Source organism: Heterocephalus glaber, unplaced genomic scaffold (genome assembly GCF_053883595.1).
Source record: "Heterocephalus glaber isolate CG9 unplaced genomic scaffold, H.glaber_assembly_v1.0 deba00001610, whole genome shotgun sequence".
In the NCBI taxonomy this organism is placed as follows: domain Eukaryota; kingdom Metazoa; phylum Chordata; class Mammalia; order Rodentia; family Bathyergidae; genus Heterocephalus; species Heterocephalus glaber.
The window spans coordinates 33002904-33291261 of record NW_028258381.1 but is presented as its reverse complement, the minus strand read 5'-3'; the positions used below and the strand labels follow the sequence as shown (position 1 = coordinate 33291261).

Genomic DNA, 288358 nt, shown 5'->3' with positions numbered 1-288358 from the left:
CTAAATCACAACTGTGATAAAGAAACACCTACTCAGAGGGCCTAGTGCAGTTGTGGTACAACCTAGAAGCAGCTCAAGTTCATTTACAATCACTCTGACATCTCCAACACACTGAAGCATTATTGCTATTGTCATCTGGGTAAAATATGCACAACACATGTTTATTCTTCTCCAAATAAATAGTGTATTCTGGGCATATGCACTGATAAAAAAATACAGTGAATTTTCACTTTAAAAAAATTATTAGGGTAAAAGACACAGTACTGTTAATTCTCCTTAAAATACTCTGCTATGCTTCAAACACACTCATTCCATCTTTCTTGTCACTTTCTGAAGCAGCTCTGGAAGTCCTCTTTCATGAGGGTCTTTAGCTGCACTGTCATGGCTACCTTGCTGTCCTGAATTGATTCAAAATGTTGACCTTTCGTGGCCATTTTGACTTTAGGGAAGAGCCAGAAATTGCGTGGTGTCAGATCTGGTGAATAAGGTGGACGAAGACATGTGGTAATGATATTATGGGCCTGCTTTTCTGTTGGAAACAGAAACAGCAGCATTCACTGTATTTGATATTATACCTCATAAAGAATGAAAGAGGACTCCTAGAATTGCTTCAGAAAGTGGCAGAAATGATGGGATAAGTGAATCTGAAGTGAGCATTTTGAGGGGGATTAATGGCAATGTGTCTTTTACTGTAATCAATTTTTAATTTAAACATTCACTATGTTTTTCAATTGTACCTTGTCAGTAGTCCTCATGCCCAGGTAAACACAGTGGCCCAGGGAGGCTAGGGATTTATCCGTGCCTTTGCAAGAGCATTTCTCCGTGGCAGCCACCCCTGGTGGCACATGGCTGACGCGTGCCAAGTTTTTGGCTCTGTTCTCCACCACCCACACAACTCTGAGTCCCTTCCTGCCTGCTGTGCTCCCTGGTTTATAAAGAGCACCTCTAGACCCTTGTCTGGATGATTAGGCCCCAGAGTCTCTCCCATGGCCACATGAGAGAGATATAGGGGAAATAGATGTAACTCTCAAACCTGCAAGGTATCCGAAATTTGAGTTTGTGTTCTCTAAAATTGAAGAATGAATTCTAGGAACAACAGAGGTTAAGAGTAGGAAAAATTTATTGAGAGAAAGAAAGCTTCTGTCTAAGAGAGACAGAAGGGGGACTGGAAAGTGGGTTTCCCACTCACCCAACTTCTCAAAGGTGTTTTATGGGACAAAGCCATGAGGTGAGGTGGGTTCAAGGTGGGACAAAACTACAGTCAACTAGTAAGATTTCAAGTACAGTCGCTTAATATTCGTAATATTGATCCAATGAGAAATCACAAGGTGGACAAAATTATGAACAACCAATAAGATTATGACAAGTGTAGTGGCTTAGGTAATATTGATTAAATGGGGATCCAATGGGGAAACAAGTCACGTAGCAAGCGTACAAGGAATGAGCAAGGATTTTCGGTGATAAAGGGTGGATCAGGGATTTTTCTTAGAAGATCTTGCTCCCCCACCCGGGTGATTGATACCTATTTAGCGTATCAATCACTGCTATTTATCCTACGTAGGTGTGGTAGTTTCTCTCCTTTTATAATACTGGCCTTCAGTGAACGTGTCTTCACTGTCCTCCATGTTGGCTTCTTGTGGGCTGGTCCTGTCTAACTGCCTACAAGAAATCTAATTAACTTACCTATCTGCAATAACAGGACTCTGGGGTCCCAGGTGGCCAGGTTCCCCACCTCATGATCCCTTCTGTAGTACTGCATGCCATTCTGTGCCAGGTGGGGACCACCGCCCATGAAGGCACCTCTTGCTTATACTCAGACAGGAGTGGATGCCCTGTGTACAGCGGCATGAAGTCACTCAGGGCATATCTTGCCTTTTGAGGCTTCTCTTCCCCCACCAGACTGAGGTGGGGGAGTCCTGTCTTCCTCTCAGGACACTGGCCCCTGTGAGCACCCAGGTCACAGGCACTGAGGGAATTAGTGAGCTCCATCCCTGGCCTTGCTGTCAAAGTAGTGACAGCCACACTCATGTGGATTTCATGGCAGAGAGACCCAAGGACAGCATCTGGGGAAGAAAATTGGATCCGCTTTTATTTTGAAGGCAGTAGTTAGAATTGCTGAGCAGCTCTAGCCACAGGAAGCATTAGATGTTTCAAATTAGAAATAGACTGCACTGACCTGAAAGGGAAAGCCAGACCCTCAGCAGGGAGGCCTGTAGGAGGTGCAAGACTGAGATCCAAACCGTTCCTTCCGAATCACACCCTGTTGCCATCTGCTGGCTGGTTGAAGGGCTTCCTGTACAAGCCAATCTGCTGGGCTGGTACATTGCAGAGCCCAGTATGGGAGCTCAGCTCAGAACCAGTCTTAGGAACAACCAGGAACCAGGGAGTGGTCTCCTTCTCTTAGGCACCTTCTCTTCTGGGCTGGTTTCCCTGACTCTCCCAGCCTCCACCCTCCCTGCCTTTTTCCTGCTGGCTCCCTGGGAAGGTCCATGTACAAAGTGCTTGGCTTGGAGAAGGAGAAGAATGGATGTATCTCTATCTTAATAGACTGTGTTGCCTTAGGGAGAAATGCTAGAAACCCTCAGCAGGCTGCTCTCATAGCAAATAGTACAAAAACCAGGAAGGCTACCAGGACGTGGTGTGCTTGTGCAGCAGGCTCTGTCCAGCTGTGATGCTTAGTGTCAACATCAGCTCCACTGGACCCAGATCATCTAATAATTTGGAGAGGCATTTTTCCAGGTGTACCCTGGACATGTGTTTGGAGGAGGCTGGTGTCAGTCCATGGACTTCAGCATGGTCATAGGCACCATCTGTTGGCACCTTCCCCCATATCTATATGGAAACAATTCACAGGTGTAGTAACACTGCCAAAACCAACATGCTCAGTTTTCTTATCAGAAAGATATACATTTCAAAAACGGTAACTGTAAAATGTAAGCCTGATATGACCAAGCGTGTATAACTTTCTTTGTTGCTGGTACAAAATGCCTGACACTCACAAGTTAACGGAGTTGAGGTTTATTTTGACTCACAGTTTGTAAAAGTTTCAGTTCCCTGGCTGGCTCTAAAGCAGACAGCATGGCAGAGGTACATGGCAGAGGAGAAAGAGCTCATGGCATGACAGGCAGGAAGCAGAGAGAGAGAGGGATCAAGGAAGGAGGAGGGAAATAGACCCTTCCAGGCCACACCCCCAGTGACCTACCTCCTCTCAGTCTTCACCTCCCAACATAATGTTTAGCTATAAACTCATCAGTGGATTAATCCACTGGTAAGTATCACACCCCCATGATCCAATCACCTCCCCAAAGCCGCATCTATGATTGCTTGAAGCTTTAGGGGAACACCTAGATATAAACTATAACAAAGCACTGAAGAGGTGGAAAGGAGAAAGCAGCTCTGTGCTGACAGTGGGAAGATAGGTGGAGACACCAGCTCTTCTGCCATCAGGGCTGATGCCCCAGACAGCAGCTCACTGCTGGCTCTGCCCCAGGCCACTTTCCACATGTGCCAAGGGGGACCCTTGCCACAAATAGGAATGAGCACACCACTTTCTAAAAGAGAAATGGACACCAAGCAAAGTGTGAACCCATGAAAGACTGTGCTGTCTCTCTGACAGTCACATATACAGTGACATAACAAGGCCACAGTCCTAGTATTGTAGACAACTAAGTTAGGTAGAAATACTATAGGCAGTCAGGCAGGGCTAGGTCCCTGAGAGAGTCAGGAGAAAGGTTAAACATGTTACAACTGCGGCCAGAGACACATCTGTTGGAGACCAGGCCTCAAGATAAGGACAAAATGACCAGGGCTGCGTACTTCCCCAAAGGACAAGATAAGCGGTAACACCTGTTCTGATGAAGTCTAGATAGACATCAGTCACCCCAGTGGGTGACCAAGACCTCTGGACCCATGATTTCCTAGGAAAAGTCTTTGTTCTTTCCATGCACACGTATTAAGTGACTTGTTTCCCCATTGGATCACTATTGCCTAAGCAACTATATTTGTAACCTTATTGCTTGATCATAGCTTTAACCCACCTTGTGCCCAGGTGGTTTTTGCTCTATAAAACTTCCCTATAAAGTGGGGTCCTCCGCTACCCGTTTGGACCCCTCCTGCCTCTCAGGAGCTATCCTCTCAACAAACATTTTCTACTCTTTACCTCCATTGTTCCTAGAATTCATTCTTCAGTTTTAGAGAACATGAACTTGGCATATCAGACATCTAACAGGTTGAGAACTATAATATTTCTTTTATATAATTTGGAGGTCCTATTTCATCTCTGATATCATTCCTGTATCACTAGCTGGGAGACCTGAGTGCAAGGAGCACAAGTGATGCACTGTATTGTGCAAAAACAGTTCCATGGTTGTTTAGGGAATAGAGAGCATAAATATGCACAGATCTGTCCTCTTCTGCAGAGGGGCAGGGATAAGATGGAGAGAGATGCATAGGCTAAAACTGTACTTTCAAAGTTTCATTTTTTTAAGCAAGAAGGTCATTTGCTAATTTTATTTTTATAATGTATAGCTCAGTATGCATAAAATATATAATAATGTAGCTAGCCCTCAAGATATTATTACAGAGTTTAGTGGCTACAGAAATATAGAAAGCACACACAAAAAATTGTATACCACAGTGCACACCCATCAGCATGCTGTGTCAGAGGGAAAGGGGCACCAAATGGAGATTGAAGAGGGATAGAAAGTGTATGTGTAAATTTTGTTTATTAAAAACCTGAATAAAACATTGTGTTAAGTCTGGATTTGGGCAGATGCGTGTTTGTTACACCACTTTCTGCTTCCGTCCTCCAACTGAGCAAGGAGTAAGCTATTTTTACTTTTTGTTCTGTTACAAGTAGTGTCTTTATGTGCAGGAAGAGTTTTTAGAAGACAGGGATGAAACGGCACCATGCTTTCTCCCTCTTTTCCTATAAGAATCGGAGGAGTGGGGCCAACCCTGGCCACAGTTGAGACACTCGCATGGCCGAGGGCAGCACAACCTGCATGCAGAGCAATGGCTCAGTAAGCAGAAGGCCTGGCTGGGGCCCAAGATGAGTGCTGAGAGGCGTTGTCAGGGCCTGTCTTCGGAGAGGGTTACGAGGTCTTTGGACTGGACTGGTCATCATGAAGGAGCTTAGCTTTCTAGGTCTTCACTCTTGCCTCCTTTCACTGTGTGATCTCTCTGTTCATTCCCACCGCGTGATGCTATCCACCACGAGGCCCTCACCGGAAGCTAGTGTTGTTGGTACCATGCTCTTGTACCTCAATAGCTGTGAGCTAAATAAGCCTTCTCCCTTATGAGGTACCCAGCCCCAGTATTTTGTTATAACAAGAGAAAATAAGACAGTGCTATAACCAGACAGAAGGCTGAGTGGACAGAGCTACAGTTGGACCCTTGGGTTGCACTGCAGTGACAAGAAGGCCCAGTTAATGTCTCACAGGAGTCATTTTCTGTGACACCAGGAGATTCTCCCAGCCCCCCTTTTCCATGGATGGGTCCAGTGCTCCAGGGTACCTCTATCTTGTGACTCCCACCTGCTCTGGACTCGACCAGAGGACACCTGGACATTCATACACTGTCTCCAAGTGCTTCTTCCTGGAAGTGATATGGTACATGTCTGCCCCACTGCCTAGATCAAGACATGTGTCTTCATGCTGGGACAAAGAAGAGCAATCCTTCTGGTTGGCCATGTTGGAAGGGTCCAGAGGCAGCATCTACCCAGAGGGGCCTCCCACCCTGGGGTCCTGGGGCCTCTTCCAGAGCAGGAATTAGTCCTAAAAGGTTCGTGAGAGAAAGTCTGAGAGGGGACAGAGAGGCAGGAGACAGGGCAGGAATGACCATGGAGGGCAGATGCCTGGACATGTCATGCAAAGGGGGCCCCAAGACCTCCAGAAGCTGAGGTCAAGATTATGTTCCTGGTGAGGCTTGGGAAGGCCTGGGTGACCCTGACTCTCATGCCAGCTTGCAGTGGTTAACGGGGGACGTCACCAGACCAGATATAGAAGCATCTGGGGACCACGTCCCCTTGAAGCTCACAACAGAGATGCTCAGGAATCAGAACAGTGCTTCCTTCTCACCAGTGTTTTAAAGAAAATGTAATTTTTGGTCAGAGGTACTATTTATATTAATTATGGGTGGCTGGGACCTGCACTGTTTCTGTAGATGGTGCTGAGCGAGCTGGTGGAGAAGTTCCCAGTGCTCCCCATCAAGCATGGGATTGGGCAGGCGAATCCTGGGCTTTCCTTTCAGTCCCATTGGAATCTGGCCGCTGGCTGCACTGTGGTTTATGGCTAATTGTCTGCCTGAATCCTGTAGCTTGGCCCCCTGAAATGGGGCAGTGTCTGGCTTGGTGGAAGACTTTCACACCCATTGACCTGCAGAAGACTGAGGAGGTCATTGGGCCCCATGATGAGGAGAAGAGGTGGCTGTCATGCCAGCCACACAGACAGCCAGATGAGCTCCTAGCTCTTCATTTGCATCAGGGCTCCCCATGTTCCAAGCCAAGGTAGACTCGGGCAGCAGTCAGACGGGGAGGAGGTACTGGAGCAGGACTGCTGGTTGAGGGCCCGCATCCCTGTGGCCTCCAGCTAGGCCTTGCTGACTTTCGTGTCTCTCTCCTCAAATGTGCATGATTGACTGAAAACATAGCTGAGAGACGGGAGTGAGCTAATGAGATTACACAAAGTCTTGCTGAGTTGTGATTCATACTGCAGCTCCTCATATCAGCACAGCAGCTAGGAGCTCTCTGTGGGGTTTCTGCATGAGGCCTCATGCCTCAGAGAGTCTGCCGTTGTGGACCTGCCGGGGTGGGCCCTGCCTGTCTAGATGCCGCCTTTGTGGGCCCTGCCTGCTTGGACTGCTGGTGGGGAACTGCCTGTGTGGGACCTGCTTGTGTGAACCTGCTGCCTGGGCTCACTGTATGGCTTGTCTTTGGCACTCTGGTTTCCTGTTTCTGCGCACTGCCTGTCTCTGCTCCTCACATCTTTGGGCAATGCTACCTATCTCTTTACTCATCCAGCTTCCTGCACATCAGACTGAACACGGCTCGCTGTCCCTGGGACTTCAGGTGTGACTTCTGGTTGTTGTTCCCTTCTTCTCACCCTATTTTATTTTCCTTGAGTTCCATTTTATCTCTCAAGCTCTATATTTCCCTGGAGAACCTGAGCTCCATGGTGGCAGAAATGCCAGCTCTTTAGATGTGACCAGTGGTGCTCCTGTCATGTTTCTTACCCTCTGTGTACTACCTTGCCAGTCTCATCATTCTGACAGGGATAATGTGGTGCCTGCCTTCTGGAGCTGTCAGGAGAATGAATGGGCCACATGCACATGCGTGGCCTAGTGACATCTTTTAGACATAGGACGTTGTGGGCATGTCCTGAGCACTGTCACGCTGTCACTATCTCTGTCTGCTTCTGGGTCCCAGTACTGCACAGGGCTGCATATGACACTCCTCACACACAGGAGTAACATGAGGTTTGGACAGGGCCCTAGCCTCAGCTCAGCCCAGTGCAGGGCAACCTATGCTCCAGGCCTATCTTCCTCCTGGTGAACTGAGTTCACATAGGAGGAAATAAACACTCCAAGCAGTCAGAGTCCTTGAGAGACATTTGGCGAGCATGGGTGCTGCTTTGTCCAACATTCACTCTGTGCCCCCCAGGCATGCACAAGTGTTTCTTGCCTTTCTCCTGAGTTTCCAGCATCTACAGGGAGCCAGGGCCTAGGAAGGACCCAGTAGATGCTTAGTAGCTACTATTAAGAATAAGACAAATGGCTGGGATCCACACGTTCCAAGTGAAACTCCTCCACAGGCTAATAGAAAAGGACAAACCTGGGTATTTCCTCACCTTGAGGCCAGACAATGTGTAGTGAGAGTCAAGGGGCCAGGAAGTTACTTGCCTGTGGATGCCTGTGGATGTTGATGGGACCCGCATCCTGCTGTTCATGACATGAGGGAATGGAGTGTGAAGATGATAAACCCCACACTGAGAAAGCTGGTGGAGAACTGATGTTCCTTTACCCAGACCAGCAGCTGGACTTTGGGAATGTTGTCTGGGGCAAAAGTGGCACAATTTCTCCAAAGACATCACTAGGATTAACTCCTGTCTCTTCCAGAGCATTCCCTAAAAATCCTTTATAAAGGAGCCAGATGCAGGGAAGGGGAACCAGCTTGGTGGAGGCTGACGATGGAAGGTGTGTGATTCTGGGGACATAGAGTGTGCTGGGTGCCATTATTTACTCAGTTCTTAGTCACCACTAATACTCATCTGTGGAACCCTTCCCAGGTCTCAGCCCTATTTGTTGCAGGTGATAGAAACACAGGCAGAAAATAGTGGGTAAAAAACACTTGCTGTTTGTTGGCAGGAGAGGCCCTTTCGTGGCAGTGACTGGGAGGAAAAGACTGTAAAATTGAATAGAAAATGCAAGAAATGGAAAAGCCCAGCAGACTGGGAAGACTGTGTGGAGGTACGAACTTCAGTCCAAGAGCTTTATTTATTGCTTTTCTGTTCAGTGAGCTGTGGCCTGGAGTCATCAAGGAAAATTAAATGTTGGCTCGGGGTCAGGATTTATGTTTAAGGCAGAGACCATGGAACTTATTTTAGAACAATGTCCATGGAGTGACTAAGTATAAAATTGTGCTTGAACCCTGGCTACATGTTCACCAAGCCTCCCTCCCAGGGTCAGAAGAACCTCCATGTCCACGCCAACAGCTGCCCTCCCAAGAGAGGCAGGCGGCCAGGCAATGTGGAATGGCCTGCCTCTGTCCAGGCTGAATGAAGAGCTGCAAAATCTGGTTGTCTGACGTCCCCGAGGCTGTCCTGGGGGAAGGAGTTTTCTTTACTGTGATGAAAAAGACAACCCCTCTGCATTTCTACAAGACTCTGCACAGCTCCTGCCTGCCCTCCTCTCTTCTGTGGGTCCCAATCTAATGCCTGCTTTGTAAGGGGGGCAGCCTGCCCCACCCTGATGCTCAGAGGGATGTCAGCCAGGGCTTAGCCTCTCCCAGTGAAGGGGTAAAGAGCTGTGTTCGTGGCCAGAGCTGAGCTGAACACATGACCTCTGTGGTCACTTGCATGGGTGGAGGTGGGGGCTGGCAGCCTCCCGAGAGTGCCTGGGACTGGACTTCCTAGACCTCTAGGCCCCTATACTTCTGTCAGACTGAGCTCAATGGCCTGCATGTCCTTCAATTCTGTGACTTGCCCACTTCCCCTAAGGAACATATTTGCCTTCACTAGTCAGAGAGGGATTCTGCCAACATTAACCAAATAACCCACAGACAAGGGGCACCTGGAAGCCATAGAGGACAGGGCTGCCCAGCTGGGTGAACCTGGTGTCCCTCTCTGGGTTCAGTGTGCTGCGTGGCCTGCAGAAGAAGCCACCTTCTTGCCTGATCACCCCCCCACCCCCAGTCACAGGTGGCCTTCTTTTCTCTGCCTCCGGGGTTGGTAGTAATGGAGGCACATGTGCCTCTCAAATGAAGTGGGACAAACAGCCACATAGGATTGAGGCCTAGGTTTCTCCGATCCTGAAGCCTGTGCTCTCTTCTCACCATGCACAGGCCTGGCAGGCTGCGGAGGCCCTGGCCCCTGTTGGAGGTGAGGAACAACTCTAGGATTTGAGAGACACTGATGTCCCCCATGCCAGGATGATGGTAGCTATGACCTCTTTTTTCAAATCAGAATGATTAAAGCACCAAGGAGGAGGCTGGTGCTCATGTTCCCTGATTCTGCGAGATGAGATGTCTCCCAAAGCCACTGAGTCACTGATTGGGGGCCACAACACGCACAGCAGAGCCTTAGTCATTCAACCCTGATTTCAGCCTCCCCAGATGTGAAAGGACAGGGAGGTCCTCTGTTACCAGCAACAGGCCAGTCCTGGGTTTGAAATCCCCTCCTGGGACCCAGCCTGGGCACATGGGTGGCCTTGGGGAATTTGGAAATGGACAACAGTTCAGTGTAGGGTTTCTGTAGGGACAAACCCGTGGCCAGTCAGTGGGAAATATCAGGTCTGGAGTGTCCCAGAGTAAATGGGGGGGGGCAAAAGTCCACTGCATATTCAGAGAATAAGGTCCAGGGTTGGGGGCCCCAAGTGTGAGGGTTCTGTAAGGCTGGACCCTTCAACCTCACCTCTGCTCTCTCAGTCAGTTCTCGTGGCAAGCTCCAGCTCCCGTTCTAATCAGAAAGAAAATGTGTGATCCCTACCTGGGCTGGAGCCAATTCTACCCTCCAACCTGCTTCCAAGTGTCAGGGTCCAGGTTCCCACTCCAGCTGAATTTTTTTAGGAGCTTCATTCTCTCCTTATCTCAAAAATGAATTCTGCATTTCGTTTCATGATTATTGTTTTAATAAAAATCTGTCGTTTGTTTCCAGCGCATGTGATCCTGTGGGAAAGGGTTAGTGTCACAGCATCAGCTCCAAGCCTGGCCCAAGAAACAGGTGTTACTTTACCTGCCACTTGTGAACATCTGAGGGTCTGTTAGGTTGTCTGGAAATTAAGTACATACCACAAAATTTAGAAGAGATGTGAAATTTTCATGTCAAGGGATTGTCCAGGAAACAAGGTCTGGGTAAGGGTAGCAGAGTGCAGCTCTACGCCTGCAGGGAGTGGGGAGACTTAGAGGTCACGTGGACTCTTGCCTGGCCCTGTAGCTGTGCACGCCAAGGCCAATCACAGGTTTGCTGTCTGGGCTTCCACTGGGCGTGTGCTCTTCTCAACTTCCGAGAAGCAAGGGCATCAGCGGTCCCTGCAGATCACCTTCCAGGTCTCCACAGTGTTCAAGGAGATGAACCAGAGATGAGGCCCCTCCTGCTGTCCTGTCTGACCTCAAGGTGCCTCCTCCACTGCTGGCAACATTTGTACTTTTGGGAAACGGCACCTGGCGTTTGCTAATTCAGCCTCATCAAAGTTAATAAGATCAAATTAGATCCTATCAGATTACATTAGTTGGCATCAAATCTAATTAGACAGTTTTGAAAATCTGAGTCGGCAGAGAAGACAGCTCCCACAATCGAGTTTTTCCAGAAAATGAACCACAACTTGTGCAACAGCAACTCAAAGCCCAGTGGCTTGGTGGGTTGCTGAGGCCAGCCTCAAGTACCTTCCCAGGGCTCCTGTCACACTCTCCTGTCAAACTCTCGGCCCCTTAGTCATGCCACTGTCAGATCAGCCTGATGGCCTCAGGTGTTGTCTGGGAGGGAGCCAAGTGGGGAGCACAGCCACGTTTATGGCTCTGGGGTGACCCCTTCCCTGCCTCCTCCTGCCACCAACTCTAGCTAAACCAGAAGAGAGCTGAATGCCAGATGGCAAACTGAGTGCTGCAGGGAAAGGACTATGGGGTTCCTTTTTTGCAGGGCCCTCCACAGGCTGAAGTGCTAGACCTTCCACTCCCCAGCCTGCCAGGAAGCTCCTGGCTGGGATCAGGTAGGCAGGGGCTGTTCCTGGCTACCTGGGGCAGCACCTCCTGGGAAGGGTGTGGGTGAGCAGGACCACTCTGTCCAATACCAGCAACCCTGCTGATGTCCAGTAGAGGTCTCTGACTGTAGATCAGCCACAGCTAAGAGGGGCCACTTTTATGCTTCCTCTGAACTCATTCTTCACACAAAGGGGGTTACCTAACTTTCCAATGCCTCAGTTTCCTCATCTGCAAAAATGAGGATAAAAACAGCACCTGTATGATTGGATATTTTTATAAGAATTTAATGAGATAATCTTGGAAAGTTCTAAGTTTGGTGCCTGGCTCAGGGTAATTGCTACTCTCATCATCAACACTTTTAGGGTAGTGTGTTAGTAACTTGTTCATCAAATCGTGCATTCAAATGCTCTAAGAGGCTCAGCAGCTGTATACCTGTGTCGGCTCAGGGCACTGACCGTGAGCAGTGCAGGTATGGGTCCCTGAGCGCACTACTGGGCAGTGGTGACCATTTATTTTCAGAGGCCCTGCAGAGCCAGGCTGCAGTGTGCACTTTTAGCCCCTTCTTGGCATGGCAGCTGTGTTAGTGTCACACAGGTGGGGTCAGAGAAAGCACAGAGGACTCTGCCCAGTGCAGAGGCCTACAGGCTTTGGGTAGGCTTTACCTTCATTTCACTGGTGGGCTTCGATTTCTCACCCTCTGCTGCCATGTGGAGACTGTGGTTGTTCTTGTTGCTCTTAATCTTCCTAAGTCTCAGCACTGTCCTCTCATCAGACGCTCTTGGTGTCACCTTGTCCAAGGCATTGAGGATGGCTCCATCCAGTTATACAATCTCCGACACTAGCTCTGCGGCTCTCTCTGGCAGATGTTATTTCTTTGATGAGTTTCAGCCACATGTGCAAGGGTGGGTGTGAACATCAGAATTAAAATGTGGGAGCTGGGTTGAGAGTTTGCCCTTGGGGGAACAGAATGAAGGGGCCTCATAAATGGGGCAGTGTGTTCAGGTTTTTTTCTGAAAGAATAGATCACCTGTGCCTTCAATGTCTGCATCATCTTTATTACTGATGATTCGTGGTTCTGGAATATTCCATGATCCCAGTGACACTGGCTTCCCCATCACACAGTTGTCCTCTGGCACAATCCTACTTTAGGGGGAGAAGCCCAGGCTGCCTGTTTGAGTCCAACTGGTCCCCAAAGAGGCCTCCTGTCCACCACTTCCCCTGGATGGGCCTCAGGCACCAGTCTTCAATTGCCCAGTCCTGACCCCAGACTCTAAGACAGCAGAAACCTTGCCTTGTGTCAGTGACTAAGAAAGTGTGTTGGCATGGCGTGGGACACTGTCTGTGGAGCCACTGCTCATGGGGCATATCCTGCATGATGGAGTCTCCACCCCAGCCATGAGCCCATGAGGGATGCACTGACTGCACATACATTACGCACCAGGTATTTTCTTAGCAGCCCCATCATCAGGGCAATGAGTACCATCCAGAGAGGACTCCCAGAAGCCGGACAGGAGGATTCTCCTTCATCCCGGGTCCCAACCTGGGCTTTAGTGACAAGCCCTTACCCAGAGGAAGAGGTCTGGTGGGACCCAGGAATTGGCCCACAAAGATGGGGTGGCCCCCTTTGCCAGGAGCTTCTTAGTCCTGTGGCTTGTAACCTTTCTACCTCAGTTTCCTCATCTGTGAAGCTGAGATAATAATCCTGCTATGCAGATAGAATTCAATTCGACTACAGTTGGGCTGGAAAGTTACAGGGGCTGGGTGTCTGCTGAAAGATGCCAGAACACAGGGCCAAGTGCACGGGCCCCAAAGAGCATGTGGTCCACCCTCTATTCCCCTGGGTGAACTCTGGGCACAATGACTATCCCCTCTGTGCCTTGGCAAGCTCATCTTCATGAGGTGGGTAATGGTGACCCTATCTAATTAGGGCTACTGTGAAAATTAAGTGGACTAATGCATGGGAAGCCCATCGCTGGCCTAGGTGAATCCGTTCCATTCCCAGGTGGCCCCTGAGACCTCACACTTGGCAGCTATGAACTACACTCCAGTAAGGTGAAGTCTGCTGCTTCCCCAGACCAGCATCTGCTGTCATGCCGAAATCCAGTCCCTCAGTGGTCCTTTAGGAACTACAGCTCACTTCCAGTCCAAACTATTCCAGAGGGCTGACCCCATGTGTTTATCCACTCAAAAGGTGGATATATGATCCAATTCCAGGCAATTCTGTGTTCTATCCATCTGGACACTCTTATGGATTCAAGGACCAACCTGTTTGTCCTTTGACAAAGTCACCTGACCACGTGTACATGTCTGTCTCCATGCATCTGCATTTATCCCCCTGTGATTCTTTAACCAGCATCACATTTTCCTCACTGCATTCACTTTCTCACAAGATCCAGATGTGTGAGCTCTTCAAATTTGTCCTTCTACAGTCAGTGTTGAGAAACAATTTTATAGAAATTTGAGTGGAATTGCATTGACTCTGCTGATTAAGTTTGAGAGAATTTTGCCCGAACTATATTCAGTCTAACAACCCCAAACCATGACTACTTCTGAATGTAGTTCTATTTCGTCTGAGTTCTTTCAATCATGTTTCAAGGTTTTCTGAAACCATAACTGTACTTTAAGACTTATTTTATTTTGCAGCACTGGGGACTGAACCCACAGCCTACAAAATATCATAAATGGGGTAATTTATAAACAACAGAAATTTCTTGTGCACAGCTCTGGAGGCCAGAAAGTCGAAGATGAAGGCACCGACAGACTCAATGCATAGTGACGACCTGCTCTTATATACGGTGACTTTCTGCTGTGTTTTCATGTGGCAGAGTAGAGAAAGAGCGCCCTGAAGACTCCTTCACAAGGGCTCTTTCTCATTCCACTCATTTTCCAAATGACCTAGGCCTGCATGTTTTGCCCACCACCTGCAGTGTTTTTCCAGGGGTTGTTAATACTGGTGTAGTCTCACATTCTGTATTCCATCCATATCCTAAATAATTGAATCTAATTTGAATCGGTTGTGACTTCCAGAGGTCACAATGTATAATGTATAATGACAGGTAACTGGTCATACAAAATACTTTAAAACTCATCTCATGTAATCACTAGTCGGTTATTATTGCTGTAGTTTTTCCTTTTCTATAATGTTATATGAAGGGGGTCATACAGTATGTAGTCTCTTTAGACTGGTTTATCTTGCCTAGCAAAGCACAGGTAGGCTTATCTATGTCTGTGCATGGACTGCCAGTTCATTCTTTTGTGTTTAGTATTGCTGAGTAACTTTCACTGCACGGGTTTACACCCCTGTGGTTATGTATTCAGTTACAACTGTAGGTCATTCTTAGGACTTCACATTCAGGCCAGTACAAATAGAGCTGCTGTACATGATTATATAATGTTTTTATTTTGGACATAATTTTTCAGAAGAGTCTTGTAAATGCAGACAATTTCAGATGCAGTTATTGGGTCATAAGGTTAGACTTGTGTTGATTTGGAAAAGGCTGCCAAACTGTCTTCCAAAGTGGCTGTTCCATTATGCATTCTGCCAGCAATAAATGAAGTTGTCCCTCCTCCTCCTCCAGCTATTGCTACCATCACTTTTTAGAAATTAGTCATTCAAATAGCTGTGCCATGCTATCTCATTATTAATTTGCAGTTTTCTAATTCTATATGATGTTGTGAATCTTCTTATATGGTTATTTGCTGTCGTTATATTTTCATTGGTGAGGTGTCTGCTCAGATATTTACCCATTTTTTAGTTGTGACTTTAGTTGTTGACTTTTAAGAGTTGTAAACTTTGAATACAGATTCTTTTTCAGGTATGTGCTTTGTAAATAATTTAGCTCATTCTGTGGCTAAACAAGTTCTTTGATAGGGTAGAAAATTTAACTTATAAAGTCTTCATTATCAGTGTTTTTCTTTTATAAATTGGATTGTAGTTTTGTATGTTCAAATTCATTACCTTGAGCTTGGGATGTGTCTCAGTGGTGGAGTGCTTGCCCAGCATGCTTGAGAGTTGGATTCCCAGAACTGTCACTCCTCTCTCTCTCTCTCATTCTCTCCTCACCAAGTCTAAGACTGCATAGATTTTTTGTTTCCTTCTAGAATTTTTAGACGTTTTTTCTTCAAGTTTCAGGCTATGAACACTTTTGAGGGCTGGGGATTTAGCTCAGTGGTTTCACTGCCTGCTGCGCAAGCGCACGGACCTGAGTTTGATCCAGGTACCAAAAAACAAAAAACAAAAAACAATTTTGAGTGAATTTTTGGTTTTAGAGGGGCCATGTGTCCTGTGCAACAGTGAATAAAAGTTTCCTCTTCACACCCTGAATGCAAGGGAGGGAGTCCTCAGAGTACTCGGCTTCATATGGAAGTCATCACTATTTCCCCTGACACCCAAGATGTGTATCTGTTAATATAATGTCTGTACAGTGTCCTCTACTACTAATATACATATAGTGGCTTCAAATACTGGTATATATTGGTACTTCAGTCCACAAATTTAATTCTTTCCATGATTCTGGTTACTACAATTCTGGCTACAACCAGAATCATGGAACAAATTCTACGACCAGAATTGTAGAAAGAATTAAATTTGTGAACTGAGATACCACTGTACTATCCATGGAGTGCCCTCAAATACTATTATATATAATATCTACAGAGCAGCCTCTAATATTATACTAATATCCATGGCATGTCCCCTTTACTACTACTATAATAATATCCAGACAAGGGCCTTTAATACAAATGCAATATCCACATAGTAGACCACTAATGCTAATATATATATAATATATATATAATATACATATATATATTACACAGGGGCCTCTAATGACTATCAGATTTTCTTTACCACTTTGGCTGGACTGAATCTGGTTATTCTTAGCCCTCTATAGTGAAGTTTGATGTCTGTTTTCCTAGCATGGTGTTGATAGGGTTGTTTAAAAAAGTAATTTACTTCCCAATAATTTCAAACTTATAGGAAATCTGCATGCTAGCAGAAAGTACTCTTTATTCTTTCACTCACATTCCAGTTGTTATTGCTTTATCAGATTTGCATCTTCACATGAAATACTGCAGTGTATTTACCCAATGCAGAGGTACTTCCGGGTGACCACCATATAACCCCCAAATCAGGAAATCACTGTGGCTTTTCCATGATAATCCAGTCCTTAGGCTGGCTTCACTTTCACCACCTGCTCTACCTGGGAGGAAAAAAAAAGTCTTTTTTCCATTTGGATCCACTTTTTTTTCTGGAACTTTTTCTGAGACTGTCCTTCATTTTCATGATCTTGACAGATGTAAAGAACACTTTTTGTTTGAACATCTATTTTTAGTTCTTCCAGGTATAACCCTAGGGATGGAATTGTCAAAAAGTGTGGTAAATCTGTATTCAGTTTTTTGGGGAAATGCCAAATTATTTCACACTTAGGCTGCAACGGTGTAAGGTTTTCACTTTCTTTACCTACATTTGTTATTCTGAAGTATTTTGATTATAGGTATTCTGTAGGAGGGGAATCTCATATGGTTTTAGTTTGCACTTCCTTAATGACTGAGGTGTTAAGCACCTTTTCATGTGTTTGTTTGGGAGAGGCAGAGGGAGGCATTCAAGTCTAGCATTCTGATATTTGTCTCAGTTGTCAACTTTCAATGCCAGCATTCAATGAGATGATGATTCCCAGACAACAGTCATTCAGGTAAGAGATGAAATGTCACATCTGGCCATTAGGTTCTCTCATTCCCTAAGTCTGCATCAGCTGGGTCTGCTCACAGCACACCTCGCCATTCTCCATGCCGTGAACACATCAGCAATTCCTTGTCCTGGCCAGCTACTGCATTTCAACAACTCCCACCTGTTTTAAAAAATAATGATAATAAAAAACAACTTATCTACTCAGAGCTCCATCTTCACACAGTGGCCCCCATACAAACCAAGCTTCATGGAGTTCTGCTGTGCAGGAGGAGGGCCAACCGCCAGAGGGAAGCACAGACCCAGGGCCACTTGGACCTTGGTTCCATGCACGCCACATCTTCCCCATAACCTGGGCAGGGGCTTTCTGAGCCAAGGTCCACTCAGGAGAGTGTGTGCCCCTATCTGCAGCTCAACCCCACCTCCACTGCAACTGTGTTGCCTAGGGCAGTCAAATTCCCTGTGGGTGCTCCTTGATTTGTTGACTGCATTTAAAATCTCTTCATGCCACTTGCTGTGGCTGGCTTTTCTGCTCTGGGTCTTGTACAGAGATGCAGAGGTACAAGATGGCGGTACTTTGGTTCAGGCTGTGGGGTGAAGGGAATCTGGGAGGTCATGGGTCCTGTGTCAATAGAGCTCCAGTGTGGGTGCATCTCCTCATACCTCAATGCAACATTTCTGTAGCCAAGGTAGATGCTGGCTGGAGTAAATAACATATAACCAGGGTGGTTGCTGGCACATGGCCACTGTTGTTTATTTTGGTATAAATGCAGACTACCAGAGGGCTGATAGGAGATTAAGCAGCCAAGGATACTTTGAGGTAGGTTAGGGGCCTGAGGACTGCCACGTGAGTGTGCTTGGCTGAGCTGAGCAACTGAGAATAAAGTCATGTTCAGACATTTCCACTTTTCTGTCTCTCTTCTCCCAGCTGCTTGAATCTCAAGTGAACCTCCCCAGTGTGAACTGGTGACGAGACAGGTCTCCTAAGACCACTCTTCCATCCCCAGTTGCCTCATGGATTCTTGCCCTTCCCCCTTCACCCCACGGGGTAGCTCTGGGTTCTGCATCCTGAAGTCCTCCTCTGAGACCCCTCTACATCCTTGTATTTTTCAGTCCCCACCTTAGGAGATGACTCAACATATGAGCAAGGGACCTGGGACATTCTGTGTCCTTGGTCCCAAGTCTCTCAAACCACTAGCTGTACCTGCCAGAATGTTTTCTCTCTGACCTCCTACTGGGAAGGGAGCTCTTCTGGGCAGGGGCATCTTTATTCCATACACAGGTAAGTAAAGCTTTAATTAGGACTTCAGCTGAAGGGAGCCAGTGCTGACCAAGAAAAGGGGAATTGGGTTGCTTGCCAAACAAAGGGGACAGTGAGATTTGGATTTGCTGGAGTGAGTTAAAGCCCAGTAATTTCCAATGGTCAGGTGTATGGTTCCAGAAGATGTTTTTTCTTGTGTGAGACTTGGACCACCAGGTGGGTCATGGTCAACTCAATTCTGGGAGGTTGTTGAATTTTTTATAAATGACAAAACATCTCAGCTTTGTGGGCCTGGTCTACATGACTGGGCAAAAGGACTTTAGGGGTTCTGGTTGCTGCAGCAGTTGATGAAGCCCAAGGAGAGGGGCAGAAAAGATGGGATAGAGAAGAAAACATAACAGTTTCAATGGGCAATAGACCAAGTCAATCCTACACTATAATCTTGGCCTAAGCATTTTTAAATGATCAACATATCTAAGTGCTGAGCCAAGTAGAATCTGACTCAAAGGTTGAGAGAACAAATATGAAGACAGAGATGCTAAACCTTTTATCTCATCTTAGTCACCCATCAGATCTCAGAAGGCTCAAGTTAAGGGTCAACCAGTGTTCTTAGCAAAAACAGCCTTCAGGTCCCCAGGAGAACCCCAGGCAACTGCTCTCAGCCCACAAGTCAGAGGGGCTCTCTGCAACAAAGCTAGTGGGGAGCTCATGATGCATCGTCTGCTGTGTGACCTCCAAAATTAGTGATGTTTTTACTAAGCGCAAGGGAAGTTAGAGGGCTTGTTTAGGTTTTTCCTTGGCAACAGTGTCTCATTTTCATACAAACATTCGGCTTCTGTGGTTTCTTCAGGGCCATGCCATGCCACAGAGGGGAAGCCTTTGCTGCACCCAGGAGTTTGTCACCAGCCCTCTATCCCACCACTGTTGCAGCACTTCCTTGTATCTTGCCTTTTCCGCATGCTTCCTATTATCCTCTCTGGGACTCTAAGTAGATATGTTTTGTAGCTTTAAATTTTTATGTCTCATAACATCTCTTTTATATATTTTTTTCTTTGTCTGTCTGACTTCTGTCAGGTAAAAGGGCTGAAAACCAAGACCAGACCAGGCCACAGCAAGCCTTTATTAGGGGAATAGATCTGCCCGGCTGTCTCTGAACAAAGGAGAGACAAGAGCAATATGGCCGGGGCAGGGAGAGTCTTTTATAGAGACTGGGGTGGGGTTTGTAGGGGCTGAGGCGGGGTTGAGTGAGGTAGTGATCAGGGAGTGGAGGAGCCGGTGACGTCACTAGGTGGTAGGAAGTGAGTGAGTATTAGGTTACTCTCTAGGCGGGAACAGGGGCATGCTGGGAAGAAGGGTTTGTTCTTTGGTGGGAGCAGCCATCTTGGCATGATGTCACATAGGGGAGGGGGCAAGGCAACATAGGAAGAGGGCAGCTACTATACATAATAGCTGCTGAGGTAGTAGTGGGAGACCTATCAACTTCCATTTCCACATTAGCTTCAAATCCACCTTGCAGTTTACTAACATTTTCTTAAACTGTGTGTAACCTGCTGTTCAACCTGTTTGTTACGTGTTTGATTTTGTTATTTTATTTTTGATGTATGTAACATCAATTTTCCCCAAATCTGGCCAATCATTTTTGGTCAGTTTCATTGCTCTTGCCTTCAAGCTTTTCTGACTTCTCTAAGATACAGAACACATTTATGTTATATTCTATGACTGGTAATTGAAATACCTAAACTATTTGTTGAACTACACAATTCTGCTGCCTTATGTTTTTGTTGACGTTCATTAGTAATGTCTTTTTCTGTTATGTGTTTGTGTTTTCTAATTTTTTTTTTCTGTGAGCTCAGAGTCTTTGAAACTTTACATGGATTGTTAGAGACAAATCATGAGACAATTTGTTTTGGTCTGTTGTCCGTGAGTCTCTCTAGGGCAGGGGCATTCCTTTAGAACCATACATGTAGTGAGAAGCCAGGCTCCCTGGGCAGTACTAAACCTGCCTGAAAGCTGGTGGTGAATGACAAGTTCTCAGAGATCTTTCTTCCCTTCCACAGTCCAGGAAGACATCTTCCCTTGCTGTTTTATTCTGAATGAATTTTTGCCTCTTGCCTGTCTGACCACTAAGAGTGAAGACATCTCAGGTACCAGCTGTAGGAGAGGATCTCACATGATGGCCCCAGAAAACAGAATTTGTTGTGCCTTTGTAGCCATTTAAACGAAAGCTCACATGGACCAAGATTTGCCAGTTTCTCTTAAGGTGAAAGACACCTTCAGGCAATTATTTATTGCCTGGAGCTAGGTGTTAAATTTCCAGTTTGGGGCCTTTTTAGATTCCTTATCTTCTTGCTATCTCCACAATAGGTTTTAAAATATTCTTAAAATTTTTAGCCCATTTTCATTGCTCTTAATCAGGAAGGTCATTCATGATACCTATATCTTCTTATAGTACTAGGCAGGCGAGAATTCTACCACTGAACCACCCTTGCTTCTTATAGTACTAGGAATGCGAGACTTAGCTAAGGCTTTTGAGGGGGAAAGTGATAGTTTTTTAAATATAATTATAGCTGATAGCAGTGTGGCAACTTAGGGGGTGAGAAAATTAGGGTAGAAAAGTTAGCACAGTATTATTATTGTCTAGATCATGACTTTGATGTAGGGTAGAATAAAAATGAGAGTAACACAGGAAAGAAAGACGGTATAATGGACAGGACTAGATGCTGAACTGCTTTATGATGGATGAAGCTTGAAAAGATGTGAGGATTCTGAATTATTTCACCTAATAATAGGAGGATGTATTACCATTAGTTAATAGATGTTCATGTACCAATCTGGCAGTAATTACTAGAAAACTATTAACAATTTTCTAAAATCCGGGGCTTTATTCTCATAATTAAAAGAAGTCAGAATACAGGTGTTTCATGTACTCTTAGTAGCACCCTGGCTAAGAGGCTCAATGATGTCAGATGCTTCTCTTAGAGTTTTCTTCATGGCTGTGAAACAGCTGTTATCATTTCAGACGCCAGATAAGTGTCCAAGGTGATGAGGGGGGAAGACAGTAACTGTGCTTGCTTCACCTGGCCTTATTTCAGGAAAACCAAAACTTTCCTGAAGACATCCCTTCTCCTTCCCCTAGCCCTGCCCAGACCCTCTCCTATCTCCCTGACCAAAAGAAAGGATGAGAAGGGATTAAGTCTTCCCATTCCTATAGCAAAGGCACACAAAGAACAGGACTTGAAATAAATGCTGAGGTTCATAGAAAAGAGTGTCCGACTTGACTTTAGTCCTGATTTCTTCCTCTGGAGAAGCCTTACACAGTCAACTTAGGCATTTGGAGTCAAACTTGTGTCTACACAAAAACCTGCACAGCACTGTATATCAGAGCTTTATTCATAATTGTCAAAACTTGGAAACAACCAAGATATCCTCTGGGGGGATGAATAAAAGGTTGCAAATCTAAGTAATGGAGTATTACTGAAAATTAATGAGCTACAATACTTTCAAAAGATAAGGACTTTTAAATATACATTACTAAGTGAAAGAAGCCAATATAAAAGACTATATATTGCACATCTGAACCATATTGTATTTTGGAAAAGGCCAAACTCCAGAGAGAGTAAAAAGATCAGTGTTTGCCAGTTGTCAGAGGGTCAGGAGGGCTGAAGAGCCAGAACACAGAGGATTTTTTTATGCAGTGAAATTGCCCTGTATGATACTAGAATGAGTACCTGACAATTGCACTTATCAAAACCCACTGAATGCACAACACCAAGTAGACCTTAATGCAAACAGTGGACTTTGGGTTACAATGATGTGTCAGTGTAGGTTCACTGAGTGTTACAAATGTACCCCTCTGTCTCACCCTCCCAGGTAGCTGGGACTACAGTCATAGCCACCTTGCCTGGTTATTGTAGCTGAGTTTTTAAATTTATTTATTTATTTTTTCAATTTTTTGGGTACCGGGGATCGAACTCGGGAACTTGAGCTTGTGAGGCAGGTGGCAGAACCACTGAGCCAAACCCCTGGCTTGAGTTTTAAAATTTAAATAAAGCAAAATTTACTTTTTTGTTGCACAAGTTAGGATTTTGACAACAGCATAGTCCTCTATCCCTCTCTGTATTTCCATGCAGAACTGTTTCATTTAAATGTTCTCTCATGCTGCTGCTTTACAGTTAGGCCTTCCTCATCCTATCCTGTGACAACCGCTGATCTTATCAATGCCTAAAATTGTGCTCATTCTCCGATGTCACAGAAATAGAACCACATAGCACACAGGCTTTTATATCTGGCCTCATCCATGCCATGGTGTGAATCAGCAGTTTATTTTTATTGGCAAGTAGTATTTAGGTGGTTGAATGCACCATAGTTTATTCACTCATCTCTTAAAGGGAATCTGATTGACTTCCAGATTTTGGCAGTTATAAACAAAGTGGTTATACATTTTCACCACTTGATTTTTGTTTAATAATTGTCAGTTTACTTCAGCAAATACCTAGGTCTGTGATATCTGGGTCATACAATAAATGTTTGTGTAACTTTATAAGAAACAACTCAGTTGGTTTTTGCAGTTGCTTCTCTACCATTTTGTAATCCTAGTTCTATTTGCTTCAAATCTTCACTTGGGGTTGGCATTTGCAATTTAATTTTTCACTTTTTTCTCCTCCTCATGTGGAATTGGTATCACGTTGTGACTTCTTCATTTCTGAAAGAGCGTTCTGATGAATACAGAATCCTGTATTGGCATTCACTGTTTTTTCTCTCCACTTGAAAGCTACATCCTCATTGTTGATTTGTCTCTGTTGTTTTTTAATGCCATGCAGTTTACTGTCCATATTATATCCCCTGTATAAAATATGTTGTTTTTCTGTGGATGCTTTTACATTTTTGGTTTAGCTTTATATGTTAGCAGTTTGAGTATGATATGCCTATGTATGTTTTTATTTATATTTTCTTTAGGGGTTTTTCGACCCTTCTTGGATTTAAAATTTTAGGTTTGCTACCAATTTCTGGACATTTTCAGCTGTTTGTGGCTTATTTACTTTTTGATCATATGTGGTTTCTCATCTCTCCCCTCTCTTTCTGGGGACTCAACCACCTCAAATCTCCATGGCTGTTTATTTTTCTTCAAATTGTTTCTACTTTCTACTTCAGATTTGATCCTTCCTATGGATTTGCCTTTGCCATGCTTTTTTTCTAATCTCTGACAGGTGCAAAATCAGTATTTTCAATTCATTTTGTATTTGATTTTTAATTTGCAATTTGTAATTTCTTTTGTAATTTCAATTGGTCTTCTAAAGTGTTGCATCTCTTGTCTATTTTGATAATATTTTCTTTACCCCCAAAATATATTTTAACAGCTGCATTCAAATCCTTCTCTGCTAATTGCAACTTACTGGATATCTATCTTGGAGATTGATTCTGTTGCCTGATTTTTATCTTCAGGATTGTCTTGGTCTACTTGTGTTGTTCTAACAAAAGACTTCCACCTGGGTCATTTATTTATTTATTTTTATTTATTTATTTATTTTGGTACTGGGTATTGAACTCAGGACCGTGCGCTTGCGCAGCAGGCGGAGAAACCACTGAGCTAAATCCCCTGCCCTAGGTAATTTATAAGCAGCAGAAATTTATTTCTCTGAGTTGTGGAGGCTGAGAGGTCCAGAATCACTGTGTGCATCGATCCTGTGCCTGGTGAAGTCTGGCTGTCTCTGCTTCCTGTATGATCTCACCGCATCCTTACATACCAGAAGGCAAAAGGTCAAAAAGGGCGAAGATAATTTCCTCCATCCCATCCATGAGGGTGGAGCCTCCATGGTCTCCTCATCCCTTAAATGACACTTCTCTTATTACTAGGGATTATGTTACTACATAGATACTGGAGAGGATACACACATTCCAACCCTAGCGTGTATAGATTACATCTTCCTGTTTTGTATGTGTCATGAATTTTTAAATTGAATGCTAGAAACTACAAATGATAAAAACTTTAGATTCTGTTGTTTGCTTACAAGGGTTTTAACAGAGAGGCTCAGTACACCCTCAAAATGCATTTCAAATCTATATTATCTTTAAAGTAGTTGTCACATTTTATATGTAACTCCACAGTATATTAATATTTGCTCAAACTTGATAGCAATGTCTTTTTTCCAAGTCTTGGTGTTGCTACAGGAAATAGGCCCAATGTACATGGACTCTCTTTGTCAGCTGCATGCCCATGGTGAGAGGAAATCATGGTGTATCATAATGGACATGGAATCACCACCAAGATCTTTGGGGACCCCTTCCTTAGGTCACTACTCAAGCCCAAGCTTAGTAGCAATGGAGAATAAGCTACTCTAAATCCCTGGGTTTAAATATTACCACAATCTACACGTGGAGCCTTAGGAATATTTTTATGTTTTTATGTCCCTTATGAAGATGAGGGGTAATAATCCAATTCTACCTCATAGGGTTGATCTGAGAAGACGATACAGTAGGAGTTTTCAGCACTGATGAGCCATCTGGAGAGCACTCAGTTAATGTTTTCTATTAACAATACCTTCCACTTACCATCTCTTCTACCTGCCCCTACAAGAACATACCTTAATACTGGTCTCCTTTAAGTATTTTAGTTATTATGCCAGTTAAATGACTTTGCTAAACTGGTTTTGCTTTTTATTTTCCTGAAGTAATATATCTTTGTTTCTAGATTGCCCACCTTTTTATATAAGGAAGAGGAAACGAAAAGAAATGGGGCAAAATTATACAGTGAGAATCCAAGTTGACCTTGGGTACTTGATCTCTGAGAATTTACAAACACTGCAAACTAAATTTTGCATAAAATTTCAGAAGGTTCAGAAACTCCCTATAAAATGGACACCTTGGGCCGGGGATTTAGCTCAGTGGTTTCTCTACCTGCTGTGCAGGTGCAAGGACCTGAGTTCGATCCCCAGCACCAAAAAAAAAAAGGGACACCTTAGGAATCTATGGACTCCAAATTAAGAAACCTAATTTAGGAAAACCTTTCTGAGAATGATAGCTGTTAAACATCAGAATGAATAATCAAAGAAGGATGACAAATATGCCTCTGTAAAGTTGTTTTGCAAATAGGACTTTTCATGGAAACCTAATGTAGAAGAACATTTGTATGTATTTTCTGAGTAATAAAACTGTCAGATACCACATATATCATATATATATATATATGATATATATGATATATACAGTGTCCACTGAAAACTGTATACATCGGGAAAAGGAAAAACTTGTATAAATACTTTAATACTAAATGTATTGAGACATCATAAGATTAATACAAATTACCTTTGGCCTCTACAATTACAAGAGGTGCTCAGAGTGGTGGCCAGACACTTCTCTGGGCTTGTATTTTCTTTCCTGCAAAAGGAGTAAATGTGGACAACCTTGTTTCTTAGGTGTTTCTATTTCTGATGTACAACCTGCATATATAAGAAAATAAACATACGTACCATGCATTTAGGAGTCACAGGATTCATTTTGCTTGTAAGTAATAAGTTACGAGTAGCAAATATAACTGAAACTTAATAGATTTAGGTACCTATTTACTCAAAATATATGGATCTCTTCTGCTCATGTAGTAAAATAAATAACCAATGGGAACTTCAAGATCAATTCACTGATCTTTACTCAGGCAATAAAGATTTGGATTTTCTTGTTTACAACAACTACATGAAATACAACATGTTGAAACAAAGTGGGACTATTGATTCCTTTACAAACATATAATAGTACCAACTTGGCAAGACAGGTTGAGGTTATGCTTATACTAGCGCCAACAAATTTCAAAACTGTTCAATGACAGGGTTCATTATTTTTCTTTGCCTGACAGGAAACAGAAGGAAAGCTTCAAACTGTATATTTTCTTTGTTAGCTTGAAAAGCACTACAAACTCTGTGATTCTCTTCTAATTTTCAGAATTCCTAAGTGCTTGATATTTATATCTAGATGACCCCATAAATACTGGATGCTATTTTGGAAGGAAATACTTACTAAAATTGGTAATTTTTAAAAAAAACTTCGTAAAGTGCACATTACATTTTAAAAAGAAAATAATTGCATAGGTCTTTTTAAAAGGATTTTCTTAATATCATCCCACTTATCTAGTGCTAAGAAGCTCCTCAAATTAAATGAGAATATTATGTGTGCTAGAAAAAAATGAAATAGCATCTATCTATACATCTTCCCCTAATGGGGCAAAAAGGAAACTTATAAAAGAGAATAAAACTGCTGTCTTTTTACAAAGAGGTACTTATTAGAGAAATATAATGTGAATATTAGAGAGAGTAGACCTTTGATTGTCTATGCTGTCTCCTCTGAAGCTCTATTTGGTTTTGTGCCTCAAAAAACCAATTATGTCTAAGAGCAAATGAACAGAGGTTACAAATGAATGTGAAAACTAAATGTCTGTCATTCATTTTTTCATTTATATTTCAAGAGTAACACAAAGCTGCATCAATATTACCAACTTTCTACCTCAAGTAATTTTTAAATAGTTGAATTTATTATGTATTCAACTCCCTGCGTTCCTATGTTGCACCCCATATTAGGCCTCAGTTATAGGCTCTCTCATATTATTTATCTTTCTGACCCTTTATAGAGAGCAGGGACTTTATCTCCGTTGGAAACTCTCCCGCTTCCTTTAACAGTTACTGAAACTCCACTTCTCATTTCCAAAGGCTAATACAATGTCGGTACAAATGATATGCTAACCCAGGAAGGTTTTATGTGAATTTTAAAACCTACTATTTCACATCAATACCAGTCCTGGACAGCACAGTGTGGTAATTCCAGGTTCTTTCTGTCCCACTGAAGGAATTGGACAGGATAACTGATGAACAGGTAAGCTCAACTTTTATTTAAAGTAAAAGAAGAAAAGGACAGAGTGAAGAAAAGAGAAAAACGAGAAGAGATACATCCCATATGCAGGATGGGCTGCTACAGAAACAGAAGGACTGCAGAGCAGGAAGATGGCCGTGGCAGTGAAGGCAAGGCACGGCCTTTTATATTTTCAGATCCCTTTGGTGAGCAGTTGCTCTGCCCACACATCCAGGCCACGGCTGCCAGGTCACATCTTGTTGATCAGCTTCCGTTCTGGCTCAGGTTACATCCTGCATCCTGTTTTTAGCCAGCCTGCCATACCCTGATCTCCTGCCTCAATACCAACAAATACACACACAGGAAAACAAATCTTTAAGGCGTTCTGCTGGAATGGAGGCATTAAGTAAAATGTAGGTATTTGCTAAGGAACTAGACAGTAAGCGCCATACCTGTACATTGGAAACTGTATCTTTTGATGACTGTTGACATTTATCACTTTGTACTACATGGTTAACATCTATCCGATGACAGTTAAAAAGTCAATTATTTGTCAACAAATGGTGCTGGAAAATTGGGTAACTATGTGAAAAAGAATAAAGTTGGGCTTCTAAGTTATACCACATACAAAATTTGCTTACAATTTATTAACACGTTCAAGATAGGGCTGTAATCCATATGTCTCACTTGCATGACTCTCCCACTGGATGGCATGGGACAGTCCATCAGGTAAGAGCTAAAACTGAAAATCTTAGAAAAAAAAAATAGGAATGAATATTGGTCACCTTGGATGAGGTAATCAAAGGTTTTCTAGATATGACACTCAAAGCACAAGCAAAAAGAGACAAATGAAACACGATCCATATTTAAAACTCCCATGTTTTAAAGGGAATGTAAATTAGTACCGCCACTACGGAAATCAGTATGGAGGTCCCTCACAAAACTCAAACTAGAGCTACCATTTGATCCAGCAATCTCACTCCTCGGTACGTACTGAAAGCAGTTAATGCCAGCACACTATAAGGGCACTTGTGTACCCACGCTTACTGTGGCACAGTCTGCATCTGCCAAGCCACCCCTCAATACATGAATGAATGAAGATGAGGGCGAAAAGTATCTCCTAGTGTAAAAATGGGCAGCTATGGGTTAACTGTGGACCTATGCTTGCTGAGAAAGATATATTGTAACTATAGTCACTACTGTAGTGCAAACTCACTAGAGCAATGCGATCTCAGAAAGCCCTGCCTAACCTCCTGCTCCCCCCTTCATTGTCCCTTTATGTAATTGTGTTTGGGTTGATAGCTGTTTCTCCAGTGATTACGGTTGCTGCTTCCCCCTCCCATAGAAACATAAAGGTATAAAAATGAGTGTAAACTTCTGTTTGACGCTTTCAAGGTGATCTGAATCCCTTGAAGCCGCCAGTAATAAAGCTGATTTTTGCTCCTACTTGTGTGGCCGGTGGTCTGTCCGGAGACCCCCAAGCAGTCATGCTTCAGAGAAAACGTGGTATATATACACAATGGAATGTTATTCAACCACAGGAAAGAATAAACTTCTGTTATTTGCAAAAAAAAATTCGATGGATCTTCAGGTCATGTTGAGTGAAATACGTCAGCCTCAGAAACACAAATACAGCATATTCTCTCCTAATACACGTAACTATGGGAAATTATGGTGAATATCTCAGTTTAAAAAATACTACAGTAAAAGACACGTTGGCATCAATCCCTCTCAAAATAGTCTCCCTCACATCCAGCACAACTTGTCCCGTTGTTCTTGCCATTTCTCCAGCCCTGCCAGAGTCCCAAGACCGGGCAGCGGAGCGGCTCAGGGCGCAGGTCCTTGCCTGACTTTGCACTAGAGCCCTAGAGTGAGCCAAACCTTTTAAGTCCTCGTAGAGCGCACTCTTAGCGTCTCCCATCCGCGGCCCCAGCTTGACACCCCAGACGCAGAATGTCTCCTGGACCCCGGGGCCAGCTATGGGAAGAACGCTTCTTCCCCAGTATTAAGCCGAGCAGCGGCGCCCCGGTGCCCACCTTTTTGCACCCCAGGGCGGGCAGCGCTGGCTCTGACCACTTCGGTGCTGACCCCAGCGGGGCCACCTCAGAAACCCCGGGGCTCAGCCTCCTCTGGGCTGAGGGGAGGGGAAGCCCCTCCCCCAAATCCAGGGCCGCGCCCCAACAAGGACCCTCCGGCAGGGGGAGACGTCACTCCTAGGCTCACTGGGGTTAAGATCAGACACTACCCCTGCCCCCTGGGGTCACTGGGGAGTCCGGGGACAGAGGTGAGGGACTGCGCGACCAGGTCTGTGACCCGGCCCGGGCTGAGTCCGACAGCCGCCTTTGTGGCCCCGAGACCGAGGCCGCGAGGCCGCAGGGGGCAGACACGTGGCGGGGCCCGGGCTCGGCTGGCGGGGGTGGGAGGGGTGGAGGACTGGGAGCGCCGCCAGTCAGCGCCCTGGGGTGCGCCTCAGGCTCCTGGGCCACACCCACCTCGACTGCGCCCCATCCGCCCCTCCGCAAACCCTAACCTGGAGCACCCCACTTTTGGCCGTAACCCTGTCTGCCTGGCCCCTCCCCTGACCACGACCTGGGCGCCTCCCCTCCCCGGACCCGGGACACAGACCCACGGAACAGAGGCCAGCCTGGACCCTGGGGGTGGTGGTGGCCGAGAGCAGGGCTCACCTGTGTGTCCTTTCTCACCAGCCAGGAGCCCCTGAGCGGAAGAACCCTGCGCGCACTCGCGGGAAGCAGCCCTGCCCCTCTCAGCCACAAGGGGGCCCCGAAGTGCAGGCTCCTCCAGCTCACTTGTCCAGAGAGGCGTTCCTGACTTCTGAGATTTTTAGCAGCAGTGCTGAGCTCCCAGGACATGCTCACTGGATTTGAGTGGCACGGTTTTGACCTTACAGAATGGTTTCCCAGAGTCATAATTCTTCAGCTGCAGTGTTTCTTTGCTATTAGAGACATCACAACTTCATCGATCATTGAGACCTCAGTCGTGACCGTTGGCATAGGGAAGTCTATCTCCGAGCACCAGGCGAAAGGTAATTAGCAATTCATACTTAGGCCTTAGAGTGACAAATAATTTTAGTCAATAGCCGAATTATAAGCCAAATCAATAATACCTAAAGCCTGCTCAGTGCGATTTCAAGCTGGTCTCCTGAAAGTAATTATTTCTTCTTTCTAGAAAACATGTCCCTCACCTGTGTATATACGTAGAGACTGCAGCATTAATTCTGTTCTACGGAGTCATACAAACGTTAGTGATGGTTTGTAATTGAAAGGCAAATATAAAGGTAGATCTCCTATTTCTGAAGCATTTTGAGATTTCCAGTCTACCCAATTCTGTAATCTTTTATTCAATTCTGTTTTATGCCAGACTTATACCTCTTGGAAATACAAAAGCTGAAAACTGGAGGCACAATTTAAAATGTTGTCTAGTTTTCCAGTTGCACATCAGTATCTCATGGGCCAAGTTAGAGATTAAAATAAAAAAATTAACAAAAACCAAATATTTTGAGATTTTCTTGGTAGGTTAATTTTTTTTGTTTTGTTTTTGGTACCAGGGATCAAACTCGGGACCTTGTGCTTTCAAGGCAGGCGCCGGAACCACTGAGCTAAATCCCCGGCCCTGGGTAGGTTAATTTTTAAAAACAATTTTATCTCAATTTCTGAATTTCTTACTTATTTAAATCATTCTAACCATTAGGCATTCCTGAAAGTGAGCCTAGAATACATAGATTCAATTGAAGTTGTTATTTGATGAACAGCAGAATTAATTTATCATCTTGTGTATATATAGGACTCTCAGTAAGCAAATATGCTGTGCTGGGTATGTGGAAAATAAAAAGTTGTAGACCTTGTTTACAAAGAAATTACCTTTAGTTGAGACCGGGAATTTAGCTCAGCGGTGCTGCTGCCTGCTGCCTGCTGCCTGCCTCAAGCTCAAGAACAAGGTCCTGAGTTAAAAAAAAAAAAAAAATTTTGTGGGTGGGCAAGTCATGCACATAAGTAATCCTCATATAGAACTTGGTATAAGCACCGTAAGAACTGTAAAAATGGTAATGTGAATATTAAGAATATAACCATATGTTATTTTAGAGGATTGGTTAATGTATAGACACTATCATGGAATGTATTAGTATTAGCCTAGGATTTAAAAACTATTCTGAAGATCCTAAATAATATTTTGAATTAAATCAAAACTTAATAGAATTCTTAGTATTCACTAAAAATTTCCTAAAGTAATCTCAGAGAGAATTTGCAAAATTACTGAAAAAAAAAATCCTGTCGGAAAGGTCGTGTCTGATGTGGTATTTCCCATAATGCAAACTTTTTATTCTGATATTTTTTGAAAACTATGTAAAAAATTTTCTAGTTTAGGGTTCAGAGCTTAGGAAACAATCTGAGTATCACTTTACAAATGAAAATGGTTTTCTATCTTTTTCTAAGGCCCATCTTCTCTACAAACCCCGTAAGACAATGTCAGATCTCAAATTTAACTATCTCTTCACCCTCTGAGTTATCAGGACTGTCATTCTTTCCTGATTTTTTAATGTTTTGATTCATTGAATTCTTTCTTACTTGAAGTTAGTTAACTTAGTTAAACTTAATTAACTAAGTTGGTTAAATGTAAAGTTAGTTAAACTTAGTTAAAGTTTCCTCCTGAGAAATGATGGTGCTATGCCTCAGATATATTAGAAACTTAAAAAATGCTTTTGCTTCTTGGAGATTGTGAGGATCCTGAAGTGAAATCAATATACTTTCTTGTAGATTATCATGAAAAATCAACACAGTGACTTATCAAACATAAATCCAGTCAATCTGCTAAAGGATGAATTTTGTCCCACATTTTGCTTATTTTAAAGGGAAATTTAAAATTTTGACATCTTGGCAGTAAGTAAAGCCCCAGTTTCAAGTTAAAAAAATTTTGATTTTACAACTAGGAGAAATTTGCTTTTGTATTTGCATACAGGTCTTCTGTTTCTACCACTTCTTAGCAAATTCAAACATCAATCTCCCTTTCCTCTTCGCCATATTGCTCCCAAAGATCATAATAGCTTTTGACTCAGAAGCCAGAAGTACCACACCCTTCAGTCACACACACACACACACACACATGCGCACACACAAATCTTCAACCCTAGGTATGCATTTTTTATTAATACGCAGGTGAATGGAAACTCCTTTCATTATAAGTAACTTCTGATAAAACAACCTAATACAGGTTAGAAACCGTGTCCAGCTGCCAATTGCAAATGCCATTCCAAATCTGCTTCTCCTATATTCTCAGTTATCCTTGATTTTAATAAAGCAGAGCAACAACAGGATCACACTATTGGATGTTGGCTTCCACATTTATTACATGATCACCAGGCCATTGTCTGGCATGTTTAACTCATTTTATTTAGCCACACTATATTGATAGATATCTTAATAAAATATATTCATATTTTCAGATGTTGATTAATGTCTCCATAAGAAAAGAAAAATGGATCTTTGCTACTCTAAGTGTGTCCTGTGGGCCAACACCAGCTGCATGCTTAGGCAAGGAGGATTTTACATCACATCCCAGTATTTCTATAAAGATTTCCAGATGACTCATTTACTCATTACTATTTGAGAAATAAGGATATAAATGATCTACTTGCTCAGTTCTACTGTCCTCTCTCCCATGTAGACCTGTGGTGTCAGACACATCTCCCTAGTCCAGGTGAGATTATGTTGAAGAACCCTAATGAAAGGGGCAGGCACTGTACATCCATCAGCTACAGATCTTCAGGTGCACGGTCAGAAGAAGAGTCGACATTTGCCAGCTCACTGCTTGCCCAGATGACAAAGCAGCAGAACTTTCACTCCCAGGTCCAGAATCATTTCTTAAATGTATTTGCTTCTGACTTCTGATTTTCATGCAGAAGATAACCATATTTCTCTTAAAAATTTATATCCATCATACAATGTCTTTTATAGTCAATTGCACCAGAAGAATGGCTGCTAAGGGATAACCAGATATTCCTGGGTCTTCAAATTGCTCAGCATTAGCTCAGAACAGTCCCATGAGTGATTATTTCACAGTCCCTTAGGATGGTGTAATCCCCAAAGAATAGACTCAAGATTAAGAGTAACAATCATGACATGATCAGTACTATTAAATGTTTCCAGAAACAACAACAACAACAACAAAATGATTGTATTCATAACTAGGCAATGTATGATTTATATTCACTCTATTTTAGGTTAAAATATTCCCATCCAGTCCAGTTTGTGGCATATTTTTGATTGATAAGTCAACAAGGCAATGGAAAGCAGCCTAGTGAGACTCATCCAGAAGAATGCGAAAGTTTCCAAGGCCTCTACTGACTCTGAACTAACACCACTAGAGGATGGCACTACAGTCAGATCTCAAGCCTTCTCAAAAACAGAATCCATCATACATACTGTATAGATTGGAATATCACACTGTACCCCATAAACTGGTACATGTTACCAAAATTTTTAAATAATGCCTAAGGAGATGGAAATGTTAACTATGCTGCTTGATCATTATACAGTGAACACATACATGGAATTGTCACACAGCATCCCATAAATTTGTTCAATTATAATAATACTTTTTAAACTCCAAAAACAAAACTTATCTTCCCCAAACTCCCAGTGTTTTGCACTTTGAATTCAGCATGTTCTTACAGTAATAGCAATCATTACTAGCAATCTGGAAAAGAAACAGGAAAAGTTCTGAGGGACCTAGAAAAGTTGGCCATATATTTTGGAGGAATTTCTGGAAGTTAGAAAACCAATCAGACTGATAGAGAAACCAGAGTAAAACAAATTGAACACAAAATAAGGTGTGGGGTAGGGGGGCTGTTTCAGAGAAGAGAGCTGCCCATGCCAAGAGCAGAGTTGGAGAATGCAACATGGGACAGTGCTCAGGAAGATCAAGGAGGCGAGCAGCGGCACCTGCAGGGGAGCTGGGTCTGCAGTCCGATCACAGCTCCACGATGTTCTGGTCCTGCGCACTGGACCCTCCATAGTGAATGGTAGGGAAAGAAGGCGGCTCCTTCGAGGAATGAAGTCCCATGCTGCTAGCAAGATCAAGTCTTCCTCCATTTGACTCCCTTCTCCACTGTGGAGAGAAACATGCGTGCAAGCAGACCCAACCTACAGCCACCTCCTCCTATTATGGGAACAGATATGCACACACCAAAAAGGAGAGCCCTGATTTTATACACAGGCAATTAAAAATCAGTAGGCATTTGAGAAACACCAACAGAAACAAGGAAAGGGGCTGGGGATTTAGCTCACTGGTTCCACAGCCTGCCTTGTATGTGCAAGGTCCCGAGTTTGATCCATGGTACCAAAAAAAGAAGAAGAAGAAAAGAAACAAGGAAAGATACGCAAGCAGAACAATGTTGAAGAAACCAAAAAAAACAAAAACCAAAGAGATGGAAAATGGAAGAAAATCTTTAAACTTTCTAATTAGTGTCATCAGAATTTTTTAAAATATTATTTTATTGGTACATTTTAGGTATGCAATATCATGACATTCATCATTGGAAATTTGCACCTTTACATAATCTCTCTTGGTTCTTATTTTTCCCCCATCCATTCCCCTCCCTATTTACAAAGACTTTGTTTCCATTTTTTCATTTTCTCATATTAATTCCATTCCCTTCTTTCCCCTATCCCTCCCACTTCCCCTTCCCCTTTGCCCCTTTTCTTCCTATTTCACATTATCTATTATACCTTTCAGTCCTTATTTACACTTTCAGTTTCTCACACTAGAGAAACTATTTGGTATTTACACGTGTGTCCTGTTTATTTCACTTAAGAGTATCGCCTCAATGTGCATCCATTTAGCTATAAATGTCTCTAATTTCTAGTTTTTGATGGCTGAGTAGTACTCCATTTTAGAAGAAAACCACATTTTTTTTATCCAGTCTCCAGTTGCTGGGCATTTGGGCTGTTTCCAAGTTTTAGCTATTACAAACTGTGCTGCTATGAACATGGGTGCACATATATCACAGTGGTATGATTCTTTTAATTCTTTGGGGAAGATACTCAGCAAGGAAATACCTGGGTCAAATGGGACTTCCAGTCCTGGTTCTTTGAGGTATCTCCATACCGATTTCCACAGTGGTTGCACCAGTCTACACTCCCACCAGCAGTGGAGCAGGGTTCCTCTTTCCCCACAGCCCCGCCAGCATTTGTTATTGGTTGATTTCATGATAGCAGCCATTCTTTTTGGAGTGAGGTGGAATCTCAGCATTGTTTTCATTTGCATCTCTCGAATGACCAGTGATGTTGAACATTTTTTCATATGTTTATTTGCTATTTCTACTTCTTTGTCTGAGAAATGTCTATTCATTTAAGATGCCCATTTTCAGACTGGGTCTTTAAATTTGGGAGGTCTGATTTTTTTCAGTTCTTCATAGATTCGAGATAATAGAGCTTTGTCTGAGGAACAGCAGATGAAGATTTTTTCCCACATTGTATGTTGTCTCTTCACCCTGCTGGTGGTTTCTCTTGCTGTGCAGAGGCTTTTTAATAAGAAGAGATCTCACTTGTTGATTGTTTGTGCTACTTCACGGGTAACTGAGGTTTTGTTCATAAAATCTTTTCCTACAACAATGTCTTCAAGAGTTCTACCTGGCTTCTATTCCAGCCGATTCAGTGTTTCTATTTTAATATTTAAATCTTTAATCCATTTTGATTTTAGTTTAGTGCATGGTGAGAGATACAGGTCTAGTTTTAATCTTTGGCAAGTTGAAAACCAGTTTTTCCAGCACCATTTATTAAAGAGGCTATCTTTCCTCCAGGGAGGGTGTTTGGCTCCTTTATCAAAGATGAGATGGCTGAGTGTGTCTGGAGTTGTTTCTGTATCTTCTAATCAGTTCCACTGGTCCTCAGGTCTGTTTCTTTGCCAGTACCATGCTGTTTTTATCACAGTAGCTTTGTAGTATAGTTTCAAGTTGGGGATTGTGATACCCCCTGCTGTGTCTCTGTTGCCTAGAATTGCTTTTGCTATTCTGGGTCTCTTCTTGTTCCAAATGAATTTTTGGATTGTTTTCTCAAGATCTGTGAAGGATACTCCTGGGATTTCAATTGGGATTGGATTGAATCTATATAGCAGTTTTGGAAGTGTGGCCATTTCACTATATTGATCCTTCCTACCCAGGAACAGGGGATGTCTTTCCATTTTCTGATATCATCTTCAATCTCTCTTTTCAGAGTGCTATAGTTTTCAGAAAAGAGGTCTTTGATTTCTTTTGTTAGGTTAATTCCTAGGTATTTCAGTTTTTTGGATGCTATTGTGAAAGGAAGTGTTTGCCCTATTTCTCTCTCAGTGAGTCTGTCATTGGTGTAGAGGAAAGCTATTGATTTTTGAGTGTTGACCTTGTGTCCAGCTACTCTACTGAATTTGGTTATTAAGTCTAGAAGACTTTTAGTGGAGCTCCTGTGGTCTTCTATATAGAGTATCATGTCATCTGCAAATAATGACAATTTGACTTCTTCATTTCCTATATCTATTCCTTTTATTTCTTTCTCTTGTGTAATTGCCGTGGCTAATGTTTTCAAAACTATATTGAACAAGAGTGGTGATAGTGGACATCCTTGTCTTGTTCCTGATTTTAGTGTGAAGGATTTCAGCTTTTGACCATTTCATATGATATTGGCTGTTGGTTTTTCATAGATGGCTTTTATCAGATTGAGGTAGAGACCATCTATTCCATTTTTTTGTAGGGTTGTTATCATACATGCATGTTGGATTTTGTCAAATGCTTTTTTCTGCATCTATGGAGATAATCATATTGTTTTTGTCCTTGGCTCTATTAATATAGTGTATTACATTGATTGATTTGCATATGTTGAACCATCCCTGCATCCCTGAGATGAATCCCACTTGGTCAGGGTGAATGATCTTCTTGATGATCTTCTGCATTCTATTTGCCAGTATCTTAGTAAGGATTTTTGCATCTCTGTTCATTAGTGAGATTGGCCTATAGTTCACTTTTTTGGTTGGGTCTTTCTCTGCTTTGGGGATCAAGGTGATGCTTGCTTCCAGGAATGAATTTGGGAGTATTGCTTCCCTTTCAATTTCATTGAAGAGTTTAAACAGTAGTGGCGGTAGTTCCTCTCTAAATGTCTTGTAGAATTCAGCAGTGAAGCCATCAGGACCCATGCTTTTCTTAGTTGGTAAGTTTTTAATTACGTTTTCAAGTTCATTGATTGATATTGGGTTGTTTAGAATTTTTAGGTCTTCTGCATTCAACTTTGGTAATTCATACATATCTAGGAATCTGTCCATTTCTTCTGTGTTTTCCATCTTATTGGTGTATAGGTTCTCTTATTTATTGATGATCCTCTGGATTTCTGCTGAGTCTCTTGTAATTTCACCCTTTTCATTCCTAATTGCATGGATATGGGCCTTTTCTTTTCTTTTTCTGATAAGATTGGCTAAGGGCTTGTCAATTTTGTTGATTCTTTTGAAGAACCAACTCTTGGCTTCATTGATTTTTTTGTATCGTTCTCTTAGTCTCCGTTGCATTGACTTCTGCTCTGATCTTTATCATTTCCTCCCTTGTATGAGCTCTGGGGTTGTCCTGCTCTTCTTTTTCTAGAAGCCTGAGGTGCAGCATCAGGTTGTTTAATTGGGCTCCTTCTGTTTTCCTAATATGCATATTCACTGCTATGAATTTCCCTCATAAGACTGCTTTCATTGTTTCCCATAGATTCCGATATGTTGTATTGTCATTGTCATTTAATTGAAGGAACTGTCTGATTTCTTCTTTAATTTCCTCTGTGACCCATTGGTTATTCAGAAGTGTGTTCTTCAATTTCCACGTGTTTATGAAATTTTTGCAGTTTCTTTTGCTATTGATCTCCAATTTCATCACACTATGGTCTGATAATATACAGGGGATAACTTCAATTCCTTTGCACTTACTTAAATATGTTTTATGAGCGAGTATGTGGTCTATTTTGGAGAATGACCCATGTGCAGCTGAAAAGAATGTGTATTCTGATTTTGTGGGGTGGAAGACTCTGTAAACATCTGTTAAGTTCATTTTTTTCAAGAGTTTGATTGAATTCTAGTATTTCGTTACTTGTTTTTCGTCTAGTTGATCTATTTGTGACAGTGGAGTATTGTGGTCCCCCACTACTATTGTATTAGTACTTATATGATTTTTCATGTCCATTAGTATTTGTTTTATATAGCTGGGTGCACTAGTGTTTGGTGCATAGGTATTTATGATTGTCATCTCTTCCTCTTGGATTGTTCCCTTTACAAGGATGTAGTAACCTTCTTTGTCTCTCTTACTCAGTGTTGGTTTGAAATCCACTTGATCTGCAAAGAGGATAGCTACTCCTGCTTTTTTTCTGGTTCCTGTCACATGGAGTATTGTTTTCCACCCTTGAACTTTCAGTCTATGAGTTTCTTTTTGAATTGTGTTTCTTGTATGCAGCATATTGTTGGATCTTGCTTCTTGACCCATTCTGGCAGTCTGTTTCTTTTGATTGGTGAATTGAGACCATTAACACTGATGGTTATAACTGATACATATTGACTTGTCATTGTCATGCCTTTTTCTTTTTGTTGGATTTTCCCCATTTGCATTTAATTTCTTGTCATGCCTGATGGATTAATTTTGCTGGACTTCCTGGGGTTGTGATCCTCATTGTCTGATTCTAGGATATTACCTAAAATTTTTTGGAGTGCTGGTTTGGTATTCATGAAGTCCTTGAGGTGCCCTTTGTCATGAAAGTATCTTATTTCTCCATCAATTTTGAAAGATAGTTCTTCAGGTTACATCAATCTGGGTTGGAGGCTGTTTTCCTTTAGGGCTTGAAATACATCACTCCAAGCTCTTCTTGCCTTAAGGGTTTGCATTGAGAAGTCTGCTGTGATTCTGATGGACTTTCCTTTGTATGCGATTTGTTTCTTTTCTCCAACTGCTTGTAGAATTTTGTTCTTCTGTTGAGTTTCTGGAATCCTAACTATTATATGCCTATGTGTAGATTTTTTTTTGATCAAGGCTAGTTGGAGTCCTATATGCCTCACTTATCTGTATGTCAAGTTCTTTTCCCTTGGTTGGGAAGCTTTCTGCCATTACTTCTGTGAACAGTTTTTTTAATGTCATCCCACTCTCTCCTGTTTCTTCGTTGACTCCAATCAGTCTTATGTTACTCTACTTTGCATCATCTAGCAGCTGCTGGATTGATTTCTTGTGGTCCCTTATAATTTTGCAACAATTTTTCTTTTCCTGATCACTAATTGCAATCTTATCTTCTATATCAGAAATTCTGTCCTCACATTGGCTCATTCTGCTGTGTAGACTTCTAAATGTATTTTTTTTAATCTCCTGGAAATCTGTTTGTATCTGTTTTATGGATTCCATTTGTTTCTTATGTTGGGATTCCATCATGTTCCTCAGCTCCTCTATTTTTTTTATCTGTGTCCTGTCTAGATTTATTAATCATGTCTTCTACTAAGGGCACAATCTCTGCTTTTATCAGAGAAATTATTTCTGATTTCATTTTTTCCAGATCCTCTTTTGTTGCCAGTTCAGGGAGTCCAGTTGGTTGAGTATCAGAGTGTTCCATCTCATTTCCCTTTGGGGTTGCTGTAGGTGATTTGGAAGTCTGGTTTTGAGCCTTGTTTATGTGTCTTCTCATTTCGATGGGGGGTGAGTGGTGGTGAGGTGCTGTTGGTGCCCATGCGGCTCACCTCCTCTGTGCTGGAAGCAGTGGAACACTGGCCTGGAAGTTCCTACCTCTGGTCTGGGAGTGTTGGAATGGCAGCCCGGAAGCTCCTTCCTCTGCCATCATCAGAATTTTTAGGAAGATGTCTCATTTGTGAGAAAAGGTACAATTTTTAAGGTAAAGATAAAAAAAATAAGGGGCCAGGGATTTAGCTCAGTGGTTCTGGAGCCTGTCTTGCAAGTGCAAGGTCTCAAGTTCGATCCCTGGCACAAAAAAAATAAAAAAATAAAAAAATAAGAAGCAATCACTTAAAAAAGAAAGTAATAAAATGGACCATCCAAAAGTCAAATTAGAGATCTGGAATAAAAAGTACTCTCAGAAAATGGAACAATAAAGAAATGAGAAATGCCGGGGATTTAGCTCAGTGGTTTTGCCCCCTGCTGAGCAAGTGCAAGGACCCAAGTTCGATCCCCAGTACCAAAAATGAAAAAAGAAATGAGAAATATTATGTTTAGGAGATATATTTTCAAACTTCACTTAACAGAAATCCACTTATATATCTACTTAATAGAAAAAGAAAACAGACCGGGCAAGTAGGGGACACATATTACTCAATACTAAAATGAAATGAGGGCCCGGGATTTAGCTCAGTGGTTTCGCCGCCTGCTGCGCAAGCGCAAGGACCTGAATTCAATCCCCGGTACCAAAAATAAATAAATAAATAAATAAATAAATAAATAAATAAAATAAAATGAACTATCAAGCCATGAAAAGACTCAGAGGAGCCTCCCATGAATAATGCTAAGTAGAAGAAGTTGATGTGAAGAGGATGCATCCTGTGTGAACCCGGCTATGTGACGTTCTGGAAAGTGCAAACACTATGGAGATGGCAAAAGTGTCAGTGGTTGCCAGGGGCTCAGAGACAGAAAGGGATGAATGCAGCATGAGGCACAGAAGGTTTCTAGGGCAGTGAAATTACCCAGTCTGATACCACAGTGGTAGACATGTGTCATTATATGTTTGTTAGTGGCCATTGGATGCGTAACACCAAGAGGGTTGCTGGTGTAAACTGCAGACTTTGGGTGATAACAATGAATCAGTAGAGGTTCAGCACTGCCCTAGGGTAGATGCTGACAGGGAGAGGGCAGTGGAAATTCCATACTTTCTGCTCAATTCTGCTGTAAACTTAAACTGCTCAAAAAAATTGTCTATTTAAAAGAAAGAAGTAAAGCAAAATTTTCAAATCACCTAAGGGGAAAGAAAGAAAAAGGAAACTCCCTATAACCAGTAAGCATAGGAAACTGGGAGAATTGAGGGAGAAACATAGTAAGTAGAATACATAAAATGACATAGAGGGGCTGGGAATTTAACTCAGTGGTGCCACCACCTGCCTTGCAAGTGCAAGGTCCTGAGTTTGATCCCCGGTACCAAAAAAAAAAAAAAAAAAGATAGAAATAATTAAGTCTAAATATATAAATGATCAAAATAATTGAGAATAGGTCAAATCCCTATGGGAGAAAACTATACTATACTACATGTGTGATACAACTAATTTACACAGAAGGATTGAAAATAAAGTGATAGCCAGGTGTAGTTGTGCATAACTGTGATCCCAGCACTTGGGAGACTGAGGAAAGAGGATCATTTTGAGTTTGAGGCAGGTCTGTGCTATAATGAGTTTAAGATCAGTCTAAACTACATAGTGAGACCATGTCAAGAAGAAGAAGAAGGAGAAGGAGGAGGTGGGGGGAGGGGGAGGGGGAGGGGAAGGGGAAAGGGAAGGGGAGGAAGAAAAAGTGATAGTCAAGGGCATGTCAAGCAAATATTAACAAGATTAATCATTATAAAAATATTAATAACAAGTATTAACAAACATTTAAAATTTAAAGGCAAAAGATAAAATTCATAATGTAGATAAAATTGTTCTGTTTCAAAAAGCATTGCACTAAAATAAATAATGATGGGCCGGGAATTTAGCTGTGTTTCTGCACCTGCCTTGGAAGTGCAAGGTCCTGAGTTCGATCCCCGGTACCAAAAAACCTCAAAATAAAATAAATAATGATGATGGCAACATTAGCAATACAATAATAGTAGAAAAACCTTGATAGATATTTAAGAAGATATACAGTAGATTTGAACAACTTAGTTAACATACTGAGAATATATATATATATATATAATCACAAAATTAGAAAATTCTTTGCAAATATCTATAACAATAAAAATTGAATATTAGGCCACAAGAAAGCTCTATAAATTCCACAAAACAAGGCATCCAGGCCATATTCTTTAACTACAAACAATGAAATTAGAAATTAAATGTTTTTAAAAGTTTAGGCAAAAAAAGTTTATCCACTTGCTGTTAAAAAATCATAAATAGGGCCGGGGATTTAGCTCAGTGGTGCTGCCACCTGCCTTGGAAGCGCAAGGACCCGAGTTTGATCCCTGGTACCAAAAAAAAAATCATAAATAATTTTTGGATAAAAAGGAAAACAAAATTGAAATTATAAACTATTTGGGAAATAATGATAAAGAATACACAACATTGGGGCTGAGGATTTAGCTCAGTGGTGCTGCCACCAGCCTCACAAGCACAAGGACCTGAGTTCGATCCCTGGTACCAAAAAAAAAAAAAAAAAAGAATACACAACATTTTGATATCTATGAAACATGTTGAAAGGGTACTCAAAGAAAAATTAATAATAGACTGAAAATAAATGGAACTTTTGATGAATAAATGAAAAAAGAGATTAATTAGAAATAAGGACATACAGTAATAAAATAGAAAACAAGCTAGCAAAAAGAAAATAATCATAAAATTAAATGCTGTTATTTTAAAGATTAATTAGAAAGTTAAAATTCTGGCACAAATCAAGAGAGAGGAGAGGGAATAAGGGGAGAAAGGGAGAGAGAGAACAAGAGCAAAGGTGCAAAACTAAGGAATGAAAAATTCAACTACTGGGGGAAAAGGTCTAAATTTACTAGTAAAGGGCCAGGGATTTAGCTCAGTGGTTCTACCGCCTGCCTCGCAAGCGCAAAGTCCTGAGTTTGATCCCCGGTGCCAAAAAAAGAGAGATGTTGACTGGCTTGTAATGAGATGATCAGTCAGAAATGGCCACAAGAGGACCCAGAGGAGAGATTCAGGAAATGAAGTTTCTTCTCCTCACGGTCCTAGAGACAGGAGGCAGGGCAACATGAGAGAGGCATCAGGGTGGTGAAGAAGCAGATGACAGAATAGGGGGAAGGTTTAAGTCATGGGCTTTATTGAGGTTTTTGTGGGAAAGAGAAGACAGGGAAGGGTGATACTTGCACGACTGGCTTTAAACTCTGGGCATAGTCCCTGGTTGCTAGCCCCTGGTGTTGGCATGGTGACAGGAATATTGCCTCTAGGGTGTAAGGGACAGAGGAGACACGGCTCTGTCCTGCTTAGCCTGCATGTCAAATCATGCTCCTGGATAGGCCCTTCACTATTTCAGAGAGTTTGCTACCCCAAGGAAGAAAGTCTCTTCCCAACCAGAAAGATGTTTATGTTAGTTTGTTTTTCAGAAAGTCAAAACATTATAATACACAAAAAACTAAAAAACATTTACAATACATCAGCTTTCACCACTTTTATTCAACATACTACTGGAAATCCTAGCCAGTGCAATAAGATAAGAAAAGTAAATACAGTAAGAGAAATACAAATTGAAAGAGAATAAATATAGATACTTCCAAACTTATGATGCTTCTACTTACAGTTTTCCAATTTATACCCATGAGAAAATTCTTTGCATTTGGTAGAAACTACTTTGAATTTGAATTTTTTTTCAGGCTACTGGCATGTGGTGCCATTCTCATGATTTGGGGCATTGACAGTGAGCACAACTCACAGTCAGCTGTGAGTACATAAAGGTAAACAACTCATATTGCACAGTATACTGTATTCAAGAGTGTATATGATAGATTAAATGCTTTACTATAAAATAGTCTTTATATTAGATGATTTTACTCAACTGTAGGTTAATATAAGTATGCTGAGCAAGTTTAAGATACATGAGGTTAAGCTATGATGGTAAGAAGGTTAGGTGTATTAAATATGTTTTTATGTATATTTTTTCAAATTACAGTGGGTTTAAGGAGACCCTTTGCAGGTGACATGACTAGCTACAATGATTTTTTTTTTGTCAAGGATTCTCTGACAAAAATTGGAGAAAATCTTTACTAGCTATTTTTCTTTCTTTCTTTCTTTCTTTCTTTCTTTCTTTCTTTCTTTCTTTCTTTCTTTCCTTCCTTCCTTCCTTTCTTTCTTTCTTCTTTCTTTCTTTCTTTTGTACTGGGGATCAAACTCAGGACCTTGAGCTTGCGAGACAGGCAGTGGCACCACTGAGCTAAATCTCCAGCCCCTACTAGCTATTTTTCCTCTTCTTATTATTAATTTTTTTGTTTTGGTACCGGGGATCAAACTTGGGTGCTTGCGCTTGCGCAGCAGGCAGTGAAACCACTGAGCTAAATCCCCAGCCCTACTAGCTATTTTTCTGATAGATTACTCTCTAGAAAATATAAAGAACTAAAAAAACTGAAAACCAAAAAACCAAATAGCCCAATCAATAAATGGACAAATGAATTGAACAGATAATCCTTAAAAGAAGTACAAATGATCAATAAGTATGTAGAAAACTGTGCAACATCTTTAGCTATCAGGGAAATGCAATTAAAAACTACATTAAGATTCCATCTCACCCCAGTCAGAATGGCCATCATCAAGAATACAAAAATAGGGCCAGGGATTTAGCTCAGTGGTTCTGCCACCTGCTTCACAAGCGCAAGGTCCCGAGTTCGATGCCCGGTACCAAAAAAACCCAAGAATACAAAAATAAATGAAAGCTGGTGAGGATGTAGGGAAAAAGGAACCCTGTACACTATTGGTGGAAATGTAAACTGGTACAACCACTATAGATATCAGCATTCTTTGAAAAAATAAAACTACCATTTGATCCAGCTATACCACTCCTCTTTGGTATATTCCTGAAATAATTAAAGAGTGTATATTGTAGAAATACACACACACCCATGTTTTTAGTGGCACAAAAGCTAAGCCAAGCAAACAGTTTAGATGCCCATCAATTGATAAATGGACTGTGGTATATATACACAATGGAGTATTATTCAGCCATAAAAAACCCAAGTTATGTTATTTGTGAGAAATGGAAAATGGAACTGTAGATCCTCATGTTATGTAGGTTAGTTCAGTGGATAAATGCATTTTCAACTTACAATGAGTTTATCAGGATGTTACCTCATGATAAATCAAGGAGCATCTCTCTCTCTAGCTTGGGCTCATAGACTTGGTTCCTGTGGCACAAAAAAGGTGCATTTCTCTTGAGACTTCTGAGATGGCATTGTCTTCATTGATTTCCATGACACTCAGAAAGGCATAATGCTGGTGATGAAGCCAGCTGAGCTGTCCACACCACAGGACCACCCAACACCTATGACCAATGAGCCAGAGAAGTGGCCTAGGAATCTGGGGAATGGAACAACTGTGCAGGTGTTTCTTCATCCAGTAGTAGAAATTTCACACAGGCAGAAACACATAGCTACTGCTGAAATGAAGAAGTTAATGATGTTCCTGGACTTAATGTGTGAGTTTTTCGGAAGATCTCTAAAGCCTGGTCGTCTTCATGTCTGAGAAACATTCCTGAGACGAGCATAGAGCAATAATCTGCCATTGATATGGATCTGAGTATTACTATCGAGATCTGAATAAGTATATAAATCAATAATAAATGTGAAATAAACTGGCCAACTACCAAATAAATCAGCCCAATGCAATTTCCTGGAGTCTTATTTTCTTTGTTTTATATTAAGATAGGAGATATAGAATATTAGCCCTAATGATTTTTCCACTTTATCATAATAAATAGTCTGGTCTATTGTTTACATATTATAAAAGTCAATCTGAGAAAAGGTTTAGATAAGATAGCACTTTTTTTTTAACCTAGGAACATGTGAAAAGGAACAGGTGGATTTGTTAATAGACACTAAATGCAGTGTGTTCACTACTAGAACTATAACTGCATCTGAAAAATAATATTTATGCATCAGCTTTTATGAGTGTGTTTAAGAAAGGAGAATTTAAAAAAAGACTATTGCTAAAAATCTGTTTTAAATCCCCTTTTCATGGTCTCATTTTATAGTTTAAACTTTAAGCGGCAACTCTTTCCATAATATTTGTTGTTGCTACAACTAATGTGCATAAACTCAGGTTTGTATGACAGAAATTTCATTCGAAGTCTTTGGAGACTGTCCATTTTTCTTGAATTTTATGCATCCCTTAGTGAATATTAAAACAGATTAACAGTTGACTGATATCACCTTGAACCAGAACTGGGCAGTTTGATTATCTAATGGGAACTAAAGCACCCTGATAGAATGTGGTGAAATTCTCATTAGCACAAATCTGTTTTAAGTGTTTGTAATATATACATCTGATAAGTCAGCTGAAAGCCAATAATTACATTAGCTTGCATTTCTGAAACCAGTTCATATATTACCCTTATTTCATGACCAAGGTACTATTACCCTAAGAGTGTAAGGGCTGATTTATCAATTAATATAATTTATTAAATTAAGAATTCAAAAAATCATTAAGATTTTAAATTTAAATTATAGATTTAATTTTTTAGATTTAATCTAATTTTAATTTTAATTAAAATCATTAAAAATAAAAAATATGATTATTCCTATAGAAGTCAAAAAAGATTTTACTAAACTTTTGTGAAGCACTTTTGTAAAACTAGAAATAAAAAATGTATTTCTTTAATATAATAAAGAACAGTTTCCCAGAGCAGCTATCAACATGGAATTAGTGGTAAAATACTCGAGTGCACTGAAGTCATAAGTGAGCCAAGGATCCCCACAAAAACCACTGTTATGCAATACTGGCCAGCAATGTTTCCTAAAAATAAGTGAAGAAAGTAAAGAAACAGAATTAGGTTTAAATTTTAGAAATGAAACAATAAATGATCAAACAGGAGAACAGAGACCCAATAATTGAGGTCACTTTCTCTCCAGTGTTACAACTACTTCTCTTCACCTGTGTTTAACTCATAGGTATAACCCCCAATCCCTGAAGACTTTATCCTTGGGATTTTAAAAAAATTAAGCCATTGGGCTGGGGATTTAGCTCAGTGGTTTCGCCGCCTGCTGTGCAAGCACAAGGACCCGAGTTTGATCCCCGGTACCAAAAAAACCCCCAAAAAACAAAAAACAAAATTAAGCCATTAAGTGCTAGGCTTGAAAATAAAGACACAAGGATCTTAGGCCTGGTCTCCCAATATGAGTTCTCTGACTGTGAATACTGAGGGGCTGTGGACATCAAGCTCTGTGGCTACTGTGGATGAATTCTACATGACTTCCTCCTGCAAGACCTCTGAGACCTGTGCACGTCCAAGTCTGTCTTTGGAATATCTAAGGGGACTGGAGTCTTCCCTGATGTGTGTGGCCACGGGGACTTTCTGAAAAGTCTCCCAAGGGGTCAATGTCCCATGGATGCACTGTGGGAAACACTTCTGGGCTTATCCCTCATTTCACAGAGGACAAAACTGAGGCCTGGGGAGGAAGGTGACTTGCTGAAAGCTCTCAGGTGAATTACGTCTGGCAGGGAATTGGGCCTCTGAGCTTTCTTCCCAGCCTCTCCCTGGGAATCAGTCTGGGGTCAGCTCCGGTTGCCATGGGATCCCACCCACAGGCTGGCTCATGCAACAGTTTATTTTCCCACTGCTCTGGAAGCTGGAAGCCCAAGGCCAAGGTGTCCACAGGGCTGGATTTGTTGAGGCCTCTTCCTTGGCTCACTGACATACATCTGCCTCCCATGTCCCTCACCCTGTCATCCCTCTGTGTACCTGCACATCTGTGTCCTACTCTCCTCTACCACGGGACACTTGGCGTTTTAGATCAGGGCCAATCATGTGAGCTCCTTCTACTGTAAGTACCTCTCTGAAGGCCCTACCTCCAAACACTGTCACACTCTGAGATTCTGGGGTTGGAGTGACCTCATATGCATTGGGAAGGGAACACAATTGAGTCCATAACCGGGCCTTTCTCAGGGTGCACAGTGCCCATGCTCCTCTCAGACATCGCACACATCTTAGCTTTTTCGTCATTGGGACACAATACCCAGCACCCACAACTTAAAGGGGAAGACATTTAATTTGGCTCCAGGATTCAGTCCATAGTCAGCTGGCTCCAAGGCAGGAACATCATGGCGGAAGTTGGGTGGGGTGGGCAAAGATGTGTCGCTCATGGGGGCTGGAAGCCACAGCAGAGGAACAGCACCAGAGAGAAAGGGGACAGGGACCAGATACAGTCCCCCAGGCCACACATCCGTGACACCTGCCCCCACAAGACAACCAGAAGTGTGTTCCCCAAGTCACCTGGTCAGGTCCCAAAGCCAGTTGTCTTAGTCAATTTCTCCTGCCCAGACATGGTATCAGACACCGACCACCTAAAGGAGGAGAGGTTCATTTCCCTGCACGGTTACAGTCTGAGGTCAGCTGGCTCCAAGGAGGAAGTGGCTAGGTGAAGGGTCTGGCAGAGGAAAGCTGCTCACATCGTGGCAGCCAGGAATCAGAGCAAAGAGAGGAAGACGGGAGGGACACACTCCCTACCAGGCCACCCCCACACCTGCCTCTTGGGCCAGGGCTCCTAACGTCACATTTAGCTATGGTGCCCATGCTCCAATCACCCTTCCAAAGGCCCTGACTATGAATAAGCTCAGGAGGCTTTGGGGTACACCTGGATATAAACCATAGCACAGTCGAGGTAATGCCACACTAAGAACTGCAGCCTCCTTCTTCCTGAGCAAGCATGACTGTGACATCTGTCTACCTGCTAATCTGTGAGCAGTTCGAAGGCAGGGACTCTGCCAATATGGCCATCAAGTAGTTCAGCTCTTAGAATTTGCTAGATGCTCAGTGAACGCTGTGTCCATGGACCCTGAAGTCAGAGGACCTGGCTCCAAGTCTGTCTCCCCATAACGGTGTGCTGCCTGAGACAAATAGAGATAATGCGCACCTCCCAGGTTTTGGTGAGAAGTCAATAAACCATGTCCCTGGCAAAGTGCCTGGCACGTAATCGGAGCTCCATAAATGTTAATTGAACCTGAGGTTGTAGCCTCTTCCTAGATATCCATGAAAAACTAATTAATAATAGTGATTGCACATGCATACTAGTGAAATTGCTTTATAAAAATAATACTAATGAGCCATGCTACCCACGCCATGAAGATACATAAAGGATTTTCCATCAACAACAATATTCTTAAGGTTTATCTCACAGGTTGAAGGCAATTTCAAAGCTGGGTGATTCAAAGGCCTCAGTTTCCTCCTGGTGTGGATCCCCCGTGACCCTGTCTTGGACAAAAGGACCAACAGCTTGTACACTGCTTTGCCCTCGCCAGGCATGGAGAGGTGGACCTGACCCAGTTCTCCAGGACTCTCCAGGCTTAGTGCTGCAGTCAGCAAAGAATGTTTTTAAAACTGTAGTGCTGTTCAAGGAAAAGATTCTCCTCTAGTTTTGTCTGTTTGTTTGGGATTTTGGGTTTTTTTTTTAGGGGGGTTGCAGTGCTGGGCATCAAATCCAGGAGCACTCTACCACTGAACTTCATCTCCAGTCCATGTCCTTTTTTATTTTGAGACAGGGTTTCATAAAGTTTTCCAGGCTGGCCACAGACTTGCAATCCTCCTGGCTCAGTTTCCCCAGTAGCTAGGACTACAGACAAGCACCACTATACCCAATGCTACCCTAGTTTTGGGGGGTTTGGGGGGTTTTTTTTTGGTACCAGGGATAGAACTCGGGTCCTTGCGCTTGCACAGCAGGAGGCAAAACCACTGAGCTAAATCCCTGGCCCTAACCTAGTTTTAATCAGAGGCAGTGCTTGGGGTAAAAAGAGGTCAAGCTCTGCCCACAGCAAAGATCTCAGAAACCCATTTCCCTGACTTAACAGTTCCCACCCACCAATGCCACAGGACAAAGCACCTTGTGCTGCTCAGACTCCTGCTTGGGGACCAAGGGCCCAGCTGCTGCCCTTCTGGATGCGCCCCCAGTTCACAGTGAGGCCGCACTTCCCTGGGCTGCTGCCTGTGACTGAGCGTGGCATGGCTGGTAGTTCCCACACGCAGGCCACCCTGGAGTCGCTCCTGCCTCAGCCCCAGCCCTCTCTCCTCCGTGCAGGTCAGATGCCCCACGGGCTGCAGCCTCTCCCCAGCTCTGTCTCCTGGCCTTCATTGTTGCCAGCATTTCATCCAGTCAGTCCCTTACACATCTGACTCCATCCCGACATCTGCTTCCCAGAGCACCTGAATTAACACGCACCCCACGGAGTCATCGCTTACAGCAGCGAGCAGTCCTTTCTGCTCATCTGTACCTAGGGTGGCTGCTCCACATTTCCGACTCAGCGTAGGCTGGGCTGGTGCTGGCTGGGCTTGGGGATGTGTCAGTCACACAGGCACAGAATGGCCTGGGCTGGCCTCAGTGGGGGCTACCAGTCTCTCTGCAGGTCCCCAATACTCCTTGGCTGATTCGCCCACATTCTTTGCGAGAGAGAGCATCTAAGGGCTCCGTCCTCTCAAGAGCTGGGCTTGGAGCTCACAAGAAACTACTGTAGATAGGTAAGTTCATTAGTATCTTTTAGGCATTAGACAGGGCCCCCCTCAAGGCACCAGCCCTCCAGGCCCAGTCCTCAAGGTGCCAGCCCTCCAGACACCAACACAGCAAGGAGCCAACAGGGAGACCAACTGAGGCCCATTCACTGGTTAGCATTATAGAAAGAAGAGGGACTACTTCCTGCAGAGGTAGATAGCCCTGATTGATACTCTAAATGGGAAATGCCCTGTATGCGACTTGTTTCCCCACTGTATCCCCATTTAATCAATAGCACCTGGGTGACTGTGCTTGTCATCTTATTGGTTGGTCATGGTTTTGTCCCACCTCATGCCCACCTGTAAATTTCCATTGGGTCTTACAGTTTTCTCCCACTTTGTACCCGCCTCACCACATGGCTTCGCTGTATAAAACATCTTTGAAAAGTGGGGTGGCAGACAACCCACTTTCCGGTCCCCCTTCTGTCTCTCTTAGACAGGAACTTTCTTTTTCTCAGTACATTTTTCCTACTCTTAACCTCCGTTGTTCCTAGAGCAGGTTGGGGAGTTACATCTCTTCCTTCTGTACCAGAACCACTTTCCTGCATTCAGCTGCTCAACATGGGACAAAGGCCAGCGGAGACAGGGTGAGTAGAGATCCTGCCTCAGGTTCAAAGAGCCGCACAGCACGAAAGGTGTGGCCACAGTGAGGCTCAGGAGCTGCAGCCACCCTCACCGTCCATGTCCTGCACCCGTTTCCCAGCAGCGCCCCACCCTCCTGGACTGTGTCTGCTGGTCCTGACCGCCTTGGCCTTCGGGAACTGTGCAAGTGGACCTGACCGATTGGCATCTCTGGTCTCCTCCCTGGGGCGTGGCTGCCCATCACAAAACCCTGAGTTCCGGGGTGTCTCCCAGCTGGCTCGGCCATGAAGAACGTGGCCCTTAGGAGAAGCAACCTGTGTTCGGGGCTTCCTTGGGGGAACTTGCAAGGGTCTCCTCCCAGTCCAAAGAGTCTCTTTCCCTTTTGTTCCCTGTCACCTCGCATCAGTTTCAGGTCAGGATGCTGAGGCCAAACAGACCACGTTAGCATGTGAACTCAACCTTACTTTCCTGAGCAGCAAACTCACAATTAGGACCCGGGCCTGCATCAGAAAAGAGCAACCCAGCATGAAGCCGGTCTAATTAGTCATATGAACTGGATGCTTCCCCTCTGCTTCCTCCACAGCCCATGCTTGTCAGATCACATGAGCGAGGCTTGGCGCCCTGACGTGCTAGGGACTGGGGACAGGTACCTGCGCCTTCATTCCCAAAGTGCCCTTCTCTGGGGCACAAAAGGTTCCTCCAAAAATCACCTTTCAGGCTTTTGAGTTGCAAATGAATATGTGAAGTGAGTCTTTGAATTCCACAGCTAACGTGGACCTTTGCAGGAGCAGCGCACAGACTCTGGGTGAAAACTCCAGCCTTGTTAATACCTTGTCTCGTGTTAATGGGAAACTGAGCAAGATGAAGGATTCAAGATGAAGGCTGGACATGGCCCGCTGGTCCTGGGGTCTGGATTATTTAGGCTTCTGTACTTTATGATTTTTTTCTTCCTTAAAAAGTTTGAGTGCTGCTAAAGGTCACCAGGCCTGTCATCAGGAAAGATTGGGGAGACATCGGCACAGCACCCTGCTGAGGCAGCTCCAGGGTTTGCAGAAGCAGCTCCCCTGCTCCCTAGAGGTCACGGAGGCCCAGACTGAGGGAGGACCAGCCCAGCACGGGTGACATCTCGGCACTGCCCACTCTCTCTGGGGATGACCTGGCTTTCCACTGGCCTCTGTTTCATTCACTTCAAGGCTCCTGCATGTGGGCAGCCGAATCTCTCTGCAGGCAGCTCCTGGTCCAAGCACATTGTGACCACATGACAATGCCATTATCCGATTCCAGATGTGAAGTTCATACCTCTCTGTATGAAATGATTCCTGACTGTAGCCACAAGCACATTTTAATTTCCTCATTAAATTGCTAAGCAAAGATAAATGCAGGGTGTCCCATAGCATGGAGCATGAGAGGCAGGAATCGAGCTGGGCTTCCTCTGGTCCTCGGTCACCTGCCCTCTCACTCCTTGCCAGGTGGACGAAGCCACCTGATAAAGTAGCTCTTGCTTCATGGAGTCTAGCTGGCTCTGTGAGCAAGTTAACTGGGCTGCCAACTCCTTACCACCCTTCAAAACCCTCTCTAGGGAGCCCTCCCTCCCAGACAACATTCCCGCAACACACAACACCTCCCCACACCTCTAGTCCATAATATCTTGCTGAGATGATTTCCCTTCATGCCCCACTTGCCCCTGGGCTCTGGGCGACCAGGCCTGTGTGGCACCGGCTGTGTTGTGCAGGCCTCCTGCGGGTCCTCAGGACACATGTGTGCGAGGAGAAAGGAGAAATACAGGACACAGAGGTGAGACCAAAGGAGCGGAAGTCGTACACTAGGAAGCAGGTCCTTGGCACTGCCCGAGGCTCAGTAAGATGGGGGCCGCCGTGGACCTGGCCCAGAGGCTGTGCTCCTCAGAGGCTGGGAGACTCTGCTCACGGTAACCTGGAGCTGGGGCTCTGAGGACAGCACTGGTCGGGAGCCCTGGGCATCAGCAGGAAAGCGGCCTGTGAGAGGGACGGAACTTCCCACAGATGCTGTCCATACCCTTGGCTCCCCTGTGCCCGCCGGCCACCAGCCCCACGGCCGCTCCTGAGATCCAGCTTCGGCCCCAACTACTCCCAAATGGGGCTCTCCAAGGTCACTAACGCCTCCCTGGACTCCAATCCAGGACCCCCTCCCTTGAAGTGTTTTGCTGCTCCTGGGCACCTGTACTGTCTTGAATGCTCTCTTGTCCGTCCTGGTGCTGTCTTTCCTCCTGCATCCCTCTCCCTGGGGGCCTTACATCTCCTCTGGGCTGCCTCCCTGCGCTGCAGTTTACTGTACAGGAAGCACCTTTGCATATGAGGTGTATGTGCCAGGTAGCAGTTCAAGGACCTAGTCAGGAATTCACCCCCTGGGGAGAGGGAGGGGGGTATGGGTGTGACAAACACTCCTAATACTGTCTTTCAGTCTGCTGCAGAAGGGATGGTATTTTGGACAGAGGCTGTCAAAATCATTTTTAGCTGAGCACAGTGACACATGCCTATAATCCCAGCTATGTTGGAGGCTGAGGCAGGAGGATCACAATTTTGAGCTCACTCTGGGTAACTTAGCGACTTAGAGACCCTGACTCAAAATGAAAAAAAAAAGGTTGGAAATATAACTCAGTTTGAGGCCCCGGGTTCAATCTGCAGGACAGGAAAAAAAACAAAAAACAAATCAATTTTTAAATCTGTGCTAAGAGTGGCAAGCAGTACACATACTGGAGTAGAGAAATTTTATGGGCTCTACTGCCCTGGCAGGGATGAGGTACAATGAACAACTTAGCTCAATTGTCGAGCCTCAGTTTACCCTTTACCTACATCTATGCCACACATGTTAAGTACAAATTTCTGCTGCTAGACAAGACTGCAATGCTGCTTCCCCTGGCATCGGGAAAAGGTAGAGGCCACAGTGCCCAAGGACAGAACAAGGCTTCTCTCAGCTTGTAGGAGCAGCTGGTATAAGGGTTCTGTGCCTGCTTCACATAAATGCTGATGCTTCTCTCTGAGGCATTGCTTTCATGGTGCCCACCGCCACTGTTTGGCTCTGGAGCGACTCCAAGGGGCCAGGTGTTGGAGGTGTGGTTCCCAGCCTGAGGTTGGGCAGGGCCTACTTAGAGGAAGTGAGGTCATGGGGGCGTGGTCACAAAGGGGCTCTCTGTACTTCAGCACCTTCCTGTCTTAGTTTCCTACCAGCTGCTATGAGATGAAGGCGCCTCTGCCCTCACCTTCTACTGCTGTGAGGATTGTGCTGCCCCAGGCCCAAAGCAACCAGGCCTGGTGACCATGGACTGAAACCTGAGCCAAAATACGCTCTTCCTCCTTATAAGTTGAGTATTTGTCATATTGAGGGAAAACTGATTTATACACCTACCACCTTGTAGACAGCTGCAAGGCGGAAGAGAAAGGCTATAGACTCAAAACTCCAACAATTGTTATTCCTGCTCCTGCTTACATGGCCTTGCTCTGTTCCTCTTCTGGCCTGCATTCATTTGCACACAGATATTCTGAGAAACACAAGTTCCCCAACTCTCAGACCAAGCTCACCGCCGCCCCGCTGGCTCTCCGTCCTGACTTTCATGGTTCTGTACACGGTAAAGTCTCTCTTCTGTCCTAGATACAAACCCTGGGAATTGGCCCAACCTCTCCCTCTCCAGCGTCCTTCTCTCTTCCTGCCTCATCCCACTCTCCACAGGAGGATGCTCATCCCCACCTGCTGACCCTCCTGTGGAAATCCCTCCCCTCTGTCTCTCCTGTGACCCCCAGGCCTTCAAACCTAGACCACCAAGTACCATCCGGCTCCCCATTTGCGGTGTCCGCTCTGTCCAGCATTTTCCCCTCCTGCGTTGTCTGAAAACCTGCCCAGCTCAGCACTCCCGTCCCGTCCCTCCGGTGGGAAACCTGTGTGAAGGACTCTCCCTCCTGCTGTGCCCCCATTCTGACCACTTAGCCTTGTCCTGCTGACCTCATTCTTCCCCCCTGCAGTTTCTCCTCCTGTCTCTTCACACCTACAAATCCTAGTGGTCCATCATTTCCCAAAGGGCCCCATTTCTGGCCTCCCCAGCCTCCTTCTATGAACTCCTGTAATGCAATCACATTCTACAGCCTATGGGAATGCAATAGATGCTGTCTGTGCTGCGTTCGCATCCTGGACTTGATATGTACATATACTCCCTCAAAGTGCAAGGCAATGGAGGAAAGTCCTGTGCCAGCATCTGCCTAGAGGTGCCCCCTTCCGTCTGCCACACACAGATTTCCGAGATGCCAGAGAGTGGCACTGTCTCGTTCCCTATAAGTGCAAACTATGGCTCTTGCCTGTACCTCCTCCAGGTCTCATTTTTGTCATCTCTAAATTGGAGGCTTCCTCCAGGTTGTGGGGGTGGCCCGAGTGAGACGTGGGAGATGCTCTGCACTTCCAGGGGCCTGACTTCCTTTACTCCTTGGTGTGGTCTTCCCATCAGTAACCTCATTTCACAGCTTGATGTCAGACTCCAGCACCTTCTGCAGAGGGTCTCCTCCAGCAAGTTGTTTGTCTGCCTTATGTGCATTTAATATTAAGCTCTTACACCCCATACCCTAAGGGTTCTTTTAGTAAAATATTGAGGGTAGTGAAATGTATGTTTTCCATATTGATGCTTTTTTGTTTGTTTTGAGGGGACTGGGGATTGCACCCAGGGCATTCACACCAAACTACACTACTAGCCCACTTTATTTTATTTTGTTAATTTGTTTGATTTTGACAGGATCTTGCCAAGTTGCTGAGCTTCTCAGGCTGGGCTCAAACTTGAGAACCTCCAGTCTCAGGCTCCCACCCTGCTGGTGAGAGAGGGGAAGGGAAAGGAATGAAAAAGAATGAAGGTGTGTTATGTTCATGTAACAACTCCCCATGATGAATGTAATCATTATGTACTGCAGGATGTACTAATACAAGATAAAAAAGCCAAAAATTTTTAAAAAAGAAATGAAGAAAAGATAATGCATCTCCAAGTTAGGCTTTGAATCCTGGGTGGGCAGGGATCCTACCAAAAATGTCCCACTCCATCCCACATCCACAAACCAGTGCCTGGCCCAGAATGAACGAATGCCCTTGAATAGGTTGAACTCCTCTCTAAGTCCACTGCAATTTTCCTCAAAACTTTATGAAACCACTCCATCCCATATCTGTTTCCAAGGGGCCATCCTGACTCTTACCAGTATGTGAGCTGCAGGAAGCAGGAAGTTTAGGGCTCTGATGACTGAGCCCAGCAGAGCCCAGCCCAGAGTAAGTGACAGTTAATGTTGGTGAATGAACAAGTACTGTACTCTGCTTTCCATATCTTTTATTAGATGCACAGGTCTTGTTCTCTTACCTAACACACTTCAAGTTGTCTGGAACCTGTTGACATTTGGGAACGGGCATCCAAGCCCTTAAAAGGTGAATGTTGCCACGTTGTTGGGAATAAAATGAGCTTCATTCCTGGATTCCTGAGGTGACTTGCTTTGGGAGTTGGCACAGAAACATTACAAGGCTACTTCCTGCAAGGTCTTCCCCACCTCGGTCTCCCAAACTTCTGTCATAGATGTGGATGGGCTGTCAGCAAACAGCTGTCTTGGGAAGACTTATGAAGATGCTCCAGGGAGAGTGAGAAGGGACCAGGCACAGGTGCAGGAAGGAGGTGATCGTCTTCCCAAATGCCCACAGCCATAAATCTAACTGGGTGACACACACAAAACTGGCCTGCTTTGGAGGGGAAGGCACCAGCCATACCATACCCCTATCCATGAGACCTTCATTTCCAAGCAGGAACCATGGGCTGTGTGTCCTCTTCTCTCTCTTGTTGCAGGAGTTATGCTTTAGAAGCTGCAGGTTTGCATTGGAGTCCCTAGCTTTATGATCAAAAGAAATTTGATCAGATTCTTAACCTCCCTGACACCCTCTGGTACCAGGGTGAGACTCCAAAATTTAGATTGGTGTTAAAAAAAAACACCTCAGAAGGGCTGGGGATTTAGTTCAGTGGTGTCACTAACTCGCAAGCACAAGGTTCTGAGTTTGATCCCTGATACAAAACAAAACAAAACAAACAACAACAACAAAAATGCAACCCTCAGTAATAAAAAAATTTCAATAATTTTAAAAATGAAAGTTCACATAAAAAAGCCATGATGTATAAAATCCCTACATTTTAAATACAGCAGCCAGGGCCAGGGACTTAGCTCAGTGGTGATGCCACCTGCCTCGCAAGCGCAAGGTCTCGGGTTCAATCCCGAGTACCAAAAACAAAACAAAACAAATACAGCAGCCAGCAACTGCCGGGTGGTTGGGTACAAGAAGGCAGTGGTGGCAAAATGAGAAGGTGGTAAGGGGAGGAGGAGAAAGAGGAGAAGGAGGAGGAGGAGGAGGAGGAGGAGGAGGAGGAGGAGGAGGAGGAGGAGGAGGAGATGAGGAGAGAGGAGAACAGAGGAAGAGAGAAGAGGAGGAAGAAGAGTGGAGGAGGAGGAGGAGGAAGAGGAGGAGACTGGGGAGGCTGAGAGGAGAAGGGACCTGGTTGATGGGGAGGAGGGTGCAGGAGTTGTGGACAGCAGGTCTCCGTTGGGCTCAGAAGAGACTTTTCTTCCCAGGTGTTGGGATGCTCTGTGCCAGGTGCACACGGACAGCCGCTCTGGGTTCCGCCTGGAGAGGGAGGTGGAGGGTGGGAGGGGCACCTGGGCCTCCTTTCCTTGGCTGACTCCTCCCTGGGGACTAACTGGACAGGAGTGGCCCAGAGAGGAGAGGAAAGCAGCAGCAAGGGGCGTGCCTAGGGCACATTGCGCAGGACGACCTTGAATCTCACGTGGCTCCAGCGCTGGCCCTGGCGACTCCCCTACGTCAGGTCTGCAGTGGACGTCGCAGCATCTCAGGCTCCAACATTTTCCCTCCCGCAGACTCAGACCCTGGAGATGCCTTCGAACTTCCAGGGACCCACGGACACCGCTTTCCCTGGTGTCACAGCGGTGCGCGGGCGTGGGCTCCCCGCCGCTCACGCGCTCACAGCACCCGGACCTTCCCGCTGGGCCCCACCCTGTCGCTCGCCTCTCCTCGTCCCGCCGCCGGCCGCGGACAGTGGCCTCGCTCCGCTGGGTCTGGGGCGTCCTTCGTGTTTCCAAAGCGGAACCGGCTAATCCAAAGGCACCAAGGCCCTGCTTTTAAAGTGTCTCCCAGGAACGAGCCAGGAGGAAGCCGCGGCCAGGATCTCAGGCCAGGTTCGGAGGCGCTGCCCTGGTGCTGGGAATCCTCTCCGCTCTGCGCTGTTCCCAGCGGCCAAGCCCGGCTTCGCCCTGGCCTGCAGGCAGCGGCGGCCCAGGCGGCGGCAGAGGATGACCCAGGCTGGACCCTGTAGCCCCCAGCTCGGCCTCTGCGACCACAGTCCTCAAACAGGGACAGTGCCCAAGCGGAACGGATTCCCTCCTGGAGAGTTCTGGGGCAAAGCAAACTTCTGAATTCTGCAGGCTCTGAATGTGAATTTGAAAGTGGTTTGTATACGGAGGCATATAACCGAGCTCAGAGCTCAGACTTAACCAAAATTTACAGTCCTAGCTCCAGTTCAGCAGGATGTAAGTAATAGGCTCAGTACCACCATGCGGCCCCCAGCCTCTAAGCTCCAAAATGATCGCCCCACCTGTACTTAAACATGCAAAAGACATGTCCCTGTGATCAAGAATTTGCAGTTCAAAATTTAAGTGCAATAAAGAACACTGGTGTTACTCAGGTGTTGGGTATTTGGGCACATTGCACGTTACTGTATTAACCCACAGAGCTACCTTCTACGGAGGAAAGAATTATTGGCCATATCTTAATGGAAATGATGAGATCCAAGTTTGAAATGCTTACAAAACTGACAAGTGACAGGTCCATGCATGTTGAAGTCAGAATTCAAAGCCTCCTCCACTGTTCCTTCTAGGACCCAAAGCAGCCATGCTGCCTGTCCCTGTGGTAATGAGACTGCCTTGTGCTCAGGGTGGTTTTATCTGATAACTTGGGCTTTTAAGGGACCTTGGAAACTGGATGCTCAGGGAGGGCTTTGAATCCCCCTTTCACAGCACCTCTGTGCCAGCCACTGGCTCCCCATTTTACACCACAGTATTGATCTGCAAAGGCATCAAATCTAACGGGGGCAATGTGGCCTGATAATAACGCTGCAGTGTGTGTTTTACTGCCAACAAGATGCAGAGCTTAGGGACACCAAAGCAGCTCACCTCTTGTGCCCAGGTTTGATCCCTGCTGTGTGAGTCACTTTAATGGGATGCACACTAGGGATTTCCTGCACACCAGAGTTCCACAGCTGGGCTGAGCCGCCTGGGCAGTGGGAAGGAGGTGGCAACTGATTCCTGCCAGTTCACCTTTCCCTGAGCTCCCTCAGTTTTCCTGGAAATGTCCATCTCCTGAGGCCATTCCGACTCCATGGGGTCACTAAGATAACTAAGGAAAGACATGGCTTTTGCTCTGTGCAGAAGCACCATGGCGATCGCCAAAGACTGATTGTAATTGTACAGCAAGCTAACGAAAACCAACTCCACCCAATATGATCTACCACACACTGCACATATCAGTGTCTAGTCATGACATCTCCCAAACAAACAAACAAGCACAACAAGAAAACCAAAAGCTCCACTTGAGGAAAATCCTCATTGCTGAACAAACTTAAAGCATTTGTGACAGGAAAGAAACCATGTGTGCCTCACACTCAAAGGAAGGAAATGTCACCTTGAGAAGATTTTATATGTGCCAGGAGAGAGTTTGCCTGTGGCTTGAATAACCCAAGGGTTTAGATTGGGTCTGGGTTGTCCAAAGCCAGCCAAGGGTTCTGAGGCATCTAGGTTAAGTCCTCCTCCTTCAATTCCCCGAAGTCTGCTCTGAAAGCCTGCTGGCAGTCAGCCTTAGCTCTGCTGGGGACCCAGCTGCAGGACCTCGACCAGGTCAGGATCTGGACCAGGACCTGAGCTGGGACTCCTGGGGGAATCACTGGAGGGGCGATGCCCAGCTCCCCCAAGCCTGCCCCATCTCTCCCCTCTGGAAAGGGAATGGAGATGCTCTAGACCGGGGCAAAACCCTTCCAGCACCAATCTGTACTTTTACGAATTTCCCCTCACATGTCCATGTGGACACTTCACACTGAAACAGAGACATCAGAGCATGGATCTTCCCCACCTTTGCGCAGCACCTGGTGAAAAAGGACCAAGGCACGAGGACCTGGACAGTCCTAAACCAGAACCCCCAGATGTCACAGCTCTGTTCACATAAAAGGTCCCAGCTGTGATTCTGACATTTCAGCACCCACACACACACCCATTTCAGGAGCTGGGGAGGGGTGCGGGGGAGATGGGACTTGTTTTCTTTCTCTGAAGACCTACCAAGAGGCTGCTAATCGCCAGACCTTCAGATTGGAAAGGAGCGCAAATATTTACATGTGCAGCTTGAGCGTGTGTGTCAGCCTGGTTTACAGGGCTCCCATGAAGCGGATTACCCTGCGAATTCTGAGAATTTGAGTTATTCCGGCCTAGCAAGGCCAGCAGACGCCCCCCACCAGGCCGTGGGAAGTCCTGGCTCTGCCGCCTCAGAGTCCACCGCGCCGGGGGCCTCAGAAGCCGCCAAATCGCCCAGCGCGCATCTCTGGGTCCCCAGGCCTCCTATCCTGACGCGGCCGCCTCCCTGCTTCCCCGAGGCTAGGGCCTAGGGGCGCACAGGGGCACAGAAGCCATGGTTTGGAGAGCAATCAATGTCTTTGGCAAAATGCTCCCAGCTCTGGCTCAGAGTTTCTTTGGTGCGTTTCTCCAGGAGTTAGAATGTGGGGTCCTTTGAGGGGAGTCCCAGCTCTGGGACCAGTGCCTGGCGGGGCCTGGACGTGGCGCCCGTTTCCCGTCTCCCAGGCACTTCCCAACTTTCTCTTTTGGAACTCTGCGCAGGTGGAGGAAGCAGAGCCCAGGCGAGGACTCCGAGGATTCCCCGGTGCAGGTTCCGGGATCCCAGGTCCCGGGCTGCGACCAGACCGTCTTCGCGCGCCGTCCTCCGGCCTTGGCTGCGGGACAGGACGGGGAGCTGGGCGGCCCCGTCACCCTAGGGCAGCGCCCCTGACGGTGACCCCGGGCTGGGCTCCGCGCCTGCCCAGCGCGCGGCCACCGGGCGCCTCGCCCCAGCCGCCCCCGCCCCGCCGGCCCGCGGCCCCGCCCCCGGAGACCGAGGCAGGAAGCGGTGGCGGTGACGTGCGGCCGCGCTGACTGGCTGTTGCCCGCAGGCACCGCCACTGCCCGCAGCTTAAGGCGCAGGGCCGCGGGCGCCCAGGCGCAGAGTCTGTCGCGCCTGGCTGAGCCCCAGACGCCCGAGTTCGGCTTCCCGGCGCCCGCGCCCTCGCCGCGCCGCCCGGCCGTGGTCACCCCAAGCAGCCTAGGCCGCCCCAGCGGTCCCCGGCAGGGGGACGGGAAGGACGCGGAGCGGGCGCCCCAGGCCCCTGAGCGGAGCGCCGCGGATGCTCGGCCCCGGCCTCGGGCAGCCTGAGCTCCGGCCTGCGCTCCGGGTGTGCGCGCCTCCCCGAGTCCCCGGAGGGTCCCCCCACTTCTCCTCCAGCCCGCGGGAGTCGCTGCTCCTCCGGACTTTGTCGCGGGGCCGTCCGAAGGCTACGGAGCAGCTGCGGGGAGGAGGCTCGAGCTGACCCTTCCCAGTCCCTGCCCGACGCTCGGAAACTTGGCGCTACCTTTCGGGTCTTTGTCTCCCCGGGGACCCCGCACGGCCAAGAGCGCGCCAGGGACCATGGAGTTCGCGGCGTCTCCCAAGCCCCAGCTCTCCTCCCGGGCCAACGCTTTCTCCATCGCGGCGCTCATGTCCAGCGGCGGCTCCAAGGAGAAGGAGGCGGAGAGCACCATCAAACCCCTGGGTAAGTGGGGCTGGCCGCGCTGCCGCCCGCGCTCCCTCTGTCCCCTGCTGTGGGCGGGTGGCAACAAGCGGGGGTGGGGGGCTCTTCCCAGCCAGCCGCCCTTAGGACCTGGGCCCAGGGTCATACTTCTCAGGAGGGGGGTTTTTCCCCTTCTCTACCCAGTTTTTTGGGGGGTGTCACAGACTGTTGAACACCAGGAGTGTCGCATCTCCTTTGTGGACCACTTACTGTTTGTCTAGAATCCCGATATCAATCGGACACACGGTGTTTCTAGGTGTAAAATAACAAAAGCCCTTCTAAGACGAAGGGATTTACAGAGCATGTAACACCGGAGAATGGATTGGAAACCAAAGTGATGCTAAAGGCGTCAAAAGAAATCGATTTAATTTAGTTTTTGCTCTGGCTTGAACGGACTCACACTCAACCCCTGACACCGCTGTAGAGCCCCGCGGGATCAGCCAGCTTTCTCCCTGTGAACCATTTTCTCCCCAGAAACCGCAACCTACAGCAAAACTCATTCTATTTCCGTGGTCATTTTCAGTTGAGGGTGGCAAACCCATTCCCCAGTACCCAGTTCCCAAATTTCAGTTATATTAATTATTGAGCGATCTTGGCCATGTATAGAAGACTCTGGGCTCAGTAAAAAGAGAACAGGAGAGCGCTTTCCTTCGAGCCGGTGAACTGTGTGGAAGGAAACCGCCCGCTGGAGAGAAGTGTTTAAAAGCCATTTTACAACAGGGGGAGAAAGAAGTGTTCCATCACCAATCCTCGGGGCCTCGGGACAGCATTGTCCCACATCTTGATCATCTGATATCTTTAAAAATGCTGACAGCAGGGCCAGGGATTCATCTCAGTGGTTCTGCTGCCTGCCCCTCAAGCTCAAGGACCTGAGTTCCATCCCTGGTACCAAACAAACAAACAAACAAACAAAAATGCTGACAGTAATCGAATAGCAAACTTAATTTTTCCAACCATCCCCAACTCTTTCCTCATATCCTTCCCAACTGCTTAACATATTACATCCAATGCCATTGTGATAAGAAAGAGAACGATTTAAAAAGAAAATAAGGAACCTGGGCAGAGAGAAGAGAGCAGAAACCTGTGTACGACTTTGAGGCAGGGAAAAGGAAGCCCGAACTCTGGAAAACAGAGTGTCAGTCTCCTCTGAGGGCTTCACTCCTTCTCTCTCTTCTTCCCACCCACCATTCCTGAGCCTCAAAATCTGCCCAGAAATGGGAAATGGGAAACCTCAATTGTTTGCGGGTGGGGGGGGGGGATTAACTACCACTTTCAAAGTAGTACTTGTGAGATGGCCCAACAGTATCCACTGCCATCGGGGAGCCCTGAGTCCTTTATGAACACCCCCATCTCATTCGGTACCTTTGAGGAGAAGAGGGTTTCAGGTTAAAATTCCTGACAGGTGTGTGCACAGCGGGCTGGGAAGCACGTGAGCTCCTGCTGCAGTGTCACTTCTACTTTACATCTTTAGTTTCCTCTGAAAAATCACCTTCCATCTAAATTTCAAAATCCTAACCATGAAGCCATTCCTAGCTTTCACAACCCCCTTTACTCCTCCCTCCCAGAACCTGTAAAATGAGCATCTTCCTCCTGGAATTTGAGAAGGGCTTGTGCTCTTGTCTTACACGGGGGGCATAGAGATCAGCCTTTTTCAAATAGGAAGAGGAGCTAGAGACAGAGGGGAAAGGGAAGGAGAAGAGGAAGTAGAAAGAATTAAAACCATGAAAGTATTTATTAAGTGCAACAAATAAATACTAAGAAACATTAAAAAACCGAATCTACAAGTTAAATAAAAGGGGGCTGGGAATGTTTGGCACTCCTGAATTTGATCCAAAAAAACCAAGACATAAAAATAGCATCCATTCAGAACCCTGTGCAATTTCAGTGACAATAAATTCATTCAACTTTTTCCCTCTAATATCTGAACAGAATTATTTTCTCTGGAATTGAGTAAAGTGGCCCACAAAGAAAGCAAATATCTGGTAAATGTCCCAAATCCTTTTTTTCTAATAGATCCCCTAAATTTAAGTCATTGCTGAACCTAATTGGTAAATCTGGATGTTCAGCCCCATGCGCTACTCTTGCAACTTTTCTGAATTTCAAACTGCAGAGTGCAGAGAAAAAGTTAACATGGAAACTTCTAAGGGTTATGGAAGCTGAGTTTCAAAGCTTTTGGAAGTAGATAATTCTAATAATGAAAGAAAATCCAGAGAAATCTGAAAACTCACACAGAATTGACTCAGCTCCCTTTTGCAGAGTCACAACAGTAACCCTAGGGAAGCGGGCAGCCCCATTGGTTGAACCACACACGTGTTTTGAGAGCAATACTCAGGATTTAAGGGGCAACACACTCATCAGGGTCTGGGCTGTTACATTTGGAAATGTGAAGAACAGACAGAAATTGAAAACCCTTTTCAGGGACAAAGTATTTGACCATTAGAGCAGACAGTTCTTTCTGTTTGGGTTTATATGCACCTGGAAACTGCTCTGGCTCACAGTGAGGAGGGCTGGCTGTGAAAGAACTTCTTTCCATAACAGTTTTTCATTCAGACGCATTCCCTGCGTTAAGCAGTCAGTTGTTGATGAATGAATGTGAAAGTGTTTCCGTGGACGGTAAAGCTCTTTGGAAATAGAACATCTTTTAAAGAATAAGTGTTCTGTAGAAAGAGACCTAGCTCACATCTTTGAGGGTTTTAAAATCTTGTTGGTACCTGTAACCTTAGAACATATGCATTGTCAGGGCTAAAGATGTTTACGGTTTCCTTCAAACAAATACAGATTTCTCTTCTGTCTCAAAAACTGACCTACAAAAATAATGTCTGAAGCAGACAACTCCTCAGAAAGCAGCAGCCCTGTGCAAGGCACGATTCTCTGCACCTCATAGAGGTGGCACTGCTGCGACACCCCCACCCTGTGGTACTAGGGATTAAACCCAAGGGCCTCTTCCACCCAGGCCCTTTTGTAATTTTTCATTTTCAGACACAGTTTCACTGAGTTGCCCAGGTTCCTCCTGCCTCAGCCTCCCAAAGTGCTGGCATTGCCTGTGTGCCCCACTGTGCCTCCCTGACTCCTGCACATTTCTTTATGTGCACACTCTATGTGCTCTCCACTGCAAACAGGTTTCTACTTGTCAACCCTATTTCCTCCCTTCTCTATTAATTTCCATCATTAAGCTGAAATGGAAATCAGTGTTTTTCTTAGCTGCTCTTCAGGAATGTTCACGGATTACAGCCGAGCGCTTTGCAGACACTTTCAAATGCCCTTGAAGACTGATATTTTCCCAGGATCCATCCTATAGATGCCAGGGTTACTGACAGAGAAGAGGGGTCCAGCCGCTTCAGATTGTCTTGGTGGGGAGGCTCCTTGAAAAGGCTGGGTAGGGTCAGGGTGAGAGTTAGGGTCCAAGTGAGCTTTATTGCAGTGCTTCAGGTCCAGCTCACTTTAGGAAAACTTGCAAAAGAAAAACAATCTCTTGCAGTGAAAAGAGAATTTGGGCGCATGCTAATAGTTTCAAATGAGCCGTGGATAGACTAATCTGAGGACAAGCTGCCTTTTAGAAAAGCTGTATTTCCAGCTCTGTGTTCGGTCGGCTCCTTTCTCTGAGAGGAGGACTGGCCTCCTGCTCCCCCAGAACTTTTCCCTCTGTTCAGAGCCTTTTGTGTGCATTTCCCTCCAAAGACGAACGTGGGCTCTGCTTCTGATGCTCACGAGCTCTGCTCTCCCTGGGTTCTAACTCAGCCACCGACTTGAGGGCCTTGGCCCTCGCCCTCTTGTGCCTCCGTGTGGCCATCTGTCAGGCAAGTCAGGCAAGGGCGTGGACACACGGTCGCTAAGGCTCCTTTCAGCTCTCACGGGGATTTGCCACCTGGAGGAGGTTTGACCAGCGTCCCCTTTACTGCTGCTCACAGTCTGAGGTGTCTTTCTCAGGAGGCAGGGCCCATGTGGTGGTGAACCTTCCTGCATTCACTGAGTCCTGTAAGGAGTACAGATGCCCTGGCATAGACACTTAATGCTTGAGACAGCGATTCTTACTAGGAAGTATTTGTTTCCATAGAAACATACGGTTCTATAAATAACAACAAAAGGTGGACCAATTAGATTCTAATTCAGTCAAATGAATGGGCTGGGAATGAATTTATATTCCTAAGGCTCCGTGTCCTGTGTTTCTGTCTTGTATGTCACTGTGGCATTGCACACGATGCTCTTTCTGGACATTTCATCCTTCATCTGTCCTGGTGTAGGTACCTGCTCATAGTATCAACAAGATGTCGTCAAGTCAGAATGAGACAATGTTTTTGCTTTTATTTCCCATTCCCTAGGAATGCTGGAACTCTTAAGTAGCTCCCCATTAAGGTGGCTCCCTCCTGTCCTGCCATGGCCTGTCACTACGGTGTTGTGTACGTCACACCCCAGTTCTTGTCCACCTTGCCTGAGAGTCCAGTTCTTGTCCACCTAACTGGGTCCAGCTTGGCCGTGACCCATCCTTCCTGTGACCTTGACTAGCACTTTAAACCCTGCCACGATGCTGACAGACATTGCGATGTTCTTGAGGTGCCATGGAAATGAAGACAATTTGTTTCTGATTTTAATTCTTTGACCTTGGAAATGAGATTGTTTTGTACCCATTCTTTCCTTTCTAGATAATCAAGCTGAAAATAGACAGCAATCCTTTTGCCAAAGGATTCCGGGACTCCTCCAGGCTCACTGACATCGAGAGGTAATGAGAATTTTCTGTTTACTTTCGTCTTGATAAGATGAAGAGAAGAGTGAATTTGTAAGAACACATGGGTCGTGATGCCAGCGAACCCTGACCTTGTTCTATGCGGCCCGGCCTCTGAGTTTCTGTGTCCTTTCCTTCTATTATAGACAGCTAAATTAGATAGAAATATTATAAGCAGTCAGACGGTGCTAGGACCTTGAAGGTATCAGTACAGAAGATGAGAACACATTACAACTGTGAGTGGAGGTGCATCTGTTGAAGGCCAAGCCTCATATAAAATGGAATGACCAGGCCTACATGGCTCCTCAAGGGATAAGCATAAGTTGAAGAGTATACTATAATTGGTATCACCTGATCCAATAAAGTCTAGATAGACATCAGTCACCCAGGTAGGTGAGCAGGACCTCCTGATCCATCTCTTTCTAAAAATGTCCTTGTTCTTCCCATGTACACTTTCTACATGATCTCTTCCCCATTGGATCAATATTCCCTAAACAGCTATACTTGTAATCACATTGGTTGATCTTAGTTTTGACTCATGTTGTACCTACCTTGTGATTTTGCTTTATAAAACTTCCTTGGTGAAGTGAGGTCTGTGACAACCCACTTTTGGGTCCCTTCCTACCTCTCAGGAGCTATTTCTCTCAATAAATATTTCCTACTCTTAACCTCCGTTGTTCCTTAGAATTCATTCATACTCCAGTTTGGGGAACATGAACTCAGCGTGTCAGACATCTAGCAGGTCAGGAGTTGTATTCTTTCTTCCCCCTTTATCACTTCCAGCTGACTGAGTGTGATAAGTTTCTTTGTTACTGGGACCAAATACATGCCATACACAACTTACAGGAGAAATGTTCGTTTTGGCTCATGATTTATTCCATGGTCAACTGGCTCCTAAGCAGAAACATCAAGGTGGAAGGGCATGATGGAGGAAAGCTGTCCATCTTACCCCAGCCAGGGAGCAGAGAGCAGGAAATGAGCCAGAGAGGAAGGGGCGGGGACAGGACACAGCCTTCCCCCCAGAGACCTGCTTCTTCTAGCTGGGGACCCTCCTAACAGCCCATTCAGCGCCCCATTGTCCAGTCTCCTCTCTGGGCTGCACCTCAGAGCAATGCTGCATTGAGGAGCATGATTCTTTGGGGGACACTTCACATTTAAACCGGAACACTGACGCTTTGCCTCTTGATGAAAAGGAAAGAGAGGTGATGATTATTTCCATTTTACTGATGGAAACCCGGAGTCAGTGCAGATTTGTTTCTAAATATTAAAATCATTTCAGCCCATGAAAACAGAGCCCCTTTTCATGTGTCCTTATTGGTAAGGCAGCCTTTATCACATTTGTATCTACTGCCATGATACCACTAAAAATAATTATCATGAAAATTTCCCACCTAGATACCTCTATGGATAGCTCTACGCCATGACTATAATTTTACAATCTATGTGTATTCTTTTACACATAAATTCTTCTTGGCTTTTTATCCTTCAAAACAAAACATCTCTTTTTCAGATTATAGGACACATAGGGATGAGGATCCTCTCAGGAGAAATATATCCAATCAGCCACTTCCAAGTAGGTAGTTTGTTTGTTTGTTTATTGGGACTGGGGATTGAATTCAGGGCTGTCACTCTGAGCTTCGTCCCCAGAACTTTTTTTTTTGGATCGAACTCAGAACCTTGTGCTTGTGAGGCAGGCACAGTGCCACTGAGCTAAATCCCTGGCCCGGCCCCAGATCTTTTTTTATTTTTTATTTTGAGACACTCTCAGTAAGTCTCAGTAAGTTGCAGGGCCGGTCTGGAACTTCTGGGATGACAGGCATGCCCCACCATGGCTGGCTCAGTGTAGCTATCTGTTAAGCACCTATTCTCATTCCTGCTTATTTTTCTGATCAGACTCTCTGATACTTACACACAGCAGCCTATGGGACAGTCACGATCATTCTCATTGTATAGATGATTAAACCAATGCTGTTATAAATTCAGTTGCCTGAAGTCACACAGCTGTGGAAAGGCAGGACCAAAGCTCAGGCTTTGGAGGCTCTCAAAGGTAAACAAGCAATATGGTAAGGATCACACATATAGATGCATTGCTTGCCCAATAAGGCATGTTTTGTATCCTTAAGGAGATTGTGAGGAATGAAATGTCATAGATCCCAGAAGGGAAGCCTTCATGGATGTGGTAGAGACCAAGAAAGGGAAGCAGAAATTTCATTCTCGCTTATTTTTCTGATCTGACTGTAAAAATTCTCAGTGTACTTTTGTTATACACCCATGTTTATCTCTTAATGTCCAATGTCACCATGGCCTCAAACAGTGAAGGAAATGGTTACAACGCCTGGTTTCTTGCCTCGTGTTATAACATATATAAGATATATATATATATATATATATATATAACATATATTGTGCTTTCCTGCAGGAAGGGGTGGTTCCAAAGTGTCCTTATTGGGGGGTCTTCTCACCTCTCTGTGACACTGATGTTCTGGCTGGACAGGAGGGCTTGGACATATGAATATGAATATAGATGTCTGTGTGTGTGTGTGTGTGTGAGTGTGTGTGTGCACGCATGCAAAAACATGCATTTGTGTAGATTTAAAAGTCTGAAGATATTCTACAAAGAATATTACATCATATGAGTATGTGAATCTATAATTACCATCTAAATGAGAAAACAACATTAGTTGAAATATTCTGAAAATGAAGTTCAAGTTTGCTTTTCCTTGGAGTGGGGGGTTGGTTGGTGGTGGGAAAATAATGCCTACAGAGTTGGCTCTGTGGTGAGTGCAAGAAAAGTCCAGTCAATGTAGGGGCTGAGTGTGGAAGAGCCAGGTGGAGTGGGACTGAAGCCCAGCCTGGGTGGATAACCCAAGAGCTTGGTTTTGTTACCCAGGTTTCCTGTTACTACTATCCACGTCGTGGCCCTAGCAGCCACAAGGACAGAGGAGCCAGCCATTCCAACAGGGGCAGCGGGGTGACGGTCCGTCACCTCCCCACTGCCACTTCCGCCTTCCCTCTCTCACCACCCTGCCCTTCTGCTTCTTGGGCTTCTGGGGTCAGGAGCGAGAGGTGGGAAGAAAGGAATAGAACCACTGACCCACAGCCTTGGCCCTGTTTCCCCTTTTGTTCTCTGACTCTCTTGCATGGTAAAATCATCTGCCACAAAAGCAGGAGATTGCAAAACATTTGAAAGTAGGGAGACCCAGTCATCTTTCTTTATCTTCCATGAAACTAGGCTGGGCCATTAGATAAAGTGTGTGCATGCAACATCAGCTCCCTTGATTCATTGCCAGTTGAGCAGCAGTTATTTCTATTTTTGGTTTGCTTTGCCTTCTCTGGTGAGAAGTTAGTTAGAAGCCAAGACTCTGGGGCCCAGGACTTGTTGGGTTCTCTACTTTATACCTGGACGGTAACGCTATTCTGATAAATATAAAGTTATTGTAAAACCACAGGATACCATCCAAGATAACAACCAACCATTGTGCCGTATCTCCTTATATTATAGGGTTAAACTCAGTGCATTTTCTTATCCTAACATAGTGGCATTTTAAAATTAAAGATATAAAGTAGCCCTTATTAGAGTAACAGCACAGTAGAAAAGTTCTCCCCTGTGTTGCTATAGCAAAATATTGAAAATAGAGTGAGGAGGGGATAGACAAGCCCCCAAGAAAAAGGAAGCTATGGAATGGAGGAAGAATTACACAGCTAGCAGAAGCTGGATGTGGATCTTCAAATAGTCAGATCCTGGACTCTAGCAATAACAACAAAAACAACAAACAATCCTATTTTCTCTGCCTTATTCATATTACTGTTTTGTTCTTCAAAAGATCATTTTGAGGGAGATACCTTCAATAGCTTCATTTTGCAGCTGGAGAAATTTTAAAACATTAAGTAACTTTCTTCCCTACTAAGTGGTAGATCATGGATTCAAATCCAGCCATAATTTACATTCTAAGATTTCAACTGGACCCCCAGAGCACCCAATACAGGGTTGGACTCTTACAGAAGAATGAAGAAAATATTGATTACTTTGGGAATGGAGTCAGTCATGCAGTAGGGATGGCAAACAGTAGAAGTATACCAAAGGACTCACCAGACACCCTGTCTTTAAAGTTTCCCCATATTTTTTGAGTTATTTTCCACTTTGTTCCTTCATGAGATATTTACTGAGCACCCACTATGTGCTACATATCAAGCTGAGTGGAAAGGAGAAATGAATAAGACACACACCCTGTATATAGGGAGCTCAACAGCTCAATAAGAGACTCCCAAAAGTAAACAAGTAATTTGGTAAGGATCAGTGTGATGTGTGGTGGTGTCAGTGGGGGACCAAGGGTTTGGTCAGGACCCAGTTCCAAGAGGAGGTGACTGTGAGCAGATGAAGATGGGATGGAGAGCAGAAGGGAGGAGACGGGTAAGACCTTAACTGCCTGAGCAGACAGAGGGAGCAGTTCACTGTAGAGGGAATGGAAGTTGGAGAGCAGGCAGGACACAGCACTGGAGGAGGGAGAGACAGATGGAAGATGCAGAGGTGGTGGGCAAGGAGGAAAAGGGTCAGGGAAGGTGCTGTCCGCTGAGGTAATCACAACTGAAAAAATAAATCAATAGCGTGACTCATGTCCTTGAGTTCTCTTTGTTGTTTGCATTTTCCATTAAAATGTAAGCAAACCAGCACCCTAAGACTTTGTGGTTAATTTGAGGAAAATTGTTATAATACTTCACTGCCAGCAGATGGCGAGATGTGAACATAAAATGCTTACTTATTCCAGTGTGATCTAAATACAGTAGATGGTGCTTATTTAAAATTTTTTAAAAGGCTCCCAGCGTAGAGGAGGAGGCTTCTGGGTCGACTTGCCACTACTCCCAGCACAGAGGAGGAGGCTTCTGGGTCAACGTGCCACTGCTCCCAGCACAGAGAAGGTAAGCCCTACAGGCACCAGCAGCACACCCTCCTCCCCTGTCAAAATGAGAAGACACATAAACAGGCCTCAAAACCAAACTTCCATGTCACCTACAGCAACCCCACCTGGACTCCCTGAACAAAAACAAAAGAGGATCTGGGAAAAATGAAATCAGAAATAATTTCTCAGATAACAGCAGAGAATATGTGCATAGTACAAGACATGATTAATAAATCTAGCGAGAGCTGAGGAATGTGATGGAATCCCAACATAGGAAACAAATGGAATCATTTGTGATGCAAACAGATTTCCAGGAGATGAAAAACTCCATTGAAAGTCTATGCAGCAGAATGAGCCAATGTGAGGACAGAATTTCTGATGTAGGAGATAAGATTGCAATTAGTGATCAGGAAAAGAAAAATTGCTTTAAAATTATAAGGGTCCATGATAAATCAATCAGGAAGCTGCTAGACGATGCAAAGAAGAATAACATAAGAGTGATCAGAGTCAACGAAGAAACAGGAGAGAGTATAGATGACATAAAAAAAACTGTTCACAGAAGTAATGGCAGAAAACTTCCCAACCAAGGGAAAAGAACTTGACATACAGATAAGTGAGGCATATAGGACTCCAACTAGCCTTGATCAAAAAAAATCTACACATAGGCATATAATAGTTAGGATTCCAGAAACTCAACAGAAGAACAAAATTCTACAAGCAGTTGGAGAAAAGAAACAAATCGCATACAAAGGAAAGTCCATCAGAATCACAGCAGACTTCTCAATGCAAACCCTCAAGGCAAGAAGAGCTTGGAGTGATGTATTTCAAGCCCTAAAGGAAAACAGCCTCCAACCCAGATTGATGTACCCTGCAAAACTATCTTTCAAAATTGATGGAGAAATAAGATACTTTCATGACAAAGAGCACCTCAAGGACTTTATGAATACCAAACTGGCCCAACACTCCAAAAAATCTTAGACAATATCCTAGGAAAAGACAATGAGGATCACAACCCCAGGAAGTCCAGCAAAATTAATCCATCAGGCATGACAAGAAATTAAATGCAAATGGGGAGAATCCAACAAAAAGAAAAAGGCATGACAATGATAAGTCAATATGTATCAGTTATAACCATCAATGTTAATGGTCTCAATTCAACAATCAAAAGAAATGGACTGGCAGAATGGGTCAAGAAGCAAGATCCAACAATATGCTGCATACAAGAAACACAATTCAAAAAGAAACTCATAGACTGAAAGTTCAAGGGTGGAAAACAATACTCCATGTGACAGGAACCAGAAAAAAAGCAGGAGTAGCTATCCTCTTTGCAGATCAAGTGGATTTCAAACCAACACTGAGTAAGAGAGACAAAGAAGGTTACTACATCCTTGTAAAGGGAACAATCCAAGAGGAAGAGATGACAATCATAAATATCTATGCACCAAACACTAGTGCACCCAGCTATATAAAACAAATACTAATGGACATGAAAAATCATATAAGTACTAATACAATAGTAGTGGGGGACCACAATACTCCACTGTCACAAATAGATCAACTAGACGAAAAACAAGTAACGAAATACTAGAATTCAATCAAACTCTTGAAAAAAATGAACTTAACAGATGTTTACAGAGTCTTCCACCCCACAAAATCAGAATACACATTCTTTTCAGCTGCACATGGGTCATTCTCCAAAATAGACCACATACTCGCTCATAAAACATATTTAAGTAAGTGCAAAGGAATTGAAGTTATCCCCTGTATATTATCAGACCATAGTGTGATGAAATTGGAGATCAATAGCAAAAAAAACTGCAAAAATTTCATAAACACATGGAAATTGAAGAACACACTTCTGAATAACCAATGGGTCACACAGGAAACTAAAGAAGAAATCAGACAGTTCCTTCAATTAAATGACAATGACAATACAACATATCGGAATCTATGGGAAACAATGAAAGCAGTCTTATGAGGGAAATTCATAGCAGTGAATATGCATATTAGGAAAACAGAAGGAGCCCAATTAAACAACCTGATGCTGCACCTCAGGCTTCTAGAAAAAGAAGAGCAGGACAACCCCAGAGCTCATACAAGGGAGGAAATGATAAAGATCAGAGCAGAAGTCAATGCAACGGAGACTAAGAGAATGATACAAAAAAATCAATGAAGCCAAGAGTTGGTCCTTCAAACGAATCAACAAAATTGACAAGCCCTTAGTCAATCTTATCAGAAAAAGGAAAGAAAAGGCCCATATCCATGCAATTAGGAATGAAAAGGGTGAAATTACAAGAGACTCAGCAGAAATCCAGAGGATCATCAATAAATAAGAGAACCTATACACCAATAAGATGGAAAACACAGAAGGAATGGACAGATTCCTAGATATGTATGAATTACCAAAGTTGAACAAAGAAGACCTAAAAATTCTAAACAACCCAATATCAATCAATGAAATTGAAAACGCAATTAAAAACTTACCAACTAAGAAAAGCCTGAGTCCTGATGGCTTCACTGCTGAATTCTACAAGACATTTAGAGAGGAACTACTGCTGCCATTTAAATTCTTCAATGCAATTCAATGAAATTTTCCCCTTTTTTGTAGAACATGGGTGCTTGATACACAAAGACCCTCAAGTACACCGACAGCTAGATTGCAAAAACAGAATTCTCATCATATAGAGGCTGTTTAGCTACCAAGAAGCTGTGTAATATTGCATAGCTTGGCTAATGCAAATCAAAAAATTCTTTTTTTGTGAATTGTAGTGCAATTTCTGTGAATGATGTGTTTCTTCAAAGTCCTATGAACCATACTCCGGGGATTTTTAAGAAGCTGTACTAATTATTGAAAGACCATGCATCTTCCTCATCTACAGCTTTGAACTTTCCAACTTTCCTTTATAGAATACAAAATGATTACCTTAAAATATTAAAATAAGAAAGCAAAGTGCCAAATAATCACTCTTTGTATTCAATTTGTGTCATGTGGTCCAGGCACGGTCACACCGTCTGCCATTTGAAGAAGGAGCGGGACGCACTGCACAGCTGGAAATCAGTAACATCTGTTGCCTTTGAGTTTGTCTGAACAGCTGGACCTCAGCTACCAGCCACCCCTGTTAGTGCTTATTTGAACACCCAGAGCAGAGCCGCCCAAGGAGAATCTGAGGTTCAAGAACCACAGGTGTCATCAAACCCCTGCCTTATTAGCATTATAAAGAGTGATGCAGTTTATAAATGCTTAAATCTAGACAGTATATCATGCATGTCTCGAGGAAATGTAAAGTGAGTACTTACAAACTTCACATCTGGTTTGGGAGCAGGACAGTACCACCAAGGTACCCGGTGGCTCTGCTGGCCTGCTTCCCCTCCTGCAAGTGACCAGGTTCAAGGGTTCAGTCAAGTGGGCCTGTGCTTTCATGGCTTTGCCACACTGTAGCTCTGAATAACACTGTTTTGATTGCTTTTTAGCTACATGTAAGAGGTGTGTGTATTTGCATACACATCCATTCTATTCAATGACTTCATTTTTTATCCTTAACATTATATTTGAGATTCATTTCTGTTGGTGCTTATAAATTCCTGAACAATGTTCCATTATACGGAAATACTTTATTTTATCCATTCTGTGGGTAGACTTTTGGGTTGTTTTTGGCTTTTTTCCTTCCAGGTATGAATGATGTCCCCGTGAGCACTGCTGGGGACAGAGACGCAGAGACAGCTCTGCAGGCGGGATGTAAGTTGAGGTGACTGCGTGCCTCACATATATTAGGTAGCAAGTTGTTTCCTTTATGGTTGTACTGACCCCTACTGTAATTTCAAGAGCATCCTTATTGTTCCATTCTCACCAATTATTATTATCAGGCTTGTAAATTTTTCTATATCATTTTAATATGCATTCTCTTTAATTTTGCATTTTCTTCTAAAACTTTCAAAGTTCTGCCTTTCTCATTTAAGCCCTTGACCGTCCATCTTAATCTGGGTTTTGTGTGTGAAGTTATATGTCCATTTGTCTTTCAAAGAAACATTTTCTTATATTTCTCTTGGTTAAAAAACTTTCAGAGAGAAAATTTTAACCCTAACCCCATCTATTTTGAGGAGAATCAGTGGGTTTACCAAAGACTACGATCATACACAGAGCTCAGAGAAGCACTCCCCTTCTGTTAGGATTTAGATCTTGGGTGTCTCCCCAAAGCCTGTGCTGGAAGGTGGTTGGATCACAAGAGCACTGTACTCACCAGTGGGTTTGTCCATTGATGAGTTCATAGCTGAGTTGCTATGGGGAGGTGGGGTCTGGTTGGAAGAGGTGCATCACCGGGGTGTGACCTGGAAGGATCCATCTTCTGTGCTTCCTGACCCCCATGATGTGAGCAGCTTTCCTCCACCCAGGACTTCCTGGTGCCGCCAAACATAGCCAGAAACTTCTCAACTGTGAGCTGAAATAAACTTCTCCTTTACGTTGTGGGTGTTGGGTAGTTTGTTCTAGCAGTGAGGAAAGTGATGAAGAAGCTCTGCCTTTCCAAGGAATAGGAAAATGGTGAGTTTTGGCTGGGTATAAATTAAAGTAATAATGAGTATCACATTGGGCCTCACAAATTGGCAAAGAATATTCTGCTAAGGCTAGCCCACGAGAGTGAGACTGTGAGATGAGCACTGTCTCACACATACATATTAGCTTTTGGTGGTGAATTCAGTCCTTCCGGGAAGGGCAATTTAAGGCTGACTGCACTGAAGGCTTTTAGGTTGTCTATAACCTTTCACTGAAATTTTACTGTGGGAAATAGAGTATGGAAATCATTTTAAAGTAAAAAAATAAAAAAGAAGATATGCAATAGTTTTACATGCAAGCCAGATGCATGTGGCATGTCAGTCAGCCTTGAACTGTATTCTCTGTGGTGGCCCTATGAGCCTCTAATGGAGCTGAAAACTCCCTGCCACCTGCTGACACTGGCGCTGTTGTATGCTGTAGCATACGAGTTTGCAGTGATGCTTTCGTATCAAATCTACAGGGCCAACCATCTAAAAGGAGATCACATATAGCTAGGTATAGTAGATGATACATGATAACAGTGATGAACGGCTGTTACCACTTTGTATTTACTACACTAGGCTTTTTGTTATTTTAGATGTACTCCTATGACTTATAAAAAAGCAGCAGAACAATGCCCTTTCACCAGCATCCTCCTCCGGCATCATTTGTCATTGGGTCATGTGAAAGTGGGTAGTGACTCACTGAGGGCCGAAGTGAAGACAGCTGAAGAATGTTCAGAGGCTCTAGATAAGCTGATTGTGAAGAAACTCACTTGCCGGAGCTGAGCTTCCATATGGACGAGAGCCTCCGGTCCACAAAGGGATGCCTGAAAGGACTTCGTCCACAAGGAGGCCACGTCAGATACAGGTCTCAGGGCTTTGAATGACAGGGTGATGACCTTGCTGGGGCAGTGCTGCAGGCTGCACATTGAAGTCCTTCATAATCCAGCACCATGAGGACCCCAGGGCTATCACATCTGTCAATAAGCACACACTGCCAGGGTCTTACAGGATCAGCAAGAAGTCAGGGGCCACCGTACTTCTCTTTCGAGACGCTTTTCTGAAGTGCTTTGCCAGCAAAACAGAATAGCACGCTTTGGAGAATAACACACTTTTCCGGATCTTCTTTATGGTTGACAATGATCTGAGGCCTCCTCCTTTACTGCCGATCTTCATCCCAATATCAAAGTGGTGTCTTTTTGACCCAGCTGATGGATCACAGTGCTATAGCAGCTTCTGAAGTCTGCCACCTGAGGACCCCTGCCCAGGCCAGTGCAGCAGCCAGTGAGGACATGTAGATGACACAGATGGAGCCTGGAAGAGTCACAGTGTGTCTGAGCGCATCTAGCACCTGGCTTGGGTTTGAGGTGATGTCACTGAAGAGCATAGGAATGGCACCCGGAAGAACACATCCAGAGGTCCACACATGACTTCAAGGGATTTGCCGAGGAGGAGGCGGCTGCAGAGATCAAAAAGTCTGTGGCTGTGAAAGAAACACCTTAACCTGTCTGGGGATGAGGACCCAACTGAGGAGCCCCTGGAGGTAGGTCCCGAGGAGCTGCCTAATGAGGAATTGTGGGGCTGGACGAGGAATGCATAGCTGAAGAAGAGAACTGAAGGGCCGGGGATTTAGCTCAGTGGTTTCGCTGGCGCCTGCTACGCAAGCACAAACACCCAAGTTCGATCCCCGGTACAAAAAAAAAAAAAAAGAAGAGAACTGAAGAGGAAGAAAAAGAAGAACTCCCAAGAAAACTCATGGTAAAAGGTTTAGCAGAAGCTACTGCAGATCTCAAGTTCCTTAGGTGAAAATGTGGACTCTGACTCCAAAGGCTTTCACCAAGGAGGGGAATGTTCATAGTGTGTGATCTGCTTCTAAGCAAATCTATGATGCAAAGGGAGAAACCCAGAAAACCCTACGGATGTGTTTCTAAAAAGAGTGACCTGTCCCCTACAGGAGCCTCAGGCAGGTCCTTTGAGAGATTCCAGAAGACACTGTTTTCCTAGGAGGTACAGCTCAGGTGTGTTATCATCCTCAGTTGTGTGTGTGTGTGTGTGTGTGTGTGTGTGTCTTAGCCATTTTTTAGGTATTTCCATGTTTTAGATAAATAAAATGTGCATTTTCTTAGCGGTTTTGCATCTCATATTACAGTACTTTACAACTCTAAAGGTTGAAAAAATAATTTTACTTTTGTGTATATGATTGCCTCTCTACTATAAGAGAGCTAATCTATGGAATTAAAGCATTTTGTTATCCCAAGTATAGAGGGTCAAGAATGTAAGGGAAGTATAAAAACTTGAAAATGATTAACCCAGAGTAGAGGCACATTAAAATATTATGGATTCAGCATATTTAGTATTTACCAGGCAGAGAAAAAGAGTAAGTGCGACTCTTTGGATTTGACTACTATATCTTCAGGACAACTCCTTACCATTTTTCAAAGCATTATTGTTGGGTAGGTTTTATTGGGGGAAAGGGATCACAAATCACGACCTCATCCAAAACCAAACATAAATGAAACTTACAAATGAGCATTACAAAAGATGGTGGCTGGAAACAAAGGCTGTGTCCAAAAGGTCACTAAGGCCAACAGGCCATTAAGAGGGAAAGGCCTTTGCTTCATTCAAGATTTAGCATCTGATAATCTCATTGGATGAATCTACCTGGAAGTTCCTCTCTGATTATGTTTAACCACAAATGTGGTTGTTTACCATAATGATTGTCATTGTACCTGGATATTAAGAGCAAAACCACTGACTCTGAAGACAAATGAATACCTGTTGAACTTAGATTGAGAACTAATCGGGGAAAAACTGGTTGGGTAAGCAAACTTCTAGAGACCCAAAACACTATAAAACAAGGTGTTTTAAAAAAAATTCTTTAACTCAAAATGATTTTTAAAAATTTATTAGAAATTATAAAAGATCTTTCCTGAGCATTAGTAAAATAATCCATATAACCAGCTTAATAAGGCTGACATTCAATGGAGAACAATGAATTTGTCTTTTGCAATCAGTCATTGTAAGTGTGTGATTATATTAAGCATCTCTTATTAAAGCTTGTGATTTTAATGAATGTTAAGTGTGTGTGTCCTTGATGCTCTCTTTGCACCATCTCCTTTGATCAGACGAACCTTATGTGGTCTGCTTCTCGGTTAACTTTCAACACTCTGTACACGGCATTCTGAAACACGGTGGTGAAGTAAGGCCTTTCGTCCTGGAGTAGGGTTCTGCAGAGGGAGGGGTTGGCTGAGTTGGAAGGGTCTTCCATGTCCCAGATTTCCAGCATACTGCAACCCGGCCTGAAAAGAAAGGATGTAAAAATATCCATGTGAAACATGCACTCATACTCAGGGCAAGTGCATAAATCAGAAAGTATCTCTGACATCACCAGAGACTCACTTATTCAACAAATTAAAGATTTTAAAAGATCATTTCAAAAGACATGGGTTCAACATTTGGATATTTGAGTTGCTTCCAGCTTTTTTCTGTCTCAGGAATGAGCTGCTGTGAACATTTGTGTAAGTTGTGGGTATGGACGTATGCTTTTGATCCTGTGTAAATGTACATAGTAGGTGTATGTTTGATTCCGTAAAAAACTGCTAAACTGTCTTACAAAGTGGTTGCACCATGCTACAGTCACATAACCACATGTGAGAGTTCCAGGTCTCCACAGTGTCTGCCACACTTGCAGGGTCTTTTTCTTTAATTTAGCCAATGTATTAAATGTTTAAGGGTATCTCATTCACCTTTTAATTTGAGTTGTTTTTGAGATTTGAGAGTTCTTTATACATCTAAAGTTCTTTATACAACTAAAGTTCTTTATCAGACACAGGCTTTGAAAATAACTTCTCCCAACTGTTGTTGATTTTTTAATTATTCCTGTTTATAAAAGACCAAAAGTTTATATTTAATGACTGTCTACCAACAGTGGGTCCTCTCAGCGATCATGATTATAATATTAGGTCTATGAAATCTTTGCCTAACACAAGGTCACAATGATTTTGTTCTAGGACTTTTATATTTTTAGATTTACAGTTCTATGATTCATAGTGAGTTAAGTATTATAGATGATGTGGAGTGTAAACGGAAGGGTTTTTTTTTTTTTTAGCATAAAGACACTCAGTTGTTTAAGCACTACTTGTTCAAAGGCTCATTTCTTCACTGAATTGTTTTCATATCTTTCTCAAAAATCTGTTGTCTGTGTGCACATTTTTTCCTGACTCATTTCATTCATCTATCTTGACTCCAGAAGTACCACTGTGTTGACTATTGTAGCTGTATGATAAGTTTTCAAATCAGATAATGTTAGCCACATAAGCTTGTCCTTCTCTTTCAAAGTTGATTTGGCTCTTCCAAATCCTTTGCACTTTATACATGAGTTGAAGAATTAGCTTTTCAAGTTTCATGCCTGCTTGGATTATTTCCTGCAATTGAATTGAATCTGTAGATCAATTTGGATAGAAGTGACAAGTTAATAAAATTTGGGCCAGGGATTTAGCTCAGTGGTGCTGCGCCTGCCTTGCAAGTGCAAGGTCCTGAGTTTGATCCTGGTACCTGAAAAAAATGTTAATAAAATTCACTATTTTAGCCCGGGACCACAGCACATCTCTTCATTTATTTAGATATTTTATTTCTCTCAGTAATGTTTTGTCATTTTTAATGTGCAGTCATTACATGTCCTTTATACATAATATTTTTATGATTTTAAATGCCATTTTAAATTTCAATTACAAGTTCCTGCTAAATAGAATTGATTTTATATTGATTTTATATCCTGTATTGTTGCTAAAGTTCCTTATTATCTCTAAGAGCTTGCTGGTACTTCTACCAGATTACCTGTAGATGACTATGTTGTATCTGAAGAGACAGCTTTACTTCTTCCTTTCCAAGTGGTATGCCTTCATTTCTTTTCCTTGCTTTACTCCGGTGGACCCATCAATCAATACAATGTTTACTGTTGTAAGAATGGAATTCCTCTTCCTGCTCCTGACTTCAGTGAATTGTCTTTCACTACTGACTATAATGTAAGTTATAGTTTCTTCATAGATGATCTTTACCGGGCTTAGCAAGTTGCCTTCAACTGTTAGTTTCTAAACATGTGGGGGATTTTCATTATTTATTTCTACTTTAATTTTGTCATAAATACAGAACATAGTTTGTATGATGTGAATTATTTAAAATGTGTTGAGGCTTGTTTTATGTCTAGAAGATGGTCTTTCTTTGTAAATAGACCGTTTATTTGAGAAGAATGCTTACTGTATGTTCTTGGGTGTTACGTTCTATAATTGTCAATGAATTCATATTCATTGGCAACATCATTCAAGTCTTCTACAGACTGGTTAAATTTCTACTTATCCTGCATATTCCTGAGAACACTGTTAAAGTTTCTGACCATATCATGGGTTTGTCTACTTTTCCTTTATAAATCTATCAGGTTTTGCTAGATGTATTTAAAAACTGTGTTATCTGGTGCATCAGAGTTTAGGGTTGCAACATCCTCTTCAAAAACAGATCCATCTGTCTTCATTTGTAAAATGACTGTGCTTAACCTGGATAATATTCTTTGCATTCATGTGTACTTTATCTCATAGATTTATAACCAGTGCAGCTTTCTTTTGACTAGCAGTAGTAACTTGTATCCTTTTTCTGTCTGTTAAGTTTTAACCTGTTCATTACATTTAAGCAAATTTCTTGAAGGTAGTACATAGTATGATCTTACCGTATGATGCAGTCAGCTGATTCCTTATTTTTATTAGTGACATTTTGTCTTGTATTAGTTTCCTATTGCTGCTGACAAATCAGCACAAACTTTGTAACTTAAAGCAAAATATATTGCTTTCAGTTCTGGAGGGAAGAGGTACAAAATCAAGATGTTGGCAGGGCCACAGTCATTTGGGAGACTCTGAAGGAAAATCCATTTCCTTGCCTTTTTCCACATTCTGCTTTCACAGTCACATTACCACCTTCGCCTCTGACTCTCTTGTCTCCTCTTATAAGCACCCTGTGTTTACACTATTCCTACCTGGATAACCAAGGTAATTTCACATCTCATGAGCATTCATTTAATCACAGTTCCTGGGTATTCAGACACCAATATCGTGGAGGGGCTGTGATTTAGCACAAAAGACCATTTTCATGTAATGCAGATATTATTGTTGTTAGGAATAAGTCTGTCATCTTGCCATTTTCTATTTGTCTCACTTGATCTTTATTTGCCCTTTCTACATTTTCTGCCTTATTTTGGATTAAGCAATTTTTATGATTCCATGTTAATCTTTTTTGTTGCTTTATTAGCTATAATTCATTGTTTAGTCATTGCACTGACTGCAATAGGGTTTATAGGATATACAGACAGTGCTCAAGGATGTCTGGACTTAAGATATTTTGAGAATCTGATGCTATGAAAGAGATATGCATGCTATAGAATCCATACTTTGACTTTTGACCTTTTCCCGGACTAGTGATTTGTAGTACAGTATTCTTACCATGTTCTGTGTGGCTGGGTTATGCTGTTTGGTAGGTTGGGTGTGTTAGGTCATTTTCCCACTTAGGATACTTTCAACTTGCAATGGCCTTTGGGGGACATAACTCCATGTTAGGTTGAGGAGCATCTGCATGGTTTGGATACCGTGTTTTGTCTTTTCACATCTCATCACATCTATAAAACACCTATCTGTGTGTTTTGTGAGATATTTAACACTTTATTATAAAAGAGGATTTAACCAACTGTGCGCTAATATAAGTGTTCTGAACATGGTTAAGGTAGTCCAGGCTAAACTATGATGGGCGGTAGTACAGGTGTATTAAGTGCATTTTTCGCTTACATAGTCTACTTATGATTGGTTTATCAGGGATGTAACCCACTGTAGGTTGAGAAGCATCTGGATGTATGCAAGAAAAACCTTACAATCATATACTTCTATTCTCCCCAGACATGCTATTATTGTAGTACATTTTAATTAAATGCTATAAACTCCACAATATACTCTTATTTTCCCTTAATCAGATGATTATCCATTCTAAGATTTACACAATAAAAAACCCTTCCAATACTGCCCTATGTGGTACCATCTGCCTGGCTATTCATCCCTTTATGTTTATCTGTGTTTTTGTACAGTGTTACTTTCCTTTTGCCTGACAGGCTTTAGTTTGCATCTCTTGTAGTGCAGGTTTGGTGTTGATAACTTCTTTCAGCACTAGTATGTGTAACTAATATTCACATTGACCATTTGCAATGCATTTCTGCATTTCATTTCTTACTAACTTAAGTAACTAACTTACTAACTTAAGTATTATTTCTTACTAACTCACAGGGCAGTGATGGCGAACGTTTTAGAGCGTTCAATGATAACTGACAGCCGGCTGGGGCACTCATGCCATAGGTTCACCACCATTGTTATATGACTTCCAGTCCATTGTATGGTGTAGGCCTATTGTAGACCTGATTGATTTGAAAGTCTTTATTGACTTTCATTTAAAAAAGATAGTTTCACTACAGAATTCTTGATTTTTTTCTTCAGTACTCTAAATTATTATCCAGTGTATTGATTTCTACTTCTGATGAGAAATCAGACATTTATTATAGCATTTTTTTCCCCTCTTGTTATTTTAAAGATTTTTCTCTATCTTTGTTTTCACTGTCTGATGTACCTTGCTCTGGATTCTTTGAGTTAATCCTAGTTGGATTTTTTGAGTTTATGGATCTCTAAATTAATGGCATTTACTAATCTTGAGAAGTTTTTGGCCAACATTTCTTTACATATTTTTTCTGCCACTTTTTCTTCTTATACCTTCTGGTGTTACGATTTCCCATGTGTCAAATTACTAAATAATCTTAAACAGGTCTCTGCTATTTTTTTTCAATATTTTTAGTCCCTAATTGTTTGGATTAACATTTTCTCGATCTACCTTCAAATTCACTATTTCTTTTTGCTTTCTTTTAAATCTTTTGTTGAATACATTTAAATAATTTTCATTTCAATTATTCCAGCTCTCGGATTTCCATGGGAGGAGGATGTTTTTATTTCTTGGTTGGAATTTCATAACCCTTCACTCACTGGTATCATGTTTTCCTTAATTCTTGGAATATATTTTTCTTAATCCTTTGTATATATTGATTTACTATCTTTGGCTGCTAAATCCAACATCTGGTACTACTTGAATCAGTTCATACTCACTTTTTATTTTGAGAGTATTGGTATATCTGGTGTTTTTTTTTTTTTTTGGTACGGGGATCGAACTCGGGTTCTTGCGCTTGCGCAGCAGGCGGCGAAACCACTGAGCTAAATCCCCGGCCCATCTGGTCGTTTTGATTGAAAGCTTTTTAATCTTTTTTTCTACATATGGTAGGTGGTTTTGATTGAAAATTGGACACTGTAAACAGTGCAGTGTAGTGACTCTGGAATGTCTTGTCTCATTGTCAGTTTGTCTTTGTCATTGTTGTTGGAGAAGACAATGACTTTGCCTGGGACTGCTGTGTGAGCAGCAGCTGACACCCTCCTCGGAGTCTAAACAAAGGCCTCAGGAGCTCCACTGAACACTTCACATTGTGCTCATTTCTAGAACTGCGAAGTTCAAAAAATTTTAAATTGTAATTAGTGATATTTTTCTTAGGTCATTTTTAAGTTATGTGAAACTTTTAACTTATAATACTCAGCTATAGGAGGAGGAGGTTAATATTTCATTGTAAATTCAACTGCATTTCAGCATCTTATGAAAAATGGTCATAAAAATTGTGAAAAAATAAATTTAACAAAAACATTTTAAATATAAATTCAAGACATTAAAATATATTTTTGGAATTGGATTCTATTTAAATGATGGTATAATCTTACTTCTCTAGGTGAAATGATTTTAACTAAAATACCAGGGTAATAGTTTAATGAAATTTATTTTAAAAAGACAGTCTTGATGAACCAGGACTACTGTTATAACGTGAAACACTTGTTACTTTAAAATATGGCACATCATGTAGCACAGGAGGAATACTCACTTGGTTCTCACAAAACACCATGCTTCTTCTAAAACATAATAATTCACAAGTAATTCAATTAATTTATCTCTCACTTCTTTGGCAGATTTTCGACTATACACAGAATAAACTATTTTTGTTCGGGCCCTTTAAAATGAAACAGCAATAATTATAAGAAGAATTTTAAATACATGATAATGGACTAAAGAAAACTTGCTAGCAACTTGAAATTATAACCTTCACTGGATGGAGTACTGATATACATGAAAATAACATAACTTACTTTTGAGATAGCCCTTTCTACATTCTTCTGAATGTATTAAACCTTACAGCAGTTTGACTGTTGCATATTCTGCTTGTTACTGTACAGCCTAGTCTAGAGTTATAATGGGTAGCAGAATATGAGCTCAGGATATAAACTGTGCTTCACATAATCCACAATAATAATTAATCTGCACAGGGAATACATTCTGATGGAGGCTGAAGATAGTGAAAAACAGGTTTCAGTAGATAATTTAATTGTTAGAAGCTCAGAAAAATAGGTGAGTTGAAGTTGAATACAGAAAATAGAATATGTATGCCATGGGCATCTAGGGTGTTGGAGCAGGTAGAAAAAGCACCTCACAGCACTGGGGATGGTGCTCATGGGAGACGCTGGCCTAGCATGTACCAGGCCCTGGGGTCAATCCCCAGCACTGGAAAAAAAAAAGTAAAATAAATATGCATATAAAAAGAAAAAGCACCTTACAGAATCACAGGAGGTCACTAAGCTATGGTACAGGAGATGGTTTGATCGTCAGCTGCAATTCTTATGAAATCCTGAACAAATAATCATTTGTGCAGTAAATGTTACTTAGGATTTGGGGCATATGGATCCCTATCCATCAGAACCAGACATACAGCTTTAAAAAATTGCCTCTTGGGGCCGGGGATTTAGCTCAGTGGTTTTGCTGCCTGCTGTGCAAGCGCAAGGACCTGAGTTCGATCCCTGGTTCCAAAAAAAAAAAAAAAAAAAAAAAATCACCTCTAACAATAGGCCAAAAAGAGGAAAAGATTAGTTAGCAGAATGATCAAAATGATTTTTAAAAACCAGTCATGTAAAGAAAACAAAACTTTTAGCCTTCCATGTAAACTAGTTTTCACATTCAGCTAGCAAAATACCCTAAATTTTCATCAAAACAAATTTCATAAACTTTTTCTGCCTTTTTTAAAAAAGTCACTGGCCATCAGCAATATCTAGAATGTTTCTTAAATCAGCCAGAGGTACTTGTAGAGTGTACAGCAGAGGCTGTGAGTGAGGTGGATTCAGCTTCCTCCCACAGCTACTTATGAGTTTTCCTGGAACAGATTCTATTTCTCTCCTGTCATATATATGACACATTTTTCATTAAGCAAAAATAGGTTTTGTTTTTTTCACTCTTCTGAGATTCATTAAGACTTACTCAGAGGAAAGAGGTATGTACTGTCATTTCTGGATGATTATTATATATTTTTTAGCCTCTAACACAAATACAAGGGTTACAAGGATGAAAGTGTGTGTGCGTGTGCGTGTGCGTGTGTGTGTGTGTGTAACCATTCCCTGTCCCTCAGCACCAGCAGCAGGCAGAGCGTGAGTCAGGGCGAGACAGCCAGTGGTTGCCAACCTCAAGTCTGCATCCTCGTAGTGTGGGTGGTTCACAATGGGGTGCAGTGTGGACAGCTTGATGCTCGCCATTGTCGGCATGATGCCTGCAAAAACAGCATCTGAAAAGCAAGAAAACCAAAAGTTAAACTTATCCACAGTATTTGAATTCAAATTAAGAAAGATGAAGCATATTTAAATAAAAACCACAGGGTTTTGGGTGAAGGTCATTGGTAGAGTGCTTGTCTTGCATATTCAAGGCCCTGGGTTCACTTCCTGGAAACACACACACACACACACACACACACACACACACACAGTAATCATGGACATCATTCTTTTTATTCACTCCGTATTTACTCATTGCCTGCTATTCTAACAGCTCACTTTTGTTACACTGGTGCTAGGGTCCGTGCTCAATATTGTCCCAAGGATTAAGTGATTCCACCCGCACGCCTCTATGAGGGGAGAGCTACACTTCCCGCACAGGGGCAGTGAAGTGAGTCACCCAGGCTGCACACACAGAGGATGCACCGCTCAGCCTCTCGGCCTCTTCCTGCCACGTGGGAGCAATGCACAGGAAGCGGGACAAGGGGATATTTCATATCTTGCAATGAAGTTAAAGCGCTTAAAATGCTAGGAGATGAGAGACTGCTATGAAAGGCAAGTCTCAGGGTGCATTTTCTCAAAGGACGCCATGTGTTGTGAAGAGTATGGTCTTGTGGATGTGCCAGAGGACACTGCGGTCTCTCCTCAGATGGTCTGAAAATACTCATCGTTATGTTCTCTTTGTTTCCTCTGTCTGAGTGTAGATCATTCATACATTTCATCAAGCCAGTTCATTACTTATTAGTGGTACTTTTTGAGTGCTGTGTATGCATTTGGTCAGAACTAGGAATATATCAAAATCTACCACCTGCCTTCCGTTTCTGTCTTATTTATTGGAGACCAAAAGACCCAAAGCTTACTTTCTGACATTTTTGTATGATAAATGTTCATGTAATTAGGAAGGTTATGATTATTTTTAATCAGCACAATAAAATCAGTAATAAAAACAAGGCATGTTATTCAGGTCAACCGAAACAACTGAATGTTTATTTTCAACTATCACAAGTATTCTCAGTGTTAACTTTGAAGGAAAACACAAAATATAGTATCTATGAAATGCCGGTAACACTGTATCACAACAGACTATTAGGCCTCGCCTGGGAAGGATCACAGTTCAAATTTGAAGCACAGTTTGTATTTAATGTGTATCGCTTCCATACCCCTGTAAAATCAAGAAATAGTCAAAACATTGTAAGTTAACTCCTGTAAGTCAAAGATCATCTAAACACATACACACAGATGAAACACTAACTATGTGTATGGGTGTGGTGAGTGTAAAAGTGAGGATACATATAACTAAATAGCTGTGTACCTGGTCTGGTATTGTATTTGATCCAATGTAGAAGTTCTTCCTGAGGCAAATTAATAAATTCTCCTCTTATTCTCCATTGATTCTGGAGGTTTGCACAGCCTTGTATTGACATCATTATTGCAATTCCAAAGATAACATTCTCAAAATGAACTCTGTTAAAAAGCCAGCCAAAGAGCTGAAATAGAGACAAACAAACAAACCTAGTTATTTATAGTTTTACACAAAAAGTGCTATAAGGTCAAAAATAAAATTCTCACCTTATTACTCAAGGCAAGGCATATTACCCTTTGCTATCAGCAAATAAATATACATAATTTTCATCACCTATCACTTAAGAACAATGAATATGTTCAAATTACTGGGCCCAGGTAAAATGGAGCTTTCTCTCCTCTCAAAATAATTACAGAAGGAATATCTGATCCCTCTAGCACCAAGGGTTAAGATTAGCGCATTATAACTCTGAAACATCCTAGAACTCAATCCTTTATCATGTAGCTGCCTTTTATGAACATCTTGATTAACTAGGAAAAATCTATTAGCGGTGATACCTACCGCTCAGGAAAACAGGCATCATGATATTTTCAGACACACTTAGGTGCTTAGAGGTGACACAATTCTAGCTAATTTATCTAGCTGTTCTGCACATTAGACACAGGAAGAGAACCACAGAACTGACAGCTTGTCTTTGGATTCTCTGAGCCAAACAGGACTATGCTAGAGCAATTGCTCAGCATCTGCTCAGTACTCAACGAGTATTGCAGGGTGGCTCTGGAGGGCTGGAGGCTGTTTGTGGACCAGACACCAACAGGGAAGGGAAAAAGAAGGGAAAATACTTCTCACTCATCATAGCAACATCAGCTACACTCTAGGAATCATTTTCAAAGCCATCCGATGTCCTTTTGCATACTCAATAGTGAGTCATGAACTATCATTTTAAATAATTTAGGTTAGCTAACTTTAAAACACAGTATTTTTATGTTTTAGATTACTCAGCAAAGCCCCGGCAACCATACCAAAGTTGCTATAGTTCTCACAGTCCAGCTGCACAACAATGGACACCTTACCGGTCGAGAGCAGATCAAGGAAGCCATAACACATATGTGCGGTGTCAAAAACAGCTTCAGTCTCAAAATCAAAATGGCAAGGGCAGCAAATGCTAACAACTGCAATGCGTGAAAAACCAGCTATAAAATACAAAACAAAATGACACTTTCACTTTACGTATTTTACAGCAAATAAAGGATATTAAACTATTAGTACTTAGGCCAAATCTAACAGATTACTATGCCTATTACATTTATTCATTCAACAAAGATCCACTGGATGCCTGTTATAGGCCAGGCACTGTTGTGGGGCTTCAGATACAACTCTGAGCGACTTTCGCCCTTGTGAGGCTGAGATGTTAGTGCATTTAGGAGGGACTGGGACCAAGCAGACACAGCAAATAAATGAACCCGTTACAGGCCAGTACAGAGTGGTAAGTTCATGGCCAAGAGCCTGGACTGCAGGATGGGCTGTGGGCCTCAGGTGGGGGCTGTACTGTACGTAGGATCGTAGGATCATCTCCATGGACTGCATGGAAAAGGTGACATTTGAGCAAGGTTTGCACAATGTGAGAGGTGAGCCTAGGGGCAGAAATAGGAGTGACCACTTGTCGCATGCGTGGTCACTCAGTGTATAATAGGACTGACAGCAGTACAGGAACTCGATCATTTTAAAAGGAGCAGGATATCCATATAAATGCTTGTACTAATGAGCGGGGCACCCTACTTTGATTTAGGTGACAGTTCTACTGAGCAAAGGTTTCAAAGAAAACTTCTCTAAGAGACATAAAATATCAACTCAGTAGAAAAAGGGACAATGAATAAGGGCAAATAACTAATGCAACAAAAAGCAGGTGGCAACTAGATGTTTATGTTCTAATTCACTAATATTCAAATTAAATGTTAAAGATAAAAAGGTATTTCCATTTATAAAATTAATATTAATACTGCATGTTAGAGAGAAAGCAATAAAACAAGCATTGCCAAATAAATTGGTACATTTTCGTATTTCAAAATATTTATCAAGGCCTAGGAAAGAGCCAACTCCCTTGACTTAAACTGCCATTCTAGGAACTTATCTAAGAGAATAATCAAAACACAGAGATGCTCTACAAAGATGATCACTGACATATATTTAACAGCAAAAAAAAGGAAACAACCTAAGTGACTAATAAACAGGAATAAGAAACAAATTGCCACATTTCCACAGGTCCATGGGCAATAAAAATGATACAGTAAAAGATTATTCAATGGCGTGGAAAAGCTTCCCGGATATAAAACTGCATATGTACGAATATTAATTCTGTAAAAAGCCACCCATGAAAACATCTGTACACACACACACGCGTGCGCACACACACGTACACACATGTACAAGGTAGTGTAGAGGAGGATGCTACAGACCATACCAAAAAGTTAATGGGTTATTTTTGAATGGTAATTGTTCTGTATTTTCCAAATTGGCTTCCAAATCCCTACTACTATTTAAATGTCAGAAAAGACTGGAGAGAAGGGTCAGCAGAAATGCATTACCAGCACTCAACAACTCAAGCAAGGCAGCGCCCTCATGAATTACCTTTGAACTAGAATTTAACACAGTAGCCTACCAGAGAGTAAAATGAGGAGACCTTTACCTCACCATGTTCAAGCAGCTTTTTTCTGAAATAAAACAAAAATACTATCTATTTACTGAATGCTCATTAGAGTATAATTATGTAAGAATAACTTCATTTATTTTTACATTTTTGATATTTGATTCTCTATAAATGAGTTTGCAGCATAAATAAAAATAAAGATTAGATAGCACTACTAAAACATCATTAATTTAAAAAGCATAATTCACAGTCATTGTATTTAAAGTATGTCAAGTAGGGTGTGGTGGCACATGCCTGCAGGCCCAGCACTTGGGAGGCTGACGCAGGAGGCCTGCATGAGTTTGAGTGCAGCCTGGGCTACACGGTGAAGCCAAAGCCAGCCTGAACTACACAGTGAGACCCTATCTCAAAGAAAGAAAAAAAAGGATGTCAAAACGCTATTCTTTGGTTACGATAAAATGGGTTTATTGATTCCCAGAAATTGCTGTACTTTTGGAAGGATAAATGACTAGAAAGGCTTTCTATTAAGTAGTCAAGCTATGTACGATAATATAATACTTTAGAATAATTACTGTTGCAATTTTGATTTTTCATAACTATAAACCACGTGCATACCCTTGTACATAACTCTTTTGCAAGGATGTCTGAATATTTTTTTAGGGTAAAGTTCTACAAGAAAAATTCTTGGGTAAACTTTTTTTTTTTTTTTTTTTTTAGTTACAGAAAAGTGATACTATTTACTAAATACTTATGTCCAGTGGGTAGTGAATACAGCAGGAATAATATAGATATCATTATTAGCCTCATAAACTTAGATTCACAGATGAGGTAAGAGACTATACATTTAATTGTTCCACCGAGTATTTTATAGAAGTTTTTATGGGGTACGAGGGCCTTCCAACATGAACTTGGGGTAGGAGAGAGAAGGGAGACCGCATTCAGAAGAAATTCAGTGGCACAAGGACCTGCGGATGTAACTAAGAGTGCGTCCAGGGCAGCAGGGGTCACCACGCCACCGTGACTCCACGGCAGCCCCTTGCTTCAGATGCAGCCAAGCGCAGGACGTTTCCCCACTGCTCCAGACATCTTTCCGGTACAGCCGAGCTCTGCAGTGAGCTGCTACGTTAAGGGAAGAAGTCCAGGAAAGAAGGAACTGTTAAACTGCCAAGGATCCCCCACAAAATACTGATGGAAATAAATGTAACAGCTGATTCAGATGTGCATACACAAAATGAAAACAGTAAGAAAGTTAAACACCAGGCTGAAGGGGCAAAAATTTTGATGAGGATAATAACTGGAATTTTCATTTAATACTCTTTTATTTCTTGCATTAATCCTGTTTCCTGAGAGGTCAAAATTTTTGCCCTCCCTGTCTTGGAGCCAGCTGATCATGGACTGAAACCTTTATGAACTGTAAGCCAAATAAACCCCTTCCCTTTTAACTTGGGTGTTGGGTGTTTTGTCTCAGCAATGGGAGAAAAGTAACTAACACAGAAGTTTTGTGTGTTTTCAAAAGAGCTGACTAAGACCTTAGGTGCATTTGTTGAAGTCATTTCCAAAGTAAGGGTGATGACAGACCCTCTATACTTGGTTCTGGTCAGGTGGGGGCCAGGGCACCCTGAAAACAGTCACACAAGAACACGTGACAGATCTGGGGTATTTAATTTGATAACAGAAGGTTGAGGAGCACATGGCCACAGGGTTCAGATATTTGAGAGGGTGTAATGAGGCAGGGGACAGGAGTGAGGATGGCAAACAAGCATCGCAGAGGAGAAACATGACCTGCACAAGGTGGCAAAGACAGCAAGAGACTTTAACAGCACCTTCCTGCCCTTTTTATTTTATTCAGACGACTGGGATTAGGGTGGTGCGGGTGGTGCCAAACTAATCACTCACATGTAGTGGTTTAGTAATCACACGCCCTTAAGCCCAGCATCACACATTCCAGATTCAACTCCCTCTGGAAAAGAAAGTCCCACCTCATCCACATGAGCTTTGGGGGACATCTGAACACAAGCCATAACAACTGCTAATTAAAAATAGAAGTGTGGAGGGCCAGGGATGTAGTTCAGTGGTGCCACACCTGTCGGGCCAGTGCAAAGTCCTGAGTTCGATCCCTGGTTCCGCAAAGAAAAGAAAAGAAAAGAAAAGAAAAGAAAAGAAAAGTGTGGAGTATAAGTTTCATGAAAACTATGTACAATTTTCACTATTTTTCTGTAGATCTAAATCTGTTCTGGAAAATAAAGGTCATTAAATAAAATCAAATGACATACTACAAACATATAATGTAACTTGAGTTATTTCCCTCAAAAGGAAGTTGCTTTCAAAATTTACTTCCTGTGTCCAATAGCAATTTATTTATGTGGATTTATTTTATAAGTCATGTTAGATTTTGTTGCCATTTATTTATGCCTTAATTCTGGTAACTTCCATGAAACCACTAAAATTTGATACAATAGAGATTTAACAATAAATATACAGCAAAAAGACTGTTCACAAATATTCTGCAAAACAAATAAGTATACCTTCTCTAAATGCTAAAAAAAAATGGCCTAAATAAAACTTTAACTTATTTCTGTTTAATGATTTTAATTTCTAGTGATATATTAAAATTAAATCAATTTAAATTTTGAGTTATTTCACAAATAACTATATTTCCAATGCAAATTAAAATAAAAAAATCCATAAGAACAGTTGTCTTTTTTTTAAAGACAACATCTAAATTTGGTACCTATCTCTTTAGTTATAATGGTTAAGCTTAATGTACACTTATATTTGAAAAATTTGCATTTCACTAAGTTATTTAATCATTAACATAGTATGTTTTTAACACAACTGTGATATAGTTACCTTAGGTAAGTGTTTGTAGATAAGGCACGTAAAACATCATGAATAGTCTGTGAATAGAATCAAATCAATGAGCTTTTTCTAAGGAATGTTGCAACATTTTAAATGTTCTGATTAATGCAAAGACTACCACTGAAGGAAGTATTTTTTTATGTTAAAATGAGTTTTCAAGAACAGTTCAATCTCAGCTCTCTCACAGGTAAAATGCCTTTTAAAATGATAACTGTTGTTCTATAAGGAGTGTTGGAATAGATCTTCAGATGCCCTTGAGCTCTGAGGCCCTAAGCTTCCCTAATGTGGATAACTGCTTACTAGTGTTGAAATCCACATTTTTCCTGGGCAGGGGAGGAGGATCAGCAGATTGGTGTCCACGCAGGAGGCAGCTTCTCCTGTGCACCTGCAGGGACTGTTTTATCTCAGCCTCTCTAGCAAATGAGGATCTCCCTCCTCTAACCTACTCACCTATGTTCTAGCGTCACTCAGAACTCTAGATTATAATGAATTAGCTATGGACATATAAGCCTCCATGGTTATTCTTTCAAACCAAAGTGACTGCTACAGGAGGCTTAAGAAACTCATCAGAATGGACCTGGTAATGGTGAGTGCTGGAGAAGAGGAAGTGTGGAGTTGGCCTGAGATGTGAGCAGGAAACACAGAATATTTAAGGATACCTTAAAATTTCTCTCTCCACAGGTTATGTGGCTTATAGCTCAGAGATAAACATGTAAAAATAATACATAGTTGAACCTGGACTCTAATTGAAAATGAAATGTAAGTTTAGAATTTTTCTCTCTCTGATTCAAGAGCATTCCTCATAGAAGAATGTTTCAACTTCCATAGAAACGTGTGTGTTGTGCAGTTGCTAGTCCACATGCACAGTGGGGCTTGTGGTTATGTCTGAGGACTCTTAATGAGTTCATGAGTCTTGGTTTTTAATTTAAAAAAATACAGTACCAGCCGGTCTACCTAGCACTTTCTCCTGCCCCGGCTGTCTCTCCACTGAATATGAAGTCCATTCATGGATTAGCCCCTAAGTGGAGCCCTTTAACAATGTCACAGCTGGCCTTGATGGAACAGAAATGGGCACTGGGGAAAATCTTCATCTAGGGAATGGATAGCAGCAGAACTTGTTCCCACCTGGGTAGGTCCCTCTCATTTCCTCTGTCCTGACTGTCTTTGAGCAGTCCCTCAGAAACTGGATCAAGGGGGAAACAGCACAGATGTAGAGGCAGGTGACTGCCCACTCATAAATTATTCATATTCTATGTGAAAACAAAGGAACGAGGCATGTGGCATGGGGACATACACAGTTTGCCTTTAAATACAGAAAACTCCTCTCATTAGGAGCACAACTGGTATAGTGGCAGAGAAATCATGTTATTGGTATCTGCTGAAAAATATAAAGTAAATGCATAGTGACAAGGCAAGACAACTGGTAAACAATATTAATAAAGATGGTTCAGAAGAAAAGAAATACAAATCCCTAAGGGCCCACTGTCATGAAAGGGGCTTTCAGACACATCACTCCCAGACCAGGCACAACTGGCAGTGGTATTTTAAAGATTATCTCTTTCATTGTGACATTTCTTTCTTCTGTTGTAAGAACACTCAGTGTGCAGAAAAAGACATTTTTAAAATGGCTATACAAAGCTAGGTGTGGTGGGGCATGCTTGAAATCCCAGAACTTTGGAGGCTGAGGCAGGAGGACAGTGAGCTCCAGGCCCTGTGTTTCAAAAAAGAAAAAGGAGGAAGAGGTGTGTTTGTGTGTGATGGAAGGGATAGGAGGAACAGGAGAAGGAAAGAAAAAAAGAAAACAAATGGTCATACAAATTTTTCCTGAGTTTGTCTAATGAAAATAGATAAAGACTTCTTTGTGCTTTACATGTGAAAGGTACTGAAGTCATCACCGTATTTTTCTTTCTTAGTACCTATCACAATTGTAATTCTTTAATTATGTGTGTGATTACTTGCTTAGTGTTTCCATTTTTCACCCCCCAGGACTGCCCAAGATTGGGGTGGCCATGTTTTATTTTTCCAGAGTACCTACAATGTTAATGTGGTTCCCCATCCATAGCAAGGGATTGACAAAAATCTTTTGAAAGAATAAATAAAAATATATTTAATAATGTGGATCTCTATAAAAACAAAGACAAAGAGAGACTCAAATAAAAAAATGCAAAGAAAGAATTCATCCTATTTAAAAATAAAGAATCCTGAGCAATTAGCATTAAACTATTGGTATTCTTTTTTTTTTGGTACCGGGGATCAAACTCGGGTCCATGCCCTTGTGCAGCAGATGGCAAAACCACTGAGCTAAATCCCTGGCCCTCTATTGGTATTCTTAATCTGAACCTAAAAAGAAGTGATAAAAATTTTTTAAAATACCTTTTTAAAGATAAAACAAGTAATCACCATAACAACTGGAAGCAATAACGTTTTTGTGTATCTCAGTGGAGTCTGAAAATTGAATCAGCAAATTACTGATAATAGTTACTGAATTTTACATTAACTTAGTAAAAATCTATGTCAAGATGACTGCCACAATGATATTCCTTAAAGGTAAAATATATGTTATTAGCAAGCTACTTATTTGACAACTTCCACATCCTAATGCAAGAATCAAAATTATAAAACTATGCAAGTATTAAAAAAGATGAATGATAAACCTATTAAACCTAGAATTAGCTAAGTCCATTATGTTTTCCTTTATTTGGATCTGTATTTTCTTTATTTACATAATATTAAGTTTCAACAAGTGTGTTACTGCTCCCTGGGTCTAAGGTTGTTATTTCCTACGTTGCAAAGCTCCATTATTTTCATCTATGAAACAAGAGCAAAGAAGCAAGAAAGCTAGCCAAAATAATTCCTGGAAGTATGAAAAGATGCAGAAGTAATATCAGCCAAATAATCCTCATGACCTATTCTGGTGATAAGGAGTGATTTGCCATGTAACAACTACATTTCTTGAAAGCAGGAACCAGGTCATTTTCCTCTTCGCTGGCCTATAGCAAACTGCCTCAGATAATTACTGGCCAATAACAAGTTTCTGAATGAGTGACTGGTTAGATGGAGAAGAAAATGAGACATTTTATTACTGCATTTACCACTAATTTAGAATTTATCGTTATTAGATAAAGATTGATCCAGTGGCAACTTTTTCCTGTTCCATGAAGAAAAAAGTCAGCCTTGGATAGAGGAAAGCACACTGGCTTGGGAGCACCAGGATCCACCGAAGCCAATGTGCTAATTTTAATTTTGGTTCCAGTGTGCACATTAGGCAAATCTTTTACGCATTGTTTTTTTTTATCTGAAAATGGAAAAATTATTTGACATGGTCATTGAAATTTCTTTCTAGTCTTATTTTTCAGGGTCCTAAAAGGAGGCAAATATTTTAAAGCTTAACAGCTTGAGCATGTTTTAAAAGGATTATGTCATGTATTTTTTTGGTACTGGGGATCGAACTCGGGTCCTTGCACTTGCGAGGCAGGTGGTGGAACCACTGAGCTAAATCCTGGGCTTTATCATGTATTTTAAGTTTCTAAAATTTAAATGAGTTTTGTGTACTTATTAAAAGTTATTAGCAATACCCTATTAAATTTTTAATTATATCTGGGATACTGATAAAATAAAACTGGATTTCTTAAAAAAATAAAAACAAGAATGTGGATTTTATTTTCCTGAATGGTCCTTCATCTTCAAGTGGCCTCAATTATTAAAAATAATTGATTGGTAATAATAGTGATTACTATGGGTCCTATAGTATATTAAATACTTTTTCTAGATTATAGTATTTAACCATCATTATTTAGGATAAGGGCTACAAGCTATTGACTTTACAAATAAAATAGGTGAGGAACACCATATGGTTAGCAAATGTTATAGTAAAAGATGACAGAATAAATTTGGTATATCTGAGTTAAAATTTTGAGTTTCACACACAGAGGAAAATTCAAGAATAAAAATCACCATACCTGTAGAGAAGGAAAAAACAGAAATACTCATACCACTTGTTCCATGAAGTAAGATTCAGGAGCACAGGTGTATATTAAAGTATCAAAATCTGCATAACGTAAAATTCTGGCTGCTATAATGTCACTCAGGCAAATCTAGAAGAAAATAAAAAATGAATTAGAATTACACAAATGATTATAGTCAGCAATAACTGATTTGACATGAGAGTAATGAATGGATGTGTCTCAAAAAGAAAACAAAAAATACAATGAACCAAGCATCCCATATGCTGATTTATCAAGATAACTGAAAATAAAGAGAAATATAAAAAGAAAAGGAAAATTGATAGAGGTCAGAAAAAAATAAGCAGAGAAGATAATAAAGCTAAAATCAACACTTATTGGTAAAAAACCACCATACAGTTACTCGTGACATTATTTTATCATGAAAAACAATCCAATTACCATTTTCATCTCACACTGTAAGTCAGAAACTTTCTATGCAGTTATTTTCATCAAGCCTTCTACACTAATGACATTTGTTATTTCTTGACATGATGTTTGGCTACCTGCTATCAGTGAGATACATATTGCAGAGGCCAGCCTACGAATTTATCCAGATCCAGGGGTTGAACGGATATTAAAGACACAGATACAGAGATAATTTGGAATGAGGGGACCAAGGGGCTCTTGCCTCTCGGACAAAGAGCCCTGAGTGTTTGGCTCACCTTGCTTTTCTTCACTTAGACACATGAATGAACAATTAGATTAACAGACGATTCATCTACCTCTTATTATCTATAGCATGTACCCAGGTAAACATCCAGATCTCAGCTGTGCTGACTCTTCTCTGGAACTTGTAACATGCTTGTTGCCAAAGGAGGCACAGCTTGCTGTTTTTCACTTTTGTCCTTGTAGGGAAGGTAAATTAGGCCTTGATCCTCATTATCTGGTCTCCTACAAGTACTTTTCCACTGCATTCTCAGAAGGCCAGGGAAAGGAAAATATTTAGCATGGCCAGCCTTACTTCAAATTATTTGAGAGACAGAAATTATTTCACAAGTTTGATCATTATCAGTATTTTTTCATTCACGGTTTCTCTTATCTATTAGCACCATGGATAAATCAGAGAAGTCCTTTATTTTTCTAATTCAAAATAGACCTGTTTATTAACAATGGCAATCAGACTGCTAGCATTTCAAGTTTTTCTCACATCTATCAGGCAGAGAAAGTCACTTACAACTGCCAAGGTCGGGGAGCTGGGGATGTGTGTGTGTTGCTTTTAAGATTTGTAAAGAATAGGGTGACAGTGTGGAGCGAGGTAAGAAACAAAATCACAGAATAATTTAATTGGTAAAGAAATAACTTAGAAGGCCTAGATGAAGTTTATTATACCCTATACAGACCCAACAAAATAAAAAGAATGATGGAAAAAAAGGGAAATGTGTCAGACATATGACAGATCAACAGCAAAAAATAAACCTACTATACCACTATTCAAAGCTAGAAATAGCCAATAAATGCTTACATTTAGAAATTTTATTCAACATTAGCATTTATATATTTTGGATAGTAACAACATTTAACCTTTTAGAGAGGGAGTACTATAATCAGTGCTAAAGTTCACATAATCTCAGTGCTAGACAAGGTCCTGACTGAATGGCACAAGGTAAGGTAAATTTCATACTACAGTATTGTGTGATTGCTCATGTATGCTTATTTCTTAACAGAAAGTGCTAGAAATCAAACTGTTTTTTCTTCCTTACTCTAGGTAGTTAAATATGAACCTACACCATGCAAAAGGCCATTATTTAAGATACCAATCTTAAAACAGAGAAATACCATATGAGGGATAAGAGCTCTGCATATTATTTGTAATAATGAGAAGACAGAACTATTGGAGAGATCCGACATGGCTGACTAGAGGAGGAGTCATATCAGAGGTGCTCAGAAATGATTCACTGAAGTCACAGGTACTCTGTAATGGAAAAGAGTCTTATACTCTGAAATCAGAAAATTAATCAGAAAGATGATACATGTAGATCAAACCTAACACCTGTCACTGAAGAGGGCAAGTGGGGCTGCTACAGGTGGCCTGCACTACTCTAGCTGTCACCCTTCCAGAGAGCAGCCTTCCAAATTGTCTGAGGAAATGAACAAACAAATGAGGGCTGTGGAGGTTGGACTCTTGGGTCAGACTCTGGATATACCAGCCCCCTTTCCCTGCCACTTCTCCAAACACTGGGGAACACTGCAACCCAGTGGCATCTTGACCAGTGCTCCCTGAGGACAGGGGCACAGCCCCCCCCCCAAATGCTATGCAGAGAGAGGGTAAACAGGTGAACAGGGCCTGTGGATTACCATGGTCACATACTCTTGCCCATGGTCCCTGCGGACTCCCACCTGAGAGCAAATCATCTGCCACCTCTCCCAGTTCCGTGACTGCAAGTGAATGCATTGGCTTATTCCTGCAGACACTCTGCCAGAGCATGAGCAAGCTCCTGACTCTGGACCCCCACCTGCAAGTGAACCTGCCCCCAGACGCCACCATCATGCCTGGAGGGGAAAGCATTCCTAAGCCAGTTCCAGGGACAGGGTCAGATCCTACCTGAGAATTGGATGGCAGAATTCCCAATACAGGGGAAAAAGTCTAAATAAGTTAAATAGCTGAATGGGTAAATACTATCTCTGGACAAACAAAACTAAAACACATCATTAAAAGACAATATCTTACTTTTAAAACTTCATATTAATTACAAGATCTTCTTACCCTACTCGACCTCAACCTTCAGCACCAAAAAAGGGAAAAAAATGAGTGGAAAACCACACACACACACACACACACACACACACACACACACAGAGGAACATAGGAAAACAAGACAACAAAAAACCCCATTAATTCCCCAACTCTCCCAAGGTAGATCTAGGGGGCACGGATGGACAGGAAAGTAAACACTGGGTAACAGAGCTTTATGAATTGACAGAAGAAAAGAAACTTTGTTAGTTCAAAGAAGTCATGACCCAAAAGTTTATGGAGTTATCATACAAAATGACCAATGTGGAATTGAAGGAAACAAATTAAAAATTGGAAAAGTTCACCAAATCAGTTCAAAACATGAATGACAAATTTACCAAAGATATAGATTCCATGAAAAGGTACCGGCAAGAAATATCAGATATAAAAATTTGTATAAAATTCATAAAGTGAAGAAATGACCAATGTAAAGAAAGGGTCTCTGAAATTGAGGACAAAGTAGTAAATTAAGAGAAATGATAAATGAGAAAACAATAAACAGAAAATTCATCCAACAACTACTAGATGACACTAAGAAAATCAACCTAAGGCTAACTGAAGTTAGAAACTAGAAGACAGCACACATAAAATAATAAATTTGTTTACAGAAATCATAATAGAAAGCTTCCCAAGTATGAGGAAAGAATTCAACAAACTAGTAGGTGAGGCTTACAGAACACCAAGCAACTACAGTGAAAAAACAAGTCAGTATGACAAGTTATAATTAAGTACCAGATGTCTAACAAAACACACACACACAGACACACACACAAACATGCATGCACACACACAAATTTAAAAGCTGTCAGAGAAAAGCAAAAAATCTCATTAGAAAAGTAAACCCATTAGATTTACAGAAGACTTCTCAACACAAAATTTAAAGGCCAGAAGAGCTTGACTTGAAGTATTTCAAGCCCAAAAAGTAAACTACTTCCAAAGCAGATTTAACATATCTGGAAAACTTTGTTTCAAAATAGATGGAGACATAAGGACATTACATGAAAAAGAACAAGAGATTTATGAATACCAAATTAGCACTCCAGAAAATACTCAGGGATATCCTACACAGATATGATGAAATCAACAAAGCTAAAAATCCAGATAGAATGAATACATCAAGCAAGATAAACAACAAAAATAAAAAAATGAAAACAAAGGAGAATCAAGAGAGAAAGAGCACAATGATAGGAATTAACACCTCTCAGTAATAACTCTCCATCTTAATGGCCTGAACTTCTCAATTAAAAGACAGAGATTCGTAGATTGGATCAAAAAACAAAATCCAATCATGTGTTGCATTCAAGAAACTCATCTAATCCAAAAGGATACTCATAGACTAAAATAAAAAAGGATGGAAAACAATATTTCATGCACCAGGACCCAGAAAACAAACAGGGCTAACAATTTTACTCTCAGAAAAAGTCATGTTCAAGCTCAAATTGATTAGAAGAGACAAAGATGGTCACTATATATTGGTTAAGGGAATAAACCAACAAAAGGAGATAACACTTGTAAATATATATGCACCAAATACTGGAGCACCTATATTCATAAAACAAATAAAAGACCAAATAAACACTAACACAATTGTACATGATCCCAATACCCCACTTTCATAAAGAGATAGATTAACTAAACAAAAGTCAAGAAAGAAATATCAGCGCTGAACCACACCCTTGACTGTATAAACTCAGTAGATATCTACAGCATTCTACCCTACTACAACAGAGTACACATTATGCAGCACATGGTATAAAATATACCACATAGTAGTTAAAAAAGCTTGCTTAAATAAATATAAAAGAATAAAAATCATCCCATGTTTACTATCAGGTTGTTGTGCAATGAAACTACAAATCAATCACAGAAGAAGCCACAGAAAATTTAGAAACATCTGGAAATTTAATAGCTCACTTCTGAACACTGTTTGGGTCATAGAATCAATCAAGCAAGGAACTAAACAATTTTTGGAAACAAACAACAATGCCAGTAGAACACACCAAAACTTATTGATTAAAATGAAAGGAATCCTAAGAGGGAAGCTTGTTGCAATCAATGCTCACACAGAAAAACAGAGAAAACACAAATAACCTAATGAGGAACCTCAAAATAAAACAATCCAAGCCCACACTGACATTAAGGAGAAAAATTACAAAGTTCAGAGTGAAAATTAATGAAATTCAGACTAAAAAAATACAAAGAATCAATAAATCAAAGAGCTGGTTCTTTGAAAGAATAAACAAAATAGGTGAACTTTTAGCCAAACTAAGGAGGGAGAGAGAGAGAGAGAGAGAGAGAGAGAGGACTCACAGCAATGTAATTAGAAATTAAAAAGCCCAAGTCACAATGGACACTGTTGAAATCCAGATGATACTAACTGCTATGAATAATTATATTCTAAGAAATTGGAAAATCTTGAAGAAATGAACAGATTCCTAGGTGCACATGAGTTACTGAAAACATAATAGAAGACATAAGAAGCCAAGAAAACACAAAAATTTTGAAAAATCCAATAACAAGCAATGAAATTGAGGTGGTAATAAAAAACTACCAAATTAAAAAAAAAAAGCCCAGGACCTGATAGATTCATTATTAAATTCTACAAAAGCTTTGAGGACATTATACCACCAATATTCCTGAAATTCTTTAATGAAATTGAAAGGGAAGGAGTACTTCCAAACTCACTTGTGGAAGCCAACATCATTCATGCCCAAACCACACAAAGACCCAACTGAAAAACAAAAATACAGGCCAAGCTCCTTAATGAACACAGATGTAAAAATTCTCAATGGGGACTGGCAAATAGAATGTAACACATCACCAAAAGGATCATACATCATCACCAAGTAGGTTTCATCCAACGCTTGCAATAATGGTTCAACACACACAAATCAGTAAATGTAATATATCACATAAAAAGAAGCAAGGACAAAAACTACATCGTCATATCAATAGATGCAGAAAAATCTTCTGACAAAATCCAACATCGCTTCATGATAAAAACCCTGAAGAAAATAGGTATAGAAGACTTTACCTGAATCTGATAACAGCCATTCATGACAAACCAATGGCTAACATCATATTAAATGGAGAAAAACAGAAAGCTTTTCATCTAAAATCAAGAACAAGACAAGGATGTTCACTCTCACCACATCTGTTCAGCATAGTACTCAACACATTAGGCAGAGCAATTTAGGCAAGAGAAAGAAATAAAAGGGATATGTATAGGAAAGGAAGAAGTTAAATTATCATTATTTGCAGATGAAATGATCCTCTACACAGAGGATTCAAAAAACTCCACAAAAAAACTCTTAGAATTAATAATTTCAGCCATGTAGCAGGATATAAAATCAACAGACAAAAATCAGTAGCATCCATGTATACCAGTAATGAACTCAATGAGAAAAATTAGGAAAACAATACTGTTCATAGCAATATCAAAAAAATTTAAATACCTAGGAATTAACCTAACCAAGGAAGTGGAAGACTTCTACAACAAAAATTATAGTACTCTGAAAAAGGAGATTAAAGAGGACATCAGAAAATGGAAAGCTGTTCCCTGTTCCTAGATAGGCAGAACCAATGTTGTTAAAATGGCCATACTCGCAAAACTGATATACAAATTTAACACAAACCCAATAAAAATACCAATAGCATTCTTTTTTCCCCCCCATTAACTTTATTGGTACATTTTAGGTATAAAATACAGTTACTCATCATTGGGATCTTGTACCATTACATGAGTCTCTTGGTTCTTATTTTTTTTCCCCTTCCCTTGCCCTCCCTTCACCCCCTCCACCCTTCCCTATTTGCGAAGACCTTGTTTCCATTTTTTTCCTCTTCTCATATTTTTTCCTTTCCCTTTTTTCCCTTCCTCTACCCCTCCCAATTCCCCTGCTCTTTTAGACCTTTTCTTCCTGTTACACAATATCCATTATACATTTTAAAAATTACAATATTAAGATCTAGGAGACATTACCATAGATTTTACAGAATTTAAAAGGATAGAGGAAGCATATTACAAAAATCTTTTTTGAAATAAATTTGACAACTTCTAAGAAGTAACTTAGAAGACAAATTAATGAAACTAACTCTGGAGGAAATACAAAATTTGAATAGCACCTATTAAAGAAAGTATATTCCTAGCTTGAAAATCTACCTATATGACAACAGCAGGCTCATAAACATTTTAACTGATAAATTATATCAAACAATTAAAGCAGAAATAAGAAGGAACACTTCTCCCCTCATTTTAGGAAATCAACATTGTGCTAATCCTAAAACTGGATAAAGATAATAGAAGAAAAAAGTATGAACATAGATAGAAATTTGTTTAACAAAACAAACTATTAGAAGTCAGATCTGGCAGTATGTAGAAAGTGGTTTTATTATAGGGATGGCAGTGTTGGTTCAGCATTGAAAGATCCACCCCCAAAAGTCATCATTTTAACAGAGGAAAGGAAAAAACCATAAGATCCTGTCACTAGTTGGAGAAAGAGTATTGGACTAAATTCTTCAGCTGTTCATGGTAAAAGCTATCAGGAGACTAGAAGTAGAACAGAACCTTCTCAACAGATCAAAGACATGTACTCCGTACTTCCAGCGAGAATGCCTTGTATGAATGGAGAAGATACAATGCTTTCTCCTTAAGGCGGGGAACAAGGGCAGATATGCTTACTCTTTATCTGTCCATTAAACTTTGAAACCTAGTCCCCACCAAAATAGTCTGGCAATAAAATGGCACAACTAGGATAGGATTGGTATGGCAGAAGCAAAATCTTTATATGTAGATGAAATGATCATCTACAGAGAAAATACTAAGAAATCTCTAGGAGCCCCTAGAACTTGTACTTGAATTTAGCAGGACTAGAAAACACAAGGTATATATAAAAATTCAGGTCTATGTATACTTGCTATAAATGAAGAACTAGATATTGAAATTTAAAAGTTATGTAGGAGTACAAAGGACCCAGAAAAGCCCAAAACAAAAACAAAAACAAAAACAGTGTTGGAAGACGTTTAGCACCCAATTTTAAGACTTCTTCTAAAGTTACGGTAATCAAGGCAGTGTTGGTGTAAGAAAAGACATATAGATCATTGGAATAAAACAGAGAATCTAGAAATAGAACCACACATATATGGTCCACTGAGTTTTGAAAGATTATTTAACATTAGCATTTTATAGAATATAAACTCAATTCAAGAGCTGAGGAAGAGACAGTGTCTTCAGCAAACGGCACTAGAACACCTGGTACCCGTGCATAAAAAATTAACCTCAACCCTTTTTTTCCATACATGAAAATAACTTGAAGGAATCTATGAACTTAAATAAGAAAGCCTAAAAGTATAAAACTTTAAGAAGAAATTATAAGGGAAAATGTTTATGAATTCAGGGTAGGCAAGAACTACCTAGGATACAAAAAACATGATGTTTAAAAGAAAATAATTGATAAATGAGATTCCATCAAAATTTAGAACTTTAAATTACATCATTAAAATGAAAAGTAGTCCTTAAACAGACCATATTTACAATGCATATAACCTATGACCAGAATATAAAAAGAATTCTTAGAGCTCATTAATAGACAACCCAATTAAAATGTAGACATAAGAAGATGATAAATAGCCAGTATAGCACAAGGAATGGTGTGCAACTCTAGAATCAGAAAAATACTAATCAGTACAATAATAAGATTGAATTATACACTCATTAGGGAGATGAAGTCAAAAGTTTTAAAAGCCTTGTCATGACTTTTTCTTTTTGTTGGATTCTCCCCCTTTGCGTTTAATTTGTCACGCCCAATGGATTAATTCTGCTGGGTTTCCTGGGGTTGTGATCCTCATTGTCCTTTCCTAGGGTATTGTCTAAAATTTTTTGGAGTGCCAGTTTGGTATTCATGAAATTCCTGAGGTGCTCTTTATCATGAAAGTATCTTATTTCTCCATCAATTTTGAAAGATAGTTTTGCAGGGTACATCAATCTGGGTTGGAGGCTGTTTTCCTTTAGGGCTTGAAATACATCACTCCAAGCTCTTCTTGCCTTGAGGGTTTGCATTGAGAAGTCTGCTGTGATTCTGATGGGCTTTCCTTTGTATGTGATTTGTTTCTTTTCTCTCACTGCTTGTAGAATTTTATTCTTCTGTTGGATTTCTGGAATCCTAGCTATTATATGCCTATGTGTAGATGTTTTTGATCAAGGCTAGCTGGAGTCCTATATGCCTCACTTATCTGTACGTCAAGTTCTTTGCCCCTCCTTGGGAAGTTTTCTGCCATCACTTCTGTGAAGAGCTTTTTTATGTCATCTTCACTCTCTCCTCTTTCTTCATTGACTCCAATCAGTCTTATGTTATTCTTCTTTGCATCGTCATCTAGTAGCTGCTGGATTGATTTCTCATGTTCCCTTACAACTTTAAAGCAATTTTTCTTTTCCTCCTCACTAACTGCAATCTTATCTTCTATATCAGAAATTCTGTCCTCACATTGGCTCATTCTGCTGTGTAGACTTTTAAATGTATTTTTTTTAATCTCCTGGAAATCTGTTTGTATCTGTTTTATGGATTCCATTTGTTTCCTATGTTGGGACTCCATCATGTTCCTCAGATCCTCTATTTTTTTATCTGTGTCCTGTCTAGATTTATTAATCATGTCTTGCACCATGAGCAAAATCTTTGCTGTTATCTGAGTAATTATTTCTGATTTCATTTTTCCCAGATCCTCTTTTGTTGCCAGTTCAGAGAGTCCAGGTTGTTGAGTGTCAGAGTGTTCCATCTTGTTTCCCTTTGGGGTTGCTCTGGGTGATCCAGAAGTCTGTTTTTGAGGCTTGTTTATGTGCCTTCTCATTTCCACGAGGGGGGGCGGGTGTGCTTCTGGTGCCCACGCGGCTCATCTTCTCTTCCCTAGGAGCTTGGGATGGCAGCAGGGGAGCTTCCTTCCGGGTGCTGGGACTGGCTCAGCTTCTCTGCCCTAGGAGCTTGGGATGGTGGCAGGGAGCTTCCTTCCAGGTGCTGGGACTGGCTGAGCTTCACTGCCCTAGGATCCTGGGGACCAATAGCATTCTTTACACAACTAGGGAAAACAATCCTAAAATTCACATAGAACCAGCAAAGACTGTGAATAGCAAAAGCTATCCTGGGCAATAAGAGCAAAGGAAGAGACATTAGGATACCTGACATCAGATTACATTACAAAGCAATAATAATAAAAAAGACATGGTACTGGCACAAAAAGAAATGTATGGATCAGTGGAACAGAATAAAGGATACAGAAATGTCCTCAAACACATTTGGCTACTTGATCTTTGGCAAAGAGGCCAAAAATATAAGGTGGGGGAACGATAGCCTCTTTAACATATGGTGCTGGGAAAAGTGGCTCTTTATAGAGATTGAAACTGAACTCATATTTCTCACCATGTATTAAATTAGAAACAAAATGGATCAATGATCTAAACATTAAAACAGAAATGAGTCTACTGGAAGATAAAATAGGTAAAACAGTTGAAACATAGGTGTAGGCAAGGACTTTCTGAACAGAACTCCAACTGCACAAGAAGTAACAGAAAGATCAATAATGGGATGATATCAAATTAAAAAGCTTCTTCACAGCAAAGGAAACAACTAGCAGAATGAAGAGACAACCCATAGAATGGGAAAAAAATTTTGCTAGTTATTCCTTAGACAGAGGAATCTCTGTCTTATATATCTAGAATATATAAAGAACTAAGAAAAATTAGATTCCCCCAAGATCCCGTCAAAAAAGAGACAAGTAAAATGAATAGACACTTCATAAAAATACAAATGGCCAATAAACATATGAAAAAATGTTCAACACTGCTGGCCATCAGAAAAATACAAATTAAAACAACACTTAGATTTCATCTTAGTGTTGGTGGCCCAGAAAGAATGGTCATCATCAAAAAATCAAATAATAAAAAATGCTGACGTGGCTGTGGTGAAAAAGGAAGCCTTCTATATTGCTGGTGGGAATGTAAACTAGTATAAGCATAATGGAAATTAGTATGGAAATTTATCAAGAACTAAAATTAGAAATTCTATTTGACTCAGCTATTTCCCTTCTAGGTATCTTCCTGAAAGAGCTAAAACCATCATATTGTAGCAATACATGGAAATCAATGTTTATAGCAGCACAGCTCATAATAGCTAAATCCTGGAAATACCCACAATGAATGTAAACATTATGTGACATAAATATGAACTAAAAATACTAGTACCACTACTGCTACTACTACTACTACTAATTATATGGGGAAAGGGGTTATAGAGACAGAGGGAGGAAGGCAGATGGAGAGGGAAGGGGAATAAAGAAGAGTCATGATGTATTAGGTATATGTACCCACTCCCTAAGATGAATGTAAATTTCATATATTGCAAACTTATACTAATAAAACGAAATTGAAAAAAATAACTTTTTTTTTTTGGTACTGGAGATCGAACTCGGGACTTTGCACTTTTGAGGCAGGCGGTAACACCACTGAGCTAAATCCCCAGCCCCCGAAAAAATAACCTTTAACATTCTCTTTTTACATAAGAATAAAAACATTACAAATAGCAAATCATATCTTCATTTTAGTTCATAATTATAAATAAATAAAACTATATAGAGACTTGGTTTTCCTTTATTTTGTTTTGCAGTTCTGGGAATTGAACCCCAGGGCCTTTGCACTGAAATAAATTCCCAGCCTTGGGATAACAGGCATGCTGTATGGAGATTTTTAAGAGTCCTGTATTTTATAGTTGGGTAGTGACCACTCATATTTTAACATATGTGTGATAGCTAACTGATTATGTTAACTTGAGCAAGAAACACCCAACTAAATTATATCAGCATAGCTCTGACTGTAGTTGAAGGGATTTACTGAAGACAGAAGAGCCACCCTAGGGCAGCTTGTCCCCTGAATGGTATAAAGGGTAATGAAGAAGGAAGGCTTGCTTGCTTCTGTTTCTTCCAAAGAGCTCCAATCTTCACCTTCACCTTGGACGTTGTCTCCTGGCTTCCAGCACAGACTCTTCAGCCTCCTGCACTGACCCCTCAGCCTTCCATTGCAGGCTTCAGTCTCTCATTGTAGAGCCTTCATTCAGCCTCCTGATGTGGACACATGCGGGACACTATAGTGAACTCCAGGCTTGTGACTGGATCCTTCGGATCTCCAGTGCATGGACAGACCTTTTGTACTCTTCCACAACTGACTCTGTTAGCCAGTCTTGTAAATCCTTAAATATTTGTATATCGTGCAGATTTAACTGTTTCTCTAGTAAGCACTGACAGATATAATATGCAATAAATGAAAAGTTATTAAACAAATGACTATTTTTATTTTACCTGAAATATTACAAATAGCTACTAAACCAAGTATTAGTTTTTTTCTTAGGAGACTAAGTCGGCAATCACTGACACATTTTTTCCTAGTGGTTGCAGAGACCAGTGAAATGCAGGATTTTATAATTGACTCTGCCAATAATTAGCTCAGGAGCCTTGAAGAAATGGGAAACTCTGAACAATATAGTGGTAAGAATAGACTGTCTCAAGTTTTCATCCAGCTACACAGTTTTTAGGAACTTTAATGTTTCAACTAGAAAGTACTTACGTGGTCTGAAACCCCTAAGATTTTAGATGTTAGAAGTTTCAAATTGATTGTTCCAAGCCACCAAGCACAACCTTGAATTAGCTAGAAGATAAAATAGAAGTTCAGAATTGAAACTTATAAATTATCCAGTTAAAATATTCAATCATACTTACAAGTGACATAGAAAGATTATAATTATGCGACATGTATCAGTGGTATATATATGGTAAATTCTAAAACAATGCCCCTTTAAGAAATTTTGTTTTATGGCACAGAGCTGAAATTAATGACACTGCTATAAAATATATACTAACACAAGAGGTCTACATATCCTAAACCTAAAAGAAATTATAAAGTTATTTCCTTCCAATCTCTGCTAATAATAGGGGTTATATGTTTATTTCCAAATATTATTTGTCTGCTGAACATCCATATTTCAAAACACTATATTAAAATGCTTCTATCACTCTTTTGGAAATAAAATTACATGAGTCCCTCTTCAAGAAAGGAAAATTTGATAACTTAAATTTTCCCTTTCAAAAGAGAAATATGCACTAGAGCTGACAGCAAGGTTTCTGTTACTTTCTGGCTGGCTTTGATTGCACACAGAGCCAATGCAGACTTCTGGGCAGCCTGAGGAAAATGACAGCAGTCTAAATCCAAATCTCTCCACACAAAACCCGACATGCAGAACAATACAACCACAAATGCAGAAGATGGGCAGCAGCACAAACTCCACATTCCCTGTCAATAGAAAAGGAAATAACACAGGCAGCAGATTTGTTTCTGACCAAAGCCTCTGCAGAGGTTAAGGGGAGACCTTTAAAGAGCAATAGAGGGGAAGGAGCAGAAGGACCCCCAAACTGTACCAAACTACTCAGAGAGAGAACGCAGTGTATGGGACTAGAGGCCTGGAAGGTTGAGAATGGACTCAGAGCAGGGACTTGAAGGGCAGAAAAACAGTAACAGCACAAACCTCAAATTACAAATAAGAAAATAGATAGATGATAGATAATCAGTCACTGTCACCATCTCAAAAAAACAAAGAGGAAGTGAGGCCATGAGGAAGCCACCATTCTCCACGACAAGGACCCAGGGCTGGTTCCAGGACTGGGCCAGGCAACCACAAGGTGAGCCCGGAGCATCCTGCTGAGCCACAGTGTACCCAGGGATCACAACCGCCTGTCGAGGAGACAAAGGATATGGTGGAAAACATTTACAACAGCTGGGCCTGCAGCTTCCATCTGCGATAACGTGAACTTGGCCTACACAGACACCAGATGATCCCAGCACTGTTCCCTTGGAAGGGACCTGCAAAGCAATCCTGTTGGCATTCCTCCCAACCCACACGTCAGCTGGGGAGAACTGTCCTCTACGGTGCCTTCCTATGGATAACACGGCTTAAATTTCCACTTACTTGGATAATCTTTACATCTTAAGATTTAAAAATGTTTCCCCATCAAATATTGTACTATTTTGTTAGACTTAGTCAAATGATTCAAAATAATTCTTCCAATTATATAGAGCATATTTTCAAGTATGTGTTTGTATGTATGTTTGTCCCCAAACTTCCTATGCTTTGATTTTTTGTTTCTTGAATATTCTTGAGTCATAGCCTAGTTAATTCTTATTCTTTCTAGTCTGCTACTGAAAATGTAGTAGAAAATAGTTTAAGACAATAAATTTTCCTCTGAGTACAGCTTTGACAGAATTCCATAAACATCTACAGGCAGTGTATTATTGCTTTTTTAATAGTTTGCAATTGAAATTTTGACTTTCTTTTGTCTCTGAGTTCTCAAATTGCCCAATTTTATGAAATGAAAAATACCATATATAGAAGTGCCATATCATCCAACAACTTAGTGAACAAATCTTTCTACATTTCCACTGTAAAGGTCAGGAGATTGCCTCTAGAAAGCAGAACTCTTCCATTTTGCTCTTTTGTACTCTGAGTAGAAATTTACCTCCTCAATTTACCATAGCTTCTCTAGTTTTACTCTGTAAATATATAATGTATAAACATATGGCTCTTCAATATGGTTTTATTTATTTATTTATTTATTTATTTATTTATTTTTGGTACCGGGGATAGAACTTGGGGCCTTGGGCTTGTGAGGCAGGCGGTGGAACCACTGAGCTAAATCCCTGGCCCCAGTATGGTTTTTTAAAAAAATTATTTATTTATTTATGTGGTACCAGGGATCAAACTCGGGACCTTGCATTTGCAAGGCAGGCGGCAGAACCACTGAGCTAAACTCCAGCCCCTGGTTTTATTTTTTAATAGGTGCACATCAAAATACTATAGAAAAAGAATGAATGCTAGCTCAGAACTATTTCCTATCTCTGACAGCAGCTATTCAAAAATCTTATTAAATATAAACCATTACTTTTAAAGTACATTATTATATTGTTTCTAGAAATAAAAGTTGGATTTAAAAAAAAACTGTTAAAAACACTGAAACTTACCCACAAGTTGAGTTCAGATACTCTGAATCTATGAATTTTATTTCTCTTTAGAATTATCACCTGAAATTCATGTGACAGATAATGAAATAAATAACACTAACATTTATATTTTATATGAATGGTACACTTCAAACATTACACAGCCACACTCTTCTATCTTAATTGCCATCAAGTCATTTTTATTCTCAGTTGTTGACTTTTCAGGTCAGGGACATGACAAATGACCTCAAAGTGAGAGCTAGCTGCTCTGGGGGCTAAAATGTTGCCTCTTGAATCCAGTTAACACTCACTGAGTTATGCTGGATATGCTTTTCAGGGTAAGCCCTCTGAAAGGTAGATGGTGTGTGGGTATCACCATCTTGTAATGCTGAAACTTTTGACACAATGTTGGAAAAAGCAAGCTTATGTTTGGGTGGGGGACAAAATGAAGAGATTCATTATTTTGAGGGAAAAAGCATAGGGGAAGCAAACATGTTAAAACTTAAGAACAACGCCAAAATATTCAATCAGTGCACCACACAAGGCAAGTGCTATCTATACTCAACTGAGTGTTGCCACTCCATGAGAGTAAGACATGTAAAGAGGCCATAGACTTATTCTAATTATTTTGCTCAAAATAGCTTGGAACTCCGTTTTCTAAACTGCCTTCAAGGATAACCGAGTTATAGGTACAGGAAAATCAGTCCTATTACGTGATTCTTATATCACGTTTTGACTAAAATCTAGATCACCCAGTCCAATCATTCACTTTATTTATAAGATTTTGGTCAATCCCAAAAGTCAAATCCAATCTTAAAAGATGAAGATTTGACTTCATGGAGAATATTCAAAAGAATGTGCCAAAGTCAGTGAAGGCAATTTAAAGAGTTCCAAAAATATTTTGGGCAACAGTAGTGTCACAGTAATAAATAGCCCACTAAAGTGACTTAACAGAAAAGAAGCCATTTTACCATAAACTAAAGATCTTTTAGATCATTAGTTAAGTTTTTAAAGTAAGTCTCAATATCTTGTGGTCACTTTAAAAATATTTACTTGGGTGTTGCTTTAAAAAGGATAACTGTGCACTATATTATTTTTCAAGGATAAGGTAGAGAAACACCTGCATTTGGGAAAAATTTTTTCATGTGAATAATCAGGAAATGGCCCTTACTAGACATGGAAATCTGCTTTTACCAGGGGGCCAAAAACCTTCATGAGCTTAACAAGCACTTACCCATGTCATTAACAAAGATGAAGAATAGTAAGAAGATAAGTACACTGGATTCCCAAACATCAAAATACAACAGAGGACAACTGAAACCTGCAAAATGAAGAAAAAAAAAACAAAAAACAACCCACTTGTTTACAGTTATTAAGTGGATAGCATAATGAATACTTTGGAGACATACAGTCATTTCTAACACAAATGTTATCTAAATAATATCTAAAGAATAACATATTCTTTAAATGTATAAAGAATATTCATGGTCTGGGCCCACAGAATTTCAAGTCACTGCTAGTTTCTAAGTATTAAAATTCAAGACCATAAATTCATATAGCACAATTAAACTTTTTCTCTGTTACTTGGACAAAGAAAAGTTATAAAAATGTGTTATTTCTACTGTTTCAATGACAAAATACTAAAAACTTGGTCATAACTATATTTCCATAATCTTGTTTTTGCTGCTTACTTGATTTCCATGACTGAGAAAGCTTGATTAATTTTTCTGGTTTTAAGGAAGATATGTATGGGAACTAAGATAAAAACAAAATGCAACAATATAAAATTTCCACTGTAGACTGTCAATTTGCACAAAGTATTAGAAATCTCAGGAATAAGGGAGAAAAGACAGTTTCAAAATTAAAGACAAAAGGGCCGGGGATTTAGCTCAATGGTTCCGCCACCTGCCTCACAAGCGCGAGGTCTCAAGTTTGATCCCCGGTACCAAAAAAAAAAAAAAAAATTAAAGACAAAAATAAATAAAACAAAAAAGTTTTAGAGAGTTCAACACATTTACAATGTAATTGACAGTATATGGTATCTGTAATGCACATTTCCAGTTTTCTTTCTGGAAACCATCAACATTATATGTATTAATAAACAGAATTAATTATGTTTTATAAATTCTCGGAACTTATCTTAATGTTTTATTTATAAATAGTTAAAAATGTTACCATGTTCATATAAACAATTTTCTGAAACTTCCTTGGCTCAATGTACCCCACAACATACATGGTAAATAATGAGGCCATCTGAAACAAACACACAAAATCACAAAAGTGAAAACATCTAGCAAATGAATACTGTTCACAGGTAAAGTAATATAAGAGGGGAGTCATATTTCTGCTCATGGTAGGTAAATTAGGTTGAACCAGTCTTCCATTTGAGAAGTGGGATATGTAGGGAGATATAGACAGACAAACACACACACGCGCGCGCGCGCATGCACACACACAAAGTTCACCATACTGATAAATGTCTGGAAGCTAATGGGGACCACTTTGAGCACCTCTTGTAATTTTAGAGGCCATAGGTAACTTGTATTCATCTCACACTGTCTCAATAAATTTAGTATTAGAATATTTATACAAGTTTTCCTTTTCTGCTGTATACATTTTTGGTGAACTCTATATACATATATTATATATAAATAAAAAAGATATATATGAAAGCTATAGATTATTAACAAAGCAAGTAATTAGCAAGGTAAAGCCAGGGGAAAGATGGGAATCTATCCTGATGACCACGCATTTTGGATAATTTTCTTTCCAGCAGTATCTGCAAGCTCTGATACAGGCAGCTGTGTGCAGGCTGAGAGGCGCTGGGAGACCCGCAGGCTTGGCAGGCTTTTCAACAGACTGGGTGGGCAGGGCACACCAAGAAGGGGGTGCCTGGTAAGGACCCAGGCTTTGGTTTGGGGCATCGAAGGACTACACCCTATGGGTGAACCAGAAAACAGGTTACTCCTCAGAAAGGCTGAACCCCACCACGGAGTCATCTTAATCTCATTGCACAGATATGATTCAAGACCCTGAGTGCCTTTATTTGCCTGCTGGAAGCAAATTTAATCTTCTCTGGAGAAAGCTCACATCAACTTAGTCTCAAATTAACGCTACAGCACTTCAAAAATAACTACTGAGGTATTCTGAGAAGAGGAGGTAAGATGCTGAGAAAAGGAGACGGGATTGAGAGGAGGAGACAAGACATTATCACTGAGACTGCAGAAACAGGTCTACCAGGCACCTAGACCCAGGATCAGCAAACTTGTTCTGTACAAGGCCAGAGAGTAAATATGTTATGCTCTGTGGTCCACATACAGTCTCTGTTCTATATATTTTTTGTTTTTCATTTTTTACTACTCTTTAGAAATACAGGGACCATCATTTGCTTGCAGACCACTCAGAAACACTTGGCACCATCAGATATGAAAGTAAGTGGTACTTGACATGTTCAAGGAATAATATATAGGAATGAAAATTTCAGGAGAGCACTGGAAAGAAGAAAGAAACTGAAATCTTCCAAGTAAATATTACAATAAATGAAGAAATTTGCCTGAGTTTAAAAGCAGAATAAGTACTAAAGCAGTGCTGAACTAGAAGGCAGGTCAGAAGAAAGTATCTGAAAGGAAGTATAAAATGATAGAAAGATGAAAATATTTGAAAGAAAACAAGAGATACAGAGTACATAGTATGGAGATCAATTCTGTTATGCTTTACATTCAAGGAAGAGAGGAGGCAATTAGGTAGAAGCTATATTTAAAGGGATATAGCTGAAAACTTCAGAAAATTGATAGACAAAATCAAGTACTGATTCGTTTAACGTTAGAAACCCTCAAGGAGCAATAAAGTAGGAAGAAAACAAAACCTGCCACAGGAATTACCATAGTAAAATCTACACAGAACCAAAGGCAAAGAAAAAATGTTTAAAAACAACTGAAGACTAAGAGACTTTGAGATTTAGTGTGAAGCTACAGTAATCAAGAGAGTGTGGAATTGAAGAAAGAACAGTCAAAGCGATCAGTGGTACAAAACAGAGAGTCTGGAAATAAACCCAGACAAATGCAGACAGCTGAGCTCTGACCACGGAGCAAAGGCAACTCAATGGAGAAGGACGGTCTCCAGCAAGTGGTGCTGGAACCTCTGGACATCCACAGTCAAGAAAAAAGAAGACTCTAGGCACAGACCTTACACCTTAGACCTAAAGGCAAAACTTCACAAAGCTGACACAGTTTATTCTCTTTAAAATGTCACCAATGTTTGGCTCCCTTAACCCACATTTCTCTTATGGTCAGAATACATTAATTAATTTTAACCTCAATCTATGAAAAATCCTATCCAGGATAAAATCTTAGAATAGTCCAAGAAAAATAACTTTGAATTATCCGATGAGTATGAAAAGGCAAACACTAAAACAAATTCCATACATAAGAAAAATAAAAGCCTCATACATACATTTGAAAGGATAGATCACTGAGGTTAATATCGAACTTACCCAGAGGACTTACTTAAAAAGGATTAATCAAAATACATGATGTGTGTTTAAATTTTAAAAAAATTTATCACAGTAAAAACGCAGTGCCATTAAAACTACCCCCTCATAATCCTTCCCCTCACACACTTCCCATTGTTCTTTCTGAAGCAGTTCTGGAAGTCCTCTTTTGTGAGTGCCTTTATGAGATGTGACTAAAAATTTGGTAAATGCTGCTGCTGAGTACCAAGGAAAGGCAGGCTTGTAAAAACGTTACAGTATGTCCTTTAGTATTATTATTTCTACTTTTTGTGGTGCTGGGAATTGAACCCAGAGCCTCAGCTACCTTAGTCACTGGATCTGGCACTGTGCAATTTCAAATGACCATGAAAGATAAACATTTGAATCAGCTTGGGATATGGAGGCAGCCATGACAGCACAATGAAGATACTCATGAAAAAAGATTTCAGAACTGCTTCCAAAAGTGGCAAGAATGATTGGATACATATGTTCAAAGTCAAGGGGGAATTTTGAGGGGTTATGATTGGTAAACTAAATTTTTTCAAATTAAACATTCACCATATTTTTATCACACCCCACAGTTACATCAGCACACTGGATTAGTAAAGTTGCTTGCAATGAGGTGATGCTCATTAAAAATGTATTCTCCTGTGTTAGCATGTCCAAATAATGACAACCACAGAATCATTTTTGTGTTGCAACCTGAAAGGGGCCAACTAAAAGGCAGTAAAAGAGTAGAAATACTTTAAACATGCAGTGCTAATTAAGTTGAGGTTATAATCTCATTCTTTATGACAACAGCAGCATGAGGCCTCTTGGCAGAATTTCTCACCAACATAGAATATTATTACTATCATTATCAATATTAGGGTTTGTTAGCCTTAGTGGAAAATCACAGTGCCATGAAATTTCATCAACATTGTCCTTTTGCTCTTTGCTTCCTGACGTTTATGAAGTATATTACCATTAGTTACTTAGTTGTTTTAGAAGCCAGATATGGATTCAGTTCCATGTAATCATGTAAGCAATATCATGATTACAGCTCTGAGACATGATCCCAGGTAAAATTCTGTTCTTCAGACAAAATAGCCAATATTTAGCTGGACCAGAGTAGAAACTCCAACCATGAAGAGCAGAACTGGTCTTAGCAGTCAGTGTAGCTGCGCACCCAGAAAAGAAAATCTACAGGGAAACATACACAGGTGCTATCTTGCTCTCCAGCAGGAAAATCAGTGAATAAAAGTAATAGAAAAAAATTATGTGTCGATCATTCATATTCATCAGTAACCAACACACTAAAGAATATATAATTATATTTTTAAATCACATTTGTGTAATCTTTATAATTATTCCACATTTTGGAAATCTTTTAGGGCATAAATGTAATCACATTTTAAAAATTTTATAGAAATACCAAGAACATAGTGCATCCAACTTAAATTAGTTTAAAAGCATCTTACCTGTGTAAAAAGTATAAACTGAGCAAACTGCCAGGGAAGCATAAAAGCAACATTGGCAAGACAGAGGCCAATGTAATGTCTTCTATAATTGTTGGAGGACCTTAGGAAAGAGAAGTGGGATCAGTAAATTTTGTCATGAAGACAGCAACTTGCTAAAAAAAGAAGATCACTTGCAGAATGACAAAACTTAAATGATCCTCTTACCTTTGATATAATACAACAAAACATAGTTAACCTTAAAAATCAGTTTATCAAAAAACCCCAAAAATTAGCACTTCAGAAATAATAATGTATAATTTATCATTAAGTGCTTTAAATATAAAAGGCCTAAGCAGCCAATAAAGAGGTTACTTTAGAACCTTAAAAATAAACAAATAAATATAGAAGTCTATTTCCCTGTAAATATGCATTCAAAATTAAATACACCAGCAGACGGCCAGAAGAAAATAGGACAGGAGAGTGACCCTGCGTACCTCCAGATTATTCCCTATACATAGCTACAGTTTTCATATACCATCAATTTTACGTTTCAGAAAAGAGTGAGGAAAAGTATAAGTGCTGGTGAAGAAATAAGTTAACAACTGTGGAAAAATTTAAGGAAAAATTTAAGACAACAAATTAAAAACTAATTCTAGAATAGAGCTGAATTATTGCAGTTGAAGTTTAAAGTGTCCGTTCAGCAATACTAAAGCATACAGTAACTAACACCTCTTATTATAGAGGAGCTTAGGGTCTTTTAGAAGACTAAAAAAGAAATGCAAGTGTTTTTTGTAAATAAATGAAACATCGCTTCTTGGCCTTTTGGCTAAGATCAAGTGTAAATAAATGAAACAGCAACTGTTGTTTTGATAAAAGTTGTATTGGGTTTTTCACAAGTAATATTTTCGTAGATAAATTTTCAAAAGCAAAAACTTAAATATTCATATTGTTTAGTAACGTTATCACAAAATATTCATTAAGCACTTGCTAATCTTGTATTTGATCAAACAAAAATTACTTTTGACTAAGATGAAGAGTATAGCATGTGCCCTCATGGATGCAATCCTAAATGTTCTAAATAGCACACTGCATTCTATGAAACCCCTGCCTGTCCAGATTGATATCACCTCAATCAACCAAACAACCAAACAACCAACCAATCAACAATCAATCAAAATGCCATCTTCCTAGTAATCAAACTGGGAATGAAGGGAGAGGGGTGGGAATGAGCACCTTTCTTCACCACACTCACTCAGAGGAGGCCGTGTGCTGAACAAACATAGAAATCTGGACAGGGAGCAGATGCCCAAAACTAAATGCAGCCCCCAAATAAGCTCGCCAGGCAGGTAACACATCACGAGTTAGCCTGCTCCTCTCTAAGGCTTGTGGCCTCCCCAGGATGCAGAACTGACCTCCATTTAATTAACTACCACTGGAGCACCTTAAATGTTCACACACGAGGGTGCTAAGTGCACAGTGGTTAGAGATAAGTAGGGCATGGTCTCTGTTTCCCGTGGGGTATTTTAAATAGATGCAAATACAGATGTAGACATTTCTGTACTTAGGCATGATTCACAAGTTTACAGTTGAAAGAAAGGAGGGAGGAAGAAAACCAGAAAGACATGTACACAAATGATTTTCACAGAAGGTGGGATCTGCCTTGGCAGATCAGATGAAATGTGATGAGTGCCCTAGGATTTTGGAGAAGACACTGATCATTACTTCATTCAGTGTGAGATCTCACTAACATTCTATGAAACTTACTTCTATCATAAAGTTATTTATAGTATTTTATTTTGTTTTTCAGACTTAAGTTTCTGAAATGCTTATAAACTTAATTCCAGCCCCCCCAAAATGTATCCAAGTAAAACAGTCCAGATAAAACTGGCTGAACTGGTAGAAGCATCATTCAAAAATGAATTTACACTCTGTCTGTCTGTCTGTCTATCTATCTATCTATCTATCTATCTATCCAAGTATTTTCCAAATTCTTTTGGACACAGAACACTTTTTTTTCATGGCATATATATGAATGCTCCATCAAAACACAGTGTGGAAGACAATGAGCACATAAACTTTGAACAAAAAATAATTATTTTTCAAAAGCTATTGAATCCTTGCAATTATATGAACACAAATATTTTGATTTATTACAATATAGTCATATAAAACTTGTAGCCTGAACACTTAAATGGAGATCAAATTTACATAGTAATTTGTAGATTACCTTAACTCTATGCTCAGCTTATTTTTAAAATAACTAAAACCTATAGGCTAAATATGGCAATTATAACAGGTTGATGCAAATTTTAAGAAACTTAACTTGTAATTTACTTAGCTGTGTTTTATAAATAAAAACTACCTGAGAATCATGGTCAGAATATACATCTGAAGCACCAGGAACGGACATGCAAAGCTCTCACGCAGAGGTGGCGCCCACATCACACGGGTGGCCTGAGATGAATGAAAGTCTGGGTTCACATCAGGTCCACGACAGCAAACATCATTCGCCTAACACCAGGGTTGGCTTCCTCCGGGAACTTTAACCCCAGGCCTGCTCAGTCCTACTTCTGAAAGCCAGGCAAAGCTTCTCCGTTCTGGAGCTCCTCACATGGGACCACTGAGTAGAGCGACCAACTTCAAGCTCAGAACAAGTGCCAGCTCTGTGGGACCAAGCACAGCAAGCCCCAGCGACACCCAAGAAGGCTGATGAGGATTGTGAGGATTCCTGGGCCAGATCCACAGTCCAGCCCCACAGATGTGACCCAGATAGCTGGGCCTTGACCTCCAGACCTGTCCACAACACTGCTCGAACAGGTGTCACCCGGGGCATTCGGAACACCGAGTTTACATGTAGCAAGTCCAGGTGGCACAAGTAGTCAAGATGCCCCGATTGTGTGCGATACATCCTTAAGAGTTAACTGTAAATGTGAAAGGCCACTGGAAGTAATGAGAATTACTAATGTGAGGCACACCATGTAAGTAATGTGATGGGTAGAATGTAAGTATTAAATATTCATGTGTACTTTAAGACAATTTCTTTTTCTTTTTTTGGTACCAGGGATTGAACTCGGGACCTAGTGCTTGCTAGGCAGGCGATGGAACCACTGAGCTAAATCCCCAGTCCCTAAGACAATTTCTAAAACATACAGGTCAGAGTTTGATAAAAATTTTGCATCAAAATTCTCTAATTTAAAATCTTATCACAGTACTCTGCAACCGTCTTTCAAAAGTTACTATTCTAAGACACTCAAACTGTAAACCTTGGAAGATGAATTACAATTGTATAAAAAGTTAATTCATACCACTCGTAGTCTAACATACTCAGAAACAAAGCTTTTTCTTTATGTCAACGGATTATTTAATGACAAGGTATTTGTTTGCTTTAGGTTGAAATAATGTATCGAAAGCATTTTAAGCATAGTTTTTGTTATTCCCTTACCTAACTGACTTAAGACTTAACCCACTAGCAACGCATAAAGACTTCTACCCTACATAACCCGCGGCATTACACAGTACATATTCCGCTTCCGAGAGGCAGCAGTCGGACTCTCTCTCACTGCCAAATCCTCAGGATCTCACAATGATCCATTCTATTCTCCGTGAGTTTCTATGAGCTCTTTTTGGTGAACTATGTTCCTTTGGGATGAATTAGTAAGGAAATCTCTACTTTGAATTCAGCATTTTGTGTCAAGATGACACAGAAGCAAGGTGCTGGGTGGCAAAGCCTCGGCCTGGTACCCATGGTCAGGCTCCAGGGCGGCTTCCAACCTGGGAGAAGTGCAAGTGCACAAAGTCTCATCTGAGCAAGATGAGCACATTCTAGAGATCTGCTGCACAGGGTTTTGTTAATACTCTATTACAGTGTTGTAAATTGTTAAGAGGGCAGATATTATGTTAAGTGCTCTTACCACAATACAAAAAGTGAAATATACATCAAACATGGTGGCACACTCCTGTAATCTCAGCACTCTGGGAGGCCGAGGCAGGAGGATCACAAGTTTGAGCCCAGCCTAGGGATATATAACTCAGTGTGCAGGCCCTGGGTTCAATCCCCAGTGTTGGGGGAGAAGGGAACCTCAGCTTCATCAAGTAGAGAATGGGAAATCCTGGGTAAATAATCTAAGCTCTGTAAAACTCTGTGTCAGAATGTACATGGTAAGGATAGCAACCACCTCCAACAGAATTTGCTAGGAATAAACGCAAGAATGGAAAGTGTCTGACTCATGAAGTACAGTACTTCCTTTGTTTTACAGAACACATGTATGTGTAAGCACTCACTAAAGACCAGGTGAGATATTTCATATATTTTAACTCCTAATGATTTAAAAATTTAGATCAACACAATTAAAATACCAACTTACAACATAAGGTTCTACCAAATATTGCCAACTCACAATTAATATGCAACTATATATTGTTTTAATGATTATATTTCCTTAAAAATTATTTCCCAGAAAACAAACCTCTCCATGGTTGAAAAAGTAGCACAGTACTGTAATTAGACCTCCTAATTGAGACTCACTGTAGAAAAAAAAAAGAAAGTAGGAAATCACAATTCATGTAAAATAAGATGAAATTTTCAAAAAATGTTCTCAATTTAAAATTATTTTTAATAATTTTAAAGTAAAGTAAAAATGGCAAAAGTACCTATGTAGTCATTGTTTTAATCCTGAAAATACAAGCATACAAATTGTACATATAATATAGTCTACATTTTATAATTTATTATATTTAAAATATCTTCTAAATAAAATACATAATTTGTGAACATAGAATAATTTTTAACAAACCAGGCATGGCGGTGACATCTATAATCCAAGCACTCTGCAAAGGTGAGGCGGAGGATTGCAGATTTGAACTTGGTCTGGGTTCAAGCCTCAGTATAAAAAATATTCTTTTAAGCCAACAGACTAGCACTTAAATCTGTGCCACATTCTTTGAATAATCTAAATGGAGGCAATTTTGCCTTTTGAAAGTGAGTTTAAGTGACTGAGAGAGAGACACAGTCTACCAGTTTTGTTTAACAGTCACAGAATTAAGTAACTATACATATTCTTTTGTTGAGTTGGAAGGAAGCAGTAATGTACGAGGCAACCAATAACCATCAGAGAGTGAGAAGCATTTCCTAGCTGCCTTGTCATGGCTGTGTGTGGTCACCACATCCCATCCCAGCTACATACGTGGAAGACGGTAAGTACTGGGTGGATGAATGAAGAAAGGAAGAAGTTCATAAAAGCAAGCAGAGGAAAGTGACTGGGAAGTGGGTGACCATAAACGGACTCTCGCTAAAGGAAATTCAGGGGTTGTACAGCAAAAAGGAAGAGGGCTGGGGATTTGGCTCAGTGGTTTCACCACCTTCTGCGCAAGAGCAAGGACCCGAGTTCGATCCCCGGTATCAAAAAATGAAAAAAATTTAAAAAGGAAGAGATTGAAAGAAGGAAGCGTGAGAAGCAAGGACAGGCTGTGCACACAGAACTCTGAACACGTGAACATGTGGATGAAATGAAACATGACAACCCCCACAATACTATTAATAATACTGGCTGCTGTGGAGGGGTAACAGGAATACCGACTGTGGTACTAACATGTAAGACGTGACAGGTGTTTCAGGAGAGCACTCTACAGTTCTGTGTACTGATCAGAAGAAGGGAAAGATATGGATTCATTTCAGATTTAACCAAGTTAAATGTGCATTTTATGGTTAGTCACCCAAGGGACAGAAACAGAGTGCCTACATTCCAAGGTAGTGCCCCAATTTGTATTTCTTCTGTTTCTCTCACATACTTTAGTTTGTAATCTCTTCAGAGTTTTGGTGACATTTTTATAGTTCATATTGGTTACATCCACATATCCTTCTTAAAGAATGGAGACTGCTAATGTATCTGATATTCCTGAACTGTGTAACCAGTTTAGAGAGAGTGTGCACTCTTGGGTAGCCCTCCTAATGAAAAACACTGGTTTAAAAGTTTTAGTAACAGCTGTGTAGTGTTTTCCACATTAAAGAAGAAATTAGTACAAACTATTTTCAAAAGTAGAACATTTAAGCCTGACAAAACTTATCCCCAAGCTATCCTTCCAAAGTCTCCTATATGGCACACAGAGAAGTATATAAAATCTCTTGTTTATAGAACAATTATGAATGGAACATCCATGTGGTCAAATAGAGAAATGACTCCACCCTGAGTCCCCATTGGATACTCCTGAGACAGCTGTTATCTTGATTCTGAGATTATCAATGTACAGGTCCAACACCATTCATGAAAATCCTATCTTTACCCACCAGTCTGCAATATCTGCTCTGTCATACATGAAGCGTCTTTAAATGTACATTTCTGTGTCTGGCCTCTACTCTATTCCTGTGATCCATCTGTCTAGCATGCTGTCTTATTTACATTAGCGTCATGATACAACAATAATTGAGAAATCAAGTTTTATCTTTTTCAAAAATGTTCTAACTATATCTGGCTCTTTGCATTTCTAAGTAACTTTAAAATCAGCTAATAGGGGTCAACAAAATTATGACAGCATGTTGACTGATACAGCATTGAATTTGTAAATCAGTTTGGATGATTGTCATCTTCCAATCCTTTAACATGGTATATCTCTCCATTTATTTTGATTTTCTTAAATGCATCTCAATAAACTTTTAACAGTTTTCTCATAAAGGTCATATCTATCTTTTGTTAGATTTATTCTTAGGAACTTGATGATTTTAATGCTATTCTAAATAGCGTCTTTTTAAAATTTCATTTTTTGATGCTAGCACAGGAATTTATAATTTTGTATATGAATTTTTTATGTTAAGGTATCATAAATTTTCTGTTTCAAATGCTTTATTTATAATTGTTTTTATTTTCTACAAACACAACAATGTGAACTACTTTTGAAAAAAATTTACTTTTTTGTCAAGTTTTCCAAGCCTTATATTTTTTCAAATCTTCTGTTCTGGATAGGATACCTGTTACAACATTAAATATATCACTAACTTTCACTAATTCTATGCCAAAAACCACCCGAAAACAAAGAGTGTATACTGATAGGCCTGACCGCTCTCTTTGTCCCCGACTGTCCGAGTTCCCAGAGCAACTGGCTGAGCCCCGAGAACAATCGCAGTCAGTCCCCGCATCCTGTAGCCACCCCATGTGTTCTGCTAGGACACGCACACCCGCTCCACCTGCCAGGTCACAGCGCACCCAGAGGAGAACACGAGCTGTTGCTGGGGCCGTGTACTGGGCTATTCTCCCTCCCTCAATCTCATGCCCGCCCCTTCGCCTCACTCTGCCTTACCCCATGCCACCAACTCCCAGCCCTATCCAGAAAAGACTCAGCCCAATAAACTCGGCTCCGACTCTCTTTGGAGTCACTCCAGGAGGTCCCGCCCAGAACCTCAAAGTCAGGCTGGCTGTGTTCTTTATTGGGTTGTCACTGTTTACCTAACATATATAATCTCTATACTGACATACACCCCATGAACATTCAGTAAATATTTGTAGGACAATTAAATCTAGATTTCTAACTTTAAATGTTTTGAATTTCATGAATAACATTGTAAAGAAAGCTGATGACTTTACTTAGGAATATATTTCAGTGAAAGAAACAAAAAAATCTGACAAAAGTGGCCTGAACAGTATGGATGTTTATTATATCATTCAACAGAAAAATAAAATAAAATAAAAGGTAAGTGTCTATTGGTACTGGTTTAGTAGTATGTTAGGCCAGATATGTCTGGTATTTCTATAGACTTTCCCTCATGGCCACAAGATGACTGCTGTGGCTCCAGGAGTCACATCTATCCACATCCATCTTTTTTTTCTTGGTACCAAGAATCTAACTTGGGACCTTGTGTTTACAAAGCAGGCAGCGGAATCACTGAGCTAAATCCCTGGCTCCAGGAGTCACATCTAAGTAAAAGCAGAAGGAATACAGGAGGGACAGCTGCATACATCATTTTGTGAGAAAGGCAAATACTTTCTGAGGTCCCTTATTTGTCACTGGCAAAAGCTAGCTCATAGAGCTCTTCCAAAGAGCAGTGAAGACTGGGACCAAAACATACGATTGTCCCAATTTAACTTCAACTTACCGTCTGAAATGGGGCACACTGTTCCTCTAAAGTTGTGGTGCTGTTATCAAAAAAGCCAGACTAACAAGTATGAGTGTCTGCTATAAGTGATGTATCTCTTTTTACAGATTTCTTAATCCCACATTTACAGAGAATAAAATGGGAATAAATTAATGCTAACCAGAGATCCCTCTAATGTAATAACTTTAGATGGGAAGAGGGGTATTTTCATTAAAATCTTGGCAGAGAAATCTTAGCTAAAAAATATTGCCACAAAGATAAAAGGGAGGCCTTATTTTAGGTATTCTTTGTTTTGTTTTTGTTTTTTTGGTACCGGGGATCGAACTGAGGACCTTGTGCTTGCAAGGCAGGTGCCAGAACCACTGAGCTAAATCCCTGGCCCTATTTAAGGTATTCTTTTAGTGACATTCCCAGTTTTTGGTTGCATGACATTGGTTAAGGATCTGAAAAATCAAACAAATCTACAAATGTTGCTATGATTAATTAATCTTATTAATTCCCCTTTTAATGTAATCAACAATTATCAGCCAGTGGTTATAAGCTCAGTCAGTTCTTACCTCAGGTATGCAGCATAGATGAAGAGCAATCCCATCATGAGACCATTTAAGATAAAAATCACCCCCACATAAAAGTAAGCAGGGTCTCCAAATCCTTTGAAAAGACACAGATTATTCAGCATTTAGTGAACTAATGGCTACAGAGTAAGGAGCGTAATTCTCTCGGTGCTTTTTACTCAAAAGCTCGTGAATGTGCTGAAAGCATTTGATTTCAGATTGATGCTCTAATAGTTGCAGTAATCTTTAGCATAAATAAGGTGTGTGTGTGAGGGGGGTCTGTTGTTGTGGATAAAACCCTGGGCTTTGTGCATTGCAGGCAAGGGCTGTACCATGGAGCTACATCTCCAGCCCCTATAGTGCATTATCTAGTTACATTTATAAGTTCCTCTAATAAACTATTCTTATACTGAGATCATTGTTGGGACTTTTCATTAATAAAGATGCTGCTATCGCTCAGTGTTTGGAACTTAACTGTAGAGCCATTTGATGACTTCCAAGAGAAAGCCATTGCATTATTTTTTATCTTTTCTAGGCTCTGGGATGAATAATATAAAGTCTCTGACTTCAAAGAGCAGCCTTTAGTCCAAAAGAGATAATCCAGTTATTTGTTCCATTATTACTGAGAGCTAGAATTTTAATATATCCCACAAATAAGATTGTGTGTATAGTAGTTATTTGTTTTATAATCATCACTTCACATAATTCTCAAAGTTGATGAGATTAATTGACACGAAAGTATTTTTATGGTTGAGAAAACAAATAGAGAACTTAAATAACCTGCAAAAAGTTTCTCATATCTAACTGGCTGGAACCAAGACCTGAAGGCTGGCCCTGTGACCCTCCTGCCTCCCTGGCCACTCCTTCCAGTCTGTCCTATAACCTCGCTTGTTTATGCAACCTCCCTTCAACACTGGCTCTCCCTAGCCTCTGTCACTTGCTCTCTTTTCAGTCTCCAAGAGGATAAGGACCATGTCCACTGGGCCACTGCTACATTCTAACTGCCAAATTCTAACTTGTCACTTATTGGGAACTTAGGAAGTACCATATATGTCCCTTTAGAAAGTGATGCTTTCATCTCTCAGAAAAGGCTATACCTTCTGGCTGACCAGGTCATTACCAACTCTCAATTTACAACGTATTTTCTCCATTCCTTTATGTTGTAAACAAATAAACAAAAAGTCTAATTGTCCCTAAAATATCTTCCGTCAGTGTTATTTTTAGATTTTATAAAGATCACCTAAGGGAATCAGTAAAGATACAAGGGATATATATATTTAGTTTATATTTTCAAAGTTGGATGTTCTTATAAGCAAATCCATAAAAACATATTTATAAAATATAGTAAATAGTCATGTTGTGGAAAGTGGAAGAAATAAAGCAACAACTGTGTAAATGCTATGCAGGCAGAAATATGTGACATAGGAGACAACAACGTCCTTGGGTCGCCAAAGTGCCGAACTGCACACATTTTAAATAGCAGTGACCACTGCATGTCCTGGAGAACTGTTACAGAATTCCAAAAGTGGTTATTTGACAAAGACACTAATGTGGATGATACATAGGAAGAGTCTAGTTAAATTACCCACCAGACTGTGATTATGCAGCAATGTTGCCACTATAACCTGAATCCGAGTTTTCAATATGTTTATGCTACTTCATTAACACACTATCACAGGTATATATTTGACTAATTGATCCCCAACATTTATATATTGAAGTCACTCAAAACATCTCTTATTTGTATTATCTCATTCTGATATGGAAGACTTTTACTCAGGTTTGCTTGATACTGGGCTAAGTTAATAGACAAATTAAATTCCAATTTTATATTCAAGTTAGCAACTATAGAGCCTTCTCAGAAAACTGAAGTGTAAAATAATCACTGAGACAAGTCATTTCTAGTATGGCTTAAAGGAAAAACTGAGTCACAGCTGTTTGCGGTGATTCTTGTATTTATGAAGCCCTAAGGACAGCTATAGCAGGTTGGAGGAAGATACAGACCTTCACAGCTTTCAACTTCACTAGGAAATCCCACTCTGGTGACATTCCAGCAGGTCTTAGTTTCCACCTCAAATAAATTCATTATTCCTGTGAATGTGCGATACCAGAAAGCTAGGACTACCTACAAAAGATAAAACAAAGATATAACAGAAGAAAATATATTCTCATCATAATGATTTTTCCAAAATACCATTTTATGATGATTGTCTTTGACATTACAAACTTTGGCAAATTTATTTAAATATCATTTGGGAAATAATCATTTAAAATTATATACACATATATATATACAAAGTAATATTTATATATGTAGTAATCAACTCTGTAGTATAAATAACTAAAAGCTAAACATTAAGTCAGGCACAGTGGCACATACTAGTAATCCTAGCACTTTGAGAGCCTCACACAGGAGGAATATGACTTTGAACACAGGCTGGGGAACTTAATGACCTAGAAATATCCTGTTTCCATACAAAAGATTAAAAAGGCCTGGGAGGAACTCTGGGTTCAATCCTTAGGCCTGAAAAAAAAAGACCTCATAAAAGCATATAATTAAAATATGATGGTAATGAATGCAAAAGTATGAAAATTTGTAGGAACATTTGATAACACTTCATTTAGATTGTGGAACTTATTTCTTCATTAAAATACATTATTTTAAAAACTAGAATGAAATGGAACAATAGTTCCTGTGTCCATTTAAAGATCAAGCAGAAGACTTAATTAATAAATTCTTCCCAATCTGCAATAATCCATTTTTGAAAGAACAAAGACAAGGGGGAAACAAACAACAGAAAAAAATTACAAACAAAATGCTTGCATCTGAGAGATTTTTAAAAAACTACTTAACTGAATTTTGATGATAATGTGAGATCACTGGGGAAAAACATAAAAAAATAAAGAATTGGAAAGGGAAAGTGAGAAGCACCCAGAGATAACACCTTTAACGTTTGGGTCGGCATCCTTTTGGTTACCTTCCTGGGCATTTGAAGCATGCAGTTAAGAGTACCTGTATCATATAAGGAGATTGAGATCATACTTTAGATAGTAATAGAATATACATCACGAAGCGACAGCATAAATATCTCCATGTCCAGTAAGTGTAGATTTACTATCTTATCATTTTATCTTTAAAAACTCAACATTTTGCTAAAATTTATCACATCATTCCTAGTCTTGTGCATTTCTCACACATACACAAAGGTAATGTATTAAAATGTGCACTAAATCTGGAATTCTATTCCTTTCTGGGATGCACTCCTCCTACACAGCAGGGAAAGCAGGGCTTTCATGTCAGATCTTAAGTGAAATCCTGAATTGTACCAGTTACTATTTCTTTGGCCTCAAGGAATACTTCAGCCATGGTGCCTCATGTGCAAGAGGGAGAGGAGATGAGGGTTTGCATAGAAAATGCTTCCAGGTATGGTGGCATATGACAATAATCCAGCATTCTGGAGGCTGAGGCCTAGGACTGCTGTAACTTCAAGGACAGCCTGGGCTACATAGTCATTTCAAGACCAGCCTGAATTACAGAATGAGACCTTGTCTCAAACAAACAAACAAACAAACAAACAACAATAAAAATGTTGGCACATGGCAAGCAATAAATACTTTTACCTTTTCAAAACATTGATCTAAACTTAAGTTTTTAGCTTCATGTGAGAAATTAATCTCACAAGTGCAAGAGGTAGGAATATACAACTGAACATTGTTGAGTGGCAATAAATCTAGGTGGCAATAAATCTAGGTGGCAATAAATCTAGGTCTCAATACTGTGTTTGCAAAACATGAAAATAAGACTCAGAAAACAAGGCTTGTTACCTGTCCACTATAATGCTATCAACTTTTAGAAACAGTTGTAATATAATAGTTACTATTTCATAACATCAAAGACAAAATTAAAATATTTCTTAATTATCAAATATTGTTAAATAAGTAAAAAGAAAAAAGTAGTTAAGGTCTCTAAGATTATGGTTTAGGAAATCAATGCATAATAAATTGAAAGAGCTAAAGATAAAAATAATAATTATTGAATACTGGAACAAATCCTCCTCTTACATATGCAGAGTAAGTCCACATTAACTTAAGTTGGAGGTATAAGAAACAGGTTTCTTGTCTGATTCTTATGTTAACCATAGACAGATAACCGTAAGAGGGAATAAGATCAGAACAGTGCCTCTGAAGAGTAAAGCAGGATAGAGAGAAACTTGATACAGAAACCGCTTGTATCACCCTAGGCAGACTGTGCAATTGTTGCTATTACAAGTGATATTTTAAAACACACAAATCTGGGGAACCTCCAAATATTTGAAAATTAAACAATATAGTTCTAAATACACAATGGACCCAAGAAAAATAACGTGGGAAATTAGAAAATAATTTGAACTGAAGGAAAATGAAAAATATATATGAATACTTAATGCCAATATTTACTTTTGAGGCAATGGAATATATATTCTTTTTCCTATCACTCCCTCCAAGTACAAGTAAAAACCCTATGTTTTTGTTTTGTTTTGTTTTGTTTGGTACTGGGATCTAACTTGGGACCTTACCCTTGTGAGGCAGGTGGGGGCACCACTGAGCTAATCCCTGGACTGAAAATCCTGTGTATTATATATAAATCAAGCATAAGATGACTCTTGGAAAGTGGAGAGGAGGAAGCAGACATGGAACCCAAAGACCGGCATGGTTACAAGTTCCCGGGCTCCCTTTTCTGCCTCATTTTCTCAGACTTGGAGTCCAAGAGCCTGGCCGTCCACTAACACCAGTGGGCCTTGCAGTGGTCTGAATGTGCTCCATGCAGAACTCAGGTGCTACACTTAGTGGCCAGTGTGACAGCACTAAGACAGGGGACTTGAAGACTACTCTTTCATGAACGGGATTAGGGCCTCTACAAAACAGGCTTCATCAGGGCTCCCCTTCTGCCTTCTGCCACCAGAAGACGGTGCCCCTTGAACCCAGGGGATGCAACATCACATCCAGGGGTCATCTTGACAGGGGACAGCAGTCTCACCAGACCATGAGCCTGCTAGGGCCTTGATCCTGGACTTCTCAGCATCCAGAATTTTCCTTTCCTTGGGCTAAGCCTTTATTGTGGGGGTTTGTGTTCAACTAGTCCAGGAGATGGGCTGGGTTTGAGCCTGTTGTTGCTATGATTCCCAGAGCTGGAGTTTGTTGTTGCTGTGGAGACCAGGGATTTCAAGTTACTCTTGTGTTATTCTGTCTTTAGCTTGGTTTTGGGTTTTCTCTTTGTGCTGCTCTTTAGAAAGAAACTGTTAATTGTAAGTCACCCAATATGGACTGTGGCATACCTCAGTGGTAGAGCATGTGCCTAGTACCAAAAAACAAAACCTTGCCCAGCCCTATTCCACTATGATATTCTTATTGACAGCTCATTAATGCAGTAGTTGCAGTGTGAGTGAGAGGTTGTGGTCTCAAGCAGGTACAGTGAACTGGGGTCTTGCAGGTGTGACTCACAGGTGGTCCTGCCCCTTGTCCAGGAACACACTTGCTTTTGAACTTACTCTTTTTCTGCGTGTTCTCTTCTACCAGCTGCACTGAGCACTCACCAGTGTCCTCAAACTATAGCTTTGATACTTTCTCCCTGCAGATCATGGTGTTTTTTAATTAGGAGACTGGGGACATGGGTTTGATGGGGTGTGGACCATTTTGCTCTTCCTCCCTTTCTAGCACAGGGAAAGCATTCTTTACATACTTCTCCCTTCCACCAAGAGAGCCTGTGACCTGCAGGCCTTTGCATCTCACACTGAGCCTTTAGCAGTTCATTAAAACTGCCTAGTTTAATCTTCCTGCTGGTTAATATATCACTGGGCAGCAACTATCCTAGTTGTGAGTGCTCAGGCCTAATTTCTCTTTCCAGGCACCCAATTTTTTGTTGATTGTTGCTTTGTGACCTCAGTTCTTTTCTTGTGTAGAGATGAGAGTGTCACTCTTTCCAGCTCTGCTTATCTCCAAACCAGAAGAAAGAATAGTTCTTTTTACACTACACAGATCAGCCCTTCTTCTCTGACATGTATTACAAACATTTCCTCCCATTTTTCAGTTGTCTTCTGATTTTGCTGATGGGTTCCTCACTCTGCCCTGCTCAACCTGTCCCACAGGAGCTCTGGCCTAGGCCCTTCCCTCATGCTTGCTTCTGCCAAGTCAAACTGGTATTTATTTCCCTGGTGGCCCTGCGTGGCACAGTGTGCTCCCTTCCCCACGGAAAATAAGTAACAACTGACCCCTCTGTGCCACCATTCAGGCAACTGTATAAATCAGGAAGGACCTGGCACAGAACAACTCTGTGATTCTATCTGTATAAAATTCTGCAACATGCGAACTGGAGGATAGTGACGGAAAGCAGAGTGGTGGTTTCCCGGGGATGGGATGTGGCAGAGGGGAGCAGGAAGAAGAGATTCCATGGAGTGCAAGGGAACTCCAGGTATGAAGAACAAGCCAAGTCTGGGTTGCAGTACAGCTTCACAGGTCGGGGCTGGGGCCAAATCGTATCAAACCGTATACTTCATCCACGACCAGCTATGGTAAGCCAATTATACCCCAATAAAGCTGTTTTAAAATGTTTTCAAGTATATGGATTGGAAACTAAGGAGTAAAACTGTCTTTGTTTATGGGCAATATCATCATATAAAAAAAGAATCTACTAAAAAGCTATTTAAACCACTGAATCAGTTTGTCAGGATGCAGGTACAAAGCGAATATTCAAAACCAACTATACTGTACAAAAACAACAGGAAAGGAAACATAAAAATGTTTTGAAATAATACCATTTATAAAGTATTTTTTAAGTACTTAGGGATAACTGTACATTGAAAAATACAAAACACTGATGAGAAAAATTAAAACAATCAACAAAATGAAGATCTGTATCATGATCACAGACTGTAAAGTTTAATATCATTAAGATGTCAAATCTTCCTAAATACATTTATAAATTCAAGGTAGTCTAAAGATGCTAGCAAAGTTTTTTGGAGAAACTGAGAATCTGACTCTCATATGTATATAAAAATGCAATTTTGAGAAGGAAAAACAAAATTGGAAAACTACTTTCCTTCAAAATCTACATTAATAAAGAAGGCACAGTTTGTGCATCAATACAGACATACAGATTACTAGAACAATATAGAGTCCTGAAATGGATCCATGCATAATACGGTCAATCAATTTTCAACAAATGTGCCAAGACAGTGCAAAGGAGAAAAACAGTTACCATGATGGAACGCACAAGAACTTTTTGGCATTATGAAAATGCTTCGTAACTAGACTGTGGTGATGGTTATATACTGCCACACCCTTGTTACAACTCAAGAACTGCACACTCAAAATGAGTGCACTTTATTGCATGTAAGTTATACCTCAAGAGAGTTGAATGGGTAAAAAGAAAAAGATCAGAGTAAAAAGACATGCTCAATACAGATTACTAACGATAACTACACAAAGTATAGCAACTATGCTAACAAATCAATAAGAAGACTACTACTGAATAGATGACAAAAATTTATATAGGTTATTGGTAGAAAAAAATCCAAATTATCTACTCAACATGATGATATGTTTAGCTGCATGAATAATGAAGGAAATACAAACTAAAACAGAAAGCACATCCCAGCTGCCATTTCATGATTTCAGAACTAATAAGGAAATGAGAAAGGAGAATTCTCCTACACAGGAGTGTGGTTGCTGGAGACACCAATTTACCAACATCTGGCAAGGCTGACAAAGGCTCACGGTTCTGCACACAGCTGCACCTCTGGGTACTTGGCCTAGAGAAAATCCTGCCATGCACAGGATGAAGCACCTACAGGAGCCTACATTTAGAACTGTTGGTAATAGGAAGATTAGAAATCACTTGGTGTTTACAAATAGAGAAATATTGAAATAAAATTTGGAATTAATTAAATAGTTGAAAGACCATACATACACTGAGTTCAAAAATATGATGCTGAGGAAAATGTTGTAGAGGGGAATATTCAGTATGAGAGCATTTATGTGGACTTAAAACATGTAAAACCATGCTTGAAATGGATCAGATGAATCTGCTCATATTTGTAATAGGGATCTTATGGGAAGAGGAAAGAAGCGAATGGGTCTAGAAGCAAAACAGTGGTGATTTTGATGTTACTTAAATGTTTAAGTTATTTTAAAAATCTAGAGCCAAAATTACAAAAGATTAGCATTTTCTTATGCTAATACATAGTTAAGTATTACTCTGTAAATCTCTATAATCTTAAACATTGCAAAATAGAAATAACAAATTAAAAACCTATTAAATATGAAGAAAGGACTAAAAAATAGTAATTTTTAATCAAACTACCATACTCTGGGATAACTTGAAGCTCAAAATCAGCGTTTACCATCTCAAATTCAGTATTTATTTTAAAGAGTCTACAAATTTTTACTAAATCATAGTTGTTTTTCATGTCAAGAGCCATTCTACATAAATTTTTGGGAAAAATCACTTCATAATTAAAGTATAACTATAGTTGTCTAAAGCCCAATGTGGCCTTGCCCTGGAGCTAGCTACCGCACGCGGAAACAACTGTTTGTCTCCTCCAGTCACAGCTGAGGTCTCAATGGTCCCGTGATGCTATGGCGCTCAAGGGCAAGATTTCATCAGCTGAAGACATCCTGGTTCTTGGAGAACCGAGTAGTAATACAAAAAGAGAAAGGTCTCACCTGGGGAGGGACAAATTCCTTACCAGCTTAACTCATCCCGCCTGCTGTTGCAGGAATGCTGTCTTTCCACTCTCTTCAGCATGAGATCCCCATTGACATAGAATCACTGCTGCCTCCTAATTCACCCAATTATTGTGTGTACCCAATAAATGATGGCTAGCTTGGAGAATCCTTGTCTTTGCCCACTCTGAGGCAATGACCTCCCTGCCCCCATATACTTTGAAATTCCGCAAGTCTCTGTTGTCTAATTTTCTTTAGCCCTTGCCATTCAGATTCCCATAAAAGCCATACTAAATTTAAAAAATTTTAAGGCCAAGCACTAGAAGATACCCAGAGATTTCTGGCTATGTGACTAAATAAATCTTTTTTTCGTCCACCAGTGCATCAGATCAAACCTCTACCCCTGAGCTACACCTCCAGCCCTTAAACCTTCCTTCACTAATGAACTGTTGCTGTAGGCAGAGTCCTGCTCATCACTTCCCTGGCCCTTCATGCGGTCACCGTGCCCACCCACATGCTATCCAAGCCCCACCGACCCATGGAGAGCCCTCTCCAGCGCTCATGACTCACTTTCTCATTTGGCTGGTTTATTACCTGGCCACATCTCCCATACTACCCTTTATTCTTTAAGTTCACATGAACATTGCTACTGGGACCTTTGTATATTAAGAAAGGAACTTTCGATACTCTATTCAACTATACAAGGAAGTATAACTAATACAATCAACCTAATAGGTCCCCTCCCTTTTATTAGCATCATTATACTTAGTGCCTTTATCTGATTAAGAAAGAAGCACATTACAAGTACTATTTGACTCAAGTAGCACTCACCTCTGGATAAAGATGGAATCGTTTCACTGTATTAATTACAAGGGGATACTCAGTAAGCCTGTCATTCATAATCATCCACAGGCCTTCCAAAAATGAAGGTGCTTCAATAAGGGTCTTGAAATAAGAATAATAGAGTCCCTTTATAAAAAATAAGGCACATAAGGTCAATATAAATAAAACCTTAAAATATTCTGTTTCATTTTAAATTTTTTATTAGTACATGTTAATATTACAGAATGGTGGGGGTTGTTTTGGGATGTTGGTAGGTGCATTTAACATATCCCAATCACTTTCAACCCCACCCACACCCTTTCCCTTTCTACCCTCTCTGGGTGACGTCCTTCTTGATCTCCAAAAGTCCACCTCCTGCTTTCCTGCTGCCTCTCCTTTATTTATTTATTTAACTTCTCAAACGTGATATTTAACTTTCACTTAACATGATGGTTTCTAGTTCTATCCATTTCCTACAAATGACATGATTTCATTCTCTTTATCGCTGAGTAAAAAAAAATTTTATAACTTTTTAGAACATATTTTTTCTGAAAAAAAAAGAGATTAATAATAAGAATTCTTAATTACACCTCCATCTGCATTAGTGGGCACAGACAGCATGTATTTTCCGATTACCACTGAGCTATTCCTTCAATTTTTCTGTAAACTGGAAAATTTTCAAACTTTGAAATTTTCAGAGTCTGAAGATGATCAAATGTTTCCACAAGCTCTTCTTTTCCTTCCTCCCCTCCTTCTTTATTTCTTCTTTTGCTTTTTTGAGACAGAGTCTTGCTATATAGTTCTGGCTGGCCTTGAACTCACGATGTAGCCTAGGCTGGCCTCCAACTTGTGGTGATCCTCCTGCCTCAGTCTCCCAAGTACTGGGAGTACAAGCATATGTAATCACACCTGGCTAGCTTTTTAAATAGTGATTTAAAATATGTGTACAATATACTTTTGATTTTACACCTGTGCTTGGAATGTGTTGTATCACAAATTCTATCATAAACAAGGATCCCTTCATGACCATGTACAACTTTGCATACAGTTGCTTCTTTTTCCTCGTACTCTTAAGAAAGAACATATCAAGATCACAAGCACACCGTGGGAACAGAACTTCATGCTTCCGTCTTACTTCATAGCCCCATGTCTGACTCTGCACAAGCGAAATGGTAAACGTTAGGTGGCTTTTGCTGCCCACAGAGGTGGGTACTGGAAAGGGGGTGATTAGTGACTCACTCCAATGGACAAAACCATGGCTTCACTAGGCCAAAAGGTGCTGCTGATTTAAAACTCGAGGATTTAAAAAAAAAAAGCATGTTGTTTCATTACTTCCCTCATCCATATGTCATTTTCAAGTAAAATGAAAAGCAAAGGACCACATCAATTATAAAAACAAATAAAGGGTCAAACTGTTTAAAACACTCTCCTCCCTCCAAAGATTAAAAATAATCTACACTAACTTTATATTCATTCTTGTTTTATTTTGCTATTTTATTCTTCACACACAAAAGTTTCTTTTATCCTGAGTTATACAAATCAAAATTCCAAAAATTACTATTTATAAGATCCACTGATATAACATTTTTTAATACCATGATTACATAACAGCTTTTAAAAACCTGAGTTCACTCAATTTTGCTGGTATAACATTTATTTTATCTCTACTGACTATAATTACAAAGTTATAAATGATAGGTCTCCCACTACCTCAGCAGTTATTATGTATAGTAGCTGCCCTCTTCCTATTGTGCCTCGCCCCCTCCTCTGTGTGGCGTCATGCCAAGATGGTTGCTCCCACCAAAGAACAAACCCTTCTTCCCAGCATGCCCCTGTTCCCGCCTAGAAAGTAACCTAATACTCGCTCACCTCCTACCACCTAGTGACATCACGGGCTCCTCCATTCCCTAGTCACTACCTCACTCAACCCCACCTCAGCCCCTACAAACCCCACCCCAGTCTCTATAAAAGACTCTCCCTGCCCCTGCCATATTGCTTTTGACTCCCCTTTGTTCAGAGACAGCCTGGCAGATCTATTCCCCTAGTAAAGGCTTGTTGTGGCCTGGTCTGGTCTTGGTCTTTGGCCTTTTACTGACAATAAGCACAAATGGTATAACCACATTTATTCTTGAGTGGATCTGGTGTCTGATTATACCTAGCCATTGGGCAGTATCCAGAATTGGTTCCATTCATCAAAGACAATATTTTATTCAACTTCCCAAACATACTGGAAGAGTTATTTTGAATTAAATAAAAAATGCCAAGTTAAAATATGAAAACAAGTTGTTTCTTTTTTTCCATTGAGTGGGAGCTGAAGCCAATATACACAGGCCAATCAAACATCTGTCCCATGTGACATTTTTCCTTTTGAAGGATCTACGACATCAAGGTCCTTTGCTTGCTTTTGTTTGCTTTCCCCCTTCCCTGTACGGTTTTCCTCAGGGCTGGGGATGGAACCAGAGCCCAGAGGATGCTGGGCATCTGCTCTACCACCTTCCCCTTCCCTTTCACTTGCCCTCAGCCCGGCCTCTGCCCGGGGTTAGGACTTCCTGTCCTGGGTTCTGTCCATGGTGGTCTGGAGGAGTTTTCTAATTTTCTATGTGTCCATCTCCATTTTTATGTCGTTTTTTCCATCTTTCACCACAGGCTGCATTCTCTCATGGCAGTGCTAGGAAGCTTCCAGCGGCTACCTCGAATATCTCTCACTAAAACACAACTCTCTGCTCTGAGAATATTTTAGGTCTGTTGAGCTCTTCTGGGGCATTGTTTTCTCTTTCCAGTGCCCATCTGCAGAGAAACTCCCGAGTGCACAAGCTGCAGGCAGATCCTGTGAACTGGAAGTCCACTGCTTTATTTTTATTTTATTTTTTGTTGGTACCGGGGAATGAACTCAGGACCTTGTGCTTTTGGGGCAGGTGGCAGCACCACTGAGCTAAATTCCCGGCCCCCACTGGTTTATTTTTGATCAGCTAAGCAACACCGGCAGCTTCTAAATTGAAGATGTTTGAACTGTTTTCATAGTTTTGATTGCCAAAATATGAGTTCATAGGTTTCTTTAGATGCACAAGAAGGCAATGTAAAAATTAAATGCTATCTAATATGCAAAAACCTGTATACAGGGAAATAGTAAATATATAAATATGAAGTATGATCTAAAAATATGGCGAATGTTTAAATTAAAAAAGTATTTATTAGAGTAAAAGGCACATTGCCATGAACCTTCCTCAAAATCCTCCCCTTCACTTCAAACACACTTGTCCCATCACTCTTGCTACTTTCTGGAGCAGTTCTGGAAGTTCTCTTTTGTGTCTTCAGTTGCACTGTTGTAGCTGCCTCGATGTCCTGAATCCATTCAAAACATTCACATTTTGTGCTCATTTTTTTTTTTTTGGTACCGGGGATCGAATTCGGGTCTTTGCGCTTGCTTAGCAGGCAGCGGGGAAACCACTGAGCTAAATCCCCTGCCCTCGTGCTCATTTTGACTTTGGGGAAGACTCAGAAGTTGCATGGGGCCAGCATCGGTGAATGAAGGGGATGAGGACACATTAGAATGCTTTTATTTGACAGAACTTTAAAAGTATTGAAGTGATTCAGGACATCAAGGCAGCCAGGACAGCACAAGTAGAGACACTTACAGAGAGGACCTCCGGAACTGCGTCAGAGAGTGGCAAGAGTGACGGGCTAAGTGTGTTAAGTGAACCGAGGAGGAGTATTTTGAGGGGGTAAGGACAATATGTCTTTTACTGCGGTATACTTTAGATCCAAAATGGCCCCCAAAGCCTCCTGTGTTTGGAAGGTGACTGGATTACGGGGCATTTAGCTGACGTGCTCTTAGGGGGTGGAGCCTGGTGGGAAAAGACAGGTCACTGCGGGCATCACCTGGAAGGTTGTATCTCCTTTCGACTCCACCCTCTGCTTCCTATTCCCAAGAGGTGAGCAGCTTTTCCCCTGCCGTGGCCCTCTAGCCTGCCATCCTGCCTTGGAGCCAACAGGCTAGGGCTGAAAATGTGAGCCAAAATAAACCTCTCCTCCTTTAAATTGTGGGTGTCAGGTATTTTGTCCCAGCACTGAGAAAAGGGACTAGCACATGCTGTCATACATTTTTAAAAACTTAAACATTCACCATACATTTTGATCACACCATGTAAGCTGTTATTAATAATAAGATATTGTTTTGTGCTGGGAACTGTGATTTGTGCCTCTGTTCATTTATCTCCTTTTATTTTTATGAAAACTCTGTGTGGTTGGCATTATTTCTAATTAACAGAGGAGATGACTCAGTATCAGGAAGGTAACTGACCAACCATTGTACAGAGAAATCTGAACTGCTGTCTGGACTCAGTGATCTGCCATTGAAGCCCAGACTCTGCCACAGCTATCCTCTTTATTTAATAACACTTTATACCCTGTCACTGGAAATAATACTTTTAAAATATTGAAATGGGGGCTGGGGATTTAGCTCAGCGGTTCCACCGCCTGCCTCGAAAGCGCAAGGTCCCTAGTTCAATCCCCGGTACCCCCCCCCAAATAAAATAAAATATTGAAATGCCATACAAATGTTCTCATATCATTCTCCAAAGCACTATAGGGATTATACAGATGAAATAAAAAGCAGCGGCTGAAGTGCCTGGTATTCTGGAAAATTCATATAGACAGAAAGGAGAAATGTATAACACCACTCACCAGAAATCCATTTCCTTCCTAACAAATTTCTGCTTTATAGTCTTACTCTAAAGCACAAATTAACTCATTAGGAGAAAGAACTAACCATTTCATTGCGAAAAGACATCTCGCGTTCCAAAGTTGAAAGGTGAGAAAAATGACAGTCAGTCTCAAAAAGTGTTGTTAAATGTATCCTGGGGAAAGAAATGAAGTAGTATATTAAAATAAGAACAGCTTTCAGAATCAATACTGCAATAACAAAGTCATAGATAGGCAAAGTAAGAAAGCCATAGAATGGAAAAGATACATTTTTATAACAAATACAGAGTCAATGCTATAGTTTTGCTCATGAACTTGCATGTTTCAGGGCATTTATAACCCAGTGCAGCACACACCTCCTCAACTCTGTTCTTAATCTTTCTTGTGTGTGTATCTAAAATCCCTGTGGCTCTCCCCTCTCTTCCTTCTACCCAGACCTCTAAATGAGAACACAGGCAGGTTTTTGTTTAACAAGCGATTCAAGTACAGTGGACCCTTGACTTGTGAACTCAATTCATTCCCAAGGGCTGGTTGTAACTCATGTTGGTCAACTGAAGGCTCAGGCTCCTCTACACAGCCCTCAAAATCTCTCTCCTGTATACATGCAGATCTCAGTGTCCTTAGAGAGACACTGGCCTAGGATTTCTCAATTTAACCCCACACAGGAAAGGATGTTGTCATGTTCCTTCCAGAACTATTAAGGGTTAAATCCATCTGAGACCATCTGGAAGCACAAGTGGCCGGCATTCAGGTTATAACTCAAGACTTTGTTCATAAGTTAAAACTAAAATTCCAGGGCCAGAGATTTAGCTCAGTGGTTCTTTTGCCTGCCTTGCAAGTGCAAGGACCCGAGTTCGATCCCCGGTTCCAAACAAACAAACAAACAAAAGAACAAAAAAAACCAAACTAAAATTCCAGTCTTAACCCAAGTTGTTTGTGTGTCAGGCCAATCATAACTCGAGGGCCCACTGTACCAAGTTTGGGAAATACCTCTGTAACTATTGAAAAGTGTTCAGAATATAATTTTAAATAAAATCAATTTAGATTAAATCAGTTTTTAAATAAATATAACATCGCATGAAGGTCCAACTTTAAATGCCAAAGAACACAGGATTGAACTGGAAGATATTTTGTAGTGCAACTCAACAGGAACTGGCAGTGACAAAAGGATCATATGTGACAAACAAATTAATTTATAGTCTGCAATTGCACTATCCTTAATTTATGTAGTGCTTTTCAATGAAGTTGAAAAGAAAGCAAACTCTGGTTCTCCACTCAGCCCTATTTCCATGTGCGTCACGGGTACCCACAGGGGCTGGCGCCTGCCTCCTACCATCCCAGCCCTGCTGCTGACACCAAGAGCTCCCTGCAGGCCCAGGGCCACAGCAGCACTGTGCAACAGAACATGGGGCAGATCCCACCCTTCCAAGAGGAGAAGCCTTGGAGCTGCGGAGAAATGAGAGCATGCCAACGGGAAAGCAGCCTCATTTCCCATACTATTGTTACTCACAGATCACACTGTGAAATACAGTGCCTGTGCATACACACTGAAGGCTCAGAGTCATTCACTTCTGCTTCACCCCAGCACGAAGGAACCTTCTGTTCACTGCTATTGCTTTCCAACTGGCAAGCACTGCTAACACTCAGTTACTATAAAATGAAGAGATAATCAAGTAAACTGCAAAATACACTAGAAAAGCTAGATATTTCAAGAAATACAGTGGTAAATTCTTTGGAAAAGCAAAGGTATTTTAATTCATAAGTTACTATCTCCCTAATGCATGTATTTTGTAAATGCTGCTTCACATATGAAGTCTGTACAATAAAAAGTAATAATGTGCACACACTGGTATACAGAGAGGTTCTATTCACATAGCCAGAAACTGTTTTACTTTATACAAATTGTGATGGCAAATTTTAATCCAATTGTTTTTTATTTCAACTGAAACTAAACCTTACCAATGCAGAATTCCCACAAAGGCAGCTGGAAAAAGAGAAAAAGAAAGTCATTAGACGCTGCTTTATAAATTCCTTTAAACCAAGCATTTCAAATGCACTTGCTTCTGTCTAGAGAGAGCACACACAAGGCCAGGTGGCCAACTGCTTCTGTCCTAGGAGCACAGGGACAACTCCAGGGCCGGGAGCATGCTGAGAAGCCTGTTAACCTCTCCCCACGCTCAGGGGGACTGGACACCAGCAAAGGAAGAGACTGCCAGGGTTTGTACCTCCCTTGAGACCATATGTAAGATTGATACAAGGGGTGATTTTGAGGTCTTTGTGCTTTTTGTTTCCAGTATTTTTCTCTGTTGTCTCTTATTCTCGATTTCTTTGTATAAAATTTTCTGGAGAAGCAGATATGGACATTATGCTCAGCGAGATTCTTCTAGGAAAACCCTAGCCTATGGGAGCCACTCTGGAACCCTGTCCCTCGGGCTCCTCAGAGGATGGTTAAAGGCAGCAAAGCTCTTCCTCAGTAGCGCATGTGAAAGCCTGGCCCTCACCTCCAGCCCTGAGGAACTGTCAGCTCTCCTGAGCTCTAGCATCCCTGTGCCCAAGCCTGGACAGAGTCCTGAGACAGATCCACCCTCCTCAGTGAGGGGCTCAATGAAGAGTTGCGAGCTATGTCACCAGGTCACTGAAAGCTGCTTGTTTCCAAAGACAGCTGGGGCTGAGGAAATGCTGGGGAGGATGGCTGGGGAGAGGAAACCAAGCCGGAACAAGTTAACACATCACAGCTCTGTTTTTCTTATGGAGGGTCTACATCTTTGCTTGAATTAATGTTCTTTGAGTTGCTGTTAGCTTTGGGTTAATTTCCAGAGCTTTGAAAGCACTGATTTTGATAATTTTCCAAGAATCCTCTCCTCATTGGCATGGAGAAATTAATTTACTTAACTGTTTAAGAAGTCCTCCTTCTGTCTAAGATTTTGTAACATCTCTTATGGTTGTCCTGAGTCATCTCACAGACGACCAACTTTAATCTCTTAAAAAATTAAAAAGTTACGCAGCTTGGCTAACAAAATAAATTCAATTAAAAAATGCAATATTGAAATTCCCAATCATGCATCAGCTGCTTCCCCACATGACTTCTGACCCTGGGCTCATTTTATTTATTTATTTATTTTTTGGTAAGAGGGATCGAACTCAGTACCTTGTGCTTGTGAGGCAGGCGGCAGCACCACTGAGCTAAATCCCCCGCCCACCCTGGGCTCATTTTTAGCACTTGTCAGATTTACTTGTTTTATATCTGGACCAGCAAACTATAGCCTGAGGTCTATTTTTCTACTGCCTGTAAGCTAAAAAGAGTTTAATGTTTTTAAAAGGTGTGACAACAAAATAAGAAAAGAAAGATGAAGATACAACAGAAATACTACATGCTCTACAAGCTTAAATGGTTTACCCACTGGATCTTCAAAGAAAAAAATTATTTTTATTACCATGTAAACACATCTTTTATTTTTGGTGGTGCTGGGACCTCAGGGCCTGGTGCATGCTAAGCAAATTCTCTCAACCCTAGGATGACACTTTCTACCTAATACACTCAGAACCTCTCTGAAATTAAAGTTAAAACCTTCTCTCTAAACTCCAAACAGATGTGTCTCTGCCGAGGCTTCATTAATTGTAGGAAATATAAAAAACTATTTCAATTAACCATATTAGTATTCTCTTTCTGAAAATTACACATACTGGTACAATTCTTACATATGGTACTTAAATAGAAAGGAACAGGGCCAGGCATTTAGCTCAGTGGTTCCACCGCCTGCCTCGCAAGCTGAGGGCCTGGGTTTGATCCCCGGTACCAAAAAAAAAAAAAACAAAGAAAGAAAGGAACAAAGATGCTATCAAATCCATCTATCTTCCTCAAGATCCTATTTTTTTCTCTGTATCTTACAGTCCCTCCAGTCAACACACATTGCAAACTCACGAGAGACAGACAGATGGGGACAGGTGGATGAGGCCAATATGAAAAATGCATGAAGTGCTGATCACAAGCCCTTTCATTTGTGGTTAAAGCAAGTTCGGGTGCCCTGTTCCCACCTGCAATTCTTCACCCTGGACCCTGCTCCCATCTCCTGCAGCTCACCTCAGAAGGCAGCTTCTTATTTTCCTAAAACAAAACCAAGGGGAACAAGGGCTCCTAACTTCTTTTAGATCCACTTTTACATCTCCAAACATTTCTTTCTACAGTAATCCTTGCTTTTCTATTCATCACCTCAGAAGAGAAAGCATCTCTCCTCTTTCCACAGCAAGCTTCTCAAGTTGGGCCTTCATTATCCCATCCCAAATGCTCCATGATTTTGCTCCTTCAAATCTTCCCTTTCTTGGATCCTCCACCTCACTCCCTCCCCAGAGCGCTTCCCTTCAGTCTCTCCTTCTCTAGAACCTAAATCACTTCTCCTGAGCCAACAGCCCTTCCCTCCCTCTCCCATTCAGTGACAAGATTCTTGCCCTATTTCTTTCTTACAAGGTTCCATAACTCTCTTATATGACCGACAACATTTTTGTAATCAAAATCAATGAGCTCTCTCAATTTTTAAGCTTTTCAATCTTTCCACACCATTTCATTAGATTCTTCTGTTTTTTTCTCTCTCTCATCTGTCATACTGACTCTCTTAGTTCTATTTTTCTGAACACTCACATTTTACACACTTAGTCTGGTTTTTCCTTCCTTTCCTCTCTGAAAGTTTAAGAGTTTTCCCAAAGTATATTTCCTCTATGCCTTTTTTTCCCCTCCACATTGGTATCCCTTGACAATCTCACCCAATCTTAAACTTTTACTTCCATTCTTAGGAAGATAAATTCCAAATCCATAATCTTCATTCTTGAATGAACTTTCTTCTCCTTCCTCCTCCCTTTTCTTTTTCTACCTGGCCATCTATCTAGTACTTTCAATCTGTCTCCATCAACTCTGACTCTGTCCTCTCCTCTCCGTGCCTACTGTTACTATCCTCCTTTGCATCATTGGCCTGGACTCTAGTAGTGGTTTTCCAATCATGCTTTCTTTCTCCTTTCTCAGTCCATCTCCAATCCACCTATGCACTTTCGTCTAGTTCCCTATGAACCACACTTCTGGTCAAGTTGCCCTCATATTTAAAAATCAGTCAGTGTACTAAATGCTAATGAACTTAAAGTGGTTTATGTGATTTTGTCTCATTAAAAACATTTTCTAAAGAGAAGAGCCAATCAGTGCCTTCCAAAAGAATGAGGTTCAAATGCCCCAAACCAATCCTTGAATTGGGCTCTCAGGACTGATGTCAAACAATGTTTCAGCCCAATTCCATCTTCCTCTTCTTTCAGGAACTTTCCTGCAGCCTGACTGTTCTTGTGCTTTGAGAGCTATTGACTTCCATCCTGCAGTCTGCCTGCCCCTAATACTTATTGGCACCAGCTGCATGCACCCAAAGCTTAGTGCTTTGTTACAATTCAAATACCATCTTTTCCTGAACGTCTTTGCTGATTTTGCGGATCTCCTTTCCCACATCCTACCCTAAAGCATGAATTCCCTCTTCTGAGCTCTGGAAACACTGCCATGCTCAGTCATCGCTTCAACACTCATCTGGTATCTTCTCAGTGACAGACCCCAGCCCCTGCTGACTCAGTCTTTGGGATGTGTCTGTGGCCATAATTATACAGCTGGTAAAATCTACACAGGACTCATGTATTGTCACCATGCCACATGTGGGGACTCATTCTCATACCATGACATCAGCCAACCAACACACGGTGTAGACCTACGGCAATAACTGGCATGGAGAGTTATCCACATCTCTGTTCATAGCAGCAGCCGCCTGACCAGGGCCTAGCTCACAACTGGTTCTACTGAGATAGCAACATTTTTCTCTCTCAAGCTACAGAAAATGAGGGCTATGAATGGAGAAAGAGAAACTTTCCAATGCTTACATTTTAACAAGTCTCCAATTTTAGATATTAAAACTCTACAGCAAGATTCAAGCACGTGTAAATGGGTTTCAATGCCGGGTAGCATATCGTCTACTTTGACCCTATTTCTATTACAGACAGATAAGTTAGACAGAAACTAACAGTCAGAGAGCAACTGGGCCCTGAAAAGAATGAGTGCAGGGATGAGACATATCAAGATTGTAACTGGAGACCAACCGGAAGAGAGCTAGACCTGCAGGCCTCTCTAAAGTTAGACAGCAGCTTGATATTGTACTGCAATCAGCACCACCCGGTTCAGCGTCAGATGAATAGGTGGTTGACCAGAAGCCCTGACCCACAAATTATAGATAAGCTGAAGTTAGTGATGACTGCCATATACCCTTGCTATGTGCCTCACTTCCCTATTGGATCCATATCAGCTAAGCTACTATATTTGTAACCTCACAGGTTGGCCTCAGCTTGGCCCAGAGTGGTCTGAGATGTGGTCATAGTCGCCTATAAACCCCCCAGACAAGAAAGCTCAATGGTAACCCACTTTCAGGACCCCTCCTGTCTCTCAGGAGCTTTATCTCAATAAACTGTTACTACTCTTATGTTCCTTTGTCTTCATATCCATTTTTCGATTATTGAGAGATATGCACCCAGCACATCTGAGGTCTAACAGGTTAGGAGTCACTTCCCTGTGACATTTCCACTATTAATCATCTCAACTAAAATAACACAGATACGATCAAAATACATTGCACACATTGAAACCCCTCACCAAAGTGAATCTAGGGTGGAGGGTGATGGAGAGAATGATGAAAGAAAGTTATGTGTGTTAAAAATCTGCCAAAATGAAACCCTTCATCTGTAAAACTAATACGCACTAATAAAAATGCGGGGAAATAACCACTTCCTTTATTTTGTTTCATTTCAAATGCACAGCAACATCATGTCTGTCCATGAGAGGCAGCCGGCCATTTTTACAACCTTTGACACTGGCTGTCCTAAGGTAACTTTTAAACACAGGGCTGGGCACATCCTGGACGCGGCCTCAGCTCCTCCAGAGCGTCTCGTTCGCACCACGTCCGCCCCACGGTCCTCCCCACGGTCCTCCCCACGGTCCTCCCCACGTCCGCCCCACATCCGCCCCTGCAGGCCGGCGCCCTCCCACCCGCTCACCGGGTCCCGCCCACCCCATCTCAGTCCGGTCGGACCGCAGCGACCCCTGCAGGCCGGCGCCCTCCCGCCCGCTCACCGAGCCCCAGCGTGGCGTCGAGGCGGGTCCAGAACAGCTGCAGGGTGCGCGCCTTCTCCCACAGCCAAGCCAGGACCCAGGCCAGGAGCCCCGCGAGGCAGTCCAGGCTCCCTGGGGCCTCATCCACGCCCGGATCCTCCCCCTCCGGCTCCCTAGCCCTGGTGCGGGGGGTCCGGGGCGGCTCCAGACGCGCCTCTCCACACTTCTTCTTGTGCTTGACCATTCCCTCGCGGTCCCTGTTCTGAGGCTGTGGGTCACTCCCGGGCGCAGTCTCACCACTGGCCCTCAGCCCTTGCGGCTGCCGTTACGGGGGAGGAGGTCACAACGGCCTCCCGCGCGCCCCCTCCCGCGCGCCCCCTCTCCCGCATACAAAAAGAAATGCAACTAAAATACATAACCAGCAGAGGGCAACAAAGACCTGTAAATCAGAATTTTAAAACAGGTAATCATTAAATTCATTTTTTTTTTTTTCATCTTAAAGAGGCTTTATTAGGACTTTTTGGTTTAACATGAGGGGGGACTGCATATGGACTGAACCCTGAAATTCATTTTTGAAAGAAAAAAATCTGTTTTGTAATAAATTAGTTTACTGTTCTTGTAATAAGTCAGTTTACTACATATCAAATGCAGAGAATTTCCAGACATAAGGTCATATAAGAGCAATTAAATTGAGCCAGATGTGCTGCACACCTGTAATCCCAGCATCACAAGTCTGAGCTCAGCCTGAGTAAATTAGTGACTTCGAAAGACACTGTGTCAAAAAAAAAAAAAAAGAAAAAAATTAAAAAGGATTGGGGTGGAGCTCAGTGTGAGCCCTGGATTCAGTCTCCAGTACCACTAAATAAATAAATTTCACTGATCAAAATACTTAAGATATTCATCATGGCGAATATTTAGTTTCCCAAATAATAATGATTTTATTTTTGCTGATTCAGATACTTTGACTATAAGATTTCAACGGTTTAACTTTGCATAAACACACAGGTATAAATTAAATGAAGTCTATATCTAGTCTGGTTGTATGGACCAAGATAGTAGTAATTCAGTGAGCACCGTTTTGAAAGTGTCATAAACTTTTCCATTTATAATTTGATCATTCTGTTTTTATTTATAATCTGCACAGAAGGTGAGGTTTACTTGTGCCGTTTCACAATTTCTTGATTCACAGGGTCCCCCTCCACCTTTTTGCAGTGCAAGAGTTGGAATTGGCATCAGCCTGTATATCTCTAGTCTCTTGGGATTGGTTTTTACCAAAGATGGTGGGCAAAATTCTTAGGACTTCACAATTATGTTAACTATAACTGAATCACATTTCAAATCTTTTAGAGCAATTTTATCTAACAGTATTATTCATTTCAAGTATACTTCTGAAAGACATTAATTACAAATTCGAAGATGAAAAGAAAATTTTGCTTAGTTATGTATCTCTATTTCTGTGTCCAAAAACTAGGATAACCGTAGATTTGTGTGTTTTTGTTTTGAGACAGGGTCTTGCTGTGTAGTTCAGGCTGGCCTTGAATTCACTATGTAGCCCAGGCTGGGCTCAAACTTGAGGCGATCCACTTCCTGAGTGCTGGGACTACAGGTGTGTGTCACTCATCTGGCGATACGTGCTTCTTGAAGGCTATTTATTTTCTAGGCAATTTAAAATTAATGTCTTATTTTACTATATTTTTATTAGTGAAAAATATTTGCAGCACATAATGTTTACACTTCTTGTGTGGAATTGGTACATGTACACAACACATCTTAATTCCGCTTTTCATCTCCTTTCCCTCTTTTCTCCTCTTCCACCTTTTAATTCCCTTCTCATTTGAGAAAAATCTGTCTTCTTACTGCCTATTGTCTTTTATTTTGCTCTTCATTTGTAATTTGGGTTTCTTATACAATAGAGACCATGCAATATTTAAGCTTGTGTGTCTGGTTTATTTCACTTAGCATTTTGGTCTCAAGGTGCATCTGTTTTCCTCCAAGTGACTCAAATTTATCTTTATGACAGAGTAGTACTCCACTGTGTGTAAATATCACATTTTCTTTGTCTGTTCGTCTGTTGATGGAGATACAGGCTGCTTTCAATATTTAGGCATTAAAAATGGTGGTGCTATACACATGAATATGCATGCATCACTGTAATAAGATGTCTTTAACTCTTTTTTTTTTTGGTACTGGCGATCGAACTCAGGTCCTTGCACTTGCGCAGCAGGTGGCGAAACCACTGAGCTAAATCCCTGGCCGAAGATGTCTTTAACTCTTTTGGGAAGATACCTGGAAGAGGAATAACCAAGTCAAATGCAATTTCTAGTTTGAGTTTTCTGAGCAATCTCCATACTGATTTCCAAAGTGGTTGTACTAATTTACATACTCACCAACAATGTAGATGGTTTCTTTTCCCCTCAAGCCTTGCTGGCATTTATTATTGTTTGATTTCTTGATTATGACCATTCTTTCTGGGATAAGATGGAATCTTGATGTTATTTTGATTCACATTTCTCTAATGGCCAGTGATGTCAATCATTTCTTCATGTATTCATTGACCATTTGTTCCTCTTCTGTGAAATGTCTGCTCATTTTCACTTGTTCATTTTTTGATTAGGTCTTTTATTTGGGGTGGTCTAATTTTTTGAGTTCTTTATATAGTCTAGATATTAGTCCTTTGTGTGAGGAATAGCTGGAAGAAAAATTTCCCCATTCTTTAGGCTGTCTTTTCACTCTACTGGTTCTTTCTTTTTGCTGTGCAGAAGCTTTTAAATTTGATATAGTCCCGTTTATTGATTCTCTGTACTATTTCCTGTACAACTGTGTTCTGTTCAGAAAGTCCTTGCCTATGCCTATGACTTCAAAAGTTTTACCTGTTTTATCTTACAGTAGGTTGTTTCTAACACTTACTTATTTGATCCATTTTGATTTTAGTTTAGTATATGGTGAGAGATATGGTTCTAGATTCAATCTTCTGCATGTGTATAGCCAATTTTCTCAAAATCATTGATTAAAAAGGCTGTCTTTTCTCCATTGTATGTTTTTGCCCCCTTTATCAAAGATCAAATAGTTGAATGTGCTTAGGCTTTTTTCTGCATCCTACGTTCTGTTGCACTGATGCACATGTCTTTTTTTGTGCTAATACCATGCTGTTTTTATCACAGAAGCTTTGTAATATAATTTCAAGTCTGGGATTGTGATACCTCCTGCTTTGCTCTTGTTACCTGGGATTGCATTTGCTATTCTGGATCTCTCCTGGTTTGATATGAATATTGGGAATGTTTTCTCCAGTTTAGTGAAGAAGGCTCTTGGTATTTTGATTGGGATTGCATTAAATGTGTATATCCATTTTATAAGTATGCCCATTTTGACTATATTGGTTCTGCTTATCCAGGAAAAGGGGATATCTTTCCATTTTCTGATGTCCTCTTTGATCTCCTTTTTCAGAGTAGTAGTGTAGTTCTTGTTTCAATTTTTTAGTTAGATTAATTCTTGAGAATTTACCTTTTCTTAGTATTATTGTGAATGGTATATTTTCTTTCTTTCTTCCTACCTTCCTTCCTTCCTTCCTTTCTTGCTTTCTTTTTTTCTTTCTTTCTTTTTCCCCATTAAGTTTATTAGTACATTTTAGGTATAAAATACATTTATATACATCATTGGGATCTTGTACCATTGCATGAATATCTTGATTCTTATTTTTTTTCCCTTTCCTCTGCCCTCCCTTCACCCCCTCCACCCTTCCCTATTTGCAAAGATTTTGTTTCGTTTTTTTCCTTTTCTCATATTTTTCCCTTCTTTCCTTTTCCCTACCTCTCCCACTTCCCCTGCTTCTTTAGACCTTTACTTCCTATTACACAATATCAATTATACATTTTTAAAATTAAAATATCAAGACCTAGGAGACATTACCACAGATTTTACAGCATTTTAAAGGATATAGAAAGCATATTTCAAAAATCTGTTTTGAAATAAATTTGACAACTTCTAAGAAGTACCTTGGAAGACAAATTAATGAAACTAACTCTGGAGGAAATATAAAATTTGAATAGCACCTATTGAAGAAAGTATATTCCTAGCTTGAAAACCTACCTATATGACAACAACAGGCTCATATACATTTTAACTGATAAATTGTATCAAACATTTAAAGCAGAAAAAAAAAGGAACACTTCTCCCCTCATTTTAGGAAATCAACATTGTGCTAATCCTAAAACTGGATAAAGATAATAGAAGAAAAAAGTATGAACATAGATAGAAATTTGTTTAACAAAACAAACTATTAGAATTCTGTCAGATCTGGCAGGATGTAGAAAGTGGTCTTGTTATAGGGATGGCAGTGTTGGTTCAACATTGGAAGATCCATCCCCAAAAGTCATCATTTTAACAGAGGAAAGGAAAAAGCCATATAATCCTGCCACTAGTTGGAGAAAAAGTATTGGACTAAATTCCACAGCTGTTCATGGTAAAAGCTATCAGGAGACTAGAAGTAGAACAGAACCTTCTCAACAGATCAAAGACATGTACTCCATACTTCCAGCAAGAATGCCTTATATGAATGGAGAAAATACAATGCTTTCTCCTTAAGGTGGCGAACAAGGGCAGATATGCTTACTTTTATTTGTCCATTAAACTTTGAAACCTAGGCCCAACCAAAATAGTCTGGCAATAAAATGACACAATTAGGATAGGATTGGCAAGGTAGAAGCTAAATCTTTATATGTAGATGAAATGATCATCTACAGAGAAAATATTAAGGAATCTCTAGGAGCCCCTAGAACTTGTACTTGAATTTATCAGGATTAGAAAACACAAGGTATATATAAAAATTCAGGTCTATGTATACTTGCTATAAATGAAGAATTGGTTATTGAAATTTAAAAGTTATGTAGGAGTACAAAGGACCTAGCAAAGTTAAAAAACAAAAAACAAACAAACAAAAAAATAACAGTGTTGGATGACGATTAGTACCTAATTTTAAGACTTCTTCTAAAGCTACAGTAATCAAGGCAATGTTGCTGTGAGGAAAGACATATAGATCATTTGAATAAAACAGAGAATCTAGAAATAGAACCACACATATATGGTCCACTGAGTTTTGAAAGATTATTTAACATTATCATTTTATAGAATATAAATTCAATTCAAGAGGCAAGGAAAAGATAGTGTTTTCAGCAAACAGCACTAGAACACTTGGTATCTGTATATAAAAAATTAACCTCAACCCTTTATTTCCATACATAAAAATAACTTGAAGGGATCTATGAACCTAAATATGAAAGCTTGAAAGGATAAAACTTTAAGAAGAAATTATAAGGGAAAATGTTTATGAATTCAGGGTAGGCAAGAACTACCTAGGATACAAAAAACATGATGTATAAAAGAAAAAAAATTGATAAATGAGATTCCATCAAAATTTAGAACTTTAAATGACATCATTAAAATGAAAAATAAACAGACCATATTTACAATGCATATAACCTGTGACCAGAATATATAAAGAACTCTTAGAGCTCATTAATAGACAACCCAATTAAAAAGTAGACATAAGATGATAAATAGCCAGTACAGCACAAGGAAAGGTGTGCAACTCTAGAATCAGAAAAATACTAACCAGTACAATAACAAGATTGAATTACACACTCATTAGGGAGATGAAGTTAAAAGTTTTAAAAGCATTGTCATGACTTTTTCTTTTTGTTGGATTCTCCCCCTTTGCGTTTAATTTGTGACGCCCAATGGATTCATTCTGCTGGGTTTCCTGGGGTTGTGATCCTCATTGTCTTTTCCTAGGATATTGTCTAAAATTTTTTGGAGTGCCAGTTTGGTATTCATGAAGTTCCTGAGGTGCTCTTTATCATGAAAGTATCTTATTTCTCCATCAATTTTGAAAGATAGTTTTGCAGGGTACATCAATCTGGGTTGGAGGCTGTTTTCCTTTAGGGCTTGAAATACATCACTCCAAGCTCTTCTTGCCTTGAGGGTTTGCACTGAGAAGTCTGCTGTGATTCTGATGGGCTTTCCTTTGTATGTGATTTGTTTCTTTCCTCTCACTGCTTGTAGAATTTTGTTCTTCTGTTGGATTTCTGGAATCCTAGCTATTATATGCCTATGTGTAGATTTTTTTTGATTAAGGCTAGCTGGAGTCCTATATGCCTCACTTATCTGTATGTCAAGCTCTTTTCCCCTCCTTGGGAAGTTTTCTGCCATCACTTCTGTGAAGAGATTTTTATGTCATCTTCACTCTCTCCTCTTTCTTCATTGACTCCAATCAGTCTTATGTTATTCTTCTTTGTATCGTCTAGCAGCTGCTGGATTGATTTCTCATGTCCCTTTACAATTTTAAAGCAATTTTTCTTTTCCTGGTCACTAATTGCAATCTTTTCTTCTATATCAGAAATTCTATCCTCACATTGGTTCATTCTGCTGTGCAGACTTTCGATGGAGTTTTTAATCTCTGGAAATCTGTTTGTATCTGTTTTATGGATTCCATTTGTTTCCTATGTTGGGACTCCATCATGCTCCTCAGATCCTCTATTTTTTTATCTGTGTCCTGTCTAGATTTATTAATCATGTCTTGCACCATGACCACAATCTTTGCTGTTATCTAAGTAATTATTTCTGATTTCATTTTTCCCAGATCCTCTTTTGTTGCTAGTTCAGAGAGTCCAGGTGGTTGAGTATCAGATTGTTCCATCTCGTTACCCTTTGAGGTTGCTGTAGGTGATCCAGCAGATTGTTTTTGAGGCTTGTGTATGTGTCTTCTCATTTCCACGGGGTGGGGGGTGCTTCTGGCACCCACACGGCTCACCTTCTCTGCCCTAGGAGCGTGGAATGGTGGCCCAAACTCTGACCAGTAATTTCAGTGGAAGACCTCCAAAATGATATAGAGGGAAGAGATGTAACTCCCAAACCTACCAGATATCTGAAACAAGAGTTCATGTTCTCTAAATTCGAAGAATGAATTCTATGAACAACAGAGGTTAAGAGTAGGAAAAGTTTTTTGACAGAAAGAAAGCTTCTGCCTAAGAGAGACAGAAGGGGGACTGGAAAGTAGGTTGCCCCCCCTAATTTCTTTCTCAGTGGGTTCATTATTATTGTACAGGAACACTACTGATTTTTGTATGTCTTGCTGCATTACTGAATTTGGTTATTAATTCAAAGTCTTTTGGTGAATTTTCTGAGTCTTCTACATAGAGGATTATGCCATCTGAAAATAATGATAATTTCACTAAGATACTTTCAAATTCTTGAACAAGTTGCCCCTACTTAAAAAATGGTATCTTAGGGGCTGGGGATTTAGCTCAGTGGTTTTGCTGCCTGCTGTGCAAGCGCAAGGACCCAAGTTCAATCCCTGGTACCAAAAAAAAAAAAAGGTATCTGTCCACTGTGTATTTAATTAAACAGCCTCCTCAATCTAAAACCACTATTTATCTTGGTTTTATTCATTTTTAAATAGTAAATTTGCTGCTACTGAATTGTTTTATAGAGACTTTAAAATTCATATTGGAGGGCCAGGGATTTAGCTCAGTGGTTCCACCTCCTGCCATGCAAGCACAAGGACTGGAGTTCAATCCCTGGTACAAAAAGAAAAAATTCTTGTTGGATGTAAGTGCTTCTCAGAAGGGATGATAGAAAAGCACTGCAAATACCTCCTATAGCAAGCTTAAAGGTAGACACATCTCACTGTGACATTTTGCGTGACACTGCCTTTTGAACCATGGGAGACAAGGTATCTGTGATAACCAGTTGGAATTTCTATGAGTTCCAGTCTACTTCCTGTATCTATGAGTTGGCTATTGCCTGCTTTAAAACAAGAAAAACTCTAGGCCTATAAGCCATCGGAGCTCCCATTGGTGTAGTTCCCAGGCCTATTTCAGATGAGACAGGGAACCCTTTGGGCTTAAACACTATGTAAAGGCAGGTTTCATTCAAAGGGAGGGACATGATCTATGAATTCATTAGGAGAAAGCCTTTGTTGAGACCAAACAATTGCTTTGTACGTCCACACAGATTTGCACAGAAGGGTAGCACAGTGGCCACTGGTAAATGACTTAGTCAATATATAAATACACAGCTATATACATTTTACATATACTACACCCCCCAAAATACATTTTTCCAAGAAGCTAAAATAATATTGTATACAAACCATATTGAGATTCTTTTCTACTTATTGCCAAATAATTCACATAAGAATTACTGCCTTTAATATTAACAAGCAAAAATTTCGAATATATTAAAGGAAATATTTTAGAATATTTTATGGGCAGGTGAAATGCAAAAATAGCATGTGTATATTATGTGTTATATAACATAATATTTTACATTGATTTAAGATTTGACTTTGATTAAGATAGAGTGATTAGAACTATCACTAGATTGGGCTCTCTAATACTTGGGTTCAGTATGCTTTGGAGAATTTACTTCTCTAGCGCTCATTAATTTCTTTATGAAATGAAGTTTTTGACTGCATGTCCTTAATAAAGCCTTGTGAGCTTATTTAATTCCGGTGGGTATGTATGCATGTTTAGGTAGCTGAATGGGTGGACTATTGAGTCAAACAACACCCTGTTTGCAGTTCTCTTCTTACCTGTGCTTCCCTTCCCTCCTGCTATGTCTCCATTTCTTAGAATCTTACTCTGCAGTCTACCTGGAAGAGTGTCCCCCATCCTGTCGTCCAGTTGCTACACATCTTACTGCCAACCCAGCTGAGCCGAGCCTCTCTATGTCTCTCCCTCACCTCTTCAGCCCTGCCCCAACGTGGCCTCCACCTCATCCCTCTCCTCCCTCTCCCTCTCCCTCTCCCTCTCCCTCTTGTTTCTTCCTATCTCCACCTGCAGTCCAGTCTCTAGGTAGAGTGGGCTTCATTGTTCCTATTTTCAAATGAATTCTCTCTACTAACAGCCTAAGTGGCCACTGGAATATAAGGAGGAGGGAAGAACATTCTTAAATAAGTAATCAGTATTTACATCAAGCCTTCCAGACCTTTGTCTGGGGTAGTGGAGTCCTGCTTCCTCACAGGTACTGAACGGTCCCCAAAGGATAAGCATAGAACTTTAACATGCCATCTTCATCTTTGCTATAATCTGTTGAAAGAGGATACTTACCAGGGACAATTACTAATACATTAGCAGAAAAATTGTTGACTTACACAGCTTTTCTATTTCTTAAATAAGGCCGTGTACCTGGGCTCAGAAAAGGCAATGCAGATGCTATGGTTTGCATATTGTTTGCCCCTAAAAGGTTCATGTGCAGGAAGCTTGGTCTCCAGTGTGCTGGTGTTGAAGTGGTAAACCCTTTAAGAGTGGGACCTGGTGGGAGGTGATCAGGTCAGGGGGCTCCACCATGCTGTGATGCAGACAGAGCCCTCATCAGATGCCCACCCCCCATGCTCCTTGAACTCTTCAGACACCAGAATCATGAGCCAAATAGACCTCTTCTCTTTGAAGCTACCCAGCCTCAGGTGTTTTGTCATAGCAACACAAAACGGGCTGGAAATACGTTATTGTTTTAAAATTCTAAATATTTAGAATATTTACTTACAGGTTAGGAAACTGTCTTAGTTACAAGTACAGACAAGATTCGAATCCTGACTACATCATTTACCATGTAGGTCTCTGAGCATTTAATTTCTCTAGGTCTCAGTTTTTCACACCTTAAATAGGAATACAGTACAAGCACCCAGATCAGAGTTACTGTAAAGATGAAGGTGATATGTATAGAGTGCTTACACACAGTGATGTTTTATGAAAGGTAACAGTCATTGCCTGTCAAGGCTCCAAAGGGAGAAGGGGTTTCTTATATAATTTTTAAATTCTAGACAGTCCAGAAAACCAGCTATGATCATTTTCCTAAAGGGAGTAAAGAGGAGATAAAAATAAACTAATATAAATTGAGGACCATGTCCCACACAAAGTTATGAAAGAGGCAGAAATACCTTCTTTTTACGAATAAAAAAAATTGAACCAGAGAGAAGATTCTAGATAGCCTACTTTTCAAATACACAAGATTTACCCCTTGGAAGTCTTCAAAGTTGACGCACTGAGCCCTATAGAGCTGAAATAAAAGATTTACTGTGTAGGTTGGGATTTTTGTTGTGCATCTCATATTTTAAACAATAGATTTCATGGCATATAATTCATATACCATAAAATTCACCCTTTTAAAGTGTGTGATTTGTGATTTTAATATATTCATAATTTTTGCAGCCATTATCATTATCTTAGTTCACATTTCCACTATTCCTGAAGTAAGCTCCGTACGCATTAATGGTTCTTCTCCCCTGGCAAACACTAATCTGTTCTCTTTTTCTATGGCTATTCCTATGATGGACATTTTAAATAAATGGGAACTTAAAATAGATGGTCCTTGTGACTGGCTTCTTTCTTGTCAATATTTTCAAAGTTCACCCATCTATGCCAGAGATTCAGCCCAGTGGTTCCACTGCCTGCCCTGCAAGTGCAAGGACCCGAGTTCAATCTTTGCTACCCCCCCAAAAAAGTTCACTCATCTTCATATTTTACTTATTACAATGTACTGATGTACCACATTTTATTTACCCATTCACTAGTGGATGGGGATTTGAATTTTTTTCCCCATTTTACCTATCATGAATTTTGCTACAATGCACATTCATGTTCAAGTTTTTGTTTTGATATACATTTTCTTTTCTCCTCAGTGTACACCTAGAAATGAAATTTCTGGGTCACTCTATGTTTGTCCTTTCAATAAATTGTCAGATATTTTGCAAAGTGGCTGTACCATCTTATATCCCCACCATGGATGGGGATATGAAGTATGAAGTGGTGATCTAATTTTTCCACATCTTGTCAATACCTGTTATTGTCTGTCCTTTTGATTATTGCCATCCTAGTGGGTGTGAAGGGATATTTTGTTGTCATCACCATTTTGTTAATAAAATTAATTTTTCAGAGCATTTTTAGGTTTACAGAAAAATTGTGCAGAAATGCAGTTGCCATGTCTTCCCCATCCCCAACCTTTGCAGTTTCCCCTGTTCTTAACATCTTGTATTAGTGTAGTACATTTGCTATAATTAATGAGCCAGTGTTATGCATTATTGTTCATTGAAGTGCATAGTTTACAGTACAGTTCATTCTTTGAGTTATACAGCTCCATATTTTGACAAACACATAATTTTATATAGCCTGCATAACAATATCATTTAGGAATTGTTTCACTGCCCTAAAAATCCCCTGTGCTCTATCCATTAATACTTTCCCCTTGGAAGGAAACCCTGATGTTTCTATATTCAGTAGTTTCACTTTTTCCAGTCTTATAGATGGAATCATACAGTATACTGCCCATTCAGAGTGGCTTTTTTGGGTTAGCAAGTTTCCTTCACCTCTTTTTTTTTTTTTTTTTTGAGTGCTGGGGATCTAACCCAGGGCCTTGTGTCTGCCGGGTAAGCGCTCTACCTCTGAGCTCCCTCCCCTGCCAGCCCTGGGCATTTAAAAAGAAATTTTTATCACTTAGTAATAATTCATAGTATGGATGATGGTCATAACATATCCATTCCCCTGCTGAGGCACATCTTGCTTGCTCCCAAGTTTTGACACTTATAAATAAAGCTGCTATAAACATTCATGTGAAGGTTTTTCTGTGACGTAAAATTTCAACTCATTTAATACCTACAAGCAGTTTCTGGGTCGTATTATAATAGTATGTTAGCTTTGCAAGACATTGGAAAATGGCTGTTAACAGAGATAAACATGGCTGAACAATGGCGAAACTACCATTCTGCACTCCCATCAGTAATGAAGTTCCCATTGCTATTTGTCTTCACTAGCCTGATGGTGCTAGTGGTTTGGATTTTAGCCATTCAAATAGATGTGTAGTGGTAACTCAGGTCGTTTTCATTCACAATCCTCTAATCCCATGACATGGAGAAGCCTTTCTGTTGCTATTTTCCATCTGTACCTTCTTAAGTGTCTTCTCAGATAGATCTTTTGCCTTTGTTTTCTTACTGTTGAGTTTTAAGAAGACACTTAGATTTCCTCTTATGTTATTTTGCAGCAGTTTTATAGATTTGCACTGTACATTTAGGTCTTATCTATGAAGCATTTTTATTTAATTTTTTTGCCATAGATGTAGATTTTATGTCTAGGATTATCTCACCCATGGATATTCTGTTGTTCTGGTATCATTTGTTGAAAAGATTACTGGAAAGATACTGTTTATTCGCTGAGTTGCCTTTGCTCCTTTGTCAGAGATCAGTTAATTATATTCATGGGGATCTGTTTCTGGGCTCCCTGTTCTGTTGCATTGATTTGTCTGTTCTGTCACCGATATCACAATGTCTTTGTCACTATACCTCTGTAGTAAGTTTGTTGGGTACTGTCAGTTCTGTGACTTTGTTCTTTAGATTGATTTGGCTATTCTGGGTCTTTTGCCTTAACACATAAATTTTAGAATAAATTTATTTATAGCCACAAAATAACTGGCTAGGACTGTGTTCAAACTATAGATCAACTTGGGAAGAATTGATACCTTGACAATATTGAGTCTTCCTGTTCCTAGACATGGAATATCTCTTCATTTATTTAGATCTTCTTTGATTTCTTCAGCATCTTATAGTTTTCCTCATCTTTTATGAGGAAATGAGATTTTACACATTTCATTTACTTGTATCTAAGGTTTTCTCTTTTTTGTGCTGACATAAACAATTTTTTCTTCAAATTTTAATTGTTCATTGCTAGGATATAGAAGAGCAGTTGACTTTTTAAATATTGACCTTGTGGTCTACAAACTTGCTATAATCACTAATTTTATGTGCTTGTTGTTGGGAGCACATTAAGTTTTATGTATTTCTTAAATCAATAAAAATAGGAAGAAAACTCCTTTAAACAGCAAGCAAACTTGCACACTGATAGACTGCAAATGGGCCACAGAGCTACTCCGGAACCAGAGAGAACTAATCCAAGTAACTGTTGAACATGTCTCTGACTATGTCCTCCAAGTTAAGGGACAAGGAAACAACCTCAAGGAAATCTGAATGTCTTTTCAGGAGATTCATTTGTGGTAGTTGAATGGGTGAAATAATATAAATTAGTCCGATAGAGTTAAGTAGATAAAGGTGCTGATGTGTTGGGACCCAGGTGCTCCCTGGAGGAGAGGCAGACACAGAGGTGGAATGGAGTCACGTGAGGACTGCCCTGGCATTGCAGATGCCAGCATAAGCTCCTGGTTTCTAATAGAATGCAAATGTGTGTATGCGTGTGTGTGTGCACTCCTGCTTGGATCACAGATGGATTTCTGGTTCTGATGGCCGAAAGGGCCTAGAGACAAACATAGCCTATGTGTCCACCTGGCACCCAGATCTTGGACTCAAGCACCCTTCCCCACTAAACGGAGGATGGGCTCCTTGCAGAGTGGCTGATTTCAAGGCTGTGCCAAAGAGAAGTACAGATGGGCCCAGAATATCTCGTTACGGCAGAAACTGAAAAAGTGCCAAATAAATAAATCAGTGCATGTCAAAAAGACAAATGAGCCAGCTTGAAGGGGCTTTCATTGATCAAATCTGGATCAATTTGAGTATCAAAATAATTAATAATAATTATAAATTATAAACCACTGAAAGCTAGGAATCCTTTTGTTGTTGTTGTAAAAGATCAAGACAGGCTGAGGAGCTATACCAGATTAAAGGAGACTAAAGAAATGGTGAGTGCGGTGTGCGATTATAAGGTAGATCTGTACTGAAGGAAAAAAATCTGCAACAGAAAACACTACTGGGTCATTTAACAACATTGAAATATAGGTGGTAGAGCACAGTATTGGATCATTGTTAAATTTCCTGAAGTTGTGTGCTGGGGATTTAGCTCAGCGGCACTGCATCTGCCTCCCAAGTGCAAAGTCCTGAGTTCGACCCCTGGTACCAAAAAAAAGAAAAGATTTCCCGAAGTTGCTAACACTATTTATGGTTTTCTAAAGGAATCTTCTTGTTGTTAAGAATATCCTTTAATTATTTAAGGATAATGAGTCATATATTCAACTTACTCTCTGGTGGTTTGGAAAGACAATTCACACAAAATTGCACATCTGTGCCTGGGCTCATGACTTTGTATGTCATGATAAAGCGAACGGCAAAAAGCCAGTCATTGATCTGTGTAACACAGATAGAGTTTCTTTATAGTATTCTTGCAACTTTTCTGTAAGATTGGAATTCTTCCAAATAGAGTTGGTGTTCAGCATGTACAAAAATTTCAGGGTAACAGAGCAGATTTTTTAAGTGGAAGGTATGGTAATGCTGAATATTTTGGCAGACTGTCATATGGAAGGAAGATTTAAAATCTGAATTTGGCTAATCTTATTTCGGGCCGGCCTCCTCTGAGTTGTCATCACAGCAGACCTGAGAGCTGGGGTCGGAAGGAGAGGATGAAGCTCTTTCACTTCCTGGAGTCCAGGATGTTTGGTGCGGCATCCCCAGCCTTGAAGGACTCACCAGAAAGAAAAGGACGAGGGGCTGGGTGAAGGAGGATGGGGTGGCCAGGGTAGCAGGGCCCTGTCTGCCGATGGCTTTCAAGTGTTCTTCAGGTCAAAGCTACAGCATTGTGTCTGGCCTGGGAATGGTCTGCTACAAGCCCTCAATCTCATTGAAACCTTCTCTGTTTTTTTCAGGTGAGGAAATTGGTCCCCAAAGTCATAGTATGTAAGATAATGAAAGGTGTAATGTGTGTTTAATATCAAAACCACACCATTTTTAATGAAAAAAAAGTACTAAGATCCACACATTTGTACTGCTGTACAATCTGGAGTAATATATAATTTTAAGCTGTTTACAAATAACATGTAATGCTTCAAATATTACATAAGGTTGATAATACATTTCTAGCAGAAATAAATATATTGCACTTAAAAAGAACTTCATTAGATGTTACTTCATAGTATTAGGCTTATAACTTTGTTTTTTCCATAAAACATTTCCCATGCCCGGCCCCCCAACCCCGACACACACTTCATTATGGTGACTGTTCTCGCGCAATCCGTTAAGCAAATGAAGACACAGCACACAAAAAACTGTGACAGTCTGCTAAAGAGGCTACATCCAATTTCATCCTCTCAGAAATAAAAGAACTCTTTTATGTTTCTGAAAATTAAAAAAAAAACCAAATACAGTATGTGAATGTACCAAAAGTAAAATACAACACATTGTACTATTTATTGTCCAGATGTATTATCTCACAAATTTTTTTTATTTTCCTGTTCCCAGGGTACTCTATTTATAAAAGGGTGGGGATTAAAATTATTTGAGGGACAGACAGAGAACAAAGGCTGGAAAATACTTGTGGATTATGTGCCCACCAAATATTTATAAATGAATACTATATTTAAGCATGCTGAAGAAAGATAAGCATTGGAATATTTTATAGCTGGCCCAGACTAGTAAATGAAGAAAGAGTTTTATGATTTTCTAAAGTTTTAAGAGTTTTTAGCCTTTCCTTTGCTGGCTTACAAAAACTCCTTTCCTTCTCAAGCAATATAAAAGTTCATATAAAACCTACCCTCCTTTCAGGCACAGTTCTCTAGAGGAGTAAGCTGAAAATCTCTCTAGCGCTTTGTCTAGATTTGAAGCATACTATTATTTTGTTTTAATATTTATCAATCCCCTGCCCATTTAACAATGAAAATAATTTTCCTTATTTAGTCATTGGAAGATGGAATAAAAATAGTTTTCTTGCAATATATTACCCTGTACACTACAGAACTGATTAATTGCAGCTTTAGTTATTGAGTCACTGCGAAGCTTGTCTTTGTGTTTTTATTTTTCAGTACTGGGCATTGAAGCCTTCGCAATGAGTGAATCCCCAGCATTTTTTTTTTTTTTTTTGGTACTGGGAATTGAACTCAGGGCCTTACGCTTGCCAGGCAGGTGCTGTGCTGCTTGGGCCACATCCTCAGCCCCTAGTCCTTTCTGTATTTTGAGGAAAAGCATCTCGCTAAGTTGCTCAGCTGCCTAGGCTGGGCTCAAACAGAGTGCAAGGACTACAGCCGTGCACTATCACACCTGACTACCTCTATGACTTTAATAGGGTGATAGTCATTCCACCCACTTTGAAGGTGATTTTCCTCAATATAATTCAGCTAGTCAGCCTAAAAAAGCTCATGTGTGGCACAGAAATGGGGTAAACATCCTTACAGCTCTCTCTCAGATCCATAAGCAGGATGTGACGATAATGCTTCACATCTAAGACTGTTTCTCAGATGTTTTTATTTTTGTTTAGGGCAGGAGCTGGAGAAACAAAATGACAGAGATGGGAGTCAAGGTGGAAGGAGGGAGACCTTGAAATATGCAGCTCCTACAGAGGACTTCGGTGAGATGAAGAATCATTATCAGGAGGCTTCTTAATACCACATACTCAGTGCCCACCTAGTAGGAGTGATGGGCTTACAGACCTTGCACCTGTGCTCTCAACTCAAATAAGCCAGCAACACAACACAAAGTTATGAGTCTAGACTGCATCGCCTAATCTTTTGTGGCATCTTAGATGCAAGCTAAGTATTTTTACTTATGTACTGCTAAGAGTTGGCAGAGGAGGAAAGATTTACTAAATAATTTTAAAAATCAGTGAACTTAGAAGTATTGATAAATGTTTAAAAGCAAATCACAAATGCAGAACCTAATTAGTTATGAATTAATTAAAGTTCAGTAAAGTGAGTCTGGCAGGTCCTGCTCCCTGTGACAGTGCTGCACATCAGCAGTATTTTTTGTGATACTGTAATAAACTTAGAGGGAAAACCCTGAGTTTATTCCAAATATATGATAAGTCGTGGTTATTATTATTCAGTCAGCTTTCCCACTAACTATCTAGTTCTAGCAGTCCCTTTTGGTACAACAGTCTTTGGAATTTCACACACTAACCTCCCTCCTGAGGGGTTAATCAGAACCGAAAACCACCACAGTCCAGAAGGGCCAGTGGGTGGAGCTCCTGTCCCCATGGCTACAGCAGCTGTGGTTCAGTTCAGCTCTGTTTCCCTTGTGCTTCCTCTCTCTGGTGCAGGTGATGTCTACACTGAAAATATAGACCTAATTCAGAATTTCAGGTCAGATTTTTCCCAAGAGTATGCTTTGCTTTCTCCTCCAAGGAAAGTCTACTTACCTCAGTTTCCAGTTGCTTAACAAACACAACAAAGCCATATAGTCAGGAAATACTTGTACAAAACCATATTTAACAAAAGACTCGTAAACACGGATGGAGAGAGCTGTCAAAATAGGATTGAAATAATCCTTTCATTCTCTTTGAAAAGAAAATCCAGACAGATTCACTTTAGGAGACTTTAGGAGACAAGGAATTTATCAAGGTATTGGATAGCATCATGTAAAAAAGCATCTTTTGTTATTCCTGCTTTAAGCAGCAGTGCTGAATTCAAAGGAGCAGTGGCAACAAGCCAATTAAATATTAAACCCCTATCCTAGCTCTATGGGTATTTATTTTAAACATTGCCTGTAACTGCCTTTTAAAAGAAATGCACATCTATACTTTGTTTGAAAACAAACTACCCATGGATACTGTATAACATGCAGGAAGCTACAAATGAGTGTTTGGCACAGGACTTTGAAATGCTTGGCTAACACATCCATGCTTCTTTGCAAGTAAACTTTGGGATTCAGTGGAGGTGGCAAGTGCAAAATCCGACAACAGCACCACGTAGTCAGGGTATGCCATGATGCCCTGTGTCACAGGCTGGACAAGCTCAGTCAAGGCAGTTGATATAGACAAAGCTAACATTAACATAACCAAATAAAATCCCACAGGAGCTGATGTGAAAAGTATATTGCATTTACCCCCAAATATACTCCTGTTGTCAGTAGCAATATCTCCCATCTCTTTTAACAGATTCGATACTTTTGCAGTAAGAAAGGAATAGAATGGAAATGACATACAAAAATTAAATTAGGGTTTTGGGGAAATTTGCTAAGAACACAGATTACATTCTGTGGCTGGGAAGCATTATGTCCAAAGTTGAAAGATTATTAACTTCATTAAGTCTCTATTATTAGAGAAATTAACTGTCACAAATGACCAAATGTTCTACCCTGATTGTAAATGCTAAGATATATGTTGCTCTAAAAAAAAACATACAAGTTATATAGAACCATATAGAACTAAAATATAATTGACTACTATTACATGCATTAAAGGAAGGCTTAAGAAGGTATGAGTTGAAAATAAAGTGGATAAAGCTTTAATTTACTTATAAGAACTGCTAATGTGTCAGCCAGGGAGTCACTGAGTTAACATGCAATTTCACATTAAGGACTCAGAAAAATGGTAGAGGAGTCTCTAAACATAACACAGTAAGAAAACAGGATGAATTAACTACATAGTCCATGACTGCTCATGAGCGTATGTTAAATTGTGGCTTTCTCAGCACCGAAATGGTCATTCTCAAATCCCTGGGACAGTGGCAGCAGCAACAAAGCAGATTTATCAAAAATGAGAATTTGGCCCAGTGCACTTTTACATCCAGAAAGTTTCCCAAAACTGAAGGGGACCTGGAGGGGCCTTTGACTTCCACGGCAGGGAAATTCCTTTGGAAAAAAGACAGCTATCTTTTTGTTGCGGCTGTGAGAGAAAGCAAGCCCCGCGCACTGCATGTGGAGGCTGTGCAGTGCTCTCAGTGGATGGGTCAGCAGAATGCAAACCTCAGTTCTGCACAGGAACACAGACAACCATTGCTTCAGCATTGTATTTGGAAGATTTTTCCTATATCACTGGCAAGTAGCTGCAAGGAAGAGGGGTAGGAAGAAAGAAGACAACATTGAACACCAAGCTGGTTGAGCGTAGGTCCGTCAGTATTGCAAGAAGAGCTTGGTGAAGGCAACACCACGTCTTCATCCACACAACAGGATGCATCAGAATGATCTCAGCTCCTTCCCCAGGGAACTAATATAAAGGAAATGAAACATGCTTAAGCTACAGCACTACAAATATTTCTCTATGGGCTCTCATTTCCCATAGGTAGAAATGGACTGAAGTTAGTCATATGGTCAGTATTGCCTCTCTGAAGATTCTTTTAACCTGTGGAAAACAGAAAGAAAACCTATACACATTGATTTTATACATTATTGCATCAACACAGCATTTTTAGCCACTAGGACGAATGTACTTTAAGATTTGTCTGCCTTGTAGAATTAACCTTTCTGGGTAAATTGATATCCTATTACTTGCAAGACTTAGGTTGGCTAAGAACTTAACAATGATTCTCTCCTGAACCCAAGAGCTGTCTTCCAACTGCAGATGAATCCTGGTCCACAGCACATTCCTGTAGCAGTAGATTCTATCGTGAGTCTAGCTCTCTTCTTGAATAGATCCCGTGTTTCCTAGAGAGCACCTGCTTCAACACTGTACATGCCGCCCACCCAACCCTGTCCTCTACTTCTATACCCACTTGCACATTCTGGATCCAGATGCTCCACTTCTGGAAGAGTCATACAAATGGTGTCATCACAGCAGAGGAATGGCGCAGTCCTTGGATGGCAGCATAGGGCCCTTGCTGGAAGTAGTGATGGTACCTCGGCATGTGGAAGGAAGGGAAGGTAGGACCACTCCCCTGCATGGAGGTGGCAATGGCGGATGGGGTCAGAGGCATCCCCAGGCGGCTGTAGGGTGGCAGAGAGCCCTGTATGGGGTGCGGAATGGGTGTTGCTATGGACGCTGTGCTGCTGCCAAGAGCGGTCAGGGGTTGTGGGTGCTGAAATCCCGGAAAACTGGAAGAAGATGATACCCAGGAGCTGAGTGACAAGTTGTCAGATGTCGTAAAGGCTGACCCTGTAAGGAAGAGCACTCGTTAGGCTGGAAATGCTATTTCAGTGTGCACATCAAAGACAAGGTTATTTTCAAAAAATATTTAACCGGTCTGCAATTGAAAAAGACAAACATGCATGAGATTTTTTCAGAGGGCAAATCTACCTTTCTAGATAGCAGGATAACGTTTACTTCCGCATGGAAGAAAGAATTTACTAAATGGAAAAAGATTTAACTCACTTGATGCCTGCATGTTCCCAATGTGGCCCAAACACTGGTGCCTTTCCTACAGGCAGTGACCTGATTCCCTTAAAAGGAGCTCCAAACATCTGACGTTTCTCCTCACCTCTACGGCATCTCCATAAGAAAGCCTAGCTTTTCTTTTTGTTGGTATATTTAAGATAAAATAGGGGAAACACTTGAAGATATAGGCATAGGCAAGGACTTCCTGAATAGTACTCCAATAGCACAAGAAATAACACCCAGAATCAACAAATGAGATGGTATTCAATTAAAAAGCTTCTGCACAGCAAACAAAAGAGTTAACAGAGTGAAGAGACAACCCACAGAATTGAGAAAAGTTTTTGCCAGTTACTCTTTTGATAGAGGATTAATATCTAGAACATACAAAGAACTCAAAAAAGTTAGACGCCCCCCCCAAACAAATGCCCCAATTGAAAAGTAGGCCAATGAAATAGTCACTTCTCAAATGGAGCACAGATAGCTAACAAATAAATGAAAACATGGTCAGCATCTTTAGCCATTAGGGAAGTACAAATCAAAACAACTTTGAGATTCCATCTGATACTAGTAATGCTGACTATCATCAAGGACACAGGGAAGTATAGGTGTTTAAGTCTCAATAAAGCTACCTGGTTTCCAAAGCCACTGTGAGAACCTGTAAGACTAAGTTTTCTTACACAGCAACAACAAGCATTGCCATTGAACTTGGATTGAGTGGTAAGAATGTCCTATGCTTTCACTGATTTTGTTATTCCATATTCTGGACATAAAACAATGACAGAAGTTCTCTTGCTGGCAACATCACAGTTGCCAGCATGGGGTGCCTCTGGCCTCTTCCTTGGACTTCCGTGCTCGGTGCAGGGGCTCCTCCCTGAGGCTTTGCAACCAAGAAACTTTGTTCGGTTCTGACACTCTTTCTTGGGGCCACTGCTTCTATGTGAAGCCTTTCACAAGCACAATCCTGTTTTAAAAGTGTTTTCTGCTTTGGTCTTTGATCTTAAAGGATATAGTCCTAATTTGGTGAAACAGTTACATTTCATGATTTCAGATTATAAAGTTGAGGATCACAAAGACTACAGAACTGCCTCCCCAAGTGCAACAGTTCTTTTGTAGTAAATTCAGACAAGTAACTCCTGAGCCATGGCTCAATGGCTCAATGTCCTTTTACTAGAAAACGGAAATTTCAGGCAGAAAAATCACTTATAACTCAGGTATAATAATGAGAAGTGTGAAGCTCAGCACTGGGGGCTGTCACCTTGTGAAAAGCCCAGATGTTCTTTTGTGGCAAAGAAGGACAAACATGTCTTCATTCTTTGGGTGCCTTACCTCGATTTGAGGTGGTCTGGCTCTCTTCCCCCAGGACATCCTCTTCTCCTCCATAGGTACGGATGGGCGAGCGGGCATAGGAGTGCTTCTGGATCAAGCTCTCCACACTTTCCCTAGGTGACAGAGTGACATGCATGAACTCACTACAAAGCCAAGTTCTCAGCGCTAGAGAGGGGCCTTAAGAATAATTCACTATGCAGTAAATCCCTTTTCTCAGCCAAGAGGAAACCACTTCTGGGAAAGGTAACATTCAAAATTTGTCCATTAATTCTGTTGTAGAGTGACTCCTCAGACAGGATCTCAGGCGCATAAATGCAAGCCAACCCAACTGGGGAGGGTGAGGGCCACCCCCAAGACCCTACAGAATGGAGGACAATGCAGTGAATAAGGCCACAAGACTATGGAATTTAATGCTATGAAAAAGACTGAGCGAATGAATTTACTAAGTAGGACAGCAGTGAACCTTCTTACTGACTTCATCGGCTAATGAAGACAAAACAAAATATTCAATTGATGTGAGCTGCATTGATTTGACATTTGACGAAATGTTGGCAAAAAGTTCAAAATATCATTCATAAAAATACCCAATGTTAAAAAAAAAAAAAGACTCAGTCTTCACTACCAAACTAAACAAATGCATAGAGTACACACACAACTGTATTAGTTACTTTCCTTGTCTTGGGATGCAATACCCAATACCTGCAACTTAAAGAAGGAGAGGTTTATTTTGGCTCACGTTTTAGAAGTTTCAGAACTTGCATGGGCAGCAGCATGGTAGAAGGGCCTGGGTGGAGGAAAGCTGGTCATGTCATGGCACCCAGGAAGCAGAGAGAGATGAAGGGAGGAAGTGGGAAGGGAGATACACCTGGAAGGTGTATGCATCTCTTCCAACCAGGCCGCTAGCAGATCCCACCTCCTAATATCACATTTAGCTATATCACCCCATAATCCAATCACTTTTGGGGGACATTCAGATAGAAACCATAACAATGACAATATGGATAGTTTGGATAATGGACACTTTTGAGATCTATGTTGACTCAAGACCAAAAATTAGAGAAAAACTATGAAGGAAACAAATGGCCATGAAGACATTTAGGACCCCAGAAAAATCGGTACATTGTCTTCATAGAAGGACTTCTTGCAACATAGTCTATGAGTCAAAGAATGTGGTTAACTTTAAAAGCAAAAATTATTTTGGTATTGAACAACTTGATCTGCTGCTATTTTTTTTAAAGCCAACAATATATTCATCAAATATGTTATTTTTCAAACATGTATCCCAGTAACAGATTATTTTATTTTTTATTAGTACATGTTTGTAGTAATAGAAATGGTTGTGACCTATAGATCAGTGAATTAGCCATGATAGAACAAGAAGAGGAGAAGTTTTTTTTCTGGTTTTAAATGAGGAAGGACAAACCAAATACTGGATTTCATAATGAAAGAATAAGGAAAACAAATAAAATGTTACAATGATTTTCCAGAATGTAACGCTTAACATTTTACATAGACACACACCTGTGGTAAAACACTGAGAAAACAGTCTTTCCCATTAGGTATAGCATAAAACCTCTCTGTTTTAAAGGGCCTTTTATCAGACTGCAAAGATTCTCTTTTATTTCTCGTTTGCTAAGAGTTTTAAATCTGGAGTGGATGTTGGATTTTCAAAAATGCTTTTCCTATGTTCACTGAAATGATCAAATGAATTTCTGTTTTAGAAATTATACTGATTGAACTTCAAATGGTAAACTAACCTTGCATACCTGAGCTAAGTCCTACTTAGCCATGATATGTTATCCTTCTGTTGTAAACTCAATTTCCTAGAATTCTGTTTAGAATTTTTCCATGTGAATTCATAAAGGGCATTGGACTGTACTTTCCCATTTTTTAATGTTTCCTGAGTTTCAATATTAAGGTAATGTTTGTCTATTCACAGAATTGGTTTAAAAATGTTCTCTTCTGTTTTCTAGTCAAGCTTGGGTAGACGAGTTATTTCTTCCTTAAATGTTTGGTACAAGTTACCAGTGAGGCTTTCTGGGCATGGGGCTTTCTTTTTAGACTGGTTTTCAACTACAAACCAACAGTTATCAGATTGCCTATTTCTTATTGAATGATATTTGGTCCTTTGTGTCTTCAAGAGACTTATGGATTTCACTTAAATTGTTGAAATTATAAGGATGTGTTCACATTACAGAATAATATCCTTTTATCTTTCCTTTTAACTTATATAGAATCTAGTGATGTAACTCCTCCCATTCCTGATAATGGCAATTTGTGCTTCTCTTTTTTTCTTGACCAGTTTGGCTAGCTGATTGTCAGCTTTATTGATCTTTTCTACATTTGAATCCATTACTTTTTCTCTATTGTTTTCCTGTTTCATTGCTTTCTTCTCTAATATTTATTATTTCCTTTTATTCCACTTTGGATATCATTTGTTCTTTTTCCCTCTAGTTTCTAGAGACAGAGAACGAGATCATGACTTGAAATATTGCTTGATTTCTAAAAGAGGGCCATAGCAACTATAAATTTCTCCTAAATAATGTTTTAGCAGTGTCCCACAAATTTATATATTATTATTTTCATTTTCTACCAATTGCTGTGTAAATCATAGTTTTCCAGTCCAACTGGCTGGAACAGGCACTATTTCCATTCCTTGTGTGATCACCCAACAGGTCCTATTTCCTGTTGTCCTTCCCAGTGCCTTTCTCCTTTGGCCTCTGCTCCTTTCCTAACACTGATGTGCAAATAAAGCCTAGGCAGAACTCTCAGGAACAGCCCCCTATAGATCTTTGGAGCTCTTTTTCCTGAGAGCTCTCTCTTCTTTTTTTGTTTGTTTGTTTGGTTTGGTTTGGTTTTGGTACCAGGGATCGAACTTGGGTCCTTGCGCTTGCGCAGCAGGTGGGAAACCACTGAGCTAAATCCCCGGGCCTGCTCTCTCCTCTTGTAGCCTGAGCTGTACTTGTCACTGTTTAAGTCCCCAGCTCTGAGTGCTGAGCTCTGCTCCATCCCCTTTGCTGTGCCCTGGCCTACACACCCCTCAGGCAATCAGCTGGGGCTTCTCTCCCTCAGAAATGACTGTCCTTTCTTTCTTGATGTCCAGGGTCATAAAAAATAGTTTGCATATTTTGACTGTTCCACCACTGTTTTGGACAAGAGAGTACATTTGGTCCTTGTTGCATTACCTTTGCTGAAGGTAATGTCCCTCCTGGGGACTTTCTAAAAAACTCCAAAATCCAGCTACACCCCTAAACCCATTAAATTACAATCTCTAGGGGTGGGACACAGGTTTCAGTCATTGTTAAGACTCCGTAGGTGACTCCAATGGGCAGGCAGGTTTAGGAATGGAGGATAGATGTGTGATGGTTGCTTTTCATCAAATAATCCTCTGTACCTTTTGAATTTCAGATATATGTGTTTGTTTGGTCAAAATTAATTACAAATTATAAAAATATCACGAGACTCTGGTAATCTACTATTGAACAAAAGGAAAAGAACTGGTTTAACACTGGTACTTCAGGAACCTGTTACAATGTATTGATAAAAATAATAATTATCCCATTGTTTTTATGCGGATGTAGTGTATACATGGGAGGGAGTGTGGTACATGGGTAACATTGTGAGCTTTAAATGCATTCATTAAATGGATGAAAGTATTAGGTGAGAAGGGGCACCAACCGCCACCATCTTCACATTTTTTCTTTGTTGCTTCCTTGACCAGTCCTCATCCGTCAATGAGGGTACACAGTATCAACCTCACAGGGCTATTTATTCACTTAAAACATATAAACATATAATTTATACATTTAATATAATAGGCAAATATACAATGTATATAAATATAGACTATAATATATCTTAATATATAAATTGCATATACAGAGAGAGAAAGTGAGAGAGTTGCTACTATGAATATACATTATTCTAGAAACAGTGCAGATAGTAGTAAGCAAACATAAAAAGCTCCTGCCCAACGAAGGAGGGTGGGAAGGTGAGTAGACAGAGACATGCAGTAAACTAGATGATGATGATGATTTGAGTTCTGTGGGAAAAAAATAAAAATACGGTCGAGAATAATGAAAAACAGTGCATTTAATAATGCACTTGAGTTGTTTATAATAATATCTGGCACTCAGCAAATATTAGGACCTTATAAATGTATGTCTCAAGCAGGTAAAAATATTTTATTCTCTGATATGTTCTCCAATTGATTCTACTTATCTGAAAATACCATTTTATAATGATACGGTCAAAACAAGAAGATTTTTCTGAGGTTGAATATTAAGCCAGCAGAGAAGTTGATTAGGATGTAATTTGAAGTTCTATTATAAAATTCTATGTACTCTATTAACATTTTCCTGAGAAAATGGTAAGCCTTATCGAGTCGATATCACTTATTTTTAAAATGTAAACTATTTTTTAAAAATCCTTGAACAAACTGTTGAAACTATTTCATCATTCACTGAGAGGTAGTGGTGGACATATTAAGTGGACAGATCTACCCTCTGATTCATCTCTCCTACTTCAGGGTGCACACCCAAAGGAAATGAAATCAGTATCCCAAAGAGATGCCTCATGCTCATGTTTATTATGGCTCTGTTCACAACAGATAAGATATAGAACCAACCTAAGTGTTCATCAGTGGATAAACAGATTAGGAAAATATGGTACATATGCACAGTGGAGTATTAGCCACAAGGAAAAATGAAATCCTGTCATGTACAGCAAAATGAATGGAACTGGAGGATATTTTGTTAATTGAAATAAGTCAGATATAGAAAGACAAGGACTAAAAAAGAAAGAAAGAAAAAAAGAAAGACAAGGACTACTTATTCCATCTCATATGTGGAAGTAAAAAGAAAAAGGACTAAAAATATTGATCTAGATGCAAAATAATGATTACTAAAGATAGTGGGGGTGGTAGGCTGCATAAGACAAGGCTGGATTCAATCTGTGCATGCTGTATACACGGGGGGGAAAATCACACTGCATCCCATTCACATGTACATTGATACCTATTAATCCAAAGGAAAGTCAATAGAAAGGAACACCGACATGATATGGATACCAATCTGCTAACTACCATGTATTTTAATCCTTATATGTCCACACCCTGCTACTGTGGCACCTACTAGCCTAACAGCTAATGTTAAGGACCTAATGTTACTAAAGATACTAATTCACTATATTAGAAAGCAACCATCTTTGGGGAGTAATCTGGGTCATTAAGAAGGAAGTCCAGGGCCGGGATTTAACTCAGTGGTTCCAGCGCCTGCCTCTCAAGTGGAAGGACCCGAGTTCGATCCCCGGTACCAAACAAAAGAAGGAAGTCCAGTGACCTAATAAAGTGACAATTATAACATACACTCAAGCTGATGTCCTTTAAAGCTGAGGCAGGTATCACATAGTTAATATTTAAGATAAAATTAGAAAATAATTAGGTGGTTGTTTTCACATAAGGAAAGAATTTGCTTCAATATCTTAAAAATATTTTCTTTTTACATAGTTATAAAGGGATGGCCATCAATGGGTACAAATTAAGGATGGTATATTTCTAAGGTGTATTCCTCTTTCCAAAATTGGTCTATGAAATGCTAAATTAAAGCATTTCAATTCAAAACAGTATAGCATCTGCCTCTCCAAAAGCGGCTTGATGTAAGATCATTTAAACGTCTCACATACACACTAAAGAAAACTCATTTTCCAAATAACACAATGAATCACTGCCTCATGAAACATTTTGTTTTTCTATAAAAAGTACATTATATTCATCTTGTCCTTGCTAGATCACTGGTATCATTACTTATGCTTGTCTCCAGGAGGGAGAAAAGGGATTTTATCGAAGTGATTTACTTGTGTCAGGCCTGGAAGTGAACTGAAAGCAATAGCAGCTCTTATATAAGGGCTGGCATAATTGAATTATTGCCTTTTAAGTGATTGAACACAGTGGTGCATATCAGAGCCATCTCTTCGAAGATGTCACAAAGAGTAGTCAGCTTGTGTTGTTTACTTTATGTCTAATCCCTGCTTGCAACAGGATGAAAAGCGCAAAGACTTTGTTCAGCCTAGAGCCTGCTGCAAGGATTCCTTAGATGCTGTGCCCTGAAAAATGAGGGATGATTCACCTAATGGGTTAAATAATTTAGGTATTATGAGCTAGGACAGTATCTTGTAATGCTCAGCTCTGTTCCATTTTAGTGCGAGAGACTGTAGTTTTAGTAGACTAATCTTTGGGTTTAAAAGGTAAATGAAAGCCTGTGATAGCTAAGGCAGATTGTCTATTTTGATTGGCTTGGGAGCTGCCTAGGGGATTGGTAAAGAACACTAGTAGGTGTGTCTAGGTGAATCATGGAGGTGTAACCTTGGGGCCTATGTCTGGTCCCTCACTTTGTTCTCTGGGATTTTTGCCTTGCTCTGCTTCTGCAATGAACTAAGTATCTTTGTTCTGCCATGATGTTCCTGCCTTGGAGTCAGCAGACTACGGACTGAATGCTCTAGAACCATGAGCCAAATTAAACTTCTTTAAATGGTAGTTGTTAGGTATTGTGACCCTGCAACAGGAAAGCTAACATAGTATCATTATTGAAGGTTACCCTTTCTAACATCTAATGCTAAATTATTTGTCTAGGCAAGAAGTATGCATTATTACCTTATCTTTATAAGATCTCTTCTGACTACTTTGTAGCCATTAATTCGAAGAATTATACACATGTCAGAGACACAGTCCCAGCCAGAAGATCAGCAAATACAGGAAAGTGATGACAATTTTGTTGCTCTTGCCAAAATGTTCAGAACTGCTTTAAGTGATTTGGACTATTTGTTCAAACTCTGGACAAGCAAAGCCAGCATACTCTACTGGGGTTGGAACTGGTTGCCCTCCTCTATTTTTGGAACCAAAGTGCAAATTTCTCAAAGCTCAAGAAGCAAAACCTTCCCTTTCCCCTCACATTCTCCTTTGAATCACCACTGTTGCGACTATTTTCCTCTTTGACTGTACTTCCTAGGTTGGTGCTAATTCTGTATTTGCATGACTGTCTTCTCTATTGGGCCCAGATCAGGGAAAGAACAATGCTTCATTTATCTAAGCAGGGGTCCCCAGACTTTGGTTTGCACTTCAAACACCTGGGGGGTGGTCCCCAAAACACAGTGTACAGCCCCTCCACAGAGCCTCAGATCTGGTAGCTCTGGGGTGTGGCCCCAGAACATGATGTCTGATGTGTTTCTGGGTCATGGTGGTGTTGCCGGCCTGGAGGCCACACCTGGAGAACTACGGCCCTAGGAAGTCGTTGAGATGAAGTGCACCAAAGCTGCGCATCCTGACTCCTAACCCTGTGCTGTCAGCTGTGTGCCTGAAGGTAAATTGCTTCATTTCTCCGTGGCTCCATTTTCTCCTTTGTAAAATGAGGATTTTAATACGACCTCCCTCTTAGGGTTACTATTAAGATTAAGTGAATTAATATACATGCAGAGCTTAATTACTACCTGGCACATAAAGCTCAGATGTTTACAGATAACAACATTAAAATTTTTATTGTAATTACTGAGCATCCAGATCATGTATTCTAAAATCTAGTTACATAATCCTACGTATTTTGCATGAAATGGACATGCTCTACAACTCTCCATGGCACATTTAAACCTTCCATCCTACAGTATAGATGTCAGAAAGAAAATTAAGTAAAAATTAAATGTTCTTTCAATTTAAATTCAAATGTTTTCTTCTAAATATAGACCTGGCAAAAACTGCTCTGGAAGAAAATGTCAAATCCATTAAAATCAAATCTAATTTATAGGAAACAAAATATTTAAAGTTATTCTTGCCTATCAATCTGTTCGTATTCTATCATGTCTCACTGGCTCTTTATAAATAACTCCTTGTTACGATATTCTTGTGAAAGATTTATGCAGATATATTATAAATTAGAGTATATCAATATTTGTAGCTTCCACAAAAATACTTAATAAATGAAAACTTTTAGATAATACAATTTGAGGTGTATTATTATAAATCATTATTTTTAATTTGAGAGCTGAAATGTAGTATGCAATCCATTTTGGAAAACCAAAATAACTCTAAATTAATCTTTTAAAAAGTTTTTAGATTTTATTTTTATTTATTTGACTAAATTCTATCAATTTTTTATTGTAGTAATATATATTTCTGGCTTTATGCTATCATTAGCAAGTTAAATAAACTATACTACTGAAAAAAGCAAAAACTATTATGTTTACTTTCCTAAGTCTTAGGGATGTGACAACTAGAAGAAAAGTGTGATACAAAGGACAGATTACTCAGTCTATAAATAAACTTCAGTAAGTTGCAAGGCAAGGACCACACACATAAGGACAGGAGCAAGAGCAACATGAGATAATTTGCAACTACAAGTTAATTATAATTGCTACTCCCACTATGGCTGGTTTGGCACATGCTGTTCATACCGTTTTGTATTACAAATTCTTTCTCTTAGCAGTTGTGGGTGAATGAATAAACTTTTAAATGCAAAAACACACCTTGCTGAAGGAACTTCGGGATGACTCCTTTTATAATTTGATAAGAGGAATTAGCTCTGCACCATGATCCTTCTTGAGCCAGGCATAATGATGCATGCCTCTAATCTCAGCACTCTGAGAGGGTGAGGCAGGAGGACTTCAAGCTCCAGCCCAGACCGGGCAAGTTAGCAACTTAGCAAGACCCTGTTTCTAAATTAAAACAAACAAACAAACAACAACAACAACAAAAGAAGGACTGGAGATGTAACTCAGTGCTAAGGCCTTGGGTTCAATCCCCACTACCACAAAAGGAAAAAAGTCCTTCTTATTTGTTGTTTTCTTAACAGATTATTACAATTTTATTAAATTAACAGATTTTATTAGAAAGCAAAATTTCACCTCATTACCAAACAAAGTTGTTTTAATTTTATGCATGCAGACTTTTATACTAAATCTATCTTCATTGGCAATTTAAGAAAAATTGTTTGTTTCTGAAGAAGCTTTGCAATCAGACTCCTTATCTCTTTCTGGGCTTTGCTTTCTTCTCTAAATGAGGGTGTGATGGGAAACAGGTGGGGTGGATTCCATGGTCTTGAAGGCTTGTTATGGCTCTAATGGCTTATGAGTGGATGACAGACCACAGATTCAAGAATGCTGCACAGCACAGCATAGATGTGTAGTGGGCTGTACTCCTTGGTTTGTGTAGTACACTTAGTGATGCTCACATACTTGGACAACTCTCTAGTGATGCAGTTCTAGGAACATATCCCCACCGTTAAGTAACCCAACACTGCACACAAACAAAAGTAAAAATTTTAGAATAGTTACTTTGGGAAAGCCCTTTTATTAGCTGCAAAGAACCCTGGGTTGGATCCCAATCTTACCATTTGTATGATTGGCCTTGGGTGAATCACTTGTCTTGGTTGGGCCTGAGTTGCCTCGTTGGTATAATGTAGGAATAAACTGAGTAACTCCTAAATTTACTTCTAACTTCAAAGTAAATACTTTTTACTAATTTTATTCAGGAAACTTATAAGCAAAATGCCACCACGCAATCTAGTATATTGTTAAAAATATTGTATATAAAGTAATTAAAAATCATTTCTTACTTTGAAATCCATATTTGAGAAAGATAATTGAGAATAAAGTTATTTTCCATTTCTACAAGATTGGACTATAATTAGCATGTTGTTCAGTACTCTGAGAGATAAAATTCAATTTTTAATGCAGTATTAGGGTTAGAACCCAGGGCCTTCTCACTGAGCTATATCCCCAGCTCTTTTTTTTTTGGTACCAGGGATCGAACTCACGACCTTGTACTTGCGAAGCAGGCTTGGTGCCATTGAGCTAAATCCCCGTCCCTAAAATTCAATTTTTAACTCTGAATCTGTCTGACATCTGGTGTGATCTGAATGTTTATGTGCCCCAGAGATTAATATCTCAACGACTGAAACTCAATCCCCAGTGGGAAGATATTAAGAAGTGGGGGCTCTGGAGAGACAGGAGGTGAGAGTGGAACCCTCAGGTATGAGATTAGTGGAGGCCGGAAGAGGGCGCCATCCACTGCTGGACGGCTTAGTGGAGGGCTTCCACCAATAGGGCGCCATCTACAGCCCAGGGAGAGAGCTATGAACTGGACATCAAATCTGCTGGGACGGTGACCTTGGACTTCCCAGTCTCCAGAATTGTGAGAAATGAATGTCATAAGCATGTTATGTTATAACAAAGTTATGTTATAATGAAGTAGTTTATAAGCCACCCAGCCTACGGTCTCTTTTTACAGCAGCCCAAATGGACTAAGATACATCCAAGCTCCATTGTATGCCTGGGTCCTCTTGCTCCAAGCAGAGGTGGTGAGATGTCCTCTGTCCTCCCCCTTCTCAAAAGTCCTCTTCTGCTCTGGCTCCTGTTACAGAATGTGGGTCCCAGGGGAGTGTGGTGGGTCAGCAAACAATTGGTTCTTAACTTTTGCCATTTTTCTATTGTTATTATTTTCACTTTCAAGTAGCTTCCCTCTTGTGTAGCCATTCTCCTTCATATTCATTTGGTTGTTGTTGTTGTTTTTTTTAACAGACTTCTTTGTAATGATGTTTCACTTTTACTTTATTGAAAACATTTCAGTCTACTTAGTAAATCTCCGTTATATCCAAGTGTTATTGCATATATGAAAGGTTAAGAAATTAGAAATAAGTTATGAGCCATAACAATTTTCCTACTCACTAGGCTTACAGTTAACCTACCTCTTTTCAGCCAGTATAGTTTAGCTCCCTGCTTCTCCAAAAATATAAATAATCTTTGCATTGGCCCAAGTCTATTTTGCAGATATCCTTTTAAAAAGAGAAGAATTACATAAGAACTTATTTTGTTGGCTACTTGGGTAACAACTATTAGGTTGAACTAATCAGCTGACACCATGCATGACTTCTTCAGGGGCCCCTGAGTGGCTGATCTCTTTTTCCAAAGCTGGTTGGAGCTTTTTGGAAGGAAGCCCAGATAGGAACAGGGGAAGGTAAAAATAGAGAGGAAAACAGAGCTAGGTGCTCAAAAACCCCACTGGGAAAAGTCTTATTCTGGACCAAAATATAAGAAAAAATGACTGATATGACCCAAATTCCAAGGCAGAGGAAGACTTGGAGGGGGGAAGCACTGTTACTATAGGACAGCCAGGGGGATGATTAGGCATAGCATCCACCCAGCAGGCCCACGGAGCCCACTACAGTGGCACAAGCACCAGCAGACCTGATGAGACCCACAGTGCGAAGACGGGGAATCTGCATAATTCCCACGTTTCATTTTACTCATGCGTCCTTCTCTAAAGTTCTCAGCAGAGCTTTTGAAATGAGGAAAGGATTCTGTTGGGACACTCACTAGAGTTCGGGGTAGGGAGAGTCTTGGATCACCTTCAAAGGACTTCTCTTTCTAAGCAAGCAGGAGGTACAAAGGGGAGAACAAGCACTGTTTCAGAGCATCAATGTCACCCTCCTTCTGTCACTTCATATCATCTACGGGTGGAAGAAAACCTGAGAGGTAACAAATGCAAACTGCTTCCATTGGTCAGAGATAATAGAAACAAAGAAAAAAGAAGACATTTCCCAACTCTTTAACAATAAGCTACATGATGTTTTAGGAGTCTTTTAAACATCTACTTCCTTTAATAATTTTTAAAAGCCTTGTGAATTTCTAGTACTCTAAAAAAGAGAAAAAATTTACAACTGCCAGAGTCTATTTTGTACGGCTAGAACAAATTATTGGAGACTAGGTGCTTGATAAAGAAGAAAGGTTTACTCAGCTCAGTTTTGGAGGCTCATAATCCAAGATCATGTGGGCCCGTCTGGCCATGTGAAAGCATTGCGATGGGATTGGGTGACAGTAGCGTGTGTGAGCGTGGCTGATGCGCACGTGGAAGACAGTGAAGTCACACAGCAAGAGGGAAAGCACCAAGCAAGCTGAGGGAGACAAATTCGCTTATAATCAACCACTCTGCATCTGAGTGACCCAGTCCCTCCAGGACAAGAAGCCCCTTCCTTGAGAAAAGCATTACTCCCTCTTGGGGACCTAATCACCTCTTTAAGTCGCCACTTCTCAACACCCCTGTTGGTGAGCAAGCCTCGGTGTGAGCTTTGATAGGGATGAATAATATTCAGACCTGAGCACAACCAATTTTTGTTTTTCACAGTTACCAAGGCACAAGATTAGAAGGTAGAAAACCAACCCAGACCATTGAAATCTGGAGGGAATCCTAAAAAGTGCGAGTTGTTACCTTCTGGTCTCTCTGTCACCTCTCTTCTGGCTCATGCTAACCAGTACTAACATGACCCCAATAACCTGCCTCTACCACAGTAAAGGCAGGGAGATAAACATGGGCTGAGAGCCAACATCTCTGTCACTGTCTAATGAATCTTAATTTCTAATATAACACAGACAATCCATCCTATAGATGAGCTAAAGAAAAAATTACTAGATGTTACCAAGCATCACCATGGAGTGAGACTCTTCAAGAAGTGATGATTTTCTTTTTCAACCCAAAAAGAGGGAAAATCACTCGGAGGAAATAACCTCTAGGAAGATGGTTTCCTTGCTAACATTTCACAGGCCCTTAAAACTCTAAGCCAGATCAGCAAACTTTTTCTGCCCAGGACCAGATAGCAAATATGTTATGCTTTGCCGCCCACATGGTCTCTGTCACACACATTCAAGTTTATCGTCATAGTAGGAAAGCAGGTTAAACAAGCAAAACAATGACCATGTTCCAATAAAATTTTGTTAATACACAATGAAATTTATTTTCATATGCCAGGACAAGATTTTTCAGCCATTTGTACAAACTTAGCTCAGGGCTGTATGAAGTAGGTGGTGCGCTATGGTTTGCTATCTCTGGTCAGGCCTGCTCACCTGATTAGACACAGCCCCTCTAACCCTGCACCCAAGGACGACCTTCCTGTATCAGAAACTGCAAACCAGGCCAGATCTGTATTAGGACTAAACACTACTTTCTTTCTAGCACTGCAAGTCATTATGAAAGACCCGGGAATTATCTATAAACTGTGAACCTCTAGCAGATCTGCCAAAATGCTTGCAGCTTTATTGCCTTGATGTGAATAAAACTTCTATAAATTCCCAGAATATTAGATTTACAACTTGATTTCCTAAAGTCTCCTTCTTCATCTAAACTAATATGAATATCTTCGAGTTCTGAGGGGAAAAAAAAAAGGCCTTCACTGGCCTTGTGTCCAAACTTCATGTGTTTGAAAGATTTATTCAGTGTTTTAAAATCACTTGTATAGAAACCCTTGGCATGAATTCCAAACCAACAGGGTGATGTAAGTTTATGTACTGAATGTCCTGCCCCACTGACATGATCAAGGAAATAAGAGAAACTCAGAAGATGAGGACGGTGCCAGCTACATGCTTAGATCTCTCAGCCACATGCAGGAGAGGAAGGAGGGAGGTGTCAACCAGTAGGCTGTTCATCAATAAGCAAGAAGGAGAAAGTCATGTGGGGGAGAACTAGAACCCTCTGTCTGAGCGTCATTGAAGCCCCAGCTTGGAGCAACAGAGGGTAAAGATGAAGGTAGGTCTTTGAGTAGCTGATGGGGAGGAGATTCTCACACTGCTGGGGTCTGGGAGGAAGGAGTCCACCAAAGTGCTCAGCGCACAGAGCATCTGGTGTGCCGAAGCGGGGAGGGCCATGGTCATGACCAGGATAGGTCTGGAGGGGACAAGAGGTCATTCTTCTGGTTGTGGGATGGAGCACTGCCCCGGCTGGTTTCTCCATAGCTTCCCTGGCAGCTGGAGAGGGCGAGCTACATCCATGCAAAGCTAACCCTCCCTTCTCCAAGCCTGCTTCCACCTACCTGCAACAACTAACCCATACAGAGTCGCCGGGTCCTCACACTGGTGAAATGACAACAATGCATTACCCGTCCTTCAGGCTGCGCTTGGACAATCTGACAAATACCACACGCTTATATCCAGAATGAATCTTAATTTCTAATATAACACAGACAATCCATCCTATAGGTGAGCTAAAGAAAAAATTATTAGATGTTACAAAGCTTTCAGCAATTTGAAAGAAGAAAAGTAAGCTGCAGGGGGATCACAGTGAGCTTGAGGCCAGCCTGGGCTACATAGTTTGCAGCCAGTCTGGACTACATAGAGAGACCCTGTAAAAGAAAGAAAGGAAGGCCGGGGATTTAGCTTAGTGGTTATGCTGCCTGCCTTGGAAGCACAAGGACCCGAGTTTGATCCCCAGTACCAAAAAAAAAAAAAAAAAAAAAAAAGAGAGAGAGAGAACAAATTATTTCTTTTGAAATAGATTTGCTGCAAGAAACAGGAAGACATAGTTTAAGATCTCTAGCTTGTGTTTTCAAATTTTTGGTGAGATTTAAGAAGACTGTATTGATAAAACAGAGACTAAGCCATGAAATGGAAACACTCAGAATCTGTAAAAGTATACTTAGAAATGACAAAATTACAATTACTGCATTTTACAGAAATTCAATAGAAGACTATAAATACAATATTGGCCTCTGCAAGAAGTCAGAGGACTGATAAGAAACTCTCCTAAAATACAGAGTAAAAAGTTAGAGATAAGAGAAATAGGGAATCGATGCTGAAGATGCAAGATGTATAACAGGAGTTTTTAAGAAGGTTTGGACAGAGCAGAACAATGAGAAACTAGAAGGAGGGTGGTAGAAAGAGGAAGGAGAAGAAACAGAAAAACAACAAGAAAACTTTCCTGAGTTCTGTTAAGACTTGAGTTGTCACTGTGAAATCATATTTAAATACTAATGAAAAACTTATTGTCATTAATAAATAAAAATACTAATAAAATTTCATTTTATTTTCTTTAACAAATAAAATTATTTCATTGTTAATGTCAATCGTATTTAAATACCAATGAAAAAGTCTACAACTGGACAGGTATTCGTGCAGTTTCTGAACCCCAAAGATAAACATTCTAGAAACATTTTGTACAGAGAGGAAACAGATATGTTTCCCAAAATGAAAAAAAAAAGCAATGAATTTGGTATTCACTTTTTTTTCCCTAGCACTAAAGATTGACCTACCATTGAGCTACATCCCTGGGTCTTTTTAAATTTTATTTTGAGATAGACTCTTGCTAAATTATCCAAGGTGGCATAGACAATGTGATATAATCTTATTGTTATATATATAAAAGTAGATGATAACTAAAATCGATTCAGTAGATACTAAAGGAGCATTTTATATAAATTCATTAACATTAGGTTAACAAAAATTCCTAATTCAGGCATAGATGGGTATTATATTTACATAACAAAGAGTGCCATCTGAAATCAACGGCCAGCAAAAACCACACATGATGACAAAACATGATGATTGTCAACAGAAATGTAATGTAATTACATACGTAGAACCACGTATGTAATACTAAAATAGTCCAGTTGCCACATTCAAACAACACAAATTAAAAAATGTTTTTATTTAACCCAACAACTCAAAATATTCCTTAATATCCAATCAATATTTTAAAACTATGGAGATCTTTTCATTCTTTTTTTATACACTGTATCTTCAAAATCCAGCCCAGTTTTTTTTTGGGGGGGGATGGTGGGGTGGGGTTTTGTTTCGGATTTGTTTTACACCTAACACATCTCAGTGTGGAAGGTCTGCATTTCAAGTCCTCTCTACGCACCAGCTACCACTACATACTGCATGGAACAGGGCTGCTCTCATAGACCTAAGTATGACCCAGTAAAATATGGGCAGAACTTGGACTTACAAACTTGAAAGGGCCAAAACTCCTTAGAATATAAGGAGAGATTTCAGTGAAAGTACAAGCACATGACATATTCCTAAAAGGGAAAACTCAATCCTATAGAGACATAAATTTTCTCCTTCAAATGATTATATACATGTAGTTGTATAAGCCAATCAAAATTCCTTTGATATATTTTTGGAAGACTTTACAAAATGGTTCCAAAGATCAGAAGCATAAAGAGCAAAGAACATCAAGAAAATCTGAAAATTTTCTTGGAAAAGGACAGAGATTTAAGACATCTCAGATATTTAAGTTCAGTATCATCTAATATTTACATATGCTACCAGTTTACAGCACTGTAATCCTGGTAGCTAAATAAAATAAAAACTAGCAGAAATAAGAATTTGGTATATGAGGAATACAGAATTATAAAAATAAACATATTAGTAAGTATATGATATTGGAGCCACTTGGAAAAAATATAAAATGAAATGTCTATTTTATATCTTATACCAAAATAGCTACTGCCTGCATCACAGATTTAAATGGAAAATCAGAAACCAATAAAGTGACATGAAATCTATAGGTGAATAGTGAAATAATTTGGGAGTGGGGAAGTCTTTCTGGATGGAAATCACAAAGAAAGAGAACAAATGATTCAATGATAAAATCTTCTACTTATCAAAAAGATACAGCTGAAAAAAACAAAAAAAAGATACAGCTGGGCCTGGGATTTAGCTCAGTGGTTTTGTCACCTGCTGCACAAGCACAAGGACCCGAGTTTGATCCCCGGTACCAAAAAACAAAAAAGGATACAGCTAATTTTCAAACTGGTAAAAATAATTCCAAAAAATAAGAGCAATAAATGCCAATAATATATACATAATTGTTATAAGATCAATAAGAGAAGAACAATCCAAAAGAAAAGGAAATTTAAGCTAAGGAAATAAACAGGCCACTTCCCAGAAGACAAGACAAACTTCCGCCATGTCTCAGGTTGGCAAAGACGAGAAGATGGTGAGTGTGTTCCACAAGGGCGCAAAGAAATGGGCAGTGGATGCAGACCCCTTTCCTGAGGGGAACCTGGCCACGGCGAACTCATTTGAACCCAGGTGGCTCTCTGCACTTATTTGTCTACCTCCACTCAGTAGTCCCTAGAGACACAAAGTGGAATGGAGACTACAAAGGCCAGGGAGGAGGAGAAATGAAGCGTTACCAGGGGTGCACGGTGCTGTCTGGGATGAGGCAAACACTCTGGGCATGAACCTAGTGGTGGCTGCGCGATGCTGACAGTGCACTTGATGCCACGGAATAGCACGCTTCCTAATGGCAAAGGTGGTGAATGTTGTGTCGTGTGTATTTTACCACTATTTTACAAAATTCAATTGCATGACTATAAAGTTTATTAAGCCATTCTCTTACTATTGAGCATTTAGGGTATTTTCCCCAAATTTTTAATGCTAAATATAGAACTGTGATAAAAAGGAAAAAAAGAACATGTTTTGACTCAACATGTTCATTTGTAGGTGTTTATCCTACAAATATATGGTGTATATTCCCAATAAAGAATATGTGTAAAGAAAGACATTTTTCCTTCCAGCACTAGCTGTAAGGGCAAAAAAATAACTAAAATTTGAGATTGGTTAAATAAACTATGGTACATAAAAAAAAAACCTCAGGCAGCCACTGCAAAGTGTAATGCAGATATATATCTAAAGGTGCATGGAGAATGATTTAAAAAATATGTGTGACTTGGTGAACTTTAAAGAAATGAATATTCTATGAGTGCCCAGCAGAATATCTGGAAAATAGACACCAGAGTTTGCCAGTGGTTATCTCTGAGCATCTGAGATTTTATTACATTTTGCCCTTTTCTTGCTTGCCAGTATTTTCCACTTTTTCTACAATGAGCATGAACTCTTTTTGTAAAGGAAATAAATTAATGAGAAAAAACTTAATTTCAAGGGCAATATAAAAAACTTGCCAGTTATTTTTCCTCTCTCAATATCACTGCACCTCTATGTACTGTAAAAAATGCCCCCCTCAAAAAGAGGACAAGAAAATACCACCTGGTTTGCTGTCTGAGGTTACTTACTGTGTGGGCCCACAGGTGATTCATTCCCTGATCTAAATCACTAGAAGTTACATTATGTTAAGGCAACCTTTTGAGCTTTGTAGTCTGCTATTCAGCTGACCATAGCAGGTATACTTTCTTCTTTTGATAGGGGAATTTTTTTTTTTTTTTACAAATGAGAAAGATGCTGTCCCCAAAGAGAAAGGCTAAGCTGAGTGTCATGGCATAGGCCTGTAATTCCAGCAGTTTAGGTGGCTGAGGTAGGAGGATCAAAGTGTAAGCCCAGCCTGGATAACTTATCGACATAATAAGACGATGTCCAGAAATAAAAAAGGACTAGAGATATATCTGAGTGCAAAGGCTTGGGCTTTAATCCACAGTACCAATGAAAAAAAAAATTGTTTTTAAAGTAAGGCTACCCATGGAGTATGTAGTAAAATTAGAGGAAGAAACCATACTGCCTTTAAGAGTATCACAAAGCCTGTTCAGAAGGAACAACACTTGGGTTTCGAGGTACAGGCAGGCAGACCCAACCTAAAGGCATTTTGGTCAGTTGTCCCACACAGTAAGGTATAAATCTTGAACAGGAAACTTGAAATCATTAAGGTCACATATTTATAACATCATATTCAATTAGGTTAGAAAAGTGCAGTATCTGTCATCATGTCATAAAAAGATGTGTTTTTCTCTCAGATCTCTTAGAAAGAAAAGCTCCCAATATCGTTACAGATAGGGCTGTTTTCAATCAGTTACAAGAAGCAATTCAATTACAAGACAGTTTAGTGCAGTAACTGACTCCAGACTAATTTAATTTCTTCAGGTCTCTAAAGATCAATTGATCGGATTTGTCCCATCCCCAAAGGCTGTTTAGGAAAAACTCAGACTTAAATACCTGGAAATGAAATCCAAAACCTTGGCCAGTTTCAAACTCCTTGGGTCATCTCACAAACTTTCAGTTGGTGGCATAGAGGGCCCCTTGGCCCTCAGACCACTGAAGTGACTTCGCCTCCCCCAGGTGTGCTGAGAGCTGCCAGGTCAGGGCGCTTATTCAAAGAGTGGGAAACGTGGCCATGCTCTGTCAAATCCGCCCTTCTCAGGCAGGCAGACTGGGTCCTCCCACCCCATGGCCTCGAGTGTGACTGCAAGGCCATTTTACTCAAGGAGTAGCTTGCTCGTGAAGACCAGGAAAAGCAGACTTAGATGGGGAACAAACCAATCCAGGCTCCTCTCATAAGATGAGGACCTTAGCGTTATTGTGCATTTTGTGATTTACGGAGCGCTTTTGTAAATGTTGTCTTCACTGATGCTGCAATAAACCTTTGAACCAGCAGGGCTATCATCTCCATTTATTAAATGATGAAACAGACTCTAAAGTTCAGCGACTTCTCCAGGATCTCTCACCCAGGAAAAGGCAGAGCTGCACCTCCACCCCAGGACGATTTCCTGCAGGCAGAGCAAGCCTCCCCATCCACCTGTGACAGGTGTGACACACACTGTGACAGTGCCTCTCTACTGCTCACCCCGCCTTGTCTTCATTCTTATGGAACCCCAGTAAACTGGGAAAAAGCTTGCTTAAAATCGTCCCAGCCGCACAAACTCCTCTGTGTCGGAGCTTCTGACACTCAGAAGAGGATGGAAAAGTCATTCCTAAAGGAAGGCACCTTCATCGCCCACACTGCTGTTACAAGGCACTCCCTGACTTCCACTCCTTCATCAGAGAACTGCCCCAGTGCCTTCTTTTCTGCACTTTTCGCGGAGCCCAATCTCTTTCCCTGATCTCATCACCCCCACCTCTCTAAATAATTAATCTCTTTTTGACTCACTGCACAGCTGTGTCCAATATCGGCCCTCCTGACTCCTCTGCCTCCCCACCAAGCCTCTGTATGTTTCCCCACCCCATCAAGCCACCTCCCCATGCTCAGCCACTTGAGGAGGCTTAGAATGAACCATAGAGGCAGCTAAAACACAGAACTGACCCTTATTTGGTGCTGCCAGGAGAGGCTGGCAGAAGGGCTGAGGTCAGGTCAAGTGTGGCCATGCCAATAGGTAACAGAGTGTGGTGGAAATGTGCCCAGGTGGTGGGCAAATCACACAAAGACGTGAAGATACAGTGACTCAGAGAGCTGCAGCCTCAGTCTTCCATCTCCCAAGAAGGACGTTAGGCCACACAAAAAGATTAAGTGTAGAAAACTCATGTGCTTAAGAAATCAAGTGATGGACAGGCTGAAAATCTCTTTGAAAAAGACATTTCTGATACTTGTATTGGACAAACTATGGCTCTCGATATGGTCATGAGGTTCACCTGGGAGGTCTCAAACCACAGGAAGTACTGTAATTGAAAGAAGTGGGGTAAGTTACAGATCCAGGATTACCATGTATCTTCTTAGGGATCTGATGCTTCTCCTAGGAAAGATAAGTGGCCTACTCCATGGGTAAAATTATGTGACCTTGAAGTAAATGACATCGCCTTGTTTCAAAATTCCAAATTGCCCTTGCGCTCTTTGCATTGCAAATATATCCACTTCCGGAAGCAAAAGCCATCATGGCTCCCTTTCTCTGCAGACTGCCACTCATCAAAACTCGGAGCTTATAGCATCAAGAGGACTAAGTCTTTGACAGCATCAGCCCTATGTTTACGGTCAATAAATGCCCTGACCAAAGCAATCCCTTCACTTAGAAACTGAGTGTATGAGAGTTTGCTGTGGTGCTCACAAGACTTGAACAGCTGTGGATCTGCAGGGTTTAGAGCTGGAAGGAAAGGACACAGAAACTTGGAGGCCACATAGAACAAGGTCAGGGTTCACTGGCGTCACGACCCATGTGTTCTTACAAACTCACTCTTCTCTTTATCTTATCAAGACGAAAGTAAACAGAAAATTCTCATTACCTCTCGATGTCAGTGAGCCTGGAGGAGTCCCGGAATCCTTTGGCAAAAGGATTGCTGTCTATTTTCAGCTTGGTTATCTGGAAAGGAAAGAATGGGTACAAAACAATCTCATTTCCGAGGTCAAAGAAGTAAAATCAGAAACAAATTGTCTTCATTTCCGTGGCACCTCAAGAACATCGCAATGTCTGTCAGCATCGTGGCAGGGTTTAAAGTGCTAGTCAAGGTCACAGAAAGGATGAGTCATGGCCAAGCTGGACCCAGTTAGGTGGACAAGAACTGGACTCTCAGGCAAGGTGGACAAGAACTGGGGTGTGACGTACGCAACACCGTAGTGACAGGCCATGGCAGGACAGGAGGGAGCCGCCTTAATGGGGAGCTATTTAAGAGTTCCAGCATTCCTAGGGAATGGGAAATAAAAGCAAAAACATTGTCTCATTCTGACTTGACGACATCTTGTTAATACTATGAGCAGGTACCTACACCAGGACAGATGAAGGATGAAATGTCCAGAAAGAGCATCGTGTGCAATGCCACAGTGACATACAAGACAGAAACACAGGACACGGAGCCTTAGGAATATAAATTCATTCCCAGCCCATTCATTTGACTGAATTAGAATCTAATTGGTCCGCCTTTTGTTGTTATTTATAGAACCGTATGTTTCTATGGAAACAAATACTTCCTAGTAAGAATTGCTGTCTCAAGCATTAAGTGTCTATGCCATGGCATCTGTACTCCTTACAGGACTCAGTGAATGCAGGAAGGTGCACCACCACACGGGCCCTGCCTCCTGAGAAAGACACCTCAGACTGTGAGCAGCAGTAAAGGGGACACTGGTCAAACCTCTCCAGGTGGCAAATCCCGGTGAGAGCTGAAAGGAGCCTTAGCGCCCGTGTGTCCACGCCCTTGCCTGACTTGCCTGACAGATGGCCACACAGAGGCACAAGAGGGCGAGGGCCAAGGCCCTCAAGTTGGTGGCTGAGTTAGAACCCAGGGAGAGCAGAGCTCATGAGCATCAGAAGCAGAGCCCACGTTCGTCTTTGGAGGGAAATGCACACAAAAGGCTCTGAACAGAGGGAAAAGTTCTGGGGGAGCGGGAGGCCAGTCCTCCTCTCAGAGAAAGGAGCCGACCGAACACAGAGCTAGAAATACAGCTTTTCTAAAAGGCAGCTTGTCCTCAGATTAGTCTATCCACGGCTCGTTTGAAACTATTAGCATGTGCCCAAATTCTCTTTTCACTGCAAGAGATTGTTTTTCTTTTGCAAGTTTTCCTAAAGTGAGCTGGACCTGAAGCACTGCAATAAAGCTCACTCGGACCCTAACTCTCACCCTGACCCTACCCAGCCTTTTCAAGGAGCCTCCCCACCAAGACAATCTGAAGCGGCTGGACCCCTCTTCTCTGTCAGTAACCCTGGCATCTATAGGATGGATCCTGGGAAAATATCAGTCTTCAAGGGCATTTGAAAGTGTCTGCAAAGCGCTCGGCTGTAATCCGTGAACATTCCTGAAGAGCAGCTAAGAAAAACACTGATTTCCATTTCAGCTTAATGATGGAAATTAATAGAGAAGGGAGGAAATAGGGTTGACAAGTAGAAACCTGTTTGCAGTGGAGAGCAAACCCCCTGGAGTGTGCACATAAAGAAATGTGCAGGAGTCAGGGAGGCACAGTGGGGCACACAGGCAATGCCAGCACTTTGGGAGGCTGAGGCAGGAGGAACCTGGGCAACTCAGTGAAACTGTGTCTGAAAATGAAAAATTACAAAAGGGCCTGGGTGGAAGAGGCCCTTGGATTTAATCCCTAGTACCACAGGGTGGGGGTGTCGCAGCAGTGCCACCTCTATGAGGTGCAGAGAATCGTGCCTTGCACAGGGCTGCTGCTTTCTGAGGAGTTGTCTGCTTCAGACATTATTTTTGTAGGTCAGTTTTTGAGACAGAAGAGAAATCTGTATTTGTTTGAAGGAAACCGTAAACATCTTTAGCCCTGACAATGCATATGTTCTAAGGTTACAGGTACCAACAAGATTTTAAAACCCTCAAAGATGTGAGCTAGGTCTCTTTCTACAGAACACTTATTCTTTAAAAGATGTTCTATTTCCAAAGAGCTTTACCGTCCACGGAAACACTTTCACATTCATTCATCAACAACTGACTGCTTAACGCAGGGAATGCGTCTGAATGAAAAACTGTTATGGAAAGAAGTTCTTTCACAGCCAGCCCTCCTCACTGTGAGCCAGAGCAGTTTCCAGGTGCATATAAACCCAAACAGAAAGAACTGTCTGCTCTAATGGTCAAATACTTTGTCCCTGAAAAGGGTTTTCAATTTCTGTCTGTTCTTCACATTTCCAAATGTAACAGCCCAGACCCTGATGAGTGTGTTGCCCCTTAAATCCTGAGTATTGCTCTCAAAACACGTGTGTGGTTCAACCAATGGGGCTGCCCGCTTCCCTAGGGTTACTGTTGTGACTCTGCATAAGGGAGCTGAGTCAATTCTGTGTGAGTTTTCAGATTTCTCTGGATTTTCTTTCATTATTAGAATTATCTACTTCCAAAAGCTTTGAAACTCAGCTTCCATAACCCTTAGAAGTTTCCATGTTAACTTTTTCTCTGCACTCTGCAGTTTGAAATTCAGAAAAGTTGCAAGAGTAGCGCATGGGGCTGTACATCCAGATTTACCAATTAGGTTCAGCAATGACTTAAATTTAGGGGATCTATTAGAAAAAAAGGATTTGGGACATTTACCAGATATTTGCTTTCTTTGTGGGCCATTTTATCCAATTCCAGAGAAAATAATTCTGTTCAGATATTAGAGGAGAAAAGTTGAATGAATTTATTGTCCCTAAAATTGCATGGAGGCTTTGAGTAGACACTATTTTTATGTCATTTTATTTTATTCTTCGGATTAAATCCAGAGAGTGCTGAGCTATATCCCAGACATTTTTTTTTTAACATGCATACTCTTTCTTCTATGTCTTTTAGTACATATTTGTTGTAAATAATGAATACATTCATGGTAGGGAGCTGATAGATGTACATAACACACCTTAATTCTTTCTACTTCCTCTTTCTCTCTTTCTCCTCTCCCCTCCATCTCTAGTTTTGCTTCCCAGTTGCAAAAAGATCAGTCTCCCTTTTTGTAATATCTATCTTTTATTTGGATCTTTAAATTATTTATTCTCTGGGTTTCTAAAGTCCTAAGCAGCAGCTCAAGGCCTATGGGATAAATTTATTTGTGAGTCTCTCAAACTTAGTGGGAACCAAGTGGAGATGGAATATTCCAGGTGTCTGCAATAATAACTGGGAAAGATTTGTGGAGCTTTAGTTCAAAACCAAGCAGCCTGAAATATGATTGCCTTTTTAAGCAGTTACAACCTAGGTGAAACTGTATGTTTACTCAAAAGCACTTCATACTGTTTTTTAATTTTAAGATAAAATAATTTTTAAATAGTAAAATGTTCACATTCTAGCTAACATATATCAAAAGGTCAAATGTAGATTTTATTCTATGACATTTAAATAAATTCACTTCCTTTTTTTTTTTTTCCTATACTGGGGATCAAATTCAGGACCTTGGTGCTTCCAAGGCAGGCACGGTGCCACTGAGCTAAATCCCCGGCCCAGAAATTCACTTTCAAAGGTGCAGTTTTATGAAATCTGTGATAACGGAAAAAAAGAGCACTGTGAGAACTGATGAGAAAAAGGGGTTGACTGTAGACAGCTGGACATCAGCCCATTCTTGCTCTAATAGAGGGACCCTGCAGCTTGTCAGTCCATTGGACAATATTACCCTTGTCAAAGGTCATACTGAAAGGATTATCAAAAAATAACCCAACTGGAGGTGTGTGGCACATGCTAGTAATCCCAGAACTCTGGGAGGCTGAGGCAGGAGGATTGCAAATTTGAGCTCAGCCTGGGCAACTTAGTGACTTAGTAAGAGCTTGTCTCAAAAAAACAAAACAAAAAGGTTGGGTATGTAGTTCAATGTGAAGACCCTGGGTTCAATCCCCAGTGCAGCAGATGAATGATGAATGAATGAATCAATCAACCACTAAGTGTTATTTCCAGAGAACCAAAGGTGCCGCTTCTTCATCACTCCAAAGCAAAATTTAAAGCAGCAGTATTTCCCACATGGCGCAGAGAAAATATTAATGAGTCAGGACAGCAATATGTGCTTCAGAAATCTCCGCTGAGTACCCATCAACACACAGCCAAATTACTGCTAGTTCAGGCCCCGACATAACACTGTTTCCTCATGTACCATGGTAACGATGCAGAACACAATGCATCTCCTAGCCAGAAGGTCCCCTCGTTTAGCATCTCCACCCTGCACACAGAAACACAGATTCTGACACCACCTCTGTGCCTGGGAAGGGGCTTCTGCAGAGCTTGTTCCTCCTGGACATTGTTGGACTTGAGTCCGGAGGGCTTCCTAGCCCTGGGGGAAATTGGCCCTCAGAGACCATTTCTCCAATTATCGAGAGAAGATCTGACTGAAGGCATTTAGAAATGAAACCTGACCTACACTTCAACTCTGCAGAATGATCTGCCTGTGCAGAAGTCACGCGTGACCTTTAAATCTTAAATTAAAAAATAGTTTGTTGAAAGTAATGTATTTAGCTTTTACCTAATAATGGAAAGAAATGCAATCGTCCCCTTGCAAAAACCAGAAAAAGAAATAGCAAAACAAGGTCCCATTTCCACTACTTATAAATAAAGTTATCAGCCTCAATTAATGAGAAGGTTTTTTCTTACAAAATCTATTAAAAATTTCAATTTCAATTTTAACAGGCATAATAGCATAATAACAGTTCTATCTAAAGTTTAAGGGATATGAAAGTGTTCCTAAATATGAACTTCATATTTTTTCTTTGTGCGTGTAAAAATGCCAATGTTTCTGCCATACATAGTATATATTTATTTTGTTTCTACCTCACATGTTTTTATATCTGTTTACTCTAGGAAAACCAATACTCAAACTTAGTATAGTGCTGAAGAAGCAACTGACGTGGGGAGGGCCAGGAACAGTTAAGGATAACTTTAAAAATGGCATAGAACTAGTAAAAATGGTAATGCACTAATTAATATATTCAACCCATATGTTTTTTGAGCATCTGCCATATGAATTTTTTTTCACAGAGGAAATTATCGTCCTTTTTTTTGTATATCCTTTTATTGGTACATTTTAGGTATACAATATAATGACATCCATCATTGGAAATTTGCACCTTTACATAATCTCTCTTGGTTCTTATTTTTTCCCCCTTTCCCTGCCCTCCCTTCAATCCCTCCATCCCTCCCTATTTACAAAGACTTTGTTTCCTTTTTTTCATTTTCTCATATTAATTCCATTCCCTTCTTTCCTTTCCCCTACCCCTTCCCTTTTGCCCCTTTTCTTCCTATTTCACATTATCTATTATACCTTTTAGTCCTTATTTACACTTTCAGTTTCTCACACTAGAGAAACTATTCAGTATTTACACGTGTGTTCTATTTATTTCACTTAAGAGTATCTCCTCAATGTGGATCCATTTAGCAATAAATGTGTCTAATTTCTCGTTTTTTATGCCATATGAATTGTGACTCACATTTATAAACCACTTGCAAAACTGGACTATTAGAATATCAAGTCAAGGCTTTGACTATTAATTCAGATATATATTTGGCTTTATGCTAAGGTCTATGATTTTTTTTGGGTTTTTTTGTACCTGGGATTGGACTCAGGTCCTTGTGCTTAGAGAGCAGGCGGCAGAACTACTGAGCTAAATCCCCGGCCCCTAACGTCTACGGTTTTAATGATGGCTGTACAGAAATAAACTGAGAGACAGAAGTGTCTATTGAGGAAATTAATTCTGAATTTAGTTGCTTCCATTGTGGGATACTCATCAATGGAATGATGCGATAACCATATTAATCTTTATACTTCATGATCCAATGAAGAATGCCACAGTTCCTATAGGTGAACTTTGAGCCCATTTGCAATATCAAGCAGAAATAAATATTATCAAGAGGAGCAACTAGCACTGGAATCTGCATTACTCAGAATCAATCTATTTTAATTTAGCAAGTTATCAAATTCAGTTTTCAAATGTTTGACCCTGACAATGGTCATTTCCTTGGTCTCACAATATATCATGATGCCACCAAACAGAGAAACTAAGAGCCAGAATATCTAGATCTGTCACTTGTCAAATCTGTGGCCTTGGGAGAGTATCCTAATCATTCTGAGCCTCAGTTTCTTCATCTAGAGAATGGTACTCATGGGGCTTCCTTGGAGGATGTGTCAGAATTCAAAAAGATTATTTTTTTAATGTAAGAAGATTTTTCTCAACTAAAAATAATAAATTCAAATCATGAACTTTGGTTGGATCCTAGTTCCCAAGTAGAAAAAAAAATGTTATAAAGGGCATTATTTATCCATTCTAACATTTTTAATTAAACTGAATATTAGGTGATATTAAAGAATAATTCCTGGTAATTTTCTTCGCTGCAATAAATATTTATGATTCAAAAATAATATTCTTATTGCCATAGAAGTCTTTAGAAGTGTCATGATGTCACACATGTTTGTGTCAAATGATTCAGGGGAGGGGAAAGTATGTGTGAATACAGAGGAGAAAGAAGGGAGAGAAAGGGAAGAGAAGCAAACTGGAGAAAATGTTATTGTTGAATCTGAGTGGCAGCTACATGGGATACTTTTTGTATATTTGAAGTTTTTCTAACTAAAATAGTTGAGTGGAAGAAAAACTGAAGAGATAATGTCATTAAAGCCTGTGGCTCCTACTGGCCACTGCCAGCACTGGCAGATTTCCTGAGCTGCAGCTTAGGATGGGACCCGCCTGCTACACTTGCCAGTGTGCATGTGAACAGCACCCTGAGCAGTGAGTGCTTGTTTAAAAGAAGACAGAGGACAGGGCAGGGGGACGAGGGAAGAAAAAGAACTGAAATCCTCTGAAATTGAGGCCATCAGAGCTCTCAGAGCCCATCAGAGTCAAACTGAGAGGAGGTGACATTCTGGACAGCAGCAAGGAAGTTAAGGACAGCCACTCTCAAATCTAACCCCCTGGATTAAAATCTGTGACGGGAGTAGCCAGGTCACTCTGGGTGACTTTAACTCATGCCTCAGTTTCCCCAACTCTCAATGCAGAATAAAAACAATACGGTTCCTATTTCATAATATCATTGTAAAGATTAAATAAGATAAGGCCCTTTGAATGGTGTTTTATGCATAGTAAGTACCCAAATGTTAGTCATTATAATCAAATAATAATACTCTCTTATTTCAGTGTACTGATAAGAGGCCCTGCCTCTATTAATTTAGGATGGCTCTGTCACCTATTAAACAAAATCTAAGGGATTATGTTTAGAAGCTTCCTTTAGTTTTTTTGTTCTAGCTCTATAATTTTTACTAATACACACACACACACTTTACTTATATTCTTGCTTTAACCATTTGCATAGAGAATTTTAATAAAAGCATTGAAATTTTCATATGACAACTTTTTATTTTATTCTAAACCATCAACAGGACTTCTTAAAGTTTTACAAATCTAGTATTTTAAGTTATAAATTTAATTAGTGCAAAATGAATTGAATGTTTCTGAATCTATGAGAGTTGAGTTCCATGACAGGTTTCTAGGGAACTGCACTGGTTTGGGGCTTTTGTGGACTTCAGTTGACACCCAGAGCTTTAGTCTGGGCATTCTATGAAAGTTTGCCCTCCTGTGTTGTCACTTGGAAGATAACTGAACAGCTACAGTGCTTTGCTTTTACAGTAAGATGGTTCACATGATAACAAGCACGTCCTCTTTTATCTCATTAAAAAAACACACCACTAAGATTTTAAAATCCAAATGGTGACAAATTCTCTTTTGACATTCCTGAGATGGTGCAGCCTCACAGTTTGCAAAGGCAGTTTATTTACACCACATCTGATCTTCACAGCAGACCCCTAAGAGCTCTGTTTAGTTGCCAGCCCAGTTTTTAGGTAAACAAAGTGGCAGCCATGGTGAGGAAATGAGATCTAGTCAGAGTCCTACAGGAAATAGAGCCGCTTAAGCTTTCCATGTCCACTCTGGCCAATGGCCCACAGCCTCTCTCTGGGCCTGCATTTTCTCAGCTGCATCTGGCTTTTCCAAAAAGACTGCCCCATATATCCTCAGCTTGGCCATCCCAGGATGGACTCTGGGTACCCCCACAGACAGCCCCTAAGAGCTATTTATTTGGAGCCCAAAATATAGTATCTCAACAGGAGACTACCTACAGCTAATCAGATAGAAAAGGCAAGATACAAAGTCCTAGGAGGGCTATGAACAGTCAGGTTTAAGTAAACTGAGAGTATGAGTTCCTGTTACTGAAGTATCTAAATTTCAAATGGCATTCTAGCTGGGCATGGTGTGCAGGCTGATGCACCCTGGGAGGTGCATCTCTCTGGCTGGTGTACTCTGGGAGGCTGAGGTAGGACCACTGCAAGTTTGAGCCCAGCTTGGGCAGCTCAGTGACTTAGCAAGACCCTGTCTCAAAATTTAAAAACAAAACATCAAAAAGGGACTGGAAATGTAGCCCGGTGTGAGAGTCCTGGACTCAATCCTCAGTACCTAAAAGAAAATTTTACTTCTGGTCTTTCCTCTATGGAAAAGTAGCTCATGCTCTCCTGGTCCCAGCCTCCTCCTATAGAGAGTATTACTATTCCACAAGCCCGCCAAGCTCTGCAGACTGTGAAAGGAGAAAATGTATGGGGATGTGTTCAGCGGGTTGGGCTCTCAGTGGGTTTTAATGGGTATTTACAAAGTTAGACAAAACCTCATGGATGAAAAAAATGGATAAATCTGAAACGTGTTGTACCACAGAGAGAAGATATAGAACTCAATATTATAAATTGGATATCTTGATGTTAATTAAATACATAATGGTTTACATTCTGTAGTTTATTGTCTAAAGAGCCATTAAAGCCATTTTACTAGAATTATCTTATACTAAATTACAGTAGAATAAGATACTTAAATATCACAAAATATCTAAAGTATCAGTAGCTCAGGCAGTCGAAGATGTGTGTTTAATTGATCAGAAAAATTGAACTCTTAAATTTTATGAAGCAATAAGAATATGGTTCTGCATGTTACCAGGAAGAAGGGGAGGAAGTGGGTAATCTTCCAGAGAAGAAAAATTGAGAAGGCAGAATTAGGTAATCTCAGCACTCTGGGAAGCTGAGGCAGAAGAACCATAAGCTTGAGCCCAGCACCCAGCCTGGGCAATTTAGGAACTTAACAAGACTTAGTCTCAATAAATAAATAAATAAATAAACAAACAAACGAATGAACAAACAAACAAATGGCTGGAGATGTAGCCCAGTGTGAAGGCTTCTGTTTCAGTCTCCAGTACTACATGAAGAAGAAAAGAACAAGAACAAGAAGAAGAAAAGAAGGAGGAGGAGGAGGATAAAGAGGAAGAGAAGAGGAAGAAGAAGGAAGAGAAGAGGGGGGAGGAGGAAGAAGAAGAGAAGGAGAAGCAAGCAGAAGGTGGTGGCAGATTAGGACAAGCTTGAGCCAGGGAGTGGTGAGTGAACCACTGGACCTAGAGTATAAAGATTCTAGAAAAGAAAACGATATGATCTGTCATCACTGAACACACTCTTAGAGCTCCTAGGGCTGCCATCTAATCCTCTCTCCAAAGTGCACATCCGTCCTGAATACCACATCCTAGGTGCCCTGCTGTGACTTGTACTCACCAGCTGATTCTGGTAAGCTGTGACCGCCGTGAAGACTGTCTCTGGAAAGATGAACGTTCTGAATTCCTCAGACTTCAGATTGAGCAGCGAGGCCGTGTGGTCTTTCTTCTTAATGATGTGCACCCGAGGCTGGTACTTATGCATTGAGTTCAGAATTATCTATGATGAACAGATGGGAAGTACTGAATCGTACAGACTTATGCGGCTAAACAGGCCAAAGCACATGCAGGCAAAGCCAGGACCATACAATCTAAATTTCAAATTCAATTTGAAGATTAGGATCTATCCTTTCCTTTGTTAGGCAGATCATTTTCACATGACACAGTGGAATCATCATTGTGAATAACATTTTACCAAAACCTGCAAATAATACGGGTTGTTTCAAGGCTCTTTCTAAAATGAAAGGGTGTGGGGGTCATGTGGAGGGATACATTTTATTTATGTTTTAAAATCAAGTCTTTAAAATATTTTTGTTAGCCTAGTTAGACTAAAAAATGCACATCTAAACTTTCTAAAATAAAATAAATATTCGAGGAGGCCAGGTTGTTATTTAGGGAGAAAAGATAAAACAATTTAGAAAGCAGTGTGGTATTAGACAGATCTGGGTTAGAATCCCAAAACTCCACATTCTAGTTCTTTAATCTTGAGCCAAGTGACCTCACCTCTCCTGCTTTTAGTTTTCTCAAATGCAAAAGCAGGACCAGCAGTACCTCTAACCTCACGGTTAGAGGATGTAACCCTTACAAAGTACCTAGGAAACAGCAAGAGCTCTGTGTGACGGTGAACTCTATTATTATGATGATGACAGCGTCCTTGATTCCTAACTGCCAGTTATAAAACTACACCTCAATCACAGCAATGGCCATCTTCCATTCTGTAGCTAATAAAAGCTGCCAGATTCTTAGAAATGACAAACACACCCTGGTTAGCAAGGCAGCTAAGAAACTGTATTTTTTCATTTATCTTCTAAACAACATATAAACAAAATCTGCCATTATGAAATCTGAGTGACAAAATTCATTTTTAGACATAAGAAAATATCCCCCATCTTCCTTACTACCTCCTAAATCTCCTATATAAATCTGCAAAATTGGGTCTTTCTTTGCTGGGATGGGAGGTGCACATTGTGTATGGTCCACCAAGCTCCCAGCAGAGATCCTTGGGAAGCATTTCATAAATGGTGTGGTAGGATGGAAGGCAGTGCTGGTGGCTGCTGGTAATACTGTGACTGATGGCTTCCTCATTTTCTTTTGGTGTTAGCAGAGTTATATAGTAAGCATTGTGGGACAACTGGTATGCCTGTGGACCGCTATGGATTTAACTAACCTTAGATCAAAAGTGTCTTTTCAAAAAACTGCACCTGTACTGAACATGCAGAGTTTATTCTTACATTATTCCCTAAACAATAGAGCATAACAGCTATAACTGTACCATTTACATTATATTAAGTAGTGTAAGGACTCTAGAGATGTTAAAGGATTTGAGAGGTTATGTGTAACCACTGTTCTATTTTATATGAGAGTCTTGAGTATCCATGAGTTTTGCTTCTCTTAGGAGGTCCTAGGACCAAGCTCCTGGGGTTATGAAGGGATCTGCTATATAACAAATCTCTTGTTGCCAGTCTTTAACTTTAGCCCAACTTAAAGTTAATGGGGAGAGGAGCTGAATTTGTCCATGCTACTTTGTGTGATCTCATGCCAGAATAGGAAACAAATGAGATCTTCAATGAATCAAAATAAACTTTAAAAAAATGATGTCATCCTGGATAAAGAAAATGTGTTTTTTTAATAAAATGGAGTATTTCTCAGCCATAAAAAATGAGAAATTAGAGACATTTATAGCTAAGTGGATGCACATTGAGGCGATACTCTTAAGTGAAATAAATAGGACACACATGTACAAATACCAAATAGTTTCTCTGGTGTGAGAAACTGAAAGTGTAAATAAGGACTAAAATGTGTAATAGGTAATGTGAAATAGGAAGAAAAGGGGCAAAGGGGAAGGAAGTGGGAGGGCTAGGAGAAAGGACAGAAGGGAATGGGATTAATATGAGAAAATGGAAAAATAGGAACAAAATCTTTGTAAATAGGGAGGAATGGGGGGGTTGAAGGGAGGGCTGGGCAAGGGTGAAAAATAAGAACCAAGAGAGACTGTGTAAAGGTGGAAATTTCCAATGATGAATGTCATTATATTGTATACCTAAAATGTACCAATGATTAGAATGAATAATCGATAATGCAAAATAGGAAGAAAAGGTCCAAAGGGGAAGGGGTAGTGGGAGGGGCAGGGGAAAGGAAAGAAGGGAAAGGAAAAATGCTGAGAAATGGAAAAAATGGAAATAAAGTCTTTGTAAATAGGGAAGGGTGGAGGGGGTGAAGGGAGGGCTAGGAATGGGGAAAAAATAAGAACCAAGATGCATTATGTAAAGGTACAAGTTCCCAATGAGAAATGTAATTGTGTTGTATACCTAAAATGTACCAATAAAAGAATTTAAGAAAAAAATGATGTCATCTCATTGTATAATGCATTTATTCCAAGGACTTCAAGATATTCGTGTTTAATCATAAAAGTGGAATAAACCTGAAGCAATAAAAGCAAATCTTTGTTCCCTGATATTGAGAAAAAAACTTCAACAATCCTTATATACTCTACTAAGAAAATAGGAAGAATTTTCAAAGCAGGTATTTTACCTACCCACCCACACATTCATAAACTAAAATTAAAAACCCTGAGCTTTAAATAACATTCCTCTCCTCACTCCCCTCACCCTAGACCAAGTTCCTTTGAGAATGGTCCCTGCACAGCCAGAATCCAACACTTTCTGACTCTGCTCAAGGCCTCATGGGGCTGAGCAACACTGGTGGGAATTTGGATCCTGCTTTACTGAAGAAATAAATGAATAATTTTTCTGTTATAAAACTAAATGCATCTATAAGAGTTCTTCAAAACTGCTTCAAAAATTGGCTAAACATAGTATCTAAAAATTCTTGTACTTTTCAGAACATACCAATTGTGATGATAAACAGTTATATTAAATCATAAGTTCAGAAGCTAAAATGGATACAAGAAACCATCTAAGACTAAACAATTTGGCAGGATCTAATCTTGGCACTATCTGGCAAGAACCCAGAGCTCCTGAAATCCAGCTTAGTACCATTCTTACCCATGAAGCCGACCCTATACGAAAAACATTTCATTCTGGAGAGCAAAACCCTCAGGTTATCCTGCAAAGTCCCAAATCATTCTTCTACAAACTTCACATATAGAAAATATGAGGACCAGAAAAGAATTTCTTTTTTCTTACAAAGATTTGCATTGGAGCCCAAGAAATTTTAATATGAATGAGATTAAGAGTGATTACTGATATAAACAATATCACTCAAGCTGTCATTGTGGTGCACAGCTGTAATCCCAGCAGAGTGGGTGGCTGAGGCAGGAGGATCATTAAGTTTGAGACCAGCTTGGAAAACTTAACTTAGTGAGAGACTCTGTCTCAGAATAAAGAATTTTAAAAGGGTTGGGAATATAGCTCAGTGTTATGGCCCTGAGTACAATTCCCAGTTCCTCCCCCACCTCTCAGACAGTTCATAATTCGTACATTTTAACCTGAAAAAAATTTATGAATGAAGGCATCCTACATTTTAAAAAGAGATAAGAAAAAATTGTGACAACACCCTTAAAGGTCAAATATCTTTTCCAATACGTAAAAAACCAGGAGCATATTAACTTACTCTCAATATAGTATTTCAACAGCACCATTTGCTGTCCTACCTTAACCTGCTTACTCCTGACTTGCTTGTTTGATGGTTGGAATGCTGTATTTGGTTCCAGTTCAACCCAACCATTTGAAACCATATCTAGAACTTTCTAAATTATTATCTACTTAAATCCATCTTGAGGAAGATTTTGAAGCACTTCCTCTAAATTGCACAGATCCAGTAAAAACTAAAACCTTCAGTAATAAGAGCTTTATTTAATACAAGAGATGGGAGAATAATTATACCAGACTATCTAAGCCAAGGAAGGAAACTATGAAAATACCCATGTTTATTAACAGAGTGAAAAGACAAAACGGGAAAAAAATTTTCCTAACTATTCTTTTTGTAGAGGATTAATATCTAGAATATACAAAAGAATAAAAAAAAAACCCAAATCAATAACCTGTTCCAAAAAATGGGTAAGTAAAGTAAATATACATTTCTTAAAAGAAGTACAAATGGCCAATAAACATATGAAAAAATGTCCATCATCTTTAGCCACTAGGAAAATGCAAATTAAAACAACTTTGAGATTCTATCTCACCCTAATAAGTAGGGCTACCATCAAGAATACACACACACACACACACACACACACACACAAAACAAATGGTGACAAGGCTGTGGGGGCAATAAACCCTTATACCATTGTTGGTGGGAATGTAAAATAATACAGCCACTATGGAAATCAGTGTGGAAATTCCCTAGAAAACTAAAACTAGAAATTCCATTTGACACAGCTATCTCCCTTCTAGGTATCTTCCCAGAAGAGTTAAAGTCATCATCATATTACAGTAATACAGGCATACTCATATTCATAGCAGCAAGATTCACAACAGCTAAAATGTGAAAACAGCCTAGATACCCATCAATAGACAAATAGATAAAGAAAATGTGGTATATACACAATAGAACTCTATTCAACCATAAAGGAGTATGAATTCAAGTCATCTATAAGAAAATAGATGGATCTTGAGAACATTATGTTAAGTGAAATAAATCAGACACAAAAAGTTAAATATCACTTGATTTCTTTCATACAAGAAGTCCAATTATAAAAGAAGAGTAAAATAAAGGTGGGGAATTAAAAAGATAAAGACATAGATAAATAGAGAGCTATCCTTTGAATCAAATGTAAATTTCATGCGTTGCAAACATGTATCAATTACAGTAATTATTAGAATACATTTTTGAAAAGGGTCAGGCATGTAGCTCAGTGAGAGGCCCTGAGTTCAATCTCCACTACAGAGATAGAGAGACAGAGAGAGAGAGAGAGGATGGAAAGACCCATGTTCTGTCTTATAAAACAAAACAACCTCATCAATAAGAAGTTGCCAAGACTGCAAGTTCCCTTAACCTAAGTATAAAACAGAATTTGCATGTAATTTTTATTTAAGAGCACTGAATCTTACCACAGATCACACCTTAAAGAAGAATTGTGTAAAATGTGCTGAGGCCTTCAAAGGCTGCCTGCTCTATTAAATATTGTTAAGAGCACAGAGCTGTAATTTCCCTTTTTTCCACATTTCACTGAACTGATAGAAAATCAAATGTGTTTTGTTTTTAATTGCAAGGAGTCTTTTTTTCCCTGCAATAGTGGAGATTTAATCCAGGGTCTTTGCACTGAGCTACATCCCTAGATTGTTATCTTTTCATTTTGAGACAGGGTCAAGTTGGCCAGGCTGAGCTTGAATTTCCCAGAGGGTTGGGATTACAGGTAGGGACCACCAGGCCTGGCATCAAACTCTACGAAAATGATGCATAATGAGTAAAAAGCATTTTTGTAAACTCCTTTGGCAAGACAGCCCTTGTGTTCTGTTGCATCTCATGGGAATGTGTTCTGCATATTGACAGGGCCCCCGAGAGGTCTGAACTCATCTCTTTCACGCTGTGCTTACGTCCTACCATCAACAGTCAGATGCTTAACCTAATGAGAGGTTTCGGATCACCTCCAAAAGTGCATGTTCTCCATGTTTCCCTGGCTCAGTGAGAAAGCAGCTGCAGGTGTGCTAGGAAATCCATGGTGCAGAAGGTCCCAGACCCTTCTGAACAGAAAGGGCCCTCAGATCCTGCACATGACTTCTGGACAAAAGCAGTCATGGTCTCCTGAAGAACTCACACATGTGCTCACACAATGACTGAGATGGAGAGTGGAGGTGGAGAGGGAGAGGAGAAGGGGCTGAGAGAGGACGCTTGGTGTGACTTGTTGCTTCCGTCCAGGGGACCCCACATGACCAAGGTGCCTCATACTTACGTGGCCATGTTGATCCAGTTCATTGTTGGTGAGTTTCACCTTTTCAAAGGACACCATCTGTTTGAGTAGCTGCTCCCCAGTAAAGGGAGAGTCAGGGTGCACATAGAGCCTAAGGAAATTATGAGAAAACTGTATTGAGATATTTTTTAAAAGTCTGTCTCTGGGTTATAAAATGCACTGATTCTAAAGAACACAGTAGCCTCTTAGACATAGCCTGTTCTATTTGCTTTACGTATCTCAAATTTATTAACACAGAAATGCAAAAATAACTAAAACACCTAATGCATTTCTTCATGTACCAATGATCTAAAAGGGGTAAAACTTAATAAATCTACTATGTGCTGAGTAAGCCAGTTTTTAAAGATAGGTTATTTCATCTATGTAGTTAGCTACTATTCTGTGTCTATCAAATATAAAAATCTCATTGTAGATATTTTCCGAAGAAAGAGTAGTTTACACTAATTGCATGAGTTTTTATTACAACCATCACTGAAGAACAATGAAAACAAAAATTTGGAAGAGGAAACAACTTTAGACAACACATTTGTTTAAACTTAAGTTGTTCCATTGAAAGCATGTGTACTTTACAAATATAAGACAAAGTGATTTTAGCACAGATACATAGAGATTTTTTTCCCCCAGTGTTGAGTACTGAACTCGGGGCCTTTGCACTTGAGGTACATTCCCAGTTCATTTTTTATTTTTTACTTTGAGACAGGGTCTCACTAAGTCACTAAGCTGTCCAAGCTGGGCTCAAGTTTGCTGTTTGTGGCTCCTGCCACAGTCTCCCAGAGTGCTGGGTTACAGGTGTGCACCACACGACCCAGCTGGGGCGAATGTTCAATAGCCCACAGATCAGAGATGAGTGTCTGTCACTCCTTCTGGTACTTTAAACACTACACATACTCTTCTTGTATCAGTTGATGCACTCACTAAAGAAGCATTTAAGGCTGGATAAGCTTTGATTTACTCAATTTATTTATTTGTAAACAGCTTAAGCAAAACAAAAAAAAATGCTTTTATCCTTTATGGATCTGCTGCTATGTGCAAGACACACTTTTACTCACTGTAACACACACACTATTCCTTTCCCTGTGGTCATCCCCCTAAGTACAGCTCTTTGGAAATCCTAATGCTAGTACAATGACATAATCTTTCCAAAATCAGAGGGAAATTACAGAATTAATGATGAGGAAGGTGAAATCTTTGTTTTAATAGAAAAAATTCTTTTTCTTTTTTTTTTTCTGGTGTTGGGGATTGAACCCAGGGTCTCATGCATACCACATACTCTACCGCTGAGCTACAGGCCAGCACTGACAAATTCCTTTGTCCATATAACAGGTCATTCCTCTGTACATTTTGTATAGGATCCTTATAACAGACATAAACGTTTTGGTTGGGAAAACGTCAGCAAAACCTTTCTTTACAATATTCATGTAAAGAGCCAGAAGTCTGCGCTGTGGTTTGTCATGAGAAAGGGCTGGGCTCAAAGGATTCAAACCTCATGGGGGTTGGAACTCGCCAAGCCCTGCAGGAGCAAAGCACAGTGTGGGTTGGCCGTGCTCCTGGATCTGACCAGACCGGCAGAAGATTTAAAGACTGGAGGCCTCTGTCTACCTGTTGTTTCCGTTGTTTCAGGTGGGGAGTTCATAATAATTGCTTTTCCATGAGAACATTTTTTTCTTTTTCTTTTTTTTTTTTTTTTTTTTTGGTACCGGGGATTGAACTCGGGTCCTTACGCTTGTGCAACAGGCCGTGAAACCACTGAGCTAAATTCCCGGCCCAATGAGAACGTTTTTTGATAGCATGGTAGCTTCTGAAGTTTCATCCTCCCAAAGTTGTAATTTTATTTTTAATTACTAAATCATTTTTATTAGTATATGTTAGTGATACATAATAAATATATTCATTGTGGGGAATTGGTACATATACATATCACATCTGGATCCTTTTTTACTTTTATCTTTCCCTCTCCTCCTTCTTATTTCCTCTTCATGCCAAGATCCCCTTCCTATATCTATAAAGTCTGTCTTCCTGTCTAAAACAACAACAACAGAAAAAAAAAACAGAAAAGTTTTCGGTAAATAGAGAAAAGAAAAGTCATGATTTTTGTGATGCTGTAGTTTTATTGATCAATACCACATTCCACCTCCCCCCAAAATGTCCAAAATCACTAGAAGTCCTATTAGTTGATGAAAAATGCTCCCTCTTAAACCAGTCACTCTATGTAATCACATTAATAAAAATAACTTATTTAAATATCAGTTACTTGAAAGAAAAGATGTCCTATATGAACATGTAACATTATTTAAATCATGAATAATGTCTTGCCCAATGTTACTCAATATTGCCAAGCATTATTTCTTCCTTCTAATTAGAAAGAACTGACTAGTGAACTTCAGTCTAGGCTAAAGTGCTTCGAAGACCTAGAAATACAAGGAGTTGCTACCAAAATGCAAAAATTCTCAGTGCCCAAGTTCTTCCCCTTTCTTTTATGGAGACAGAAAATATAGCTGACTATTTCTTATAATATTAGAAAAAACGTAGTTGCTTAAATTATCTAGAATATTTCAATCCCATGATGCACTATATATTTTTATCTAACATCAATATAAACAAGCTGAACTAGAATAAATGAGAAAACACACAGGAAGCTCGTCCCCATCTCACCCCCTCCCCAGTCTTAAAATTCCAGCAATAGCTTAAACATGCTCCAGTTGAGATAGTGCATTGGTACATACTTTCTTTCTCTAACCAGAGCAGATTAGTAACATAAACAAGACATGTCATATTTCCAAAGTCTGCTGCCTGCACCATTCCCATACCTTCAGATAGGAAGAAAATGTATGTTAAATCAGAGTGATTAACTTCTTAGGGGAAAGGCTGAGGGAAACAAAACAAAACAAAAAAAGGCAATGCTTGCTTACAAAAAATGGTAAGGAATCTGCTAAAACATTTCGATCTCTCCCTGTCTCCCTCTCTGCCTTTTTTCTCTGGTCTAAAACAACATTGAAAAGTTAGGACAGAAGCTCAAAAAGAATAGCAAATTGGGTAAGAAATAGTTTTTTAAAAACCACTAATTTTATTAATTTGATCTCTGCTGTGAACTGGTACATCTTGTTCAATTAAAAGAAGTGACTTGTGTCTGGGTATGGTGGCACATGCCAGTAATCCTAGCACTCTGAGAGGCTGAGACAGGAGGATTGAAAAGTCAGGCCCAGCCTGGGCTATTTAGCAACTCAGTGGGACTATGTCAGAAAATTAAAAATGAAATAATAAAAAAGAGAGCTGTAGATGTAGCTCAGTGCAAAGGCCCTAGATTCAATCCCTAGTATAACCAACTAACTAACTAAATAAATGAGTTGTCATTTTAAAAATATTTCTTAGTCCTGTTATTTAATACTGACTTGGAAGGGTTGCAAAAGCGGGCTTCCCAACCTCATTTGAGAACGGAAAATTGAGAGACTGCTGTTCATCTCTTCTCTAGTGCACTTGGTATACTATAAACTCAATAATGCGATCGACTAAGAAAGCTCAGTATTCTAGCTGATGGATGTGTAAATTGTGTTGATTCTGTACCTTCTAGGACTCTGGACTAGATACAAAGAAACAACCATAGCTTCAAAAAAGTCTGTACATCGAAATAAATTCTTAGTTCTGACAGGAACTTTCAATCAATTATAACAAAAATATTGCTCATGAAACAGCTTAAAACTGGTGAGGTTCTTGAACCCAAAACATAAAACCAACTCTCAGAAGACACTGTAAGCAATAACTGCCACAAGAACGATCATATATCATATCTAATAGATTGTGTTTCACACAGAAGAATATTAACTTGTTGAATTGTGTTCACCCACTAAAAATTGTAGAGGGGAAAAAAGAATCTGCTATTCTTTTTTTTTTTTTGGTACCAGGGATTGAACTCCGGTCCTTGCGCTTGCGCAGCAGGCGGTGAAACCACTGAGCTAAATTCCCGGCCCTAAGAATCTGCTATTCTTAAAAATCTTTTTCCCTTTACTGGCTTAAAAAGTAACACATTTTTACCAAATGATGCTTATTCTGTGCATATAGGATGCACTGAAAACAAAGTTAACAAAGATTTACAATTAGCAGCCACGTTGCTAAAATATATTCTTCTGAAAAAGGATTTTAGGGCACCCATTTCATCAGTAGGTTTACTTAGTCTGGTTTTAAGCAGCCAGTTAGAAATTATATAGACATCAAGAGGTCCACTTTTCTAAGGAGTCTTCAAACTGAAATGTAAAGAAATCTCTGAAATAAATTATAAGGAAAGACAATTTTTAAGTGCACAAGCTCTGCCTTTCTTGGAGACTAACCCATGCATTTTGTATTCAGTCCTGAAGTACGGAGGCTTGGAAAAGCTCAGGCCGGAGCCAGCTGCTTTAAACACAAACTGGCTCAGAATTCACCGAGGGAGAACGCATTTGCTTGGGGAGGCTGGCGGGGAACAAACCTGGCGGGCAGCGGGGGATCAGCTTTGCCAGCCACCAGCCAGGAGGAGCGGTGGTAGGCGTAGCGGTACCTCTTGTTGTCTACCGGCACGATGTCCATCAACACGATATACTTGGCTTCGGGATCCACGCCTGAAAATGACACCCGGATGGTGGGAAACATCCTCCTGGCAGAGGGGGAGAGAGAGAGAAAGAGAGAGTGAGAGACTGAGAACCTTAGCTCTGTTCACAAGTCCCACCGGCCTGACCCAAATTAAGGCAGGAGGGTCGGGAGCCACTCCTTTCCTTTCCTCCCCTCTTACCCAACCCTCAGGTGCTCCCTTTGGTTTCTTGGGAAGCCACAGAGATGCAATACAGAGAAGCACTTGTTTGCAAGGTACAGGATTTTAAGGGCCAAGACCTCATTGCCAGGTGAGAGTTCTGTGCTCCAACCACCCCAAAATCTGAAACTCTGTAATCATGTCAAGTCAACGGCAAGGACTTTAGACTCCGGAGGACCCAAAGTCACCAGACCTGACACGGTGGTGCACGTGGGGGACAGTGGGGATTCTTGGAATGAGTCTTGGAGACCCCGTGGGCATTGAGCTGGAAGGATCCATCTGGTTCAAGGCCACTGACCTTGGAGGCCTTTGCCAGCCAGGCCTGCCCAGTCCCGGGCCAAGGGACCACTCTTCCAACCAGAATTTTAGCTTTCAAATTTCTTTCTTCAGGTTTAAATTTTAATTTGTAATAGGAGCTGCAGCTTCGGCAAACAGCAAACTGAGTGTGATTAAAGAAAAGCCACCCCCTTCCCTTGTAGCACTCAGCGACCCCACATCCAGACCCCCTGGAATTCTGACCCAGAGCCCAGGGACTAGTGCAGGGAGAGGAGCCCCAGTCTCTGGTCCCTGTGGCTTCTTCCCAGGCCCAGGGGGGATCCCCTGGGCCACAGCCCCGCAATCGCAGACATCCATTTCCACAGCTCTTTCCCAAGGCCAGTGCCGGGAAAGCAGCCGCCTTTGGTGGACACTGCCTCTGTCCACGACCCGCCAGCCCTCCAGTCCAGAGCCCGGCAAAGCCTCCGCGCCTCAGGCCTCTCCTCGTCCCCTGCCCCATCCTCCAAGGCCTGCCTACCTGCCGGACTTGGTGATGATCATCTCTGTGCCTAGCTCGTGGAACTTGTCCCACAGCTCCTTGGTCTCCAGGTTGCAGGTGATTTTGGCCATTTCCTCGCTGGGGATGATGGGGGCGGTGGGGATCAGAGGCTCCGTGCACAGTGAGGTGGAGGACGGGCTGCTGCCGCCTGCTCCGCCGAACTCCCCCTGAGCGTCCAGGCTGGTCAGCTCGGCCAGGGGCTGGGCGCAGGACGACTTCTCCACGAATTGCTCTGCAGGCACAGGGAAGGGACAACTGTAGCTCTCACTGTCAACCCGGAAAGATTCAGGGAAGAAAGTAGATCCCAAGCAAGCACCCGGACTAGGCTCTGGGAGAGTGACACTCACAAACTCCAGGACTCCGGCCAGGACCTAGCACTTGTGGGAAGCCTGCAGGCAGCTCCTGGAGTGAAAGGCCCCCTGCTTGGTAGGTTATTTAACCAAATGGTTCAGTTCTAGAACTGCACGTGACTGAAACCCCACTGGGGAGTCAAACTATGAGGAATGAAGAGAAGGATGGTGACCACAAAAGATAAAACGCAAATATTCCTCTGGTTTTCCCTCCCCAATTCTAGACTTTGCAGACTGTGGGACATGGTCCCAGTCTTGCCTCGGTGACAACCAGATTTTTTTCCACAGAGACCAAAGGAGTGAAGACTCTGCCTAGAGCTTCCTCCACTTTGAGTGGGGCTTTCCCTTCCCTGATGGAGTTCTCTTCCTCTCTCCATAATAGAAAAAAGGAAAGTAAAATCAGATAAAAGAAAGATAGGGATGTGCTTCAATAACAGTAAGTCACTTCAGCTGTATGAAGAAAGATCAGAACAATTTTATAGCATCCCTCCCAGCCTGAGATCCTATGAAGGACTCCGGCATCCAACTTGCTAAGTCACAGAAGCAGGCTCCCTGGGACATTTTAAAAATCATTCTATGAAACTATTACATGGTGTATGTAACTTTTTTCCTCCCGAAAAGGTCCTGGAAGTGAGGAAAATAATTTCAACCCCCGGGTAGCAGGGAATTTGAACACTTCACAACCAGCCGAAGTTTAGAATACTGCTGCTTTGGAGCCCAGCGTTCTCCTGCCAGCTGATACCGCACCAACTGCAGCAGTCACTTTGATGGGATACAGGGGGACTTTTGTATTTGGCTCAATTATCTCCCATCCCTTAAAAAAAGAAACTACTTGAATTTGCAATGCAAAGCCATCTCTAAACGGCTCTGCTCTACTTCTACGCACCCTTGAGGGCTGGAAACAAGTTCTGAATGTCTGCATGCCTGTGTGGATGATGTCTGTGGGCCACTTCTCCCTGATCTCCGGCAAATGGAAAATAGGGAATTTTTACTTACTTTTTTTTTCTCAATGCAATGATAGTCCAACTCAGGGAAATGCTTTAAATTAACAATAATTAAATCAGTTTCGTGTTGATTATTTGAAATTCAAAGAAAAGGAATCAGGCATTAGCAAAATCTTATGTTCTTGTGATATTTTCAAAAATGCATTTACAAAATGTCTTTATAAGAATTTAACAAGTAACCTTGACATTTTTCTTCTTTTCCAACTGAAAAAGGCAAACTTCCTAAAGGACAGACTACTAGAGCATTGCAGTTAGGAAGCAGAGGAGGAAGAAAATGAAGCAGAAATGCTCCATAGTTCTTTCCAGTAGACTGAATGTTTAAATGGACAGGCACAGGCACAGTGGACACCTCTCTACCAACAAACTGCACAACTCTTCATTTGCTTTGTTCACTCGTATTTGTTTTGCTGGAGTCCTTGCATTTAGTGACTGTGCTCTGTTGAACTGCCTAGGGCAAGAAGGAGAACACAAGCTGTTCTCAAATTCCAGGAGGAAAATGGTCCCTCTTTCTTACAGATTATGGTGGGTGGGAGGTAGGAGGGAAGCTGGAAGGTCTTTGGGGAGCTGGGAATGGATTTATAGTTTAGGATTTTGAAATTTACGTAGGTGATTTTTTTGCAGGAAAATGAAGAAGTGACACTGCAGCAGGAGCTCACGTGCTTCCCAGCCCGCTGTGCACACGTCTGTCAGGAATTTTAACCTGAAACCCTCTTCTCCTCAAAGGTACCGAATGAGATGGGGGTGTTCATAAAGGACTCAGGGCTCCCCGATGGCAGTGGATACTGTTGGGCCATCTCACGAGTACTACTTTGAAAGTGGTAGTTAATCCCCCCCCCCACCGCAAACAATTGAGGTTTCCCATTTCCCATTTCTGGGCAGATTTTGAGGCTCAGGAATGGTGGGTGGGAAGAAGAGGGAGAGGGAGTGAAGCCCTCAGAGGAGACTGACACTCTGCTTTCCCAGACTTCGGGCTTCCTTTTCCGTGCCTCCAAGTCATGCACAGGTTTCTGCTCTCTTCTCTCTGCCCAGGTTCCTTATTTTCTTTTAAAATCATTCTCTTTCTTATCACAATGGCATTGGATGTAATATGTTAAGCAGTTGGGAAGGATATGAGGAAAGAGTTGAGGATGGTTGGAAAAATTAAGTTTGCTATTCGATTACTGTCAGCATTTTTGTTTGTTTGTTTGTTTGTTTGGTACCAGGGATCGAACTCAGGTCCTTGCGCTTGAGGGGCAGGCAGCAGAACCACTGAGATGAATCCCTGGCCCTGCTGTCAGCATTTTTAAAGATATCAGATGATCAAGATGTGGGACAATGCTGTCCCGAGGACCCGAGGATTGGTGATGGAACACTTCTTTCTCCCCCTGTTGTAAAATGGCTTTTAAACACTTCTCTCCAGCGGGCGGTTTCCTTCCACACAGTTCACCGGCTCGAAGGAAAGCGCTCTCCTGTTCTCTTTTTACTGAGCCCAGAGTCTTCTATACATGGCCAAGATCGCTCAATAATTAATATAACTGAAATTTGGGAACTGGGTACTGGGGAATGGGTTTGCCACCCTCAGCTGAAAATGACCACGGAAATAGAATGAGTTTTGCTGTAGGTTGCGGTTTCTGGGGAGAAAATGGTTCACAGGGAGAAAGCTGGCTGATCCCGCGGGGCTCTACAGCGGTGTCAGGGGTTGAGTGTGAGTCCGTTCAAGCCAGAGCAAAAACTAAATTAAATCGATTTCTTTTGACGCCTTTAGCATCACTTTGGTTTCCAATCCATTCTCCGGTGTTACATGCTCTGTAAATCCCTTCGTTTTAGAAGGGCTTTTGTTATTTTACACCTAGAAACACCGTGTGTCCGATTGATATCGGGATTCTAGACAAACAGTAAGTGGTCCACAAAGGAGATGCGACACTCCTGGTGTTCAACAGTCTGTGACACCCCCCAAAAAACTGGGTAGAGAAGGGGAAAAACCCCCCTCCTGAGAAGTATGACCCTGGGCCCAGGTCCTAAGGGCGGCTGGCTGGGAAGAGCCCCCCACCCCCGCTTGTTGCCACCCGCCCACAGCAGGGGACAGAGGGAGCGCGGGCGGCAGCGCGGCCAGCCCCACTTACCCAGGGGTTTGATGGTGCTCTCCGCCTCCTTCTCCTTGGAGCCGCCGCTGGACATGAGCGCCGCGATGGAGAAAGCGTTGGCCCGGGAGGAGAGCTGGGGCTTGGGAGACGCCGCGAACTCCATGGTCCCTGGCGCGCTCTTGGCCGTGCGGGGTCCCCGGGGAGACAAAGACCCGAAAGGTAGCGCCAAGTTTCCGAGCGTCGGGCAGGGACTGGGAAGGGTCAGCTCGAGCCTCCTCCCCGCAGCTGCTCCGTAGCCTTCGGACGGCCCCGCGACAAAGTCCGGAGGAGCAGCGACTCCCGCGGGCTGGAGGAGAAGTGGGGGGACCCTCCGGGGACTCGGGGAGGCGCGCACACCCGGAGCGCAGGCCGGAGCTCAGGCTGCCCGAGGCCGGGGCCGAGCATCCGCGGCGCTCCGCTCAGGGGCCTGGGGCGCCCGCTCCGCGTCCTTCCCGTCCCCCTGCCGGGGACCGCTGGGACGGCCTAGGCTGCTTGGGGTGACCACGGCCGGGCGGCGCGGCGAGGGCGCGGGCGCCGGGAAGCCGAACTCGGGCGTCTGGGGCTCAGCCAGGCGCGACAGACTCTGCGCCTGGGCGCCCGCGGCCCTGCGCCTTAAGCTGCGGGCAGTGGCGGTGCCTGCGGGCAACAGCCAGTCAGCGCGGCCGCACGTCACCGCCACCGCTTCCTGCCTCGGTCTCCGGGGGCGGGGCCGCGGGCCGGCGGGGCGGGGGCGGCTGGGGCGAGGCGCCCGGTGGCCGCGCGCTGGGCAGGCGCGGAGCCCAGCCCGGGGTCACCGTCAGGGGCGCTGCCCTAGGGTGACGGGGCCGCCCAGCTCCCCGTCCTGTCCCGCAGCCAAGGCCGGAGGACGGCGAGCGAAGACAGTCTGGTCGCAGCCCGGGACCTGGGATCCCGGAACCTGCACCGGGGAATCCTCGGAGTCCTCGCCTGGGCTCTGCTTCCTCCACCTGCGCAGAGTTCCAAAAGAGAAAGTTGGGAAGTGCCTGGGAGACGGGAAACGGGCGCCACGTCCAGGCCCCGCCAGGCACTGGTCCCAGAGCTGGGACTCCCCTCAAAGGACCCCACATTCTAACTCCTGGAGAAACGCACCAAAGAAACTCTGAGCCAGAGCTGGGAGCATTTTGCCAAAGACATTGATTGCTCTCCAAACCATGGCTTCTGTGCCCCTGTGCGCCCCTAGGCCCTAGCCTCGGGGAAGCAGGGAGGCGGCCGCGTCAGGATAGGAGGCCTGGGGACCCAGAGATGCGCGCTGGGCGATTTGGCGGCTTCTGAGGCCCCCGGCGCGGTGGACTCTGAGGCGGCAGGGCCAGGACTTCCCACGGCCTGGTGGGGGGCGTCTGCTGGCCTTGCTAGGCCGGAATAACTCAAATTCTCAGAATTCGCAGGGTAATCCGCTTCATGGGAGCCCTGTAAACCAGGCTGACACACACGCTCAAGCTGCACATGTAAATATTTGCGCTCCTTTCCAATCTGAAGGTCTGGCGATTAGCAGCCTCTTGGTAGGTCTTCAGAGAAAGAAAACAAGTCCCATCTCCCCCTGCACCCCTCCCCAGCTCCTGAAATGGGTGTGTGTGTGGGTGCTGAAATGTCAGAATCACAGCTGGGACCTTTTATGTGAACAGAGCTGTGACATCTGGGGGTTCTGGTTTAGGACTGTCCAGGTCCTCGTGCCTTGGTCCTTTTTCACCAGGTGCTGCGCAAAGGTGGGGAAGATCCATGCTCTGATGTCTCTGTTTCAGTGTGAAGTGTCCACATGGACATGTGAGGGGAAATTTGTAAAAGTACAGATTGGTGCTGGAAGGGTTTTGCCCCGGTCTAGAGCATCTCCATTTCCTTTCCAGAGGGGAGAGATGGGGCAGGTTTGGGGGAGCTGGGCATCGCCCCTCCAGTGGTTCCCCCAGGAGTCCCAGCTCAGGTCCTGGTCCAGATCCTGACCTGGTCGAGGTCCTGCAGCTGGGTCCCCAGCAGAGCTAAGGCTGACTGCCAGCAGGCTTTCAGAGCAGACTTCGGGGAATTGAAGGAGGAGGACTTAACCTAGATGCCTCAGAACCCTTGGCTGGCTTTGGACAACCCAGACCCAATCTAAACCCTTGGGTTATTCAAGCCACAGGCAAACTCTCTCCTGGCACATATAAAATCTTCTCAAGGTGACATTTCCTTCCTTTGAGTGTGAGGCACACATGGTTTCTTTCCTGTCACAAATGCTTTAAGTTTGTTCAGCAATGAGGATTTTCCTCAAGTGGAGCTTTTGGTTTTCTTGTTGTGCTTGTTTGTTTGTTTGGGAGATGTCATGACTAGACACTGATATGTGCAGTGTGTGGTAGATCATATTGGGTGGAGTTGGTTTTCGTTAGGTTGCTGTACAATTACAATCAGTCTTTGGCGATCGCCATGGTGCTTCTGCACAGAGCAAAGGCCATGTCTTTCCTTAGTTATCTTAGTGACCCCATGGAGTCGGAATGGCCTCAGGAGATGGACATTTCCAGGAAAACTGAGGGAGCTCAGGGAAAGGTGAACTGGCAGAAATCAGTTGCCACCTCCTTCCCACTGCCCAGGCGGCTCAGCCCAGCTGTGGAACTCTGGTGTGCAGGAAATCCCTAGTGTGCATCCCATTAAAGTGACTCACACAGCAGGGATCAAACCTGGGCACAAGAGGTGAGCTGCTTTGGTGTCCCTAAGCTCTGCATCTTGTTGGCAGTAAAACACACACTGCAGCGTTATTATCAGGCCACATTGCCCCCGTTAGATTTGATGCCTTTGCAGATCAATACTGTGGTGTAAAATGGGGAGCCAGTGGCTGGCACAGAGGTGCTGTGAAAGGGGGATTCAAAGCCCTCCCTGAGCATCCAGTTTCCAAGGTCCCTTAAAAGCCCAAGTTATCAGGTAAAACCACCCTGAGCACAAGGCAGTCTCATTACCACAAGGACAGGCAGCATGGCTGCTTTGGGTCCTAGAAGGAACAGTGGAGGAGGCTTTGAATTCTGACTTCAACATGCATGGACCTGTCACTTGTCAGTTTTGTAAGCATTTCAAACTTGGATCTCATCATTTCCATTAAGATATGGCCAATAATTCTTTCCTCCGTAGAAGGTAGCTCTGTGGGTTAATACAGTAACGTGCAATGTGCCCAAATACCCAACACCTGAGTAACACCAGTGTTCTTTATTGCACTTAAATTTTGAACTGCAAATTCTTGATCACAGGGACATGTCTTTTGCATGTTTAAGTACAGGTGGGGCGATCATTTTGGAGCTTAGAGGCTGGGGGCCGCATGGTGGTACTGAGCCTATTACTTACATCCTGCTGAACTGGAGCTAGGACTGTAAATTTTGGTTAAGTCTGAGCTCTGAGCTCGGTTATATGCCTCCGTATACAAACCACTTTCAAATTCACATTCAGAGCCTGCAGAATTCAGAAGTTTGCTTTGCCCCAGAACTCTCCAGGAGGGAATCCGTTCCGCTTGGGCACTGTCCCTGTTTGAGGACTGTGGTCGCAGAGGCCGAGCTGGGGGCTACAGGGTCCAGCCTGGGTCATCCTCTGCCGCCGCCTGGGCCGCCGCTGCCTGCAGGCCAGGGCGAAGCCGGGCTTGGCCGCTGGGAACAGCGCAGAGCGGAGAGGATTCCCAGCACCAGGGCAGCGCCTCCGAACCTGGCCTGAGATCCTGGCCGCGGCTTCCTCCTGGCTCGTTCCTGGGAGACACTTTAAAAGCAGGGCCTTGGTGCCTTTGGATTAGCCGGTTCCGCTTTGGAAACACGAAGGACGCCCCAGACCCAGCGGAGCGAGGCCACTGTCCGCGGCCGGCGGCGGGACGAGGAGAGGCGAGCGACAGGGTGGGGCCCAGCGGGAAGGTCCGGGTGCTGTGAGCGCGTGAGCGGCGGGGAGCCCACGCCCGCGCACCGCTGTGACACCAGGGAAAGCGGTGTCCGTGGGTCCCTGGAAGTTCGAAGGCATCTCCAGGGTCTGAGTCTGCGGGAGGGAAAATGTTGGAGCCGAGGCCCCCCGACGTCCACAGCAGGCCTGGGCTTGGGGAGTCGCCTGGGCCAGCGCCAGCGACCGGGGAGCATTTGACTCAAGGTTGCCCTGGGCCGGATCCTCAGCCAGAGCAACTGTTTTCCCCTCCTCCCTGGGCCCTGGGCGTCTCTGGTCGTCCCCTGGGAGCTTGGGAGCACAGGAAAGGCGCCTCTGGACTTTTCCCTCCTCCCTCTTTTTCCCAAGAAGAACCCAGTGCCTGAAGTGGTTCAGAATGTGAGGAGGATCCCAAGAACTGGGAAGAAAAGTCTCTCCAGGTCCCGTGGGTACCAAACCCAGACCTGCTCTCCCCCAAGCCCTGCCCCTCTGAGGCTCTTCTGGGCTCCTTCCTCCTCTCTGCCTCCCCATCTCCTCTCCCCCTCCTCTCTTTTTCTTTCTCCTCTTTGTTCCTCTTCTTTTCTCCTTCTTCTCCCTCCTTTCATCCTCTCCCCTCCTCTCTCCTCCCCTCCTCTCTTCCTTCTCGTCCTCTTTCTCCTCCTCCTCCCACCTTCCTCATTGACTATCACTGCTTCCTGCACCCAACTGCCTGGCTCTTGATAGCTGCTGTCTATTTAAAATTGAGGTATTTTATACATCATGATTTTGGTAAAAATAGGAACTTCGCTTTTTAAAATTATTAAAATGTTTGATTACTGAGTTTTTTGACACCCGTCTAAATTTTGTGTTCTCACCCTGGTCCTGGGGTGTCAGGAAGGTTAAAAATCTGATCAAAATTTTTCTGATCATAAGCAGTAAGGGGAGGACTCCAACCCAAACTTGCAACGTTGAAAGGGTTGCTCCAGCAAATGGCACAGGCTGGACTATTAAGTGGGGGAGGACGGGAGGCAGAAGGAGTAGGTGCTTTTGCTGTGGAATGAAGGATTGGGTTGGACGCTCTGGGGCTGCATAGGGTCTCCCTGGAAGCTGCACAAGGGCCCAAGGGTGCTTCATGAGCTGGGCTTTCTTAGGTGTTTAAAATCCAACTCAAAGGAAGTGAGACACCTTCTGCAGAAGAGCAGCCGCAGTGGTCTTGCTGGCACCTTCCCCTCCAAAGCGGGCCAGTTTTGCGTGTGTCACCCAGTTAGATTTATGGGCATTTGGGAAGATGATCATCTCCCTCCTGCACCTGTGCCTGGTCCCTTCTCACTCTGGCTGGAGCATCTTCATAAGTCTTCCCAAGACAGCTGTTTGCTGACAGGCCATCCACATCTATGACAGAGGTTTGGGAGACCACGGTGAGGAAGACCTTGCAGGAAGTAGCCTTGTAGGGTTTCTTCCACCAACTCCCAAAGCAAGTCTCCTTGGGAACCCAGGATTGAAGTTCATTTTACTACCAATAAAGCAGCAACATTCACCCTTAAAGGGCTTGGATGACAGTTTCCAAATGTCAACAGGTTCCAGACAACTTGAAGTGTGTTAGGTAAGAGAACAAGACCTGTGCATCTAATAAAAAATACAGAAGGGCCGGGGATTTGGCTCAGTGGTTTCGCTGCCTGCTGCTTAAGCGCAAGGACCTGAGTTCAATCCCCGGTACAAAAAAAAAAAAAAAAAAAAGATATAAGCAAATAAAAGATACAGAAGGTGCAGTATTTGTTTGTTCATTCACCAAACATTACCTTTCTCTCACTCTGGGCTAGGCTGGGCTCTGCTGGGCTCAGTGATCTGATACAAGATGGAGAGGTTTTATGAAGATTTGAGGAAAGTAGCAGTGGATTTAGAGAGGAGTTCAACCTATTCAAGGGCATTCATTCATTCTAAGCCAGGCACTGGCTTGTGAATGTGGGATGGGGTGGGACTTGTTGCGTAGGATCCCTGCCCACCCAGAGTTCAAAGTCAACTACGTTTCCTGAAAATAAGACCTAACCCGAAAATAAGAGCTAGTCATTACCATGGTGATGGCCAGTGTCCTGCAAATTATACCTCACTATTCTCTTGCTCCATTGGCTACTCTAACAGAAGATGGTTGGGGCTGTCAGTTTTAATTTCTAGTTTTCAAGGCTGATTACTTTCCATTTAGGTCTTACAGTGGACCCTCGAGTTACAATCAGTCTGACATAGGAACAACTCAGATTATGACCAAAATTTTAGTTTTAACTTATGAACAAATTTATGACCTCAATGCTGACCACTTGTGCTTCCTGATGGTCTCAGATACAGATTTAACCTTTAAAGAGTTAGGAACATTACAACATCCTTTCCTGCGTGGAGTACATTGGAGTACATCCTAGGCCAATGTCCCTCTAAGGACACAGATCTGCCTGGAAGAAAGTGAGACCTTAAATTATACAGGAGAGAAATTTTGAAGGCAATTGACCATCTTCAGTTACAACCAGCCCTGGAGAATGAACTGAGTTCATAAGTCAAGGGTGCAGTATATTTTGGGGGATACACAGGTAGCTTGGAGATGTATTTTCTTTTTTTAAAAAGTTTTTAATTAACATGCTTACAGTACACAGTGATTACATTCATCATGGGGAGTTGGTGCACGTACATAACACATCTTAATTCTTTTTATGGCATCTGCCCCTCCTCCTCTCCCTCCCCTCTAGCACTGTGGAAAGCAGAGGCAGGAGGATGTGCTCTCTCAGCCCAGCCTGAGAAGTGAAGAAACTCAGCAAGATCCTGCCTCAAAACAAAACAAAAAATAAAATAAACTTAAAAATGTGCTGGTGATCCACCTCAGTGTGAAGGCCCTGCCTTCAATCCCAGTACCCCCCCCCCCAAAAAAAACAAAACCAAAAAAGCATTGCTATGGAAAACATACATTTCCCTCCCCTCAATATTTTGCTAAAAGAACCCTTAGAATATGGGGGTGTAAGGGCTTAAATTAAATACACATAAGGCAGACAAACAACTTGAATGGAGGAAACCCTCTGCAGACAGGGTGCTGGGGTCTGACTCCTGGCTGTGAAATGAGGTTACTGAAGAGATGATCACACCAAGGAATAAGGAGAAGGTGCACCAAAGAGTCAGTTTCAACGCTGCCCTTCCGGGCTTGGAGATGGACCACTCTTGAGGCTCTGTGGTGCGGGTGAAAGCTGGAGTGGCCCAGGGGAAGAGGCAGACGGCTGCAGAAGCTGGGACCAAGGGCCTCTGCGGCGCAGCACTTTCCTCCGTTATCTGGCACTTTGAGGTAGTCAGTGTGCATTTGAAGTCCAAGATGCCAGGTTTTCCGTGCATGGAGGAGCATCTATTCTACCTAGTGGAAACCTACAAGGACTGTGATGTCCGGTGGCCTGTGCAGTTTAGGGTTGCAAACAGCGGGCTGGGAAGGCCGAGCCACTCACTGGCCCAAGCACACGTGGGCGGTTTCCGGTGAAGCCCAGGACGCCTGCTCGGTGCGACTCAAGTCTGCACCCGTCAGTCTCCGCCTCTACCTCACGACGATTTCTCCTAACCTGCTTCGGAAGCGGCAGCGATTTGCAGGAGGGGCTGGGCTTTCTTGGGGTGTTTGTAAGCAAAGGTTTCGGAGCCCAGGTACGCGAGCTTGTCTTTGCTGTCTGTCCAGAGCGATCCCTAGACTCGGCCCACGTTGGCGGCTGGGATTCGCACGCAACGCGCAGGAGCATCTTCTCGGGGCGCAAAGCACAGGGCGAGGACCTGGTCTGGCGGCCTTGGACGTTTTGTTTTTCTCTTTTCTGGGTCTTTACCTAATCACCCGCAGGGCCCCTGGGGCAGTAGAGACCTCGCTAGGAGGGAAGCCTGTTCGGTCCAGGGCTGCACCTCGCGGCCTGCCGGGTGAGCTTTGGGGGCTGACTGCCAGGGGTCCGCACGGACAGCTTTGCCCTTTGCTTACCGGTGAGCCCGAGTGGTCTGCGCCGCTCTGAAACTCAGTTTCTCGGGCTGGAAGGGGGAAGAAAGGCCGCGCGGCAGGGCTGGCGCGAAGAGGTCGAGGCGGCTCCGTAGAGCCGGGCACTCAGAGCGCAGGTTGGGGACACTGCGGGGCGGCTGCCACCTCCTTCCCCGCGGTGCAGGGGCGCGGCACCCGCTGGGTTCCCAGCACCCTTCTTGGTCCGGGGCTCCGCCCTGAGAATGCGCGCCGCCACCGGCCCGGTCCTTCCCCAGGCCAGGGGTCCAGGTGCAGGGACCCAGACGGTGCCTGTCCTCGGCCGCCCGCCGCTTAATCAGGGCCATTATCAGGCTAGGCTCTCGGGTGGCGCCGCCGAGCTTTACCCGGGCAGCGCAGGGAGGGTGGGTGTGGGGTCGGGGACCAGCCTGTCTCGGTCGCAGCTGCCTGTGCTTCCGGGGAATCAGGAGCCTGGAGGTGGCAGGACCATCTCAGCCCAGCCCTTTCCAGGGTCAAATTTTATGAGCCTTTCATTTCCTGGCTCCCCATCCGCTGTTTGCAGTCGGGACAAATCACTGAACCTTTCTTTGTGAGCCTCAGTTTCCTCATGGGAAAAATGTGTCTGGATAGCTATTTAACTCAACTAGTGAAGGATGAAAATTTGCGACCTGTGTGACTTTGGGCAAGTCACTTCACCTCTTTGTGCCGTTAGTCTTAGCTGTGAAGTGGGTGGATTCTAGCATGCACATCGATAGACTCTGTACACACTATGTAGAATGCTAAGCAAAGCACTCCTTAAAGGTAGGGTGTTTACTGTTTGTTATTAGCATTATTGTCCCCCCCCCGCCTCGTATTATTTTGTATTTTGAGATAGGTTCTCACTAAGTTGCTAAATTGCTAAATTGTTGGAACTTCCAATCCTCCTGCTTCAGTTTCCCAGAGTGCTAGGATTACGCTCACGCACTACCATGCCCAGCTTGAAAATACTTTTACAAACCACAAACTTTAGTCTTTTGAAAAAAATCTCCCTACATGCAACCAGTTGTCTCCTGATCCTAAAGCATATTTCTGTGTGGGGAGTGGGGTGGGGGAGAGGGGGTTGCTCAGGTTTCCGCTTAGCAGGAAAGAGGGTGTTAATCATCCAACAGCCTCTTCTTGCCTCCAGAGTTCCCTCTTGGTATTTCCTACACAATGCTTTATTGATGTCCCATTTAAAGATAAAACCGCAGCTTCAAAATCAGTCACCATTATTATCAGATGGCTGCTTAAAAAAAAAATAGCACTCACAGCAACCTCAGTATTGTCAGCAGTTTCTAATCAGTAAAGTGTAATTAGCAAAGCAGGGCTAATTATTAAAGTGATCTTCTAAGTAGCGAATGTTTGTGAATGGTCCTTAACTGGGACGTGTGGGCACACAGCCCAACGCTAAGGACTCTGTAGGAATTCTTCCTCCGGCGCTCAGCTCCAGCCAAGTCTCCAGGTGCCCAAAGCACAGCCCTGGTTCTGAATTGACTTTCTCTCTCTGGCATGCAAAACTGTAGCTCATGAGAACGGTTAATATGCTTCAAGTGCTAGGAGACAGCTTAAGCGCTTTACCTATTTTTTCTCATTTGTCGCTTCCCGTTTTACAGATGAGGAAATTGAGGTTCAGAAAGATGATGTAACTTACTGTAAATTGCACAGCTAATAGTTGGTGGGTGTTTTTTCCCATAGTTCTTAAACTCCCACTGTTGTTCTCTACTCTTCTGCTTCTCTAAAAACACTTTGAAACCCAAGGCAATTCTGAGTTGGAGGGAAACAGCCTCAGAAAGTCCCTCTCCTTCTAAGGCAGTACCTGGTGGGATCTGAGCCACTCACCTGAGAGCTCCATACAATGACTGCTCCATACAATGACTGTGTACTTCTGGCATCACACACCTGTTCATTATATTTAACAGCTAACATTTAGTGAGACCTAGCGTATGTCAAAGCCGGTGTAGGTGTTTTTAGAGACATCCTATCATTTTCAGTAAATAGCATCAATGTCACTTTATAAAAATACTGCCTACTTTGCAGGGTTTTGTGATGACCCAAATTCTTTGAAAGTAAGACTATTGTTTATTTTAAACATTGTTCAAACAATACATTTCATTGGACAGCTTTCGTCAGTGTGTGGTTCACAGGCTTTCTGAATCTTTGAATTTTGTGTTTCTTGGCTCCACCCAGAGGCTGGAGTTAGGGCCCCTGGTATTGAAATAAAGGGAGATTCTGTACTTGACTGAGTACTCTGAAGTGGCTGCTGAACTTCCACCTTCCTTGTGGTCCTACAGTCTTCCCACTGGGTGTCCTTAGCATTGAATACACTACAAGAAAGGAAACAAGAACTTCTCACCTCCTCTGAGAAACTTTCAGTGATCAGTCACCAAATCCCACACTGAGGTTCCCGACCCCACCCTTGGCCTGAGATGGTGGCTTCTGGTTCTGATACATCCTCAGTTTCCCGGGGGTGGATCCTGGCTCTGTGTGAGTAAAGAAAAGGAAAGCCACCAACAATCCTCCTCGTTCCTCCCCCATTACATAGAGAGCACTGCTGGAAGTAACCTTCCATAGCTTGCATTAATGTACAGCAAAGATCAAGACATTTCAGAATGTTGGGAAAGAGCAGAAAGGTCATTAAAATCCATCTCAAGCTCCATCTTATGGAATGAGGAAATGGAAAGTTGAAGCCTGGGTCAAGGCATGACATGCCGTAGGTCACGGTGCTGGTCAGATTTTGGAACTCTGACTTCAAATTAATGTTTAACATGAGCTATCCTTGGGACTAAGAGTCCTTCTCATTATCTCTTTCTGGCTTCCTAATTCATGCAACCTCTCCTATGTGGTGGCCCCCCACACTCTGGGCTTTTCAGTGATGGTCATGGAGACTTACATAGTTTTGCTCTGAAAATTGAAAACAAATCTTGCATGATGGTTTCACTAGGACTTGAGCTCAAAAGAAAATGTACAGTCTTGTCCTTGTCTGCCGTCACAAATTTGATTTCTGGGGGAGCTCCTTGTCATCTGGGTCACATAATATAGACATCTTTGGATTTTAAGGTTGACATATCTGCACAATTGATTCCCTCTTTTTGGGGGAGAGGGGATGGGGCAACATATATATATGACCTGATAAAATGCATGTGCCATGTATGAAACAAATCTTAAGGAAGGAAAGTGGGTTAAGATAATGTGTGTATTGATTAGAATTCTATATTCTAAATAACAGAAAATTCTCTTTAATCTGGACTTGAATGATAAGAGGAATGTGTTGGGTCATCCACTTAAGTAGTTTAGGAACAGCTTCAAGTGAAATGTGATCCAGGATTAAGAGGAAATCTGGATGGCTTATCTTTGGCTTGATTCTTGCTGTTGGTACTATTTGGGGGCAAGCTTTCCTCTGTGGCCTCTGTGGGTCTTCTGACCCCACGCTTCCTTGTTTGCACCCATTTGGAAAAAATCTCTCTCCTTCAGGAGACCTGCAGAGAGAAGAGTCCAGGTAATTCCTCTTTTCATCTCACTGGCCCTGATTTGTCATCAAATCAAATCAGTGCCCCACCCCTGGAATTTGGAACCAAGTAAGTTCCCTAAAACTATCGACTGAGACCAGGCTAAGGGCGAATCCATTAAGGAGAAATGAGATCGCCATTGGTAGGAGAAGAACAGGGTGAGGGAAGAAGATCAACAGCTGCCCACTGGGGTGGCTGTTTTCTAGCTTTTGAGAGCCCTTGAGTAATAAACACAAGCTCCTGGATCATATGCCTCAGAGGAACTCTTCTCCTGTCCCGTTTGCTCTTGCTGACTAAACATCCCATCTGCTGGAGAGTTGGAATCCGCATATTGGACCATTTTATAGAACCATGGATCTAGATGCTTTAACAGAGATTCAATGACAGAGTAATTGAGGAGAAGGCTTCAGCCAGTTAACCTTGGTGCTGCTGGGATTTCAGAGGCTTTCTGATCAACAAAGAATTAATAGCATTTTTAAGGCTGTTAATCATCTCATTACTATGGTGGAAAAATTATTTGATAGTGAAGCTTCAGGGAATAAATGCCACTTACAGCATTTTGATTTTACATGAAGACTGTGATTTAGACATATTTTACCTTTCTCTTTCCCTCCTCCCTCTGCTCTTTCCTTGATGGCCACTCATCATGAAGTTTTCAGTTGTTTTTCCAACTTTACTAAACTTCTGAGGAGTCAGCTTTCCAACAAAACCATGCAACTTTTGTATTAGAAATGGAGAGTCTTTGCCAGACATACGATTTGGTAGGTGCTGGTTCTAGTGAGAAACAGACACTTGAGAGCTATGTAGGATGCAGACCAAGTTGCTGTGGAAATAGAACATTGGCTGGCTGGGAAGCTGAGTAGGCATCTGTGTTGTCATGTGTGACCTGTAAGACGTGATGTTTGAAATGTGTTCATGGCACTACAGATCTGGAGAGCAGGAAAGAATGACTAATTTCTTATACTTACCAGTGACTGGAAACCAGCTTTCTGGTTTGAGCTGTGCACATGGTCATATAAGCCAGGGGATCCCCTACTGTCTGCCGCTTATGACACCTAGAAGGATGACACAAGCATATCCTCTACTTACAGACTGCACAGAAATCTAGGGTATTTTAAGGAACCACTAATCTACTAGTGATAATCCAGATTCTGTTTGTTTCTAATTGGAGCTCAATGAGCATTTTCATTTAAATTACCATAATTTTTCTGGGAAAGAGACGATTAAGTAGATGAAATTCATTCATTCATTCATTCATTCATTCATTCATTCATGGTACTGAGGATAGACCCCAGGGCCTTGCACATGCTAGGCAAATGTTCTACTACTGAGCTACACTCTACATCCCCAGTATATAAAATTTAATAATAACTGTTTTTGTTTTGAAAAGGAGGACTGTGTTGAATAGTCTCAGATAATTAAACTGTTGTTTAACCAAGTCAGGGAAATAGGGAAAAAGCATTATTTTACCCAACAACAAATAAAATGAGAATACACATCTCAGGCTCCCAAGCTTACTGCCCAGGGTGGGAACAGTGAGTGGAGAAAGCCTTCCATCCTTAACTTTCAGCTCACCATAATGCAGAATGATCAGCCTTCTAGCTTAAAAGGCCACTGAGTAGAAGAGACCTGAAAAGGAAAATCCCCTTAGACATCATACAATAAATTATGTGGATCTGCTAAGCACACGGACAGACGGGCCCTCTTAAAAGGGAGATAACCACTTTAACTATTGCTTTGGAAAGAAAATCCATGTGGCCCATTACTGAGTCTTATTTTACATTAGTGATTTTACACCAGTAAAAATAACCATCTAAGATCCTTCAAGGGGTGTTGCTTTAAAACAAAAACCAAACGAATTTGGAACTTGTTTACATTTCAAAGATAAAGTAGCAAAGTAGAGTAAAGAGGCTGTCAGATTAGAGCCAGAACCCTGGGATCCTCCTGGCTCCTCCTGAGAACCCTCTGCAAGCCTGTGAGTCTTCGTCCTTTCCATCTGTGAGATATACAGAAAAATGCCTGCCTGCCTTCATGACATATTTTGTTTAAATGTGATAAACTTCACAATACTTTTGTGAGGCACAAATAAAATAATGGATATCAAATTTGCCTTTGAAAATCATAAATTCTAACAGAAGGTTATTTTGGAAGGTTGAAACAGGCTGTAGAGGCTTTTTTTTTGGTAGTACTGAGGATTGAGCCCACAACCTATAAATTTGCTATTCAGCCACCTTTTTATATTTTGTATTTGAGATGGGAGTCTCCCTAAGTCATTAAGATGCCAAGGCTGGACTTGAACTTGGTATCCTCCTGTCTCAGCTTTCCAGAGTGATGGAATTATAAGTGTGTACCACAACACTCAGCTTTATAGAGACTTTAATAGAACATTGACATGATTACTTTAACATCAAGCTATGTTCCATTTTCCTCTTTCCCCTCCTAGCCTCACTTTTCTTGGTACACAAAATTATATATAATATAAGAAAGTTTTGGAGACTGCTTTTTCTTGATGATTGATCATGAGTTTCATGGTAACCAGCCTCCCAGATGGCTTCTAATGAATCTACTTCCTGGTAAGACACACTTCTGAGTGCCCTACCTCTCTATATTGAACCTGGATTGGCTTGAGTGACCCAAAGAATACAATAGTTGATGGGGTGTCACTTCCAAGATTAGGTCCCAAAATACTGCAATCTCTCTTTCTCCCTCTCTCCCTCCCGCCATTCTTCCTTCCCTTCTTCTCTCTCCTCTCTTCTCTTCTCTTACTCTGGTGCAAGCCATCTGCCATATTGTGAGCAGCTCTATTGAGATTCAGGTGGCTAGAAATTGAATTTCCTTCCAATAACCAAGTTTACAAGCAGATTCTGCCACCAAAGTCAAGATTTTAGATGTTTTCAATCTTGTCAGTTAGCTTGACAGCAAGTTCACGAGAAAGCCTGAGCCAGAACCATCCAGGCAAGCTGCTCTCAGTTTCCTGACCCTTGGACATAATAGTATTAAATAATAAATTATTATTTTAAATGGTTAAGTTTTGGCACGATTTGTTATGCAGTGACAGACAACACATAGTTTCTAACAGGAAAGAAATGGCACAATGCAGATGATGAATTTTTTAACTACAGAGAATTTGACCAAAAAAGTCTGTTGGGTGCACATTCTTTAACTCACTAGTTTAGTTTAGATAAGAATTTTGGAGGTAAAATGCCAATATACAGCCATTGAGTTTAAAGATGTGTTTGGGTGTTGACATTGCCCGCGATGGATCAGAACACACAGTTGAAGTAACTGAGGAGTAGGATGAGTGGCATTCATGGAGGAGCAATGTGGCTTAATCAGCTTCTAGTCAGGAAAACAGAGCCCATGACCGACAGATCATATGGGCACCCAGCCCCAGAGATTGAAAGAGCCCCAACACCCATCAGGGACTGAGGGGAAACCCTAATTAATAAGTAAAGAAGTTGTGATCACTACTGTGTTTAGAGAAACCAAGACCTAGGCCATGGGGCAGGGACTGGAGTGACAATGAAAACTGAGAAGCTGGAGATGAGCCTACAGAGAAGGCCCTGCTGGAGATGCTGCTCTGAGTTGGGAGGCAGGGAGAAACACTGTTGTCCTTGCTCCTTTGGGTGGCCTTAATCTACCACTGGTTCCACCACTGGCCAACCTAACTGGAATATATTTATCAAAAGAATGTTGGACATGTTATTTTCCAGAGTCTCCCACTTGTGAAACAGAGCAGGGAGAGGGGTCCAAGAGCAAGCAACCAGTACAGTCCACCCCTTGGGAGTCGGCCTCTGCTCACACACTATTACTTGCATTTATTTCCAAAACAATATTGACTCCATGCTTCTGCAATTAATGCAAATAAAGACTCTCATCCTCCCATGAAGGGGAGACTCAAAGTTTCAGCACTCATTTCAAAGTCCCATTTGTAGCTGAGCATAGTGGGATATACCTATAATCCCAGAACTCAGGAGGCTGAGGTAGGAAGACTTTGAGTTTTAAACCAGCCGGGCCTACATAGCAAGACCTTGTCTCAAACAGACAAATAAAAACAGTCAGAGTCTATTTCTACCTATTTCGAAGTGTAGAATCTCCAGGTGACACACCCTTTAGTCATTCTTGGCAATTCAACTTCCTCTTCCTCTTCAATCTCTTCTTCTCCTCCTTGTGGCAAACCATTCTCTCTCAGGCTTTGATTAGCTGGACAACAGCCACTGACTGTGAATTAGGCAATCCATACTGAGGACATCTCCATAGGTTTTTTTTTTTTTTCTTTTTTCTCTGATACTGGGGATCAAACTCAGGACCTTGGCCTTGCAGGGCAGGCTCGGAGCCTCTGAGCTAAATCCCAGGCCCCCACCTCCACAGGTTCTTACCAACATAAATGACCAATATCTTCAAATTGGAGTGTATGCATAGAAGCTGTATCTTTCCAGAAGAGCCTTTGCAGTTCTCCTTCTGGGGTATGATAAAATCTGACTTTATTTGTGTATTGGGAATCAGGGACAGACCTGAGAAAAACAGTTGTCTTCTTGCAAAGCAACTTTAAACAAGGGAAAGGTGGTTGTTAACTCAAGGGATTTGCTGAGCTATATATTCCATCTTTAGCAACTCAGCACAATTGGGTTTAAATCCAATCAAAGATTTGCAATAAATGCTTACTGATGTGGGACCTGCCTTCCCTTCAAATCAAAGACACTGGGTCTATCAAGCTACCAGACCTGTCACCATGTCTACAAGCAATACAAACTTTTGAGGCTGCTGTTAGAATTTCTCTGGTTCTCTGACCTACCTTGGGTTGAAACTTAAATCATTGAAATTGTACTTGTATTGGTTTTTCAGCCATTCCACAGTCTTTTCTCTATTCATTACTACCAGAATGGCCAGACACGGCTGTCTTTCCTCAGCAGTTCATGTTGAGCAACCACAGTTAAGTGAAGCAATCAGGATGTGATTGTCTGGAATATACTCCATCTCCTGCCAGCAACAATATCTTCCTGAGTGATGTCAAACCTTCATAACTATTAAACTGCATGTCTCCTCTTCTCACCCCTCATGCTTCTGTTATCATATGATATCTTGCTTTCTATGTGGTTTGTACCTCAGTACATAGCTTGCAGATTGACCTACACATCCACCTTTGTCAGAGCTCTTAGCTCTTCTCTGAAGCTCCATACTGTCATCACATCTGAAGAACGTCCTTTAGCACTTGGTGCAGTTCAGTCTGATGACAACAAGTTTTCTCAGCTTTTCTTCATCTGAAAATGTCTTTATTTTTGTTTTAAAATATACTTTAGATTTCAGGTCAGTTTTTAGATTTGCAGGAAAATTGTGAAGAGAATATAGAGCCCTCAAATATACCATGCTCAGTTTCCTCTATTATTAGCATCTGATATTAGGATGGTACATGGGTTAGAAATAATGCACTGTTATCAATATATTATTATTACTATTATTATTGTTGCTACCTTAATATTAACTACAGTCTATGCTTTACTTAGATTTCCTGAGTGTTTATCTAACATCCTTTTTCTGCCCTATGATTCCATCTAGGAAACCAAACTACATCACAGAGTAATGAAGAATAAAATTATACAACATATAGAGAATAGCTACATTCAATAGGCAATAAATTCTTCTTAGTCATCACTTGGTTGTGAGATTCATTTTTTTTTTAAGATTATTTTCACTAGGTACAGAATTCTAGGTTGGCCAGGTTTTCTTGTTTTTGTTTATTTTTTAATTCAAGAATCCATCGACATTGAAATGTTGGATGATGTTGGAATGTCAATAACAATGTCATTGTTATCTTCTAGCTTTCTATAGTTTCTGATGAAAAGCCAGACTTTTTATTTTATGGTAAGAGAAATCCAACTAGGAGTTCTTGGGTTGAGGGTATGCTGACTGGTAAAGAGCACAAGGAATGTTTCTAAGATGCTAGAAATGGTCTATGGATTAATTTGGGCATGAGTATAATCATGTAAGATTAATTGAGGTATACACAGAAAATTCATACACTTTATTATATATTACATTTCAATAAAAACATTTTAAAAAGCCTCATTCAAAGAGGAACTGTGCTAATATATAATGACTCTGGATCCAAGCTTTCCTTCTATAATCAATAATGACCATTTAATAAAGTGAAAAGGAGATATAATTAAATTAAAGGAATCAATTTTTGCATATGTGATTTGTACACTGACCTAAGACAGATTGATACCTGTTGTTCAATATCATGGTCATGGTAAATAAATAATGTAACATTTCATATGTTCTTATAAGTTAACTTTGGTGGTCACAAAAGGTATCTGGTTAAAAAGAAGCTTGTTATGTGATAATATAATTTACTTATATGAAACAACCTTATTGATCACTAGGGGCAATAAAAAATACTCCAAACTAATCATGATCACACTGACTATGACCTTATGCTACGATGCAAAGCTCCAGTCCTTACCACCGATGTCAAGATGTTGGGAGGAGCAGGAGGCCTGACGAGTTTATCCAGCTCCCGCTAGCTGTGGAAGCTCTGTGACCAAGTTACTGAGCCTCTTGAACGTTCAGGGCCTGACATACCTGAAGAGAATAATGTTTACTTCCCAGAGCTGTGACGAATACAATTATATAACACATGGAGAGACCCCCACACTCAACAGGCAATAAATGGAACCATTAATAATGATAAGTATTATATCCTTCATAAAATGCTTTTTAGCACACATATTCCCCAGTATCTAGGATGCTTCGTGCTGATTCAGTGTGGTTTTACAGAAACTCTATGACCATATGAAGCTGTGTTTCAGCGGGAGCTTCCGACATCACTACTTTTTCTTTCGTTTGTTTTCCATTCTCCTGGACAGTGTGTCCTCAGGACAACCTGCCCAACGCTAAGAGAACTGCTGAGCGAGCACTGGTGCTAGGGATGCTCTGACTGTGCCTGGCTCTTGGCTTCATGGTGACAAACTGGTTACAAGACACCATCACAATGAAAGGACCCCATCCCATTTCTCTGTCAGACGAGCTGAGGTAGTGCACTGACAAATTAGGAAAATGACAGCAGCTCTAGAGCACAAAACTTGTGTCCTCCAGATAATTCAGAGCTGTGCAGTGCCAGCCTTTGAGGAATTACACAAATACGAATTGCATGGATCTGGAACCGTATGGGTTATAAGACATCACATTCCATGTCTGATGTCCCAGCACATGATGTCTTCACTAAATGTTTTTTGTATTAATAATAAATACCATAAATGTGCTAGGTGCACCAGGATGCAAAGAAGGGCAGGATTTGGCTCTTGTCCTCGGAGGATTCGTGATTGGATACCTGGCCATATGACAATAGAATGTGATTGCATTACAGGAGTTCATAGAAGGAGGCTGGGGAGGCCAGAAATGGGGCCCTTTGGGAAATGATGGACCACTAGGATTTGTAGGTGTGAAGAGACAGGAGGAGAAACTGCAGGGGGGAAGAATGAGGTCAGCAGGACAAGGCTAAGTGGTCAGAATGGGGGCCACAGCAGGAGGGAGAGTCCTTCATACAGGTTTCCCACTGGAGGGACGGGACGGGAGTGCTGAGCTGGGCAGGTTTTCAGACAACGCAGGAGGGGAAAATGCTGGACAGAGCGGACACCGTGAATGGGGAGCTGGATGGTACTTGGTGGTCTAGGTTTGAAGGCCTGGGGGTCACAGGAGAGACAGAGGGGAGGGATTTCCACAGGAGGGTCAGCGGGTGGGGGGGAGCATCCTCCTGTGGAGAGTGGGATGAGGCAGGAAGAGAGAAGGACGCTGGAGAGGGAGAGGTTGGGCCAATTCCCAGGGTTTGTATCTAGGACAGAAGAGAGACTTTACCGTGTACAGAACCACGAAAGTCAGGACGGAGAGCCAGCGGGGCGGCGGTGAGCTTGGTCTGAGAGTTGGGGAACTTGTGTTTCTCAGAATATTTGTGTGCAAATGAGCACAAGAAAGAGCAGAAATACTAGTGGTCGGCATCTTGAGGCCAATCCCTGGGCAGTAGTGGTAGGCGAGGTCTGCAGTCTCCTCCCTCCTCCCCACAACTGTCCTTAAGTTGGTAGGTGTGTAAGTTAGTTTTCCACCAGTGTGAAAAATATTCCACTTATAAGGAGGAAGAGCATAGTTTGGCTCAGGTTTCAGTCCAGAGTCGCTGGGCCTTGTGGCTTTGGGCCTAGGGCAGCACAATCCTCATGGCAGGAGCAGGTGAGGCTGGAGACTCCTTTACCTGATAACAGCTGGTAGGAACTGAGAGGAAGGCGCTTAGGTCCAGAGAGCCCCTTCATGACCACGCCCCCAGTGACCTCACTTCTTCTAAGTAGGCCCCGTCCCTCCAGTTCCACCACCTCCTACTAAAGCCTCAGGCTGGGAACCACACCTCCAACACCTGGGCCCTTGGGGTCACTCCAGAGCCAACTATAGCAGTGGGCACCATGAAAGCAATGCCTCACACAGACACCAATCAGCATTTATGTGAAGCAGGTGCAAATCCCTTATATCAGCTGCTCCCTGGGGGTTGGGAGAAGCCCTGTTCTGCCCTTGGGCAGTGTGGCCTCTGCCCTTGGAAACTGTGACAATCATCTTGCCTGAGTCTTCTCCAGGCAGATGGAATGACACCCTGACACAAAGGGCAGCAGCCTCTCAGTCTTGTCAGGCAGCAGAAGCGCATATTTAACATGTGTGGGGTAGATGCAAGGTGGACAAGGGGTAAACTGAGGCTCAGTCAAGTTGTTCTTTGTACCTCATTCCTGTCAGGGCAGCAGAGCACATAAAATATCTCTAGCCCAGCATGTATCCTGCATGCGACTCTTAGCACAGATTTTTTTAAAAAATGAGGTTTTTTTGGTTTTTGTTTTTTCCGTTTTTGGGGGATAGAACCCAAGACCTCATGCTGAGCTGTACTCTCAACCATTCTTCATTTTGAGACAGGGTCTCAAGAAGTCACTAAGTCGCTTAGACTGGGCTCAACCTTGCATTTGCCTCAGCCTCCGACATAGCTGGGATTACAGGCATGTGTCACTGTGCTCAGCTAAAAATGATTTTGATAGCCTCTGTCCAAAATACCATCCCTTCTGCAGCAGACTGAAAGACAGTATTAGGAGTGTTTGTCACACCCATACCCCCCTCCCTCTCCCCAGGGGGTGAATTCCTGACTAGGTCCTTGAACTGCTACCTGGCACATACACCTCATATGCAAAGGTGCTTCCTGTACAGTAAACTGCAGCGCAGGGAGGCAGCCCAGAGGAGATGTAAGGCCCCCAGGGAGAGGGATGCAGGAGGAAAGACAGCACCAGGACGGACGAGAGAGCATTCAAGACAGTACAGGTGCCCGGGAGCAGCAAAACACTTCAAGGGAGGGGGTCCTGGATTGGAGTCCAGGGAGGCGTTAGTGACCTTGGAGAGCCCCATTTGGGAGTAGTTGGGGCCGAAGCTGGATCTCAGGAGCGGCCGTGGGGCTGGTGGCCGGCGGGCACAGGGGAGCCAAGGGTGTGGACAGCATCTGTGGGAAGTTCCGTCCCTCTCACAGGCCGCTTTCCTGCTGATGCCCAGGGCTCCCGACCAGTGCTGTCCTCAGAGCCCCAGCTCCAGGTTACCGTGAGCAGAGTCTCCCAGCCTCTGAGGAGCACAGCCTCTGGGCCAGGTCCACGGCGGCCCCCATCTTACTGAGCCTCGGGCAGTGCCAAGGACCTGCTTCCTAGTGTACGACTTCCGCTCCTTTGGTCTCACCTCTGTGTCCTGTATTTCTCCTTTCTCCTCGCACACATGTGTCCTGAGGACCCGCAGGAGGCCTGCACAACACAGCCGGTGCCACACAGGCCTGGTCGCCCAGAGCCCAGGGGCAAGTGGGGCATGAAGGGAAATCATCTCAGCAAGATATTATGGACTAGAGGTGTGGGGAGGTGTTGTGTGTTGCGGGAATGTTGTCTGGGAGGGAGGGCTCCCTAGAGAGGGTTTTGAAGGGTGGTAAGGAGTTGGCAGCCCAGTTAACTTGCTCACAGAGCCAGCTAGACTCCATGAAGCAAGAGCTACTTTATCAGGTGGCTTTGTCCACCTGGCAAGGAGTGAGAGGGCAGGTGACCGAGGACCAGAGGAAGCCCAGCTCGATTCCTGCCTCTCATGCTCCATGCTATGGGACACCCTGCATTTATCTTTGCTTAGCAATTTAATGAGGAAATTAAAATGTGCTTGTGGCTACAGTCAGGAATCATTTCATACAGGAGAGGTATGAACTCCACATTTGGAAACGGATAATGGCATTGTCATGTGGTCACAATGTGCTTGGACCAGGAGCTGCCTGCAGAGAGATTCGGCTGCCCACATGCAGGAGCCTTGAAGTGAACGAAACAGAGGCCAGTGGAAAGCCAGGCCATCCCCAGAGAGTCTGGGCAGTGCCGAGATGTCACCCGTGCTGGGCTGGTCCTCCCTCAGTCTGGGCCTCCGTGACCCCTAGGAGCAGGGGAGCTGCTTCTGCAAACCCTGGAGCTGCCTCAGCAGGGTGCTGTGCCGATGTCTCCCCAATCTTTCCTGATGACAGGCCTGGTGACCTTTAGCGGCACTCAAACTTTTTAAGGAAGAAAAAATCATAAAGTACAGAAGCCTAAATAATCCAGACCCCAGGACCAGTGGGCCATGTCCAGCCTTCATCTCGAATCCTTCATCTTGCTCAGTTTCCCATTAACATGAGACAAGGTATTAACAAGGCTGGAGTTTTCACCCAGAGTCTGTGCGCTGCTCCTGCAAAGGTCCACGTTAGCTGTGGAATTCAAAGACTCACTTCACATATTCATTTGCAACTCAAAAGCCTGAAAGGTGATTTTTGGAGGAACCTTTTGTGCCCCAGAGAAGGGCACTCCGGGAATGAAGGCTCAGGTACCTGTCCCCAGTCCCTAGTACGTCAGGGCGCCAAGCCTGGCTCATGTGATCTGACAAACGTGGGCTGTGGAGGAAGCAGAGGGGAAGCATCCAGTTCATATGACTAATTAGACCGGCTTCATGCTGGGTTGCTCTTTTCTGATGCAGGTCAAGGTCCTAATTGTGAGTTTGCTGCTCAGGAAAGTAAAGTTGAGTTCACATGCTAACGTGGTCTGTTTGGCCTCAGCATCCTGACCTGAAACTGATGCGAGGTGACAGGGAACAAAAGGGAAAGAGACTCCTTGGACTGGGAGGAGACCCTTGCAAGTTCCCCCAAGGAAGCCCCGAACACAGGTTGCTTCTCCTAAGGGCCACGTTCTTCATGGCCGAGCCAGCTGGGAGACACCCCGGAACTCAGGGTTTTGTGATGGGCAGCCATGCCCCAGGGAGGAGACCAGAGATGCCAATCGGTCAGGTCCACTTGCACAGTTCCCGAAGGCCAAGGCGGTCAGGACCAGCAGACACAGTCCAGGAGGGTGGGGCGCTGCTGGGAAATGGGTGCAGGACATGGATGGTGAGGGTGGCTGCAGCTCCTGAGCCTCACTGTGGCCACACCTTTCATGCTGTGCAGCTCTTTGAACCCGAGGCAGGATCTCTACTCACCCTGTCTCCGCTGGCCTTTGTCCCGTGTTGAGCAGATGAATGCAGGAAAGTGGTTCTGGTACAGAAGGAAGAGATGTAACTCCCCAACCTGCTCTAGGAACAATGGAGGTTAAGAGTAGGAAAAATGTACTGAGAAAAAGAAAGTTCCTGTCTAAGAGAGACAGAAGGGGGACCGGAAAGTGGGTTGTCTGCCACCCCACTTTTCAAAGATGTTTTATACAGCGAAGCCATGTGGTGAGGCGGGTACAAAGTGGGAGAAAACTGTAAGACCCAATGGAAATTTACAGGTGGGCATGAGGTGGGACAAAACCATGACCAACCAATAAGATGACAAGCACAGTCACCCAGGTACTATTGATTAAATGGGGATCCAGTGGGGAAACAAGTTGCATACAGGGCATTTCCCATTTAGAGTATCAATCAGGGCTATCTACCTCTGCAGGAAGTAGTCCCTCTTCTTTCTATAATGCTAACCAGTGAATGGGCCTCAGTTGGTCTCCCTGTTGGCTCCTTGCTGTGTTGGTGTCTGGAGGGCTGGCACCTTGAGGACTGGGCCTGGAGGGCTGGTGCCTTGAGGGGGGCACTGTCTAACGCCTAAAAGATACTAATGAACTTACCTATCTACAGTAGTTTCTTGTGAGCTTCAAGCCCAGCTCTTGAGAGGACGGAGCCCTTAGATGCTCTCTCTCGCAAAGAATGTGGGTGAATCAGCCAAGGCGTATTGGGGACCTGCAGAGAGACTGGTAGCCCCCACTGAGGCCGGCCCAGGCCATTCTGTGCCTGTCTGACTGACACATCCCCAAGCCCAGCCAGCCAGCCCAGCCTGAGCTGAGTCGGAAATGTGGAGCAGCCACCCTAGGTACAGATGAGCAGAAAGGACTGCTCGCTGCTGTAAGGGATGACTCCGTGGGGTGCGTGTTAATTCAGGTGCTCTGGGAAGCAGATGTCGGGATGGAGTCAGATGTGTAAGGGACTGACTGGATGAAATGCTGGCAACAATGAAGGCCAGGAGACAGAGCTGGGGAGAGGCTGCAGCCCGTGGGGCATCTGACCTGCACGGAGGAGAGAGGGCTGGGGCTGAGGCAGGAGCGACTCCAGGGTGGCCTGCGTGTGGGAACTGCCAGCCATGCCACGCTCAGTCACAGGCAGCAGCCCAGGGAAGTGCAGCCTCACTGTGAACTGGGGGCGCATCCAGAAGGGCAGCAGCTGGGCCCTTGGTCCCCAAGCAGGAGTCTGAGCAGCACAAGGTACTTTGTCCTGTGGCATTGGTGGGTGGGGTCTGTTAAGTCAGGGAAATGGGTTTCTGAGATCTTTGCTGTGGGCAGAGCTTGACCTCTTTTTACCCCAAGCACTGCCTCTGATTAAAACTAGGTTAGGGCCAGGGATTTAGCTCAGTGGTTTTGCCTCCTGCTGTGCAAGCGCGAGGACCTGAGTTCTATCCCTGGTACCAAAAAAAACCCCCAAACCCCCCAAAACTAGGGTAGCATTGGGTATAGTGGTGCTTGTCTGTAATCCTAGCTACTGGGGAAACTGAGCCAGGAGGATTGCAAGTCTGTGGCCAGCCTGGAAAACTTTATGAAACCCTGTCTCAAAATAAAAAAGGAAATGGACTGGGGATACAGTTCAGTGGTAGAGTGCTCCTGGATTTGATGCCCAGCACTGCAACCCCCCCCCCCAAAAAAAAACAAAACTAAACTAAACTAAAAGGGAATCATTTCCTTGAATACCACTAAGTTTTAAAAGCATTCTTTGCTGACTGCAGCACTAAGCCTGGAGAGTCCTGGAGAACTGGGTCAGGTCCACCTCTCCATGCTTGGCGAGGGCAAAGCAGTGTACAAGCTGTTGGTCCTTTTGTCCAAGACAGGGTCACGGGGGATCCACACCAGGAGGAAACTGAGGCCTTTGAATCACCCAGCTTTGAAATTGCCTTCAACCTGTGAGATAAACCTTAAGAATATTGTTGTTGTGGAAAATCCTTTATGTATCTTCATGGCGTGGGTAGCATGGCTCATTAGTATTGTTTTTATAAAGCAATTTCACTAGTACGCATGTGCAATCACTATTATTAATTAGTTTTTCATGGATATCTAGGAAGAGGCTACAACCTCAGGTTCAATTAACATTTATGGAGCTCCGATTATGTGCCAGGCACTTTGCCAGGGACACGGTTTATTGACTTCTCACCAAAACCTGGGAGGTGCGCATTATCTCTATTTGTCTCAGGCAGCACACCGTTATGGGGAGACAGACTTGGAGCCAGGTCCTCTGACTTCAGGGTCCATGGACACAGCGTTCACTGAGCATCTAGCATATTCTAAGAGCTGAACTACTTGATGGCCATATTGGCACAGTCCCTGCCTTCGAACTGCTCACAGATTAGCAGGTAGACAGATGTCACAGTCATGCTTGCTCAGGAAGAAGGAGGCTGCAGTTCTTAGTGTGGCATTACCTCGACTGTGCTATGGTTTATATCTAGGTGTACCCCAAAGCCTCCTGAGCTTATTCATAGTCAGGGCCTTTGGAAGGGTGATTGGAGCATGGGCACCATAGCTAAATGTGACGTTAGGAGCCCTGGCCCAAGAGGCAGGTGTGGGGGTGGCCTGGTAGGGAGTGTGTCCCTCTCGTCTTCCTCTCTTTGCTCTGATTCCTGGCTGACACGGTGTGAGCAGCTTTCCTCTGCCAGACCCTTCACCTAGCCACTTCCTCCTTGGAGCCAGCTGACCTCAGACTGTAACCTTGCAGGGAAATGAACCTCTCCTCCTTTAGGTGGTCGGTGTCTGATACCATGTCTGGGCAGGAGAAACTGACTAAGACAACTGGCTTTGGGATCTGACCAGGTGACTTGGGGAACACACTTCTGGTTGTCTTGTGGGGGCAGGTGTCACGGATGTGTGGCCTGGGGGATGGTATCTGGTCCCTGTCCCCTTTCTCTCTGGTGCTGTTCCTCTGCTGTGGCTTCCAGCCCCCATGAGCGACACATCTTTGCCCACCCCACCCAACTTCCGCCATGATGTTCCTGCCTTGGAGCCAGCTGACTATGGACTGAATCCTGGAGCCAAATTAAATGTCTTCCCCTTTAAGTTGTGGGTGCTGGGTATTGTGTCCCAATGACGAAAAAGCTAAGATGTGTGCGATGTCTGAGAGGAGCATGGGCACTGTGCACCCTGAGAAAGGCCCGGTTATGGACTCAATTGTGTTCCCTTCCCAATGCATATGAGGTCACTCCAACCCCAGAATCGCAGAGTGTGACAGTGTTTGGAGGTAGGGCCTTCAGAGAGGTACTTACAGTAGAAGGAGCTCACATGATTGGCCCTGATCTAAAACGCCAAGTGTCCCGTGGTAGAGGAGAGTAGGACACAGATGTGCAGGTACACAGAGGGATGACAGGGTGAGGGACATGGGAGGCAGATGTATGTCTGTGAGCCAAGGAAGAGGCCTCAACAAATTCAGCCCTGCAGACACCTCGGCCTTGGGCTTCCAGCCTCCAGAGCAGAGGGAAAGTAAACTGTTGCATGAGCAACCCTGTGGGTGAGGTTGTGCCGTGGCAACCAGAGCTGACTCCAGAGACTGATCCATAGGGAGAGGCTGGGTTTAAAGCTGAGGCAGGAACATTTCAGGCAAGACCAGAAAAGGACAGGCTGGAGTCTTTGCCTGTTGTTCATTCAGGAGAGAGCTTTCAGCAAGTCAGTTCTCCATCCCAGCCTCCGTTTTCTCCTCTGTGAAATGAGGGATAACCCCAGAAGTGCTTCCCACAGCGCATCCATGGGACACTGACCACCTTGGCAGAGTTGGCAGAAAGGGGCAGGGTCTCCATGGCTACACACATTGGGGAACCCCTCAGACCCCTTTTAGGTATTTGGAACATAGACTTGGACGTGCACAGGTCTCAGAGGTCTTGCAGGAGGAAGTCATGTAGAATTCATCCACAGTAGCCACAGAGCTTGATGTCCACAGCCCCTCAGTATTCACAGTCAGAGAACTCATATTGGGAGACCAGGCCTAAGATCCTTGTGTCTTTATTTTCAAGCCCAGTACTTAATGGCTAAATTTTAAAAAACTCCCAAGGATAAAGTCTTCAGGGACTGGGGGTTATACCTATGAGTTAAACACAGGTGAAGAGAAGTAGCTGTAACACTGGAGAGAAAGTGACCTCAATTATTGGGTTTCTGTTCTCCTGTTTGATCATTTATTGTTTCATTTCTAAAATTTAAACCTAATTCTGTTTCTTTACTTTCTTCACTTATTTTTAGGAAACATTGCTGGCCAGTATTGCATAACAGTGGTTTTTTTTGGGGATCCTTGGCTGTCTTCTGACTTCAATGCACTCGAGTATTTTACCACTAATTCCATGTAGATAGCTGGTCTGGGAAACTGTTCTTTATTATATTAAAGAAACACATTTTTTATTTCTAGTTTTGCAAAAGTGCTTCACAAAAATTTTAACAAAATTCTTTTTCACTTCTATAGGAATAATTATATGATTTTTTAATCCTTTGAATTATTAATTTAATAATTTATATTAATTGATAAATCAGCCCTTACACTCTTAGGGTAATAGTACCTTGGTCATGATATAGTGTGATACATGAATTGGTTTCAGAATTGCAAGCTAATATAATTACTGGCTTTCAGCTGACTTATCAGATGTATATATTACAAACACTTAAAACAGATTTGTGCTAATGAGAATTTTACCAAATTCTATCAGGGTGCTTTAGTTCCCATTAGATAATCAAACTGCCCAGTTCTGGTTCAAGGTGATATTGGTCAACTGTTAATCTGTTTTAATATTCACTAATGCATGCATAAAATTCAACAAAAATGGACAGTCTCCAGACACTCCAAAGAAAATCTCTGTCATACAAACCTCAGTTTATGCACATTAGTTGTAGCAACAACAAATACTATGGAAAGAGTTGCGGCTTAAAGTTTAAACTACAAAATGAACCATAAAAAGGGGATTTAAAACAGATTTTAGGCAATCATCTTTTGAAAATTCTCCTTTCTTAAACACACTCATAAAAACCGATACATAAAAATTATTTTTCAGGGGACCAGAGATTTAGCTCAGTGGTTCCACTGCCTGCCTCGAAAGTGCAAGGTCCTGAGTTCGCTCCCTGGTACCAAAAAAAAAAAATTATTTTTCAGATGCACAGTTATAGTTCTAGTAGTGAACACACTGCATTTAGTATCTATTAACAAATCCACCTGTTCCTTTTCAGATGTTCCTAGGTAAAAAAAAAAAAAGGTGGTATCTCATCATAACCTTTTCTTAGAGTGCCTTTTAGAATATGTAAATAATAGACTGGACTAATTATTATGATAAAATAAAATGGAAAAATCATTAGAGCTGATATTCTGTATCTCCTATCTTAATATAAAACAAACAAAGAAAATAAGACACCAGGAATTGCATTGGGCTGATTTATTTGGTAGTTAGCCAGTTTATTTCACATTTATTATTGATTTACATACTTATTCAAATCTTGATAATAATATTCAGATCCATATCAATGACAGCTTATTAATTTATGCTCATCTCAGCAATGTTTCTCATCCATAAAGACAGCCAGGCTTTGGAGATCTTCAGAAAAACGCACACATTAAGTCCAGGAATATCATTAACCTCTTCATTTCAGCAGTAGCTATGGGCTTCTTCTGCCTGTGTGAAATCTCTGCTACTGGATAAAGAAACACATGCATGGTTGTTCCATTCCCAGCATTCTTGGGCCAGTTCTCTGACTCAATGGTCATAGGTGTTGGGTTCCCTTGTGTTGTGAACAGCTTAGCTGGCTTCACCAACATTGTGCCTTTCTCAGTGTCACAGAAAGCAATGAAGACAATGCCATGTCAGGAACAGCAAGGTCTCAGATAATAGCAAAGGAATGCACCTTTTTGTGCCATGGGGACCAAATCTGTGAGCCCAAGCTAGGGAAATAAATGCTCCTTGATTTATCCCGGGATGTCTTAGTTACTTTTCTTATTTCTGGGGCAAAATACCCAACACCTAAAGTTAAAGGAGGAAAGGTGTATTTTATCTCATTGTTTGTAGAGGTTTTATTCCATAGTCAACTGGCTCCAAGGCAGGATGGCATGGCAGAGGGGGATCGCAGAGGAGAAACAGTCCATCGCATGGCAAGGCAGGCACAAGGCAGCAAGCAGTGAAGTAGCAACAGCCTGCCTCTCCCCTTTATCCCTTTTAGGGTGGTACTACACACACCCAGGGCAGGCCTTCCCATTATCCACACCCAGAACTATGCTAAAGCAATCAGTAAACTAATTGAGCAATCACTACCCTTAATCCAGCTATCACACCCTTAATCCCAGAATTACACACCCTAGATCTAGCCCCCTTGGAAAAGCCCTACCTATGACTGACCGAATGAGGCTTTGGAGGGACATCTAGATATAAGCTATAACATGGGGTAACATCCTGATAAACTCATTGTAAGTTGAAAATGCATTTATCCACCTAACTAACCTACCCAACATCCTGGTTTAGCAGCACAGGGCACTGCAGGGTCTTGGTTGTTTCCTGTGATGCTTTGAGGCTGACCAGGAACTATAGCTCACTCCGGCTACCAGGATGGGGAGGGGGAGGCTCAGATCACATATCACTAGCTCAGATTCAGGATTTGAAATGTGGGTTCTGCTACATGTGTATCACTTTTGCACCCCAATGTTGAAAGCCCCAAGGCCACTGTACATCTGGGACAGTTTGTATTCTCTTCTGGGTATCACAGGATGCCAGAGCCAGGTGTGAACTTAGGGACGCCTTTGTCTTCCTTGATCATGCTATGCAGTAAATCCAAGAGCCAGAGAGCTTGGAAGACTTGCTTCCTTGTTATGGCAGAGTGTGTGTGCGGGGGGCTCCTCTTGTCATTTCTCTGTCCTGGGTTCCCATGAAAACTGTATTTTCCGAACTTGTGGTGAAAGTAGAGTTCTGTGCTACCCTCGGGATGTGGGCAAAGTGACCTGGGCCATCTACATCTGGAAGACCTCTTCTGTCATCTTTATTTGGATGCAGAGCATCCTGAGCTGGGTTGTTTAGAAAATTCTGGACGATAGCACCAATGCAATGAGAAGAATCACCACCCTGCAAATAGCACACAGAAAACAGGACACATGAGGGAGGAATATACCTGTATGGTGTTAGGCTAGGAAGTTTTGGGGGTGGTGTATTATAGCAGTTAGTAAAATTATCCTAATACACTGATGGTCACAAAATTTGGTGGTGAAAGAGGTGAAAGGAGGACTTCCACCATCCTGTCCTTGATCTCATTTACATACCCTGCTCTATGCATAATTATGCACCTCCACAGCACCCAAGGAATGTTCTTCTTATTGAAAATCTTCCAGGGAAGTTTCTCTTTTGCAAAGCTCCAATGCTGAATGGTGACATGTCATACTCCTGAGTTCTCCTTCTCTCTCACGGAAACTTGTATGTTTATTTTTTCCAATGCAGCTGATGGCTACTTGGGTAATTACTCCATGTGAAATAAACTGCTTTGTTTGTTTGTTTTCTTTGAAGGCATGGAAGAACTTAGCAATGTTTAGGCACCTCTGGAAATTTCTCAGGAGTAAAGGGAAATACTCAACCTGCTTAGGGAAGATAATGTCATGGACATTTTGTGATAGCTGTATACTTCTGTTACCTTGGAAAATGATTAAGAAGCCCATAGGTAGAGAATATTTCACTTGATGCTCTGGCTTGTTGAATGAATGTTGCTCTCATATTAAGCCTTGTGTGGCCTTCTCCATGAATTCATGAAGGAGCCCATGGATCATTTCACCTCCATGTTCAAGGGTTTTGTTTTGTTTTTTGTACCAGGGATTGAACTCGGGTCCTTGCACTTGCAAGGCAGGCGGTGGACCAATGAGCTAAATCCCTGGCCTGCACGTTCAAGGGTAAGTGGAGAGAATGTTTGCTTCCTGAGTCACTGTGGTGGACTCTGATGCACCTCATTGTACCAAAAAGGATAGATTCAATTCCTTAGCTGTCAACAGAGAACTTTTTAATGATGTTACCTGTGAGACTTGTGGGATTTTTTTCCTCATTATTTATTTCTAGTTTGAACATTTTATAGCCTGAGGTGAAGAAGGACTTACTTTTATTCTTCTCATATCACTTATTTTACACTGATCTTTTCAAAAAATAAAACTTCTTGAAAAGAATGAAATTCTCAGTGAATACTTTTAAACTTGAGCTGAACCAAGTGACGTGAATTCAGGACCATGAATTAGATGAAATGGAATTGGCTTCCTCCATTGCCTGCAGCATAGTTTTCAGGGGTGACTGTGAAGCAGTTTGATGTAAACCAAAACGTATTTCAAAAAGTTACAAAAAGAACAAAATACACCCAAATAAAGTAGAAGGAAAGAATAAAGATGAGAGTAGAAATTAAATTAGGAAACACAAATACCTTAAAGAGAATTGAAAGGAGCCTTTGAGAAGGCTAATAAATTTGATCAAGAAATCAATTGCAAAACTGATCAAGAGATGGAGGCCACTTATTTTGTAAAACATTCAAGCCTGTAGTTTTTTCTATGAAGTACTCCTTTGTATTAAAAGTAGAATTTTTGTTTGTTTGTTAATGTTGCAGTCATATTGAATTTCTTATTTTATTATGATTTCTGTTTTGACCCAGATTATCAAAGAACATTATTTCTTCATTTCTAAACATACTGGTATGTTCTAATTTCCCACAGGAGGTTAAGAGTTTGAAATTTGATGAGACTCGCTTCATGATCTGTGAATCTTCCTTGCTGTTGTAGGCATCTCTTCTGTGCATAGAGGCAGTGGATGTGGTGGTGGATTCTATCCATGCTGGCTGCTAAGGATGCAATCATGCTGCTAATGTCCTGTAGGTTCTTGCTACTGCTTCTCAGAAAGGACACAGAAGCTTTCAGTAACATGATTACAAATAGCTATCAGTTTCTGAAACAGGTGGCTGTAGATTTATCTAGTTCTCTTCTTTGCTCTGTGGTATTTCTCTTTGTATATTGGGAGACATTTTTAGGTGTATGCACATTGGTGTAAAGTTTTATCATTGTATAGTGCATTTTTGATCACCAGTAACTTTTCCCCCCAGAGTCCAACTTGTTTGATGTTGATACAAGCCACTCCTACACCCCTTTGGTCACTATTTTCCTAGAAAACATGAAATACTATATACTTTTTTGGGGGGCGGTACCGGGGATCGAACTAGGGACCTTGCACTTGCCAGGCAGGCATGGCACCACTGAGCTAAATCCCCTGCCCTAAACACTATATACTGTAAATATCGTATGTAATGATTGCACTTTCCACCTTTCTTGTATCATGTTTTAGATATGTATTTATAAAACATATATACATATTTTTTCTTAAACACAGTCTGACCATCCATGTTTATTAATTAAAGTATTTTTGTCTGTGGAAGCAGAGAGAAGTATTTCAGAAGAATATGTGAGTAAATTTGTAAAAATTTTTAGACCCTATTAGGCAACATGTCTTGTAGTTGTAGGCAGTCAGACTTGTTCCAGCTACTGGCTGGGATGTTCTTTCTGTTCCCTGAATTGTTCCAAGGAAGTCAGCAGACAGACAGTTCTCTGGGCATTTCTTTTGGTTTCTGAGAGCTGTCACATTATCTGACAGAGCGTGTGAGAGGAGGAGGGCAGAAGAGACTGGCCGGCCAGGTGATCCCTGTCCACTCTGGCTTCTTACACAGGATGAATGCCAGGGCCACACTGCCCTCGTGTCCAGAACACCCTGAAGGGTGTTCTGTCCCTTTTGTGGTCCCCAAGCCTGGCAGGAAAGTGGCCACGTGCAGATTCTCAGCCTTCTGTGTTTTGTTTTATGGGATGTGGGAAAAGTGTATTTCTAGTTTTGGCATTTATCTAAGGAGTATTTCCTTCTGAAAGATGACATTTTCTCCCCCGGATTGCATATTGGAAAGTCTGATGACATAATGCCAGTTTATTCTGCAGCCCATTACTGTTTAGGGTGGATAACGCTTTCTCTGTGTAGCTTTCGCTATATTATTCATTCTGCATTGTACTGTTTGCCTATTTCGTCCATATGAGTAAGACTACTTCTTGCTTTCCTCTGCTCTGCTTGTATCCAGGCATGTGGTGGGCACTGCGTTAAATCACGGTGATATGAAAATGAATAATCTGTATAATGGTTACTTTACTGGAGAGTATGGAAGAGTTAGGGGAAGGCAAAAATGAGAAGAAAAGACATTTTCCCATCTAACTGCAAGCCTCTCTTAGGGAGTTTATTATTATTAAAAGGTACGACATGCTTAGTTATTATTTACAATTTCAATTTTCAAGCAATATTTTATTGCCTCCAGTTTATAATGTAAATCCTTATTTTCATTAAAATTCTCCCGGCAGTTCTTCTTTTTTTTTTTCTTGATTAATTTTATTGGTACATTTTAGGTATACAATATAATGACATTCATCATTGGAAATTTGCACCTTTACACAATCTCTCTTGGTTCTTATTTTTCCCCCTTCCTCTACCCTCCCTTCAACCCCTCCATCCCTCCCTATTTACAAAGACTTTGTTTCCATTTTTTCATTTTCTCATATTAATTCCATTCCCTTCTTTCCTTTCCCCTCCCCCTCCCACTTCCCCTTCCCCTTTGCCCCTTTTCTTCCTATTTCACATTTCCTATTATACCTTTTAGTCCTTATTTACACTTTAAGTTTCTTACACTAGAAAAATGATTTGATATTTACACATTTGTGTCCTGTTTATTTCACTTAAGAGCATTGCCTCAATGTGCCTCCGTTTAGCTATAAATGTCTCTAATTTCTCATTTTTTATGGCTGAGTAGCTCTTTTTAATTTTGTTGCTTTTGAAAGGAGTTCGGGTGTGTGGGTGATGATTACTTAATATGGCAGCTGCCTGGCTTATTACGTCTGTTAGGACCTAACCCTGTCTCTGATGGTCAAGTTTCTACAGATGTGTTACCAAAGACCCTAAGTCTTTGGGAACTAGTCCTTCCTTCCAAGCAAGAGATGAATATCTAACATATAAGCTGTGTTTTGGCAAGATTATAGCATCTACAACAACATTGCAAGCTCTCTAGTTTTACCCACATTGCTTTATGAATGAAGGTCAATGTCACCTCCAGTTATTTACATGACAAAGTGGAACTTGTGTCTCCAACCAAAATAATGGCAGCATCCTCAAGGCCTGTCTTGATAAAGACAGGAGGAAGGATGACTAGTAACCAAATGGCAAAAATAGTTTTTCCTAACGAATGGCCTCAGAGAAAAATCACAAGATTATAGCTGACCATTTGGAATATGCTCAGGATTTTAAGTGTATAAAATGACTCATTCTAAGTTTTGAGTTAATGGGGTTTTAGTAGAGTTGAGGAATTAGTTCTAGTAGGATATATGCTGCTGTGGCGTGCTCATGGTTGAAACAAAAAATAAATCTGGAATGTTCTGGAATGTTCTAAGGCCAAGCACAGGAGGCAGGACAGAAATGGCTATGCATGTGATGGAGTCTGGGCAAGATCTCAGGGTCTTCTTTCCCAGTACAGTCCTGAGGGCTCTGGAGCCACAGGTACAGTTTTGGAGGTCGTTCTTATCTGACACCTCCAAGGGGAAGCAAATTAATTCTTGGGTTGGTGGAAAAGAGGAATGGATCTTGGGTACTGAGATATTAGGAGAGCTTTACAAAGCGGCAGGATGCTAACCATGCTGATGACAGTAGTGGGTATGCCTGTAGCAGGGAAAGTGATCACAAGAAATTAACATGGTAGGGTAGAGGAAAGGTCACTAACATTTCTCCATGGGGACTGCATTGACGTAATTGGGAAGATGACATTTCTTGGTAGGAGTGTCCAGGTGATGTGACACATTCAGTACTCCTATTTGTTAAAGCAGTAGCCCTCTCAGTCACTGATTAGCAATTGGATATGCCACAAACTTTTAAATGCTCACTAAGGGCTTGACACTGTCCTCCATCTAGGACCACTGTAGATGTTCAAGAATGTTGGCTCTAGATTGGGTTTTGTTAGCAAGATACCATGCATGTCTAGGCAAGTTGTTTTTACCTATGTGGACCTCAGCTTCCTTGTTTGGGAAATTTAAAGGATTGGAAGATCTATAAGATTTCTTTCAGCACCTACTGCCATTGTATCTACAGATTTTGTGTAGTCTGATTTCCATAGCTGTGACAAAAGTGCCTGAATTAATCAATTTCTAAGGAGAAAAGGTTTATTTGTTTCATGATTTTAGAGGGTTCAGTCCATGGTTGCTTGACCCTATTGCTCTGAGCCTCTAATAGCATAGGATTTCATGGTGGGGGTACAGAAGAGGTCTGTTTACTGCAGGGCTGCTAGGAAACAGAGTGAGGAGAAGGGACTGGGGTTCTAATATCCCCACCATCAATTCCTTGACTTCCTTCTACCAGGCTCCACCTCTTAAAGTTTCCACACTTCCCAAAGGCAGCACAATTTTTAACACACGGGCTTTGGTGAGGGGGCATTCCAAATCCAAATTCTAGCACTTTCTAAGAAAAGAAATATGAATGGCTTCCATGGATTCTAAAAAGAGACTAAATACAACCCTTTAAAACAGAGGAAAAAACTAAGCCTGAGATTATTAGCCAAGAAGTTCAGTATAGGCAGCAAGTTTCAGGCACTGTGTTTCTTCCAGAGAGGATGAGAGTCTTTTCTGTTTTTACCATTTCCCTGGGAAAGTGGCTTATTTCTATTTGTATTGAGTGGGAATGGGAAGGAGACTCAATAATAGGAGAGAGCAAAAAAATGTTTCATGATACAAAGCAATTTTGATGAGAAATAATTTATAATGTTATTGCTGGCCTCCTGTTTATTTCATTTTAACTTCTCTCCCTCTTCCACCTTAGCCTTCCCTCCAAGGGCCAGGCTTTTATCGCTAAGATCATTTGTTAAAAGTTCTACTTTGCTATATGAGATTGCAAAAAGGATCTGTGTACCCAGGAACATTCTCACCATTTTCAAAGTATCCAATTTTTGTCTCACTTGCTTGGTAGAAACATTTCCCCTTGGGTTGTTCTTACTCACTTGAGTGCTTTAGGCCTACATCAATACACTCATTTCGATGAGACCTTTAATCAATATTTCATGGGATGTATTGAGGAGACCCATTTAATCTCTCTTAGTCTCCGCAGGTGTAGGAGTAAGCGAAAGCACTGGCCCGGGAAGATGGGCATCATTTACACACAAATGAAGATGTGCCTATCGATCATGGACTTGTTGGGATAATAATACTTGTGATGAATCATTTATAGGAAGGGTACAAGGCATTTTATGTTTTACAAAATGGAATTTTTGGATCCTTAAATACATGTCCAAGACTGGTTATTCACGGAGTCAAGGATAACCATCGGAGTGTCCCTCTGGGTGGGAAAAGTACCAAGGATAATTAAAACAATTTTAATAGTCGAGCCAGTTGAGATCACAAATGACTCCATATTTATTTGTAAATTGGGGTATTCCGAAGAGATCTTGAAGTTCTATCATCTGTGGACAAATATGACTCAAGGAGTGGAAAGGCTGAAGTTGTCCTTGGAATGGCAATTTCTTTTTGGTAATGTTTATAGTATGGTGGCAAATGGCCTGGAACTTGGACTCAGGAGGGGCTTAATTCAACTTCTGGCTCTAACACTGGTTATCTACTTGTATGTGACTGTGAACACTCTACTTTAGATCCCTCCAAAGTCACTTCTTGAGCTGTAAAATGTTTGACTAATAGCTAACATACGTTAAGCACTTACTATGTGTAAGGCATTTGTCTAAGTTCTTTTTTTTTTGGTACCGGGGATTGAACTCAGGACCTTGTGCTTGCAAGGCAGGTGGCAGAACCACTGAGCTAAATCCCCTGCCCTCTAAATTCTTAATATGTACTATCTTTTGTAATCCTGAAAAATAACCCTCAGAGAGAAAGATTGTCTATTTCCATTGCTATGTAGAAAGTCTACAAGAGGACTTCTGTCATTTTTTCCTTCTTTTCCCAAACTGTCTCAGCTGTTTTAGTACCTTTGTCTTTTCATGTAAACATTTGAAAAAGTTTGTCTTATTGTTTTACTAGGACTTTGATAGGAATCACATTAAACCTAAGGGTCAATTTGGGGAGAAATGACATCTTTACTAGATTGAGTCTCAATCCATGAAAGTGGTTTGTTTACTTAGATTTTTAATTTCTTTCATCAGCTTTTTGGATTATTTAGCATATGGATCCTGTGTATGTTTTATTAGATTCATATGCAACTATTTTTGGAATGATTTTAAATTGTATTGCATTTTAAAGTTTCAGTTTCCACATATTTATTTGTACAGAAAGAGGTTGATTTTTATTGGTGTGTATGAGTGATACAGAATAATGAGATTCATTCTGGTGTAATATTGGTACATGCATATAACATATTTTGATTATTTTCATCCCTGTAACACTCACTTCCTTTTACTCCCCCTTCCTCTGATCCTCTCCCCCATTGCTAAAAGTCTACCTTTTAGTTTCCTGTCTTCTCTCCTTTATGTTATTTACTTATTTTTAGATTGCTGATATAAAAGAAAATGTTATATTTAACTTTCTGACATGGCCTTATTGCATTTAACATGATGATTTCCAGTTTTTTCATTTCCCACAAATGACATACGACATTATTTTGTTCTTTTCATGGCTGAATAATATTCCATTGTGTGCGTATATATCACATTTTCTTAGTCCATTCATCTATTGATGGGTATCTAGGCTGTTCCTATGGCCCAGCTACTGTACATTGTGAACTGTGGCATTACAAACATGGATGTGCATGTATCTCTATAGTATGCGCTCTTTAGTTCTTTTAGGAATATACCAAGGATTGATATAGCTGGATCAAAGGGTGTATATAGTTTTAGTTATTTTAGTAATTTTCATCCATAGTGGTTGTAGTAGTTTACATTCGCACCAGAAGTGTAGAAGCGTTCCTTTTCACCAACATCCTCACCAACTTTTGTTTGTTTTTGTATTCTTGATGATAGCCTTTCTGACTGGGAGAGATGGGATCTTAGTGTAGTTTTTATTTGCCTTTCCCTGGTGGCTAAAGATGTTGAACTTTATTTTAAATACTTACTTACCACTTGTACTTCTTCTTTTGAGAATTCTCGGTTCGATTCATTTTCCCATTTATTGATTCGGCTATTTGTTCTTTTGGTGTTTAGTTTTTTGCCTTCTTTATAAAGAGGACTTTCTCCCACTTTGTAGGCTGCCTTCTCACTCTTTCATTTGTTTCCTTTGCTGTGCAGAAGCTTTTAGGTCCGACATAGTCCGCCCCCCCACCTCTTTTTTTTTTCTGTTTGCTACTGGGGATCGAACTCAGAATCTTTCGCTTGCCAGGCAGGTGCAGTGGCACTGATCTAAATCCCCGGTCCCCGTTTATTGATTCTTGCTATTCCTGTGTTGTTGCGGTCCTATTAAGGAAGTTTTTACCTATACCTATGGCTAAGTGTTTTTTCTATATCTTCTTTCGGCAAGGTTTCCAATCTTATATTAAGCCCTTTGATCCATTCTGTTCTGATTTTAGTACAGAGTGACAAATAAGGAGCTAGTTTCAGTCTGCATGTGGATATCCAGTTTCCCCCACCATTTGTTGCAGAGTCTGGTTTTCCTCCCGTGTATGTTTTTAGCCCCTTTGTCAAAAAGCAGATGGCTGTAGTTGAATGGGTTTAAGTGTATGTCCTCCATTCAATTCCATCTGTTTACTTGTCTATTTTTGTGCAGATACCATGTTGTTTTTGTTACTATGTATAGCTTTGCAGTATAATTTGAGATCTGGTATTGTGATGTCTCTATTATTGCTCATTTTGCTTAGGATTGCTTTGGTTATTCTGAGTCTTTCATGGCTCCTTATGAATTTTAGGATTGTTTTTTCTAGTTTTGTGAACAATGCAATTGGTATTTTGATGGAGATTGCATTGAATCTGTAGATTACTTTTAGTAAAATGGTCCTTTGACAATATTGGCTCAGCCAATTCATGAACAAGGGAGGCCTTTCCATTTTCTAACATCTTCTTTAATTTTGTCAGTGTTCTGTTATTTTCATTGTAGAGATCTTTAACCTTCTTGGTTAGATTGATTTCTAATTTTTTTCTAAAAAATTAATTCACGTATATAGTACATAACAATTAAATACTTCATTGAGAGTTTGCACATATACATAACATCTTAGTTCCTTTTTCATCTACTTCCCTGAACTTCCCTTTCCATTCCCTGCATCCCTTGGTCTCCCTCCCTTTTGTTGGAGATCTAGTTCCCTGTTTCCTATTATCTATCTTTTATTTTATTCTTTAATTTATTTACACTTCTAGAGTTTTTTTTTAAGTTATTTTGAATGTAATAGTTTTCCTGATTTCCTTCTTGTTGATTCATTTTGGTTTGTTGATCTTGAGTTCTGCAACTTTGCTGAACTTAATAGTTCTAGGATTTTTTGATCAGCAAATCCTTGGGATTTTCTATGTAGATAATAAATTTATCCCCAAAAGGGGACTCCTTAAATTATGTTGTGATTACACCTGGATAAAACCCATCATAAGTTAAAAATATCATACATAAAAAATACACCTAACCTACTTAACATCATAGCTTGGCTTCATCTATTTTAAACTTTCTCAGAACAGGGCCAGGGATTAGGCTCAGTGGTTTCGCTTCCTGCCTCGCACGCGCAAGGACCCGAGTTCGATCCCCGGTACCAAAAACAAACAAACAAAAAAACCCATAAAACTTCTCAGAACACTTGTACTAACCTACAGTTGAGTAAAACCATCTAACATAAAGAGTATTTTATAATAAAGCATTGAACATATCATGTGTACTCTTGAATAAGGTATGCTGTGCAGTATGGATTCTTTACCTTCACGCACTCATGTGAGTTGTGCTCACCACCAGGGCTCCATGTCATGAGGATGGCACCACACACTGGCCTGGAAAAAGATCCAAATTCAAAGTACAGTTTCTACCAAATGCACATAACTTTCTCATGAGTGTAAAGTTGAAAAATTGTAGGGCTGGGGATCTAGCTCAGTGGCACCATGCCTGCCTGGCAAGTGCAAGGTCTTGAGTTAGATCCCTGATACAAAAAAAAAGTTATAAGTGAAGCCATCAGAATTGGGAAAGTATCTGTATTTATTCCTTTTCAATTTGTATGTCTTATTTCTTTTTCTTGCCTTATTGTGCTGGCTAGGACTTCTAGCATTATGTTGAATAAAAGAGGTGAAAATTGATTCATTGTAAATACTTTAAAGTTTTCTGTATATTATAATGTTTTGACTTCCTGAAAAACAAACAAACAAGCAAACAAACAAATAAACATCTTTCTGATTAGGAAGAGTCTTTCTCTCCTAGGGTGGTAAACTCTGAGATAGTAAAGGACCTAGCCAGGAGCATGACTTGACACATAGGCTAAAGCAGGACAGAGCCATGTCACCTCTATCTGTCCTTACACTCCAGGAAGCAATATTCTTGTCTTCATCATCCCAGTACCACAGGCCAGCAACTAGGGAGCACCCCTAGAGTTTAAAGCCTGCCCACATTTGCCAGTCCTGAACAATTTACCCTTCCCTGTCTTCTCTTTCCCATGGAAACCTCAATAAAGCTCATGACTTAAACCTTCCCTCTCTCCTGTCTTCTGCCTCTTCACCACCCTATTACCTCCCCCATGTGGCCCTGCCTCCTAAGGAGAAGAAACTTTATTTTCCCGAATCTCTCTTCTGTGTCTTCTTGTGGGCATACATGGCAGCCAACATCCTTTTGTCTCTGGTGTTTGAGAGGAAAGCATTCAGATTTTCACCATTAATTCACTTGTGGGATTTTTGTAGCTGCTGTTTATCAAATTAATGAAATTTTCCATTTCACATCTGCTAAGAGTTTTTTTTTTATCACAAATGAATGTTGAATTATGTTCAGTGGTCTTTTGTATCTGTTGATATGATCATATGTATGATTTTGCTTAGTCTGCTAATATAGTGAATCACATTGTTCATTTTCAAGTGTCGAGAAATCCCTGAATTCCTAGGAAGGAAGATTTGACCTTGCTAGTAGCGTGCTTCTGTGATTCCATTCCTCAAAGGAGCTGCCTTCCCTACTGCCCACCCTGCATAGAGCAGTGCCCAGGACAAGAACCGTCCTGGAGCTCTGTTCTACTTTTCTCTGGTGCCAAACTGCAAACCTTCCCCACCACCTCCCTGCACAGGATTGGTCCCTGTGGGAAGAGTCCTCCGGGGTTTGTCCTGGAGGTAAATACCACGGTCAGTGCACACACCACTGTGATCGGACTGCAGACCCAGCTCCCCTGCAGGTGCTGCTCGCCTCCTTGATCTTCCTGAGCACTGTCCCATGTTGCATTCTCCAACTCTGCTCTTGGCATGGGCAGCTCTCTTCCCTGAAACAGCCCCCTTGCCCCACGCCTTATTTTGTGTTGCAATTTGTTCTACTCTGGTTTCTCTATCAGTCTGACTACTCTTCTAACTTCCAGAAATTCCTTCAAAATGTATGGTCAACTGGTGTGTCCTTCTCTGTTTCTCAGGTTATTGTAAATTTATTTGATTTTATTTGCATTGTTGGGGATTGAATCCAGGGCCTTTACACTGGGCTTCATCCCAACCCCTTTTTAAAATTTTTATATTTTGAGATAGGGTCTCATTAAGTCTCTAAGCTCCCTACCCTGGCCTTGAACTTGCAGTCCTCCTGCTTTAGCCTCCCAGAATGCTGAGATTACAAGTGTATGCCATGATCCCCAACTTGTAAATTTATTTTCAAATTATGTAATTTGTGTCATTTCAAGAATATCTGGGGAGAGAGGGGAGGCAAATGTGTGTGTTTTGTCTGCCATATTGAACTGGGGTCTTCACCTACTTTGGGTCTATAGTTAAGGTTCTACAGGCTAATCATTTAGAAGCTGTGACCAGTGTCTGGATTCTCAGGTTGAATATCTCTTAGCTTTTAAATGAAATCTCTGTATCAGGAGTTCTTATCTTAGATTTCTTGGCTCTCTATCAATTATCCTGATGGTCCAAAATAGGCCCTAAACTAGTCTCTAGAGGACTTTTGGAAGAAAAAACTAAAACAAAGCCCTTTGAAAATATTTTTCAGCAGCACTTAGGTAGGCTGAGGCAGGAAGATTACAAGTCCTGTTGGGCAACTTAGAGAGACTATCTCAAAATTTAAAAAAATAACAAAAAGCCTGGGATTGCAGATCAATGTGTAGCCCTGGGGTCAAACCTCATTACTCAAAAAAAAAAAAAAAAAATCCACAGACTTCTTAAATAGCAGTGGACAACTAATAAAAGCTAAATTAAATCTAAAACAACATATATCATTCAAGAAAACTTTATATAAAGTGATTTCCCCCAGAATCACAATAAAAAATTTAAACATATAGAAAAATAGAACTGTACCACACCCATAGAGGCACTTAGATTCTACAATGCACTTAAATAATTTGTGTTTCCTCTCATCTATCTATCCCTCTGCCCATCCAATTTTTCTTTTCTTTTTGATGTATTTCCAAGAAAGTTGCAGACATTAGTGCACTTTAGAAGATATTTTAAAAATGATAATGAATGTTCTTTGATTTCATCTCCCTTACTTTTTTTTCTTTGGTGAGCTTTCTTCTGGTCATGAGGCTTTTGCCTGCTTGGCTGACTGACTAGTGGGTGCTGCACAAGCAAACAGATTGTGTCAAGGGCCAGCTGAAGGTCACCTCTTCTGTTAAGCCTCCTTGAGTGGGGATTGGCATGCTTCTGTGATCTCAGAACATGGGGCAGATCTCTGCTCGGTGTGGCTCTTCCTTTATATGAACGCCTCCTTTTTGGCATACCAGATCCTCTGTGTACAGATGGCTCTGTGTGTTGGATGTGTGGTTGGAGAGACAGTGGATTAGGAACTGGGTCTTATTTATTTCCCTAAGAGCTGAAACAGTTCTTGGAATATATCAGGTGAATAAGTCAGTGGATGAACAAGTAAGTGAATACTCGCTCCATTTGAATAGATGAAAACGTTTAAAACTGTTGCTATGATTGCTCTCTGATTAGTTTGTCCAGATACATTAGAATAGTTGTTTTGCTTAAGGGTATTTATAGTCCACACAGTTGGTATGATTTTGATGTATGTTTGAAGAGAACAAGAAGATGGCCCAGTTGAGATTCTCTACATGATTCTACTTTTAATAACTCAAAATCAAAGATGGATATCATAATGCAGAAATGCAATGAATCTACCAAGTCATGGCCTCGGTCATGTTCAAACCTAGTGTCTGTACTCTGCTTTGGTGGTGTCCTGAGAAAAGCTTCACAGGATTTTACATTAAGATCATAGCCACCACATCATTGTGGAGACACTGCCTCTAATTTTCACCATGACTCACTCTTAGAAATTTTCTCAAGATTAATTTTAGTAATCTATCTAATAAAACCTATATCCATGGCCTTGAGATCTTGACCTTGCACATAGACCACACTACTGCCCACGACCTGTCTTCCTCAGGGCCAGATGACCCAGAAGCCACGCACCTGGAGAGAACTCAGTGATGGCACCAGATGGTGTGGTGAGGTGCTGTGTGGCTTCCATGTTTTTTGTCTTCAGTGGTTTCCCACTGAGGGAGCATCAACTTAGTCACTCAGCTGAACCTTTCACACAACTGGTCCTCACTGGCTCCTTGGTGGCTGGAGGCTAAGAAAGTGCTCTTCTTTTGCATGTGTGTCTTCATGCTTCAACATCAATACTCAAGAGCAGTACCAGAGAGCTCAGCCACTGAATAAGGCTCCCAGGGCATAGTAGACTCACTTTAGTCTTCACTGTGTAAACAAGGAAGAACTTCAGCACATTCCCATGGTGGGTGAGATCCAGGGAAGCTCTCTGGGATCCAGCTGTTGCTTTGTACTTAAATCTCCAGCTGTTGCTGGAGACACACACATATTTCCTCCTTCACTTTCCACACATGGCTTCCAGCCCTCTTGCTCCTTGTTGGTAGCCCTAGCAGTTCATCTGAGCAGATACATAAAATGGGGCCAGATTGAATGACAAGAAGCAAGTGTGATTACCCTGGAGGAAGCCCATAGCAGTGTCCTTCCTGAGTCCAGGACACCTGCTCCAGAAGACTACCTTGTCCCCTATCCCACGGCTGGAGGTGCTTCCCAAGTTCCTTTGGGTGGCTGCTTCCCTCCAGAGGAGCTTTGGGTCAGCCTGTGCCTGTGGGAGTAGATAAGGCATGAGCTCAGAGAGGTCTTTTATCAGCTGCTTGTGTTCACAGAGGCCAGATGATCCTCAAGGAGCTGCGTAGAGATTTAAAGCACTGATGTGACAGAGACTCTTTGATCCCCACAGTCCAGCCGTCTCCCTGTAGCCAGTGTTTACATAAACTTGAAAAAACCCTGCTGCTACTGTTCAGCGCCCTCATTTTTCAGCCTTAATGGCAATTACATTCCAAGGGCTTGGAGAGATTTGGCCTCCCCTTCAAGTCCGGCGTTGGAGTCCAGAGCTGGGGCACTCGAGGGCACACGGCAGAGCCCCAGGAAGCTATTACCCACTGAGGCTTTGAAATTGGTCTCTGGAAAGCTTTGGCTTATTTCTTCTTTATTATTAATGTCTATGAAAAGTTCAGGCTGGAAAGACTTGGAGTGTTTGTTTTAGTGTATCAAAATGTATCAAACCCAATCAACATTCCTGAACCAGAAGTAAAAGCTTCCTCACCACACCCAGTGATGCTGGGATCTTCTCCCCAAGCCTCCTGCTGTCCTCAATGTTCCTTGCTACTCTCCCCTCTGAAACTCAGACCCCATCTTCTCTCTGGTCACTCTCTCCAATGGCCATGATGGGGCTGTGGAGAGAGACCTGTCCCATCTGTTCAGAATCCCAAATCAAGACAGCAGAAGGGACCATTAGGACTTGAGGCTGTTCCCAAAGGGTCAAGGACATGTGCTCGCCCTTTGACAGCTTTAAGTGCCTCTTATGTCCTCCCCTCCACTTCTAAGGGCCCGAGATGCTCCTACCATCCTCTTTTCTTCTGTACTCTGCATTTGTTCTTATGCCTTGTGTATTAAGCAGCTTTCCCATTGCTGGATGCAATACTGACACCCACAATTTAAAGGAGGAGATGTTTAATTTGGCTGGCAGTTCAGGGGATTCAGTCCATGGTCTACTGGCTCCAAGTCAGGAACATCATGGTGCAAGGGGGTAGTGGAGGGAAGCTGCTTACCCCGTGGCAACCAGGAAATAGAGAGAGAAGGGAGGAGCGGAGAGGGAGATGCACTATACCTTTCAAAGGCACATCCCCAGTGACACATTTCCTCTACCCAGACCATGCTGCCTAGCAGCACATTTATGTATGAACCTCATCAATGGATCAATCCACTAATGAGTACTGTAGAGTGCCTCCATGATCCAATCACCTTCCCAAAGCCCCACCTCTGAACACATGCGGCTTTTGGGGGACATTCTAGATCTAAACCATTACACCTCACTTCCTGTAAGAACAAAGGAAACAAAAGACTTTGGATGGGATAGAATTGTGAGAATATGATTGCGTTTGTCTCTTCAGTTCCTTTCCCTCACCAGGCCCTAAAGGATGGAGCTTATGGGGGCGCTGCTGTAGACCAGACCCTGTGTCTTGAGCAGCCCAGCCACTTCCAGGACAGCTGCCCCAGCTGTTTGGCACCTTGGGTTCCCTGGACACTGTCCCTGGCATGGCGTGATGCCTTGGCGAGCCCTACCTTCAGGCTCATCACTGGCTGGTGCTGAGGGCTGTAGGCACAGCCATCCAGATGAAAGTAATTTGGTCCTATTCCTGGAACCCAGAGCAAGACTCTTCCTTCTGCCTAGCAGAGCCAGCTTTCAGCAACACAGGGCTTTAAGAAGTTTTGTCTTATTCTACTTTCCAAGAGCTGGCCCTGGGCAGAGCCCTTGGTTTTTCTCAACACCCATCCTGCTTGGATGGGAATGTGAATACCATATGGCTCAGACAGATCTTGGCATTTTTCAACTTGCCCATAGTAGGTGGAAATATAGGGATAGGTGCCAGTTTTGTGGGGCTGTGAGGCTTGTACAAGGTTAAGGGTTCTCTTTCTTTAAACTAAGAAATAAAAATTAGGTATTCAGCTTCCTCTCAGCCACATCCCCCAAATGCCAATGAATATTTCAAAACTACCAGCCTGATCAGAAGTGTGATGAAGCAGGAGATGGGGTGGAAAGAAACAGTCTTGTAATTTCCATTAAATTATCTTCCTTTAGCAACTTAAACAACCCATGACCAGGTGAGTCTATTACTGGGGACCCACCAAGGCCCAGGAAGGGGCTTTTGCAAATGAGAAGACACTGCAGTTCCTGCCCCTCTAGCCTCTAGGAATAGTCTCCTCTTCCACCAATGTATACACATCCTTCCCTCCCCCAAACCACACTATATCATATTTCTTTTTTTTTTTGGTACCGGGGATTGAACTCGGGTCGTTGGGCTTGCGCAGCAGGTGGCGAATGCACTGAGCTAAATCCCCAGCCTACTAGGTCATATTTCTAAAGATGCTTTCCAAATGATCTTCATGCAGTGTACAATAGGTGTCAACAGCTTGCAAATATTCAATCTTTATTTCAGGAATTCTACTCTTGGCAATCCAGTCTCAGAAAAATGTCTAGATCATGGAAGATCTTTATGCACAAAGATGTTTATTGCAGCACTGTTTACAATAGCCAAAATTTGGATAAAGTTTAGTCACTAACAGCATGGGAATGGCTAAGTGACATAGTCACCTTAAGAAATACTACACCATTAATGTCAATGATTTTTCAAAGAAGGTATGCATCATTATCTCATATTTTATAAACAACATGCTTATAGTCATCTGGGAAAATATTGTAATGTTATCAGAAAGCAGCAGCACATAAAGTGATTTAAAAAGCCATTTTAAACACAGTCACTGAGATTCTAGCACTTGGAAAAGTATTCTTGAATTGCACATATTTCCTAAAAAGAATAAGAATGGCTCTGAAGCCCTGGGATGTTGAGATGTTCCAAAACTGAGGACCAACTTTGACCACTACACTAGAAACAAATCTCATTTAAAGTAGCAGCCAATTTATTTTATTTTTTATTTTTTTTATTTTTTCCCCATTAACTTTATTGGTGCATTTTAGGTATAAAATACAGTTACATTCATCATTGGGATCTTGTACCATTACATGAGTCTCTTGGTTCTTATTTTTTTCCCCTTCTCTTGCCCTCCCTTCACCCCCTCCACCCTTCCCTATTTGCAAAGACTTTGTTTCCATTTTTTTCCTCTTCTCATATTTTTTCCTTTCCCCTTTTTCCCTTCCCCTACCCCTCCCAATTCCCCTGCTCTTTTAGACCTTTTCTTCCTGTTACACAATATCAGTTATACATTTTTTAAATTACAATATCAAGATCTAGGAGACATTACCACAGATTTTACAGAATTTAAAAGGATATAGAAGGCATATTACAAAAATCTTTTTTGAAATAAATTTGACAACTTCTAAAAAGTAACTTAGAAGAAAAATTAATGAAACGAACTCTGGAGGAAATATAAAATTTGAATAGCACCTATTAAAGAAAGTATATTCCTAGCTTGAAAACCTACCTATATGACAACAGCAGGCTCCTAAACATTTTAACTGATAAATTATATCAAACATTTAAAGCAGAAAAAAGAAGGAACACTTCTCCCCTCATTTTAGAAAATCAACATTGTGCTAATCCTAAAACTGGATAAAGATAATAGAAGAAAAAAGTATGAACATAGATAGAAATTTATTTAACAAAACAAACTCTTAGAAGTCAGATCTGGCAGTATGTACAAAGTGGTTTTATTTTAGGGATGGCAGTGTTGGTTCAGCATTGGAAGATCCACCCCCAAAAGTCATCATTTTAACAGGGAAAGGAGAAAGCCATAAGATCCTGTCACTAGTTGGAGAAAGAGTATTGGACTAAATTCTATAGCTGTTCATGGTAAAAGCTATCAGGAGACTAGAAGTAGAACAGAACCTTCTCAACAGATCAAAGACATGTACTCCATACTTCCAGCGAGAACGCCTTGTATGAATGGAGAAGATACAATGCTTTCTCCCTAAGGTGGGGAACAAGGACAGATATGCCTACTCTTCATCTGTCCATTAGACTTTGAAACATAGGTCTAAACCAAAATAGTCTGGCAATAAAATGACACAACTAGGCTAGGATTGGCACAGCAGAAGCAAAATCTTTATATGTAGATGAAATGATCATCTCCAGAGAAAATACTAAGAAATCTCTAGGAGCCCCTAGAACTTGTACTTGAATTTAGCAGGATTAGAAAACACAAGGTATATATAAAAATTCAGGTCTGTGTATACTTGCTATAAATGAAGAACTGGATATTGAAATTTAAAAGTTATGTAGGAGTACAAAGGACCCAGAAAAGCCAAAAACAAAAACAAAAACAGTGTTGGAAGACGTTTAGTACCTAATTTTAAGACTTCTTCTCAAGTTACAGTAATCAAGGCAGTGTTGGTGTAAGGAAAGACATATAGATCATTGGAATAAAACAGAGAATCTAGAAATAGAACCACACATATATGGTCCACTGAGTTTTGAAAGATTATTTAACATTAGGATTTTATAGAATATAAACTCGATTCAAGAGCCAAGGAAGAGAAAGTGTCTTTGGCAAACGGCACTAGAACATCTGGTATCCGTATATAAAAAATTAACCTCAACCCTTTATTTCCATACATTAAAATAACTTGAAGGGATCTATGAACCTAAATAAGAAAGCCTAAAAGTATAAAAGTTTAAGAAGAAATTATAAGGGAAAATATTTATGAATTCAGGGTAGGCAAGAACTACCTAGGATACAAAAAACATGATGTATAAAAGAAAAAAAATTGATAAATGAGATTCCATCAAAATTTAGAACTTTAAATGACATCTTTAAAATGAAAAGTAGTCCTTAAACAGACCATATTTACAATGGATATAACCTATGAGCAGAATATATAAAGAATTCTTAGAGCTCATTAATAGACAACCCAATTAAAATGTAGACAAGAGAAAATGATAAATAGCCAGTATAGCACAAGGAATGGTGTGCAATTCTAGAATCAGAAAAATACTAATTAGTACAATAATAAGATTGAATTATACACTCATTAGGGAGATGAAGTCAAAAGTTTTAAAAGCCTTGTCATGACTTTTTCTTTTTGTTGGATTCTCCCCCTTTGCATTTAATTTGTGACCCCCAATGGATTCATTCTGCTGGGTTTCCTGGGGTTGTGATCCTCATTGTCCTTTCCTAGGGTATTGTCTAAAAGTTTTTGGAGTGCCGGTTTGGTTTTCATGAAGTTCCTGAGGTGCTCTTTATCATGAAAGTGTCTTATTTCTCCATCAATTTTGAAAGATAGTTTTGCAGGGTACATCAGTCTGGGTTGGAGGCTTTTTTCCTTTAGGGCTTGAAATACATCACTCCAAGCTCTTCTTGCCTTGAGGGTTTGCATTGAGAAGTCTGCTGTGATTCTGATGGGCTTTCCTTTGTATGTGATTTGTTTCTTTTTTCTCACTGCTTGTAGAATTTTGTTCTTCTGTTGGATTTCTGGAATCGTAGCTATTATATGCCTATGTGTAGATTTTTTTTGATTAAGGCTAGTTGGAGTCCTATATGCCTCACTTATCTGTTTGTGAAGTTCTTTTCCCCTCCTTGGGAAGTTTTCTGCCATCACTTCTGTGAAGAGTTTTTTTATGTCATCTGCACTCTCTCCTCTTTCTTCATTGACTCCAGTCAATCTTATGTTATTCTTCTTTGCATCATCTAGCAGCTGCTGGATTGATTTCTCATGTTCCCTTACAATTTTAAAGCAATTTTTCTTTTCCTCCTCACTAATTGCAATCTTATCTTCTATATCTGAAATTCTGTCCTCACATTGGTTCATTCTGCTGTGCAGACTTTCGATGGAGTTTTTAATCTCTTGCAAATCTGTTTGTATCTGTTTTATGGATTCCATTTGTTTCCGATGTTGGGGTTCCATCATGTTCCTCAGATCCTCTATTTTTTTTATCTGTGTCCTGTCTAGATTTATTAATCATGTCTTGCACCATGAGCAAAATCTTTGCTGTTATCTGAGTAATTATTTCTGATTTCATTTTTCCCAGATCCTCTTTTGTTGCCAGTTCAGAGAGTCTAGGTGGTTGAGTAGCAGATTGTTCCATCTCGTTTCCCTTTGGGGTTGCTGTAGGTGATCCAGAAGTCTGTTTTTGAGGCTTGTTTATGTGTCTTCTCATTTCCATGGGGTGTGGGGGGGTGCTTGTGGTGCCCACGTGGCTCACCTTCTCTGCCCTAGGAGCTTGGGATGGCAGTGAGGGAGCTTCCTTCTGGGTGCTGGGACTGGCTGAGCTTCACTGCCCTAGGAGCCTGGGATGGAGGTGGGGAGCTTCTGCCAATTTTATTTTTTTAAAGATAATTCTTCATGTGATGGACCTGTGAAAATATCAATCCTGTGTTATACTCCTTATGGGAGAATAGTAGGTTGATACAACCTTTTGACAATAGTAGCCGAAAGTCATAAATGTATTCATATTCTTTGATGCGCTGGTCACAATTCTGAGCATCTACTTTAAGGAAATTACCAAAAATACACACAGATGCCAATTGTAATGAGTTATGTGACAGGAAGGCATTACTAGCAACTTAAAGGTCCAACCATGGAGGGATTCTTTGTAAAAGTTGCTGTGTGCATCTGTAATGGTGTATTAGCTATGATACTTCATTTTCCCTGAGGTTGACTCTAGAATCATTCCCATCTGTGGCTGATGAAAGAGTACAGAGAAGTTAGGTAACTGGTCCCAAATCACATGGCAGCAGCCCAGTTGAGGAGGTCCCTGCTTTACTTTCTGTGCTGGGCCGCTTCCAGTTTGTCCCAGGACTTCCTGGTAACCAATGTGAAAATAGAAAATGGAAACCAGCACCAAACCAAACCAAACCAAACCAAACCAAACAATAAAAACAAGTGGGAAAAGAAAATGGGGGCAATTTCTTTTCCTTTTTGTAGACCTTCTCAATTTGAAGTTCACTTTTCTTTAACACTCAAAAATGTCTTTGGTTGTTTCTCTCTTTCTTGTCTTTTCCTTGCAGTGGTACTGGGGATTGCACCCAGAGGTTTTGCACTGAACTATATCCCTACCCCTTTTTATTTTTATTTTGAGACAGAATCTCCCCAAATCACTAAGTTGCCTAGGCTGGGCTTAAACTTGATTCTCCTACTTCAGCCTCCCAAAGTGCTAGTATTACAGATATATGCCACTATGCCCTGCTTTTTAATTTTGTTTTGTTTGTGTTTTGGTGCTGGGGATGGAATCCATTATAAATGTTATTCATGCTTGGCAAATGCTTTGCCACTGAGCTACACCCCGGCTCTGGTTGTGTCTTTGACAATCGTCCCCTCTGAGTTTATCTGGCATCTTTCAATTGCACTCCTCTTGGTTGGTTTGGACCTCCTCATTTCAGGTTCTATGTCTCTTATCTCGGTTGCTTCTATTTTTATTTGTTTGTCTTTTGCTTTTATACTTAGATTAATTTTATTGGCACGTTTTAGGTATACAATATAATGACATTCATCATTGGAAATTTGCACCTTTACATACTCTCTTGGTTCTTATTTTTCCCCCTTCCCCTGCCCTCCCTTCAACCCCTCCATCCCTCCCTATTTACAAAGACTTTGTTTCCATTTTTTCATTTTCTCATATTAATTCCATTCCCTTCTTTCCTTTCCCCTCCCCCTCCCAATTCCCCTTCCCCTTTGCCCCTTTTCTTCCTATTTCACACTATCTATTATACCTTTTAGTCCTTATTTACACTTTCATTTTCTCATACTAGAGAAACTATTTGGGATTTACACCTGTGTGTCCTGTTTATTTCACTTAAGAGTATTGCATCAATGTGCATCCATTTAGCTATAAATATCTCTAATTTCTCATTTTTTATGGCTGAGTAGTACTCCATTTTAGAAGAAACCCACATTTTCTTTATCCAGTCTCTAGTTGTTGGGCAATTGGGCTGCTTCCAAGTTTTAGCTATTACAAATTGTGCTTCTATGAACATGGGTGCACATATATCACTGTGGTATGATTCTTTTAATTCTTTGGGGAAGATACCCAAGCAGGGTAATAGCTGGGTCAAATGGGACTTCCAGTCCTAGTTCTTTGAGGTATCTCCATACTGATTTCGACAGTGGCTGCACCAGTTGACACCCCCACAAGCAGTGGAGTAGTGTTCCTCTTTCCCCACAGCCCCACCAGCATTTGTTATTGGTTGACTTCATGATGGCAGCCATTCTTTGTGGAGTGAGGTGGAATCTCAGTGTTGTTTTCATTTGCATCTCTCTAATGACCCATGATGTTGAACTTTTTTTCATATGTTTATTTGCTATTTCTACTTCTTTGCCTGAGAAATGTCTGTTCATTTCAGATGCCCATTTTTGGATTGGGTCTTTAAATTTGGGAGGTCTGATCTTTTTAAGTTCTTTATAGATTTGAGATAGTAGACCTTTGAGGAACAGCAGGTGAAAATTTTTTCTCACATAGTGGGTTGACTCTTCACACTGTTGGTCATTTCTCTTGCTGTGCAGAAGCTTTTTAATAAGAAGAGCTTCCATTTGTTGATTGTTTGTGCTAGTTCACAGGCAACTGAGGTTTTGTTCATAAAATCTTTTCCTGCAACAATGTCTTCAAGAGTTCTACCTAACCTCTGTTCCAGCCAGTACAGCGTTTCTGATTTAATATTTAGATCTTTAATCCATTTCAATTTTAGTTTAGTGCATGGTGAGAGGTATTGGTCTAGTTTTAGTCTTTGGCAAGTTGAAACCCAGTTTTTCCAGCACCATTTATTAAAGAGGCTAACTTTCCTCCAGGGAGGGTGTTTGGCTCCTTTGTCAAAGATGAGGTGGCTGAGTGTGTCTGGAGTCGTTTCTGCATCTTCTAATCTGTTCCACTGGTTCTCAGGTCTGTTTCTTTGCCAGTACCATGCTGTTTTTATCACAGTAGCTTTGTAGTATAGTTTCAAGTTGGGGATTATGATACCCCCTGCCATGTCTCTGTTGCCTAGGATTGCATTTGCTATTCTAGGTCTTTTCTTGTTTCAAATGAGTTTTTGGATTGTTTTCTCAAGGTCTGTGAAGTATGCTGCTGGGATTGCAATTGGGATTCCATTGAATCTATATAGCAGTTTTGGAATTATGGCCATTTTCACTATGTTGATTCTTCCTACCCAGGAACAAGGGATGTCTTTCCATTTTCTGATATGGTCTTCAATCTCTCTTTTCAGCATGTTATAGTTTTCAGAGAAGAGGTCTTTGATTTCTTTTGTTAGGTTGATCCCTAGGTACTTCATTTTTTGGATGCCATTGTGAAAGGAATTGTTAGCCCTGTTTCTCTTTCAGTGAGTCTGTTGTTCGTGTAGAGGAAAGCTATTGATTTTTGTGTGTTGACCTTGTAACCAGCTGCTTTATTGAATTTGGTTATTAAATCTAGAAGACTTTTGGTGGAGTCTTGGGGTCTTCTATATAGAGTATCCTCTGCATATAATGACAATTTGACTTCTTCATTTCCTATCTTTATTCCTTTTATTTCTTTCTCTTGTGTAATTGCCTTGGCTAATGTTTCCAAACCTACATTGAGCAGGAGTGGTGATAGTGGACATCTTTGTCTTATTCCTGATTTTAGTCTGAAGGATTTCAGTTTTTGACCATTTAGTATGATATTGGCTCTTGGTTTTTCATAGATGGCTTTTATCAGATTGAGGGAGAGGCCATCTATTCCAGTTTTTTGTAGGGTTTTTATCATAAATGCATGTTGGATTTTGTCAAATGCTTTTTCTGCACCTATGGAGATGATCATATGGTTTTTGTCCCTGGATCTATTGATATAGTGTATTACATTGATTGATTTGCATATGTTGAACTATCCCTGCATCCCACTTGGTCAGGGTGTATGATCTTCTTGATGATCTTCCACATTCTATTTGCCAGTATCTTATTAAGGATTTTTGCATCTATGTTCACTAGTGAGATTGGCCTATAGTTCTCTTTTTCAGTTGGGTCTTTCTCTGCTTTGGGGATCAAGGTGATACTTGCTTCCAGGAATGAATTCAGGAGTATTGCTTCCCTTTCAATTTCATTGAAGAGTTTAAACAGTAGTGGCAATAGTTCCTCCTACATGTCTTGTAGAATTCAGCAGTGAAGCCATCAGGACCCATGCTTTTCTTAGTTCGTAAGTTTGTAATTACGTTTTCAATTTCATTGATTGATACTGGGTTGTTTAGAATTTTTAGGTCTTCTGCATTCAACTTTGGTAATTCATACGTATGTAGGAATCTGCCCATTTCTTCCATGTGTTCCATCTTATTGGTATATAGATTCTCAAAGTAGGTATTGATGATCCTCTGGATTTCTGCTGGATCTGTTGTAGTTTTATCCTTTTCATTCCTAATTGCATGGATTTGGGCCTTTTCTTTCCTTTTTTGATAAGGTTGGCTAAGGACTTGTCAATTTTGTTTATTCTTTTGAAGAACCAACTCTTGGCTTCATTAATTTTTTGTATTGTTCTCATAGTCACCATTGCATTGAATTCTGCTTTAATCTTTATAATTTCCTCCCTTGTATGAGCTTTGGGTTTGTCCTGCTCTTCTTTTTCTAGAAGCTTGAGGTTCAGCATCAGGTTGTTTAATTGGGCTCGCTCTGTTTTCCTAATATGCATATTCACTGCTATGAATTTCCCTCATAACACTGCTTTCATTGTGTCCCATACATAGATTCTGATATGTTGTATTATCATTATTATTTAATTGAAGGAACTATCTGATTTCTTTAATTTCCTCTGTGACCTATTGGTTATTCAGGACTGTGTTGTTCAATTTCCATGTGTTTATGAAATTTTTGCAGTTTCTTTTGCTATTGATCTCCAATTTCATCACACTCTGGTCTGATAATATACAGGGGATAACTTCAATTCCTTTGCACTTACTTAAATATGTTCTATTTGTGGTCTGTTTTGGAGAAGGACCTGTGTGCAGGTGAAAAGAATGTGTATTCTGATTTTGTGGGGTGGAACACTTTGTACACGTGTGCTAAGTACATTTGTTCAAGAGTTTCCTTGAGTTCTAGTATTTTGTTGCTTATTTTTTAGTCTAGTTGATCTATCTATTTGTGACAGTGGGGCATTGAGATCCCCCACTACTATTGTATTAGTGCTTATATGGTTCTTCATGTCTGTTAGTATTTGTTTTATATAGTTGGGCACACTAGTGTTTGGTGCATAGATATTTATGATTGTCATTTCTTCCTCTTGGATTGTTCCCTTTACAAAGATGTAGTGTTCTTCTTTGTCTCTCTTAATCAGTGTTGGTTTGAAATCTACTTGATCTGCAAAGAGGATAGCTACTCCTGCTGAAAATTCATAAGTACCCATTGTAATTCCACTTCTTTTCTCTTCAAGAGAAAAGTAGAAATCTTGATTTTCAGCCTATATTTTTATAGGTGGTGGTATTGATGATGATGGAGATAGTGATGGTGATGGTGATATTGGTGATGGTTACAGTGGCAGATACAAGGATGGTAATGTTGGTGGTAATAATGTTGGTGGCAAGAGTGGTAATAATTATGGTGGAGGTGGGGTGACATGTGGAGGTGATCCTGGTGATGGTAGTAGTGCTGGCAAAGATGGTTGATATTAATGGTGGCCATGATGGCAGTGGTGAAAGGTGTGATAATAGTGCTAATTAGGGAGGGGGCTGCTGATGGTAATGATGGAGGTGGTGATGATGATGAAGGAGGAGGAAGTGGTGGTGGTGAGGAGGTAATGGTAATGATGGAGGTGATAGTGGTGGTGGAAAAGGTGTTGGTGCTAGTGATGGAGGGGGTGGTGGTGGTGGAAGTGGTGGTAATGATGGATGTAGTGGTTGAGGGGGTAATGGTGATGGAAGAGGTGGTAGTGGTACAGATGATGATGGTAGTGGAGGAGGTGCTGGTGATGATGAAGATGTTGGTAGAAATGGAGGTGCTGATGGTGATGGAGGAGGTGGTCAAAGAGATGGTTGTTGTGATACCAAGTGATCATGATGGCAATAGAGATGGCGATGATACTAGCCATGGTAGGAGTGATGATGAGTAGATGGATGGTTTTAGAGAAGGAGGGAGTGGTAGCAGTAGTAATATGTTGGTGGTGATGGTAAGAGTGGCAAGTGACTGTGGCAGAGACAATGGCAGTGAGAGAAGTAATGAGAGGATAGTGGTGACTCATGGTGGTATTGATGACTGTAGTGTCATGGTAAGGATTCTTGTAGGGATGCAGAGTGTTGTAGTGGTGGAGGATCATGATGGTAGTGATGACAATGGAGACTTTTGGAGGCTGCTGGTGGTGGCAGACACATTTTGAGTATGCAACTGTGTCTTTAGGTCTTGAGCATCCTTTTCTTTAAACCTACAGTGGTACCTTGGTGTATGAACTTAATTTTTTTATGGTTTTGGAAAAGATGGCTGTGTTTGTGTTTATGTACGGAAGAAGGCTGTGGTCGTGTTTGTCACCCAATGCAGAATTTTCAAATGGAAGAAAAATTCTGCCAGATGCTTTTGTTGATGAACCAAATTGTTTTCAAACAGAAGCATTTGTGAACTGAGGCTTTAGGGGGAAAGAAGTAGGCTTGGTTCTCCACAGAACTATGTGATCTGGCTCTACTCTCTCAGAAAATTGATTAGACAAGAGTGGACAATCTGTCTTGGAGGAGCCATTCCTTGAGCTAAGAAGCTTTTCAACCTCTAGAATTTAAACAAGAGATTTGGAAATTTCGGTTTTAAGAGGTGAACATTTGAATTTAAAAGACTTGTGGAGTCAGCACCTGAGTCATCACCATGATGACGAGATGCTGAATGGACTTGAGATTAAGACAGAGCTCACAGGTGAGGGGTGAGTAGAAAAGATCAGGGTACCCAGAGAGGCAGGAAATGAAGCAAGTGGGCAGATAGAAGCAGAAAGGAGCAAAGGGCAATGGCCTGACATGGCCCAGGCCTCACTGGTTCCCAAAGACCTGCAAAAGTCTGTTCTGGTTTTGTATGCCAAGATTGTTAATTCCATTCTTTTCATGAATTTCTTTTTTATTTTTAATTACTTTGTATGTGTGTATGTTTCTGTTCCTTGCAGTAAAATATTAAGGACAAGATGTTCACAAAATAAATTGTCTTATTTTCCATGCTATTTTCAGAGTCACCAGAGTTCAGATTCACTATTAGATGGTTTTGTTTGGGACACAAAGCCCTCTTCCATGGAACTTGTGTTGGACAGCTCACACATCTAAGATTTTTATTTAATATCAGTCTATTTCACACAGGGTCTAGGCTTGGTATTTAGTAGTTCCCTCTTATTTCAAAATCAGTCTTGCCTTGCCCTGCCCCAAAGATATTATCCATGCTCTATGTCTTACATTGGGTTTCATTCCTTTGAAAGTGCTCTTCCTTTGGCCTAGAATTCTCTGGCCCTACTTTTTCTCTGGGAAACTCCTATTCATTCTGCAGGGCCCAAATCAAGTGCTACCTTCCTCTTTGCAGACTCCTGAGCAGCTCTCTCAAGACACAGCCTTCTTCTGTGCCCTAGTTGCCCTGACTTATGAAGATGCAGTGTTGCACATGGTAGGGTAACGGTTTGCATGCCTACCTCCCTTCTACAATGTTGTCTTCTTTAGAGGAAAAATCCCTGTCTGCCAGATAAACAAACAAACAAGCAAACAAGCATTGCCTGAATAAGTAAAAAAAAAAAAAAAAGTGGGCAATCAAGTTGAACAATACCTTTAGTGAGCTTCAGGGCTAACTGTATTAAGGCTTATATCCTTGTCTGTCTCCTCAGCCACATGGGACATGTGTCATAAGGACTGTGTCACCAGGGGACTACTTTAAATAGGCAACCTTAATTCAGGTTTCTATGGAGACCCTTCAGTTCACTCTTACCTCTCAGGCCACAGCCTCTGCTTTTAAAGAGGATGGTGGTATACTTCCAATTCAGCATCTCATCTTGCTGTGGAATGTGACTGAAAGGACCATAAAGGTAGATTTGATTCTTGCTTTAATCCTTTCAAGAAATTGAATCAGCTCTGACACAGCATCCTTTTTTCCAGATTTTGAAAACTTCGAATCCGCTTTAAACTAGATTGTGATTGACAAACCCTAGAGAATGTTAGTGAACAGTTAAATACTAATTAGCCAAACCCCTGCTAATCTCTCAGCTGTCAGAGGCAGAGATAGAGACAAAGGCTTCCATTACACTTGGGTTGTTCCCTGAGGAGGAGAGGTCAGAGGGGAATGTTCAGTCAGCTGTGAGATTAGGTGAACTAAGTCTCAAGTAACCACCATAAAAAATCCAAATGTCCCTTTATTCATTTAAAAAGACATTGCATTGACATGAAAACTTCCTTTTGTCATTTTTCTTTCCCCAAACTTCTCATCATTTAAATCATTCTGATCATTTTTAGGATAAAGTTCAAAACCTTCCTCTAACTTTTTATTCCCAGTAAAGACTTCCGTGTGTGTCTGGTACCTCCTCTTCCTTTGGAAACTTCTGCTCAAGCCAAACAGGTCCTTTGATTCAGGAGTCTCAGGTTGAACCCAATTCCAACCTGTTTGGCTGTCCCCAATCTGAGTTACCTACTCAGAGTCAGCCAGAGTCTACGTCTTCATAATTCACTGCATTAGAAGAGCAGTAGATAAAACAATCTCCCTCATATAATCACTTCCGGATCTTCTCTACAGATTCAGGAAGCAGCCATGGGGAAAGACAAATGCACTGAGACCAAGGGAGGCTTCAGTGTCAGGTCCAAAGTCACACAGTGCCAGGAGGACAGGATGGCTGGCACCCAGAGCCCCAGCTTGCCCCTCCTTGTTGTCCCTTAAAGCAGTCTTCCCAGATGTCGGACTGAAGCCTGAACCAGCCTCCAGGGAGATCTTCTCTTCCTCAACCTGTGGACAAATGAGAAAATCATGAATTCTTCACAAAGTTAAATTTAGTCAATTTGCTGGACTCTCTTTTATTCCAAAATTACACTCAAGTTGCTGAAATGTATTTTCTTTTTATTAAATAGTAGTGGAAGTCAGTTTGTAGTTGCTTTTCTTTCTGTTTATCCTTATTTGGCAAAATCCAAAATTGTCAAACTGATGTAGACCCCTCCATTTCATTTGAAGTGTTAGCACTTTATAATATCCCCAAATTTGGGAAACATTGTGTGTTGTGTGTTTTGGCAAAGCCTTCCTTGATCATATGATCTCAACTTAATCTTTACCTCTTTGCTTCTTGAAAGTAATAAATTATTGTATAATTCATTTGACAATTAAATTTAATTATGTGTCACATTAGTAAATGAGTTCTATTTTTATCATGAGAAATTCTCCCTATGACTCTTTATTGGCTGAGTGGCCCATCCCTTCTTGGGGCCATCCCTGTTTGTGGAATAAGCTTCCTGTAGAATATTTAGCATTGCCAAGTTCCCATTTGCTTATTGACCATCTTCTCTTCTAGCCCATGATTTCCTAGGAGTATAAACCTGGTATTCCCAGCACTAGAGTACAGTGGACTCTTGAGATATGACCTTCTTGACATATGGACAACTTGGGTTAATTAGGTTAATGGAAGAATCATCTGTCTCTTGTTATCTATGGTGTGTACCCAGGTAAACATCCAGGTCTCAGCTGTATTGACTTAGTTACAACCAGCCCTTGGGAACCAACCAAGTTTGTAAGTCAAGGGTCCACTGTACCTATTTCCAATAATATTGAGTGACCACCAAGAATATGACGTACACCTGATTTGGGCTGAAGAATGAGAACACCTGACACGTGTTGAATATGTACTGTGTGCTTCCAATTACACTTTCTTCTCTCCGTACATTATCTTATTCAAAGTCAATATGCACAAGCTGGATCATCACAGATTCAAGCTGTGATGGGGGCTGCATTTATATCCAAGGGGAAAACCTTTCACAAACTAGATCATACATGGCCTTGAAGGTGGGTAGACCAAGGACAATATGAGCCAATTGCATGCTGGAAATTATAAGCCATTGAGGAAGCCATTCTTGCCTATGAGATATCGACCCCACTTATCCTTCCTAAATGCTACCATTAGAATTTTATCTTTCCTAGTAGTTCATTAGCTTTCCTCTAGGGGTTTAATTTTTTTTTTTTTTTTGCTTAAATTCTTTCATTGGTACATTTTAGGTATACAATACATTTACACTTATCATTGGGTGCTTGTACCTGTCCATGATGTATCTTGGTTATCTTTTCCCCATTACCTGTGTGCCCTTCACCCCTCCACCCTTCCCTATTTACATACTTCGTTTCCATTTTTTTTCCTTTTCTCATAATTTTTCCTTTCGATTCTTTCCTTTCCCCATCTCCTCCCACCACTCCTACCCCTTGGGACACTTTCCTATTTCAGAATATCAATTATTAGTTATTAATCCTTTTAATCCTTATTTACACTTTCAGTTTCTCACACTAGAGAAACTATTCAGTATTTACACATGTGTGTCCTATTTATTTTACTTAGGAGTATGGCCTCAATATGCATCCATTTAGCTATAAATGACTCTAGTTTCTCATTCTTTATGGCTGAGTAGTACTTCATTTTATAAAAAAAAAACACATCTTCTTTATCCAGTTTCCAGTTGATGGGCACTTGGGCTGCTTCCAAGCTTTAGCTATTACAAACTGTGCTGCTATAAACATGGGTGCACATATATCTCTGTGGTATGATTCTTTTAATTATTTTGGGAAAATACCCAGCAGGGGAATAGCTGGGTCAAATGGGACCTCCAGCCCTAGTTTTTTGAGGTATCTCCATACTGATTTCCATAGTGGTTGCACCAGTCTGCACTCCCACCAATAATGGAGAAGGGTTCCTTTCTCTCCCCACAGCCCCGCCAGCATTTGATATTGGTTGATTTCTTGATAGCAGCCATTCTTTCTGGGGTGAGGTGGAATCTCAGTGTTGTTTTCATCTGCATCTCTCGAATGACCAGTGATGTTGAACATTTTTTCATATGTTTATTTGCTTCTTTTGCTTCTTTGTCTGAGAAATGTGTGTTCATTTCAGATGCCCATTTTTGAATTGGGTCTTTGAATTTGGGTGGTCTGATTTTTTTCAGTTCTTTATATATTCTAGATAGTAGCCCTTTGTCTGAGTTATAGCTGCTAAAAGTTTTTTCCCACTTTGTAGGTTGTCTGTTAGCTCTGTTGGTGGTTTCTCTTGCAGTAGAAGCTTTTTAATAAGATGAGATCCCAGTTGTTGATTCTTTCTGCTAGCTCCTGTGCTATTGAGGTTTTGTTCATAAAGTCTTTTCCTGTGCCAGTATCTTCAAGAGTTCTACCTAACTTATCTTCCAGCAAGTTAGGTGTTTAATTTAAAATGTGAATAATCTTGGGAAGGTAATTACAAGGTTCAAGATGGGGCAGAGACAGTGTGATGGTCAGTGTTGTTGGTGGTAAGCAAGACGTCGAGAAGAGAAGGTGGAGAAAGCCAGCCTTGAAGACCCAAATTGTCTACAGACAAAGACTTCAACTCTGCCCTAGTGAATGAATTCTCTATTACAACCCACTTTCCCTACCCCATGTCTCCTAATTGTTTTTTCAAATTTGAGCAAATGCAACTCAATATTTTAATGTAGATCAAGCCTCTATTCAAGTGAAGTCATGCTAACACCCAACCTTTAGGGATTACATTACAGTCAGAGACTTTTTTTTCCACTTCTTGGTAAATAGGTGAATGGTGGTGGTGGTGGTGGAGGTTCTATAGCTTTCATATAATTCTCACAAGTGTGTCAAAGTCCCAACGGTTAAAAACATGAACTCAGAAAAGGAGAACAGAAATTCTTCAGTTATGATCTGTGGATCACTGCTACTAGGATCCACTAGGGCTTCTGTTTTTGTTTGTTTGTTTGTTTATTTTCTAATACAGATTCCTAGATCCCAAAGGCAAAACTCTTGACTTACAAAACAGGGTATGGGAACCCCAGAACTTTCATTTAAAAATCCTCACAGGAGATGTACTTTAAAATCTCACAGTCCCTAGCTTTAAGTTGATTCAGGTTTGTGTTTAGTAATACTTCATAAATTTGTATTTTATTTTATCATTCTTCATATTTTTGAACACTGATAGTTGCATAGTCATTTCCCTGGGTTTTCGTGAAAGACATTCATGTCATCAGAATTAATTTTTCTTCCTTTTTTCCATTTCTCTGATTATTATTTCCTTCTATTCTCTCATTGCACTGGCTATGCTGCAGAGCAGAGGTTGGTAAACCATGGGCCAGCTCTTGTATGACCATTAAGAATCATTTCCCCTGGGCCAGGGATTTAGCTCAATGGTGCTGATGCCTGCCTCGCAAGGGCAAGGTCCTGAGTTCGATCCCCAGTACCACACACACAAAAAAATCATTTCCCCAGGTTGGGATGGTATAGAAGCACTTACATGATATCCTCCATGTTGCCTTTTGGGCAGCAAGGTCTCGATGTTTACTGTCTGGCCCTGTACAGAAACATCATGAGGGGTCCTGCTGTAGACTCGGAAGCACGCCACGCAGACCCCTTCCACGGAAGGATACACCGTGGCTCCACAGAGCGTGGTCAGCAATCTCAAGCTGGCTGATCTCCCGGGTCTGGCCTCAATGGCAGGAAACCAGCTCCCCAGGAGAAAACCCTCTGCATAGCCCATGATGCAGAGTGGGCAGGAAGGCCAGGTCTTTTCCATCTGTGGGCAGAAAATTGCTCCAGCCCTACCAGGTTAGCTACATACGGCTTTGGAGGGCTGCGTTACAGCTGTACTTTTTTTGATTTTTGGTTTTGCACAACTCTGCTTCCTTTCCTTCCCCTTCATAGCTCTTCACCCTTAGTAGGCAATTTGAACCCAATTGTGGCAGGTTGTAATGCTGACTACAATGGTAATATTATATGAGTGCTATATTATCTTGTTTCTAACTTGGAGGGACATGACTTCTTCATTTTTATATAAATGTTTGCTGGCTGGGTATGGCAGCCCACACCTGTAACTCCACACCTGAGGCAGAAGGATCTCAAGTTTAAGCCTAACCTAGCCCAGGAAGTGACTTAAGAAGACTGTCAAAAACAAACAAACAAACAAAAGGCTGAGGTTGTAGCTCAGTGCAAAGTCCTAGGTTCAATCTCCAGCGCCACAATTGATCAATTCATCAATTAATGTTTGCAATTGACTTGAAGTAGATATTTTTATATGTTTTAGGAAGTCTACTAATTTTATTAGGAATGAATTTTCAGTTTTATCGTACACATGTTCAATATTTTCTACTTTTTCATTGATGTAATAGATAATAGAGATATCCTAATAGTGAAACACTCTTGCATTCCAGGTTAAACTCAGATAACGATACACACATTTTATTTTTTTAATTTATTTACATAGCACCTGCTAATGTTTTAGTCTTAACATTAAAAATGTAATAATACTATAAAATTTACGGTTTCTTTATCTTAAAGTCCTCTGATTTGTAACACACCACCATCACCATCATGGTAATCAGGACACAGAATAGTTACATCATCTCAAAACTTTTCCTCTCGTGGATTCTTTGTGATCCTCCCATTCCCAGCTCAGTAATCATTGATCCCTCATCCCTATAGTTTTGTCTTTTCCAGGATGACTTATAAAAGCATTTATCCAATATGGAACCTTCTGAGACTTGTTTCTTTTACCCACCATTATTGCATTGGGATTTGTCTAAGTTGCTGTGAGTACCCGTCTGTACTTCATTCCCTTTTATTGCTGAGGGATGTTCAGGTTGATAGATGCCCCTTTTCTCAGCCATACATTCACTGAAGGCCGTTTGGACTGTTACTGGTTCTCTGTTAGGAACAGAGCTATTAGTACACTCATGATTAGGTTTTCCTGCGGAGTTTTCATTTCTGTGAACAGTTCAGAAAGCAACTGCTGACCCATTTGGTAAGTGTATGTTTAGCTTAGTGAAAAATTGCCAAACTATATTCTAAGGAACCATACTACTTTGTATTCCAACAGCAGTGAGTGAGAGATCCTTCTGTTACTTTGTATACTTGTCAATGTTTGCTTTGTAGATTTTAAAATTTAGTGTAACCATTCTAACAAATGTGAATAAGTATCTTCTTGTGCTGTTGTTGTTTTCTGCGGTGGTGGGGATCAAACCCAGGGCTTGTGGATGCTGACCAAGCACACTACCCCTGAACTACACCCCCAGCTCTCTCATCTTGATTTTTAATTTTCATTCTTTCTCACAATTAATGTTAAGCATTTTAATAAATGCTTTATGGGTTTTTTACCATCTACCTTTTTTAGACCTTTTTTTTTTTTTTGGTGCCAGGGATTGAACTCAGGTTCTTGCACTTGCAAAGCAGGTGGTGGAACCACTGAGCTAAATCTCTGGCTCTTTAGACCATTTTTTAAAAACTGAAGATTTGTTTTCTTATAGATCAGTTTCTAAGAATTTTTAAAATGTATTCTGAAGACAAATCTTTTGTCACAAATGTAATTTACAAATACTGATTTTAATTTTATTAAGTGTTTTATGCAAAGTACAGATTTTTAATTAAAAATTTCCCTGTATTATATTGTTGGGAGCTTATCTGAGGACTTCTTCCTTAACCCAAGGTCTAAAAGATTCCCTCTTATGTTTTCTTCTAAATGTTGTGTGGTTTTACAATCATGGCTTTAGATCTATGATTGACTGAGTTAATATTTATGTGTGGTATAAAGTTCAACCTTCAGTTGTTTCAAAAGCATTTGTTATAAAGACTATAAAAAACTGGCCATATTTATGTGGGTTTATTTCTGCTTTAGTCCTCCAATTTTATTCTCCTTTTCAAAATTGCTTTGGCCATTCTGATTAATTCACCTTTCCATGTGACTATTAGAGTCAGCCTGTCTACGTCTATAAAAATCTTGGTGGGATTTTGACTGCAGTTGGAGAGAACTGACATTTTAACTGTGTTGTGTGTTCTAACCCATGAGATTGTCCCCATTTTTTGAGGTTTTTCAAGATATTTCACAAAAAATTCTTGGTTTTGAATACAGAGATACTGCACAAATTTTTAAAATTTTACCTCTATTCTCTTTTTAAGCTATTTAAATGATACTTTAAAATATTTCAGTTTATAATTGTTTATTGCTAATGTATAGAAATAAAATACTTTTTTGTGCGTTTACCTTATATCCTGAGATCTTTCTAAATTCAATTATTAGTCTTAAGAGCTTTATTGTGTTCAATTTTTGTCATGTTCTTTTTATGCAGTAGTTGATCTATGGTCACATATTTTTATCATTTTTATACATTTATATGATAGATTACATTGATTTTTGAATGTTAAACTAGCCTGTATTTCTAAAATAGAACCCATTATTGTGATGTATTGATTCTTTAAAAAATTTCTGGAACTGATTTGTAGTTCTGTTGAGGGTTTTAATGTCTATGCTCATTACAGATATATGGGGTTTTTTTCCTGTACTATCTTTGTTTGCCTTGGAATCAGCTTGACTCTGGCTGCACTCAAAAATTTAGGAAATATTTTCTTCTATTGGTCTACATATTATCATGTAGAACTGCTATTAATTCATCTTTTAATGTCAGATTTACTAATGAAACCATGGTGGCCTAGAACTTTCTTGGGGAGTTTAAACTACATATTCATTGTCTTTAGGAGATACAGTGCTATCTTGCTACTTCTTGTGTTAATTGCTTCCAGGAGGTTCAATGAGCACCAACAACTAGGAGGACCGAATGAATTGTTTTGGCTGGAAAGGATAACCCGTCACGAGGCAAATGATACCTACAAGTTCTAGCTTGTGTTGCAAGTACTAAACAGATGACAAGTACCAGGACAACATTTTTGGATCAAGATGCATCAAGCACCAAATTTGATGAGCTTCAAAGCAGTTGAGTACCAAGATATGACTATAGGAGATGTAGTAGATTTCAAACAATTGGGCCATTTCATCTAAGTTGCTGAATTTTTATTTCTATTATTACTATTATTACTATTAGTATTACTATTATGGGGCATCACAGTGGATAAAATATACCCATTCCATACTTTTCTAATGAAATTATGTACTTTAGCATAATGGTAGCTAGCTGTGGGTCTTGGTAGTGACTGGGGGATGCAGGAAACAATCTTTATATTCACACACTTGATATGATGCTTTGGTACTTTACACATGTTTAAAAGTGTCATGTCAAGATTTTTACCTGCATAATGCCCCTTGAAACTTTTTTTTTTTTTTTTTTTGGTGCATGTATCCCTGGGCATCATGGGAGTGAAATATACCCACCATACTTTTGTTATATAAATATATATTTTACCATAATGGAAGCTGGGTGTGGCTCACAGTAGCTGTGCCTGGGGAAACAGGTACTCATTGTGTGTTCACCCTCTTGGCAGATGAAGAGCAAGATGTTTGCAGGATCTCCAAAGCAGCAACAGTGATTTTTACCCATGAAATGCTCATTGGTAAATTTCTGTGCTAAATTTAGGATTTGTTTAAAAAAATGTTTTCTTCTGATTTTTCTTGTAGAATTAGCCCAGTTTAGTATAATGGCACATGGAAAACCAGATTTGCAAGTTTGAGAGGAGGTCAAAAGTGAGTTATCAAGTAACTCATGCATTGATGATGATGATGATGATGTTGACTTTGATGTTGGCCATTTGCGCCAAACTTCCTGTGACAGTGAAATGGAACAAGAATGACTGATATAGACACAGAGAATGAAGACCTCCTTGATTCAGATGAGGAAGAAAACAGCAATGTTGAATATATATTTGACTAGTCAAAATGCAACAAAATGGTCATCCATGCCTGAACAATCCAATGTTAGAACTAGGTCCAAAAATATAATTAGGTTCTTGGCAAGAGTGAAACTTATTGGATGGAATGCCAGCACTGAGATTCATTGTTGGAAACTGTAACAGATGATATGCTATAAGATGTTGTGAAATATACAAATGATGAAATACAAGTAAAACATTTTGCATACACCAAGAGTCATACTTGAAAATGTTTATTATGACACTTCACTGTCTGAACGAAAGCATTCATAGGTCTGCTGTACTTAGCAGGGCTTTTTCATAGTAATTGCAGGAATGTAAAAGACTTATGGAGAAGTTATGGGTGTGAACTTGAGGTTTGTAGAAGAATAAAGACACAGAGGAGATCTGGTTTCCTTCAAAATTGCCTGAGGTTTAATGACAAAACCACCCACCAAGAAAGAAAAAGAACTGATAATGTGGCTGCTATCTGCCCATTGTTTGAGAGCTTTGTTTCAAAGTTTCAAGTAATTTACACATCATCTGAATGCATGAGTATTTATGAACAGTTTACAGCACTTCATGGTCACTATAGCTTTAGACAATATTTACCAAATAAGCCTTCAAAATACAGCATAAAAATATATGCCCTGGTAGATGTGAAGCTATACTTTCAATTTAGAAATTTATTATGCTTTAGAACTCAGTCACCAGATCTTTATTTGTGCAGTAATAAACCAAATGATGTTGTAAACACACTTGTTTATCCTATCTCCCAAACTAATCAGAATGTGACATTTGACAATTGGTTTACCAGTTACCTATTGATGTTGCATTTGCTAACAGAGCACAAGTTGACCAGCATAGGAACTATACACAAGAACAAAACATAAATTCCAAGTGAAATGTTACAAGTTCAAAATAGAGTATTCAATAGTACAATCTTTGTCAAAGAGACATAACATTGGCCTCATATATGACAAAGAAAAACAAAGTGGTACCACTGATATTAACATTGCACCATGATGGCAAGATCAACAGAGAAAACTGAACAAAAATGAAGCCAGAGGGCCAGGGATTTAGCTCAGTGGTTTCACCACTTGCCTTGCAAGTGCAAAGTCCTGAGTTCAAAAAAGGCCCTGGTACCAAAAAAAAGAAGCCAGAGATCATTACTTTTTACAACAAAACCAAAGGTGGAGTAGATGTTGTTGATGAGTTATACAACTACTATGATGTCACTCGAAACACAAAGCATTGGCCAATGACTGTATTTTACTTAATCCTAAACATGTGTGGCATAAATAGTTTCATAGTTTACAAAGAAAATAACAAGTGGAAAATATCATGGAGAAATTTTCTTAGAGGGTTGGGACTGGAACTGATAAAAGATCACTTACAACAGTGGAAGAACAAAATATTTCAGCCCAAGGAACTATGCAAAAAGATTCTGGAGCAGACTGATGAGTTGACAGGTGAACAGGCAGGTGCAATATCTCAAAGAACTACTATGACAATAGGAAAAGCAAAAAGATGTCAACTGTGCCCTAAAAAAAGGACAGGAAAACAAAACATATGTGCTACCAGTGTAAGTAATACTTGTGCATGGGACACGCAGTTTTCATGTGTGAAGACTGTCTTGGGTGTGACACTTGGAGCAAAGATTATTTCTGTGGTAGGCTTTTGTTTGTATTTTCATTGTAGTTCACATAGGTGTTTATTTCTGATATTATCTTTTAGGTTTTGTTAGCAAGTAAACAGCTGATGTGAAAATGTTGACATCCATTCTAAGTACTTATAACATATTTGATATTTTATTTTATTGATATCTTTTTTTCCTGCTAAATGGACATTGTACAATATAGTAAGAACTCCTGACAGAAGAGGAAGGCAAGAGAGGTAATAAGAATGGCCTGCTACACAGGAAAGGAAAGCTCACAACATATGATGTCAGTGTAAGCAATACATGTGTGTGGTACAAGCAGCTGTCTGTGTGAAGACTGCCTTGGATGTGACAATTGAAACAAAGATTATTTTTGTTGTAGAGTTCTATTGGTATTTTCATTGTAGCTCATATAGGAATTTATTTCTGTTGTTATTTTTTATATTTTGTAAACAATGTTGAAAATGCTTATATTTACTCTAAATGCACAATAAATATTGAGAATGTAATACTATATTTCATCGATATTTTACATTCCTGTTAGCTACAAATTGTATAATATAATAAGAACTTTCTGATAAAACAGCATAATCAGTGAGCTATCAAATACGACCTACAAAAAAGACAGGAAAGCAAAACACATGTGCTATCAGTATAAGCAATATGTGTTCATGGAACATGATGTGTTCATGTGTTAAAACTGCCTCAGTTGTGATAATTGAAGTAAAGATTATTTTTATTGTAGAGTTCTCTTGATATTTGCATTGTAGTTCGTACAGGGATTTATTTCTGTTGTTTTTTTTAGACTTTGTAAACAAAAAAAATTGATCTTGAAAAATTTGATTCTTACATATAAACAATCAATAAATATTAGAAATTTAATAATTTATTTTTCTGATAGTTTTCCTGTTAAGTAACAGTGTCTAATAAAGTAAAACTCATAACATTAAAATTAAAAATTCATCAATAGAAATACTTCTAAAAAATAAATGTGGGTGTTATATACCCTCTATGATGCTCCTTTAATCCGAAATTGACGTGATGCCCCAAGGTGCCTATGGGGTCTACACTGTTATTCCCTCTTTCATTTCAATTGTTGGTATTATTGCCTTCTTTTTACCTTCATTAGTCTAGCTATAGATTTACTGATATAATTATTTTCCTCTTTCACCTTCAATGATGTCTGCTCTTGTCTTTATTGTTTCCTTCCTCTGCCTTGGGCATTCCTATTTTAATTGTTGTGCTATCACTTCTCAGTACTTAGCCATCCAATTTTGTTTCAACTCTTAAATGGTGGTAGCATGTCTTCTACCAATTATTCTTTAACAATAACCACCACCACAACAACAATAATAAGGCATATGTAATGAGTTTTGAACCCTTGTCTCTGAAAATTTCTGTATTGGTCAGACATGAAGCTCACTTAGCTAGGTATAAAATTCTCAGGCTATAATATTTTTTTCTTAAAAGAAATCTGTAGGTGTGGCTTCATTGTCATTTAGAATCCGGCACATTGAAGTATTTGAAGCTAACCTATCATAGAAAATTGACATTTCTCTTCCACTAATAAAATTGTTTTATTTTTGTAATTCAAAGCTTTTTCCAAAATGTTTAGAAAGTGTGTTAATCTTCAATAATTTTAACCTAGAATGTAGTCAGTTTATTTAATCTCCACATCTTTTGTTCAGCTCAGGAGAGTTGTATTAGATGATATATTATTATTATTGCATTATGTAATAGTTCTGGTTATGTATAGTTCTGGTCTTACCTTTGTAAAAAGCCTTTACCTAAAAGGTGTTTGCCATTCCCTATTCTCTATATCCACTGACTTTCAATTTTCATTTTTTTCTCTGCAGTTTACAATATTATGTTATTTTGATACCATTCATTTCATCTTATTCTCTTGATTTCAGATATTTTGCTTTTATTTATTGAAGTTATGTATTTATACTTGTACTTTTCTCAACATGCCAATTAGTTTTCTGAAATTTTATTCTGACTCTTACAATAGACAGGATTTTTGTGACATTGTTCTCTTTCTTTCATTTTTCAGTAAACAAAATTAATTTGTATTAGTATTCTTTTCTTTACTCAGAATTCCCTAGAATAGAGCCTCCCATACAACTGAACTTCAGTGTTCATTTGTTTAATGAATAAATGGTAAGAAAGGTGGAATCTTGACAGATACTGGGTATGTAAGTTACTTTTGGCTCTGCTTTTACCCTAATTATATAATAGTCTAATTTCCTTTGCAGACCTACAGCTGTAGGTAAAATAATATGTAGTTTCCAATCTAGTGTCTAGGCTTTCAATTAATGTGTCTCTTGTACAGTATGATGACATTTCTTCCTATGTCTGATGCTCACCTGTCTGGTACTCTGAACTGATGGCCTGCATCTACAAGCATAACTTGCGTGATTATCAACCTCCTTCCTATGTTTGTGGACACCTAGAATGGTTTCCCCTGGTGGTTAGTGATCCCATGCGCAAGGCTCAAATGAAAGTTTCCTACCTGTGGTTTCTGTGTAGTTGATACTTGTCATTAGCCCTTTGGCTATAGGAAGATGTTACTAAGATCAGAGAGGTTTGCAGGCAGAAGGGAAGAGTAGTCAGCAGTGGGCCATCTTTGAAGGAAAAATGTAGGTTCAATTTGCTCAGTGGTATAAACTGGAGTCTCTGAGTCCATTGTGGTGTAAAATACAGCGTCATTTAACTTTCCATCCTTTTTTCCTGTATCCCCATTTAATTTATTGGGAAGTTAGAAGATATTAAATACTGACCTACCAGCCAACACTGTTTTGAGCCAGATCACCATTTCTAGAATATTTTTAAAGTATTAGGATTTATTGTAAAAATCCAGCCAGAATCTAGGCATTTATTTTGAATGGAGACACACTGCTATTTTTTCTTATCACATGCCCCTCCTCCTATGCACTCTTACACATAAATATGCCAAATTAAATACACTGTACACTCACTGCAGAGAGCTGATAAAGGACTTTTGTTGAAATAACTCCTAAATATTTATTAAAGTAAAATAATAGCAGCTGTTGCCAAAAAAGCATCCCCAAATCCGAATACTCACAACCAATACTCTCCAAAATTATTTCATGTCAACTCCTATTTTCATTTTGTTCTGATGCTGACATGAAGTTCTTTACCAGATCACTCCAGAGTTATCAGCTCCACTTGCTCATGGATTCCCAGTCCAATTAGCAAACCCTCGTGGATTCTATTATGTTATCTTCCCCAGGGTCCTGCTGGCTTCTGTGTACAGTACAACCTCTCTCTACTCTGTGGTTCTTCCCATGGGAATTATTTTGCAATTCTTAAATGTCAAACAATTTATTTTCAAAATAAAAACTGATAAATTATAGGGAAAAACATGTGTGTTGGCCTCCCAAGAAAGATTACTATAAAATGTAGGAAAAACTCTTTGGCCCTTGATGTATCATCTACAACAGTCCTGCTTTACACATTGACCTCAATCAATGCCAAATTTCTTTCTTTCCTAGTTGAGAAAACACAGTTAGGGAGACTTCACTGGTTATAGAACCCAAGGCAGGGAAATGTTCCATTAAAAGAAAAATCTCAGAAGACACAGGGTGTGTATACGTGATTATGCACATTTAAACTTGAATTATTTTTGGCAGCCATCTTACTGATCAATTTTCTTCACTCTCTATTGGCATTAAAAAAAAAGCAGTTACCATGGTCCAAGCTAGGGGATTAACTGTTTTGAGATCCAGTGTTTTTCTTTGAACAATGGCTAACGTAATCATGTTTTCTCAGGTCTCTTAGAAGTTACAGTAATAAGAAATAGCAGACGGTTCTATCCCCTGCATTCCAAAAGCAGATTTCTCATGGGGCAAGACAAGAAAGGAAACAAAAAATCATTGAGCATAAAATGAGACCCCATATCTGGGACTCTGTGAGGTCATGTCTGTGCGGCAGATTGGAGTCCTGCGCAAGTTTTTCTAATGGAGGCTGGAGTGATTTGGCGGTGACATATAAAGGGGCTCTGATATGGGGCTGTCAACTTTTTCTTAGGTAACCAGACCAGTTCAGAAAAACGAAAAAGCATCCACTCAGTACCCCCTCCTGGCTTACTCAGAGCAGAAATAGAGTTGAAATTTGTTTAAATCACCTGCACAGCTTCTCTGGGCTCCCTTTCACAGTAGGCACTGAGGTGAAAATCAGGACTGCCTGGTTCTTACCACCATCACCAGAGGGAGGACACAGTTTTCTTAGAAGTTTATTTCCATGCTAAGCCCAAGGGCTATTGTCCCTCCATTGCCATTGCTGGAACATCAAATAAACATTAGAAACCAAACACCTGTGTGTATGTTTTTTTTGCGGGGGGGAGTTGGTTTCATACTTGGCAGAAGAATTTATCAGGGGGAAAACCTGCCTCTGTCCTGTATGATGACTTAACGGGCTTTTTTGGTGGACAAGACTCTTGGTGACGGCCTGAGTGAGGACAGGGAGGAGCAACCTAGTTCAGGCTTGGGGCTCCAGGGCCATCTCTAGAGGACAGGAACAGCTCCCAGGAACCAGAAAAGGAGGACAGGGTGGCAGAGGAGAGAGGGCCCCAGGGCAATAGTGCTGAAGAGACGCTGAAGAGAAGATGTCGCCCAGGAGTTCCCCATGCTGAGTAACAGGATGATACCTTCATTAATGGGACTGTGTAACATTGTGTCTTAATGTCTTTGTTATGTTTTACAGTTGGTTCTCTTTATTTGCTCTAGTTACGTTCTCTGAAGTTGCCACAAACACTGAAT

At 41.1% G+C, this 288358-nt stretch overlaps 2 protein-coding genes and 1 long non-coding RNA gene across 11 annotated transcripts; 1 reads left to right on the top strand and 2 right to left on the bottom strand.

The window, feature by feature from the left end:
- The first annotated feature begins 61412 nt into the window (after positions 1-61412).
- Positions 61413-79033, top strand: LOC147822684 (uncharacterized). The gene is made up of 3 exons (XR_015445493.1): positions 61413-62051; positions 66710-66786; positions 71603-79033. It is a non-coding gene; the product is annotated as an uncharacterized LOC147822684 (long non-coding RNA).
- Positions 79034-79106: 73 nt separating this feature from the next.
- Positions 79107-148732, bottom strand: LOC101697194 (putative C-mannosyltransferase DPY19L2). Of its 7 annotated transcripts, XM_013070401.3 has the most exons (22): positions 148413-148732; positions 143234-143258; positions 141342-141429; positions 136583-136720; positions 129056-129176; positions 127055-127148; positions 122881-122938; positions 120777-120868; positions 118436-118535; positions 114662-114739; positions 113721-113807; positions 112508-112567; positions 110063-110143; positions 97719-97820; positions 96100-96171; positions 93718-93764; positions 90907-90931; positions 89294-89413; positions 88230-88404; positions 86832-86931; positions 85210-85335; positions 79107-79516 (listed from the first exon to the last, which is right to left on the bottom strand). In XM_013070401.3, exons 1-22 carry the CDS (start codon positions 148633-148635, stop codon positions 79339-79341), a joined length of 2190 nt encoding a protein of 729 aa, XP_012925855.2. In that variant the 5' UTR covers positions 148636-148732; the 3' UTR covers positions 79107-79338. The 7 variants fall into 7 exon arrangements, with proteins under 7 accessions (XP_012925855.2, XP_021110259.2, XP_021110254.2 ...); XM_021254600.2 differs by lacking the exon at positions 148413-148732 and having other exon boundaries at positions 85210-85237; positions 90880-90931; positions 143234-143406; XM_021254595.2 differs by lacking the exon at positions 148413-148732 and having other exon boundaries at positions 90880-90931; positions 143234-143400.
- Positions 148733-163998: 15266 nt separating this feature from the next.
- On the bottom strand, positions 163999-215808 carry Tbx20 (T-box transcription factor 20). Of its 3 annotated transcripts, none has more exons than XM_004840305.4 (9): positions 215213-215807; positions 211736-211988; positions 210625-210789; positions 206148-206256; positions 200136-200294; positions 190415-190491; positions 169721-169833; positions 167796-168175; positions 163999-167425 (listed from the first exon to the last, which is right to left on the bottom strand). In XM_004840305.4, the coding sequence occupies exons 1-8, from the start codon at positions 215334-215336 to the stop codon at positions 167835-167837; spliced, it is 1341 nt and encodes a 446-aa protein (XP_004840362.1). In that variant the 5' UTR covers positions 215337-215807; the 3' UTR covers positions 163999-167425; positions 167796-167834. The 3 variants fall into 3 exon arrangements, with proteins under 3 accessions (XP_004840362.1, XP_004840363.1, XP_087052548.1); XM_004840306.4 differs by having other exon boundaries at positions 163999-167290; XM_087196422.1 differs by having other exon boundaries at positions 163999-168175; positions 215213-215808.
- Between the last annotated feature and the right edge of the window lie 72550 nt (positions 215809-288358).

What these genes read in the sequence shown, in the direction of transcription:
- Tbx20 (XM_087196422.1), bottom strand. Translation starts at nt 215,336, where the DNA reads ATGGAGTTCGCGGCGTCTCCCAAGCCCCAGCTCTCCTCCCGGGCCAAC. An exon ending in ATCATCACCAAGTCCGGCAG is followed by an intron (nt 210,790 to 211,735) that starts GTAGGCAGGCCT and finishes CCCCTCTGCCAG; the next exon opens with GAGGATGTTTCCCACCATCC. An exon ending in GATCCCCCGCTGCCCGCCAG is followed by an intron (nt 206,257 to 210,624) that starts GTTTGTTCCCCG and finishes TAATTTCCTTAG; the next exon opens with GCTCTATGTGCACCCTGACT.
- LOC101697194 (XM_013070401.3), bottom strand. Translation starts at nt 148,635, where the DNA reads ATGGTCAAGCACAAGAAGAAGTGTGGAGAGGCGCGTCTGGAGCCGCCC. An exon ending in ATTCTGACCATGATTCTCAG is followed by an intron (nt 118,536 to 120,776) that starts GTAGTTTTTATT and finishes CTCTTTCCTAAG; the next exon opens with GTCCTCCAACAATTATAGAA. An exon ending in TCTTAGGGGTTTCAGACCAC is followed by an intron (nt 97,821 to 110,062) that starts GTAAGTACTTTC and finishes ATTTTCTTCTAG; the next exon opens with ATTTGCCTGAGTGACATTAT.